The sequence below is a fragment of the Megalobrama amblycephala genome, linkage group LG6 (assembly GCF_018812025.1).
Source record: "Megalobrama amblycephala isolate DHTTF-2021 linkage group LG6, ASM1881202v1, whole genome shotgun sequence".
NCBI classification, from domain to species: Eukaryota; Metazoa; Chordata; class Actinopteri; order Cypriniformes; family Xenocyprididae; genus Megalobrama; species Megalobrama amblycephala.
In genome coordinates this window covers 23,243,190-23,531,547 of record NC_063049.1, presented here as the reverse complement: position 1 = coordinate 23,531,547, position 288,358 = coordinate 23,243,190, and the positions used below count along the sequence as shown (strand labels likewise).

Genomic DNA, 288,358 nt, shown 5'->3' with positions numbered 1-288,358 from the left:
GTTTTTCAACTGTAATTAATTGGGCGAAAAAAGTACTAGCCATTCCTGGTGAGGAACAAAATTAATCATAATCCTGAAGACAGAATCTATTTGAATCCACCAGGAGTAGTATTACCATGAAAATGAAAACTGCACAAAAGCAGCGAACTATAACTCCCATAAAGCATTGCAAATGGCATAATCAAACAATCCGAAACCATTTACCTTTTTTATATGTATTTGAAGATTATGAAATAATGCTTTTTTATATTTAAAATCTATGGTCAGTGTTGTGGAAAGTTTTAAAAGTAATGCATTACAATATTGTGTTACTTCCTAAAAAAGTAACTAATTGTGTTAGTTACTTTTATGATAAGTAATTACTTTTGCATTACTTTTTCTCACTTGAGCTGGAATTGGTTGTTTGTTTTTTAACAAAAAACAAAACAAAAAAAACAACAACATATTTTTGGCAAATGGCAAATGTTGCACACCCATGCAAATTCACACCTGTACAGTGGAGGGCGCAGCTCAAACAAACCTTTCAGGTGTGCTGCCATTCTGGATTGCAGAAGAATAGGATGCTGGAGAAGAAAGTTCAACACTCTTTAATGATAAAAACAAACAAAAAAAAAAGAAACACAAATGTGATGTTTATTCCTTTATCAATGGAAAGACATAAGTAAAGTGAGATTAAATACATAAAGTATATTTGTGTTATATAACATATTTAATTATTGCAGGTATGCATAATATTCCGAGTTCTATTTCACTGTTTTTATTCATTATGAGGGATACTGAATCTGTTTTGTACAAGTGAGATGAGTAAATGCATGTTCACATTTAGTCTAGAACTACAGTAAACATTATGTTTACACAGCGCACACAACACCTCTGCACTTACTCCCGATTCTCTCAACATAGGGACAGGAAAGGTGTCAGTCAATAAATGGGAGAACAAAGTAACTTGCATTACTTATTTGAAAAAGTAACTCAGATGTGTTGTTGTAAATTTAAAAGTAATGTGTTACTAGTTACTTAAAAAAAGTAATCTGATTAAGTAACTTGCATTACTTGTAATGCATTACCCCCATGCACAAATTTATTCAAAAGCAATGCGTTACTTTACTAGTGACTTGAAAAAAGTAATCTGGTTATGTAACTTGCATTACTTCCACAAGTTTGTTTACATCATTCAGAATGTTCACTGCTGCATAATCATGTACAGGATCATACAAAGTATTTAAAAAAATTCTTTTAAAAAGAAGTTCTTAGAAATACCATCTATTCATGTTGGTTTCATTTATATTTGAAAGCTTTCTGCATTTTTAGATTTTCAAAAAAAAAAAAAAGAATTCTGTATGATTTATAAGCTGCTTTCTTCATATGGACCAAAAGATGTTCCCACAAGGACAAGGATTTTGGATATTGCCATCTTCTGATAACAGATTACTCTAATTCTCTATTCTTCAGATTACTGTAACTAAATTATAATGTTGACATGCATTTTCTGTAAAGCAGCTTTGAAACTATTTGTATTTTGAAAAGTGCTATACAAGTAAATTTGAATTGAATTGAATTTGTGGGGACATTTTGTCCCCATAAGTATACTTGAACCACACACACAAAAGAAACATTCAGTGAATTTTCTTTGAGTTACTCAATTTGACCTTAACCAAAGTGCCTTGTCATAAAAAGCTCAAAATCTTTCTTTCTTTCTTTGTTTCTTTGTTTGTTTGTTTCTTTCTGCAAGAATGTAAAACAATAATGTTAAACTACTGCTTGCCTTTTACATCTAATATTTTTTTCTTATTTGAAGCCCCTCAAACATATAAAAATGTAATATTGTTTTTATTAGTAGTAATTATTACATAATTATTTAATGCTTTATAATAGATATGGACAAAGAAATGAATGTCACGTCATTGACCCAAGGGAAAGCAGCAAGGTTTTATGCAGAAGACTGTCCTCCACACTCACCCTGTCTTAGAATGACCTCCAGCCTTGACAACTCTGTCACAGTTTACTGCTGATGAGCTCAGGGGAGGCTGGATCAGGAGGAAGCCGGGATCAGTCCCTTCTGCCTCAGGCTTCACACATCTTATTACACTAGAGTTTAGCTAGGGTTTGTCTATGGATCAACTTGAGCACTATCTGTTACCCAGCTCCATGCATTTTCTCTTGAGATTTACTCTACCAGCTGTCAAGAGCTGACAGCATACTGACAACATGCATACCACAGAGCACAGTGCTGCGCCTAATTATAATACTAGAACACACTCTTGTTTGGCTTTTAGTAGCTGGTGCTTCATTTTCATTTTAAATTTGACAGACCAAAATAAAGGCAGTGTGTCCACCAAAATGTTTTTCTTAAGGCATGCATATTTTTTTAAAAATAGTTTTCGGAGAGCGCCACATGATTAAAAACGGCAGCAGCGTGATGATGTACTAAGCGTCTATTGCGTGCTTGGGGTTTTTTCCTGGTCGCTGAGATTTGAAAAATGATGGGTAAACTGCAGCACTCATCACTGTCACTTTTTACCAATCCATCCAATCACAGGAGAGGAGGGGCAGGACAAATACTATACCGGCCAACCGTCACATCCTCCTGCTTGTACAATGACAACAGATGACAAGAACAAGCACAACATCGACTGCACGCTAAAGCGCTCTCAAGTGCCAGCAGAAGAAGAGTGCCATTTTCAGCTGGCTAAAAACACTTTGTTGGACACACAACCTATAAATCATTCTTTTGATCTGCATAATTCATGGATAATTAAAATTCCAAACTTCAAACTTCAGTTTTTAATGCAATAGTTCAAAGAAGAATGCAAATTCTGCTATTTACTCACCCTCATGTTGTTCCAAACCAAATGATTTTTAAAATTATATTAAATTAAACTGACACACTGGTCAATGAAGCTTTCATGTTAATTTGTGAACTGGATCAATTGATTCATTGAAATTATCCAAATCAAATAAATGATTCATTCACTAATCTAAAATGGATGACTTAATATTTATTAATACTTTATATTAATATAGCACTCAAGTTGCATGGAACAATTTTATGATTCTTTTAATGAATCCTATTTTTTATTTTCTATTTTGTGGGTCAGTTGGTGGCAGTGATATAGTGCAATGTGTCCCGCATTAAAGGGTTAGTTCACCCAAAAATGAAAATTCTGTCATTTATTACTTACCCTCATGCCGTTCCACACCCATAAAAATGAAAATTTTGTCATTTATTACTTACCCTCATGCCGTTCCACACCCGTAAGAACTTCGTTAATCTTCATTTATGATTCATTTATGCTCCGAATCTTCCTGATGTCATTGCTCCCTATGCAGGCCTCACGGAGCCATCGGATTTCAACTAAAATATCTTAATTTGTGTTCCGAAGATGAACAAAGGTCTCACGGGTGTGGAACGGCATGAGGGTAAGTAATAAATGACAGAATTTTCATATGCTCCGAATCTTCCTGAAGCAGTGTTTTGAAATCGGCCATCACTAAATAAGTCGTTTTTTTGTTTTTTATTTTTTGGCACACCAAAAATATTCTCGTCGCTTTATAATATTAATATTGAACCACTGTACTCACATGAACCGACTTAAATATTTTTTAGTACCTTTATGGATCTTGAGAGAGGAAATGTCATTGCTCCCTATGCAGGCCTCACGGAGCCATCGGATTTTAACTAAAATATCTTAATTTGTGTTCCGAAGATGAACGAAGGTCTCACGGGTGTGGAACGGCATGAGGGTGAGTAATAAATGACAGAATTTTCATTTTTGGGTGAACTAACCCTTTAAGTTTATAGCACAGAACATTGTGAATAAGGCAAAATTAGCAAAATTGTCAATGGAAAATAGGCATTTGTGCTGAAAATGACACTGCACTTTATTTTACAGTACGTGTACTTACGTGCACTTAGATTGTAGTTAGATTATTATAGATCATATAGATTATTTGTATTAACCTAAGAAATTAGAGGGTAATATAAGGTAACTTGGGTTAAGATAAGGTTTAGTGTAGGTTCAGTTATTACCTAGTTGTTAACCCAGTTATTAATACTATACATAGTATGTACATGCAGAACAGGATTGTAAAATAAAGTGCTACCCATAACTCAAATTACAGCGCTATCGCAATACATTTAGCACCTGGCTATGTTGCAGGTTTTTGAGCTGAAACTAGTGAATTCACCATTCAATGCTGTTTCAAATTAATTTAGATATAAATTCCATAGTGCGTTTAGTTACTTGTTTTGCCTTGTTTACAGCTGTATACAAAAGAATAACCATTCCAACCTTTTAAAGCTTGCCCTGAAACATACAGTACCAAATAAACAATAAACATAGTTGAATCAGCCTGCCTGGACTAATGCATGAGTGCACTGCTACCAATAAAGATATTATGACTTTCTACTGGCAGCTTATGCTTTCCCTTTACAATTTCAAATGTGCACTTTACCCAAGTGTTGTCATGGTGACTTGTTACATTTTGGTGTCGGTTTTACTGTATCAATTTGCAAAGTGGATTTGCTTTCTGCTTTCTCTGCATGTCACCAACACAACCAAACTCTTCCAGGCCTCAGCAACAACTACAGTTTTTGAGAGCCAAAGTAGACATTCTTTGTGGGCAGCCAATGAAAATCTTAGGCTAGCGTGATGTAAATTTGTTACAAACCTAGGTTCGAGCAGGATACAGGCAGTTCAGAATTGGTTCTTTCTTTTGGGAAAAATTAACTCCATTTATTTTGCACTATTATTTTTGAAACTTTGCAGAACTTTTACATTCACGAACAATTATATTACACACTACATTAAAGGTAATGTCGGAAAAAGCATAATAGGGGCAATTAACTTATGAAGTAACATATATTTGTGTCTTTTTTCTGTGTCTTAAAGATATACATTTTTCTGTGGAGAAGATTGCGCCTTGAGGGTCATGCAATTGGTAGAGTTAATAATAATAAGTTATTGAGTATACCTTTAATTTTGACCTGGTTTTCAATAATTTATGAGGATGGATATGATCAATCAAGTCATAATGGACATGATCAATAATCATACTTGACATCTTCTCCCTTCCTATCCTATCTCTTTTTCTCTTCCTCACTTGTATGCCTGTAATTGAGTAATTAATAGAGCTGTAGAGGGGTACTTGTGGGAGATATTACCACACATAATATATTAGCAAAGCGGAAACTGGACTCCATATTTTATTTCTTTTATTATGGGGTTTCTTAATGTAGCAGAGAATCTCTTATTTCACCCCCTTTATTCAGTGGAAAACATTGTAGTATTCTACACACTGTAATCTCCTAAACAGGAAGCAGCATACAATTATTAAATTAGTTTTTAGAAAAGAACTTAAACATTGTACTTTGTACTTAGCCTTAGATTAAAAAAAAAAAAAAAAAAGATTAGATTTTTATCAGGACATTCGATAAACGGTCAACAGAGGGGTCACCTACACACACAAATGAGGGTTAGAATAACATTTCTATTGCAGATCTTGCATTGTATTCAAAGTCAAAATAAAATGTATTGATGTGCCAGGATTGTGATACCACAGCTGAATCATACCAGTTCTGTTCAATCTTACCTTGCACCTGCTCATGAATAAAATAAAAATAAGTAAGAAAAATAAGATTTTTTTTTTTTTTTTAACCAGAACATTTTCACCTGGTCAAAACATCTGGTCCATATCATTACCAGTTCTTAAAGAGAGATTAGGTAACATGAGTACTTGAGTAATTACTTCACTCTAAAAAATGCTGGGTTAAAAACAACCCAAGTTGGGTTGAAAATGGGCAAACCCAGCAATTGGGTTGTTTTAACCCAGCGGTAGGGTTAAATGTTTGCCCAACCTGCTGGGTAGTTTTATTTAACTCAACTATTGTTTAAAAATTACTGTATTGCTTAATTAAAATGAACCCAAAGTATGTTGGAAATGAACATTTATTAATGTTCAATGAATAATTATTAAACAATAAACATGTATTAAATTGCTTATTAATAAATTTATATTAATAAACTATTAAACTATTAAATTTATATTAATAAAATATTAAAGCTTATTAATAAACATTCACCTTTTGTCTATTATTGTTGCCTCTAATAGCATCTGGTTTTTAATTTCCCAACTATTTTGGGTTCATTTTAAGCTAGCCATATAGCAATTTTTAAACAATAGTTGGTTTAAATAAAACTACCCAGCAGGTTGGGCAAACATTTAACCCAACCGCTGGGTTAAAACAACCCAATCGCTGGGTTTGTCCATTTTCAACCCAACTTGGGTTGTTTTTAACCCAGCATTTTTTAAGAGTGTAGTTAATCTTGTTTCCATAGTTAATAGGACTAGTAACTAATAGTAGTAGCTGATGTTAATGTAGTACTACCAAAGTCCCTTTAAGTCATTTCACTCGGCAGCCATCTTTGAAACGCCTCTTGGGCATGCAAGTGCAGCTCCTATCTCTTTGAATGGGGAAACATCAAATTCTTCAAAGCTGCTTGCCAAGCTTTTGATTAAATTTCATATTTGAAATCACCAAGGAAATCTGACAAACAACTGTCTCATAAATTGTGTTTTTAAATGCACGAAAAAACTGTATTTTTCAGGCTGGATCAAGCTAATGCGCATGCGCAGTCCTAAGTGCGTGTCTCAATAGAAAGTGCATGCCTTGTTGTTTCTATAGGAACCGGAGCTTCTAACGACCGCTGCAGTGATGCAATGACATTACCAATCGGCGATTAGCTCTTATTTAGAAAGCGTGACTTATTCCCATTCAAAATATTATGAGTGACGTGTCTTGTGTTATTCAATAGTCTTTGGTACTACTCATCATTACTTCCTGCATAGTTACCTATTAATGATGAACCATTATTCTAAAGTGTTATCAGTTTACCTAGGGAGGGTAGATACATTCACATATACAGCACGTACAGTTCTTACTTGTAACACTGATGAGAAAAAGGTTTGTATTAACATACAAACCCTTCTGATGGTGGACACTTTCTGATGATTTGGCATTAGTGCTTTTGGTTACATCTTATTTGGTAACACTTTATTTTACAGTGTCATTATGTTACATGCAGTTAGTATATAATAACTATAAATTATGCATAATTACATGCAACTAATCATAAACCGAACCAAACCCTAAACCTAACCCTATAGTAAGTACATGTAGTTACTTAAAAGTGCCCTAGAATTAAATATTGAATTTATATTGGCATAGTTGAATAACAAGAGTTCAGTACATGGAAAAGACATACACTGAGTTTCAAACTCCATTGTTTCCTCCTTCTTATATAAATCTCATTTGTTTAAAAGACCTCCGGAGAACAGGCGAATCTCAACATAACACCGACTGTTACGTAACAGTCGGGGTGTACGCCCCCAATATTTGCATATGCCAGCCCATGATCAAGCCATTAGACAAGGGCAGGATGTCTGGATCTGTGCACAGCAGAATCATCAGACTAGGTAAGCAAGAACAATAGTGAAAAATGGCAGATGGAGCAATAATAACTGACATGATCCATGATATCATGGTATTTTTAGTGATATTTGTAAATTGTCTTTCTAAATGTTTCGTTAGCATGTTGCTAATGTACTGTTAAAGTCGGCATGAAATCAAAATGAACAATTCTTATTTTTTTATGGAATATTGTAATATTTATTATCAATAATGTATCCGTGAACTTCATTATTTTTTAAAAATTCATGTGCCCATATAATCTTTAATCAAAATCATTAATCTCCCATCCCCCTTCAAAACGACTCATCGTCTCTTCCTGTCACATGCTATGGCGCAAGGGTGGAGCTATCTGGAATTGCAGTGACGTATGGGGTAAATGCTGTGCTTCACTTTATAGAGATTAATGCATTAAACACTACTGATGCCAGTCATTGGGGTGTACAGTAAACATGGAAAGGAACCTGCGACACGCTCAGTCAGTCAGGCTGTGTGTCCACTGGAGCAGAGCAAGTAACCAGAGCATTTTTAGATTAATTCTTATGGAAGTTGAGCGTCACTTAACTTACGCGCGGCTCAACTTCCATAGGAATGATCCGAAAACAACGGACACACACCATCAGTCAGTCAGTCTCTCTGGCTGTTTAGCGCCGTTAACCGTCCTCGTCATCCTCAATAAAGCTCTTACAGTAACGTGAGTGCTCGGAGTTTTCATATCTGCCTCCATTTCGTTAGCAACGGCCAACTTCCAATCAATTTCCGAAGGACGAAATCAAGTCCCGCCCTCTCATTTCAGATGCCGTTTCACTTGGATAGACGTCACAGTACAGAAGAAAAGACAATCGCAACTTCCGTTTCATGCCGACTTTAAATGTGGTTAAAGTTACCATCGTTTATTACTGTCTTCACGGAGACAAGAGAGGCGCCGCTATTTTCATTTTTAAACACTTGTAGTCTGTATAATGCATAAACACAACTTCATTCTTTATAAATCTCTCCAACAGTGTGTAATGTTAGCTTTAGCCACGCAGCATAGCCTCAAACTCATTCAGAATCAAATGTAATACATCCAAATAAATACTATACTCACATGATCCGATGTATGCATGCAGCATGCATGACGAACATCTTGTAAAGATCCATTTTGAGGGTTATATTAGCTGTGTAAACTGTGTTTATGCTGTTCAAGGCAAGCGCGAGCTCCGGGGGAGGGAGAGCACGAGAATTAAAGGGGCCACAACCTATATATCGGTGCATAGTTAATGATGCCCCAAAATAGGCAGTTAAAAAAATGAATTAAAAAAAAAACTATGGGGTATTTTGAGCTGAAACTTCACAGACACATTCAGGGGACACCTTAGACTTATATTACATCAGGGCACCTTTATTACTTAGTACTTAAATGTATAATTATAGTGTAACAAAGACACCTTAAAACAAAGTGTTACCCTTTATTTTTAGTGTCCATGTTACAGTGTAATTATATATTTAAGTACTGAGTAATAAGAATTAACTACATGTACTTACTATAGGGTTAGGGTTAAGATTAGGGTGTGGTTTAGGGTTAGTTTCATGTAATTATGCACAATTTATTGCTATGGTAACTACATGTAATGTGTAACAAGGACACTAAAATAAAGTGTTACCATGCTTTTAAAAAAAAAAAAAAAAAATATATATATATATATATATATATATATATATATATATATATATATATATATAATGCCAAATGACTCCATTTATACAATATTATTAATGTGAATATTATATATGAATATTATTTTAAACAGCTTAAGATCACCATTACACTATGAAAAAGAGACATTAAATACAGAAACTAAATTTGTTCCATGCACTTTTGTCCTAGTTTTTACTCATTCATTTCATTTAGTTCAAACAATTGTTTTTGTATATCTTGCAAACCTTCCCTTGGCAACAAGCTAAGATCCCTCTGTGTGAGATTTGAGTAAACTGTTTTATCCGGGAAATGTTTATGGTGCCTGACAATGTTATTTGAAAGGTCTGGCATGTCAGGATGTGAAGCTATAGTGCGTCAGAATGTTGCCTCCATCAAGCTGACTTCTTTCTCTCCCTTAAGTAATGCTACACAATTCAGGCATATGGTGCCAATTAAAATCCACTTCACACTATGTTTAATATAGAAAGGCTTTTAGACAGCCATGGGCAGCCCTCAAGAAAGAAAACCGCTCTTTCTCTTTCACATCATGAGGAGTTGTGAGTAGTAATTTGTTCTTTAGAATATCAAGTATTTGTAAAAGTAAGGCTGGAAGTAGCTTGGCCATTAACATATTTGTAATAGCCTCAAATGAAAAACACATTTGCAGCTTAAATGACAAGACACAATGCTAAAATGGAAAACACATGTACATATTTTTAGCTCTGATAATTTTAAGATCAATAATTTTAACATTGCTGTCGATTTAAAATTTAAGCTCTAAAATAAAACCAATAAAATACATATATAGCCTACATATAAATAAAGATTTATTTAAATTATATATATATATATATATATATATATATATATATATGAGGGTGAGTAAATTATGACAGAAATTTCATGGGTTTGGGTGAACTATCCATTAAAGGTGCCCTAGATTATGTTTTTAAAAGATGTAATATAAGTCTAAGGTGTCCCCTGAATGTGTCTGTGAAGTTTCAGCTCAAAATACCCCATAGATTTTTTTCTATTAATTTTTTTAACTGCCTATTTTGGGGCATCATTATAAACGCACCGATTTTATGCTGCGGCCCCTTTAAATCCCGTGCTCTCCGCCCACAGAGCTCGCGCTTGCCTTGAACAGCATAAACACAGTTTACACAGCTAATGTAACCCTCAAAATGGATCTTTACAAAGTGTTCGTCATGCATGCGGCATGCATGCGTCGGATTATGTGAGTATTGTATACTGTTATATTGTTTACATTGATTCTGAATGAGTTTGAGGCTATGCTCCGTGGCTAACGGGTAATGCTACCCTGTTGGAGAGATTTATAAAGAATGAAGTTGTGTTTATGCATTATACAAACTGCAAGTGTTTAAAAATGAAAATAGCGACGGCTCTCTTGTCTCCGTGAATACAGTAATAACCGATGGTAACTTTAACCACATTCAACAGTACATTAGCAACATGCTAACGAAACATTTAGAAAGACAGTTTACAAATATCACTAAAAATATCATGTTATCATGGATCATGTCAGTTATTATTGCTCCATCTGGCATTTTTCGCTATTGTTCTTGCTTGCTTACCTAGTCTGATGATTTGGTTGTGCACATCCAGACGTTAATACTGGCTGCCCTTGTCTAAAGCCTTTTATAATGTTGGAAACATGGGCTGGCATATGCAAATATTGGGGGCGTTCCCCCCCGACTGTTACGTAACAGTCGGTGTTATGTTGAGATTCGCCTGTTCTTCGGAGGTCTTTTAAACAAATGAGATTTATATAAGAAGGAGGAAACAATAGAGTTTGAGACTCACTGTATGTCATTTCCATGTACTGAACTCTTGTTATTCAACTATGCCAAGATAAATTCAATTTTTCATTCGAGGGCACCTTTAAGTCTATTTATTTCAAACTTTCCATATTTCTTGTTTCAGAAAAAGACATTTTATAAGACAACACTGGGAAAAAATGTTGTATGCACATTTTAAGATATTGAATACAAAACACTGGATGGAAACACCAATATGCATACGATGGAAACATATTCACCGAATAAAGGTGCGTTCACGCAATGTTGTAATTACCGTAAAGATTCTGAACTGTAAAAAGTCTTCATGTGCTTGTAGAACTTGTAATTACAACATGTAAACAAATGTAATTTTCTGAGAAACTTGTACCACAACTTGTACCACGTGGCCGCTGTACCACCTGACCACTGAGGATTTAAGGTGTGTTCGAAATCTCTTAATGCGCAACAAAAACTTTGCCTCAACAGAGGACGTGATTGGATAACTTGACTAACCAGCAGACCAATTTCATTGCGTAGCATCTAAAAATTTAGTTTGATCATTCTGAAATGCCTGAGCCAATGTCTGCCACCAGAATGATTTGGTTTAATTCCCTCCCAAAAGCGTCTCACATGATTTCATTCCAAAACAACAGGATAAAATGACAGAGTTTATTGCGATTCATCTGCACGTTCTGAGACATAAGTCATTTATGATGGAGGAAAAGAGAGCCACAGTTTATTCCCCTATTCCAGCAACTTCCATTTTTATTACATATATTTTGCACCAATTTCCCAGGAAGTGACGATTTTGTTCTCTTGAACACACGGGATTAAAAAAACAAACAAAACGCTGCTTTATTTGATAATATTTTATACGAAATTCCAATTTTGCGCATAAGTTAAATTCGAAACTTTGGATGGAAACATAGCTACAGAAATTGCTAGTAAATTTTACCAATAATTACAAAGAAAGTAGAAGTTATAACAATGAATTAAACATGAAATTTGATGTATAAGGTGTAAAAAACGATTTTCTTGTAAAACAAATTTGGTTTATTTACAATTTCGAAAAAGAATTGTTTACAGTGAGGGTGGTTCTGTTTGTGTCACGGCTGGCTGCTATAGTATAACGAGCTCATGATGAGGGAGAATTCAGGACAAAGGAACTGAACCAAACAGGGAGTATAAATACACAGGAACTAATGAGTTAATTAATTAGACAACAGGTGAACGGAATACATCAATCAAAGAACAAAGTGACTCACACTGGGAAACTGGGTCAACTTAAATGACAACTGAACATAACCCTGACACTTTGTAGTATAAATATACATTATCATGTACCACTACTATTTTTTTTTTCTTTTTTTTTTTCGTATACTTGTATTTGGAAAGGCAGTATGTCATGGAAGTATTTACAGACCTGGATCAGTTAGACTTTATTAAAATCTGTCAAATGGAAGAGCAGGTCAGAAATCAGTCACCACCTTGGCTCCCCATCCTCACACATCCTGTACCTCCCCGCAGCTGTAGGCTCACTTCTGAGGGGCTTCATTCTTATTACCGCACTGCGTTCCTCTACTAGTGAGGAGAGGTCTGGACATTAAAGTGTGATTTATTCCACTAATATCCTCAGGTCAGTGGGAACTACAGCAAGGTCAGCATAACAGTAATGCCTGCTGGGTCTTTTCTGAAACTCTGATTCTTAGAAAAGCTTGCGAAACTACAAACACACATAAAAACTATTTTTTCCCCTTTAAAGTTAGTTGTTCAACAGCTGTGTAAGTTTTGTAATGGTGTTTCATCATTTAATTTTAAAGTATGTGAGAAAAGGCCATGTTGGATGGTTTCTAAACATGCTGTTGGTAATGAAAAAGGGAGCACTATATACAGTCACTTTGAAATTCATTCATTCATTCATTTGACAAAAATGATTGACTACATTATCCCACTTAATATAAAATATGAAAATATTGATTTACGTTGATTAAAAAAATGCCTATAATTTACTAAGCAAAAAACATATATCACTATAACATACAAAACAATCAGCTTAGCAACAAGACAAACACTGCAAAAATATTACAGTAATATTAATACTGAAGACTTCAGAGATCATTTTCCCCTCAGTCAATAATTGAGATGGCAAGATGGCACCAGTTGTGTTTGTATGAAATGAGAGAACTAGTCCAGATACAGGAGATATGTAGCATGTTTCCTTGTAGCGGTCAAATATACAGTTAAACAGTCATTATACAAAAAAAAATATTTGACCATTATATGTTATGACTGACCAATCAATCATGTTTGTTCCAGTCAGCCATGTAATAATGCAGTGTAAAAAAAAATATTTTCATGATTTGTTATCAGAACATTTTTTCTTTTGTCAAATCAACTTAGATATTTAATGTGGTTCAGATAACATAATATTTGGAGTTTCTGTTCATTAAACAAATTGCCTTCATTGTATTAACTCAATTTTTTTCATTTCCATGAACTCAAAATTTTAAGGCAACTAAGGTAACTTACTTTTTTAAGTTAAACCAACAATTCTTTTTTACAGTGTGGATGGTCAATTGTCATTCCTGTAAGCTGGCTAACCCAAGAGCATGAACTAGGATATTTATAGCATTTAAAGAAGTGTAAAGTTTTTCCTTTGCTTTTACAGATGCAGTAAACATGATTCATGCATTAAGGATCAGTGTCAACAACTACATTTTCCTCACATTTTTTCACTTAAATTGCCTGTTGATAGATGCAGTATTTTTGAAAATAAACCTAGGAACTTTTCTTCTTCATGATGATGTGCCTGAGCAGCGTTCACTTCCATAGGTCACAAACAAACACATAAGAGTCCATATTTCCATCTCAGGCAGGCCAGTCCCCCCTCTTTCACTGCCATGTGCTGGTAGGCACAGAGAGAAGTACCCAGAGACGAGATAAATCGCTACCTTTCTGCTGCTTGGCAGGGGGTCCTTGCTAAAATGCATATAATTAAGCTGGGTAGAACAAACAGCCATTATTTAGTTGTCAGAACATCATTTTGAAACTCGTGAAATGGGAGAGAGAGAGGAGGCTGAAGGAGAGAGAGCAGAAGAGATGATTAAGAGTCACTCTATCCTCTCGTCTCGATATGTAGTCCCTCAGGAGCCGACTGGAGTTTAAATCAATGCTCAGCCTTTATTCACTCACTCACTTATGTTCACACACACACACAAAAACATACAGAGGGTTTGTTGCATTCTAAGGGGTTACTCACAGAATGTATTTTTACATTCAAAAAAATTTACTGATTAAATCATCAAATTAGTTGACAAAAATAAGTTATTTTAGTTAGTGAGTACAGTGCAAAAGTAAATCAAATCTTATATATAATTTAGTCATATCAGTAAAAATAACATGTGAAAACTCTATTAATATGTGACCCTGGACAACAAAACCAGTCATGATTCGCATATATTCGCATAATTCACATATATTCGGGTATATTTGTAGCAATAGCCAACAATAGATTGTATGGGTCAAAATTAGCGATTTTTCTTTTATGCCAAAAATCGTCAGGATATTAAGTAAAGATCATGTTCAATGAAGATATTTTGTTAATTTCCTACCATAAATATAGCAAAAAAATATTTTGTAAGTGGATATGCATTGCTAAGGACTTAATTTGGACAACTTTAAAGGCGATTTTCTCAATATTTTGATTTTTTGGTACCCTCAGATTCCAGATTTTCAAATAGAGTTGTATCTCGGCCAAATATTGTCCTGTCCTAACAAACCATAAGCTTTCAGATAATGTATGAATCTCAGTTTCAAAAAATGTACCCTTATGACTGATTTTGTAATCCAGGGTCACATATAGGCTCTCTTATACTGAGCTCTGCATTGTAATAGGCATGTTTAAGATGCGTTTTAGAGCGTTGTTACTAACAGTAAGATTATTTCAGTTACGTTGGCTGTTAGCTCAAAGACCAATTCCCTACAGTGCAATTCCCCCAAAACAGTGGACATGAACAAACCAGTGAACGATAATGGTAAACCAAGCATGACAATCCTATTAGCCAGTCTTTAATTATTTATCCAGGTTTGCGCAGATTGGCTACCCTCTGGGAGAAATTAAAAAGTTAACAGGCACTTTGGAAAATGATGTTCTGATGCCTCTTTCAAGAGGCTTAGGAATAAAGGACTGTTCCATCTCGTTTCATAATTAGCCATGGCCTTGTTTCCTTTTTGGATTAGCATGGAAATTGATATACACATTGCTGTTAGAGGTGCGAAATAAAAGCAAAAATGTTGTGGTTGAAAGTGGAATCAAAAGAAACACACATGATTATTACACTGATAAAATATTTTTAAATCATAGTTGTGTGCTTTTATTGAGATGGCTGGCCTGAAAACATTCATTTTATGCACAACAGAAACCCATGATGGCTGTGGTTTGAGATTTTATGAAATCTGGGATAGTCTATGGACCTTGATCTTAATGCTACAGGCATCCACTGAAAATAAACCTAATCTTTCAGGAGGAAAGAAAACACACCATGTGGACAAAAAAGTTTCACAACAGTAATCGGCCTGCAGTGAGAGAAAACTCTTTTTAAAAATGATTTTAAAGTACCCCTATTATGCTTTTTTGGATATAACCTTTCATGCGTAATGTGTGATGTAGCTGTCTGTGAATGTGAACAATCTGCAAAGTTTTGAATCAGAAAGTGCACAATAAATGAAGTTATCGTCTCTCAAAATATAGACTCTGAACAGCCTAAATGAGTCATCAGTAATTCGAATCCCACTTCCATACGGCTTAAGTCACTGGGTAACACATTTGCCTAATGCCTGTGAAAGTAAATTTGTTTTATTTTCACTTCCGAATGATGAGGCTGCAAAGAATAAGTGGTTAAAATGTGTTTTTTCAATAATACCACAGGGGTGCAGTCCCAATATTTGTTGCATTCCCGTCATTTTACTGACGACTGCTTCGCAAATCTCGGGGAGTTCAACGTGGGATTTGCAAAACACTTGCTCTTGAAAGATGGGTCAGTAGCCAGTTTATTTGGACCAGCTTGCTCCTTGAACAACCTGTAACAATAACGCTGCTATCACATCAAACGTCCTGCTCCAGTTGAGCGACTGAGTTTCTGGTTGATCGAATACTTTAGATGTTTCATCGTCAGACTTGGTAAGGTAAAAATGTTGCCGTCTTTCTGTCCATACATTGTATACAATTTTTTGAGAATTGATATGCCTCCAAGCTGTAATTCGTATTCGATATTCACTGTACATGGTTGACCAATCACAACAGACTGGGCCATCTGACCAATCAGAGCAGAGTAGGCTCACAGAAAGGAGGCGTTTAGAGAGACTGAAGCTGCGTTCCATTCGACAGGGTCCCTACACAGTGTTCACTGCTCCCTACTCCCTGAGCACGGTATATCAGTTGAAGTGGACTTCGCTGACAATAATCTTTCATTTGGAACGCCCTGCAAACGTCATCAAAGAAAGTCAACGACAGTGTCGCAGAGATTGATAACATGAATAAATAAATAGATATTTTAATTTACTTTCGAATTTAAAACTCTTAACAGATTTGAAGCTGTAACTGTCATGCCATATGAAAATAAGTTCTCATTTGGTTAACTGTATAAATGTATTCTTAATCCATGGTCTCGTGCGCTTTCTTTTCCATGCGCAGCCGCATAGTAAACACTCCTGAGGTAACGTTAAATAAAATAAAATAAAATAAAATAAAATAAAATAAAATAAAATAAAATAAAATAAAATAAAAGATAGAGCCTTAGCTGCTTTTCAACACTTTTACTTTGTCATGCCTATTCATACAATAAAATATACAAATGTAACACTCATCACCATAACCATTCATACTTTCGTTCGTATAAAATGTATGAATACTCAAAACCAGAGAGCCGTTAAACTCTTTCAACGGCTCTGCTTCATCGTAGTTCTGAATGGTGACGTGGTGCGCAATGACAGTTGGGTAATTTTACCTCTCTACTTCCTGTGAAGTGATGTATCTATGTTCCCTTATTCCCTATGCCGTTCGCAGTGCCCTTCGAACTGAACATGTTCGCTCCCTTCAGAATGGAATCTCACTTAAGATGGCGAAATACCCTGTGAAATCCACTTCGCAGTCCACTTACGGTCGAATGGAACGCACCTTGAATCTTCGAACTGCTTTGAATGAATCGTTTAAGAATCTTTGAGAAATGAGGTGATATTAAAATGTATATTGTAGCAAATTAACTCAAAATAAATATGATAATTAATCATTACTAATTATAATTAATTAAAAATATTTGGATCAGTTAATACAATTAACTTAATGTAATAAAATTAATATTACAATCAATTAACCTGTTTGGCCAATGAACATTCAGTGTTAATTTCTTATTAGTTCTAAGAAATGTTCATTTCCAGGTTATGGGAAATAACTATCTTATGTACAGTACTACTCAGAGCATGTAGTCAGGATCTGCATGAATAGGGACTCCAGTATACGAGCATGAAACACGGACAACTTTACGTGTGACATGAACAAGACTTTATTAACTAGACTAAACTACTCTAACATTCACACACATACATGCATACAGTTTACCAAGGAAAAGAGACAACTGAAGCAGAATACAGGAATCAAGAAGTTTGAAATTCAGCAGATCAACAGCCTTGAGCAAACCATCAGTTTAGTTTTAACAGCCCCTTCTTTAAAAGGGGTAAAGATACTTAGTGTATCAAATAATGAGACTAAGTTTGATACTTGCATGTCTCGCCTATTTGAATTAAAACTGTCCTGAATTGTGGAGGCTCCCATTGAATCTTTGCTGATATTGTCGTGATAAAAGAGAACCAGTTGGATTCAGAGGATCTTTGGTGAATGGAAGGTGTAGGCCGGAGCCTGGCACAAGCTTGGGGTTCCTTAGAAGCTTCTAGCTTCTTAGCATCATCTTCACATCAGCATTTCTCAGTAAAAAGAGAAGAGAAGGAAGAGAGAGTTTGATCTTGTGATCAGTGATTTTAAAGGGTGAAGATGTCACACTCTCTTGAGGTGACTGAGCCAATAAGGAGTTTTCCCCTTGGAGGGAAACTTGTACGAGTCTTTGTTCTGTAGCAAGATATTAGCATAAGACATTGGATTGGATGTTTGAGAGAAGAACCCTCTAGATTCTTATAATACTAATGTGTCACAGAGTTAGTAACATGTAACATAAATTACCAAATAGGAAATGAAAGTTGGAGTCCGTAGATACCAAACATGCTACCCATGTGATTTTAGTTAACTATAAATTTGCAACTTTGAATCATTAATACCAAAATAGTTCAAAAGAGAGAATTAATACATAGAATAAACCCTATAAAAGGAAAATCACGAGAGGGGAAAATTGGATACACATGTGGTTATATATAGAATATATAGGATTAAGAGGGTTTATTTGTCCTTCTCAGAAAGAATGAAGTCAGAGTCATTATCTTCTCTGCACATTCCTGACACCAATAAAATAAGGAACAGGACACCTATTCTGTCTCTGTGTTGCAGTTGTGGAGGATGGAATTAACAGGACTTGTGAGGGAGAGTTTCTGGATTATTCTTTAAATATAATGAATGTGTCTTATTCATTAATAAATGAATGTGTCTTATTGGTCCAGACGCTACAATATTATAAGAAAAAAAAGTGTTTTTTGACCTTGCATGCATGTAAACCTGCTGTAGGAGAATCACAAAACAATATTAGGAACCTTAGTTCACTTTCAAATTAAAATTTCCTGATAATTTACTCACCCCCATGTCACCCAAGATGTCCATGTCCTTGTTTCTTCAGTGAAAAAGAAATGAAGGTTTTTGATGAAAACATTCCAGGATTTTTCTCCATATAGTGGACTTCAATGGCCTCCAAACGGCTGAAGGTCAAAATTACAGTTTCATTGCAACTTCAAAGAGTTCTACACGATACCAGACGAGAAATAAGGGTCTTATCTAGAGAAACCATCACTCATTTTCTAAAAAAAAAATTACATTTTATACGTTTTAATCATAAATGATCATCTTGAACTTGCTCTCTTCTTCTTCTTCTCTATTGGAATTCAGGCAGTGTAGACACTGCTAAGTGTAATACTGCCCTCCTCAGGTCAAAGTTTGAACTAATTGTTATATGCTTACACTAGCATATTGTATATGACAATTTCGTTCAAACTTTAACCTGTGATCGCGTAGAATGCTTTGAAGCTGCACTGAAACTGTAATTTTGACCCTCAACTGTTTGGGCTCCATTGAAGTCCACTAAATGGAGAAAAATCCTGGAATGTTTTCATCAAAAACCTTAATTTCTTTCCGACTGAAGAAAGAAAGACATGAACATCTTGGATGACATGGGGGTGAGTAAATTATCAGGAAATTTTAATTTGAAAGTGAACTAATCCTTTAAAAATGGGATAATAGGGGCGCTTTAAATCACACAAGTTTCTAGGCATTTATTTTTCATAGCAATAATTCAACAAAAAGAGTCAATAATGAATGTTAAAACCCTAAAAAGACAATAAATACACAAAGTCCAGACTGTACATTGAGTATGATTAATCATACCCCAATCAATAAGTCAACAGTTCTTTAATCTCCACCAATACTAATCACCTGCAATGCATCTGCTTCAATCCTCAAATAACTGTATCTTTCAAGATAAATTCAGTGTAGCCCTTAAAGCTGAGTAATCCACCACACATCCGCCTCCACAAAGCTTTCTCAAGGTGGTTTATAATACCATTTATATATAATAGCAGTCCTGTTCATCTCAATGGCAGTTGAGGACCCCTGGAAGTATCAGATTTAAAAAGAAATCAAACAAAATGGCAAAATGGCAAAAACATCTGCTATAATAACAAAATAACTTGCAATGTTACTTTAAATAAATTTTCTATATTAAAAACAGCTTTTACTATAAGTGTAATAGCTATTAACATACATACATATCCATGGGTTTCAAAGACGTCACTTCCGCTATGCCCGCCGCCATATTTGTGACCGGTCACAGCTGCGCGCTCTGTTTAAGTCTATGGTGACAGCAGCTACAACTACCAGAGGAAGGCCAACGAAACACTCTCAGAAGGTTCACAACAAATTTACAATATGTCTGGGATATGTGGTGCTCTTAGCCGTTTCAACAGTCGTCAGAACTACACATTTATTTGATCCCAAAGGAGTTAGATCGGCAGAATTATTGGCTTCATTCAGAAAGGACCATACCACTGGCAGCCAAACAGCAATGCACAAGATTAATAACTGCTGGGACTGTCATTTACATAAGATTATAATTGTATACAATATTGTATTAAAGTTGCTGTGTTTCGGCGTGTTATTACAGGATGAACAAATTCACGACAGGAGCTGCCTACGTTACTTAGTTCAAGTACACGCGTGCATGATTTTGTGCAAATATAAGTTGTAATTTTATGTCTATCTTGTATAAATATATATGAATTACCTTATATAGGATGTGTTCCTTTGAGTTAATTAACTTTGTTTACGGGTTTTTATTCTCTTCAGCTTCAGCGTGCGCAGCTCAAACAGCAATGATTAAGTCATTAAAATGTTTACAGTAGCTAATATTAAAACTTTCATATATTTTTTAAAAATGATACATTATTTTTAATAACTAGCTCTTATATTGTTCTTGTATTATATTCAGCAACACATGGTTTGATTAATAAGGATCACGAACAATAACAGATTTTTTTCTCAAATCATCTCATTTTGATAGTATTATTTGAGCTGCGCGCGCTGAATGAACATCCATAAAATGAAGCGCTTTAAGTTAATTAACTCAAAGGAACACATCCTATATAGGGTAATTCATATATATTTATACAAGATAGACATAAAATTACAACTTATATTTGCACAAAATCATGGACGCGTGTACTTGAACTAAGTAATGTAGGCAGCTCGTGTCATGAATTTGTTCATCCTGTAATAACACGCCGAAACACAGCAACTAGAATTCACAATATTTTAATACAATATTGTATACAATTATAATCTTATGTAAATGACAGTCCCAGCAGTTATTAATGTTGTGCATTGCTGTTTGGCTGCCAGTGGTGGTCCTTTCTGAATGAAGCCAATAATTCTGCCGATCTAACTCCTTTGGGATCAAATAAATGTGTAGTTCTGACGACTGTTGAAACGGCTAAGAGCACCACATATCCTAGACATATTGTAAATTTGTTGTGAACCTTCTGAGAGTGTTTCGTTGGCCTTCCTCTGGTAGTTGTAGCTGCTGTCACCATAGACTTAAACAGAGCGCGCAGCTGTGACCGGTCACAAATATGGCGGCGATAGAATACAGTGACGTCACATGAAACCCATGGATAAACAATTATTTAAAACTGTAAAAATATTTTACAGTATTACTGTTTTTACTGCATTTTTGATTAAATAAATGCAGCCTTGGTGAGCAGAAGAGACATCTTTCAAAAACATTTTGAAACGGTAGTGTGATTATACATCCACATAATCCAACATATACAACAAACAAAAGGAGCAGGAAGTTTTTTTCTCTCTTTCTCTCTTTCTTTCTCACTACAATGGATGCCCTCATTAAATAAGACTTTCTTTTATTCCAATGTTATCTCGATAGCCTCCATGGCCTTTCTGTTGAGTGCTGTGCAGCTCAAACTAGATGAGAAATACCAGTAACTCTTTGTACTGTACATTGTATATTGCACACATACAGTTCTAGTGTACACATACAGTTTGTTAGAGAAAAGACATTCTCATTCATCTCATTCATGCCATTGTGGGCCTATGATTAAGAGGTCTCTGGGAAAAAAATACATTTATGACATATTAACCAGGCAACAGTAAAAGGAATGATTTGATTTCTTGCACGGCTCTCTTATCTCGTTTATTTGCAACCAGTAAGGCAAAATGAAATACTGTTTATTCATTTTTTTATTTTTTTATTTTATTTTTAGTATTTGTAGGTGAAAATAGCAAAGATGGGCAAAAGCTATCATCTCATGCTCCCAAGCCAAATTACAGATGAGCAGCTAGTCTCTCAGGCAAAAGATATGTCATACATTTTTAATGTGCTGGGAGCCAGCTGAATGTCAGCCAGCCAATTCTAAGTTACTTCTTTGAATGTGATGGGCAGTCATGGGTTCTGTCACCACTGTTGTAAATCACAGCACAGCAAAGTTATGGAAACGTATACTGCAGCTTAACAAAATCCACCTGTAGGAGAATTCTGACCCCTCTCCTAATAAGAAGCCGGCATCAGGTGTTTGTTATTCACCACATGACTGCTTCCTCGCAAACAAGCCTTTTTCCACAGACAAGCACCTCTACGATTCAGTTTTGCCCACTTAGCAGTGTTGTCAATGAACTAACTAAAAATAGTGATGCTACTAACTTACAGGATGGGCAGTATTTATGATACATGTATTTCAAATACGTATTTCAAATACAAAATAGTAATTTGTCATTTGTATTTGATAGGGTTGATGAAAATGGCTTTGTATTTTGTATCAAAATTTTGTATGTTTTGTATTTTTAAAATACTGTAAAATACTTTGTAAGTAGTCTACATGATGACATCATAAAATTGCAGCCTCTGATTGGTGCCTACTCAGTAGTTTGCCCAGACTTGTTGAGATCAGAACAGAAAATTGATCCATGAAGAATGTGGTCAAGGTAAGAAACGTGCAAAGTGCCAGCTTTCAATAAATTTTTTTGCATAAATTGCTATATGCTTAACAGTTCATGTTAAGTTTTGGTGTTTGTTTTGGTAGCCTAGGCTAAATAGTTTACCAATTTAGATAATGTTCTGGAAAAAAATAATACCGAGCATCAGCCCCCTATATTTATGATTAACAATCAAATGATTAATTAGTTAGAAACTAGTTGCTATCAATACAGGTGCCATCAGTTGTCTTCTTATGAATGATCAATGATGATTGTCATTGAGTCAGTGTTGCTGATGCAAAGTAGGCCCCTTGTTACCAAACACCAAGTAACTAAATTAGGATACAATTATGAGTCATTCGCAAACATTAAACTGTTGGTTACTTTAAAATTAACCTTCATCTGGGAGTTCACAGGGATATGTGAATATTTGATCTGTTAAAGCACAATATGTAAATTTTCGCTTTGAACTTTTGTTATGCCGCAGTCGCCGCTTCTACTTCTTCCGGTCAAGCGTATGTGGGGTAATGCGGCGCTGTTTATCATATTAGATACATTTGAGTGTTGAAAGTTGTTATAGTGCTATACTCTGTGCGTTCGCTCAGCGGCTACTATGAGACACTTGTTGCACACTGCAGTAAGTTAGATCGATATTAGGCATGGTAAGACATGGTACTCGCGGTAAATCAAGAAAACAAGATTCAAACAAAAAGACTTAATGTGTTGATCTATTTAACGTGATGAGTTTTCTGTCAATGAATGTATCCAAACAGATTCTCACCTGTCTAATAAAACAAATAATATACTGAAGTGTCTTTGGAAATCGAGGGTAATGATGTCATTGATAGGCGACGCACAGACATGGTCTGTGTCCTGGTTAAAATTGCTTATTTCTCTGAATTTAAACATTCTTGGACACATTTGGGATAATGTTAGTACACAAGATATATACCAACAAAATATATACCATTGTTCTAGTTTTTTTTTTGGATATTTTAATCAAAAAATCCTACATACAGTGCCTTTAACTGGTTGCATATGTCAGATGTATTGCATGACTCAGGCAGAGAAAAGCTGTTGCTATCAATCATTGTTTACTTAATCAATTGAGTCAGTGTAATGGTGAAGGGATCGATCAAATAGGCCAATTGATGGAAGGTTTGCGAAGCCATTTCATGCTCCCTTGTAAAAGTATTTTTAGTATTTTTAAAATACAAATATACAGTAGTTTATTTTGATACATGGTGTGGCTGCAGTATTTTGTAGTTTATTTTGATACAAATAAAATTAAGGTGTTTGGTAGTTTTAATATAGTACTCTGATTACATTATAAAATGATGTAGTAAATTTTTAAATATACCCCCCCAAAGCAAGCTTTAGTGTAGTTATAGAAGCTACATGTAGTATGTATAGCGGAGTAGGAGTAGGTCACTAATTCCCAGTCTGCACTGTTTCTTTCACTTGTTTACTTTTTTTTTGCAACTAAGGGAGATCAATCCCAGCCTCCAGCTCTATTGTTTCTTCCATCCATTGCTCAATAGTCGTTCTTCACAGACAGAGATGACAGAAATAAGTATTATAAAAAGGCAACATAACAATGCTTTGGACCAAGCTGTTTCACACAGATATAAGCGATCCATTCTGTATGATATCTCCGGTCTCTCATTGTGTCTGGAAAACCAAATCCCACAGTGCCAAGAGCAGGAGAGATAGCGGTGAGGTGAGTTTCTAAAATAAAATGGTTGAAATCAGGTTGATCTGTCCATTAGCGGTTGAAAAGCCTTTGTGGTAATACAACAGCCAGGTCAGAGAGCAGTTAAATCATTATGATCGAAAATGGCACAGGGATTTTAACTATTGTAAAGGCTGATTCACACAGATGCAAACAAACAGCAACCTTTCAATCATTCTAAAGCTGGCTGCTGTGTTTTGAATGTTGGAACACATAACTGTCATATTTATACTTGCATATCGTTGTCACTGTTCCTCTCTACAGAAGGCAAATGAAAAGGACGGGGTTGCAACTGAAGTACTCCATCCACCGTGAGAGAAAAGGAGTTTATATAATGTATGCCAGGGCTCAACAATAAAGATGGCCTGCCGGCCCAGAGAAAGTGTGGGAGAGTTTTGGCCAGTTGACGAAAGTTTAGTGAACAATAACAAAAAAAAGTTTAGTGAACAATATCAAAAAAAAAAAAAAGAAAAAAAGTAGAAAATGTAAAAACACATTCCTGAAAAAACTTTATTTTGTGCCAGCAAAAAAGAAAAAAAAAAGAAAAAAAAAAAAAAGGTAATGTTGAGCCCTCCATGCAAATAATGAAACTGACTAAATATTAAAGACCCCCTGTGGTGAATATCAAGTTTTTAATGTTGTTCATGTGTCTATCTGGTGTTTTTAACATGCTTTAAGACAAACAATGTGCAAATTCATAAGTCAACACCATTGCTAGCTATTTTCTCTTTAAAACTGCAGTGAACCAAAGACAGTCTCAAACCTGCAGTTTAAAATCGCTGGTGTCTATGACATCACAAATTACCTTGTAACCAATCACGTCAACTTGTCATCAGGCTTTGGCATACAGTATCATTAACTGACCGCGTTGTGCAAGGGAGTCTCAAAAGAAGGTTATGCCGATATATTTTTCTGTTGATATGAAAACGCGGGTAGATTTAGCAATATGGCATATTATACATAACATTGTATGTATTACAATGATATGATGAACTATATGCCTTTCTCCACTGAGTTGTTCAAAGCATTTCTAAGGATACTAATTGTTAGAAGGCAGCTGTCCGACTTGTGAATGTGAACATGGTTTGTGTAACATTAGCAACACATTATTAGCTGTTTAATAATGTAGTCAAGCAAAAGGCTAATCGTATTAATTACCGTTATGTGTCTGACGTTGTAAAAAGCAATACCATTGTGCAGCGTTTACCTCAGTAAGTTGACCAAGTGGAACTTGTCTGAGCTCATGCGAGTGAGTTGAGGTGGGGCTAATTAACATATTCATAGATCCGTGTATATTAAATGAGGCAAGGGTGTACATTCAAGCTATTTTAAGGCATTAAGAATTTTTTTATTTAAATATGTAATTTTGGTGATCAAAGATGAGTTTTAAGGGATATTGACTACAAGGGGACTTTAAAATTCAGATGAATCGTGCCTTTTTCCCCTGCTTCAAGGCAGGCACATTGGTTTCTATGGATTTGGCAGGGATGCTTATATCTCATTGTCTTGGCAACAGTTTGTGCTGAAATCAGATTAGGTCCGGGTTTGATAGAAATCATAACAGACTGCTCAAACATTCCAAGACAAGACAAACGCCGATTGCACATGGTCATTCGATGAAAACAAACACCAACCAACGGCAACAGGGATAACGCATTGATCCAGCAAAACCCCCACAACCACTGGATATACTGTACATTTTTTATACACACTTGCACAATTTATAGCACAAGTTTTTTTATTCTTCAGTATGAAAATGTATGTACACTATCATTCAAATTTTGGGGCCGGTGTGATTTTTTAGAAAGTCTCTTATGCTAACTAAAGCTGCATTTATTTGACCAAAATATAGTAAAAACAGTAATATTGTGAAATATTATTACGATTTAAAAGAACTGTGACTTCAGCAGCTGTAAGCAAATAAAATTGCTTACAGCTGCTGATCTGGAGTCAGCTTTTCCCTTTTCACTAGTAATTAAGGTTTGAATTTGTCATGCGGAAATAATGTGGATTTTTCTAGCATTTAACACACTGGCATTGACACATTGTGCAGTAGTGCTCACGAGGGCATCTCAAGTTCAATTCTTGGCTTATTTCTTGATCCTGTTCCTCTCTCTCTTCCCATCATTTACTATCCTGAATAAGATGTGGCAGAAAGCCAAAAATAAAATTAAAATTTGGATTTTAACCTCATCCATGCGATTAATTTTAGCTTTAGTCTTGGAGGCGAGTGGCCTCTTCAGAACGGTTACAGATACACACTAGCAGGCTCACAAAAGCTCCTCTAATCCCCAACAGAAACCTAAGAAACAATGAGAGTAAAGGCAGCTTTGTTTTGAACACAATTTGTTTCCATTAATTGGCCGCTCATCTCCTGCCGCTCCCTCCCTGCAAATCCTCAATCCTTCGTCTTAATGAGTTAGACGTGTGACAGTTAGACGGGAGTGCGGTTCTGAGGCAAGGGAGTAAAAAATGTCCACAGCATTCAGAGCAGTACAATGGAAACGTGCTGTTAGTGCCATTAGCATTGTTTCAGACGCAGCAAGAGCTGCATGCTAAGAGAACGTCTCCAGTGTAGTGGCGGCCGCCGCTGAAAGGAATGATCGATCTCTTTGAGCATCCGTTGCCTACAAGCACTGAGCCCCCACAATGCATCTGGCCTGTCCATCAATAAAGTGTTCAGTGAATATATAACAGGCCTTTTGATGCTACATGGCTCAAAAATAATGAGACAATGCATGTAGAAATAGTGAATATATATATTATAGTGATCTTTTTTTTATGATACTTGATGTGAACAGACCTTTGGTCAACCCGCGTATGGGGACTGTTGGTCTGCCTTGAATCCTATCGCAACATTATGAAATTTTAAATCCTATAATGGATCCCAGGAATGATACTAAGGAGGCATTTTCTTAAGTATATTCATTAATTTAGCAAACATTTTCCCCTGCCACTACTGCAGATTTGAATACATATGATTCTGATTGTCATCATATTTCCTTTTATTAATAGTGCTTACCTGCTAGTATCTTTGTGGCTCTGCCTAAAAAGTCATATATTCCCCCCATTTAAATCACACATATTTTATGAGGCCCTTTTGGGAAGCACGATGAGACATTTGCTTTTTTTTTTCTGTCAATTTGAACACATCTCCCTGATAAGTGAAAAGTCATTAGACGGAGGTAAGATGTTGTGAAGAGCCATCATCGTGATGGTGGATTCAGAGATGAGGACATGATTGCAAGAAGTCAATGAAAAGCTGTAATTGCGAAATGCTGCAACTAATTAAAAGAAAAGGAGCGATGTTTTCCCTCTGAGCAACTTGTAGCTTGATTGCGATTGTGTAGAGTCACTGTATGGTCTAGTGTCAAGAACTGCATTTATGGAAATTTCAAAGCTGCCAGAGGGTTGTACAGAGCTCATCACATATGCCAAAAGATTTATTTTTCTTTTTATTTATTTGCTATTCGTAATGCTTTTTTTTTTCTCTTTGGTAATTTGCATTGCAAACGTTGCTTTTCTACCACTTCAAATACCTCAGAATCTACATAAACATTTTAATATCATGATGTATATGATGTATGTATTTGATAGGGACAGTGCTCATTAATCATCAGTCAGATACTGCGTAGCAACATTGCATGGATATGCAGAGGGATAATCACTGATACATGACAATAATTAAAGAGGTGTATGTATTTAATTGATATAAAGTCCCTCAAACTCCTACAATATGTATGCAGGCTTCTATGTAAACAGATGCAATGAAAGAAAAGACAAATCACAATTCAGTATGCAAATATTTTGAGGATGTCATAGCTTTTCGGTTACACAGAACCAAATCTTAAAGCCTATACATCATAATATAGATAGATAGATAGATAGATAGATAGATAGATAGATAGATAGATAGATAGATAGATAGACAGAGAGACAGACAGACAGACAGACAGATAGACAGATAGACAGACAAACAGACAGTCTGATACTTGAGGAATATCATTGCCTTGAAAGCGCTGTATTAAATGAAGCTGTGCCGAAACCATGATCGGTAATTCAGCCATTTTATGGTTCTAACATTTTACCCTGCAGAAAAGTAAATGAAATTTGACCTCAAGCCACAGTAAATCATCCTCTATCCGGAAATGGCCAAGAACCAACAGCACTTTGTTAAGCCATGACCACGTGTAGTGTTTTATTGATCTGTCTTACCACTTCCTCAATAATCCATTTGCATAAAGAGTGTTTCTGGTTGACATAAATCAGAGAGCAGTGCACAGCACGGATGAGCTCTGCTGACAAGAACACTGTTGTTCTTAGCAGAGCCAGGACATTAATGGGTATGAGTACAAATCTCATGAGATGCTGTAACTTAACTAAGCACAACTCACAAGGAGCAGCTAGCAAAGAATATTAAGTCCATTTTTTAAAAAATAATAACAACAATAAATACATCCTTATGTATTCTGATTTCTAAATGTCCAGTTTTTGAAGCATAATTTCTGTGCCACTAGTGGCACCAAATGGAATTGCAAAAATAATTAGTTTTTTAATTGCAAAAATGCAAAAAATGCAAAAAAGTTTCCAGAGCACTGTCCTTTTCACTCGTTCCTCATCTATCATTGTTCAGACAAAAAAAGTCCATTTTAAAAAAAATAATAACAACAATAAATACATCCTTATGTATTCTGATTTCTAAAGGTCCAGTTTTTGAAGCATAATTTCTGTGCCACTAGTGGCACCAAATGGAATTGCAAAAATAATTAGTTTTTTAATTGCAAAAATGCAAAAAAGTTTCCAGAGCACTGTACTTTTCACTCTGTTCCTCATCTATCATTGTTCAGACAAAAAAAAAGTAGTCCCAACTCCAAACTCTCCAGCATTACATGAGCCCAAAGCATGGCAGAAACAAAAGGTTTACCTGGAGTTCATTTCCCAAAGCGCAAGTTCCGTAGTTACCAATAGAGTTCAATGGGAGTACGACCATGGTTGACTAACGATGCTTTCGGGAAACGCACCCCTGCTAGCAACAGCCGTTATCCACTACTGGTGGGTGTCATGACCAGGGCCATATCTTACCATTTTGGAAGCCTAGGCGAGATCCCTATTGGCACTTGAAAAATAAAATTAAGTAAATTAAATTAATTAATTACCAAAGAGTTATATTTAGTTACTTGGCCTATAATTATGTAAATGGAATAAAACTTTTAATGACATTTAATGACATTCCCTAATTTTTTAAAAAGTGTGTCACTTTCAGAAAAAAATATATTACAACTGAGATTGCAATCAGTGCATTTGAATAGAAATATTTATTTTAGATTTATTTTACCGTATAAAATGGTTAGTTTCTGTCCTTGATTCTGATTGGTCAATAGCTGTGTTTTATTCATGATAAAACATGGCTATGACCACTTCACACAACGGTTCTGTGTATCACTACACAACACCCTTAGCAGCCACTCTTAGCTACGTAAACTGTTTGTTCTCAATTGGCATTGTTCATTGAAGCTTACTGTATTATGTAGAAGAGTATTGTGAGAAAGAGATCGAGTGAGCGAGTTTATTACCTACATTCAGATTTAGCAATTTCCTTCAGGTCAGTCCTATGTTCATAATAAAAAAAATCTGTTTAAATGTCCAATGTATTATCTTGTCCTTTTAACAGTAGAAGGGTTTTCCCATGACTGACAGCACTAGTCAAAGCATTTAACGGTTGCGTCTTGTTCAATGTTCACAACATTTCAGTCTTTTCAATGTAAAAGTCTTCTCTACTGACTGACACACTCATAAAGACAGTCTCTGCCGCCATCTAATGGTGTAATAATGTAACTTCTGTTGCTGTTCACGGTCTGGGACTATTTTTTTCCAGCAGAAGGAAGGCTTTTAGTGAAAGTTAAGTTCATGAAAGTTGCATTGATACATATTTTTGGCTTTAATATTTGTATTGTGTGGTAACCGATTTATAAAAGCAATAAGGTACACAATACAAGGTTCACGATACAGCACAGCCTCTTGTACCTTATTGCTTACTTTAGTTTGGCTTATATGGTTATTCATTTAAAAATTCTAATTACAATATGCATTAAATATTTGTGTTTCTAAACACACTCTTTCTGATAACATTAAAAAAAATTACACTTCACCTTCAACATCTATTACAGCTGGTGTAGTATTGCTCCCTTCATATCCTCCTGAGAAGATCCTACATTCTGCTTACAAGTTTGAAAGTCAGCTTTGGTTGGAAAACATGGACTCTGCTGTGTATTTCTTTCTCTATCTAACTTCCCGTCAAAGACAGGAAGCAAAGTGCTTACGAATTAAATTGTGAAGTTTTTCATAACTCTTTTATGATCAATACCATTCACCCCTCACACACACACACACATCTCAGAAAGTCTGGGTTTCAATAAGCCTTCCAAGTGTAGTCGGAAATATCATAATTACAAATTACGTGCACATGAATGACCAAGCTAAGTCATATTGTGGGAAAATGATTTGTTAGATAACACACATACATAAATCACTCAGGTTGCATAAATGTGATGCAGGTGCATTTCTCCATGGTAATTATAGCTTTATGATCATTCCAACATGATTTGAAAGCAGCATATGACTCCACATTGGACAGTCATACATTTGCTATGCATAGAAGGAAAGAAGTCTATTTTTATTCTTTTTTATCATCTAAAAAATGTCATGATAGAATTTTCTTTTAGGCTTTGTCCTGCTAAAACAGCCGGACAGCTGGATTTGCTGTCACTGACTGGAGTATTTCCCGTTGGATTGAGAAAAGTTGCCAGATACTTGGTTGAATTTGGGCTGCTGATTGCAGGAAGGGGAAGATTGGTATCTCACCCTTGGGTAACTAATGCTTGTGCCTGCTTGGGCAGGAGGACTATGAAGCCAGATGGGGAAATCGTGATTCACCACACTCGCTGTTTTGCCCTCTGCAGCCAGCATATAGCATCAATAATAACACCTTATTTCTGTCATGTCAAAACATGAAAGTGTGTCGAGAAGAGATTGATGACTGTCATAAATCAATGTCTGGAAATGTACGTGCCCGATTGTAGGGGGAATAAAATCTGTGCGCTAACTCATATACACATACACACACTGCACTGCCTCTTTTAGAATGACTGATGCCCTAAAGATAGATGAAATCTTTGTTGAGAATCTCTAGTCTGAAGTTCTCAGCAAACAGTTTACATTAATCAAATTCTGCTTTTCCTTGCAACTCTTAAAAGACATTTTTATACGAAAAATTTCAGACAGCCACAAGTCAGTATTTAAAGTTCCTAACCACCCTTCATACTATATCATTATTATATCATTATCTTTTTGTACTATTAATTGCCACATTTTAAAAATAAAAAAGCATACAGAAATCAGGTTACACTGTTGCGCAGTTTTTATTCACTAAAAAGAACCGTTTCATAACAGTATCGGTCCATATGCATGAGATAAGATAATACAGTATGTGAATACAGGCAGGAGGATAAAAGGTCAGAGCCCAAGAACAAAGCCCAAAGAAATGAAGGTCACCCAGATCGAAATGATGATTCTTTTCACAAGTTGACATCTGAACTCATTTAATTTGCTGAACTCAGTCAGCATCCATTCATTATCAATGCAGAATGAAGAATAGAACCCAATTCAAAAGGCACAAAAAGGAATAAAATACAAAGTTTGATGTTTTAAAAGACTTAAATGGGGGGCTCCTACAGGCAAAAATCTGTGCCTTTGGATATCAACACTGATGTGTTTACAGAATATTTTAACATTAAAAAATGGTCACATTGGCTTCAGCTCTGCTATTTTGACATTTACAGACCTTTAAAAGGGCTTTCAGAAAGTACATCAAACCCAGTGCCTTCAAATCCAAATAATGTCACTTTTCTTTTTACTCTTCTTTTGCCAAGCTGTCTTTGCTCAACAGTTTCACAACCTCTCTGCCACTCTCCCATTTTCTGCATATTTGTATGACTCTGTACATGAGACAGCCATCAATCAGGGCTGAGCTATACTCCAAAACATCAAGGATAATAAACAATTAACAGCAGCAGTCGATGACCTGTGAAAGGTTGAACACAGCAGGGTTTTAGAGGAGAACAGGAAAGGTGCTGGGCCTGCAGCACTGCCCCTGGCATGTCACTGCAATCTTTAGCACAAACTGGCCATAAACCAGACAGTCTGACCTCTATTAAAGATTGCCCTCTGCTTATATAACTCTGAGAGCTGGTGTATTGGAGAGAAAAAAAAGATTATTTTAGAGTAACACTTTTGTGGTTGAATGTGTTTTTGTCAAGTGTATAGTTTTTTTTTTTTTTTAACTGTTATCATTTAAATCCCCAACTATCAAAAACTTCTACCAAAAAATGAAACTTATCTCAATATTTACTCACTCTCATGTTGTTCCAAATCCATATTCTCTTAAAGGCATCAGGATAAATGTCAGTTGTGTTTGTTAATGACATACTGTGCTTTAAAAACAAGGAGGTCTATAATACCAATACAATTTATATGGATTAGTTTTACAAAAAAAGTGTTTTTCAAAAAAGTGTTTTGTAAAGCTGTAAAACAATTCTAAAACTGTTGTTGTTTTGGAGCTGTATCAGACAGGCTGAAATGTAACATTTCAGCAATCAAAGCAAAATTTTGATGGTTTGACACCAAATGGGAGTTGGTTCTGCAACGAAGTGTATGCCTATAAATCTTAAAATCAGTGTTTTATTGAAATTAGGTATAAAAAATTGTGGAGAGGCTAGCAATAGCAAGTTGGCTTTGAGAGTATGAGATCCCACCCTCCCTTCAGAGCGCTCAGTAGATTCTGTAAACAAAGCGCCACAAGAGACGGCATTAAATTACCTCATGTCTCAAACCACATAACATTACAGTAATAATGAATGTAAACACCTTACAGTTGTACCACCTGACTACTGCAAATTAATATCTGTGTTTATAGTGTAAATCCGAGTCTGAGGATGTAAACAGCTCATGGGTTGCCATCTCGTAATTATGGTTACGGCATGGCTTGAACGCAGCATAAGCTCGTTGTCTTGGTTCAAGAGGAACTGTGAAAAACGGCTGCTGTTTGTTTTTGTCGATCTGTGGCTGTCTGTCTACAGCTTTGCACAGGCTTATGGATATTACAGTACGTGTGATGTCCACGCGAGCAGGGTGTGCTGAGGTATATGGAAATATGGTGAACGTGATTTCACCAAGTACAACATGTTCCTGGATCAGCATCTTTGTTGATCCTGGAACAACATTCCAATCAACCAATCAGATTTGAGGGATAAGTTTACCCTTTATGTCAAGTTTAGGCTTACAACCTGGGTTAGGTGCTTCCACAACAGTGTTATTCAACTACCATTTCCCTCTGATTTTAGGAATACGTTATGGGTAGGGTTAGGTTTAGGAGTTGGGAAAAGGATAGGACTAAATTTTCAGACAGAACATGTCTTACTTGGCAAAATCACGGTGACCGATATGAATATTTAGTTTTAATATTTAGACCACTTCTATTATTGATTGCTATTAGGACGTGAAGAGAGTTTCAACCAGTAAAACAAAAAGTGTTTACAAAACAAATGGTCCCACTTTATATTAAGTGGCCTTAACTACTATGTACTTACATTTAAATTAATCATTCGATACAATGCACTTACTGTTTACATACATGTTTTTACATTGTATTTATATTTTAAAAACACCTGCATGTAATTACATCTGTAATTAATTTCTGTAATTACATTTATAATTACACTGTTGACCCATCTCTTACACCTTACCCCTACCCTTAAACCTACCCATACCACCAAAGCTTTCCCTAACCTTACCCATATCACACCTCAATAGCAGCAAAAGTGTTTTGCAATTCAATATGAACCCAATAAGTACATTGTACTTATTTTTTGATGTAAGTACATAGTAGTTAAGGTCATTTAATATAAAGTGGGACCAAACAAATTACCTACTCTACATTTAAATGTTTGATGAGTAGGCCTACTTGCTGTTTCAAACACTTTGAAATAATTAATCATTTTATGAAGCCGTTTTGATTCAAAGATTAATAAAGCTTTGTTTGTTTTTTATATAATGTTTAGAAAAACAACAAAAAAAGATCAATGTTTGAAATAGCTTGTCTGGCATGTTCACACTGCCATATGTGTAAGTACATAATTTGTCGCTGACATATTAGGCCTACCGTAAAGTCAAACCAGTTTACTTCAGTCTGTTCTTCACAAAGCTATTATATAGTCAAGTCAAGTCAAGTCACCTTTATTTATATAGTGCTTTTTACAATGCAGATTGTGTCAAAGCAGCTTTACATTGATAACTGGTATATAATTTTTGGCTGCACAGCAGCTCTTAAAGAATAAGTGTCAATGCAGATCAAAGCACTGTTGAATATCAAATGTCAAGTGTCCCCAACTAAGCAAGCCAAAGGCGACAGCGGTAAGGAACCCAAACTCCAACAGGTGAAATCAGGTGGCAAAAAACCTTGGGAGAAACCAGGCTTAGTCGGGGGGCCAGTTCTCCTCTGGCGAACAGTGCTTTGTTACGATTCAGGTTGCTATCATAAGTCCGATATGATCGCAACATTCAAAGTATTTATTCCAGTTCAATCCGGTTGAGGATCGTATTCATCACACCGGTACGGACGGTTTGTTGAAGAGCTGTACCGCTGGTTGTCGTGTCGATGAGGCCTTCACAATGGATGATCTAGCTGACTCAATCTCTGCTGATACTTCAGGGCTGCGTTGTGGTCGTGTCAAGACGCCGATCCTCTGTCTCACCTGGATACGGCCCAGATCTGGTTGACTACGGTAAACCTTGGGTTCATATAGTATGACACATTTAAAACATAACACGTAATATATAACACATTTGAACAATTTTTATGATACTTTTGTGGTCTTGTTAGGAGCTGAACAGACATGGCTGTCATATGGAAAGGGCTGCATGAAGATTCTTCAGAACTGTGTTCAATGTAAATAGAAACAACATATGGGCTTGGAATCACATGAGTATAAGTAAATGACCATAGAATTTTGTATATATTTTGGGTGAACTACTTCATAAACTTTCCACCCACTGGAGGCAGATGTCTAAATCTCAGATGAAGTTGCATGACAGTGAGTAGCAAATATGCAAATGTCCATATCCTCTAAAACCAGTTTGACCACAGATCATAACCTTGGTACTCTCTTTGAATTTCCATCAATAAGACTGACAGTATTCGTTAGAAATGCTTACAGCTACGCCGCCTACCCTCTCGCCGCATCTTCCTGTGGCTGTTTTTTTCTGTTCGCATGCATCTCTAATTGATGAGGTTTCAAGCTGATTTGCCTCCTGCTGTGGGCTTATGGGACCTCTGGCCCTTTAAACTCTCTGTGAATGTAGTGAAAAGACATTGCTGGGCAAAAATTAAGAGCATTAGCAATGGTAGAGAGGACTAGGCCATGACCCTCAACAACAGATGGACAGAGGGAGACATTTTTAGCTTCATCTGTCTATGTGAAGAAATTAGTTTGGGTCTCTGGAAGCATCTTGCTGACACCCCCAATTTAGTAAATCCTTCTTAAGTACATTAATGCCATGTATTAAAGATGGCAACATCTGGTTCTGTGTTAATTACACATCACAGGGATCAAAAGATCCTATGGCTGATGGACATGGCGGTTGAGTAGAACTGGATCACGTTATCCAGGAACATGTGGAGATACGAAGTAAAGGAGATCATTGGACGGCTGCTCATGTGCCCTATTAAAGCAAATCATCATTATGTAGGCATGAAAGAAGAACAAAACCATTTTCAGAATAAAGGGCTGCCATGCTTGTGTCTATAGCTGTGCACTGTTATCTTCAAAACAGCACATGCTGAAGGCTCAAACTTCGCTAAAAAACAAATGAAAAGAAGATTAATACAGATTCATAGACATTATTTATGAAGTAATAGCTATTGTAGATAAGAAAAAAAGTTCTCTGTGTCCAGTTTTTGCTTATGTCTAACTGTAAAGTTTCCCTCTGGTTAGACTCCTATTGTTGCAGTCTGTGGTCGTAACTACTTTTGATAAGTACTACTTCTTTTTACAATGAACACTAACCAAAGGAAGAAAATCTGTGGATATCCACTATAAGCTCATACAGTGCATAAATGGTGAAGAGGATCTGTCCTCCATGTAACCTTAAGACTCAAAGTTGTGTTGTTGGAGGGCTCATAAAATGAATCTCTGCACTAGCTCTACTAAAATAAAGGATTATTTCTAATATACAGTATCAGGGTAAGGTCACTGTTGTAGCCCATATATATATAATGCCATTCAAAAGAAATATGTGAAATATTATTACAAAAATGTTTTAAAAACAACAACAACAAAACTATGCTACTATATTTTAAAATGTAGCATTTTCAGTATCATTACTCCAGTCTTCAGAAATCATTCTAATATGCTTATTTGGTGCTCAATAAACATTTCTTATTCTTATCAATGTTGAAAACACATGTGCTGCTTAATATTTTTTATGAAATTCCAGTTTCTTTGACTAGAAAGTCATTTACTGTCACTCTACTGTCATCAGTTTAATGTATCCATGCTGAATATTCTAAATAAAAAAACTGTATACATTTAGTTTAAAAAATTAAAAATTAAATCTTACTGACTCCAAACTCTGGATACCTATAAACGTGACAAGTGCTTTTGACATCTATGCAATCTTTACAACAAAAAAGCCATTTAGCTGTGTCTGCACAATGGAGCATTCTTGCTGTGCATGTATTGAATATGACCTTAAGAGAGATAAACAGCCTGTTCTGTGGTAAGTCATAGGATTTCTGTGTTATATTATAGACAATGCTGGATTTATCTGGGATTTGAACACATGCAGGTTCATTCTGTGGCATTTCACAGTGACACAGACCCCTTGTATTTCTGTACAGACATTTTTCAGGCGATATCAGAAGCATGTGCATGTGATGCTTTGTCCCTAGGGATGAATGGTGAAATGTATGATCTCTAATTATGATCGATTTAAAAAACTTTGCCAACAAGATAGCGTACAACATCCTCCATTATAGGGTACAACAAAGTGGATCATTATAGAATTACATTTCCGTAAATACTGGAGTTTGTGCTTTGTGCAGTGTGAGGAAATACAGTCTCAGCAAATCTAACCTGTCCAGCTGTCAACACCTTCACTATTATAAATGGTTCATTGACAAAGACTTTAGATGGGCCTGAATCTAATTCAGTGGACATAAAATTGCAGCTCATTCATCCATCTTCATTTAGCCTTTGAAAGAATGTGAAATTTTGCGGAGTCTTTTTTAATCACAGTGTAAAAGGACTAAAGTTGTTTATCTACCAGCATCAAGTCTAACACACTATTTCTGTCCCCTGCTCTTTCTCTCTCTCTCTCTCTTTATATAAATGTCAGTCTGCAGCTCAACATCAAAACAAAGAGCTCTGGTTTCAAAAAAACATGAAAAAGAAACATAAAAAAAAAAAGAGTTGGACTTCACAAGGATCCAAAATCAACATTTGAGGAAATGCAATCTGTGTGGTTTGTGCTAAAATAAACATTAAAATGTGTCTAAATCTCTTTTTGAGCAGTAGAGTATAGGTGGCCAGTGTTTGAAATTTCAAGGCAGTATTATTAGGCAATACATTGCTGTAGTAACTTTTTACTTACCCAAAATGTCACATGTGGCTAATACTGACTAATTTGTTTTTCAATTAAATATAATGATTTTCAGTGTGCATTGGTTGGGATGTAGATGTGCATGACAGACATTTTTTTGCCATTTATGGCTGGCATTAGATGAGATCTAAGATGGCAGATAGGACACAGTTGTGGGGCTGATGGCCGCCTGGGGGAGGATCTGGCCATGACAAGAGCTAGTGAACCCCGAGATGTGTGTCCCAAAGTGTGGGTGGAGAAAAGGAATAAAAAAAAAAAAAAAAAAAGGTTACAATAGAAAGAAATTCCCAGATTATAAAGATAGTGCAACTGGATTAAAATTGGACTATATTCCTGGCTTCTTTAAAAAATTAAAGGGTTAGTTCACCCAAAAATGAAAATTCTGTCATTTATTACTCACCCTCATGTCGTTCAACACCCATAAGATCTTCGTTCATCTTCGGAACACAAATTAAGATATTTTTGATAAAATCCGATGGCTCAGTGAGGCCTGCATTGCCAGCAAGATCATTTCCTTTTTCAATGCCCAAAAAGCTACTAAAAACATATTTAAAACAGTTCATGTGACTACTGTGGTTCATAATATTATAAAGCGACGAGAATACTTTTTGTGTGCCAACAAAAACAACAAAATAACGACTTTATTCCACAATATCTAGTGATGGGCGATTTCAAAACACTGCTTCATGAAGCTTCGAAGCTTTACGAATCTTTTGTTTCGAATCAGTGGTTCAGAGCGCCAAAATCACATGATTTCAGTAAACAAGGCTTTGTTACGTCATAAGTGTTTCGAAATTTCAATAGTTCATGTGACTTTGGCAATTTGATAAGCGCTCCGAACCACTGATTTGAAACAAATGATTCGTTAAGCTTCAAAGCTTCATGAAGCAGTGTTTTGAAATCGCCCATCACTAAATATTGTTGAATAAAGTCACTATTTTGTTTTTTGCTGCACAAAAAGTATTCTTGTCGCTTATAATATTAAGGTTGAACTACTGTAGTAACATTAACTGTTTTAAATATGTTTTTAGAACCTTTCTGGGCATTGAAAAAGGATCCTGCTGGCAATGCAGGCCTCACTGAGCCATCGGATTTTATCAAAAATATCTTAATTTGTGTTCCGAAGATGAACGAAGGTCTTATGGGTGTGGAACGATATAAGGGAGAGTAATTAATGACAGAATTTTCATTTTTGGGTGAACTAACCCTTTAACCTTTTGCATTTCATAGGAAAGAGAATCTCTGTGGATTTGGAACACGTGAGGGTAAATGATAACATTCATTCATTCTTTTATTCAACTTAAATGGCGCAAAATGAAAACTGGAAAAATCTCTAAAATTTTGCTCAGACGCATTAACATCCTCTACAAACAATAGTATTAACTAAGGCATATGTATTAATGTGAAACAAACAACCAAACTTTGCAGGCTGGTTTATCCAAAGATGGATTTTTTACCATCTTAGGGAATGATGTTTAAATTATATCATCTGATATAATAAACTGAACTGAGGTGTGAAAGTTATTGCGCCACAGAGATGGATGGACAGATCTTTAAGAGCTTGTATTCTGGCTGCAGAAACTCCCAAGTGTTATCTGAGGAAAGACATGGTGAGTGACAAGAATGAAAAGCATTCAATAGAAAAATGTGACTGATAAAAAAAATACCTTGTGCTGCGGTGGTTTAGTTTCTGAGATTTAGAGGAAAAAGCATAATAATTAAATGCAATCTCTGCGGGAGAAAATGTCATCATAATTGGTGTGTTAGGCTGCCAACATCTTTTTATTTGCCCGTCATAGTTAATAAGGTCTAATTATATGTGGTAAAATGTAACTTTTAAATTATACTTTTAAGCCTGAAACATCATACTTCCACAGAATGAAACATATAAAATGTCAAAAGAAATTCTTAGAAGGTTTGTGTGTTCAGGCTGGTTTGTCTATTTGTGTATGGTGTGTTCATTCGGTTTGTTCGTTTATTTATGGAGGACCATATTTCTTTCAAGCATGTCTTGCAGTTATATCACCTCTGTGATGATGTTATTTGAAATATATATAGCCATGCTTTTCTCACTCGTAAAAAAAAGTATGGGTCATACTAGATTTGTCATACAATATGTCACTGATAGAAATTTCCTTTTAATGATTTTTTAAAGGATGAAATATGTAAATATGTGAACAACTGCACTAATATTATTATTAATATTTATGTTTAATATTAATATTATTATTAATATTTATGTTTTTATTCATATATTTATTTATATTTATGTAAGAAGATTCATACAGAAGAGAAGAAAACAGATAAAAAAAAAAAAAACAGAACAAGACAAACAAAAATATAAACTCTTAAAAATAAATTTTCTAAAAGGGGAGAGTTACCATAAGAGAACCATAAGTACATTATCACGTCTTGGAAAAAGATGTAGACATAATTCTGAGATAAGTGAGATTAACATGCATATTTTCTAATACTTTCATCCACAAATGATGTATTTTATGTCTCTCAAAGCATCAGCTCAATATCATTATTTCTGCCTGTTTTCTGGCCCTCCCTTACGGCCAATCACCAACTCAGTGGCTCAGTGACGGTGTCACTGATGTCGCGCCCATGTTTCTGTTCAGTTAACACATGCTAGGATCAATGGATAGACAGTGAATGAGGCTGTAAGAAGGAGCTTTCGGCTGCAGATGCTCAATGCAGGATTGCTAATGGTTTATTGATGAATGTGTCTCCTCTTCAGTCTCAGCTCTCTGGCTCTGTCTCTAAGCATATAGGCCGTTAGGACACGGGGCCGCTGACGTCTGACATGCCGGGAATGAGTTCAGCGTCTGACAGGCAATGGTGTGAAACGATGCAACATGAGCTAAGAGGGAAGCTCGCAAAACCTGGAGTAGAAACCATGATGTAGTAAGACTCAAATATCAAGAATCAGTAGGCCTATGTATTTTTGGACAGAAATACGTCATTTTGGCTTTTAATTAGGTGAAAAACAGATTGTAGGCATACCCAATGAGTTAGGGTAATTCAAACCATTTGATGAAACTGATGGTCTTAATAAAGTTTAAAAACTATGTATGATTTCTCTGAACTTATTCCATTTGAGTCCACATAATATTAAATTAAACTATAATTCCACTTAAATATTTTGTGTAGCTTTATCTTTATCCCTGCATCGGCCAATACTGAGTCAAGCACTGAATGTTAACAATGTAGGAGAATGACAGGGAAGAGGAGAATTTGTTTAAAGGTCCTCTAAGCGATGTCACTCGTTTTTAGGCCAAAACATTTTTTGTCACATACAGCAAACATCTCCTCACTATCCGCTAGCTGCCTGTCCCCTGAACACACTGTAAAAAAAAACGGTCTCTGTAGTCAACAAAAACAAACTGGTGCAGCCTGGACCACGAAACATAATAAACATGCTCCAGCCAATAACCGACAAGAATGATTTTAAATGCGCGTTCATGACTGTTTCAGGAAGCACGGAGGGGAGGGGGAGGAGGAGGAGGAGGGAGGGTCTAGCTAGCCTCTGTTTTGTTTGACAACACTTCAAACGTCAACAGGAATTTACTCCGCCCAGGATCGCATAGAGCACCTTTAATAAAGTAGTTTTTTTTTTTTTTTTTTTTTTGCGCACAAATTTTTTTTTGTCAATTCATAAAATTAAGGTTGAACTACTGTAGTCACGTTGACTATTTTAACATTGTCTATACTATTTTTCTGTACCTTGAATGATGGTAATTACATTGCTTTCTAAGGGGGATAAAAAAACTCTTGGATTTCATCAAAAATATCCTAATTTGTGTTCTGAAGATGAACGAAGGTCTTACGGGTGTGGAATGACATGATGAGCACTTAAACGGGGAGGTCTAATGCTATTTCGTGCATTCTGACTTATTTACACTGTTAAAGAGTTGCATTCTCATGCTAAATGAATTGCACTACTTCCGGTTTTGGACAGGTTTCGGAGAGTTTTTTTTAGTATGGCCTTTTATCACGTAATAAAGGGCGGAATTCCTTGCATGAGCACTTCTCCTGATAAGCGTGCACACGCACATCACCCAGAGCAAGAGAGCAAGAGCACACGCTTCGTTCTGGTTATGGAAGCCGAGAGATTTTTCAACAATGTCAACAAAGGAGTGTGTTTTTGGTTGTGAGGAAAAGATTACCTTTTTCAGCTTCCCAAAGAACCCAGCATTAAGGGAACAGTGGATTAGGTTTGTTTTTCCGGGGCAGCAACGGAGTTGTGCATGTATGTTTGGATTTGCAGATCGCGGGCACTAACTAAAGCTGCATCAAATGTCTGTGTTTTGTTGGCAATCGGCATGCAAGTGCATAAAATGTAAACAACAAAAACGTTTTTGTTCCCTTTTTATTTAGACGATCTCTACGCAAAAAGCTGTGAGCCCTCGTGACTCTTTAGCTCCGCCCACGGCAGGCACGCCTCCAGGAGCTCTGCTTTTTTCAGAAAGACTCAGTATAGCGTATCTATCTTTTATAAATATGATAAAACTAAATACTTTTTGGAGATATGAAGGATGCAATATTACTCAAAAGGTACTCAAGATTAACATGAGATTGGTAGAAACTGTGTGTGTTACCTACAATTTAATGACAGAAATGACATTTTTGGGTGAACTAACCCTTTAGGTTCCTCTTTGTTCTCTGTTCATTGGTCAGTTTGGTTAACTAAAGTTTGGTTAATTTAATCCTTGGCTTGATTCTGCATTTTGAGTTATTTTTAGTTTGTAAGTTAAGACTGTTTGAGTTTATCATCATCTTCATCGTGCCTGCTAACCAGCACCTCACCGACCTGTGACACTAACAACATGGAAAACTATAACTAACAGAAAAATGGACAATGTTTTCTAATTGTGCCTTGAATTTCAATGGTTTTAATCCTCCTAGCAGCCAATAATTTACAGCAAAGAAAAAAAACCCCTGTGGTTCTGCATTCAATATATTGCATTTGAATTGTCTTTACCTGCTGTTTGTGACCCTAGCAAAAATCACCAGTTTAGAACCGCTGTTTTAAATAATTTGTTAAAAAAATAAATTGTTGATTTATAATACGTAATGACTTTTCAACTCTCAGTTCGAACTTTCCCCTGCCTTGTCCAAAAACCGTGACAGAACATTTCTGGATTGATCTTTCAGGAAATTTGAGCTTAAATCAACATTTCTGACTTTGTTCCACCTCTAAGTTTTAGGTCATCTCTAGTCCAGCATGTATAGTAGGGAGTTTCTATGTCCTGTATCCTGTTTCATGGTAATATGCTCCAGACATAGGTAGAGAAAATGCTCTCATTCTCCCTGACTCATTAATCTCATATCTACACTGTCTGTGTGTCTCAGCGTCATGTTTAAAGCTCCTTTTATATGTGGCTTGTATGCTGAGCATTTGACTGTGACAAAGTATTCATTCCACTTATAATCATTAATGATGTTATCTGGAGAGTTACAAAGTGTTGTGTCTGTCAGGGGCAGAAGAGCTTGAAATTGAGAGGTTTTCCTCTTCATCATGAAGCTTTTAAGCATAATAAGCATAATAACTTCATTTGGAAAACAACAGTTGAATCTATTACACCCAAATATGCATTTGGCTTTGTCCATTTCCATCAGTCCTTCAGGAAATAAAAGAAGTTATTCAAAATTATGTTCATAGATAATTGGAATAGTTGTCATTTGTATGTTGTTAATCGGAAGAATTAATGTGACTTATGCATTTCAAAGATTAACCTTAGTGTGTCCCAATAGAAGCGGACCATTGCATATTGAAATAGCTGCTTAAAATTGTTCATGTTTTATAGATTCATTTTTTCCCATGTTATTTATATTCTAAATAGATTAGAAAATGCCCATGAAACAGAACAACAGCCGAACAGAGATTTGATTGAGATATTAAATGTTTAGATCCTAAAAGGAGCATGGCTATTCAGCTGACTGAACTAGCGGGATGCCAGCCTTGAGGACATTATTCACACATTATAATGGAGTCAAAGCTGAGTCTTATCAATTACTCAGCTACAAACCTTTCAGAAACTCTATGAATAAGCCTTTGCCATCAAAGTGGAAGGTGATTGTTTGCACTCAACGACTTTTCTTTTTGCTAAATTCTCTTTTCTTTCACCTTAAAGCATGCAAAATTGGAATGCAATCAGGAATTTGGCAAAAAAAAAAAAACATTAAGAAATGAAGATTATGAATATTAAGAAACAATAAGAATATACTGTAAATCTTGCATTGTCATTATAAATGAGAATTTAGTATTTACAACTTTTCCTTCTCATTTTTTAAAAATCTATTCTGCAATGTATAAGTGCATAAGTGTCCACGCATTCCATCTACTGGGACTAGACTTCTTCTAGCTGAGACAATAGGTACTTACATCTTGACAAATTTGCTAGACTCTACTAATTATAGATACGCAACAAAATCATGTGTTGAAACTGATATTTGACAGAGTTTGCCCTTAAATTCATCTAGAATTGTATATGTGCATGGCTCATTGCCACGGCTCTTCTCTTCTCTGCGTTAATGCAACAGCTTTTTTTTCCATGACAGTGCCTGCATCATCTCCTTAGATAAACAAACATCACTAAGCTGCAGGTAAACAGAACCATAGCCATGCTTTACCTAAACATACACTAAGCCTCTCCTCCAGAATCTCATCCTCTCTGCAGGGAGTATGTGTTATGTCAAGGTGAAATTGAGGTATTTTTAAAGTCGCATATATTTTTCTTGCCACCAGTTTTTTGTGCGCTTAATGCGATGAGTAAATACAAAAAAAATAAACTGAAAAAAGCAATTACAGAGCAGAGGAATGCAGTGCAGTATGTTAAAATGGCGGTCTGTGAAGTTTTGGGTTTTAGCTACTTAAGTGATTCCAGTATGTTCTGACTCATGCAAAGTTATGCACACACCTGTCAACAGAGACCAAAAAAAGGGACCCCCCCTCCCCCCCAAAACACCAAGTGGAACTTAAAGGAACAAGTTTATGTGTGTAGCTTGATGTAATGGAAAAGGAGGTCTTTGGAGGGTTTTACGTTTCTTGACTGGAATTAGATAAACAAGCCAAAGAGCCTGGGAAATGGTTCAGTGACCATAACTCTCTGAAAAAAAGTTGTATAGTTAGATGCCGAAGGCTATATAGTATAAGATATTAGGGACTTCAAAGGATTAGTTCACTTTCAAATAAAAATTTGGAAGCCCAAGCTTTGCTCACCCTTCAAACCATCAGGTGTATATGACTTTATTCTTTCTGATGAACATAATCTGAGAAATATCCGAGCTTTATAATGGCAGTGAACGGGACCAATAAGTATGAGCTGAAGAAAAAGTTTCCCTCCACATCCATCCATCATAAACATACTTCACACGGCTCCGGAGGGTTAATAAAGGCCTTCTGAAGTGAAGTGATGTGTTAGTGTAAAAAAATATCCATATTTAAACAAGTTATGAAGTAAAATATCTAGCTTCCGCCAGACCGCCTTCCGTATTCAACGTATGAAGAAAGTGTAAAACTCTAGCAGTTCACAAAGCTTACTCTACTTCCTACTTCTTCCCTAATCAACTTAAGGAAAAAGTGTAACTGACGCGACACCAGTTGACACTTTCTTCTTAACTTGAATTAACTTGAATAGCCTTGAACTAAAATGCCACATAACCATAAAACATAACATTTACTTATCTAATCTGTCTCGTATTATCGACTACAGCAAATCGGCTACTCTCCAGTAGACTACTAGACGGTTACAGTAGTAAGCCAAGAAGTAGCAGTTAAATTCGCGCAACAGAACGCCAGAACGCCGTTGCCATTGAATCAGCAGCTGTTGCTTAAAGGCCGGAACACACCAAGCTGACGCCGATGCCGACGAACTAGTGGTGTCGAAACCAACACCAAACCAATGCTAGACAGCCGACGGGCAAGTAGCACGTCCGTTCTGCGCCTGTGTGAGATGAAATGCCTTTCCGAACCAGCAGGTGGCAGTAGCTGAACTAGTGGCTCCGACGCCGATTCAACATTTCGAATCGGCTGAAAAAAAGCTGATGAGGACCAACTTTAGCCGACGGTGCAGAACACACTGAAGGCAGGAACACACCAAGCCGACGGTCGGCCGTTGGGCAGTTTTTCTTTGACAGACGCTGCCGACATGAGCCAACCCCACAGTCTGCTTTCGTCGCCACTAGCCTTGAGACAAAAACTACTGGACGGCCGACCGTCGGCTTGGTGTGTTCCTGCCTTTAAGTCCTAAAACACGATGTAATGCACTGAACTTGAACTTTCATTAGTGTTAACTTTATTTTCCATGATACACAACATTGGACTAAAAATGCAAAATGATTTGAGAATGTCTTAAAAGAACATCTTGAGCTTCATTCGAAGCAAAAAACAAACAAACAAACAAAAAAATCTGACTTTTTGTCCAGAGGAGTTTACATGATCAGTGTTTTGATATGGGAATCTAAAATATTTGTTTTCATCATCACTTTTCTTTAGGCTATTGTACATTTTCAAAATCATAAATCCGATAAATTTCTGGTTGAAATGGGAAAACATCTCAGATTTTTAATGTGGTTTTAGACTTAAGGGCTCCACTGTTTACGTGAGGCTTCTGAATAATCAATACTATGACTGAACTGATGATGGGCATTGGTTTCTACCTGCCGCGATGCACTGCTGCTGGTAGGTTGGGCTGGTTCGGCGCATTTGAAAAAGTACTGCATTGAGGCAGCTGCTTACAGCTCCTCAACAGATCCCTTCTGTGGCAGACAGTGAGCGAGTGAGTAGTGAGCGAGCTCGTGCGCGCCAGCGACTGACACGCGCGGAGAGGGAGAACCAGCGTCCAGCGTCCGTTCAACTCACTTCGAGCACTGGCCGCTGTCCATCAGGACCTGCTGAAAATGATTCGGACCGTCCTCTGTTTCCTCGGATTGCTCGTCGGTGGCAGCCAAGGTATGGACGCATGATTGTGAGCATGAAAATGAGAAGTGTTAGAAAATAGACTTGGTCTCTTCGCTGAAGGGGTCTATCTGAATGAGGGGGACGTACGAGGAGTGGGGCGGATTTGTTGTGTGCTGCTTTGCAGTTTGGGCACGTCCCTTTGGAGAAAACATTTCTTTTGATAGATTAAGCTTACCTTTTATTAACAGTGCAAAGCCTCTCTTTGTTTGCACTTGTTATCATAGATTCATGTGGGGCTTATGAATTCTTGCAGACGGTTCTCGAGGTGGTCTGGAGGAGATCTGGCGGTTGCTAGATTTAGATGGGCAATTGATTGCATTTGATCGTAATCTCAGACAAAAAGTAACTTTTTATAATTACGCATGACACGCTTTGTATGCTTCTTTTACGTAGAAAAAAAACTGTATATGTACTTTCATTTTTTGTTTTATTTAATTAAATATTAATGATTCATTAAAAAAAAAAAAAAAAAACGATTCATTTAGTGCACGTTGAGCAGAGTTATTTTCCTGAGGTAACCGGAATAACGCATTTACATTTATGGGTTGAGGCGCTTTGTGCAAGTGTTAACAACAAACACACGTCATTGGATGTATGTAGTTCACAGCTCCAGTGACTCGAGCGCGTCTTTGAACTTGACCATCAGCTGCCAAAGTCTTGTGAAGTGTGGATGTATTTTAGATGCTGGTACTTCTCACGCGACGGCAGGTGGGGGTAGAGCGCTACATATTAACCCATTTAGAAAAGCGCGACCACCATCATCAAACACCGTCGATGTGTGCCAGAACAAAAATGGCATGTATCTACTCTAGTGGGAAATCGTTGAATGGAAGACCTTTCCTCGGATTTGAATGACGGTTAGTCTTTATCCAACTTCAGAGAACCTCCTTTTGTTTACAATGTGCAGATTTACACAGCAAAGCTGACATGCTAGTCAACAGATAAACAATGAAACTACTGTACATTCCAGGTTGCCTCAACAAAATGACATTTTATATATACATTTTCATTGGGAACATGATATAAGCCGCTAATGTTTTCACAGTAAGAACTTTAGACAAATGACAGAAAGGTTCCTAAAGCATCTTGCATTGTTTGGAGGAGAGCCCATATTTATTTAGTATGACTGTGGTTTGATTGATTGATTGATTTTAGTATTAATTTGGGGACTATTTTTGGCGAGCAGGTGTTGAAATGCAGATCCAACCATTTGCGGCCTTCAAGTGGAGTTCGAACACAAACTCGGAATCTAGACAATACCGAAGTAGTCGAGTTGTGATTTGGAAGGCGTGTCAATCTGAAACATGGTGTCAAACAAGTCTGATGTGAATGAAGATCTAAAAAAGTTATTTCATTTTCATGCTTTGATATTAAGGCACCAAGTAGAAAGGATCTTGTGGACAACAAAATACAAAGTTAATCACTCGCATTTAAAATAAATTTGTTATATAGGCTACCATGCACACATAAGTCATTGAAATGAAAACCATACATAAACGTTTAATATAAAATAGAATAAAAATGATTCAGAAAACTGAATTCTGTGACATGTAATAGCCTACTTCTCAGATGAAATTGAGGAAGGCAGCATCTGTGCTAAATGTGGTGTTTCTTTAACAAATCTTTACATTTGAATGAATTTTTGAACTAAAATAATGTTGACTCTATCTTGTTTTTCATTTAGTCCCAATTGAAGCATCTGACTGCTTACATACCTTTAAAAAAATTGTGTATAGAACAAGCAAAAAGCATTTGAATGAGCATGCCATTGTTGAAACGAACATCTCGTTTGTTGCTGAATTTGAAACCGCATACTACTCCTATATTAATTATATATTTCTATGGCAGGAAAGGAATACTAAGAGTATTATGCTGTGCGGTTCTGAACTCAGCAACTGTTATTAAACAAATTGAATGAATGAATCATTTCATTTGAATATTTGCTGACAGACTCAAGGAGGCATGTCCTTCCTTCGGTTTTTAATGTGATGAAGAACTAAGAATGTTGTAAAAATGACTTATGACAATACATAAATGAAACTCTAGACTATTTTGTTGTCTTTTTTCTGTAGATTGATACATGACTTGTTTCACTCTTGAACAACTTAGAGTTTTTAATAAACAGTTGATTGAAAGCAGCGATTTAATCACTCGAAGTTGCAGATTCACACACTGTACTGTGGTTGGTAGTCTTTCCTACTTTACTTTGCTGTGGTATCTAACTCTGTTCGGGGCTGGATCACTAGTGGGCTCCCACTGGTAGTCTGTTGCTGCTCGTTTTCGTAAATTGACTCGTGCCACTCGTGTATCTCTCTTTGAAAATGAATAACCTTTGGTTACTATCCCTGCAAATTGCTGTCAATGTGAACAGCCCTTGACTGATTCAATGACTCATTCAATGACTCATTCATGACGCAAAAAGACACTTAAATTGTCTCCACCGTTCTGCAGAAAGGGCCAATGAAATACTTTTTGGGGGAACTAGGCTAATTCAAAAAATTCAATTCAAAGACATTAATTAGAATCCCCACTGCTAGATTTAAAGTAATGAACATTTTTTTGCCCCGAGCAAGGTTGTGTCGGATATATTTATACTTTATTTATTAAGAATTTTATTAAAAATCTGTACGCTAGCTGCTTTTAATATGAGCCTAGTACTTCACAAGCATTCACACATTATGATGTCACTCTTCTAGAATAACCACATCCCACTTTGTTAATTAGCCCTTCTCTTGTTGTCTCAGAAAGTGTTTTTGTGACTGACAGTTGCAGTGAACCTTGGCTTGTTCATCAGCTTATCATCATTGAAATCCCTTGATAATATAGGCTTGTTAGAGTGAGCGTGTGATGTCAGTTCAACTGTAATTTAGCTTGATGTTCTCTCATGAATTTCATCACTGCGCAACACCTGCCGCTTGGATGGTGCACCTCCAGGGCTGCCCAGGTGAAAAAAAAAAAAGTACACTTCCATAATGTACATAATGCTCTATTTTCGTGCACTAATTTTGTACTTAATATACTAAAAATTCTTCTTTAGAAGCGTCTCAAAATAACACAGTTGAGCACACTTAAATGTTCTTAAGATTACTAAAGAAGAATTTTTATTACCTGGGTGTTGCTAAAATCCTCAGGGCCTGGGATTTTTTTATTTTTTTTTAAATGGATGGCCCTCCACTTCTGGAAGTCTTAAAAAGGCAGTTTTTTTTACTTGCTTTTTTGTTTGCAGGATTGTTGGATTGTCTTCAGAGGGAGAGCAATTTGCTGTGCTGATATCCATTAGTACTTTAGCTCTCTCAGGTCTTTGATATTGCAGGTTGGCTCATACTGCAGTGTGTGTGTGCGTGTCTAGCTTCATTGAAGCTCCCGGTGATAAATTGTGTGCCGTGCTGGTCTCGGTGGACAAAGTCTTTCGAGGTGTTAAGTGCTATAATGAAGGGATTCCTCCAAATCTCCCAATGAATGCTAACAGTGGAGCATTAATAGATTTATGCCCTGGAATTGTGTGCCGTCTGGGTGTGTGAATGTTTAGTGGTTTGATTAGAACGCCATAACATTCTCTCTGAGGGCATTTCTGTAGGATGTGGTTGTAAATTAGTGAAATGAAAGTGTGTGTGTGTGGGTTAGGATTTGCGAGTACATTTGGGCCCCACAATGTAGGCAGGAATAGTAAAACCTGAAATCATCATGGCCTCCATGAGGAAAACAGTCTAATACTGTATTACTGTCTAATACTGAAAGGATTCTGAAAGGTGTAAAGTTAGGGGATAGAAAATAAGATTTTCTAATTTGTACCAAAAATCTTTGGTACGCGTCTTTCGGTTCGGTACACAGAGTTGTAGCCCATTAAGCACTTTTAACCACCCTTAACCACCAATAATCGCAAAAACTCGGTGTTTTGTTACTTTCGATAAGAAACAACGTCTCATCCCTCAAATTCTGTCCATTTTATCACGGAATTCAAACAATAAATGCCGTTTTGTAGCTCTTTGATGTGGCGTGACAGATTGCTGTATAGGTGCCTCAGTTCAAACGGCAACGGGGAGCGTGAGTGAATGCGATCATCTCTTCCTCTTTAATACTAGTTACAGAATAACATTTAAATGAACATCTGCAGGTATGTTGAAAGATAGACGTCATTAAAATAGCTTGTAAACAATATGTCACGTAGCATTTACCTCAGAAATGCCATTCAGTGTCCACAACTTGTTAGTTCGCTTGAGAAGTGAACTCTTTCGCTACATGTATGCACGATATTAGCCTATTAGGGCTGCACGATATATCGCATGAGATTGTCACGCGCATTCGTCAGTAAAGCCGGTTCCCTGATTACCGCTAAATCGCCATCACCTGCTTTCAAATGGAGCGCCATTTAATAGACAGAACCGTAGATCACTGAAGAGCCACGCAATATCGCGTTCATATCGCAGATGAATTGCCTTCGATAATGAACGCGATATTGCGTAGCTTGTCAGTGATCTACGGCTCTGTCTATTAAATGGCGCTCCATTTGAAAGCAGGTGATGGCGGTAATCAGGGAACCGGCTTTACTGACGAAATGCGCGTGACAACCTCATGCGATATATCGTGCAGCCCTACTATATATTCATTATATTTTACTTAACCTGTCTTGATTATTTAATGTATATGTTTAACGCATGCTTAAATCTATCATAAAAACAAGTTATGATGGCCACTGTGTAAATTAATATATTTTAACATAAAATTGGAGTAGAAACAGTTTGAGAAGTTAATGCAAAAACTGCCTTATATGCAATTTACATATTTGCATAAAATTGATTATATTATATCTAAAAATAAATAGCAAATAATTGAATAGTTTGGGCTCTGTTGTTAATTATAACCTTTAATATTATAGTAATGTGCAAGAAAGTGCTCCCTGTAGTTTACAGCATTAGCAGAGAAAGATTTTTTATCCTTAAGAAAATTTTAATTATGATTGAATTTACTTATAGACAGAGACACCATTTACTCAGTAAACCACTGTTTAATTAAAAAGAAAAAAAAAAGCAATTTTATGTTTAGTTTTCTTCCTCCTGCTGTACCAAATTTGTACCGAACCATGACTTCAATACCGAGGTACGTAGCGAACCATCATTTTTGTGTACCATCACCCCCCCTGCAGATTTTAGCTCCAACCAGCTCCAACACAATTGCCTAGAAGTTTCTAGTGATTAGTGGGTTTTAGGTGTGTTTAATAAGTGACAGTAAAGATTCAAATAAATGCTGTTCTTTTGAAGTGAAGAGCACAACTGCTTTCAAAATCGATACAGTAACAAGATATGTTTCTGGAGCACCAAATCAGCACGTTAAAACGATTTCTGAAGGATCATTTCATACTTAAGACTGGAGTAATGGAAACTGAAAATTTAGCTTTAGCATCACAGGAATTAAATACCTTTTAAAATATATTGAAATAAATTTTACAATATTAGTGTTTTTGCTGTATTTTTGATAAAAAATGCATCCTTTGTGAGCATGAGAGAGATTAAATATTTATTAAAAATCTTTCTAACCTCAAACTTTTGAACGGTAGTAGTGTACATTTTCATGTATAAAAGATGTGTATAATTTCTAATGTATAAAGTCAAGACCTATTCATACTTACTGTCTTTTTTAAAACAATGGAAATCATAAATTAAATTAGTATTAAGTGCATATTTTTACTACTTACTACGTAAAAATAATGTTAGATTAATAAACTTTTGCTAACTCCAAGGTATACTTTTGTTTTTGTCAGTTTTTGCATTCTCTTGGAATCGAACCCATGACCTTGGCATTGTTAACAGCTCAATAAAAAGCAAAGCAGTTTTACAGTTCAACCTTAACTTTAACCTCTGCTTTGAAAACCTACCTACTCTTTTTATTTATTTACAATTATAGTTATCTAGTTAGAATACAGTATAATGTTAGTGCATCTGATGAACTGATAGGAGAGTCATTTAACACATCTTGATATTTGAACACTGTCAATAACAGAATGACTGTTGGGAATTCTTAAGATATGCCTGTTGTTAATTCCAATTATATGAATCCTCTTCTCCCATTCTCTCTCAAAGACAATTACAAGGATCTCTGGTTTCATATATCACCAGCTCTGGGCGAACTTGTACAATTCCAGTGTTACTCTCAGCCCTCCTGTGGCTCAGGGGATGAGATATCAAAAATGCTGCCATTTCTCTTTACATTTTTCCAGCCATGTTTTCTGTGATTTTTACACTACATAACAGAGCTTGGAGCATGCTATAAAAAGGCTAAAACACTAAGCTGTTCTTATGAGAAAACGCTGGAGTGTGACTTCTCTTGGTGCAGAAATTGATCGTATTATGCGATTAATTGAGTGAATATAGTGCCACACAAGCTCGTATGGAAATGGAATTGCCCCCCGCGGGAGTTCTATATGAAAATCAATTTAAAAAGTATTAAGAGTCAGCATGCTGCTCCATAGAATAGAGTGCAATTTTACTGTTAGCGAAATGATGTTCATTTTAATGGGTGTTCTCTCTCGATTGTTCTAGATAGCCAACAGTGTTCCATCCTATTAAAACCTGCCGTTCTTTCATCTTGTGCAACTTTCAAGCATACTTCTGATAGTTTAAACATACAGCATGGTTGAATCTTTTGCTCAACCATGGTACTGTATGTCAGTTCATTTTTGCATGTACAAGACTGTAATATAGTCTCTGAAAGATATTGATCTGGTAGGCCAGTGATTGTTTGAATGATCTAGCAAGGACTTTATGGTCTTGTGGTTAAATAGTCCACTATTTTGCTTTGCTCAGTGGTTTCTACAACTGTACCATTGAGTGAGTCTGAATCTGAGACCACCAATGCATTTAAGAAATGGCTTGTTCTCAGACTGGGACATTTTTGAGATAATTGGTTCTAGTGGTCAGATACGAGAGGAACGAGACTCTGGAGAGCAGTCCAACGTTTTTTCCCAGGGGCACAGCGCTGGCAGCAAACATCCTCTTCACGAGTGTACACCACATTTAGATTAGATGACAGTGATGAATTGAGACCATAAAAAGTTAGAGAATAAAAAAATGAGCTAGGCCGTGCAAGGCTTTAAGGCTCATATATCCATATCCTTAACCACTACGAGAGTGTTACACTATATGAGAGTTATACCAATTCAAACAACAGGCAGTCTGCATCAAACATTTAGAGGGATTATGACTGAGGGATTAAAGACAAGTGAGAGAAGAAAATATTTGTTTTGAAATGTGGCTTTGACATCATCTGTCTTCAATGCTCTTTAGAGTTGAAAGGGAATGAAATGGAAATGGAATTACATGGAAATAAACCCTGTCTATTTTTTAAATGTATCTCAATGATCTTATTGTGAACAATCTTAGAGTTTTTTTTAACTCATAACCTTTAACCAATTTCATAACTCGATCATCCGCTTAAACTCTCCCCCGTACAATCGAGTCCCATTCAGAATTTCCTCCATCCACTCAACAAACAACAATGGATAAAGCTGTGTCCTATTTCTTTCCTTTTCAATAATCTGACAAAACAGAAGAAAAGATCCGTCACTATTTCTGTTGCATTGTGACTTTAAGACAACAAATATTAATTGCTAATTTTTCTTAGGAGATAACAGGTAACATTGGGGTACAAATGGTTTTATGGTTTTAAAGTTTAACAAGTTTTATGTTTTTTGTGATGAATGAAAGTCAAAAATTGATTATGCAAATAGATAGACATTAAAATACATTTGAGGAGTTGAGATATTCTGAGGTGTGACATGTGAAATGCTATTCTAATTTCTTTTAATGCTAATTCAAAGCTTTTATGAGTTCATGTATTTTAAGAGACTACATGGAACATTTTGTACTTTTTAAAAATTCATTTCTCACACCGCAGGACCATTTAAAATTAACCGGTGAAGGCAAAAGATGTTGGAACTAGTGAAAAACTCCAAAGAAATGGTGAGTCAGTGTGCTTTATTCTTCTGTAGCCTTTTGTGCAGACATTTAAACATATTTTTAAAAATATGTTTTAAACAAACGTGGCCTCCAACCACGTGTCTGCTTTGAACCTGTAGTGTTACGATTCATTTTCTGTAATAAAATGGCATTGTGGTAAGTGTATTCAGCAATCAGCTCGCATTATCCCCCTGAAACGCAAAAGCGCTGCTTAACCTTTTTAAGAGGTGCCAGTCTATCTCCAGGAACAGTGAGTGAATGATAGAGGGAGAAAGACCAGCAGAACCGAATGAAAAGAATGTGTGAGTTATGAAAATATGTCTCCTGAAATGTTGTACAGTGAGCTTCAGATAGCTTGGGACACTGTTCTGGGCTGCTATGGCTTATGCCTCCAAACAATGGCGATAATGAGGACCGTTGGGAGGATTTTTAACCGCTCCCATATCAACCCGAAAAATGACCATTACTGCTAAACCTAATATTGCCGGGGTTTCTGCAAATGATGCATATGTATTGTTGGAGAAGCTTGACTCAGACTCAGTCACACTCTATAGGATACTTCATATACAATTATATTCTTTCCCAAGTCATTGTGATATGGAATATGTTTAGCTTTAAATAGAGATATGCAAAGGACATTATCAAGGCTATTTTATCCCTATGCGCTCTCAAACTCTCTATGTAATTATAACCGGAGTCAGGTCTGTGTGCGCATTTAGTGATAATGCAGTTTGACATTGGAAAGTGACCTCTAAACATATTTGCGTGGCCCCGAATTTATAAACTGCTGCAGTGACATGCGAGATGAACATCGATAGCTGCTTTTAAGGAGTAAATATGATATGTATTTCCAGAGAGAAGTAAATGAATGATTAAAGCTCTGTTTGGCCCTGCTGCCACAGTACAACCGAAGAACATTTCATCACTGTGATGAAAGCTTTCATGGCCAGCCACTGTCTTGCAGTGCCGCACACAGAGGATCATTATTTAAAGCACAGATAAGTCATATCATGTGACAGTTGTTGCTTTAATGATTAATGTACCTACGGATCGGTGTGTTTGTGGGAATAGGGCTGCTTTTCGTAATGTTGGATGTGTTTCTGAATGCGTTACGGAGAGCTTGACAATGTTTATCTGATTGGTGCTTTTTTTCTTTCTTTTTTGGCAGTAGCTTTGATTCTCACTTTCTTCTCAGTGGTGTACTACGGTGCTACTTTAACAGCTTTTTGTAATCGTTTTCACACTATTTATTTATTTATTTATTTATTTTAAATGTGATGTGCGTAAATGGTAGATTTGTGATATGGATTCATCATATTGATATAAATATTTGCCTACAGTGTCTTTTTTCAAGATGCACATGGTTCGTAGGTTCGTTAGGCAGTAAGCATGGTGTCATTTGCTATGGTACATTTTGTTCCCATCACTTTATAGGTGCCAAGACAGAGAAATCATTGATTTTGATAGTGTCAAGTCAAATTTATTTGTGTATTGCTTTGGATGCTTTGCTTTTCTCAATACACATCATTTCAAAGCAGCTTTACAGAAAGTCATACTATTATGTCTAGTGTTAGTGCTGGGCGAAGTGGCTATTTAAAATGGTATATATAATCGTGATGGTGTAAATGATCCTCCAGGTTTAGATCTAGCTATATTGTATTTATTATTTTGTGTAGCAGATATAAGCGCCGCAGGTACATGCCCGAATGTTTGAATGTAATGAAGATAAATAATATTAATTGGTTTTGTTCTAAGATAGAGTAAGTAGTTCTCAAAAGGTATTATTATAAAACTGGTTGTCTTTAATCAGCAGTCATTTTGTGTGTGTGTTTAAAAAGTGGCATTGTCCATGCTGCAATTTTAGGTTTGCTGTAGGGTTGGTTATTGTACTTATTGAAATTTCCTGATTGGCTTTGATTCACAAGATCTTGATTCGATTCTGATTTGATTTATTTCAGTTTTATATTTCTATTTTTCTTACATGGCAGTTTTTCAAAGCTATTTAAAATGATAACTCTGTTTAAAGAGTCATTTGTTATGAGAAGGCTAGTCTGGTCATGCTTTATGTATTTAATTCACAAAAAAGAACTGCTTATAAGAATCATTTGTTCATGATTGGGGCTACACTGATCATGTTGTTTGTTGTTATGTGTTGTTTGGATTTTAGGAATCGCTATCCTGATCGTTCTAATGGCGATTAGTTGAACAATAGATCATTTTTACCCAGACAAGTTGTGGCCACAACCAATTGTATAAAGATAACTTATAGGGCTGGGCGATATATTGCATGCGACAAGCTACGCAATATCGCGTTCATTATCGAAGGCGATTCATCTGCGATAATGAACACGATATCGCGTAGCTTGTCAGTGATCTACGGCTCTGTCTATTAAATGCCGCTCCGTTTGAAAGCAGGTGATGACGATTTCGCGGTAATCAGGGAACCGGCTTTACTGACGAAATGCGCGTGACAATCGCATGCGATATATCGCCCAGCCCTAAACTTATTTTTATATAGAAAAATTAGCTATGCTATTGAATTATAATTTTTATGATTTGGTACATTTTTTTTTTAATTACTTGTTAACTTTCCAGTTTTAGCAGTTTTGCCATGTTTATTGTTAAAAAATGTTAGAAGATTTGAGCAAATGCAAAACTGATCTGTCTGATATTTTAATGACAAGTCAGTGAGATACATCTTATAGGATGCGACACCCTTGGTTTTAAATTAACAAGTGTGGAGGGCCTTTATGTTTGTCCAGTGTGTGTGTCCATATGAACTGAAAGTTTGGCACCAGGGAAATTATCCTCATTAACAATGGATCTGGACAAACCTGATTCATTACACAGGCTGTGTAAAGAGTAAGAGGTATCTGATGGCAGTTTTTTTCCCCCCTGTCCGTTCCCTCTCGCTTTTCCCTTCTCTTTATCTCCTCGAGTGCAAATGCCTCAACTGAATCAATGCTGGTAGATCCCTCTTTAATTAAATCTACAAAGTGGGCAACAAGATGATATTTGCTTTCTATAATGTAGCAGTATCTCAAAGACCCAGCCCTACACAACTGTGTGGCTGTGACAGACGCCATACTGGGTGGAAAACTAGTGTTGTTTTCACATTGCCAAGTCTGATGGCTCAATTCAAAGTCAGCTGCAGTAAGTGATTTATGGCTTGGTTTTAATCAGCCTGCTGAAAATGCAATTAGAAAGGGTTTCCCACCGTGTGCAAATGAGCCGTCCCAAAGCCACTCGGGGACGCACACTGTTAATTAGCCGGGTAGGGCACCTGTTAGTGGTCTGTGCTGGCCAGCGCAGAGAAAAAGGGAAGGGTCACATGGCCACAGGGAATGAGGGAAGTGGTTACCCAAGTGTGAGAGAGTGTGGCAAGGGTAAGGAATGTGTTAGTGAACTTGGCTAGACCAAAGTGGAGCAGGAAGACGACAGCTCTAGAATGAAGTGGTCGATGTGGAGAGAAAGGCCACCGCCACTGGTAGGATCGTTGCTTGAGATATCAGTGCTGGAAGATGTGCTATGGCAGAAATAAATTGGAGCACTCGTGATCTTTAAGAGCAGGAGGGTGCTTGTTAGTGAGCCCCAGGAGGCTTTGCTGTTAAAACGGATCAAAACAGCACAGAAAGGGGGGAGCGGTGATATGGCGAGATTAGCAGGTGTCAAATGTGCGAGAGAAAGTCTGGTGGAAATTGGAAGGTTGCCGATGGTAAGGTGAATAAGGGTTAGGAGTAGGAAGTGTGAATGAGATGGGCATGGTGTAGGAATATGCCGTGAAATGTGTGATGCACCGATACCATTTTTTCAGAACCGATCCAATTTGAATAAGTGAATAAGTATAGCACTAAATCTGGTAAAATGTTCCACATTGCTCATTGTATTGTAAAATACATTAATGAAACACATGTAAATATATTTATATACTATAAAATGAAAAGACATTTATTTTAAATTATAGCACAGCTTTTTAATGAGGCAGCAACATATGATAGATATGACCGAACAAGAAAGGCTATTAATAATCTTTCAATGCGCAAAAATAATTTAATATGAAAGGCTCCAATACAGAACGTCACAAAGCGCTATGCGCATCCCGTGCGCAGAATAAATGCTCCCAAAGCAACATGGAGTCACAGCGTGCAGCGCTTCGCATTGAAAAGTTCAAAGCACAAAGGGAAGAGATATTGATGCGTGGTGTATTATATCTATGCAACAGTTTATTGAGCCTTTTCTTTTAACATTTTTAAATATAAGTTACTATACGCGTGAAGAACAATTCATAATGCTTTGCCTTTGTCTGTACTCCAGTGTTGTGATCTAGGAAATAACATGATTTAGAAACAGTAATAAACTCCAGCAATATAAAGTCCTTTTATGCAAAAACCTTAGACCTTATACTTATACAGATCAAGTATAATAATAGAAACATTGAATCGTCTTGGAGAGAGTTTCGTGTTGACTGTCGTAACCAAACACAACAAGCAGTTTGTTGTGCCGAATTTCGACACCCTCGGCACAATTAAATATCCAATTTCGTATAAATATCCAATATTTATTGATAAAAAATGACACTTGATATGGTACCATTATATTGTGCTTCCCTAATATTATGGAGACCCAACATAATACCTGTACCAGAACCATCCTGAAATCAAACATTGCAACTTATTATTATTATTATTAATTATTTATTAAGCCAATAATTTAGAATTCAAAACATATTGTTGTTGCCACAAAACCATGGCATGTTGACATCTGGTTAATTTGGCTAGCTTCAACCTGAAGTGGCAGATGAAAATACCATAGGGTTTGGCTACATGGTAACGACAATCGATAATTATCTCTTTTTGATAATGTCGATAAGCATATTTATTTTGCTATCTATACAACCATATTTGTATACGTGCAACCACATTATTTTTTCCCTCCTGCCCTCGCCCCTAACAGAACCAATCAAAGTTGTGTGTGTGGCTTTCTTTGCGGATCATGTGTTAAACTCAGCATATACTATATCCCTTTGTTCTTCTTCATTTTACTTCAAATAAATTAAAGAGAGGAGAATGCTGAGCTCTGTGGTTGCCTTGTGGGTTCATGCATATCTTTGTTTGTAAACTCTGTCTATTGAGACAGTCAATTACCAGTTTATATAACGGAGCACACTGACAATTTCATTTAAACAATCATTCCGTCATGATGAAAATAGAAAGAGAGAAACAGAAATACCAGAGCAAGTCACAGGTGGCGATGCTCGACAGACTGATGCAAGAAAAAGCTGTTAGACCAGTACTCATTTTGTTTTGTGTTGCAGGACCCGACTCAGAGATGAACGCTAGTTTGCGACTTTATGAATCTCTGCTAATAGTTAAAGTGGGTCTGATATTAAATATTCAGGAGGTACTAATGGGAGTGCACTAATGAGCTGACTTCCCACTGAAGTCACAATTTGGAATAATTGTGATCTAGATAGATGTTTGAAATGCCACCTATAGAAATCTGTATTTAGTTTATACATTTAATCATTTTAATTATCTTTTGCAGTCCAGGGTGGAAAAAATCCCAGAATGGGCAACCTATGTTGATTGATTTTTTTTTTTTTTTTAAATCGCAATTTAGTTGATTCATTTAGTATTTAATAGATGGATAGATCCATCCGTCTGTCCGTCTGTCTGTTTGTCAACCTACCTACCTACGTAAATACCGACTAGGGCTGGGCGATAATGAACGTGATATCGCGTAGATTGTCAGTAAACTACGGCTCTGTCTATTAAATGCCGCTCCATTTGAAAGCAGGTGATGGCGATTTAGCGGTAATCAGGGAACCGGCTTTACTGACGAAATGCGCGTGAAAATCGCATGCGATATATCGCCCAGCCCTAATACCGACCTATCTATGAATGAAGTACCTATGTATCTCCACAAATCTATGCATACACTTGAAAATCGTAACCAAATGTAACATCTAAGCTAACTGGTTCCATTCAAGTTAAAAATATTTAAAATGGCTGAATCAACCTAAATACCTAGATTTCTACTAACAAGCTTATTTATCAGGTAGAAATAGCTCTTTAAAGTAATAATTGCAGATTGCAGTTCAACATCAAGACTGATAAGAGCTATAGGCTTGCGCATCATTGTAATCAAATCGAGCAGGGAGCCTGAAGACGTGAGCGTATTTTCACTCAATATGTCCAGAGCTCGCATTAGACTTGGGGCATATTGCAGAAGCTCATCTTGCTGACACTGACACAACACCACCACACAGCCTCTGGGTTTCACCAGACTGAGCAACCGAATGCCATCAAATCCACATCTGCTCGGTCGCACTTTCTGAGCCTGCTCCCATATGCTATTCCTTTGTGAGTGTGTGTTTGCGTACGTTTGTGTGTTTCTTTACTGCACAACGGAGATGAATCTCCCCTGCTGTTGGAATAGCTGATGGATTTTTTCTTGCCTTCCCCTTGCTTGCTTGTTTTCAGAGGTGCAGTCTCTCCACTCCTGAAACAGATGAGCGAGTAGTTTCTTACAGTAGTGTGAGGGAAGCTTTAGGGCTAGCTTAGCTGTAGTTATTTCTTATCAGAAGTGTGTACCTGATTCATGCTTTTGTTTTGGAAACAATGCTCAACACGCCATTGAATCTCGAGTACCACTCCTGCTAATTTATTTCTCTGTGCATTCTTCATGGTTTTCTCAATTGTATTAAACGTGATGAGACTGTAATGACATCACTTCTCGCAGTCATTAGAATCCGACTGTGTGGAGTTGAATTTGAGCATGGATTTGTGTGTGGGTTTGCGCTTGTCAGGTTATGCCTGTATAGCATATATAATTTTCACGAGTTCACACTAACAAATAATCAGATAGAGTAATATTATGCGTGTTTGCGGTGCTGTCCGAGGAGAGGGCTCCGAGCTCTGTATTTAGCCCGAACACAGAGAACTCCACCCATACAACCATTTCATTTGTGATTAAAATATCTTAAAATGTAATAAATGTATATATTTTTTATTCTGGCATGATTTTATAACATCATATATCAACATAGTGCAAAATGGTATTAAAATTATTTGTAGAAGTTGTTGCTTTGTTTTGAGAAAGAATGTCTGGAAAAATGAATTTCATTAATGTCATTCGGGACCATTTTGGATCAAGTCATGTGGTCAATGTCATGTGACAGGATGTGATTTCATTTAGACACCTGCATAGAACCTCATGGTCGAGAAACAAAGTAACTAACTCTCTCTTAACTTTTTGAAAAATTCATGTTTTCACTTGCTCATATGCATGTCCCGAAACATCTGGCCATAATCAGGCTATAAAACAAGGAAACTGTTGTAATATTTTAAAAACTTGCACTAAAATATAAAATATTTGATTGTCCTTTTGTTAGCTAGCTAGCTGTTAGCATTGTTTGAAAATATTGTCATTCGGTATAACCAAAAGTGTCATTTTGTAAAACCTAAATTTTGGTTAAACCAAATGACTTTTTTGGTGACAAATTTTGTCCATCTTGTAAAAAATGACAAAAGCAGTGTTAATTGATTATAAAAAACACATAATCTTGTTAACACTGAATAAAACTTAATTAATTAGATCATTTGAACGTGTTCCTCCCGAACTTTGTTAATAAAACATCATTTAATTTACTAATAAGATTTCATTTCTTATTTAAGGAGTTTAAGGAGTAAAGTTATTTTGTCATTTTCTCACCCTCATACCATTCTATATACAACAGTAATATTGTGAAATAATATTACAATTTAAAATAACTGTTTTCTGTTTTTTTTTTTTTTTATATATTTTAAAATGTAATTTATTCTTTTATGATTGCCAAGCTGAGTTTTCAGCAGCCATTACTCCAGTCTTTAGTATCACATGATCTTTCAGAAATCATTCTAACATGCTGATTTTATGCTCTTTTCTTGTAATCAATGTTGAAAACGTTTATGCTGCTTAATAGTTTTGTGGAAACTTTGAAAATGGAACAATGAAAAATAATGAAAGCATTTGAATGGTAGTGTATGTTTAATCAGAGACAAAGTGAATGGAAAAGAACAGTTTCCCCTTTTGTCTTTTTTTTTTTTCACCGGAAATTATGGGGAGAAGAGGGAAGTTACGCATTGCTTGCATGTCATCCCTTAAAGGTGATAGAGAGGATTTTATCGTCAACTGAGAATCCAAAGACTGTTAGTGAGTTTTTGAAATGAGCGCAATCAGCGCATGCGTAAGAACAACCCCCCTCCAAAGGAACGCCTCCCAAAACTCGTGCACGAGTATTTGAACACGAGTGTTTATCACCGGCATTCGCTGTGTCGTGTTTTTTGGATTCATTATGTCGGACTCACCGCAGGTAACTCATAATCTGCAGTTGTTACTCCTGACAAAAACATTGCATGCAGCGCCTGTGGAGTGTGGAAAGTTACTGGAGCGCGCAGCCACGCATGTCTCTCACAAGGAACGTCACGGCAGTGATTGACAAGCCAGAGGGCCAATCGTTTACGCGATCATTGGCTGATGTTTTTAAGGCCCTACCTCGTGCACAGATGATGTATATCAATATTATTCCTTTCAGTGCACCTAATAAATAGTCTTTTATCAGTTAGTAAAGACAGTTTCAAGTAATATTGCAAAAATGTATAAAACAAAAACTCCTCTTTAGCACCTTTAATGGTACGTTTTTTATTTATTTTGGAAGCGTAGTCGAGGCAGTATTCTTCTACTCAGTGATGGTTTATATGAAAGTGTTTGGGAAGTGAAAGCTGTTTTCCAGTCCCCATTAGTAAACACTGCTCTCTCTCCCTATGATCCACTTTGCCTCTGATTAAAGCATTCACTCAAAATCTCAGGGCTCTGGCCTCCAACTGAGATTTCTGTTCATTAATTAAAGCCTTAATGTAATTAATTACCACCCAAATGAGAATTCAGAGCTTGTTTGTTAAAACCAAAATGCGGAAAGATTTCTGGTTGTTTAAAAGCGCTTCAGTTGGAAGCCAATGAAGAGGCTGTTTAAAACCCAGTTTTCTTTTGAGTAGACACAACAAAACGGCATTCCCTGATGCTTGGTCCGATTGGAATATTCTTGAATAGTATAATATTATGTAACTCTTGCTTTTTATTTCTTGACAAGCTGTGAATTATCCATTTTATTTTTTGTCATACTGTTATATTGTAGAATATTGTCAGTGCCATGGGTTCGGACATCTCAGGCTGTTTTTTTGTTAAATATAAGTTTGTTAATGTTTTGGATTAGACAGAAATGTGTGTGAGAGGAGGGGCTGGTGAGGATTCTTTCATTATTGCCAGCATGGAAACAAATGTGATGCTGCTGTGATTTCATCAGATTACTTTTCATTTGGTCTCTGTGATAGTGTCACCGGCTGCCATCGCTGCTCTATTGGGTCGTTATTCGGCACTGCTCGTGCAAATAGGTTTGTGCTGCTGTTGAGTGTGAAACAGCAAAGACAGGTGGGATTGCATCAGCAAATCAGAGATGTTCATGCCAGTCAATAAACATCTCGCTGACATAGGTGCAAATCCATATTTATTCTAGGGCTGGGCGATAAATCGATTTTATCGATTAACTCGAATTTGACGTTAAGGGCGATTTGTTTTTAATGAAAATCGGTTTTCTCTTTAACTTCCACCACCGGCTCTCCCCTTAGGCTTCCGTAGTTCAGAGTGGGCTCGCCCTCCCCCCGCTTACCTTACAGTCAGCCGCACACAGACAACATAGCAGGTAACAGCGCAGAGCTCCTTCCAAAGAAAGGCACCGTTTCATCCGTTGTTTGGAATGGACTATATGCACGGAGCGTTCTTTAGAACTTCCGCATTAATATAAGCCAGCTCGAAAACTTCCGGTGAGATGTCATTTGCTGGTGTGTTGAGCATCAGTAGTGTAATACTTAGTTTATAATCAGATTATAGTCACTTAAATAGGCATAGCATCAATTTAGTTATTCAAACATAACACGCATACAAAATAAATAAATAAGGACGTACCTCAGTGTTCCTCCTCGGCTAAATTCAATTCGACCATCAGTTTTCACACTTTTATGTGAAAAAAAAAGCTTCAAAAATTAAATATTTATTGTACACTTTAGTTAGATTCATTTAATAAAATGTGTGTTTTTATAAGAGTGCTGAAATCATTGATCTTGCGCTGCATTGACTGACAGCTGCTGTGATTACAAGGTAAAAGTGCGGTATCACTTCCTGTTTAATTAATTCACCATAAAAGTTATTGTTTTTCTTAAGTTTTGTAAGTATTTCATACTTCACATTGACAAAATATATTTGTAAACCTAGTTACTTTATAATGTTTAACATTTAGTCAAAAACAAAGTGAAAAACGATTAGAGGAAATGGCTCACAAATGCGCAAATACATGCTACTTTGCCGCCACCTGCTGGTTAAAGTGGTAATATTGTCTTTTTTATTTTTAAATAAGTGTTTTCTATCAAATGATGAATTTACTATATTTTTAAACGATCGGTTTTACAATGGGGACAATCTCAGAAGGATGAACAAGTAATGTTTGTGGTCATCATAAACTGCATAAGCGAAAATCTGAACAAAATAAAGAGTACATTTGTTTTGAGCAATTTCTTTGTCGGTTGTTGTTTGTTTTTAAATAGAAAAAAAAAAAATCGATTAAAATCGAAAATCGGGTTTGGTGTGAAAAAATCGGAGATTTTTTTTTTAAGTCATATCGCCCAGCCCTAATTTATTCCTCATTTCATTTAGTTCCAGTCTGGTGATAGATATACAATATAAATATTAGGTCACCCAAATGCTAGTGTATTCCTAAAAGTTGACAAAAATCATTTTTATTAAATTAATACTCAATTAAATTGACAGTGAATCAAACTGGTTGGTTCTTTTTAGTAAATCAAACACATAAAGCTTAAGATGCGATCACATTTATCATTAGCGAATTGTCTTGGGCGAAATCCAGTAATTGCAATAGGAATCAACACGATTGTGAATTCCAAAAGTTTTCCCCACACATATTTCGCAACAGGGTTAAGGTGGTCACACAGACTTGACCAACAGAAAGCTGCTTGGTTTGAAAGTAATTTCTGCGTGAACTGTGGTTCAAACATTGCTACACTACTGACACTAGACAATGGACCTTTTTTGCCTGCGAATTTTGACCGAAATTTTGCTGTGACCGCACTTTTACAATTGACTTTGAAAATTAAATCAGTGTAGTTACTGACTTCACTGTTCATATTACAACATGAAGTTAAAGATATGCATATTGTCTGTAATATTTTAGAAATAATAATGAATTAAATATATTACCAGATTTTTTTGTATATAGTATTGTTTAATATACAGTATATTTATATTTTTGGTAACAATTAAATAGACTTTTGAAACTTCACTGAACATTTTCTGACTTTTTGTGATATCATAGCTCCGTTTTCTGCTCAATTTGTTCTACTGTGCCAGAGCCCTTTATCTCTTTGTACTTTATGAATGTCTCTTGGGTCTATTTCCTCCTCACTGGTAATTATTTTCTAATCTAGGCTATATATATATATATATATATATATATATATATATATATATATATATATATATGCTTCATACTTTGATGACATAATCAATCCATGCATCAAAGGCGAACAACATAAGACTCTCTTTAAGATGTGCAGATCAGAGACAGTCTGAATGTTCACCAGAGGCGATAACAGCATGTGGTAAACATGGCCTGTGAGCTCCTGATCACTTGATCAGATTAATCTACTGTGGAAGGGCCGGTGAAAACATGGATTTGTTATGACTGATACTTCACCTGCCTGTTGACATATTAAGCTCAGTATTTATTTGTTTATTTATTGATGTGTTTATCATCCTGTGGTTTTTAAGGTTAAGGTTGTGCAATCTCTGGAAGTAGGTTAAATGTGGGTGGCTTCCTGTCAATCACAAGCACATGTTTGTGTGAGTCACAGAGGTATTTTTATTTCACGCATAATGTGAGGTCGAACAAAAAGATGGTAAATTGAGATTGTTGACGGCTGGACTGCTTGACGGTTTTCTCAAGTTAACCCTCTTGGGGGTTAGGAGGTAAAGACACAATAAAAGCAGTTCCCTAAAAGTCCATTAATCCATTAATTTATGTTCATTGAAATAAAAGCTTGAAAGCATCTTTCAATATAAATCTATTAGTTATATTCTTGATAAACTTTAAATGAATGTCAATTAGAAACAAAGCATGTCAGAAAGAAACTACAAAAGCAGTCCCTAAAAGTCCATTAATCCATTACTTTATACTTTCATGTTCATTGAAATAAGCATCTTGCAATCTAAATCTATTCGTTACATTCTTGATAAACTTTAAATCAATAGTTGAATGAAAATTAGGTTAATATTAGGTTATTATTTACTCTCCCTAATGTTGTTTCAAACCTGAAAGTAAATAGGTTGTGATGAACAAACCCAAGTTAAAGTTGTTTTCACTTATAATGAGTTCACTTGAATATCCAAGTAATTCGATCTGCAATAGTTATTCAAAACAAATGAGAATAATACTTGAATTTTGCTAAATTTTGCTTTGCTGGCCATAAAAAAATGGTAATAAAAATTAACTAGGGATGCACCGATACCATTTTTTTAAGGACAGAGTACGAGTACCGATATTTTTTTTCTGGTACTCGCCGATACCAATACTGATGCCTATAATTAATTTATTTTTTTAGAATGTGGCAGTTTTCTAAGCACAACACAGTGAGATTAATGAATGTAGTGCAGCTTCTTTATTATTACTCCAATGAAAAATGTAATAATTTTTATGTGCTTGTCACAAACTTAAAGCACAAATTTCACAGTGTCCAATAACCTATAAACCTATATATATATAGCAATATTGAAAAATGCTTATTCTAAATTTTAACAACATGATGTCATTGTCATCCAACCTGACTTGTTGCATCTAAATGCACATTTGAATGCATGTATGTGAACAGCAGAAGGCAAGATTTTCAGTGAATAATGCATGCATATTGACATTCAGTTCTGAATTCCAGAAGAAAGCAGGAAGCCATGCACATGCCATGTTTCTCTCATTATTTACACAGTTTCAGATGTGAGAAAAGAATATTATATTATAAATACTGTATTTCAGCAAAAAACAACTCCACTCATACTTGTTCTGGTGAATCCAGGTGTAAACAGCCTCGTCTCGGGTGAGTTTCGCATCTGTAATGTATTGGATTAACTGGCTGGTCTTCAGAATGACCATGGGATACCGAGATAAGAGCCTGTCGGCTGGCGGGAGGACATGATTGCACTCCGGTAGCTGATATAAAAGGGTCATTAGGCATTCTTCCGATTTGTAATGAATTATACACACTGCGCCCAACCAGGCTTTAGCTCCCAGGTGTGTGTATTAATGCTAAAGTCCTACAAATGAGAGCACATTTTCAAACACCGCTATTTTCCAAGTGCTCATTGTCATGTTCTCGCTGTAGGGGGGCTTCTCAAGCTTTCGCTGCAGGGGACATGGCTATAAATGAGGTTCTCCGTCTATCCGGTTTGTGTGCGCAATCTTGTCTTTTTCCGCTAGTTGAATTTCTCTGTTAAAGTTCACTATACACAGGGGGTCATTATTACAAACAGATTTTGATACAGTACATTCATATTTTTTGCCTGCTGCTTGTACACAGAAAATTTCTCTCACAACTTTTCTTTCTCTGTCTGTTTTTCTCTCTGTCATGAATACTGGCACTCAACCGCATTCAGATGAATATCATTCTAAATATTGCCCTCTCGCCTAGCAATGCCGATTATATACTTCATTCATACTTGTTAAATGATTTTTAGCGGTTGTGAGTTTTCAGTAGGGTGGGATCATTTTGATCAAAGGTGGGGCTGGATGTGTGAGGGTTGTGAGAAGTGATAATTTGCTGAGAAATTGAGTGGGAGGGTAAAAGAAAACTCCATGAGATTTTTTTCATAACTTTTAGGCATCTTTTTTATTGAAACTGTCATCTTTAAAAAGAGATTTAACAGAGATTTCTGACACTATATTCTCTAAATAAGACTAGTGTGCCAAGTTGCTTGGCAACTGCAAACAGTCAGTTAGATTAATGAACTGTTGGGATAATGGACTATATTGCTTTTGGAAGAATTGTGTTTCTCAATTATTATTTATGCACACTTAATTATTTATTGAACCCTTTTGTCTTTTTACCGTACTGCTGCTGCTGCAATTTTATAAAATCAAATGAGAGGCCATGCATTACAGTTTACAGATTTGCATCATACTACTTTAATAACAAGTTCCATCTCATCTATATATTGCATGGTATATTCATTGGTACCATACTGGTTATTGGTGTTAGTGAGGCCCAGTGAATGCCCCAGTATTGTGATGGGGACACTATACTGTAACAAGCACCGTCCTATGGATGAGACATTAAACCGAGGTCCTGACTCTCTGTGGTCATTAAAAATCCCATTTCACTTCTTGTAAAGAGTAGGTGTGTAACCCCGGTTGGCCAAATGTGGTCCTGGCCAAATTCCCTCAATTGGCCCTTACCGGTCGTGGCCTTCTAATAATCCCCATCCACTGAATTGGCTCTATCACTCTCTCTCCTCTCCACCTACAGCTGGCATGTGGTGAGCGCGCTGGTGCTGTTGTACTGTGGCTGTCATTGCATCATACAAGTGGATGCTGGTTGAGGAGAGACCCCCTGATGCAGAGTCCTGCACGGGTCCATTTTTGGAGACCCGCTCCCGCCCGTACCCGCAAAGTTCAGCACCAGATCCGACCCGTCACCCGTGATAATATCAAAATTAAATCCGCACCCGCCCAGACCCGTTAATATTTGGCCCGTTACCCGACCCGTGCCCGCGATAAATCACACATGCTAAAATCATTCCAATTAAAGTGCTTTATTTTGTTCTTAACTTTTAAAAAAATTCTTAAAATTCTTTAAAGTTAATTTCGTTTTGTGTTAATTGTATGTTAATTTTAATCAATATTTCATCAACCAATTGCTTGTTGTATTTAATAAATAAGTAAATATAGCAGACAATAGATGATCACGACACGGAGGCACCGGGGAGAACTGGAGCTCGTATCATAAATGAACTAAAACTCAGCGTATAAGGTAACTTAGCCTACTTGCCTCACAGACCTGAGGAAAATATCTATATTGGAATGTCTACTTTTAAACAGAGCAATTCAAAACGAAAGAAAACAGACTGCTCTCTGCTTATGTAATCCGAATGAAATGTGCATTTCTCTCAGGTGCGTTCACTACTGCGAAGATCGCGAGTCAGCATCGTCAACTTCATCTTTGCAGCCACTGGCACAGAAAACACTTGTTTAATAATAAACAATTAACATGTCTCCTTGCTATATTTTACATAATCATAATCATTGGGCTACTTTTTTGCCGGTTCTTTGTGACAGCTTTTAGGTGCTTTATTGGCAGCGCAACCCTTACATGTTAGCCTACATGAACTCATCACGACCGCATCAGCACAGAAAACATGGAGATGCAACGCTTGCTCCAACTAGGCCATAGACATCTGTGCAACTAGGCTACGAGAAGCATCAATAAAAGTCGCACTGTCACAGTGGTGGTGACGTGATGGGTCAAATGTCATATCGTTGTTGCATATAATGGTAATTTAGACATACAAATATTGCGCATATTTTTCATCCGCGCTACTACCCGCCCGCAAGGAGTTAATTATCCGCCCGCATCCCCGCCCGTGAATTTTAGGCATGTCACAATCCACCCGTTTTATCCACTTTTATGCGGGTATCCGCGGGTAATCCCTGATGTGATTGTAAAGCACTTTGGGTGTACTGTATTAAGAAAGCGCTATATAAATGCCTCATTCATTCATATTCTTCAACATATCTTCTTTTGTGTTCAGCAGAAGAAAGAAATTCATTCAGATTTGGAACAATGTGGGGGTTACTAAATGATGACAGAATTTTAATTTTTGGGTGAACTATCCCTTTAAGAATCTTTGTGACTATGGAGATATAAGGAGCAGTGAATAGAAAGGTGAATATAAATATGAACTTCTAAGACTGACACTAAGCTGAGCATGGTGAATCAGAGTGCCCTTTAGCAATGAGTTTTTATGAGTTTGTTGGCCCAGATGACAGTAAGGCTTTGTGACAGTTTGGTCCTTGACTGTTTGTGATATTTTGAGATCTCTTTAAGGAAACACAATAGAGGTTTGCACCTACAGTAGATCTTTGTTTCGCTCCATAAAAGTCCAGTGTAAAAGCTTTTCTTGTGGGACATCAAAGGCAGAAAAGTAGTGTGTGATTGATGTGGCTGATGAGTGTGAAATTGTTCTGTTCTGTTAACACTCATGATCAGCACACATGTCAGTGCGATTCCGTCAACATGCTATCTCACCATGTTACCATGACAATCTGATCAAATGATTCAATCAGCTCCCTCAGGCTCACTCTATTAGACTAAGACAAATCTGTGGGTCACAGATGATTCCAAAGGTAACGGAGAACATACTTATGGAAAGTTATAATGCAGTGTCAGAAACCTTTCATATTCTACATCTGCACCAGCCAAAAATAGAAGTTCTTCGTTTAGTAGAACTCATTCATTAATGCAGCACAGTTATGTAACTAATATAAAAATATTTTTTAACCTTTTTGCTGTGCAAATGCATCCTAAATAATCGCATCAGTTGAATCCAAAGCTTGTCAGATACCTAGTACATCATAGAATTATTCATCTCCCAGTGCGACCAAAGGCAAATGTTTTGGCTAGGTACTGCAAAGGTTTTGTGAGCAAACGCAAAGTTTCTCGGGGGAACACAAATTTGTGAGAGAACGCAAAAGCATTTTCCTCACATCTCATATTTTTCTGTCACCATGTCCCTTTAGGGGCTCTGTAATTTTAATATATTTTGAAATGTAATTTGTTCCTGTGATGGCAAAGCTGAATTTATCAACAGTCATTACTCCAGTGTCTTCAGTGTCATACGATCCTTCAGAAATCATTCTAATTTGCTGATTTGGTGCTCAAGAAATACAGCGCTCAGCATAAATGAGTACACCCCCTTTGAAAAGTAAAATTTTTAAAGGGATAGTTCCTTTAAAACTCAAGCTCCTCTTCTCTTATATCGAAATCCTCCGACATTTCTCTTTAAAATTTCTCGTTTTAGACGTCTAATTTGTGACCAGTGTTTTGTTTTGCTCTCTCCTCTTTGCCTCCACGTTCGTCATTGCGTCATTGCGTTCGGGTCATAGGTTGCTCTTTCGCCCAAATTGACGTGCGCAATATGTGTACGGTCATCTGCCAGAAGCTTGTATATTTAAATTTATAAAGTTTTATTTATGGATATTTTTCTTACAAAACCACATCCCTTTGCTTCAGAAGGCCTTTATTTACTCCCTGGAGCCGTATGGATTACTTATTTTTTATGGATGGATGCATGTTTTCTGTCTTTGGAATGTGGGTTACCATTCACAACCATTATAAACCTTGGAAGACTAAGGATATTTTTAAATATATCTCGGATTGTGTTCATCTGAAAGAAGATTGTCATATAAACCTAGGATGGCTTGAGGGTGAGTAAATCATGGGATAATTATCATTTTTGGGTGAACTATCCCTTTAACAATATCTCAATGAAAACAAAACAATTTCCAATATGTTGACAAGACTAAGTTTTTATATAACATCTGTTTAACTTATAACATGAAAGTAAGGTTAATAATATAACTTAGAGAACAAAATGTCTGGTTTTACTCAAATTAGGGTGATGCAAAAATGAGTACACCCCACTGAAAGTCTCTGGAGAAAAGCTAAATTTTAGACAGGTGAGTCTAATTATTCATTACACAGGTGTCCAGCAGACAGTTGACTATAAAAGGGTGTGTTCATGCTGTCAGCAATGGCACCAGATGGAAGAGAAATGTCACAAGAAAATAATTTATTTACACCAGAAAGGTGAAGGCAACAAGAAGATCAGCAAAGCTTTACTTATCAGTCAGAATACTGTAGCAAAAAGTGGTACTAAAATTAAAAAAAGAAGTTAACACCTTGACATGAGCGTCTTCTGATGAGAAGAGTTGAAGAAAATTGACATGCAAGTTCACTGCAGTTATCTAAAGAAGTAGAAAGCTAAATTGGGGTGACTATTTCTCGTGACACAATACAGCATACACTGCAGAGGAATGGCATGCCTGGGTGCCGTCCACGAAAGAAGCCTCTCCTAAAGCCCAAGCACAAAAAAGCCCGCCTAGAGTTTGCCAGGGCCCATGCTGACAAAGATGAAGATTACTGGGACATTATACTCTGGAGTAATGAGACCAAGATAAATGTTTTTGGAACTGATGGCTTCAAAAATGTATGGTGTCTCAAAGGTGAGGAATACAAAGAAAAATGCATGGTGCCTACAGTGAAACATGGTGGTGCTGCTGGTGTCGGGGAGCTGCATTTCATTGATGGCATCATGAATTCACAGATGTACTGCTCTATACTGAAAGAGAAGATGCTACCATCATTTCGTGCCCTTGGTCGTCGTGCACTTTTCCAACATGACAATGATCCTAAACGCACATCTAAGGCCACTGTTGGATTTCTGAAGAAGAGCAGGGTGAAAGTGATTCAGTGGCTCCTGATCTGAACCCAATCATGGGGAAGAGAACCTATGGGGAAGAGACATCACTCTCCATCCAGCATCCAGTCTATAAAAGAGGTCATTCTTTACGCTGAGCACTGTATTTATTATCAATGTTGAAAACAGTCAAGCTGCTTAATATTTTTGTGGAAACCTTGATACATTTATTTCAGGATTCTATGATAAATAGAAAGTTCAAAAGAACAGCATTTATTTTAAATATATATATTTTTGTGAATAATCAATCCATTCAATTATGATCAATTTAAGTACCAGTATTACCGGTACCAGAAGGGTGGAGCTACACTCACTGCAGAACGTTGATTGGTTGACAGAGAATCGTCACTTGCGTGTGCTACAAGGGGAATGACAACACAATACCGTTGCAACACAATGTGTTTTTTGTTTTTTTTTTCAGCTGTTTTTCCTTGCAGCCTGCGGTCTTTGCTCAAACAAAGCTGCTGTATGTCCTCCATCGTTGTTTACTATCACTTTCTTCTTCACACAAGAATGACGTCGATCGCTACTTGTGGAAACGCAAGCCGGATCAGGGTTTACTGTACCGAATCGTACCGGACTGTACTGAACTGAACCGTACCGCTCGGTGGAAACGAGCCATTAGTTGCACGTAAATGGCCACTGAGCTTTAACCACTTCACCACAGAACCCCTGATGGACATCTCTTCACTAGGGAAACAAACCGCCGTCCTCTGCATGACAAGCCGAGATACTTTCATCGATCATTGCTGTGATTTATGAATACTTGTACTAGCACGGATGTAATAATGCAACCATTCCACCGTTTTAGCAAAGGTTGCAGTGTTCTGTAACATAACATAGCCAAAGCAACTTAGCCATGACTAATGTTTACTTTGTAATTTGCCAGTAATTAATTTATCAGTTGAGTTAATGATTTCATAAATTGTAATTTTAAGTACTCACTCACTCAAATACACTTACATACATTTACTGACTGGTTCTGCTTGCACAGATGTTTTCCCTGTGTTCACCTCATCCGCTCTCTCACCCTCCATATGTCCATAACCTGCGCTCATAAACCCATGCCCTCATTTGCACTGCTCAGACAGGTGCTGTCCGTAATGTTGCCTAATTAGACAGGGAACAAGACAGAGGGATGAAGAAAGGAAAACACAGCGGCTGGAGGCTTCCCTCTCGCCTGGTTTACTCATTTCAGAGAGCTACTTAGTGTGAGGAAAAGGTACATGAACAAACAGGATTAATAATGTAGGGTAGCATGGATTCTTTCCCTCTGTCTGTCTGCCACAGCAGGCCTGCTAACACCCTTTACAAATCTTATTTAGAGGGCAGTACTGGAGGAGAGAGAGAGGCGAGGACCACTTCTTCGGTGCAAGTAAGAGCAGGTGTGACGCAAGGTGAGCTGGCAGCTAAAACCATTACAGAAAAGTGGAGAAAATGATATGCGGAATGTCGTTTAATACTTCACCCTGAAATTTGCATTTTGTTATCATTTACTCTCCCTCATGTCACTCAAGTGCTGTATTATTTTCTTTCTGTAGTGAAAGGATCTCTTAGGCATTTCAAGGAAAATGGATGGTGATTTATACCACTAAGCTCCAAAAAAAAAAAAAAAAAAGCGCCGTAGAAGTAGTTTACATTTAATTAAACCTAGTTTTTTTCAAGCTTGTTGTATTGGTCACATACAAGAATCGAGGCTGTCATGCACTTATTTTTTTTTTTTATATTGTATTTATTTTTATTTTTGTGTAAGATATAGTGATACTCTTTTGTTCATCCCAAAAATATTAGAGTTTTCAACATTAACAATAATATGAAATTTTGTTGAGCAGCAAATCAGTATATTAGAATGATTTCTGAAGAATCATGTGACAATGAAGACTGGAGTAATGAAGCTGAAAATTCAGCTTTGCCATTACAATAATAAATTACATTTTAAAATATATTAAAATAGAAAACAGATTTTTTTTTAGTTATAAATATAATATAATAAAATTAAAGCCATTTAACATGAATTTGAAAACTATCATAACTTTAAACAGGTCTAAACAAGTCAAAACATGATTTCCGGTAGCCATTATAATAGTATTATAGACAGGGGTGCACATTAGAGGTACGCAGGTACGCATGCGCGGTAAAAATAAACTATGCGTAGCAGAAAACATGGAGGGAAGCGCTTTTGAGTACCGGTTCACAGGGATACGTTTACTTACTGGAGTAGGATTTTTCTCCATCTCTGGTAAGATAGCAATCATGATAATATGTGTGTTCTTTAATTATTAGGTGTGCAACGGATCGCAGTTAATCCGTGATCCATACGGATAAGGTCCAACGGTTCGGCACGCATGTGATTCGCGGATTAACTGCTATATTTAACCATCATAGAGTGAAAGTTTGTAATTTGGACGTGTTTTGTCTCGCCAATTAACACATTCAAACGACTTTAAAAGCGGAAGAAGAGGCGAAAATCGGGACTCGCGAACTGTAATCTGTGCGCACAGCCCCCGAAACGCGCGCATGATGAGAGTCAGACAGCGCTCGAACACCGAATTAATTCCGCTTTCGCGTTTACTTGCGCTTGAAAGGAAACATACACACAAAATTATGTCAAAATAACTGTCTCGGCAAGTATTCTCTCGGTTATGTCATAAGTGAAGTGTTGAGAAAGAAACCGGATGTGTGTCAGTTATTCGGTCCGTGCTTTCCTTCTTAAAGTGACAGCAGCCTTTGCTGTCATTAATGTTAGTAAAAAAAAAAAAAATCATTATCATCATCTACCATGTTCGAGAGAAAAGAAGATAGTGAGGAGAGCAGTCAGGAGGAAAGTGATTAGGACAGCTTTTAGGATGTGTCGTGTAAAGTGTGAGTACCAAGCAACATCTCCAGGTACTCCCTTGAGAACCAGACCAAAAAAGTTATGTGCACCCCTGATTATAGAGTATGGGAATGATGGGCAAATTATTCGAAAAATACTTCAATGTGACAAAATATTTTTCCTTCTGCTCATTTTAAAATGCATGTTTAATAGTTCTCATGGCTTCTCAGATTGTTAAATGGCTGTGATTTCACATGCTATTGTTAGAGATCACAAAAACATTCAGTTTAATAAAAGTATTAGTGATGCTATTGATTTTGGCAGTATTATCATTTATGGTACTCTGTATAGGATTTTAAAAGAAAATAATCTGAAACATCCGTATTAAAACATGACATGAGTCTGGAGAGATTCACTGTGCAGAGATTAGGCCAGATATTCTTGCTGCTGAACACAAATTCATTGTTTTGAGAATTGTTTATTTATATGAAGAGTTTGAGATCTTTCAAAAAACAATGGATCTTCCCAGCACAATATATGTATAGTATTGGGTTTGTGATTGCCATTGGAGGTCAAGGCCTCCAAAGCATCTCCAATACAGCCGTTCTCATTAGGACAGAGGGATGCAGCGGTCTGTTTAATTACTGGGCTCAGTGATTCTTAGAACCAGCCTGTGCCTGTTAATTTAAAGCCCTGCTCCTCCAAACCACACTGCACCCGGCAAAAGATGAGTTTTACTGCCATCGGAGAATTATAAAGTGCAATAAATGCCATCCAGCACTACGATTCGTATTTTAAACCCAACAGACCCATCTACTTCTTTTTCATCTCTAAGGCAGCATGCAGTAAAACCATAATGCTTCTTTGACTCAGTTAATAGGAGCCAAGTTCCTATTTCACTGTGGAGGAATTAAATGCCGCTCTGTTTTCTGGGACTGGTGGAAATGAAGGATGAAAGGCTATGATCATACCTCCCGGCATGAAAGAATGTTTCTGTGAATGTTGTCAGGAAGCATATGCTTGGATGTCACTCCAGAGGAAGGTATAGCCTGAATTGCTAATGTTGCACTTAGCAGGCATTAAAGTGAAGTGCACTATACAAAAATGTCATTGCTTATCCTGCATTAACCGATAATTTGTCCTTTACCAACACTGCTTTTAAGGAAGGCTGTGTATAGCCAAGATCAGCTGAATAAATTAAAGATGTCTTCACATCATGAAAATGTATATTCTCCTTAATATTTAAAAAAAAGAAAAAAAAGAATTGTATGTACTATGTTACGTCCAGAGACGAAGTCTTTATTGATTTATATTTTCTTTAATGTGTGTTGTGTTTTTTGTCTTTGTTTCTTTCCTTGTTTTTTCTTGGCTCCTCCTACTCACTCTGCTTGGCAGGTAGCTGATTGCTCCCAGCTGTACCTGCTTACCAAATAAGAGTGAGCCAGCATAAAAGCAAAGCTCCAGCTACCAGACTTGGAGAAAACGTTCCCCCAAGAGCTTTCTCCAGAGCGTTGTCTTTGTCCTGCCTAGCTTGTTGCTGCAGTTACAGTTGGTGGGTGTTGTGCTGCTTAGTATTCTACTTTGGTATTGTAGTGTTTTTTCTTTTCTGTTCATAGTGATATCCTCCAACACTTACTTTTGCCATTTGTGTTAAAGTTTCACCTTTATCTGTTTGTTCATCTTTCTTGGTTGCTACTACTAACATCCTGCTTAGCAGCTACTTTAATATTTGCCTATTTGTGTTTTGCTTATTTGTTTTATTTGGAAGCTGTAGGGAGGTGGGCGCCATTAGAGGTTTAAACTACTAGAGTTAGAGGTTTAAACTACTCCAGTTAGGTTGTATTGTTTATTATTTTGGCCTTGTTCTCTCCTGAAGCTATTGCTTCCTTTTTTCTTTTCTTTGTATTTTATTACAATACCTTTTTGTATTTGTTCCATGAGCTCTGAAATAAAAAATAAAAAATAAAATAAAATAAAAATAAAAATAGAATAGAATAGAATAGAATAGAATAGAATAGAATAGAATAGAATAGAATAGAATAGAATATATACCCCTAGACTTATGTGGGACATAACAACTATAAAAACAAAGGATCCAAAAAGGGTGTTTCAATGTCATAGATGAACCACTTTTTGGTTCCTCATAGAACCTTTCAATGAAAAGTTCTTAAAGGAACCATTTTTTTTTTTTTTCTTGCGATGACAATTTTAATCTAAAGAAACTTTTTCCACTATAAAGAACCTTTTGTACAGTCAAAAGGTTCAATGGGTGTTACTTCATGGAACCATCGATGGATGTCAGTGTATCCCAATATTGTTTACATTTGATTGTGGCAATGGCTAATTTTGGGATAATGGACAGTCATTCATCTCTTTTGATTATTTTCTCTTTTTTAAGCAGTTTTGATCTCTAATAATTGTGGTAACATATCTACCATGGCATACATAACCATAGTTTGTATAGAATGGATGGATTTTATTTGTCAGTTTTTTTGTTTGTTTTGTTTTTGTTTTGTTTTTTTGAGATCAAGTCCCTGTTCTTTTCAGTGTGACCTTCACAGTTTGTGCAGCATATTTCAGTGTGGATTGTTTTGTAAACCTGCTTCAGTGAAATGCAGGCTTTGCAGAAAGGATGTTATAGAAGAATGGGGCAGTGCTGACTGTATTGAAGCTGACAGCAATCTTATAACCCACAAATAATTACTGTTACTCATTTCATGTACAAAGAGGCTGAAAAGCCCATTTAATTCTAAGGGTTAGGCAGATTTTGGTGGGGGGAAAAAACTTAGCTAACATTATCAGGGAAAAAATAAAATGATTAAAAAACATTCATGATAAGTTTACGATATGACCCTTTTAAATAACAAGCAAACTAGTGAATAAAGAAATTCACATTTTGTTGGGGTTGTGAGATTTTCATTAGAGAGATGAGCAGCAGATTAGTTGGACTTCATTTAGCACTAATGAGAATCCTGACCTCGCTTACAGAGCCAGATGTGAGCACTTGTGTGTTGTTTCATTCGTGATGAGTATTGGAAACGCAATTCTTATAACCTTCAGTTCGATGAAGTCCTGGATGAAGAGTTAATTGTTTCCTGGCCTTTACCTGTTTATCTGGTTAGAGTGAGATTGCACACTGTTATAAAACTATGGATGTGGGAAATTAAGTGCTTAACACACAAAAAAGCCTCTCTAAACAGATGAGTAATCAAAACACTTTAATGAACGGAAACAAACATGGCAGGGATGATTGAATATTGTTTGTGTGTTTTAACACGGTATAATTCACATATAATTCAAAATGGAGTGCAGTTTTGTGACGTATCTAACACAATTAGAGTCTTTCCATTCGGTGTCCGATCACAAGTGGCCGGGGGAAGACGCATTAGAAATGCTTATTACTACCAGGTGTAAACAGCAACGCGTCTCGGCTCAGCACTTGCATTCCGATCTCCTGAGATGGATCTTAATAGCTGTACAGAGGGCCAGTGATGTTTATTGTCTGGGTCAGTTCATCATGTGGTGCTGGGAGTCTGATGAGACGATCTCAAGAGCAGCCTGTGGTTAACCAGTGGCTGTGTGTGGTTCAGCATGCTTTGTCTTATAGTCATTGTCATCAGCATTGAATTTCTCTAGGGTCTTGCCTTTGTAGAACATTGTCTGATTACAAAGTGTCATTGGAGCCAGATGCTCAGCTTTATATTGGGATTTTTTTTTTTTTTTCTGAATTCAAAAAAAAGGAGGGGAGGGGGGGGGTAACCATATTGTCTATGTTTATGTGTTTTTACAATAATTGTTTAAAATTACAAGTGTTTGTTAGTTCAGGGATAAAATACTCAGTATTCTAAAACAAGGATGTGTTGAGTTGAATCAAATGATGTCCATTCATTGTTTTCCATTTTCTGCTCATCGCTGTCTCGTTGCTTACCTCAGTTTAGCCTGTGTTTAGTTTACCAAACTTTGCACTATTACTGGAGCTACTGGAGTTTGGGGCTGATGAGATTTTTTTTTTTTTTTCTCATACTGTATACTCACCAAGGCTGCATGGTCACACTTAAGATAATTCTCACTATTAACTAACTATTAACTATGACTTTTGCCTCAATAAACTCATTATTACTGCTTATTAATAGTTAGTAAGGTAGTGATTAAGTTTAGGTATTGGGTAGGATTAAGGGATGCAGAATATGGTAATGCAAAATATTGTCCTAACTTTTGAACAGTATAGTTTATATATAATCACCATATGTTCTATGCTCTGTTTTTCTTGACATGTCTTTATAAAAATCACAATGAATCTTTGTTCAGTCCCCAAACTCCATTTTGCTTTCGATTGCTGTCTTTCCAATAACATTTCACAAATTAATAATTTCTTTCTTTCTGTCTGCAAAAAAAAAAAAAGCCTATTTTCTCTGAATTTAACACATGGTAAATTCCCACTGAATTCTGGGCTGTTAACGTGTCATGCTCGTGACAGAGTGATGATATAAAGATATCGAGAGATCTTAAAGTGAGAATAAACAACAATCTGACTTCCACAAAACTGTCCCTCGCTCCAGGCCAAATCACACAACTCCCCATTCCGTTTCGCACCGCTTGCGTACTCTGAGGAATTATGATGGCCAAAGATGCAAAGGGATCTATCTGTATTCAGCTCACTCCTTCAAAGTGTTCAGACAAAATCAGACAATCCCAGAATATTTTACTCCTTGCCCACAGATCTCAATACTCATTAAAATACAACAGCAAAGTCTTTATTGTAAGGCTGCAAATGAATATATTTCTCACTCAAATTGCCTTATTTTTCCTGCACTGACTGATGTGTTTTCGACTGAAGTCCAGTGCTGAGCAGTACACGGGGCCATTGAGGAGCCATCTCTCGGCTGGTAATGGCCGTGAATGGCTTTCATTGTTTTTTAAACTTCTGCCATCATTTGTCTGGCGGTTGACAGCCTTTGCAGTGGAAGCTCAGTCTGCCAGCCATAATTATGCCCAATCACTGGTAGAGTGATGAGCGATGTCAAACGCCACTTTTTTCTCTCTGTCTGCTTTGTCCCGATAACTTCCTCCTTGGCATTTGAAGTGCCTCCTCCCTTTTGTTCTGTGCCTCTGCCTCTATATTCATCTGTCTTTGCCATTTTTTTCCACCCTTTTTCTCTTTATGTTCCTTTTGTGTTGCAGCAAAGGGATTACGACCCTGTCTTGATCGCTTGTAACCTGACATAAAGGAAATATTGTAACATATGTCCACAGGGCTCGAAAGATACTTCTAAGTTTAACCGATGACGTGGGCCAGGGGGCCATTGACTCGCACAGCTTTGAGGCCGGCACACTTTAATAATGGCTTTGCCCTTGAGGTTTTACTCGTATACTGATGGAGGCTTCCTAAACGAACCTCATGGCTGACTTGCCCCTGTTCAAAAAGAGCTGTGTGACATTGACATCGACACAGAAATTGATGGCATTGATTTATGATGTACATGAAGGACAAAAAAACAGTTCCAACATTTTCTATAGCAGAGATCTTTTTAAAGGGGCCCGGTGTGATGTAATAGGGATGCAGGCAAAAGTTCAGGTATAGGATAAAAAAAGATTGTGGTTTTAACTGTAAAAGACTGTAAAAATGCTACAGTAATAATCTTTTAATTGGTTAACAGTAAGTTTCCTTACTATATATGGTGAATAACTGTAATAGATCTAACTTACATTTAAAATACTGTTAGATTTACAGTTTTTGGAAGTATAATTTACAGTGAAAAAACATGAATTGACATTCCCATAATTCCCTGCATGACACATTACATTTGATGTGTTTTTGTTGAAATAACTGATTCTTCTTAGTTTTTATTTATAAGTTATGTACAGTAAGCTTTCACGTTACATCTAATGTTGTTAAATTAATGTTTATTGCACTTGGTTTCACATGTGTTACCATGATGGTGTTTAGTATTTTTGTGAATGACAAATTAGACCTTCTATACACTGCATTTACCTTCTCAGCTTGTTGAAAAGCTGCTTGTGATGAGCTTTGATTCATCATGTGACTTTCTCATCACCACCTGTTTTTGGTGGTTGTCATTACAAAGGTACATTATATCTGTTAATGAAATGCATTGCATCTAAGGCTGCATTTATTTAATCAAAAATACAGTACAAACAGTAATATTGTGAAACATTATTATAATTTAAAATACGTTTTAATACGTGATTTATTCTTTTGATCGAAAAGCTGAATTTTCAGCAGCCATTACGCCAGTCTTGAGTGTCGCTTTAATATGCTGATTTGATAATATTCTGATTTGATAATATCCTGATTTGGTGCTTAATTTTTGTGGAAACTGTGATACATAGATGCTGTTTTTTTAAAAAACAGCATTTATTTAAAATGGATTTTTTTTTTAACATTATAAATGTCTTTACTGTCCATTTTGATCAATTGAATGCATCCTTGCTGACTTAAAAAAAAAAAAAAAAAAAAAAGACCAAAACCTTGCGTTCAAACCATAGACTGTAAAAAAATATGGACGTAGCATCCGTGACGTCACCCATAGAGTTCTGAACAGCAGTTTTGAAGTGAAAATGAGGCCGCGGCCATCTTAGCTGCGCGTCACCGCACGTCACTCCCGGATAACTGAAAATGGGCAAAGAGGCGGGGAGGTGGTTTGAGCTGATATGACTGGTTGCTGAAACCACGCCCGCCTAGCTCGACGTGACCATGTTAGCAAGCAAAGGAGCTATCTATCTATCTTAGATACGATCTAAAATATTAATGAAGATAAGTTTTATCATCAGAACGTTCTAAAGGTTTACTGTCAATCTACGGTGTTTTTTAAGATATAGATCCTCCAACACCAGTAGTGTTGGTTGTGCAAATAACAACATGGAAAATCAAATGGGACTTCATACCTTTATAATGAAATAGAGATCGCGAGATGAATCCAATCTGTGGCACTTGGGTAAAATATGAGTGTCCATTGCAAAACAAAAAAACGTCACATTTCTTTTGAATGATCTGCTCTCTGTCATCGTTCTTCAAGAAAGGATGCAATCTGAGCAGCCTTTATGTTGTAAAACTGTATACGATCGTATCTAACAAACAAATGAGCCTGTGTCCAAAGTATATTTTTTTTTTTCAAAATAGTGCAGCAATTTTAGTTATAATATCCAAGCAGTGCTGTCGGATTTTGATATCCTCCTGGTATTGTCATTGTAGTAAATCTCACAACCAAAACTTTCAGCCAATGCCACGATCCAACAACGTGTGTTCTGTGTCTCTTCCCCATGCATGCACATCTACACAGACACACATCAGTCTCGAATATTATGCAGCAAGCCATATTTTATAATTGTATAAAATAATCGAGCACAAATACGGCTGAGATGCCAAATTCAGCGGCAGCTGAGATAACATGACTGCTCACAGACAGCAGCGCAATCTACCTGTCACTCAAGTGACCACTCCCTTAATTATGCAGAACTTTAAGGCTTAATATAATTTAAACGGATAAGTTATAAAAAAATTCACCCCCCTCAGAGTTGTCATGAAGGGAAAAAATAGCAGTATAGACCAAAACCACAATTTGAACCAACTTGTAAACATGTTTTTTTTCTGCTATAAACTTGGCCAATTTAACATGGGACTCTATGAGATTCTGCTCTCTTTTGGAGCCTGTCCCTAGCGGCCAGTCGATGAATCGCAGTTTAAGTTACTTCCGTATTGGCTTCACGAGAGAAAGGGGGAGGTTGCCGCTTGGTTCAAACAGTATCATTCACAAAAAAGAAAAAAAAAAGATATACATACATTTCAATCATGACAACTCTCGGAGTGAATAGATTCAACCAGCATTTTATTAGCATGGAGCATGGAATGTACATAGGCTTGATTTTGGTGGACGAGATCTGCTTACGCTGCTGCTGCTGCTGCTGAGCAAATACATAATTATTCAGCTTAGTCAAATATAACAAGAAAGGAAAGGCTGCTGCAGAATGATAGAACCCCCCGTAGCAGATCTCTACAGGTGGCGCTGGGGAGGAGGTGGGATTATAGGAGTTCTCATATTGTGCGGCGTGCTGATCGCAGCTAGGATACGGTATAAATAAAGCCACGTAAATGAGAAGTACCTCCGATTGGTTGGTGTCGCAGTACTAAAAGAACCAATCAGCGATAGATAGAGTTTCATGACTGAACTTTGTATATATATATATATATATATATATATATATATATATATATATATATATATATACAATTGAACGCTGTTCTTTTTATTCTATTCCTGAAATCTTCTGACACAAACAAAAGTTTACCAACACAATAATACTGTGCTTTCTTTTATTATTGTTTTTTTTTTTTTTTTTCTAAATATCTTCTACTATCTTATACATGTTAATTTAATAGCACTTTTCACCTGTCTGAAGTCTGTCTTCCATTTCTTAGATTTGTATCAGTGTAAGGCAAATATATTGATTTGTTTGATTTCACTGGGTTGTATGTATCTGGGCAAGCAGAAGAGTGAAGCCAGGCTGAAAGAAATAATAATAAAAAATAAAAAAAAACACGTGCCCTGTGGGAATATAGGTGCGTTACACTTGAGAAATGTGAAAGCTAACATAGTAACTGCGTGTTGTTGTTTTTTTTCTCCTTTGCTCTCTATTACATGGTGTCGGGAAATGGGGAAAAAAATGCCCCAGGAGGGTTGCAGACACATCTGTGTGTGCTATATGTTGGCCTCTGAAATGATGTGCTTTTACTGCAGGCTTTGTGTTCGACTTCTCTGTAAGAACTAGGTCCTGACATTTGCTTTGCTGAACTTCCTATGAATAGTAATATTCACTATATTAAGTATGATGATTATGCTTCTAAATGTGCAGTTCTTAACCATATGACATTTCTAAAGGGAAAATATTTGTGTCAATCACTTCTTATATGAGGATAATATTATTATCATCACTGAACTGAGATGCATTATTTAATTTTATTTTTGGCTCTTTAATTGAAAGCGACAATGGACAGGAGATGATGTAAATGTGAGGGAGCTTTTGAAGTTGTAGTGTTGCTGTATAAGCATGAATGCATTACAGATAAAATAGTGATAAACAATTTAGGAGGAATACGGATGTGAATTACAGAAAATACCTGTGATTATCATAGGCTGCCATTACCTCTCACATACCTATGTCTGCAAAATATCTCGCATTACACAATTCTTTGTGATGCATGTTTTAATGCCATTAAAGACATTCAACTCAATCATCAGATCAATTCTGCATCTGTATCCAGAGAACTTATCGTCTTGTAAAATGCAGCCAACTCTGTGAGATGGCTCCTCACTCTGTCCCTTTATTTACAACACTGCTCTCTTGTCCACATCGTAAGAGAGGCTGGAATTTACTGCAGGAAACAGAGCAGGTATCATGTCCTGCGCAGGGCGAGCCTGAAACCCACAGATCTTTCCTCTGATGGATTAACTGAGGAGGAGTGAGTGCGAAGCAGTGTTGTGGAAGACTTTGCCAGGCTACTCTTAATTTGATCACTCTTAATTCAATTTTTAAAAGGAGTTAGCTATGCTCCAAGCTGCTAACAAAAAGCTTCTAATTGACATTATTTAGGCGCTTAAGCGTATAATTATCTGATCATACTGTTCCGTTCTACAGTTAGATTATTTGTCTGGCACAAAAACACCTAAATTAGAGTAACAGCATTAAATTGAACTTAGTTTTATAATAAATAAAACACTCATTTATATGATTGAGTTGAAAACATAGTGATGAACAGCTCAGTTTAACTAAATATTCCACTTCAGAAAAGAAACACTTGGTTAAAATGAAACGGTGAATTATTTATGCAGTCATTGAATCATTTATTTAAATGACCATGTGAATGAACTGATTCACAAAAATGAATCGGAGCATGTTTTACTATTGCCTCAGCTTGCGCTACTTTACTTTAAATCTGTGAGCGCAATATCCATTCAAAAGTTTGGGGTCTTTGTAACCATGTAAAAGTCTTTACTATCACTTTTGATCAATTTAATATTTTGAAGAAATTCTGAAAAAGAGTATATTGGTTCCACAAAAATATTAAGCAGCTGTTTTCAACATTGATAACTAATGTATCTTGAGCACCAAATCAGCATATGATGATTTCTGAAGGAACACTGAAGATTAATGGCCACTGAAAAAATAAATTACATTTTAAAATATTTTAAAATAGAAAACGTTATTTTTCCAAAAGTTATTTGGAATGGCTGTGTGAGTGTGCATATATATATTAAAAAATATATTTTTTTCAAAAAAGTAGACTCTTACACTAGTAAAGAATTAACTTAACTTTATAGTGAGATTACTTTACTTTTAGTCAGTTATTCCCTAGCACAAGTGTGACGCTATAGAGTTGAAGAGGTATTGTCGCTCATAGAATTGTCCATGCTCCCATGAGCCCTCAGGAGCATTATGGGCATATGAACTCTGCTCAAGCCCCCCCATTCCCATCTGCAACAGATTTACAGCACTCTAGCCATTCTGCACTAAACTCGACTGCTGCCAGACCCTCTATGTGCGGAGAATGGAGGGTGTGACGGATGGTCAGGCTGACCCTGATGAAAGACCAAATCGACAATTCCCTCTGAAGCCCTTCATCATAATCGCCAGAAGAAGAGGATAAGAGGCCAGGACGAGTTATAGTAAAAAAGACAAGGCTGTGAATCATCAGTGCTTGTGCCGTTGAGAAGGTGTCAGTGAACCTGACAGGCATGTGAAATGGCACTTCCATGACCAGGCGCAATTGTTCAAGGGCTTTTGTGGAACTGTGGCTGGAACATAAATTGCAAACTTGTATCTTAGGGAAATTTAGCTTATCAAAGTGCACAAGTATGAACTGTTTCAGATTTGCGGTTAAACTGGAGCTTGTACATAGGCCTGTCTCAATAATCAATATATCGACTTATCGCGCAATATATGTACATGACCTCAATCATTTTTGGTGACGCAATATATCGCCCATTATGTTTACATGATAATGAATGTCACCAACATTTTGCCAATCATGCTGTCATCTGCAGTTCCTACACAGAGCAGTCATCGACAGGTGAAAAAAAGGCGTTATTTGAGGCATTATAGTGTTTTCCTGACAACTACAGACAGTTTGGAAGAACAAATGCTCTGCATTTCAAAGACGCAATCCACTGTTCTGGTGCAAACATAAATGTCTTTGTTCATACGGACGTCTGACTGCTAAGTAGGGTTTGAGTTTTCAGCAATAGTTCACCCTTTGTTTACTGAGAAAAGAAGGTCAGGGAAATGGAAAATCTCCATAGTGCCCTTTGTACATTTGCAGGGTTTTTTTTGTTTTGTTTTTTACTTGTTACTTTGCACTTTTTTTAAGAAAATATTTACCATTTTATTCAAGTTTTTTTTTTTTTTTTTGATCCTTCATTTCCATGATCTAAAGAATTAAATGGTTGTTGCATTTGAAAGTGTGTAGGCCTATACCTGCATTATTATGCTGTTATATTATGATTATATATTCAATGGCATAAAATGGTCTTAAAATGACAATAATAATGCAATTATTTCTTGAACAATATATTGCACAACAAAAAGTAGCTATCATGACAGGACTACTTGTACACCAAATCTCTAGTGGTGTGCTTAAGTACATTTTTCAAGGATCCGTACTTTCACTACAATCCAAAGTGTAACATATATGACTTTTTACTCCACTCTGATCAGTGCTTTTACTTTTGAAAGTTGAAAGGGATAGTTCACCCAAAAAAAATTCTGTTATCATTTACTAACTCTTAATTCAATCCAAACCAGTATGATTTTTTTTGTGAAACTCAAAAGAAGATATTTTGAATAATGTTTTAACTGTTTTTGCTCACATGATGAAAGTCAGGTTTGGAACGACATGAGGGTGAGAAAATGATGACAGAGTTTTAAAAGTAAGTACTTTTACTCAAGTAACATTTAAATCGAGTGTGTATAATTGTACTGCAGTAATATTGTATAAGAGTATCTGTACTTAACTCAAATAAATGATTTGTTTATGCCACCACTGCAAATCCTAAAGTTTACCACTCGGTTCCTGCCAATCCGTTTCACAACATCTTTCAGTCTGGAGGTTTTCAAGATTTGTGAAGTCTCAACGTTGACTGTTTGCCCTTTCTGTGACAGTTTCCTCCTGCAGTTCCGCATTCTGCTGTGCTGATGCTACATGACAGGTGTGAGGGCTTTAAGGATGCTGTTGCTGAATGAGATCCGCTGTATGGGATCCTCTTTTCCCGTCCATGTTATTTGGAGACGCGAGGTTCGACAGGTCATGTGCAGTGTGAAGTTTGGTTGCTTCACCGATGGAGATGAACTTCCTCTGAACCTCACCGGCAGATTGTGAAGTAAGCAAACAAAAACTGAATGCTGACAGGGACTCATATTTGATCACAAAGCCCCGGATATAGAATCCAATCTGGCTGGAACTTATCTGAGCTCGTAAGGATGCCATTGAGCATCTAGCTGAGCTTAGTGGGACACTTATCCTCGCTTTAATCCTGGCTCAAGAGACTGGATCAGAGGAGCATGAGCAGTAATAAAGATTAATCATCCAATAGAGTAAATCAATAATGCGGTCCAGGTACAAAGCAGGGACAGAGTTAGAGATGCACACATTTGAAGAAGTGTTTCTTTCACCGCTCACCCAATGAGAAGTGAACACATTTGAGTGGTGAAAGCACCCATCAGGATTGACAATGCTCAAACGAATATTTAAATTAACGTGCTTTATTTAAAATGCTAATGAGAGCGTTATCCATATTCAGCGGGTAGAGCTTGTTCAAGGTCATTGGAGAGCACAGGGAATCTGCATTACAGCTATGTAATTAGAGATGCGTCAGAGTTTAAATTGTTGCTCTTTCTGTGGCGTTCAGGAGGAAAAGAGCTCATTACTGTAATTAGCTGTTTTACCGGCACGGTTCTGCTTTCTGCCATGTGACCATACGTTTGTAGCTGAAAGCATCAATGTGTTGCTTCACATACTGCAGCTGTTTACAGCATGTTTGTTTGAGCCTTAAGGAGTATAAATCTTGCATATCCCAAGTGTTTAAGTTTAAAAATATATTGTTAATGAATCACTTTGAGAATTTAGTTAAGGAACTAAGGATTCTTCTCTGATATCATGCTCTTTCAGTGTTCAATTTTATTATATTAATGTATACTGGGTGTTGTTTATTGCTATTTATTTATTTATTACCTAGATCTGGCATGAAACTCTGATGATGCAGGCTGATGGGTCTTTAACTTAAAAGCGATAATAAATATATGTTTTCCACAAAAATATTAAGCAGCACTACTGTTTCCAACATTGATAATAATAAGAAATGTTTCATGAGCACCAAATCAGAATAATAGAATAGAATAGACTGGAATGGCTCCTGAAAAGCTTTAAATTACATTTTATATATATATATATATATATATATATATATATATATATATATATATATATATATATATATATATATATATATATATATATATATATATATATATATATATATATATATATATATATATATATATATATATATATATATATATATATATACAGGTATTTCAAATTGTAATGATATTTTACAATATTACTGTTGTACTATATTTTTGCGCAAACAAAATGCAGCCTTGGTGAACACCAAGAGAATTTAATTCAAAAGAAATGGAGAATTTATTCAAAAACATTAAAAAAAATGTACTGACCCCAAACTTTTGAACAGAATATAATTTGGCTACAGTCAATCAGATTGAATACTTTAGGTTTAGGGTCCTAAAATTGCAGACTGGAGTGATACTGAAAGCTGTTCTTTTAAGTATCAGACAAAAACGTGACGAACAATGAAAAGTGAGACTTTTGAAAACACTTAAGAGCCATGAGATGAGTATAACAGCTAGCTGTTAGCACTGCAGATGTTGCACCTTTATAATATTTGTGGAATGGTAGTGTTGATGCCTAAAGAGTGTGAATATGGTTGTTAAAAATGTACCTTCAAAGGTCTGTTGACATTTGTTTTTGTTTTTTTTTAGGTTAATTGAACTTTCATCATTATAGTCCCCTTTGTCTCACTTCATCTTTCCTACAGTGAAGCATATTCGATAAAAGTTTTTGGTCCCCTCTGTTAGTTCGGTTAGTTCCTGGCTTGCCTATTCTTCTTTAGTGTTCAGGCATTTGTGGACTAAAGGTGTACAGAGCGCCCTCCGGCTGCAAGTATGAATGAAAACACAGTATCCAGCACTCATAGTAATGACAATAAATCCTGAATAAATATTACTCTTCTGTATAGAAAATTGACAAACATATGAGAATCCATCAATATTTCTCCAAATGTGCATGCTTTTAAGCTAAAAGCCTATATGAAATGCCATAGAGGTAACATAATTGTTCAGACACTTTGCATCACAGAAATACATTATATTTTAAAGAATATAATAGAATACCATTATTTTAAATTGTAATAATATTTCACAGTATTGCTGTTTTTTCTGTATGTTTGATTTATACCATGATGAGATTTGAATCATGATTACAGAGGGTTTTTTCACAGCCTACCTGACTGAAAGGCCTCATTAATATGCAAGTCATTTCAGGTCATTATTATGTGATTCTTTTGTCTTCTCAGGTGAGAATCACCCATTATACATGAGGATTCACGCCTCCATGCATACTGTGTTTCTTGACCAAAGATGTTTTAGAAAATTTAAATCTCTCTATTGTTTTATATGAACAAGCAGGCAGCATAATTTTTACCTCATTTTGAAGCAAAAACTCTAGTCTACAACCTCAAATACCCAGAAGTCTTGTGAACAAAGATTATATATATTTTTTTTGGCTTTATTTCAGTGACTCAAGTTTTTTGTTTTTTCAATAACCACGCATAAACGTTATTCCTTCAAAAACACAAACATGTACATACATGTTCCTTACATGTTATTGTAGCCTAGTTTGTGCTGAATACAGTGTAATGACACTTTTTCCATTAATATGTTTATGAACAACTGAAAAAAGCACAAATGTCAGGGCATGTCAAAACTTCTCCAGGGTCCCAAAAATCCTCAGACCCCTGAGGGTTAATCGACTAAGAGAGTTTGTACAAAGTGTGTATGCTCACCTCTTCATGTGTGACTTCCAAAGCATAGAAATCCTGTGCATGTATCATAATTTTAAAAACACAAACTCACCATTGATCACAGAGGAAATGGTCGTATGCAGCTGTTTTATGGCCCCTTTAATTCAGTAATTGAAAGATGGTTTCAGCTGAATAAGTGCCACTCAGAAAGGCTCCCACTCAGGTGAAACACTGATAATGGCCCCTAACTGCTTCTTGGACTCTGGCCCAAGTGGGCAAAGAAAACTCCATTTTCATTTTTCCATTTTTATTTTAGGACTTATATATTATCGGAGTGGTTCTCTCTCGATTAGCTCAGAACTAATCAAGTGTGTAACCGCATGCTGCTAATTTATGAGCTAACTCACAATGCCAGACTAAAGAGCCTGGCAGGAGTGCTTAACCAGGAAACTTAAAGAGAAAATGTTATCAAACTCGCATTAGCAAGTGGAGCAGAAAATGTTGGGGGAGCTAATAGCCTTTTGTTTTAAAGCATATTCTGTGCAGCTGTAAATGTGCCTAAATGTGTCTTTATTAAAATATAGAGTGAAATAGCATTATATGAAGCCATTATGAATTAAGGTATATGATGATAATATAGTGGGATAAAAATATATTTGAGGAAGGATTCTTCAGCACTCCAGGAGTCTCTCAGAGTTTCTTTCTACACATAGATATTGAAATGTCATTTGGAAAATGTTATTGTCAGTGTTTTAACTGACTAGGTGTCAGGCAAGTGTACTGTTTGCAGTAACCTTTAAAGACTACATGACGCATCAAAGTCTTAAAGGGATTGTTCACTCAAATCTGAAAATTCTGTCATCATTTACTCAAACTCATGCAGTTCCCAACCTGTATGATTTCCTTTATTCTAAAGCAGATATTTTAAATAACTGTTTTTGTCCTATATATTAAAAGTCAATGGGGTCCAAAACAACATTAGACTCCATTGACTTTCACTGTATAGACCAACAACACTGAGACATTCTTCAAAATATCTTTTTTTTATCTTCTTTACAGGTTTGGAACATCTTATGAGTTAGTAAATATTTTTATTTTTTGGGTAAGCTATCCCTTTAACACCTTTTCCTAAAGAAAAAGGCAATTTAATACACACACATTTTTTTTTTAAATGGGATCACACGAAACAAGTTTTGAGTTACTAAGATATCATAGTTGCCCGCAGTAAACATTTTCACGAGAACTCACTTGTGTTATGGATGTGGTTGATTATACTAGTCCAGGGTGATAAACTGTTCTAATTTTGCACAATCTGAGATAAAAGTCTCCCTTCGGTGCTTCCTTAATTATTCCTATCAGTTTTTTTTTTTTTTTTTTTTTTCTGGTGTATGTTTATTCTTATTCATTGAGATAAGCTTGAATGGACTGCAAGCTGTTACCAACCCCTCGAGCCACTGGTGGTGTTCAGTGATTATCAATTGCAGTTTTTCTCCAGACCTCCTGGGGGAGTTTTGACATCTAATTAGCAGTAACAATAAAAGTAGAAGATATTAATCAAGAAGGTCTGAAATACCTGGAGAAAGCTATCTGTTCACATTCCCATTCATCTCAACTGCAGTTTTTGGCTAGCCCAGGACCTGGTAGTATGTGACCTTGCTTGTAAGTATGTAAATATAAATATATATTATTTATATTTATATTAATAATGAGACATTTTAACTGTTATATGGACCTGTCATCAGAATCTACAGAAAATCAGCTAGAATGTACATTGTAGTTTTCTTTTTAGCAACCAGCTTTTCACAGAGTGATTTATTTGATTGATATCATTCTGGCCGCAATTTGTCAGTTGCATAATATTTAATGGGTCATGAAAACCCATATTTTAACACCAGTTCTCAAGGCAGTTTTGAAAAAAGGCTGCATACATGGACAACACAACAATGTCTTCTGATTCAATCAGTTTTATTTCACTCTCATTGGAAAGCATCAAAGGTTCACACAAATGCATGGTGCAATTCACCATTGCATGCATCAAAATGAACAAATATATTATACTTGGATTTGCAAGCTCATTGTACATTACACAAATGCATATATATATATATATATATATATATATATATATATATATATATATATATATATATATATATATATATATATATATATATATATATATATATATATATATATACACACATTGCCGTTCAAAAGTTTGGGATTAGTATGATTTCTAAAGGATCATGTGACACTGAAGACTGTTGTAATGATGCTGAAAATTCAGCTATGCCAACACAGGAATAAATTACATTTTAAAATATATTCACACAGAAAACAGTTATTTTAAATTGTAATAATATTTCACAATATTACTGGGGTTTTTTTGTTGTATTTTTAATGAAATAAATGCAGCTGTGTGAGCATAAGAGAATTATTTTAAAAACAACAAAAATCTTACTGATCCCAAACTTTTGAACTGCAGGACATCACATCCAAGCCAAAACCAAGATATATATGGCTTGGTTTTGGCTTGGATGTGATGTTCCGAATAACCAACACATGCAACAAATTTCCATTTGAAGGCCAATAGTCCTGAGAACCCTGAGATGTAAAACCCAGTGCGATGACCTTATGGTGGGATTGTAGACACCTAACTCAGCCAACATAGATTAGCGGAAAACAGGGACAGCCTCAGACATAAAGGACAACGACTAATCACCCTATAAAACAAAACATCCTCATTCAACTCGACACTTTAATACTTTATTTGAACGGCTGGCTCCCATAATTGAATTGGCCGTGGTGTGTTGGTGGGGCAGAATTTACTGGCTCTGAGCAGTAGTCTGCATGATGGGAGTCAGAAAGGTTACCTTTTATCCCCAAAGATTGCCCATTACAGGGGCTAAGTGGCTTTTTTATGGCCTCCTCTTCACTATTGCCCAGGTCTATACTGGATGGAGGACTTAGAGGACTTCTTATGGTCTGGGGGGGTGTTGTTTAAAGAGGATCAGGGGAATGATGGCTCTCTTGCTGCACTCCCTCAACCGTATCAGCCCCCCATATCTGATGAGTCGCTCACCTTTTAGCGTCTCTTTATCCCGGCTTTGTGCAGAGATAAAACACCGGTGCTACCGTAAGAGGAGGCTCGATTGGATCTATGATGTCCACATTAGGGGGTGAAAGAAGACATTAAAGTCTTCCTGGCAAGCTTGCACTCTTTGTCTGAGTGGAGATTGGATGGATTCAATTTTTTTACGTTTTTATCCTCAGGTTGTTTGGATGATATGGAGTCAGCTCTAACCCTTATTAAGGACTTCACTGAATAAAGCAAGTCCATATGAGTTAAAGTGCTCTTATTATGTTATTTTAAAGGCTCCTGATTTTGATTTGAAATCACCTACAATAAGTTTGCATCCCATCCAAGGTAAATATATATATATATATATATATATATATATATATATATATATATATATATATATATATATATATATATATATATATATATATATATATATATATATATATATATATATATATATATATATATATATATATATATATATATGCATTGCACATCACCATATTTTTTCAAAGAGTCTGAAAACGGTCTAGGCTTCAGCTGCAGTGTTTGAGGGTGGGTCAAAGTAGATGTTATTCGTGGGAAGCCCTTGAGGACCATAGGCTGGCATTATGCAAATTTGTTACAGTGTTATATGTATGTAACAGGAAGTGAGCCTGGAATTGCTAATGCCTTGTTTCTGCAGTTAAGAATCGATTCTTTCTTTTAGGAGACTTTATTTGTTGTGCACTTTGATCTTTAAAACTTTGCAGAACTTTTACATTCACAAACAGCTAGATAACACAGCATGAAAGGTAATATTCGAAAAAGCATAATAGAGGCACTTTAATGCTGAAACTTTTGACTACCGAACTGTCCACAAAAACATATTAAGTTAATAATAGTGAGAGAACAGATAATGTGATGGTTTTGTCCCTAATGGCCTAGATGTTTGGTCAACAAAATGGTATTTGCAGTGCAACTGTGCACAAGTGGTTGTAAGCCGCATACTAACAGAATGGCAATGCTTTGGATTTTTACCTTTGGAGATTACCTGCTGTATTGATGTATATATATTTATTTATTTTTATTTTTTTCTTTTGTTCAGCACCACAAAAACAGGACCACAAGAAGCACCGGTCTTTTAAAAAATATAGGAGAAAAATTTATTCTCACAAATTAGCTGACACTAATTCAGCACATTCTTAGGCCCCGCTTACACTAGTGCGTTTTCGTTTTAAAGGTGCCCAAGAATGCTTTTTCACAAGATGTAATGTAAGTCTAAGGTGTCCCCTGAATGTGTCTGTGAAGTTTCAGCTCAAAATACCCCATAGATTTTTTTAAATTAATTTTTTTAACTGCCTATTTTGGGGCATCATTAACTATGCACTGATTTTTTTCAGCACGCCGCCCCTTTAATTCGCGTGCTCCCTGCCACACAAGCTCTCGATTATATTACAGCACATTTACAAAGTTCACACAGCTAATATAACCCTCAAATGGATCTTTACAAGATGTTCGTCATGCATGCTGTATGCATGCTTTGAATTATGTGAGTAAAGTATTTATTTGGATGTTTATATTTTATTCTCTATGAGTTTGAGGCTGTGCTCCGTGGCTAACGGCTAATGTTACACTGTTGGAGAGATTTATAAAGAATGAAGTTGTGTTTATGAATTATACAGACTGCAAGTGTTTAAAAATGAAAATAGCGACGACTCTCTTGTCTCCATGAATTCAGTAAGAAACGATGGTAACTTTAACCACATTTAACAGTACATTAGCAGCATGCTAACGAAACATTTAGATAGACAATTTACAAATATCACTAAAAATATCATGCGATCATGGATCATGTCAGTTATTATTGCTCCATCTGCCATTTTCGCTGTTGTTCTTGCTTGCTTACCTAGTTTGTTGATTCACCTGTGCAGATCCAGATGTTACTGGCTGCCCTTGTCTAATGCCTTTCATAATGTTGGGAACATGGGCTGGCATATGCAAATATTGGGGCGTACACCCCGACTGTTACGTAACAGTCAGTGTTATGTTGAGATCCGCGTGTTTTCCGGAAGTCTTTTAAACAAATGAGATTTACATAAGAAAGAGAAAGCAATGGAGTTTGAAACTCAATGTATGTCTTTTCCATGTACTGAACTCTTGTTTTTCAACTATGCCAAGGTAAATTCAAATTTTGAATCTAGGGCACCTTTAAAACGCATACGTTTTGCTACGGTTACGCCTGTTGTTTACACTACCCTGGCATTTTCGTCCCTCGAAAGTGGAGACTTTTGAAAATGATGGCGTGGCTGCCCACGTTCGCTCTGCGTATCCTTGACAACTGTGTAACACTAACATGGAGACTGAACTGCAATCTTTGCTGGCTTTGTTGTAATTTTTAGCAGCCATTGTGCAGTTAAACTAAGCATTTTATTAATACTGCAGCTACCTATATGCGCAAGAGGCAACTGTTTACGCTTGTACGCGCATGCCCAGTGTGCATGAACAGTCATGTGACATGCATTTTCGGCCATGTAGTGTAGACGGTGTGGAAACACCAGTGTAGACGAGGATCGTTTTCATTTTAAAACGCCGTTTTAAAACAAAAACACACTAGTGTAAATGGGGCCTTAGTCAAGCACATATATTTCAATTTTAGTTTCTTGTGAGGTGAATCAATTGCACTCCTTTTTATTGGGATATTTATTTATTTTTTTTTAGGTAAAATGTTTGTTTTTTCCTGTCATTTTCTACTGCTGTCTATTAAGTTATGATACCTTTTGAATTTCAACATGTCTTAATCTCTTGGTTGAATGGCAACTTGAATGGCGGGCTCTAATATGGTCACAGCTAGCTACTATACAAGATTTTATCTTTGCTGTAAAGGTGGATGGCATTTGTGATAATTGTTAAATAAGTATTGTTAAACTGTATTGAAATATTGAAACTTTTTCACTTAAAGTTTTGATTCATTAGCTGATTAAAATATCTTAAGGATTAATCTAATTTCTCATAATTCATTGTGCTCACTTTGACACTTTCTTTTAACACATTCTCGACAGATAAAGAATGTATAATATAAAGGTGAAGGCTATTCAAATTTATTAACACATTTATTAAAGCAATGATAGTATTACTTTAAAGTTTGCTCTTATCTGAGATACAGCAATATAATTTACGTTTTACAATCGCCCCCAGCCTCCCACATGGTCTCTAAAACTTTGTCTTAAATTCTTATTAGGATCTAATCTTTCTCATTAAAAATCTATTAATGATACAGTTAAATTTGGTGCATATATTTTTTTCTTACAGAGATTGCAGGTAGTAATGTGTGATTAATTAAGGAAAATTTAAGAAATGTTAAAATTGCCCCTGGTCTCCCTTACCTCATTCCCCCAAAAAACTACATATTTTGAGAAACCCAAAGTTTAGAAGGTAAAGCACAAATGCAGTGAGACTTGCTTGGTTTTTCTCAGCTACTCTTGACTGCCAGCAATATTTTCATACCAGTCCTCTCTTGCTGCCAGTAAGAGCTTTCTTATGCTTCTCATGGTGGAGCATTATGCCACTGCCAGCCACTGCAGCAGCCAGACAAACAGACAAGTTACTGTAAAAATGTCTCTGTTGGCAGACGTTTCAGCCAGGCACTTGACTGAATTTCACAGAGAACCTCTGCCAGTCGGATTCTTACATTGGCAAGACTAATTGCTACTTCCTCTAGCCTCTGCTAAATTAGCCTCTGCAGGATGATCTCCTCATAAACATGTGCCTTCTATACTGGAAGACTACACACACACACACACACACACACACACACACACACACACACACACACACACACACACACACACACACACACACACACACACACACACACACACACACACACACACACACACACACACACACACACACACACACACACACACACACACACACACACACAAAATGCATGGTCATGTCTGATATTAGCTAGAGAGAAAATAACTTTTGACCTGGTGTCATAATGTATAAAAATTGTAAAATAATTGCAGTTAGACAGTCATTTTTAGAAAATAAAGGCCTTCAGTATGAACCCTCTGCTTTGTTTTTGCTCACTGTACAATAATTTGTACTATAGTAAATCAAGCTGTTTTTTCAAAAGTTTTTTTTAAAAAATAAATTACTCCATTGTTGTTTTTGTCCTTAATAGTTCATCAGCAACATCAAATGTTGTTGTAGTTGTTTGTCAGTTGTTGATGAACATGTGATATGTAAATTAAAGATTAAACTGTATAATTTAACATTTTATGAGCTGTGACTTTTTCAAAAGAGCCATGTGTTTTTCAGTGTGTTTTAGTTAAGCTGGTCTCACTGATTCTACAGCAATACAGAGCACCTCTCTGACTTCTAAAACCAGCTACAGTCTGGTTGTGAATTAACAGACGATGTGTAAACGCCTGCTGCCGGTATGTTAATGCTGCAGAGGTATGCACAGTCACAAACCATCTTTTCCTCTGTGTGTGTGCATAATCTTTCTGTTCCATCTGTTTTACCTTAACACCAACTTAACGTCTTGGTGTGTGCATGTACAGTGTGTTTGTGTGTGCCGTACTCAAGTGTGCGTCCATCTACATGAGTTTGTTGTGATTGGATTACAGCCTAGATATTAATTAATCTCAACCAAGTGCATTAGGGAGAAATTTTTGGCACGTTCCCTGTTATTTCAAAACATGCGTAAACATGTTTGCGTGTGTGTATTTTATGCTTGTGAGAGTATAGGTAATAATTAAAGCAGGGCACGAGTGGTGCTCAATATGGATTTGGCCGGTTTATTTACCTCAAAACATATTTTACATATGTTTGAAAGGTTTAATCTTTACAGTACTAGTCTTCTGGCTCATGTTGGTAATTTAGAAATAAGGAATTTAGATATTTATGTCTAAATACATTCAAATATTTGGGGATAAGATTAAAAAATATGATTTTTTAAAAATGTTTTTGAAAGAAGTCTCTTATACTCAACAAGGCTGAATTTATTTGATCAAAAATACACTAAAACATTAACATTATATCAAATATTGTATATAAAGCAGCCATTACTCCAGTAATACAGTATATACAGTAAAAAATGCTGTACTTTGATGCTCTCCACAGAATTTGAACATTTTGCATAAAAATATGAGCCAAATTGTGCCCAGCTCATAAAGGCATAGCCTAAATACTCACTGCTGTAATTAATGCCAAAAAAAAAAAGTCTTACAAACTATTTATGTAGGAAAGATTGCACCCTTTTTCTCATTGACCGTTTTGGTGATGCATTTCCACCAGCTACTTTGCTGCCATTCATACCTCCATGAATCTTCTTAGTCTGGTCTAACTGCACACTGCAAACAGGAAACAATACAGGCAATCTCTCTCACCGGTTGAGAACAAAGTTTGTGTCTCTACTCTTTGCTGGGTGGTAATCATATCACCGTGTGGGTAATTGCTATTTCCAGTTAGCTCAAGGGCAGAAAGACAAGCTTGTCATTTCCTTCTCTTTGTTGGCTGTCTGTCACAAGTTTAGAAGTTGATCACCTCCTCCAGATTTCCTATCTGGTATTGCTATAGTCTCATATGAGCTCGCTGTCTTCTGCCTGTCTGCTAATGGCCTTCTTTGGTCTCCTAGGGGAGCGCTTAACTCTCTGTTGCCAGCCACACACACACACTTGTGTGAGTAGGGTCACTATTAATAAAAAGATGTGCTGGGGGAGCAGAAAAGATTTTGTGGTGATAGTCACTGTTGAAGCCAACTGAGCAGATGGTTTTAAATGTGCTTGGCCACCTCGCTAACCCCAACCTTTTTGACAAGGAAACGTATCCTCACAGGCTAATCTCACCGAATAAGGCCCTCAATGGCAGCATAGGGCTATATAGCATCTGTCACGGCAGAAGATTCCAGCATTATCAGTCATGCTACACACCAGTGTTGTGCACCATTCAGAATTTAATTGAGAATGACTTTTAAATTCAGGAATCGTATTTGGTAATTACTTTACAACAAGTTTTCATTTGTTTACATTGGTTAACTACATTAGTTAACATATAAAATAAAAATAAAAAAAATGTTTTTAAAATGATTAATCTTAGTTGATGTTAATTTCAACATTTACTAATACATTATTAGAATCAAAAGATGTATTATTTTATAGATCGAGCTAACTTGAACTAACAATACATTTTACAATAATGTACCATTTGTTAAAGGGTTAGTTCACCAAAAAATGAAAATTCTGTCATTAATTACATTAATAACCCACTTTTAATGTGTTGTGACAGATTGCCTCAGTTAAAGCAGCATGTGAACCGATCATCTTTTTCTACTACCTATAGCATAAAATAAACATGAATGAACATCAGAAGGTATGTTGTTTCAACCGCGGAAAGATGTCTATGCACACCATTTTTCTAGTTCAAGTCCACCTACGTTAATCTACTATTTCTCTGGTTTGTTTGTCGGACAAAATGCAGAATTCGGCATTTTAATTTGGTCAGATCGCCTGTCAATCAAACTCACGGCAAAGGGTGAATTTTTATTTGAATTTGAATATAAGAAAGTACAATTAAAATTAATTGAAATTCAAAGAAATGCATTTAACTAGAAAAGCAATATTTGTCAAGACAAACTTTTAACTTTGTTTGAAAGTTTTGAAAAAAAAAAAAAAAAAAAATGTATAAACTATAGACATTTATCTTTACTTCCTTTCCAGAATGCATTACCCTTGTTGAATTTCTTTGAGTTGCAATTGAGTAAATTCTTCTTCCTGTCATTCCAATTCAGATTCCAATACACCTGCCTGTAGGTGTGGACATTTCCATTCAAATTCACACTCCTGAATTGGCAAGAATCCAATTCTTCAATTTTGAATTTTGCACAACCCTGCCATACACCATCTGTTCCTCACTACGTCATGAAAATGGATCTTGAACTAGGCCAAGTCCATCCTTAGAGACGAGGTACAAGAGTGTGTGTGCGGGGAGATGCTCTTCGACGTACTGCGTGTCGACATCCATCCTCTTCTGGGTCGCCCTCCTACCTGCCTTACTCTGCGCACCAGGGCCTTGTTGACATTTTCATCTGTGTCGCCTGCAATTTATGTACGGTTAGTCTTGTGCCTGAGCACACTCCAGAACCGTGTAAATGCAAGCAGGGAGAAAAAGAACAAATTGCTTTTTTAAATTGCCCGGACAAGTATCCCGCTCTTAGCCAATAAAGACAAAGTACATAGCTCATCCTGAGGTGTGTTGCAGCGGGAGTCTGTGTTTTCCCAGTCACGTAGCGTACGTGAGGTAACAAATTATTTTCCGACAATAGACTGATATGATAATGACATGAGAGGCTTTAACTGCCTCTCATATTTCTTCATAAGGAAACTAGGGCGGCCGCATAAATCAAGATCTGTTGTTATGAGGAACTGAGGCAGGCAACAGTGTGACTTCATTTACAATAAGCTGTGTGTTGATGGGCGGATGATGTGGGGAATAAACTTGTGGACCCAGACGGAGCTCTGACTCTCTGTGGGTGGTAGCAGTGTCTCGGTCTGTCTAGTGTGGTTGGTCACCGCTGTCTCGTTCATACTGTTAACAAAGCACAATGTCCTATGGTATCAGTCTGCCTCGGACACTGATTTCTTGTGTTACTAATCCAATGGAAGCCTGTTTCCACCTCAGAACAAAAAAGTAAATGCATAATTCCAACTTTATCTCACAGTTGAGAGTTTATTTCTTGTGATTGCAACTTTATATCTTGCTATTTGACTTTGTATTTCACAGTTGCCACTTTATTTCTCTTGATTAGGACTTTTTTTGCAACTTTATATCTCACAATGTGACTTTAGACAGGAAGGGGCTGTCTGAGTGACACGTAAAATGACCAGTCACAGTTTGCGAGATGTTTAGAGACAGGTTAATCAGAAATTGGATATGAATTCAGTGCAAAGCTCAGTATAGAGAGTATACTTTGTTTTATTCACTCTAAAAAATGCTGGGTTAAAAACAACTAGGTTGGGTTGAAAATGGGCAAACCCAGCGATTGGGTTGTTTTAACCCAGTGGTTGGGTTAATTATTTGCCCAACAGGCTGGGCAGTTTTATTTAACCCAACTATTGTTTAAAAATGACTATATGGCTGCCTTAAAAATAACCCAAAATCAGACACATAATTACTAGAGGCAACAATTAATCAAAAGGTGAACATTTATTAATAAGCAATTTAATAAATGTTTATTTTTTAATTATTATTTATTAAACTTATTGATAAACGTCAATGTATTAAACATATTAAACATTAATTTCCAACTTACTTTGGGTTCATTTTAGTTGAACGATATAGTCATTTTTAAACAATAGTTGAGTTTTAAAATAAAGCAGGTTGGGCAAACATTTAACCCAACCACTGGGTTAAAACAACGCAATTGCTGGGTTTGTCCATTTTTTTTTTTAACCTAGCATTTTTAGCTACTAAGGTTTACTAAAGGTTTATGCATATAAAAATTGTGTGAATAGTATCAAAGACTATAGAATAACACAAGACGCGTCACTCATATTGTTTTGAATGGGAGAAAGTGCAACGCGCAATAATGGTGGAATAAGTCTCACCAACTAAATAAGAGCCACTCGGCGATTGGTAAAGTCTTTGCGTCACTGCAGCAGCTGTTAGAAGCTCCGGTTCCTATAGAAACAGTCAAGCGTGCGCTTAGCACTGCACATGCACACTAGCTTGATCCAGTCTGAAAAATACAGTTTTTTGTCATGATTCAAGCGTTTAGAAACAAAATTTATGAGACAGTTGTTGTCAGATTTCATTTGTGATTTCAAATAGGAAATTTAATCGAAAGCTTGGCAAACAGCTTTGGAGAATTTGATGTTTCCCCATTCAAAGAGATAGGAGCTGCACTTGCATGCCCAAGAGGCGTTTCAAAGATGGCAGCCGAGAGAAATGACTTGTCTTAAAGGGACTTTGATAGTATGCATAACAAATGCTTTAGCTGGCTTAGGATCCTAGTCTAGGATTAGAATCCTGTCTTTCTGATCCACAAAATAGTTTATCTTGTTAGTTTCTGCATGTTTTCTTTATTGAATATTTAATTTGAGACTTCCCTCTGTAAACAAATAAATAAAACACATCAATGCAAATAAAAAAAATGCCAATACAAATAGAATTAAAAAATAAAAATAAAACATCTGCAAAATGAAAATCATTTTGGAAATGGGAACTGTATGTGCGAAATTATGCAGAATGATACACATTCATATATCAAATTCACAACCTTTACAACCAAGTTTTATGTACATCAAGCATCATCAGTTGGTTCACCTCAATCCGTGGATGTTCCAGCTAACAATTCTTTTGTTTGGTTAGTTCTCTTTACTGACTTCTCATTGTGTACTTGGGTAAGTGTGTCTTGCTCAGAAAGGGTTAGAATTGTGAAAGGGGTGCAGAAATTTGCTATTGTGCATAATGATAATATGCATTATGCAAGTGCAATTATGTAAGTGACAAATCAGAACCTTCTTTTATAATTCCAAAGTACAGTCTCTTTTGTTATAATTGTGGACTTGACCTTGGTGAAACCAGGCATTTAAGTTTGTAAACCAACTGAGAGCCTATTTCTTATCCACAGCGAGGAACCTTCATTAAACTTTCCTTAAAATGTCAGGTTTGGAAATTGAAATTGTTTTACATTTTTTTTTATATGCTTAGCAATGACAGCTAAGAAAAAAGGCATAATTTACCCTGTTATCCTTTTTTTTAATATACAGTATATACAATTACAAAATTATATTCATTAGCCTGCCTGTAAGTCCTTCTCACGTGTTAACAAAGATCATAAATTAATGGCCTCTGTGTTTTGCTCTCCAGTTCTGTCTGATTATAGTGAGGCAAACACAAGATAATCCTTATATCAATTAATCAATCAGAAATCCCCTGCACGGTAATAGAATTCACTTCCATATATGCGTTTGTTGTGTCTTGGTGTTTTGCATGTGTTGTAGCAGGCGGTGAGCTGTAATTATGTCTTGTGTTAGACTGCTGTCAATCCATATTCGGCAGAGAAACAGGCCGCTTTTCAAGTGTGTGCTGATGAATTCTAACATCTATTTGTTTCCTGTGTTGTGAGGCCTCCCCAGAGCCGCTGTTACACACCTGGCTTAAACATCACACGATTTTTGATAAACGTACTTCGCCCCTAGATGAGAAAGCGAGCGTCTGTCAAGACATCAGAAATGCTAAATGAACGTGACACATGCAGTTTGCTTTTGATATCCCTGATGAAATTGCTAGGATATTTTGACAGATTTATGCTTCAAACAAACTCCCACCTTCCCTAATTGAGGACTTAATCTCTATTGTATTGGTGCTTGAATTCCAGCCTCCTTTACAACCGCACAAAGAGAATAGGCCTATATTACAAACATTGTTAATGTACATTAGGGCTGCACGATTTATCGCGATTAAACTGTACGCGATTTGGCAAAGGTTGCAATTATTTTATGCGCAGCTTGTCAGAGCTGTATGGCTCTGATTCATAGTAAATGCTTCTACATCTGAAAGCCAGAGGGCACTCTTGCAGAGAAACTCTAATATGCCCTGCTGCTGAAGAAGATAACACACTTCATATTGCTGTAGCTGAATAAACAGAAGATTGAAATGCTTTGATTGTTCAAACATGACTAATAAACACACGACTGCCTTATTCTGTGTAAGAAGCCACATCATCTCACAGAAGGATGCTCAGCTGTCGTTATGAAGTGAGTTTGGAGTAAAAACATGTTGTCTTTTGTTGGACAAGATGTTAATAAATGCTTCTCATGTTTAGAAAGATGTTTGACGTGTTGCTTTTTCAATGTACATTATAAGCAACTCAAACCTGCAGTGCTTTCAGATGGATTAGAATTTGGAGCTACACTTTATTGACTAAGCTGCGCATAAAAAAATAATCGCAGCCTTTGCGATTTCATAATCACACTAAGAATCACGTTTAAGCGATAATCGCTTTTAAGTTTTATTTTTCGTATCGTGCGATAAATCGTGCAGCCCTACAGTAACATTTTCAGTATGTAGGCCATATTTTTAGATGCAAATTTAAAATAGGGTGTGTCTCAATCAGCTCCCGAGCTCGTGAATCAGTATATCGTGTACATGAATTCGGGCACTGGTAAGGACAGTAAGCGAACGGTTTAGTGCCCTGGGAGGATTCTGCGATTGAGACAGCCCTTAAAATGGCAGAGTCTCTGATCAGTACCCTGACTACTGAACTAGGGAGCTGATTGAGTCACACCCAGCATTGCATTGTGCTTTAACCCTTCTCTGTCTGATCCACATTCAAGTGCCAAATTATTATATTTATATCTCTAGAGTATGTATATATTTGTAGTATGCATGTACCTCAGAGCATAAGTAATTGTGACTTTATTTCTCAAATTGCAACTTCATATCCACTATTGTAACTTTATAGCTCACAATTGCAATTTAATATCTTATATTTGTGACTTTATATCTCACTATTGCTACTTTATTTGACTTAATGGCAATTTTATACATCACAATTGTTACTTTGTCTTGGACATTTACATTTATTCATTTTACAGATGCTTTTATCCAAAGCGTCTTACAAATGAGGAATACAGCAAGCGATTCATTGTGAAAATAGACACAAGAATACAAATATAGCTGCAAGCAGCAATTACGGGGCCAAGCACAAAAACGGCACAAGAAGCCAGCCAACATGGCTGGGAGCATCAGACCAACAGCAGCAGTGAGCAATTAAAGACCTATTAAGATCATTTTAGGCAAAAGAGCTGAAAAATGATCAAAAATGAGGATTTACTGATTAATGTGGTATGGTCAAAGTGAGGTGACTGACCGAAACTGGTCCGAAACTACTCAGGCTCCTTCAGGGCATTGTGCTGATGACCCATACCCAGTTTCGTAAAGATACGCTAATGCGTTTGTAAAATACAACATTTTAGCACAAAATTAAAAATGGCCGACGGCCAAAATGTCCAATATGGGAAAATTGGTTATCATTCGACTCGACATGATGCCCCAAATCCAACAAGATCAAATTTATGATTTTTGGACAAACCCATCAGAAGTTATAAGGAAAAATATAAATTTTTCATATTTCCGCACCAGTCGGGGCGCTGCGCCGAAACACTGCATGATGCCTCGGGTCATGCTTGTGATGACATGTACGAAGTTTGGTCTGAATACGATGAACCGTTGCGGAGATACAGCCTTATGTCTATTTTTGCAAGCACTACGTACAATTCGTTCGCATGTTTTACGAAAACGGTTTGAGGAATCGACTTGAATTCCATAACTTTTTGTCAGCATGGTCTGAAGATGATCTGGTTCAATTTTCATGAAAATCAGAGTAACGGCCTAGGAGGAGTTCGAAAAAATACGTTTTTCAGAAAATTCTAAATGGTGGAAAAATTTTCGTGACGGAAAATGACGTCATAGTCGACTCGAATCGGCTTGACCCAAGGAATCAGAGGAAAATAATTTTTTTTCTAGCCCTTACGGTTCACAAGTTATTAGCATAAACATAAGTGCAACTTTGGACAGTTGGTGGCGCTAGAGGGATTAAGTTAGAGACTCCAAATTTGCTATGGACAAAGGTCAGACTGTCTTCTAACTGTGTGCCAAATTTCACAACTTTTTACCATACGGTTCTATGGGCTGCCATAGACTTCCAGAGCGGAAGAAGCAGAATAATAAGAACGCCAACGGATACAATAGGTGCCTACGCACCTTCGGTGCTTGGCCCCTAAAAATTCAAAGTTTCAGTATTGCATTTGCAGCTTTATTTCTCACAATTGCAACTTCATATCCCACAAGTGCAAATTTATAGCTCACAATTGCAATTTCATTTCTTATAATTGGGGCTTTATATCTCACAATTGTTACTTTGACTTAACTGCAAATTCTATATTAAATTCTCTACTTTAATTATCAAAATTGCGACTTTATATCTTACAGTTGTTACTTTATCTCATGTAATTGTAATTTGTTGGTCACAATCTCACAACTGTAAATTTTTATCACCACAATTGGTACTTAATTTCCTATTTTAAACTTTTTTATATAGTTTTTTTAATAGGAGGGTGGGGGAGTGGTGAAACAGGCTTACATAGAGGCCCATGTCAATGGCAAACCATCACTGCTAAGCCTCGTCATTTTTCTACATCCAGTTCAGAACAGCACAATGTCCTTCATATTTCTAGAAGATTCCTTGAATAGTCAGAAACTCTCGACTGTGGTGGCAGGTGTTGTCCGTGCGCTTGTCATTACGGCACATTATCTTCCATCAGCCGCACACATCAGTCTTTTTTATTGTTCAGCCATGCCTGGCATTGAGATGAAAGCCACGAAAAACACGCTCTGTCATCTGCTCTAACTGGCTTATACAAAGTGACTGTTATGTGTGTGCGGTTCAGCGGTGGGTCGGTATGCAGTGCCTGCTGTTGTCGGAGGTGAACGGTAGGTCGTTGTCTGGATGCTTGTGGTCCACTGCTTAAGGGACCTGTCAAGTCTGTTCAGTGTCAAATAGCTCTTTCACTCAGGTTGTCTGTTTGTCGGACTTAAAGGTGAAGTGTGTAATTTTTGCCCCTCTAGTAATGAAATTGCAAAATTAATGGTTGTTTTCTAACAAGTTTTCCAGACACTCCCCCTATCTGCCAGTGATGGGATGAACAGGTAATCCTGCTAAGTACCCACTGGTTGAGCTAATGTCGCAATGTTTTCCAAGTGCCACAGTATTCACATTTTTTGGGGCCATTTTTTTTTATAATTACAATGTTTAGAAGTGTCATTTAGGATGAAAAGATCAGTTCAATCAAAATGTTATTATAACTTCACTGCATATATTGTGAGAATATTATGCTGCATTTGTAGTTTTTTTGAAAAAAAAAAAAGGTATCTGTTACATTATATAATTGACTATTAGTAATATGTCATATTATGATATTAATTACTATTATAATTTAAGATTATGCTGGTAGTGATGGGGTATAAATGGGGGAAAATGTTAATATTTTAACACTGAAAGAATTACTCACTTGACCTTTAACTATTATGTTTTTCTGTTTATTCTTTTTTGTATAACAGTAACACTGTACTACTGTGATGTCAAGATAGACAATCTATCCCCTTTTCAGTGCTGTGTGTGCATCTCTCTGTGTGTGTGCGCATGTCCTTCACCAGTCAGGCAGAAATATGACAGCCACAACCGGGCTGATAGTTCTTCCAAATCATGCCGTTCGACCCTGACAGCTCCAATCTCCTCTCACTTTCCCTCGTTCTCGCCTTGCCCACAGAACAAGAGAGAATGATCTGGCTGCTCTGTTTCTTATTTAAATGAAAATATTATTACATTATGCCATGTTTCGTTTATCTGGAGATGGAGCCTCATGGAATCCTATCTCCACCATTGTGTGCTCTCTTTCTCTCTCTGCAGCCATAAATGTATTACATTTTAGTTGGTTCACTTACAATAGAAGAATGAGGCCTCTTTAATCCACTTGTTTTTGTTTTTCATCCATTAATCTATTTATGGGTGTTTTTTTCAACAGCAGGCACTTTCATGTCCCAGGGATTGATTTTTACTAACAGAACAGATTTGTATTATTTATGCAACATTTACAAATATATATATATATATATATATATATATATATATATATATATATATATATATATATATATATATATATATATATATATATATATATATATATATATATATATATATATATATATATATATATGAAAGTGAGTCTGGGACAATTTTATATATATATATATATATATATATATATATATATATATATATATATATATATATATATATATATATATATATATATATATATATATATATATATATTGTCCCAGACTCACTTTCAATCTTAAAATAAAAAAAATATATTTTTTTTTATTTTATTTTTGCCTATAATAATCCAGAAAAATAAACACAAACAATTTTGATTGTATTGTTCTATTTTTTTTTTTACTCTTTTAGAATATAAACATAATATATATATATATATATATATATATATATATATATATATATATATATATATATATATATATATATATATATATATATATATATATATATATATATATATATATATATATATATATATATATATATATATATATTTAAAATGTCATTTTCATTGCAAAATGCTGTTAAACTCTACAAAATTTAAAACATGGTGAAAAATTGACATTTGTTCAATGTAATATGATTAGGTAAATACTTAGTAGTTGGTAGGTAAAGTGCCTGTAGTTGAAGAGATGCCCTTGTATTATTTAAAAATAAAATTGTTTTATAACCTGTCTTTACACATGCAGGATCGGGCTTGCCGCATGAAACACGAATACTCATTGTCTCCTATGATATATCTATAGTAGAATGATAATTAGTTTTCATATCAAGCGATATGATTGTGATAAAGATGAGGATGAATTCTCGACCTTGTAGTTTTAACTACTTCTGTCTAATGACAGAGAGAGAGAAAGAGAGGTGTGGGGTCTGAGTGGTATAAAATGAGCAAGAGTGAGAAAGAGAGATTCTTCCATAATTACAAAAACACTCATTAGAGTTTTTAATTAGCTTTCTGATTTAAACTCAGGAATAATTTCTATTTTATGCTCTCTTCAATCACACGCTCTTAAACTAATGAGCTCTTCCTTGCTTTATTTCATTCCATTTAATGCCTTTGTAATTGTGCACATTTAATAAGGATTCAGAGCAAAGCATTAAATGTGTGCATTACAGAACGTGATCACAGGAACGCGCGCACACACACACACAGTTAATCGTTAATCAGTTCTCTGTGTTTAAAAAGCTCTGTACAAATGATGACCGCTGCTCTGTTAGCATGCCAATGAACATTGCAGCACGTTAATACTAACTGTATGTTTACTAACATAAAGCTGTGGGGTAAAAAAGTCTGAGACCACTTGTGAAAATGTCCACCTTAATGTCCCAATAAGATGGCGTCCATTTATAATAAATATAATATTTTACACTGAATATGTTGTTATTAAATACTATTTTATAATGTACTAAAATACTCAGAGTTGTGCTATATACTAGGTGAACTATAAATAGCATCTAAACTATTTACACTTAGTACAAAGAAAATACTGCTATTTTCATTTAGTGTAAATAGCATCTATCTCTATTTGCACATACAGTAGTGGAAAAACACCTATCGCTATTTTCACTTAGTGTAAATAGCTTCTATCACTATTTGCCTCTACCTGTTTAGTTATTGCTTTAATAACAGCAGCGTTCATGCTGCATGAACTCCACAAGTCTGTAAATATGGTCAGATGCTCTTGCTTTCATTGAACACAAAATCATCAGGTTTTACACAAAAAAAGTCATATGATCAGTGCCATAAATTTTCACATTCGAGTGGGTCAATGACATGACAGTGACTTTTTTTGTTTTATTTATTCGCTTTTTAAAAAAATACATTATTGAACATGTTTTTAATTTATGAATTAAATACATTTGGATGTGTTTTGGGTTAGTTTTGGTTGTAAAATGTCATTTGGCACAACTCCTCTAAAACAATTATATTCCCATGTTTAAATGAAAAAAATAAACCTTCTGTTTGATCTCATATTTTTTGACCCCACTGTATGTGAATGTTGATCCCACTTTATATTAGGTGTCTTTAACTACTATGTAACATTTAAATTAATCTAACAATTAATTAAACCTAACCATACCACTAAACCTGTCACTATCCTTACCTTTTTTCCCACCTTAATAGCAACAAAGGTGTTTTTCAATATAACATGATGCAAGTAGTTAAAGAAACCTAATATAAAGTGCAACCTGAATGCTTGTTTGTTTGTTTGTCTTTCTGTGTGAGTGCATGCATGTGTAAGTGAAAGCTATAATAGCGAAATAGTAGTGGCTATAGCACATCTTCACACATGTTTGCTGTTATTGGTGTGGCGTGACAGCGTGGTGGATGTGAGATGTAATGCAGAGTGCAGGCTCAGGTCACAGGGGGTGGTCAGGTCCCGCAGAGCACGTGTCACTGGGGCTCTGTTTGCTGCAGCGACTCTAGCAGAACAGGCTGTTAGCTTTGCCCTTCGCCATCTCTGAGAAACATGCTCACAATATCTGTACCCACAACACAGGCAGGGAAGTGTGCGGCATTCAAAACAAGCTCCGTCTCTGATCGGAAGGGAATGAATATCACAGCACGGCACCTGTGCGAGGCTGTTTACTGTAACAGGATGTGATGTCGAAGTCACTCTGAAAGTTGAAGCAGTGTTAGAGCCAGACTAGTTCTTATTTTCTTGCACTTCTAGGTTCTGCAACACAGATCATAAGGAGACAAGGAGCTTTGGTAGATTCGGGTTTTATGCAGATGAATATGACTGTGTGCTGAAGGGCACTTCCTGTAGCTTGTCTGGTCTTGCTTGTTGTACATAATACCACATATCCAGTATAACAGCACGAATGCAGCACTACTTTTGTAGAACAGTTCTAGAAAAATAAGGTCAATATCAAGTAGCAAATTTACAATTCTTGGTCCCAGTATGCCAATATGCTTTGCACTGGACTAATCAGCATTTGTGGGATAATATTAATTACCACAAACTTATTCTTTTTCTTTATAAAAAAGAAAAAAAAAAACATTTTAAAAAGCAAAAATGGTTTTATTTATTTTTTACAATGGAAGTGAATCCAGCCAATCCATGAACTTTGAAATACTCACTGTTAAAGGTGCAATAAGCGTTTCAGAGAAACACTGTTGAAAATTTAAACACTTTAACAAACAATTCTGTGAATATTTGCTAGATGTTTGTTCTGTTTGTGTGCTGAAAAATAAAATATTGTGTTTGTATCACAGCTGATTCATCCATACTTACAACAGCTGTTAGTGGTTGCCTGTGCTGTATAGCTTGTTTGTTATTTGGGGGGTGGAGCAATGAGGGAGGGGTGTGTTTGTTTAGGTGTCGATTTCGAATATAAACATTGTCTCAGAAATCACTTACTGCACCATTAACATATTTTTTAGTGAAAAAAAACTGCTTGGTAATCTTTTCTGTGTAAATTTATATCCTATTTTACAATTTGTTGCCATGACAATGCAGCTAATACCTTGAAAATTGACTGCACATATTATTTATACAGATTTACTGCTCAAAGTTTTAACAGAAAAATTAATGTACATGCTTTGATAAAATTATAAATTTTACATTTCTACTTTTAAATCCTTCAGAGGGCAAGGATTTAAATGTATAAATGTAAAGTTTATAATGGGTACTACCATTGTAAGTGCTTCACCATAGTAAGTCAAATGAAATTGAATTATGAATCCAGATGAAAATCACTCAGTAGAATTTGCCCAGTATCATAAATTTAAATTAGACCAATGATATATACTGTATATATATTTATATATATTTATTTATTATTATTTTTTTTGAGTGCACTTATGATGTCTTAAAAATATGTTGCTAGCTGTCTGTCTTTATCATTAACTGTTGATGTACTACTTATGATAAACATATGATAAAAAATTGCTTGAATCACTCTTAAGTCTCTTGATTTCAGTTTTCAACTTTAGTGTGCTTTATTGTCATGAGCCTTTTTTTTTTTTACAAATAATTTGCAAATGGACTTCAAGTTAAAATGGACTGTGCTGGATGATTTGTATGTTTGATTCACTAAAAAGTTTTGGCTTATTAGTCATTTGTTGTGAAAGTACTTCACTCCATTTTTTCCACTTCCCACTCAATACTTTCTCCAGGTTCACTGGTGAGAGAAACCCAGCTTCAAGTAATTCCATAGTGATGAAAGGAAAATAAAAAAACTCAAACTTAAACTTTCTTTGAATCTTCTTTGAATGACACAGAAAGTCGAAAAATGTCATTACTGTCCCATTGCCTTGTTCCTCACTGAGGCACAAAGCTGTGTGATTTTCTCAGGTGGAGGGTTTTAGTAAACAAACACACAAACAGGGGGACAGTGTGGTCTGGGGGAGCAGCAGATAATTAGCACTTCCATTCCCAGTTGGCTTTTCTTTAATAAAGTTTCACCCCATGTCAGAAAATAATTGGCTCACTCACTGTTATGCTGTTTACTTTTCCTCTGCCTCCATTGTGGCGTTAATCTCCTTCGCATAAACAGGTCTGCATTGATGTGTTGCAGGGAAGAGGGGTTAGAGTTGTCCCCGGACAGACTGACAGACAGACAGATAGACAGACAGGAAGAAAGGAGACATGCAGGCTGGATGCACTCATACCTGCCATGCTCCCTTCAAGCGGTTCTCTAATGGGAATACACTGAGACAGGCAAGACAGGAGGGCACAGATAAGTTTGGCTGGATGACAGCCATGCCGACAGAAAGACAGCTCTGGAGCTGTAATGAAAGAGAGAGGGAGAATCGAACAGAAAGGAATGAAGGGAAGGAGAGGAGGAAGTACATAAAGGGATGTTTCAGGACCTTAGCTGTCTTGCAGAATTTACCTTTTAAGCTTCAGCTTTAGGATCACATTTTTGTTTAAAACACTGGTATCTTTAGAATGAAAATGAACCTGTGATAGATGGAAGTACGGTCAGTTCGACGTACCTTGGTGGTGATTGCGAAAAGGATAGTTCACCCAAAAATGAACATTTACTTTCAAAAATGTATTTCCAAACCTGTATGGCTGGCTTTCTTCTACGGAAGACAAAAGAAGATACTTTGAAAAATGTTTAAATGTTATTTTGAACCCCACTGACAAAAAGAGCTGAAATTTCATTTATTACAGTTAGTGAATCATTGAAAAATTATCAGTGGCACTATTCAGACAAGATGATTAGTCTGTGATTTCATGTACTAATTTGAATGGGACTAGGTTATCAGTAGTTTTCACTTAGTAGCATTTGTTGTCTGGATGAGGCCATTTATGTAGGAGTATGTGCTCTGGATGTGTGTGTCTCGATATTAATCAAAATAATCAGGATTTATGTAATATTTAATGGAGGAATTAATGAAGATCATTCTTAAATCTGCTAACAAAGTAGTGCCAGCTGTTATTTTACCCAGAAAGTTAAAGCAAAAAGGTTTAAATCCATAATGAAGGTGCACCCAGCAAATTTAGCTTTAGTTTTGGTATTTAAAAAAGGTCAAAATCAATGAGAGGTGTCTTGAATATTAAATACCATAATTACACATATTCCTATCTGGAAGGGATTAGATTTCTCAAAGGATACCTGAGGTGGGCAAAAAACTATAAGTAATTTGCTTACTAAATTTTACTTATAAATGTTGTGTGGGAGAAACACACAGACATGTTTGTCAGTTAACATCTCAAATGATAAAAACTGTTCAAAAGTTGAATCTGAATCTGAATTGTCAAGTGGTTCCACACAACTATATTGAATAATTTGTACAAATAACAATTTAGTTGTATGAACAAAAGAAATTCAAGTAAAGCTGACAATGTCTGAGTAAATACAAATCATTTGAATTTGTCACTGATACATAATATTTATATGTGCAGTTTACTTAATAATGTTTATTACATGAGGTGAACACATTTATTGACTTTATTTACCTTAGTAAATTAACTATTTGCTCTACAAAATGCACTCAAAAAATAACTCATTGAACAAACTCGATTTAATTGAGAGCAGGAATTCCATCCTAAACATGCGTATATGAGGCTCACAGACTAAACACAGACGCTACTCTTCTGCATAATGGTATCCACAAAAATAAAAAACATTACAGAAACTCCTCTAAATATCCGACATAACTGAACATTAAACACTAACATAAACTAACAACATCTTTCCCTTTACTAAAAAAAAAAAAAAAAACATAAAATAACACTTTAATCCCTAAATTTACTCTCCTAATGCAGTCATTTGCAAAGCATGCTGGGAACTACGGAGTTATTTATGTCAACATTAATTTGTGCTATTCACTTATTTTTCACTTAAGTAAAGCTGACAATACTCATTTTTAGTAGAAACAACTCAGTTAAATTAAGTTCATGTAGTTACATGAGTTTAAGTAATGTGAACAAGGATGGTTTAAGTGAACAGTGAAAGTTGTTCTTTTTTTTCTAAGATTTTTTTTTTTTATGTTTTTGAAATAAGTCTCTATGCTAGAGCCATTACTCCAGTCTTCAGTGTCACATGATCCTTCAGAAATCATTCTAATACACTAATTTAATGCACAAGAAACATTTCTTACTTTGAAAACAGTTGTGCTGCTTAATGTTTTTGTGGAAACATGATACATTTTTTCTTCCAGGATTCTTTGAGAAATAGAAAGTTATAAATAAAAATATTTGATAACATTATTAATGCCTTTTCTGATACTTTTGATCAATTTAGTGCATCCTCGCTGAGTAAAAGTTAAAAAAAAAAAAAAAAAAAAAAATGTATTCACCTTATTGTTCTTATTGAAAACAAAACTTTTGAACAGTAGAGTGTCATTAAACTTACCTGGTTCAGTGGATAAAAAATATGTTAAGAAAATGTGTTAAGAAAATTACTATGACCAAGGATATTTAGACAGTCCAACTCAATGAATGGACTGTATTTCTATGCCTCACAGCCTCCATTTTTTTTTTTTTTTTTTTTTTTTTCATTTGCACCACAATAAATATGGCATCTAGCCATCCAATTTGACTCAAAAACAGTAGGCCTAAATAAAAACCCCATACAATCAAAAATGTAAGTGTTTTGTGTGAATGGAGCGTTGTTAAAATATAAAGCCGCCCTGATAAAAAGAGCACTCAAGGCCTATATAGAAGACAGTTCTTTCAACATCACTGTTGAACAATCATTTCCCACTTATAGTGTAACGCAATGAGAAATTGCTTCTATAAATGGATCCCTGCTGCTTTTTCGTCTCATTTTAACTATATCCTGATGTGTAGAAGCTGAACGAATGACAAAAGCCCATGGAGTAATTGTATTTGATGGGCATGGTAGACGCTGCTTAAAAGACCTGAAAATAACTGCCATTTACGGAAACCTGCATCATCTCGATTTTTTAAAAAACACATTTTGCCAAGTGTTTTAAAGGAGGAAAAATAGCGCTGCATTGTGGGTTTTCTTTACGTCTCTTTACTAATTCAACATGCATTTAAAAGAACAGATGGTAGTCTGATTGTGTCATCAGCATATTTCACGATGACATTTAATGCAATTTCATAGCTTTATGTATTTACATTGATGCCTGTCATGCATTCCAGGCTGTTAATCCCATATGCAGTGTAGTGTGTATGTGTGCTTTGCAGAGTTGTGTGACTTGATATTTCTCAGTTAATGTTGTCTCAGAAGTACTCACAGGTGTTTTGAAAATGATAAAAACAGTTCATCGTCTCGTCTCGGTGTGTGGTGCACCCATACTGAATCCGTTTTTCCTCTAAAAAAAATGTTCAAAGAATGCTTTTAAGAATATATTGTACTGAGGCGAGAGAGGACTTTTCCTATATTTTTTTTTTTTTTTTTTTTTTTTTTTTTTTTTTTTATCATCAGCTACATTTTCACAATCCAGAGAGAATTTGCAGTGCCGTTATCTGCGTGACTCTCGGCCAGGTTTATGAGGAAGCTTTGCTGGGTTTGATAAGGGTCCTCAGGCCGTTTTCCCTGGTGTGAGTTTGTTCATCTAACTCTGTAGAGAAGTCAGGCATCATCACCACCTGCTATGGCTGGTAAACCAAGGAAACAGAAAAACATCTAACTCATTATCTTTTTTTACTGCGAGGACTTCAGAACCATTATACCTTCTAATCAAGCCGTTTCGGCTAATCCACGTAATCAAGTTTGATAAATGTCCCCATAGGAAAATGACAAATGAGATTTCTTTAATATCTCAGGTGATTCTCATAGGCAGCAATTAGTTTAATGTTTGCTTAAAGTATTAGTTCACTTCTGAATTAAAATTTCCTGATAATTTGCTCACTCTCATGTTATCCAATATGTCCATGTCTTTCTTTCTTCAGTCAAAAAGAAATTAAGGTTTTTGAGGAAGACATTCCAGGATTATTCTCCATATAGCAGATTTCAGTGGGGTTCACTGGGTGGAAGGTCTAAATTGCAGTTTCATTGCAGCTTCAAAGCGCTCTACGCAATCCCAGACTAGAAATAAGGGTCTTATCTAGTAAAACGATCGGTCATTTAAAAAAAAAAATAATTAAAATGTGTATATAAGCACTAGCTCTGTGATCCGCAGGCATGATGTAATCACATTACAAAGGTCATGCAGAAATTCTGATCCAGTGTGTGCAAAGCAAACATGCAAAGATTAAGCCAAACGCCCTTTACAAAAAAAAAAAATTAGATGAAGTTTTTCACCCTACCGCAGAACTTCCACTTACGTAGAGCAGTGCAAGACAAGCATTTGTGGTTTAAAAAGAATATACTTTTTTTTTTTTTTTTTTTTTAGAAAATGATCAATCGTTTTGCTATAAGACCCTCATTCCTTGTCTGGGATCGCGTAGAGCCCTTTGAAGCTGCCCTGAAACTGCAAGTTGGACCTTCAACCCACTGAACCCTATTGAAGTCCACTATATGGAGAAGAATCCTGGAAAACCTTAATTTCTTTTCGACTGAAGAAAGAAAGACATGAACATCTTGGATGACATGGGAGTGAGTAAATTATCGGGAAATTTTAATTCAGAAGTGAACTAATCCTTTAATGTCTCCATTTCTGTCAAATAATCTTTCTCCTCAGATTCTTTCAGAACAGATTTTTGTCCTATCCAGTTAATGGTCAGAACTGTATACTCTTTCTTTGTCTTTCTTTGTATCTTTTTTTTTTTTTTTTTTAAGAAATTATAGGGCACACATCAAACATAACTACTGTGAACTCCATTAAAACCCAGTGAAGTCACTTAATTAGTGCAGTTTTCTTTCCTGTGCTGATGTGGAAAGTGGAAATTAGTGGACATATCAAAGCTCGACTTTCAGAAAAGTCCACTTGAAAGGCACAAATTTCGAACACATGGACGATAGATCAAAGTTATGTTCACGAGTGGGAAACTTGGAATTCTAGATGATACACGAGTTTCAGAGTTTTGATACTGGAAGGGGTGTGGCTGATTTTTAATATAGACAATAATATTTATATCTGTATATTTAGAGATCAAGAAAGTATTGCAGGTTATTTTAGTTTATGCTGAATTTCAATTATTTTAGGTCTGATGTACAGAACAACTGATAGACAACAAGTGTAAAGTTAATCTCTTAACTTACATTTTGATTTATGTAACAAACATTTCGTTTTGATACATAATATAAGTGATAGAAATGAATAATTGTCATCATTTTCAGTTCAGGTTTAGTTTAGATTTATTGTTCACAACATAACTTTTGTTTTGTTTAGGCTACTTTCGTGTTATATATCCAACTTGAATGCGTGACATAATAACAAATGCCGGGGGTACGAGTTTACCAGGTGCGCTGGAAGACAGCATCTCTCTCTCTTTTTATGAACCATGATTTGCTATTATCTAGTTGGTGGCAGGTGGTATTACGGGGAGAGAGAATCTAATTTTAAAGCGCATTTGATTGGACAAGAATCTGCATAGTGCTGAATGAGTGGTCAGTATTTTTTGTTTTGATTTCCCTGAGAACATCTTAAATGAGTTTATCACTGGAAGTGAACTTTTGTAAACTTTCAGAAGTTCACAAGCACAGAGTTGACCTCAGAGCTATCAGACATGGACTACACATAAATGCACATTTTGATTTGCTTTTCAGTCTCCTGATCTATGAAAGCACAACTTCTGAGCAATAACATTTTCCTCGGGGATACTATTTGGATTCTATTATTGTGTTAGAAATATAGCCTAAGATATTTTAGATAAGTCAAGATTCAAAACTTCAAAAGAACCCAATGCTTCACACTTAGGTCTAATCATTACAGGCAACAGCTACAGCATGTTATATGTGTGAAAGCATTGTAATAGTGTGATGTTACCCTTGAGTGTGCTCTCTTCCAGGTGTAATCTAATGGTCAGGCTGGCACTGATGTGTCGTTTACTGGGCTCGGTTCGCTTTAATGAAACATGAGAGAGACTGCACTGCTCTGGCTCAGGCGGCTAATTAAACCAGGCTTTTATTTTAGCCCGTCATTTGATCTGATCCAATTAAACCTGTGCTCAGTGTAGCCAACATCAGCAGCACCTGGTCACACTCACTCTCCTCTTCATTAAAAAACGCCACTCTGGTTAAAACGGGTCTAATATATCCAGTAAACTAAACTGTGTTTGAAGAAGGAAATGCCAATCTGTGAATTTAACAACATCCCTGATCTCTTGGAATAAAATAAAACAAAATATAAAATTAAATGAAATAATATTAAATAAAATAATATGTAGTCACTTGTAATGATGATGATGTGCTTGATGCTGGTCTTTGATGCTCTTGGGTTTTGGTTTCTTGCAGGTCATTGAATTTTGAGAAAGAGTCAATATCGTGGAGGTTGAGTTTTCCCTCTCGGCTACACAATCTATTTCTGCATGGATTTCCTGGAATATAATCAGAGTTTGATCATCTCCCTAGGACCAAAGTTGAATCTCAATAAAACAAGTCTGTTTTTGGAATTATTTAGTTCTGTTGTGGGCCCAGCTGTGCTGGCACTATTGATACAAGCAATCACTTCTGTGCCTATAAGCAGTCCTAATCAAATATTGCAAGAGCATATGACTATTAATCAGGTTAAGATCTCCATTCTGGAGCGTTGATAATCAATATATTGTTGTGGATTTGAGTACTTTTGTTTTTCTCAAATCTTTTTTTTTTTTTTACTTTTATTGATAAACATCCTCTATCGTACAAAGAAATCACTCAGTTAAAAGTAATAAAAATGTATCTTTCCCCATGCCGCCCGACTGAAATTGAACTGTGGAGTGAGAGTGATGTGTACCCTCTTTCCCCACTAGGCAAACTCATTTGGAAATTTCTATTTCACTGACAGCACAGCTTCCTGACATTTTCTCTTCTCTAAACAAATCAATGTTGACATTTTCCACACGCCCCCTGACCGTTAGCCTTAAGACTGGGATGCCTTTGAGTGAAGGAAGATATTTGTATTTCCGTACTTCACTCCCACTTTCTTAATCCATATTTTCAAATTCTCTCTTGACTTGTGATGGCTGCTTTTCGCAAAGCTGGCGAAGGAAACCCCCTGCTGCGCTGGTTTGAATCTGTTGCTTTTTAAACTTTACGTATCGAAAGTCTAACGCATGTCTATGCAGCTGATAAAAATGAAATCAAATTAGAAAAGATTAATAACAAGGAGAGAAAAAGCAGGTGTGAGGAATACAGTTACTGGTAGAAATCAAAGATTTTTGTGTAGCAGCAGGAAGAAATGAGAGTTCAAGGGAGGATAGCTGATTGCTAACTCAAATGTTTCTGGCTGTGAGAATGTTGGGTGATGCAACTTGTGTTCTTTTCAGTCGGATACTATATATAGTACCATCAAGGACATTTTCATTAAATACTTCTATTAATAGTCCAGTGCTGTACTTGTATATTCATTTTTATGCTTGCATACTTAAACGTTTGGCTTTCTATGGTATATTCAGTGTTTTTTTCTTGTAAATTCTGCTGATTTGTCAAGATAACGCTGTATCTAACAGAGATAAGGTTGTGTCAAATTAGAAAAAAAATCTTTTGAGAGAAATATTTACTGTTGAAATTATTACTTTTTATACATCAAAGAATCCCACCACAACTGTTTTCAACATTTTATAAGACAAATCTGAAGACTGAAGTAATGGCTGCTAAACATTCAGCTTTGCCATCACAGGAATAAATGAGATTTTAATCAAACAAATGCAAATTGTTTGATTTTTAATCAAACAAATGCAGCCATGGTGAGTATAACAGACTTCTTTCAAAAACATCTTCTAAAAAATCTTAAGGACCTGTGTACTGTAGTATATCCCTACAACAGTTACAGAAGAAGAAGGAGAACATATGAAGGAAGAGGTCATACAACAACAGAAAGCAAATTTGAAAGTAATTCAAATGAAGCTCATATAGGTAGGATTCTCATCTCTATGCATGTTCTACGTCGAGACCTGACTAAGGATGTACAATTATGCCAGGGACACAATTGAGATTTGCCTTAATCTGACAGACCATTTATCTTAAATTGTGTCTCAGCATGATAGCAATCTTGCACCATTGTTCATCCTCTGCTCTACCTGACTGAACGTTGAACTTTTGCCAGATGTATGAATGCGACGGGTGACTAGCATCCCCCGCCTCTTGGTGCATTTGATCTGGTCCTTTTCTTCTTTTTGTTTGTCTTATTTCTCTCTCTCTCTCTCTCCGCTCTCCCTCCATCAGTAGTTGATGATCAGGCACAGAGCAGATGCTCCCTGCCCAAGTGGCCATCTCCTATGACTACCCATCAGGCTGCTGAAATGGGAAACGCAGTCTCCATGTGTGAAGAGCTCTGAGAATAATGCAGTCATTACCATTCCTGCCTGACCCGCCACAGACACACACCCTTATGTGCTTGCGTATCAGGCAGAAAGATCACCGACCGCACTAGACGCCGCACGTCCAAGGACCTTTGCCGCCAATGAACAGTTTCAGAGTGCAGCCTGTAAATTCACTGAAGAGAGAAGGCAGAAAATAGAGATGCGGTGAAACGAGTACATGGAGCTTTTGTAGCGGGTGAAGCGTTCTTTGCGTTTGATTAGAGAGGGAGGAGGAGGAGACTGAAAAAAATGGACGATTTATGAGCAGATTTTAGAGCTCATTCGGCAGTTGTTTTGTGGAAATTTGGTCTATTTTGTTGGAAAGTCTTTTCCGTGGAAGTTGTGGAGGCCCTTGGTTGAGCATTGACATGTTTTGGCTGTCTGGCATTTTAGAGCTGCTCTAACAGAGATGGAAATATCCCCCTGCTTTCTGTTTTTGTGAATGAATTCTCCTGAATCAGCATGCTCTGATTAACACTAGGTAGGGATATCAAAAGTGTTGGTACTTTGGCACCAGGCTGAAATAAAATGAAATAAAATGCTGATTCAAGTTGACTCACATTAACACAGATGCTCTTAAAGGAATAGTTAACCCAAAAATGAAAATCGTGTTATCATTTAGTCACCTTCTTGTAATTCCAAACCTGACTTTCTTTCTTCTGTAGAACACAGATAGAGATATTTAGCACTGTTTTGCCTCACAAGATGAAAGTTAGAAAAGTTTGACAAGGTTATATACATTGCCAAAAGTTTTGGGATGCCTGCCTTTACGTGCACATGAACTTTAATGACATCCAATTCTTAATCCGTAGGGTTTAATATGGAGTTGGCCCACCCTTTGCAACTATAACAGCTTCATCTCTTCTGGGAAGGCTTTCCACAAGGTTTAGGAGTGTGTTTATGTGAATTTTTGACCATTCTTCTAGAAGCACATTTGTAAGGTCAGGCAGTGATGTTGGCGAGAAGGCCTGGATTCTCTGCTCTAATTCATCCCAAAGGTGTTCTATCGGGTTGAGGTCAGGACTCTGTGCAGGCCAGTCAAGTTCCTCCACACCAAACTCACTCATCCATGTCTTTATGGACCTTGCTTTGTGCACTGGTGCACAGTCATGTTTGAACAGGAAGGGGCCATCCCCATACTGTCCTCACAAAGTTGGGAGCATGAAATTTTCCAAAATGTCTTGGTATGCTGAAGCATTAAGAGTTCCTTTCACTGGAACTAAGCGGTCAAGCCCAAAAAACAACCCCACACCATAATCCCCCCTCCACCAAATTTTACCCTTGGCACAGTACAGTCAGGCAAGTACCATTCTCTTGTCAACCGCCAAACCCAGACTCATCCATCGGATTGCCAGACAGAGAAGCGTGATTCATCACTCCAGAGAACACATCTCCAATGCTCTAGAGTCCAGTGGCGGCGTGCTTTACCCCACTGCATCCGACGCTCTGCATTGCACTTGGTGATGTAAGGCTTGGATGCAGCAGCTCAGCCATGGAAACCCATTCCATGAAGCTCTCTATGCACTGTTCTTGAGCTAATCTGAAGGCCACATGAAGTTTGGAGGTCTGTAGCTATTGACTCTGCAGAAAGTTGGTGACTTCTGCGCACTGTTTGCCTCAGCATGCGCTGACCCCACTCTGTGATTTTACGTGGCCTACCACTTCGTGGCTGAGTTGCTGTTGTTCCCAATTGATATGATATGTTATGATACCACTAACAGTTGACCATGGAATATTTAGTAGTGAGGAAATTTCATGAATGGACTTATTGCACAGGTGGCAACCTATCACAGTACCATGCTTGAATTCACTGAGCTCCTGAGAGCGACCCATTCTTTCACAAATGTTTGTAGAAGCAGTCTGCATTCTGAAGCAGGTGCTTGATTTTATACACTTGTGGCAATGGAAGTGATTAGAACACCTGAATTCAGTGATTTTGAGTGGTGTCCCAATACTTTTGGCAATATAGTGTATGTGTGTGTGTGTGTGTATATATGTATATATAAAAAACTTCATAATAACTATGATAATAACTATCAAACTTTTGTCATTTTTTTTTTTTTAACTGAATTAGTTCATTTTAATATTACAGCATTTTATTTGTGTATTTCTATTAAAGTTTTTAAATAAAAGAGAGTGCACATTAGCATAATATTTAAAAAAAAATTGGTATTAAAAATCAAACCATACTACTAGCCGTATGTGCATTATGTTTCCAGGCTCATGAATATAGCTTCCTTTCCAGTCATTTCACAGTTTATGGTCAAATCAAACATGTCACCTGCCTGGCAACAGAGAGGCAGACTCAGTCAGATGGAAAATCAGAGGACTGCATTCCAATGATAGGCATTATATGGTGATTCTTTTCACTTTTTAAACATGTTGATGGATGTCTTGTCAATACAGCATAAGCACACTCGCTTTCAGGATGAAAAATGTGTTGAAAATCCATGAAAAATGTGAGCCCTCTGCTTTCATTACAGTACTTTCCATTCTATTAAAAAGAACAGAACATCTTATCTTCCCTTAAAATCATCTCGTATCTAACCTAAAAGGCTGTTCTCAGCCCAGTGGGAAACTTTATTGCTCAGAACGTACTCTTTCATAACTCAGGAAAATTAATGAATGAATCATTTGTTCTTTGTAGCAGTTGATGAAAAGTGTTTTGGTTATTTTTAATATTTATATTGAAATATCTGAATTTTAGGCGGATCTATTGACAGAAATGCAATATAATATACATAACTATGTTTTCAGTGGTGTATAAAGACATAATGAACCATTATGTTTTCATTACCTTAGAATGAGTCATTTCTATCTACATACACCGTGAGTCCCCTTACATGTTAAGTTGTCATTTTGCTTTGGCATGTTTCTACAGTAGCCCTAAATGGACAAACTGCTTTACAGAGCATGTTTCGTCACTATGTTGTTGTAATTCTTCTTTGTTGGTGTTTTTATAAGCAGCTTACATCATCACTATGTTGAATACACACGGAGAAGTAGTAGTCGTCTGGTTTATTAGAAGCAGAGACCATTCTTTGTTAGAAGTAAGAAGAAACCTCATTGCTTGACTGGCTACTCTCTTCTGTCTAAGACAACGACATCTTTGTCTTGTGTCAGGCACCGTAGCTTCTCTATGTGCTTCATAAGTAAGGGTTGAGTGCCACTGGTTGCAATTCGCAACCTCACCGCAACCTCAATGGAGGATTCAGCATTCTGATTGGTTAGATCGCTTGTCAATCAAACTCCCGGAGAAGGGTCAATTCTGGTTTAATCTTGTTTAATCGTGCAGCCCTAGATTAACCACACACACAAACAAGCACACAACAAACGCTCAATTGTCACTTAACACAAACAAGCGGCTCTGTCTCACACACATATGGAAACCTGTATCGCATGCATGCTACTGAGGTAAATTTATTTATTTATTTATTTATTTTTTGTAGCTCGTGCGACAAAGTATATGTACTGCCCTGTACTGGTATTTTTCCTAGGAGAAACATCTAAGAAGCAGTAGACTTAAAGGGTTAGTTCACCCTCATGTCATTCCACAGCTGTAAGATCTTTGTTAATCTTCAGAACGCTAATTAAGATATTTTTGTTGAAATCAGTTCATGTGAGTACAGTGGTTCAATATTAATATTATGAAGTGACAAGAATATTTTTGGTGCGCCAAAAAAATAAAATAACGACTTATATAATGATGGCCGATTTCAAAACACTGCTTCATGAAGCTTCGGAGCCTTATGAATCAGCGTGTCGAATCAACGATTCGGATTTCAACAAAAATATCTTAATTTGTGTTCCAAAGATAAACGCAGGTCTTACGGGAGTTTAATGGCATGAGGGTGAGTAATAAATGACAGAATTTTTTGGTGAACTAACCCTTTAAAGACCCCCTGTGGTGAACAGTGTTGGGAGTAATGCATTACAAATTATTTTTTGCTGTAATGCAGTAATATAACACATTACTAATAAAATTCGGGTAATATTATACTCGTTACAATCTTAATAACGCACGTTACAACGCATTTTAACCCGAAATTAAGTAGGGTTAGTTTTGTTTTTTTACCAACACCACAAGACATTCCAGCACCAGAGAAAAAAATCTGTGGGTAAAATAGTATGTCTATTTCCTGTTGCTGGAATTCAATGGTTGAGATGACTGCAGAGACAGATTCTACATTTGTGAGATGGACACAGCTACTCCCATTATTTTCAGAGAAAAGGACAAGAATGTAAAAGTCAGGTGTAATATTGCAACCTATGTGCGGCACTGAGGGAACTTTCTAGAAATACAACTTGAAAAAACACTATGATGATCAAAGCATTTCTAAGAATGCAGATTTTTAGGCAATGCAAGTTTATTTATATAGCACAATGGTAATTCAAAGTGCTTTACATAAAAAAAAAAAAAAGAATCATAAAATAATACTCAATTCCTAACTGCCTGATCACTAAGTTTCGGGGTACCCCTATCTGGAATGGAAAAAAATCAGGTACGTGATTTTACATTACTGTTACTTCCCGGCTTGTGAACGGGAACATGGTTTGTTTTAACATTACCAACACATTATTATGTGTTTGATAACATAGTCAAGCCAAATGCTAATCATATAAATTACCGTTATGTGTTCAACGTTGCAGAGCGATACGAAAAAAATGCATTACCATTCTGATACATCGACTTGTAGAGGACCCTGTATAATTCACTCTGCCTCATCTTCTGAATCAGTTTCTAGTTCAAACATATATGGCTTAATTATATCGATATTTCCAATTGCCATAGTGTAGCATTTGCTACAATGGGCTGAGTGGATCAGGAATTCTGAGCTTGTGTGATTGAGTGTAGGTGGGGACCAATTTGCATATTCATGGATCCGCATATACTAAATGAAGCAAGGATGTAGAGTTACATTCAAGCTATTTCAGGGCATGAAGAATTTTTCACTGAAACAAAACCTAAATATGCCGTTTTGATTATCAAATTAGTTAAATTGTTAAACTTGTTGTCTTCAGGGGGACTTTAAATGAAAGTCTTCATTTGCTCTCCATTCTGATCTCATTGCTGTCTACAAACAAGTGAGATATTGAAGAGATCACATTTGTAGTTTCTCTTGTAGTATTATAATAATCCTTTTTGTCCTTTTGATGAAGGACTTCAGTTTGTTTGGTGTAAAAGCAGTTTTCTGAAGTGGTATTGAACAAGATTTTACGATATTAAAGCTGGTAGAGTAGGTATGAAAGCAATTTTTCCTAGCTTGTGGAAGTAAATCGCTACTGATGACATAATTTGCTTTCTAGTATAATGCTTTTCTCAAAGCTGCTTGACTCTGAATAAATTGCCTTCAGAGAGCATCTCCAGGTATCTGTGGCAGATAGAGGGTTATAAATACTTCCGTAACATAGTGAAAACTGGCATCTTCTCCTCCTGAGTCGTTACCTAGCTACAGTGGCAAGCAGCTGGTGCCAGTATGGTACTCACTTTGATGATGCAAATCACTGTGGTTTAGACCAAGAATCAAATTGAGATTCAGACTAAGCATTCTAATTAAATGTGAAAACAGCCTAAGATTATGCATAAGACATTGCACATTGAATGTATGCATTACAGAGGCTTTGAAAGAAAGATGTTTCACTATTTGATACATATCGCTCTGTCTCTCATTATGTCCTCGTTTCAATCCCCACTTCACTGAAGTCTTTCCCCAGTTTGTCTTCATTGTCTTTTGGAAGTGAGTGAGCCATTCATGGTAAATTAATGAAGACATTTGAGGAGGAGGAAAAAGGCTTACTTGAGTATTCATTTGAGCTTGATTTGATTGTTCCCTAATTTCACAGAGACAGAGGAGGGATTCTTCTACAACCCGAGCGAATTTGATTTCCTACGATAAAATGGCAGTTAAAGTGATTAAAGTCGTATTACAGACTCCGGAGGGAAAAACCAGAGTGTTGGATGAATTACTTGGGCGACTTGAGCAAAGCTCTGACTACATTAGAAATTCATTTGCATATTTTGGTATAAAACTCTCGATGTGGGTCTGTGTAGAGGCAGACTAAAACACTGGTGAACGGTGGTTATTATTGAGTTGGTGAAACACTATGAAAGATGTTACACTATAAATTCATTGAATTATATTACAGACTGAATGTACAGAATGGATGCTGTTTAAATTGAGAATGCATAAAGAAACGCTGCACGTTACCATGTTCAGTACAAGATTATTTAGCATGGTTAGCATGGTCCAGTTCACCCCTGGTAGATGATGTAACTTCACCATCTGGCTTCAAAAAAAAAAAAAAAAAAATTAAATGACGGCTATTCAAAAGTAATCGCATATGCTTATATATTATATTATATATATATATATATTATATTATATTATATTATATTATATTATATTATATTATATTATATTATATTATATTATATTATATATATATATATATATATTATATTATATTATATTATATATATATTATATTATATTATATTATATTATATTATATTATATTATTCTTTTTTGTGCCATTAGCTTAATATAATATTTCTGGTACTGCTCTTCTATTACCAGGTTGAAGATCTTTGTGCAGTTCATTGGATTTGGCTGATACTCGGCTGGCAGGTGTGAATGCGGCTGATAAGGATGGGTCATGGTGGCTCATTTTACTCAGATTACATTTTCATCAGTACCTTTCTCACTTTTAGATCACACTCTCAGATGTGAATGCATTAGATCAAGTCGTAAGAGCAATTCTAACCAGCCAAACATTAAATTCTGAATGTGGTAAGATGTAAAACTCAATTTATCCAGAAACAAGATATAGGTTTAAGTAGTGATTCTCTGGTCATTTCTAGTATCTAGGTCTTTTATATTGCAGTGCAAGGTCACAGTTTGCCACATTAATGTAGTATAAAACTGATGTTTTAAGATTTTTAAGATAAGTCATGTGTGCTTAAAATGACTTTAAATGTGCTCGATTCAGTTGGATTTATAATTTTGGGGCTTTTGGTTTGTAAAAACATAGACCCCTAAATCTAACCCTAACCATAACCTATCACTAAAATAAAATAATAGGTGAATAACACTGATGTAGAAGCACCTGGTTGTAAGACTGAAGCTATAAAAAGACAGGAACCAATATATTGTCCCTCAAATCTGATTGAAATTAACATGGTTTTTACAGTTACAGGAATATAAAATTACTCGTTTATATAAGATTTTTGTCATACCCTATACAACAAAGTTTTAAAGGATAGTTCACTCCAAGATGAACATTCTGTCATCATTTACACACCATCTTGTCCTTCCAAACCTGTATGCAACTGATGTTCTTCATGCAGAACACAAAAGAAGATATTTTGAAGGTTTTTGTCCGTACATTGAAAGTTATCGGGGTCCAAAACAACATTGAACCCCACTGATTTTCATTGTATAGAATAATAATAATAAAAAAAAAATCTTCTTTTCTGTTCCACAGATGAAAGAAACCCATACAATGATGACATTTTGTATTTTTACAAAAACTTTATTTAATATGAAAGAATTACTGTATAAATTGGCAGTGCAGCCCTTGAGGCTAAAGTGGTCCTCCTTTGTGGCTCCAGAGCTTTCAGAAGTTGAGTCGCCTTGCTCTTTGCTATCCATTGGTCTGCTTCATCTCAATTTCTTTTCCGCTAAGGACTTTCACGCCAGATCGGTTCAACTTTAGCATAATTGCCCTGAGGGAGAACTTGATCCTTTTGGGGAGGCCAAGTAGAATGGGAGACCTCACACGAAGATTGGAAACGATTAAGTGCGCGTCTGGCTGTGAGGAACGACCCCTATGAGAGGTTACTGTGTAGGTGAGTGATGGGGGCAGGCCTGTTCCGCTCCAACTCTGCCAGTTTCTGAATGCCTGCGTGAGGGCTGGTAACAGGGTCAGCATGTTGGTGTGAAGTGGGCCGACTGCTTTTGGATCTTGTTCAAGTTTGTAGTGCCTGCTTAGGAGAGGCAGGCCTTCAGCCAATGTTTCGAGGACATATCGGCAGAGCAGAGGTTTTTTTTTTTTTTTTAAATCAAAATCAGCGGTTTTTGTATTGTAAAGTGCTGCCTTTGGAGTGCCGCTCTAAGGGGAGCAAAAATGCTTAGCTATAACCTTGCTTTTACCATCCTGCCTGTGCAGGTGTTTAGTCTATAGCTTAGTGTGGGTGGTTAAGTTGTTATGAAAGGCCAAAGTCATCCAAAAATCGTTCAGTCAACCCGCTGCCCTCAAAGTGGGTGGTTGAGCCAATGCAAAGAGACAGGCTTATTTCGGAAAACAGACAATATATTTGCAGCTCTGAACTGTTTATAGCCGAGCGCCGTGTTGGTGCAGCTGGTGTCGAGAGTGGTCCGGAGAGCATCTAACTGTGTTAGAGAGCAGATGATGATTTTTAAGTGCATCTGTGGCACTGCTGACCTGGAGGAGAGAGGTTGAGAGAGATGAGCGCTGGCTTTTGACACTCTCAGGTGGGGGTGAGCTTGGTGTGGGCAGCGGTGATGTGGGGTCCATGTGTGGGTGAGTGAAGGGCTGCCAAGCCCCAGCTGCTAAGTGTGCCCTCGAGGGTTAGAGGGAGGCATGAGGAAATTAGAAACAAAGTGTGATAGTGAAATATATTTAGCATATTGAACATTTAGAAGTCTTAAAGGTCCCGTTCTTCGTGATCCCATGTTTCAAACTTTAGTTAGTGTGTAATGTTGTTGTTAGTTAAATGTATAATTCAGATTTTGATCTCCATATCCATTTACATATATTATATATATCTTCCAAGGGGTTTTTTCCCTCCTAGGACTTTTTTCCCACGCTGGGTTTTCTCCTAGGGGGTTTTTTCCACCCCTGGGAGTCAGCCGACATTGGCTTAATGTAGCACCATCTTGTATATGTTACATATTACCACGCTTGTTTGTACAGCTTATTTTTAACCACTTCCCTTTTTTCTGTGCTTCTAATATGTAAAGCTGCTTTGAAACAATTACCAATTGTAAAAGCGCTATATAAATAAATTTGACTTGACTTTTGACTTAGAGTATAAATAAAATCTGTAAAATTTTAAAGCTCAAAGTTCAATGCCAAGCGAGATATTTTATTTAACAGAAGTCGCCTACATCGAATGACTAGTTTGGACTACATCCCTCTACTTCCTTCTTTAATGACGTCACTAAAACAGTTTTTTGACTAACCTCCGCCCACAGGAATACACAAAAAAGGGGGTGTGGTCTTGTTGCGCTCCCACGGAGAAGAGCAAGAGTTGCGTTTGTAGAGTGTGTTTGTCGCCAGGTCGTCGAAACGCTGTTATTTTCATCCCGCAGTCCAATCACCTTTGTTTGGCCTTCCCAGGGACACTGTACTTAGAGCTCAATGGTTACAATTTATGTTTAACTCGGTTCCTGAAAATTATAATTGTGGTATCCTTACTGCAATAGTTAATGTTGGACTGCAGTGCACATAATGGCCACAAGAGGGGACTATGTTTATGTATATGGCTGTTTTCCGTATGAGGTACTCTTCTGAGTGAGTGCTAACCAGTGCCCAAGGAAGTCGACCGGAAGTTGAAGTCGGCCGCGTGCCGCCATCTTGTAGCAGAACTTCACTTGCGTTAGCATCCCATTGACTCCCATTCATTTTGGCGTCACTTTGACAGCGAATAACTTTACATCTGAGGCGTTTAAAGACTCCCATTTGTCCATTATTTATTTCTAAAGATACACGACAATGTATAAAGGGCTCCATTACCTTCTATGTTACATTATGGCCCCGTAGAAACAGTTTTTGTAAAAATAGGCTAACGATTGCGTCATAACCACTCGACTCTGTCGCACAGTACAGAAATTACCGTACAGACAGGAGGAGAAGCTCGCAGGCAATAGTATGCATTAACTTAATATGGCGTACTGGCGTTACATTTTAAAATACTATACAAAATAATTAATCAGAATACTTACTCCTGCTCACTCACGCCAAAGAACTCCCCGCTCAAGCTCGCCGTCTCTGCAAGATTAACGATGGCAGTTTTCACGCACAGCTACTAGAAGATTTACATCTGTCAGACAGGTTGCTGACGTCATCAAGCTTAGTTTGAGTCTGCGCGTCAGAAACGGAAGTGCTAAAAATCACTAAAAATGGGCTTCACTTGTCTCAATTGAGTTCCAATGGGGTCGCTGTGTCCATTTCTTTTACTGTCTATGGTGCTAACGTTGTACATTTTCTCTCGCTGCTTGTGGAGATTAAAGAGTTCAGTCTCTCGGGAATTATTGTCTTTTGTGTTCATTCGGCACGACACCACAATAATCCACATGTAAAACTATGTGCAGCACACGTTATGGTAAGAGGCGTGACCTTTCCGGGCAAGGTGCGCTCTCTCTATGGATCTGGGTACGCTAAGCTGCTGTCGAATCACAACACAGGAACCGCTGGCACAATCAGAACTCGTTACGTATTTCTGAAGGAGGGACTTCATAGAACAAGGAAGTCATCAGCCCGTTTTTATGACAGTGGAAACAGCGGTATACAGATAAGTAAATTATGTGAAAAATACTGTGTTTTTTTACACGCGAAACATGAACACTAGTTATATTGCACACTATAAACACAATCAAAGCTTCAAAAAACCACGAAAAACGGGACCTTTAAAGCAAATTATAGCACATTTCCACAAATCCAAAAAGCACAAATTTTTACAGTAATTTTGAGGGTTTTTATTTATTTACTTTTTATTTTTTTGGTGCTTACAAGGAAGAAGTAGATAGATATTATTCAAACTTTCTGGTTAGGGCTTAACCTTTTGGAATTAATTCATGCCGAACCACTTAACCGACTGCACAGACATTCAAATATTGTTTGTAGATCGTTTTAGTCTATTTTTGATTGTTGTAAACTTTTTTTTTTTTTTTGTAAACATTTACAGGGATGGTCCACCCAGAAATGAAAATTCTGTCATCATTTACTCACCCTAAAGTTATTCCAAACCTGTATGAATATCTTTCTTCTGCTGAACACAGAAGAAGATATTTTAAGGGGAGACACTACAGGCAAAAATAAAAAAAATTTCTGGCTGTTTATAGTATTTTCTGATTTATGAAGTGATAAAAAAGAGATATGCAAAATTCCCTCTGTAAAAACCTTTTAATTTAATATGTCCAAAAAAATTAAACAATAATTTTTAACCTGACTTCATCAAATATTCAGATTTTTGTTCTAGAAATGTATGCAAATTAGCGCATATTTAATTAGATAACGTCTCATTTGCATATTTAAACATAAGATTTTAGAAAACTTGTAATACAAAAAATTATTGCAATTTTTAATGTAATCAACCAGCTGGGGAAGTATTGTGATATCTATTAGTTTTTTTTTTTTTTACCCTATTCACCTGGGGTGTCTCGCCTTGTGGGTAACCAAACAGTTGACAGTAGCCATTGATTTCCATAGTTTTTTTTTTTTTTTTTTTTCAAACTACTTTGTTTGACACCGATGATGACATAAGGACTGGACAAAATGACCTAAAATCAAAATCTTGATTGATTGAACATTTACTATTTATTTATTTGCCCTCTTAGTTCACTGACAAGGTTTGTACTGTAAATATGCCTATTAAGAGTGCTCTGACATAACGGCTCACTTTCAGCAGTTATTTTATCTGTGGTTCATAATATTTCTTACAGAATGCTTGTTGTAAATCAGATACAGATAAATTAGCACAGTACATTTACTTGAATGCATTAATGAGAGAGCGATTGTGTGTGTGAATTAATCATACCGTCTCTCTATTAATTGTGAAGCTGTGGGTTGTAAGTAGTTACTTCAAAAGTAGAAAAATATCTGTTATAACTTTTGAGTTTCTAAGCTACTTTAGTGATAAATCACAGGACAGCATTGACAACGAGTTTCTGCGCTCCTCTCTGTGCGTGCGGTACTCACATGATGTGCAGCTACTGTCTGTATGAGTGTTTGTGTGCCACAATGCATCAGCGCAGTAGCTCAGTATAATGATGCACATCCAATAGTCTAAAATCACTTGAATGTCCAAACCGGCAAGCCTTAAAACACATACAACTGACAAACTTTTGTGAGGACGCAAGTAAATGTGATCTCACTTCGAGGCTCATGTGCTGTCTGTATGTGTTGACTCGGCATTTGAGTTCGCCTCCGTGTTGCTTCCATGCCGCCGACTGGATGGGGCAGAGTCATGTGACTACACACACGGTTGTATGTTTTTAAGGGGAAAGTATCAACAAGATTTAAAAAAATCAAAATAAAAGACATGGGAAAATGACGTCGGTTAGAGGTTCTACGTCGTAGAGGTTTACGTCGTCCAGCCCTATGATGATAGAATTTTTATTATTGAGTGAATTATCCCTTTAAAAGGATTAGCCCACTCAAAAGTGAAACTTCTGTCATTATTTATTTACTCACTTTCATGTCATTACACATTAGTTCTGGGTATTGACATAATTTTCACGATTCGATTCAATCTATTCACATGCTTGCGATTCCATACCGATTTAGATTTGATTCAGTATTGATTATTTTGGATGTTGTATATCAGATTACAGTACATGGCAAATTTTCTAAAGGAAAAAAATCTCTCAACTAATGCTGTAAACTTGTCAGTTGATACTACTATATATCGAAGGTTAAAATTAAGTTATTTATATATAAACACTTAAATTACACTCAATGATGTTTTTATAATAAATAATGTTAAGAATTACATAATCATATTTCTACTCCAATTCGTTTTTTGAAATAGGCCTATAAACATTTAAATTGTGGCTGTCATAACATGATTTATTTAAACATGCATTAAATATTGAAGAACATTAAAAATTATAATGAATATGTAACAGTGCATATATTTATCAGAATGCTGCTCTGTAGAGTTCATTTTTCTAGCTGATTAACAAGTTTATGGTCACTGAATATGGTTTTACTGAGGTAAATGTGACGTTACTTGACATTGTTTACAAGTTGTTTAATTAACGTCTTTCCGCGGTTGAAACACTGATAGAGCGATTACACGAGACATGATAAGGATTTCGGTAAGTTGTACTGTATCTTTTAACATACCTTCAGATGTTTAGTCGTGTTTATTTCGCTCTGTAACTGGTATTAAAGCAGAGGAGAGGATGTTCACATGTGCCCCTTCGCTTTAACAGAGGCGCTACAGCGATCTGTCACGCCACATTAAACCGCACCAAAACGGTATTTATTTTTTGAATCTCATAATAAGATGGACGTCATTTGAAATCTGAGACTTTGCTTCATATCAAAAGTAACAAAGCACAAAGATTATTGTGATTTATTGGATGGGAGGCGCGCTACGTATTCTGTTTATTCATCAACTGAAAACAGACTAGACTAATCAATTCTTGGGATTTAAGAATCGATATCGGTTTGTAAAAATGAGAATCGATTAAAATCGAGAAATCTATATTTTTTTTACCCAGCCCCATTACACGTCTGTCATGTTAAATTTAGTTCTGAAAGTAATGAAAATTACCACCACAGATTATTTATTCTATTTAATAGCATTTTGTGATGGGAATGACAGTGTGAAAATAATTTTTTTTTTTTTTTTTTTTTTGCATAATTTGACAAAATCTTGATTGGAAAATATGTACAATAAATATATTCAGTGATTTTGTTTATATATATATATATTATTTATATATTTAATTATATACATTTTCACACATTTTGCAGATTGAAATGGTTTATGTTTATTTTTAGATTACAATGTTTTAGTAATTCATATTTTCATTAATTTTTGTAGTTAAAGATTAGAAGTCTGGGTCTAGGGCCAGTTTTAAAGGTGCCATCGAACGTTTTTTTACAAGATGTAATATAAGTCTAAGCAGTCCCCTGAATGTGTCTGTGTTTCAGCTCAAAATACCCCATAGATTTTTTTTAATTCATTTTTTTAACTGCCTATTTTGGGGCATAATTAGAAATGCGCTGATTCATGCTGCGGCCCCTTTAAATGCTCACGCTCCCCGCCCATGGAGCTCGTGCTTGCCTTAAACAGTGCATAAACAAAGTTCACACAGCTAATGTAACCCTCAAATGGATCTTTACAAGATGTTCGTCATGCATACTGCATGCATGCGTTGGATTATGTGAGTATTGTATTTATTTGGATGTTTACATTTGATTCTAAATGAATTTGAGGCTGTGATCCGTGGCTAACGGCTAATGCTACACTGTTGGAGAGATTTATAAAGAATGAAGTTGTGTTTATGAATTATACAGACTGCAAGTGTTTGATAATGAAAATAACGACGGCTCTTGTCTCCGTGAATACAGTAATAAACAATGTTAACTTTAACCACATTTAACAGTAGCAACATGCTAACGAAACATTTAGAAAGACAGTTTACAAATATCACTAAAAATATCATGTAATCATGGATCATGTCAGTTATTATTGCTCCATCTGCCATTTTTCGCTATTGTTCTTGCTTGCTTACCTAGTCTGATGATTCAGCTGTGCACACACAGACGTACTGCCCTTGTCTAATGCTTTGAACATGGGCTGGCATATGCAAATATTGGGGGCGTACACCCCGACTGTTACGTAACAGTCGGTGTTATGTTGAGATTCGCCTGTTTTTCGGAGGTCTTTTAAACAAATGAGATTTATATAAGGAGGAGGAAACAATGGAGTTTGAGACTCACTGTATGTAATTTCCATGTACTGAACACTTGTTATTCAACTATGCCAATATAAATTCATTTTTTAATTCTAGGGCACCTTTAATGTTTTTCTCCATATCACAAACAAGTTGAAATCTGTTACTTTTAATTAAAAAAAAAAAAAAGAAAAAAGTTTGGGACATAAAAGGGCCTAGAGTTGAAGAAACACTCACAAATTAGAGAAGCAATGTCTAATTTGTAACCAAATCATTCTTTTGAGTAACATTTTTCTCTGGCATCTTTTAGTTATGAACCGCATCCCAACCTGTTTGAACTGGAATTGTCACTGACTTTCTGCAGCTTTTTATCCCTGAATCTCTGACCTCTGTTCTTATTCCTCTTGGCTACCTGCTCTTTTTCACAACCCATTGAACTGTTTCACTCTGTTAACTCCATCATTCATACATTTTACAGCGAGCTCATTGTATCTCCCCACCACCCTTTTCTCATTTATCACTAGCCGTCTACCTCTCCTCTTTTTTACACATGGCCTCAATGCACTCCCTCATTTGTATTTGAGACCTGATCTCTTTGATTTATGACTTTATGCATTCAGTTTTCCAGTATGCTCTTCTTTTTCCCCCGCAAGGCTGCATTACTGCAGATTAGAAAATAGAAGAACGCACATCACTTTCCTCTACTCTAATGTATCAATTCCCTGAAGCCATTACGTCAAGGTCATGTTTGCCGCTACACCACCACCACCGATGATAACTCCCTAGGACTCTGCAGAGTACTTGACAGGTGTGCATGTTGGTGTGTGTATTTCTGTCCTCTCCGAGCAGATGGACCACCGTGGGCCACAGCCCGTCGCACACAGCCGCGTGCAAAGCCGTTCATCCATCAGGCTCTGTACATCTAATCCTCTCCGCTCTTGTGCTGTTAAGATGCTTTAAGCTGGAGGAAGGCATGAGCTCTGTGTGTGAGTCTCTCAATCCACAGATATTCCGGAGGGGAGGAACTGCTGGCGCGGCATGCTGCTCGTGAAGGGGAATGCATCATTGACTTCATCTCTATCTGCACCTTTTGAAGGCCAGTGTTTCCTGTCAATCCAGGAGCTAATTTGTGACTGTCTTTGGAATAGCAGAATAAACAAGCATGTGGGGTAGAGAAGGGGATGAGAGCGAGATTAAATAAAAAAGGTGTCTGGCTTAGGGGAATGGAGGTGGGCCAAGAAGCGGCTGGAAGATTGACAGTGGGGGAGTGACTCGAAGCGTTAAGAAACAGAGCATGAACAGTAATTGTACAGTAAATCAACAGCTGGAATTATATTGAGGCGCTTGGTGTTAAGTATACGAAGCTGTTGGAAGTAGAGTTACTGCAGCGAAATTTAATTTAGAATAATGCATAAGGTGTATGGGGGTATAGTGGAGCACAGCTGCAAATCGCAACAAATATATTTACAGGGTTTTTCCTGGGTCAGAAATGGTCTTCGAAATCGCTGCCATTATAAATCACTGAAGCTGTCAGTTACAACGTGATGTACACAAAGCTGCACGTTTGCGAAAACTCCCATTATAATTAATGAAGCTGTCTTCACTGTGCAATGAATCTTTTATTGACATCGTGTTTATACTTTGTTGGTTATAATGAAAGGATTTGCCAGTGTTCAGAATTCGCTCTGAACAAAAACTTAGCCGTTTTGAGTGATGTTGAGCAGATTCTGACTAGGCTAGTTCACCCAAAATATGAAAATTCTGTCATTAATTACTCTCCCTCATGTCTTTCCACACCCATAAGACGTTTGTTCATCTTCGGAACACAAATTAAGATATTTTTGATAAAATCCGAGCAAGATAATTAACACTTTCAGATGCTCAGAAAGCTACTAAAGTCATATTTAAAACAGTTCATGTGACTACAGTGGTTCAACCTTAATGTTATGAAGCGACAAGAATACTTTTTGTGTGCCAAAAAAACTAAACAACAACTTTATTCAACAATATCTAGTGATGGGCGATGTCAAAACACTGCTTCATGAAGCTTCGAAGCTTTACGAATCTTTTGTTTTGAATCAGTGATTCGGAGCACGTATCAAAACTGCCAAAGTCACGTGATTACAGTAAACAAGGCTTTGTTACTTCATAATGCCAAGTTTACACTACAGGACTTTAAACGTTGGCAGATCGCTGTGCTGTTCAGACTACATAACTTGCTGTGGAGACTTTAAGTCTTTGTGGTGTTCACACAACGTGACACTACGTAAATGATTTGCAACAGGAGGTTACACACTACATGAGCTGACAACAACTGTCACCCAACGACTTTATTTGAAAATGGATGTTGGGAGGAAATAGACCCTTTTCACATTTCCAGTTTTCTCAGAAGCGGAAGTTGTCATAGTTGGGTTAAATTCTATGAATGAATGGCGATGTGTCAGCGAGCCTCTTTGATGCGTAGTTGAGTAGTTCATACATAAAGATTGGCGAGCGCCGATCACTTGCTGATTTTTTCCCCCCAATCTCGTTATCTTGCAAATCGGGCTTAAATTGGGCTTAGTGTAAACTTGGCTTAAGTGTTTCGAAATTTCAAAATAAGCCTGAACATGTTGTTCACCACTGGGGGCCGTGACTTTGGCAGTTGATACACGCTCCAAACCATTGATTCGAAACAAGATTCATATAGCTTTAAAGCTTCATGAAGCAATGTTTTAAAATAGGCCATCACTAGATATTGTTGAATAAAGTTGTTTTTTTGACGCACAAAAAGTATTCTTGTCACTTCATAACATTAAGGTTGAACCACTGTACTCACAGGAACTGTTTTAAATATGCCTTTAGTAGCTTTCTGGGCATCTGAAAGTGTTAATTGTCTTGCTGGCAATGGAGGCCTCACTGAGCCATCGGATTTTATCAAAAATATCTTAATTTGTGTTCCGAAGATGAACGAAGGCCTTACGGTTGTGGAACGACATAAAGGGTGAATAATTAATGACAGAATTTTAAACACATCTGATTGGCCATTGCGTTCACGCACTCAACCGATATGTCTGTGATTGGCTACAAAGCTCAAAGCTGCTAAAACATGTTGTAAATCTTCACAGAGCACTTACATAAATACTCACAGAAGCAGCTATCAGAGATACTGCAGAACAGCAAGTATTTTATATTTCATATTTTTCTAACACTTTTCTAACTCTGTACTGTACAAGTTCAAACAATTTTCTTACTTTCCAAAGTAGGCTAACTTTTTTAAGGCAGATTTTAACAGCTGATGGCACTACATAAACATGTATTGTAACTTTTTTTTCCAAGCAACAATTTACAGCAAGATAATTGTATTACAGAAGTGTCAATTTAGTAAGAACACAGCATCCAGGTCCCTCCAGGGCTGCAGTGAGATTAATGGAAATGCTAATGGACAGATTTCTTCAGCTATATTAGAACATAGTTATGTACTTTATCTTAGACTAGTTCTGTATTGCATAGAAACAGTCTCAACATTTAGTTTTGAGGTTTGCCAGTGTGAATGAATGTACAGTACCTGCTTGTGGCTCTCTGCATTCCCAGCCTGCCTCTGAACCTGTCAAAAATATTACTTGTGTTATTTATTCTCTTCTCTGAGAATGTATTCTCAGCCAAGCACTGCCTGACTGAGTTGTACCCTTTATCTAAATGACCCTTTAAACACTCCATGAAGCAATTCAAGCTTTTCATGAGAAACAGATTAAAACTCACTCATGCCCTAAATCAATTTATCAGCAATCGGCTGAGACGGCTAATTAACCCCCACTGTTTCTACCGAGAACCTCTTCATTTGTTAACAAGTGCATACACCCACCCATCCAGCATTGACGCACCTCTGCATCTTGTTTTATTCTGCCTGTTGCTCGCTCCACCTCGCCAGAAGGCCCCACGGCGCGCCTGCTGTGCTGTACGTGTATGTGTGTTGTTCGGAGCTCTGCGCTGGTGTCTCTGCCTGTAATCTCAGCGGGTTTTTTATGGCTCACTGGGTGATAAATAGAAGTGGTAAATGGATATACTTTTTTGTCCTTGTCACCAGATCCATCTCTGGATCTGTTATCCTCCCTACCCTCAACTCAGCAGGCACGTACACTTCAAATGTCATGTGCAGGGCGCGCGTGTGTGTGACGGTTGTCTTGTTCGGTCTGACACTTCGATGCACACTTGCTGGTCGACTCGGCTCTCGAAAGCCATTGTTGTGCGCACAGTTTAATCCTAAAGAGCAAAGGAAGCAGATATACTTATATAAATCAATAGATCCTCAAGGTTGTGTGCAACTGAAATGCCAACACTGTGTTGTTAGGAGTGTGTGTGTGTGTGTGTGTGTGTGTGTGTGTGTGTGTGAGTATGTGGGTGTGTTCATATATCCGTCCACTTCATCATTTGCCAATCTACCACACAGAATGCATTCTGGACACGTAAGCACTAGGACAAGGCAACAGTCATTGAATTTCCTCACCGTTCAAGGCTGCAAATCACTTATGGGTATATGAGAACCAGCAAATGTCAAATAAAGCACAACATTGTAGCATTCAAAAGTCTTTAACGCACAAGATGTGTATCAAGCAATCAATGCGCAATCCAAATATATATTTTCAACCTATTTTGTATTTGGTATTTCTTTTCGAGTGTCGTCTTTGCCTGCTTTGAGCTGTGATCTTGATGTGTCGTATTGATGTGCAATTCTCCAGACAACTTTTATTGACATGCTGCAACAATTTGACACAATGATCTGTTAAACTATACCTTGTTGACAGCTATAATATCAGCATTTCTGTCCGCTGACGTGTCTCTCTGCTGGGCGGTTGTGATATCTCTGTAATAACATGCTTTTGACTTGTGACGCTTAATTCAATTGGCTCTCTGTCTTTGGATGATCAAAAATATGCTGTTGTTGTTGGATATTGATTTATGAAATCTAAATTTGATCTAGTTTGGCATTGCATTATTTATTCATCATACTGTAGTTATTCAGTGGCGTTCTGTTTGGTTTGTGTACCGAGAGAGTGTTTGGATCCCTCTTAAAGCCAGAGTGAGAATTGTGATGCCTGAATTCAAATATTGATCCTAACCTAAATTTGTTTTTGTTGTTTTCTCTCAGAAATGAGAGGAGTACAGGCAGGGTGCAAAATTGGCAATTTACAATGGGGCTTTATTTAACCAGTTTAATATTTGTTTTTTTTCAATGACCTGCGCTGTTTGACACAAATATGCAACATGGAGAAAATATATATATATATATATATATATATATATATATATATATATATATATATATATATATATATATATATATATATATATACTACCATTCAGTAGTTTTAGGAGTAAATTGTATATTCAAGATGTTTACTTCTGTCACAATCTGTCACAATACATGATGAACAAGAATGAACAAGAGTGACAACTTCATCCTATAATCAAAGTGAGAAGAATTTTGGTAATAGAATTTTTTTTTCTATTGTCTATACAGTGAAAGTCATTGTGGTTCAGTGTTGTTTTGATCCCCAATGCCTTTTATTGTATTGGACAAAAACAGTTCTTCAAAATATTTTCTTTTGTGTTCCATAGAGGGGAAATAAATTATACAAAAATCATTTGGGGCGAGATAATAATGACAGACTTGAACGATCTCTTTACATTTAAAATGTGCTGTAGTTAAATTGAATCATATGATTCCTTTCACCAAAATAACTCATTCACCAAATCATATGGTGACATCTTCGATGAATCATTCATGTCACTTACATTCTTACAATTCGATATGAATGTACACTACCATTCAAAAGTTTGGGGTCTGATTTTTTTTTTTTTTAAATACATTTTATTTTCACCAATATTCATTTGATCAAAAATACAGTAAAAAGGTAATATGATGCCATTTTAAATTGTAATAATATTTAAAAATTACATTTATTTCTTTGGCAAAGCTGAATTTTCAGCAGCCATTCCTCCAGTCTTCAGTGTCACATAATCCTTCAGAAATCATTTGAATATGTCTATTTTGGTGCTTGAGAATTTGTGCTGCTGCTTATTTTGTGGAAGCCATGATACATGTATTAGGATTCTCTGACGAAAAAAAAGTTCAAAAGAACAATATTTATTTAAATAGATTGCTTTTCGAATCCAGTTTTAACTCTCATTTGGTGCTTGGCAGGTGTTCGTTTTTGACCCTGAATAGAACAGAGAAAAAAGAGGATAGCAAGACAAACCCTTCATACAGCATAGATCCCTTTATTGATTAGTTGTCATAGTCCAGTGTCCAGAGGTCCGAACTTCAAACAGCTCTTTGTTGAAGCAGATGATAACCCAGCAATGTACACCACAAAGGACAATTGAAAGCATATTTTTAAACATCCCCAAATGCATCGTTGGCCTGAACACTTTAAATAGACCTTGGATATTTGCTGGGAACACACTAAAAATGCTATCGGTTATGCCTGCTTCACGCTTCTCACTGGATTTTCTGCAATGCTCTTTAAACATTAATAGCGCCAAATGTCAGGCCTCCCACCCTTCCATCTTCCTGTGTGTTTGGATTCTCCGCAGTCCCTAATCCTGTTACTGGATTACAAGTTTTATTCCTCTCCATTTCTTCTGTTCCATTTCCCATGAACCCAAACACTGCAGTGCTTTAGGAGGCCAGTTTGAGGATTAGCATAGCATTACTGAGGTGTGAAACCACATAGCTATGGTACCACTGGGTGAAGAAACCACAGAGGATCCTTAGAGCAGCAGTAATGTATATTCAAGTCCATGTGTTATCCATGTGTTATCTAAAAGTGGATATTGTTCTTAAAGGCTTATTGCGGCTGAGCTATCCTTTTAAACATCCACAGATCCGACCAAATTGCACAAAAGGTTCCTTATAGTATAAAAGGTTCTTCATATTATTAAAAAGTGCTTCACACTAAGAAAAGAATTGTTCTTTTAAGAACTGTTCCATGAAAGGTTCTATTGGTAGCCAAAAATGGTTCATTAATGGCATCACTGTGAAAATTCCCTTTTGGAACATTTATTTTTAAATGCTTTTTTACAAGATGTAATATAAGTCTAAGGTGTCCCCTGAATGTGTCTGTGAAGTTTCAGCTTAAAATACCCCATAGATTTTTTTTCTATTATTCAGTTTTTAACTGCCTATTTTGGGGCATCATTATAAATGCGCCGATTCAGCGCGTGGCCCCTTTAAATGCTCGCGCTCCCCGCCCCCAAGCTCGCAACTCTATAATACATTGCATAAACAAAGTTCACACAGCTAATATAACCCTCAAAATGGATCTTTACAAAGTGTTCATCATGCAGCATGTCTAATCATGTAAGTATGGTATTTATTTGGATGTTTACATTTGATTCTGAATGAGTTTGAGGCTATGCTCTGTGGCTAAAGCTAACATTACACACTGTTGGAGAGATTTATAAAGAATGAAGTTGTGTTTATGAATTATACAGACTGCAAGTGTTTAAAAATGAAAATAACAACATGGCTCTGTAAATACAGTAAGAAACAATGGTAACTTTAACCACATTGAACAGTACATTAACAATATGCTAACGAAACATTTAGAAAGACAGTTTACAAATATCACTAAAAATATCATGATATCATGGATCATGTCAGTTATTATTGCTCCATCTGCCATTTTTCACTATTGTCCTTGTTTGCTTACCTGCATAACGTCTGATGACTCAGCTGTGCACAGCTCCAGATGTTAATACTGGCTTGTATAATGCCTTGAACATGGGCTGGCATATGCAAAATTTGGGGGCGTAAATATTAATGATCCCGACTGTTACGTCACAGTCGGTGTTATGTTGAGATTCGCCTGTTCTTCAGGAGGTCTTTTGCACAAATGAAATTTACATAAGAAGGAGGAAACAGTGGTGTTTGAGACTCACTGTATGTCATTTCCATGCAGTGGCGCCTGCAGCCGTATGGCTGTACGCACTGTGCGTACCTTGAGAGGGTGCTAATTAATGCCGTTTTTATTTTTTATATAATTTTTACATTGATTATTAAAATCTATACACTCATGACATATTAGGAGAGCAAGAGAGAATGAAAATAAATAAAGGTGTTTGTGTGTTGTAAAAATGTGTTTATGTGCGTGCATGGGTGGGCGTGGGGATATGGGTGAAAAGAAATCTGATAAAGAAATCTGGCTAGTTTAGTTTCGTAGTTTTTTCCACACATGAAAAAATATGTTACAGATAGTTAATGTTTAAAAACAGGCTCAAAACAAGTAAACGCTCTCTAAAGCAGCTAAATTCAACTGAAACATTTGAAACGTTTATTTCAATAATATAATTCACATATTAAAGTTTGGCAATAGATAAAATGGATCAACAAAAACAATAATTAGGCCTGTAATAATAATAATACTAATGCATACTGAGTTGTTTGAGGCAAGTAAATTGTGCTGTTATTTTATTGTAAATACTGTTTTTATGACAGAACATATGATGATGTAGTATAGGCTATGGGCTTATATATATTCAAAATGTTTAGTAAATAGACTTGAACTTCCATATGGGGGGTATTATTTCTCAAGAGTATTATTCATCACATAAAGAGGCTGATATTGAAGAATGTTGCTGCATTATCTGAATCAAGAGCAGAGTTTTTGGCTTTCGAATGACCCTGAACTGAGACAAAGAGATTTAATTGCTTTAAGTACAAACCCATACACACCCACACACACTCAGACAGCATCTTGTTCCTACACATCTTTCTTAAAAGACTGTCCAAGGGCTTTATTCATCCTAATGAATACACCATAGAGCTTTAACATTGCGTAGGTCATCATATTTATTCGGAACATTAGACGGATGTGACTCTCAAATTGACTTGCAGACAAGTGTGAATTGAATATCGTCTGTATGGTAACTGCAGTCAATGCTAGGGGCGTAGCAAGCATTATAACACTTTAAAAAAATCTCTAAGTGCACTTAATTTTTAAGCAGGCTGCACTAGGGTGGTCTTCCATAAAGCCATCAGCTTGCCTTTACCACTACATTTTCATGCCTGGTAATTTAGTGTCACTATTAAATCGATTTAGAGCTACAATTATGTTCTATAATTAAAACAGGCCAGACTTTTGACTATCGGCATAAATTACAATATCATTATTACAGTATTGGCATATTGCAGCTTATTCTGCAACAAAGTGAAGGTTCGTATAAATTATAATGCAGTGTTCTGTTCTGCGGACATTTTCAAAGACATGACACCTGTTTGTTGACCTCCCGGTCAAAATTTTGTAAAAAGCACAAAATATTTCAAATGGGCAAATGTCACATCACTTTAATCATATTTACAAGCAAAGCTGAAAAGCATTGCATTGTGTATATTTATGCTTAGTGAATTCTATATATGATGTACATCTGTTGCAAACTTTGTGTATTCAATTAATGTATGTAGTGTATTTGATTTCATTCTTTAAAAGTATATTAAAATACTGTACAAGGCAGGCTGATAGGTAATCTGCAAGCAATCACATCATCAACGCATGGCACAAGCTGATTGGCCTCTGCTGATCCTGCAGCCAATGAGATTGCTTGCTCAACATTTAAATACTCTGATTCAGTGTTTGTTGTAAGGTAGTCCTGCAGTGCGATATCAGAGTTCCTCTGAAAACCTCCACCTCCCCCAGCTCCACCTGCCTAGATCTGCTACAGGATTTATTTATGTCTATTTATGCAGCAGCAGCAGCAGCAGCAGCATATCTTACATTCTCACAGCAGTGTGTCTATATATATATATATATATATATATATATATATATATATATATATATTAGTATCCAGCATATTTGTATATCGTTAGCCTCATAGCATAATTGTCCAGATCATATTTCAAAGGCAGATATCACAATTTGGCCAAAAAATGACTTAGGCAATTATGCTATGAGGCTAACGATATACAGTATATAAAATCAGTTTTCATTTTAATTGTATTTTAGAACAATCTTAACAGCTATAAATAAGAATTTTACTGCTACATTATCAAGATAATATTTTGATTCAAAATGTGTCGGTGTCATCTGTCTTCATAAAGGGTGCAAAAAATGTGCATGTATGAGACTTTAAGTAGCATCCTTCAAGTTCTCTTGACGACGGCCAATTTTGAATGGAACTTGCTCTATAACAGGTGGGTGGTCTTGAAAAATAAGAGGGTTTTCTTGATGTCATCTGTAAAGAAAAGTCATTTCAGAGGTAAAGAAATTTATTATATTTTGATAAACGATTACAAAAACCAACATTTTGACAGGAGTTTTGTTTCGCTTTCTCTGGTTGCACAATACTCCTGTTTTCATTTTTCGTAGCCTGAGAGAGACTGACAGCCCTAACATTAGCGATTGAATGCAGAAAAACCAGTGATGTGCATACTTGTGCCATACGAATGTCAGTGACGTGACAGTTCTTGACATGCTAGTTGTCCATTGCAGTTTTTGAACATACAACACCCAGTCTGCTCTTAAAATTTAATTTGTGAGTAATCAATAGAAGGTTTGTCAGGCTCTTTCATAACCGAGTATAAACTTGACCATAATTAGCACTGAAAACAGGATGCACAATATTTTTTTAGCTTTATTGTTAGCTTACAGAGAAAGAAAATCCTGCTTATGTGTCCTACTTTTTAATTTCTCCCACTTTTTTAGTCTTGCCCATCTCTCTGTAGTCACTCTTGTTGGTTGGTCTCATTTTTAGTGCATTTCTCTTTTCTTCTTTTCTCCTTTAATATGTTTGGTGCAGTGTTGCATTCTATTCTCTGAAGTCTGACAGAGAGAGACTGATGTTCAGTTGCGGATGACGATGTTCACTCGTTCTGGCTCAATGAAGGGAACTGATCTGAGCACAAGCTGAAAGCAACAATATTGATCTATTTGGCTTGTGGGTTTGTAAAGTATTTGGAGCCATCTAAAGATACAAAACACCCACACTATTACTACTAGGATGTGTATATATAAAATTTTAATACTCAAGTACTTTTTTAGATATGTATGGCCTAATAAAAAAAATCATAGAATTATTTTTTTCTGCAACAGGATTTATGACTAAGTATTTAACATCACATAATGTACATGTATAAAACACACTGTAATTTGCCTCTGTTCTTATTTGTGGAGATTTTAAATTGTGAATTCACCAATGAATAGATTTCGTCTTGAAGTAAATAACTAAAATTCTACTGTAGAACAACCTTCAACTAGTGGCTGATGTAGGAGAGCCAGTCGATATCTCAGCACAACATTGTTTTCATATTGATTCTACTGCTCTGACAGTAGTGAGAGAGGAAAGTTCTCTAGATGCAGAACAAGTAAACTTTCAAATGGACTTTGAATCTAAGTTATTAAAAAAGACCTTAATTTCAGTGATTGTGAGGTTATTTGCATCTGTTTTCTTTTGATATAAAAGAACATGTTGAGTAAGAGGCGTACATGTGTTTGAACCGAGGGGAATATTCTGTCTCTAGTGGGCTTGCTGAGCTAAAATATATAAGAAAAAGCTTTTATCTTCCATTAGCCACAAACGGTGAATTCATACTTGTGGAGTATGGGGTTCTGCTTTAATGAATTGCGTGAATTGTTTGTTGTTCGGTATGTTTTAGCTGTACTGTTGTTTCATGCCCTTTGATGACCTTTAATCACATAGGACATTATTTAAGAAATGTCATATTTCCAATGAAAAATGGCTCATGAATGTCGTTTCATGATTTCCGTTCAAAGGATAACATTTCTTAGCAAAGCAATGTGCAAGAAATTCTCCAGTGCTCTTTCTATTTCTCAAACACTCTTCATCTCTTGCATGAATCTGTCTTTCATTTTTTTTTCTTTTTTTTTTCCATATCCATTTATTCCTTTCTCTGTGCAGTTGCTGAGCTGGCAAATCTCTCTCAGCTTGTTACTGACTATATGCAGAATTCCCACTATTCTCTCTGTTGTGTTTTCAAGCTGACTGATTATAGCAGGTGGGCCAGTGCCTTTGCCATCTAGATGTTTAGATGAATGCACATTATAGAGATGTATCTGCATATTATAGAGATGTATCTTTGTACCACATAGCCAATCTCATTTAGTTTTGTGTATCATTAGTCAATGTGATGCAGATTAAAATCCTGCTACTGTGCAAATGAATGATTAAACACTCCGAGCTGTTCGAGTTCCATTTAAAGGACAACAGGGTCTTTTCGTTCAAGCTCATTAGTTACGTTACAGGATGCAAGCGGGATTTACAGCTTTCTTTGGCTCCTGTGGAAGAGAAAGTAAATAATGGATCAGGTGATGGTGGTCAGGTGGGTTGGGGGTACAAGTCAGTGGGTGTGTGAGCCTGGAGATTGGTTTTGCAGACAGGTGACCTTCCCACATGAAAGTGTCTAATAGCTGACTTACCTCCTGTATTATTTACCGCTAAATGGCTGTGCCGCCAAACCAGCTCAGAAGGCAATTAAACCTTCACATAGGCATGTATTCCCTCTCTCTCTGACCCAATCGCTTAATTGGGGGTCCATAATCACGCTCATTTCCTGTTCTCAGAAATACAATTACACCTGTGGCTCTGCCCTTTTAAACCAGGCCTGATCTCCACACACATCACACCAACTCAGTTCATCTAATTTATCAACCACGCAAGACAATAGGATTACGCCCTGCTGAACAGACCCACGGCCCATTAATGATTCTCATGAAAATCATTTGCAACTGAGATGAAGCTGTAAAAATGATTAAGGATTCTGCAAAATGTGAATTTTTGTAGAATTCAGATTTTTTAATTTGCCTACAGCTGTGGTTCACAAAGTGAGGGGTAGAGGTATTAAAAGAGGGCCAACTGAGGCAAGCCTAGCTCAGGGTGAATTTACATTTCTTGCCGACTCATGCTGTTTATTCTGTAAACAATTCATACAGGCATGTTTATTTATTCATTTTTTATTTTTGAGCTCATAAATGAAATGAAAAAGTCATAACTCGATTTTCCGGTGAAACAAATTTCTCTGTGGTGACGCTTGCCGGACTTCTTCAAACATTTAATCTGCATAAATCCCGCCTCTTTCTTACAATCAACTGTAAACTCTCAGATATGCCTCCATCCAATCAACAACTCCATCCAAGTACCAACTAGTAAATTGAACCAAGTCCCTGTCCTACATTTTTTTTCTTTTTTGATCATCTGTTTCACTTAGTTGTACTATGGAAGAAAAGATCTGTCACTACTTGCGTTGCATCCCAATCCTTGTAATCGTTGTTCTGTGAAAAGACTCATTTGACATTTAGGGTGCGTTTACACGACAACGATGTATTAAAAACAGAAAAGTTTTTCCTTTCGTTTTTTTCTCAGAACGTTGTCAAAATGATCCCTGTTCATTTGGATCTGCGAAAACTACTAAAAACGCTGCATTATGCTGTCAGGCCAGTAGTTGGCGATGTCAATTTGTACAGAAACACTACGCGCCTATAGACTGAATACATAATACGCATGCACATGATGTCGCCGTTTTCGCAAATTTTTGTTTTTGTAGTTTACACAGAGACGATAAAGGTATCGTTTTCGAAAACTTGCACTTTGACACCAGTTTTCAAAAGTTTGCATTTTCAGGCCCCAAAACACTATTGTCATGTAAATGAATGGCTAAACTGCATAAAAAGTTTTCCGTTTTTAGTTGAAAATGGTGTTGTGTAAATGGCCCCTTAAAAACTTTGTTTATGAGGGTTTATTTGGAGTGATGACATAATTTGGGGGAGAACTATAAATTCAGTATTGCTTGAACAAAGCAGTACCAGGGTTTATTTTATGTATTTATTTTTAGATTTTTGAAAGCCATTTATGCCGTTTATGTATTTATGCAACACTAGTGACAGTCCCATTTAGTTTTTTGGGGGTTTTTTTTCACTAAAGAATCTCAATTGTCTTTATTTATAAGTGAAAATTCACTGTAAAACATTAAAATGCTGTTAATATTTTAGAAATAATGTAATGTCATTCACCAAACATTCGCCAAAGCTGCCTTTCAGCTACTAAAAACTTTATTTAAAATGGTGACAATCTGCTATAAAATTTTGTCATTCTAGAAATATTCAATGAAGGAGTGAAGAATTTTTCAGGTGAACTGTATTATCATCAAGTATGCACCTGGCTCTGGTTCTCATTGGTGGAGAAGGTCCAAGGTTGCAGGACCAGGTGGCCTGAACGAGTAACACAGTAATGGATTCATGGCAACGGTGGCACAGTAAGCACCAGGTGCAGCTCATCACCAGTAGCACCAGTGTTATTGCATTTCCGCTTCCATCCTCTCAGGCATACATTGCTGTTGTGAAGCTGAACGTGGGCCAGTGGTAGAAGGACCGTGGTGGCTGAATCCAAATTTGCATATAATCCTCCCTATATAGGAAATGAGAGTCAGATTAGTACATCCCCAACTTAAAAGCGTCTATATGTAACTGGAATTGTGACGTAATACTGGTGATATTTCATTTGTATAAACATACTAACATTTATAGATGTTTCACCAGTTCCCATTTCTTTTTGGAGGGCTCTTAAAAGCATTAAAATTAGCTCAAAACATGCATGGTTGCTATTTAACAAGATGCTAGCAATTACACATGCAGATTGTATTTGATTAAAGGAATCTGTGGTAGATGCAGGAATATATTTTTAGATTACTACACACTAAAAAGTACATACTTTCCCCTTGCTAGCAAAGTACTTACTTTTAGTACACAGCAAAAGTATGCAAAATTGGATTCATATGATGACTGGAGGGTGTGAAGTTCCTCCGTCACACCGGCCATGTGTGAAATGGCTTTCTTCAGAATTGGGCTCCTGGACATTAGAAGATCTAGTGCCCGGAGTCTGACGGGCCAGAAGGAGAGAAGAAATAGGAAGATTAGAAGACAGAATGACAGAGAGAAACATCTGTGGTGAGGGAGAATGACTGGAGGAAGAATGTCGGAGGACAGGTTGGGCATAACTCTGCATGTGGTGAGGGATATAAACTGTCCTGCAGGCAGGTTTCTGTGGGTCTGAGGGATGAGAGGAGAGCTTGTGTTCTGATAGGATGTGAAAACTACCGTATATCAACCACTACTGGATCAATACTACAGCACTGCTGCACATACAAACACCCGGCACGGCCACATACACACCATAAAACACTGAACAGCACCAATGCTAGCGAGTGATCAGTCTCATAGGTCTATTCATGACGTGAGGGATCAATATCATCCAATACCTTAAAACAATCTACACTACAGTTTGAATTGAAATAGCCATTTTTTAAGCCCATAATCCAATATCTTGGTTTCTCAAGCATACAGTACATAATGTTTTTTAATGAAGGCTATTGTAAACATTATATTTATTTCACTTTTATTTAAAGAAGAAAATCAGGACTTTATATAAAGTCAGGCCTAAACCACTGCAGTGAACAAGCATAAGACGGCAATGGCATGAGAAAACACTGTTAAGGGCAAAGAAAAAAACATTTGAAGAATGAAGTCTCTGGGGCAAACCCTTCCTCAATTGGTCTAGAACAAGTTATATTGTTGGTTAAGGACTATATAGTGTTGCACAGGCAAACTTTAGACTATTGGCATGTGTTTGGTTCAAACTTAGCTTATCATTAGCCTCATAGCATAATTGCCCAAAATAATTTGGCCAAAAAATGACTTTTTTGCTAATTATGCTATGAGGCTAACGTTATGAATGCCCACTTAGACAATATAGTACCTTATTTTTTATTTTCCTGATGCAATTAAAGTTACACTATTACTGTCCACAAAAAGTAGATGGTAAACAGATGTTTATTTAAAAGCAATGTTTGAGAACATTTTATAGTAATCATGGCTGCAGTAACTCATGAGAAAATCATTATAAATGGGCACATTGGCTGTGCAGTTAATTGTATTTTTTAATATTTTAAAAAGTCGATTGAGGTGCCTAGATCTCAGTGGTAAAGTGATGATGTATAAATTGTTAATCTACTGAATCTTCTATATAGAACAGCTTAAATAGCTTGCAAGATGGAGAATTGCACCATGTAAGTTTGCATTCAGCATTTTTCTATATATTTCTGACATTACATGATTTTCTTAATCATTAGCAAATTCGGGAGGTAAGACAAGCATTTGTTAGTGAAAGATGTACCTAGATCACAGTATAGTGAAGCGTTGATGTCTAAATTGTGTTCATCTGCTGGTTTTTCGCAGCAATGCCATAGATAGAAGAACCACTTTGGGAACCACAAAGAAACTTTGAGTGAACAAGTCTTAAAAAGAACCATTTTTTATTAGTGCAAAGAACGCAAAGAAAGAATTATTTTCTGTTTTTAGTACATGGTTGTCTTGTAATCGCACCCTTAAAGGTGCTAAAGAGGATATTTTCGTCAACTGAGAAACCAAAGACTGTTAGTGAGTTTTTGAAATGAGTGCATGCGTAAGAACAACTCCCCTCCTTCACAGCTCATTTTGAGGGAAGTATTCTCATTCACGAGTATTGGAAAACAAACACCTTTATGCGATGATCGCGTAAACGATTGGCTGATGTTTTTAAGGCCCTACCTCGTGTACAGATGATGTATATTAATATTATTCCTTTCAGTGCACCTAATAAATAGTCTTTTATCAGTTAGTAAAGACAGTTTCAAGTAATATTGCAAAAATGCATAAAACAAAACATCCTCTTTAGCACCTTTAACTACGCAAAAACGACAAAACCAGCTCTTTTGTTAATAATCTAAAGAACCTTTTTTCCACTAAAATGTACCTTTTTGATGGAAAGGTTTCATGAAAATATGCTGTGAATTTTTGCGACGAAAGGTTCTTCATGGGATCATAGATGCCGATTTTGAATTTTATAAGTGTTTTACAATGCCTGAATATTTGCAGTTATGTTACAAATTAGCTCGATAACTTTGTGTAATGTCAGTGATGCCATCTTTATTGGACTTTTAGATTGGAGCTTAGTGCAAGCTTCTTCTTTTTTTGTTATGTAAAATGGTAATAGAGTTATTTGTAATAGTAATAAAATTCTTAAAATAAATGCTCTTGCTGTTTATTGTGGCAAATAAAGAACTGAAAGATTTAGACGTGTGCCACCATGGTGGGTATATCTTTTTATAATACGATTCTAGAATGGCATTATTCAAATAGCTTTCGTCTCAAAGTGGCGGTAAACAAATAGGAGTTTACCCCTACAGGTAAATTTTTCATTTGCTATGCTAATGCAAAGTCATCAAAACAAACTGGTCTGAATGGAAATGGTGTGGATGCAAGCACAGAGAGCAAGAAATGGGAAATCCAGCTTAAATGGGAAGCCCTCTGTGCTTAATTGCCTGGAGGAAAAGGGAAAGCAGAGGGAAATTACAGTGTTCCGTTATTGCAGCCCATACGGACAGACGTGTAGCTGTCAGGAACCAGTGAGGTGTGTGTGACGCTACACTGACGGACTGCCTCTCTGACAGCCTAATCTCCATCAACCTGTCTGTCTGCTGTCGCACCTCCACTGGAGCTCTCTCTTTTCTTTTTCTGTCACATTCTTCTTTCCCACCTTTCTTACTGCCGCTCTACCTTTTACCCACAATTCCCACTGCGTCACGCTTTTCGTTTTCTTGCTTGTGGCCTTTTTTTGTGTACTTCTTTAGTGCCTACCTAATAATAAGTTTGAGTTTTAGAAAAACTGCTGATGTACACTTTCTTTCACTCTCTAGCGTCGAGCCCAAATAAACAACTATCATTTGGGATACGATGGGTCCCGATTCCCCTATCAAGACGAAGCGTTCAGTCTACCTCTGAACTTCACTGAAATTAAATATTGATTTGCATGGTACAAACAGTTTTGTTTTTGTTTACCCACTGTACTGTGCCTTACTGACAGATATACATGCATTGTGTTGAATATGAATTAGTCAAGAGGAAAGATCTAGAACTTGATCAACGATTCTCATTGTGATGATAAAGACCTCTGTTTATGCAAAATACATTTGCACACTGTATGATGGGATACTTTTATGTCATTTAGGATAAGTTAAAATTTATCGCTTTTTCAATTTATTTTCTCCATTAAGGCAGTGGCTTCAACGAGGGGGAAATGAAACGCTTTAATTCATATCTAGGGGCTCTAATTTGTCTAAGTACATAAAATCTTAGGAAAAGCTTGCCAAAGAAGGTCCACCGTTTAATGAGAAAATTGTTGTTTTGCATTTCGGTCCACGCTGTTAGAGACGTGATAACTCTGAGTATTAATATTTTTTTTAGAAAGCACATTAAACCTTTTTATTCCCTGTCTTTTTCTCAAGCTTCTAGTGGATGTGTGAAAAGCGCTGACGTTTCCAAAACATTTCATTTGTCCCCTGGCGACAAAGAGGTAGTTCAAAATTGCTGATGTTTTTTTACGGTTCAAATTATGACTTTCAATTTGGACAAAGAGTTTTAATCGACATAACCACCTGTAAAATTACAGACAAACTCTCCTTTTACAGTCACATCTAGCCATCCATTAGTGAACGTGAATATGCATGCTGCATGCATGTGCCATTATCACTCTTTTCCACAGTGATAAATAGACTGCATTCTGGAACAATAAATAACCACCCTGGAGGGCAAGAATAGCAAGCCAACATGACAATCATACCATAATTCTGTGTCCTGCAGTACATGTTAACATATTTTTTAATTAAGCATATACTAAACTCTCATCATCTTGCAATTCTGAAGAGATTCATTCAAAATGCAGGGTTTATAAAAAAAATATATATATATATTTTTTTAAGTTATAGATTGTAATGTTCCAGCTATGGTGGACTGTGTAGAGATTACATCAAGTACATTGCTACAGTGTAGTTTTTTTTTTATTATTATTTGTGACTAAATTGGCTAACTAAAAAAGCTAATTGAATTCACCCTCTCTCTGTTTCCTTTCTTATTTCAAAGGTGCTAAGATTTATCTTGCCTATTGCTTCACTGATTCCAGCCTGATATTTAAATTAATCTCACTAAAGCCAGCAAATTAAATAAACTTCAGCTAACCAATCATGTGTTTAATGACCCGTCGCAGACTTAGCCGAACACTATACTGCATAGTAAGACATTCATTGGTTAATATTCATTGTATTGCCAGGCGGCTACACTTCACTTGCCAGAGAGTTAAGCTGCAGTCACAAAATTACTTCAGACCCAGCTACGAATATGTGCTACAGGATATGATGTCAGAGTCTAGTGCATATAATTCATCTACTCCACATTCACGGAGCACTACAAGCCGTACAGGTTGTTTGTATGCAGCAAGATTGTTGTAGTTGTTCTTGTTATTGCATTGTCTTGATGACTTTTCACCAAACTTGAACTTTGGTTCAAAAAGATTGAGTTCTCGCTCTCTGATGTTCATGTGCATATGAATTTTGAATCGTTTTCAGTGTGGGCAAATTACTCGTCACTGTGCGCCATTCAACATTGAGAATGTGGTTTAAAGGTCCCGTTCTTCGTGATCCCATGTTTCAAACTTTAGTTAGTGTGTAATGTTGTTGTTAGAGTATAAATAAAATCTGTAAAATTTTAAAGCTCAAAGTTCAATGCCAAGCGAGATATTTTATTTAACAGAAGTCGCCTACATCGAACGGCCAGTTTAGACTACATCCCTCTACTTCCTTCTTTAATGACGTCACTAAAACAGTTTTTTGACTAACCTCCGCCCACAGGAATACACAAGAGTTGCGTTGGTAGAGTGTGTTTGTCGCCATGTCGTCGAAACGCTGTTATTTTCATCCCGCAGTCCAATCACCGGGTCTGATTCCGGCTCAAATTGATAGGGTAAGATTAAAGACATGTTTACAATAACACTGAGCGCGTACATCTCCACGTTATGGTAAGAGGCGTGACCTTTCCGGGCAAGGAGCGCTAAGCTGCTGTCGAATCACAACACAGGAACCGCTGGCACAATCAGAGCTCGTTACGTATTTCTGAAGGAGGGACTTCATAGAACAAGGAAGTCATCAGCCCGTTTTTATGACAGTGGAAACAGCGGTATACAGATAAGTAAATTATGTGAAAAATACTGTGTTTTTTTACACACGAAACATGAACACATGTTATATTGCACACTATAAACACAATCAAAGCTTCAAAAAACCACGAAAAAAAACGGGACCTTTAAGTTCCAATGTTATTCCTGAATTTGAATTGAGGTACAGTATAGTAGACAGGAGGCAGAATTGCAATTTCAGTGTAGGAAAGTATACTAAATAATAAAGTATATTAAAAATTATTTTTGAAAGCGAAGTTTGTGAAGAAAAACGTGGAATTTTTGCTTGACAAAACCATTAAACCAGTTGAATGAATCAAAATGCATTTAAAAGATTGTTCAAATATATATATATATATATATATATATATTTCAAATAAATGCTGTTTTTTTAGACTTTCTATTTATCAAAGAATCTTATAAATTTATCAAAAAATATCCTGGTTTCCACAAAATATTCCACAACTTTTTTTAAACTCTGATAATAAGAAATGTCTCTTGAGCACCAAATCAGCATATTATAATCATGTGACACTGAAGACTAGAGCAATGGCTGCTAAAAATCATTATTGCCATAACAGTAATAAAATTAAGTAAAATATATTAACTTAAACCATATAGTTTAAACTCTAATCATACTTCACAATATTACTGTTTTAATGTATTTTCAATAAAATAAATGTAGCCTTGGTGAGCATAAGAGACTTCTTTCAAAACATTCAAGCCCGCACTTTTGAACAGTAAAGGATGTATAATTTCTTTGAATTAGTAAATTCCTTTTCCTCATTTCAATTCAAATTCCAGTTAAGCTTCCCGTGTGGTTCTAGTTCTTCAATTCTAAATTTGCACAACCCTGGTTAGTGTTATTCTGACAGACAACAAAAAAGTTAGCTTATTTCAAAAAATGTTTGGAGTTTAAGCTTTTAAAATGCAAATCAGTTTTTAAACTCACTTCATATGAATACAACAATTCCTTTTCTAAAAGTAACTGCCTTGTCCCACTTACCATTTGAACAGTTCTATCTAAATGCCAGCATGAGTACCATTTCCCCGAGCACTGAGAGGGACTGGAACCATTTTAACACTTCATGAACAATGGGAGCTCTCAACATACACATGTTGAGTCGATTCAACCAGACTGCTGCATCACATAGGTCATGTTTCCCATCAGGGTGGTCCCTGTGCTCAGTGTCTCCGTGACCTCAGGATTGAAAGGGATTGTGGAGAGGTCATGAAGCAAGAGCAGTGTGCGCTTATAATCATATTTCTGAGATGAGCTGCAGGGTCACTGATCTGCTGTCTAATCAGGGAGATTTTTGGAGTGGATTCTGTGGTTAAAACTCCCGGTGACCTCCTACTTTCTCGAAATCCTTTGAGTGTTGAACCCTTAACCCTATTCAGAATGAGCCAGAGTGCTGTGCAGGTGATATGGAACCTCGGTGGAAGAGCCAAAGTGTGTGAATGTGCTGTGGGATCTTCAGAAAATGTGAAATCTCTTTGGTGTTTTCGCTCATGGCTCGATTGCTTGGTTGAAAGCTGAGTTTGGTGCCAACTCTTCCTCTGCCCCCGCAGATCTCATTTCACTTTATTACTTGGCGTAGTATGTTTGAATCATCAACACTATACTAGCTGCAGATTTTTACAACTGTATCTTGGTAACAAAGAGAAAAAAACACAGCTGAAAATAGAAAACGTTACTTTATTCAGATTCTTCAGGTGTTTTTGTCCCTTTGGTTTTATTAGCAAAAGTTAACACCATGACATTTACGTCACTAATGCACAAAGAATGCGAGCTGTGCTGCCTGCGGAAAGTAATTTCAGCAGAGACATGCAACAATGAGAAATGCAATATTCTACAGGCCAATTAAAGGCCTGCATCAACAAGATAGTTCACTTTCAAAAATTACGGCAAATTGCTTTCATACAAATTGCAAAGCATACTAGATTCCACATAAACAGTACCTCAGATACCTGGACTTCTGTGAGGTTTCTTGGTGTACAGCCAGGCAGTTTCATTTTGGTATCAGGGATTTCATTTTTATTCATTGATAATTTATTAGATATACAGTTGTAGTTGTGTATGCTCATTTCAGCTTTTCTACATTCATATTATCTTTGCCATCATCTAACCCTCACTTAAAGTTAATCTTTAATAAAAAAAATAATAATAAAAAACCACTAATTTAATTACACGGTTAAATGTAATACTTACTGTATAGCAAATCTCAAACTGTACTTTTTCAAACTGTACATTGTCATGTTGAGATGCCTAAATTCACTTGTTTCATTTAAAATAACTGATTTCATTAATAAATATTTATTGTTTAGTTTTTAATACTCGTTCAGTGCCGATTTAGTTGGTGAGCCAGCATAGCCACCTTCAAAATTTGAATGGTGAGGCTGGTCTACCAAAAAAAGTATTGCATGTTAAGCTATTTAAGACCCACACCATCACCCCATACTGGGGAACTGCATTCAAAGCACATCATACACTTCACAGCTTTTAATGAAAACATATAGTGATTGGTTTGACTGATATATAATGTATAAGTGTGACAACCATCATTTATTATTTGTGAACCTGACATGTTCTTGTTAAGCACTGTATCAATAGCAGAGCAGAACATTGATAAAGCTGAGGAGAGAGTTTGCTGTGACCCTGCATCCTATCTGCTCCCTGCTGTAGAGATGAGGGTTAACAGGGTGGCTAATAACCACACATATATATCTTCTTGTTTAAGTTACATCCTGGAGGAAGGGTTACCGCTTTCTCTTGAGAGGCCATAATAGCAGGGTGTATGAAAGGATCTATCTATCTATCTATCTATCTATCTATCTATCTATCTGTCTATCTGTCTATCTGTCTATCTGTCTATCTGTCTGTCTGTCTGTCTGTCTGTCTGTCTGTCTGTCTGTCTGTCTGTCTGTCTGTCATTCTATCTATCTATCTATCTATCTATCTATCTATCTATCTATCTATCTATCTATCTATCTATCTATCTATCTGTCTGTCTGTCTGTCTGTCTGTCTGTCTATCTGTCTATCTGTCTGTCTGTCTGTCTGTCTGTCTGTCTGTCTGTCTGTCTGTCTGTCTGTCTGTCATTCTATCTATCTATCTATCTATCTATCTATCTATCTATCTATCTATCTATCTATCTATCTATCTATCTATCTATCTATCTATCTATCTGTCTGTCTGTCTGTCTGTCTGTCTGTCTGTCTGTCTGTCTGTCTGTCTGTCTGTCTGTCTGTCTGTCTGTCTGTCTGTCTGTCTGTCTGTCTGTCATGTCTATCTATCTGTCTGTCTGTCTGTCTGTCTGTCTATCTATCTATCTATCTATCTATCTATCTATCTATCTATCTATCTATCTATCTATCTGTCTGTCTGTCTGTCTGTCTGTCTGTCTGTCTGTCTGTCTGTCTGTCTGTCTGTCTGTCTGTCTGTCTGTCTGTCTATCTATCTATCTATCTATCTATCTATCTATCTATCTATCTATCTATCTATCTATCTATCTATCTATCTATCTATCTATCTATCTATCTATCTATCTGTCTGTCTGTCTGTCTGTCTGTCTGTCTGTCTGTCTGTCTGTCTGTCTGTCTGTCTGTCTGTCTGTCTGTCTGTCTGTCTGTCTGTCTGTCTGTCTGTCTGTCTGTCTGTCTGTCTGTCTGTCTGTCTGTCTCTCTATCTATCTATCTATCTATCTATCTATCTATCTATCTGTCTATCTATCTATCTATCTATCTATCTATCTATCTATCTATCTATCTATCTATCTATCTATCTATCTATCTATCTATCTATCTATCTATCTATCTATCTATCTATCTATCTATCTATCTATCTATCTATCTATCTATCTATCTGTCTGTCTGTCTGTCTGTCTGTCTGTCTGTCTGTCTGTCTGTCTGTCTGTCTGTCTGTCTGTCTGTCTGTCTGTCTGTCTGTCTGTCTGTCTGGTATGGTAATGTTAAATCTATGTACTTAATAAAAACATTTAAACACAAGCAGAGATTTAATTAAAAGAAAATTAAACTCATTTCTAAGACCCCCAACTGTACGGCAATGAGGAAAAAATAATGATGTATTGTTTTAATTGTAAAGTATATGTATCTGTATATCTTTAACTGAGAGCAGCTGAGGCACATAGTATAAAAATAAAGGCTTCCCCTAGGACAGTAAACACTGCTAACAAAACAATAGTGTCATTATGGAGACAAACGTAGCGCTGAAGAATGCTGACACGCCTCTCTTGCTGATAGATTACCTGAAATTGTATTCAATATATCTAGTGGATTTACAACAGGAACAGACAATGATTTCCTAAAGAATGGAACAAACTTTATTAAGCCGTTTCCTCAGGATAGAGGTTTTGTTCAGGGATTTAAGCAATAATTGTTGTTTAGAGAGATAACGAAACAGCTGTAACGGCACATCTCTGTACATTTACAGTGATTTATCTGACGAATAGGCTTACAGAAGTGCTCCAGAGAGAGAAATGCAATGAGGCCACTGCCAGAAGGACAAATGAGAGCTTTCCTTCAATGTGATTAATCTGCATGCACACTCAACAAATCTCCATCAGCTGAGAAATAGGGCAGTTATAAAAAGTATAAACTAGCCACACATGACAAAATATGGAAACATTGATCTCATTTTTGTCACTTTGAGGTAAGTCTGTTTATCATAGTGTTTATTTCAAACACTTTGTCATGCAGCATAAGGCCATATTTATGGTGTACTTGGCCCTGCCAACACAAAGCTAACTCTGTAACCTTTAAAATGGAAATATGCTTATGTTGTAATGTAAATATTTCAGTAAAGAGGTTTAGCAGACTTTCAAAAATATACTACCATCAGTTGCACTTTGTTACTTGATTATTTACACAATGGGAAAAAAAAAAAAAATCCTTTATGGGATTGAAATAAATGGCTGAAGATTTGAGACTTAGCTAAATTATTAAGTTATAGTCAACAAAATTACATTTTAAATTAAATTTGATGTTTATTTTAATCATCATTTGAAATTGTAATACTGTATAACCAACTTTTTTCAAGCAGGGTGGGACAAGATTTAGACTGAGGCAAACCAACTGATACTACAAAACATGACACAATGTATTAAATCCACTGTTGAAGCTTATTTTAAGACTAGAAATGATGTCACTTCCTGGTAGATGAAGGACCTGGATTTTTTTAAGAAACAAGGAAGAATGTTGTATTGATGACAAAAAATCCCAATAAAATATTTAGTTTGAAACATAAGAATTGTTTCAAATTGCAAGTTTTCATTTTAGACTTTTAGTGACAAAAATGTCATCCATTGTTCCCTTATTTGTGATTTTGTGCTAAAAATGTATAAATGTATATATTTTTCTTTTTGAATATTAAATTGTGAATGTAATATTTCATCCAATATATTATGACATATGAATATGATGATTTTAGATGTGCCATTGAACCCTGAATATCAGACATGAAACTAAAGAAATGGGTGATAGCAATCAACTTCTATCATTATTGGACCCTTGTGCAAGGCGCTTTACTTTAGAAGGATCCAATAAGTGTACAGTAAGTAGCTACTAGCAAATAACACTAGTGACAATCACTAGGTTGTTTGACTCTTTGTAACTGTTGTCTTCAGCTACAGGTCACACAAGTATCAGAAATGGCTGATATCCATTTGGTGTAATGACAGATTTACACATAATCAGTGTAGTTGTGTTATGAAGCAGAGAATGAGAGCAAGATAGAAGGATAGAGATAGACATGGTGAGAAAGACAGCAAGAGACCAAGAGACACGCTTGCATGGAGTGGAATATCAAATGGGGTGAAGAGAATGATTGCGTATTCTTCACGGGCTCTTGCTTAGTGAGACTGGCAGCAGAGATTTCTGATTGGTGATCAGAGATATGCCAAGAAGTCCATGATCGAAGCATCCAAACCTGACACAGAGGAATTTGAGAGTCATAGATTGCACACAAAGACACTTACAGAGGAATAGTTCACTCAGAAATGAGAATTCTGTCATTATTTACTTTTAATATTTTGTTCCAGTTCCATATGCTGTTGTTTTTCTGTAGAACACAAAAGGAGAATTTTGAAGAATCTTCACATAGATCTTTGTCATACAATGACAGTGACCATGGACCGGTGACCAATTTGAGAGTTGTCAGTTACAACAGAGTTTCGCCTTGTTCCTCCACAAACTTTTATGACTTCAGTCAACTTAATATAGTTTGCAATCTATATAGTGAATTATTTTAGTGGCTTTATTGTTTTTTTTTTTTGTTGTTGTTGTTTTTTTATCACAACCATCTAATGTTGTACTGTATGGAAAAGAACTATCTGAAAATTCAAGAAAAAAATTTAAAAAAATTTGTTTTCCATGGATAAAAAACATCATCATACAGGTTTGGAACAAGATGAGGATGAGTAATATATTTGTTGGTGAGGATTTTCTTTTTTTCTTTTTTTTTTTTTTTTTTCTTTTTTTGGAGTAAACTACTGCTTTAAGGGTGAATCGTGTCATTTATTTTTGTTATAATGCCCCTATTATGCTATTTTATACATTCCTAATCTCCTACAATAGGTTTATAAGCATTCAAGATAAAAAAAAATATATTTTAATTTTTAATTTCTTAAAATTGTATTTTATTTATTTTTTTCAGTGTTTGAGGGTGGGTCAAAGTACTAGGTAAATGTTTTTCACGGGGTGCCAAAGAAGACCATAAGTTGGCATTATGTGAATTTATTCCAAATCTATATATATAAATATACACTCTATTGGCAAAAGTATTGGGACACCACTCGAAATCATTGAATTCAGGTTCATGTTCTAATCACTTCCATGGCCACAGGTGTATAAAATCAAGCACCTGCTTCAGAATGCAGACTGCTTCTACAAACATTTGTGAAAGAATGGGTCGCTCTCAGTAAATTCAAGCGTGGTACCGTGATAGGTTGCCACCTGTGCAAAAAGTCCATTCGTGAAATTTCCTCACTACTAAATATTCCACGGCCAACTGTTAGTGGTATCATAACAAGATGGAAGCAATTGGGAACAACAGCAACTCAGCCACGAAGTGGTAGGCCACATAAAATCACAGAGCGGGGTCAGCGCATGCTGCGGCAAACAGTGCGCAGAAGTCGTCAATAGCTACAGACCTCCAAACTTTGTGCAGCCTTCAGATTAGCTCAAGAACAGTGCATAGAGAGCTTCATGGAATGGGTTTCCATGGCTGAGCTGCTGCATCCAAGCCTTACATCACCAAGTGCAATGCAAAGCGTCGGATGCAGTGGTGTAAAGCACGCCGCCACTGGACTCTAGAGCATAGGGGACATGTTCTCTGGAGTGCCAAATCATGCTTCTCTGTCTGGAAATCTGAAGTCTGGGTTTGGCAGTTGCCAGGAGAATGGTACTTGCCTGACTGCACTGTGCCAAGGGTAAAATTTGGTGGAGGGGGGATTATGGTGTGGGGTTGTTTTTCAGGGGTTGGGCTTGGTCCCTTAGTTCCAGTGAAAGGAACTCTTAATGCTTCAGCATACCAAGACATTTTGGACAATTTCATGCTCCCATTCCTGTTCCAACATGACTGTGCACCAGCGCACAAAGCAAGGTCCATAAAGACATGGATTAGTGAGTTTGGTGTGGAGGAACTTGACTGTCCTGCACCTCAACCCGATAGAATACCTTTGGGATGAATTAAAGCAGAGACTGCAAGCCAGGCCTTCTCGTCCAACATCACTGCCTGACCTTACAAATGTGCTTCTAGAAGAATGCTCAAAAATTCCCATAAACACTAAACATTGTGGAAAGCCTTCCAAGAAGAGTTGAGGCTTTTATAGCTGCAAAGGGTGGGCCAACTCCATATTAAACCCTACAGATTAAGAATGGGATGTCATTAAAGTTCATGTGTATGTAAAGGCAGGTGTCCCAAAACTTTTGGCAAAATAGTGTATGATACGGAAGTGAGATTGGAATTGCCAACGACTCGTTTTGACAGTTCAGCAGAATCGATTCTTTCTTTTAGGACACAATAACTTTTTTGTTGTGCACTTTGATCTGTAAAACTTTGCACCGTTTACATTCACAAACAGGTATATAACACATTGCATGAAAAGTAATATTCTGAAAAAAAATATATAATAGGGACACTTTAAAATACTTTCTTCTATATCATGTCAAATTCTGCAACCTGCTCGTACATACCCAATTCACTGCAGTCTCCAGCTGAAATGAACACTAGTGGCAGTAAAGCACCAACAATTTATATTCCTGTTGACACAAATTATTATTACAGGAGCAGATTATTTATTAATTTTTTTGTTTTGTTTTTTTGTTTTTTTTCACACAGTTCCTTGCACAAGTCAAGTAATGATAAAAGAGCTCAAAGGCTTGTAGAAGAAAAATGGCAGATTGGAAGTGGGGCAGAAGACGCAGAATGTTCATAAAACACAAACAGAATTAATGTTTGTGTAAATTGTTTGTAAATATTGTTTTATTCCATGTGGTGTTGCTAGTGGTGCAGAATTTTTTTTTTAATGTATGCTTTTGGCAGATGCTTTTATGAAACGTGACTTAAAGGACTTAATGTTCACTTTCAAATAAAAATTACCCCAAGCTTTACTCACCCTCAAGCCATCCTAGGTGTATATGACTTCCGCCAGACCGCCTTCCGTATTCAACTTATGCAGAAAGTATAACGCCTCTCGCAGTTCAAAACGCTTATGCTATAGGTTCTACACCTTCCCTATTCAACTTACGGAAAAAGCTTAACTGACACGACGGCAGTTTTGTTTTTTCGTAAGTTCAATACGGAAGGCACAAACACATCGCTTCGCTTCAGAAGGTCTTTATTATCCCCCGGAGCCATGTGGAATACTTTATGATGGATGGATGTGGATGGAAGCACTTTCTTCAGCTCATACTCGTTGGTATCATTCACTTCCATTATAAAGCTTGGATGCATCAGGATATTTATTAATATATCTCCGATTGTGTTCATCAGAAAGTCATATACACCTAGGATGGCTTGAGGGTGAGTAAAGCTTGGGGTAATTTTTTATTTGAAAGTGAACTAATCTTATAAATGGCCTTCAATATATGTTTTATCACTTCATCCATTCCATGGAAATCAAACTCATGATCTTGGCATTGTTTGCACCGTGCTATACTGTTTAAATTACAGTCTTGTCTCACATACTTTATTCTAAGTTGCATGCAACACATTTTTCCCTGAGAGTATTGTTTGTGTTTACAGAACAGGCTGGTGTGGTAGAGGTGTGAAATGAGTGGAAAAGACAAGCTGGTTCCATTCTCTCCTTTCCCCTCCCTCATTTCACGTCCTTCCGACGGGCTGTGATATCGCAATCGCAGCAGTGAATGGATTTGGCACGTTTAGGCCGCATCAGAAAAAAAATGGGATTTTATGCAAATGCATCTTGACATGGGGGCGGGAGAGCACTAACGGCATGTAAACTTGGCAAAGGCACAACCAGGCTTATTTCACGCTGGGAGACTCAGATTAGCTGTATATTAATAATCCCTCTTTTTGGACAGAAATGAATGTGAAGAGAGATAATGGAGGAGAGGCGGAGGTAGAATATCCCATATTGATATTTGCGTCTGAATCTGTTCTTGACATTGAATAGCCTGCATGTTAAAAGGAAGCCCATAATAGCCCAATCTCAGTGTGAGGAAAACAATTGAACAAGCTAATGAAATGATAGCTTTCCCGCCTTTTCTGTGAGACCTAGCGTTAGCCCGTTAGCTAGCTTGTTTATGTCACTGGGGTGGCTTGTGACTGAATGAATGTTTCATGACATGGAGGACTGGCTTGATAAAACTGTTAAAAATGAGCCTGGGGATAATATGTAAAGGATAAAAGACAGTTAGCCAGTCATAATTGGAAAAAAATATCTTTTAAGTTATCTTTCATCCAGCTCTTTGTGTCTCTTACAATTTTGTACTACTGGGTGTTTTCTTTTTTCTTGCTGTAACTGAAGACTCGTCGCCTCTAGCTATCTTTCAAAAGATGATCTTCTATGCAAAAGTAATACTGAAGTCTCCCAAGACTGTTTTTAGTGACTCTGATCATTTTTAGATGCAAAATGGTGCCAATTAGCTATTTCAACTTGCATTTGTAAGGCAAAACCGAGAAACATGAAAGGAGATATGTTTCCTGGTCAGTACAGAATTACCTGGATGAGTGCTCATCATTCAGAAATATTTATTGAATGCTTTTACTCACTAAGAGCTTTGTAAAAAAATGACTAAATTGACTGTTTTTTCTAGACACAGACTATTGATTGATTGATTTTTATTGTAGTTCATTTAACACAAAAAAAGTGCCATGGTAAATTTATTTTTATGCTTTTTGGACATGGTACCAATAATATTGCAGCATTTTGAGCTTCCTGTCCCCACTGTAATATTTCCATTTTTCCAGATTTCTGTCACTTCGAAAGTGTAAATTGGGTGAGCTACAGGAAATCTGTGGGATAGCACTGGATTTGATTTCTCTAGCATGGAGTTCTGTTCAAATTTCTTTTCTTTGCATCATAGCAAGGCAATTGATGTGGCCAAGGTGGCTCCTACACTTTACACTGCTCAGCTGGTGTAAAGCCTTTTATTTTTTGCCTTTTATTGATGGACACAGTAGAAAGATGTCAATACATGATAAGGGAAAAAATGGAGTACAGAGATCAGGGCATGGCACAGGATTTTTTCAAACCCACATTGAACGTATGGCCTGTTCACATCTAATCTTCTGTTCATTATGGGCATCAGATAAGGCTGTATATAGGACTTAAGGCCCTGACAGCGAAGTTTTCATTCTTTGCTTTGGGGAAAAAAGAAGTTCAAAATATGTCACCAGCGGTATACTGTTAGCGAACGTCCCAACACTGCTGAGAGCAGCGTTTATATAAATATGTAAATGTATGATGCATGCTTTCCATTCAATAACAAAATAAACACACAACAAATATGACAGCAGTGAGAAAACAGTTTGCACAAGCTGTGCAATTTGATCCACTAAAGCCATGTCATGTTTATTTATATCACACTTTACACAATAGATTTTTTTAAAAGCAAGCAGCTTTACAGTATTAAACAAAAATAATTTCAGTGTTTTTTCAATTAGAATTCCAACTTCATTTTCTACTATAAAGCGGCTCTCTAGTGTGTTCATGTTTTTTACTTGCAGATGTCTGACCTCAATAAACTGAACAGAGGAAATGAACTGGAAGATTTCCACATCAAAGGAGGCGGAGCCTCAGAGCACACCTACCTATTACGTAATCACCGTGGACCAATGGTAGTTGGAAGGGGTTTACCAGCCAGAGCGAACTTTTACGTAAAGTTCACTTTGGCAAGCTATTTCAAACTCCCTGAAACTAACACAAAACAACTTTATTTTGGCCTGATTTTGTTTTTAAATGATGTCACACCATTCATTCTTCGATTTCGATTGAAATATATTGCCGCCTTTAACCAGATGCTTCTCTTTCCTTATAAACTCAAGGTCTTTCCTTTTACTTCAGTGTAAGTGTGTGTGTGTGTGTGTGTGTGTGTGTGTGTGTGTGTGTGTGTGTGTGTGTGTGTGTGTGTGTGTGTGTGTGTGTGTGTGTGTGTGTTAAGCCCTTGAGCGCAGTGTGTTCGCATTGAAATTACCTTTAATAGAATGAGAAAGTAACGCATGCCTCTGTTTATCCAGCTTATTGTTCTATAACTACAGTAGCTGTCTGAATAACAAATGCAAGCAGTTGAGCGCAATACAACTGCACATTCATTACAGTGACGCATACCACACACAAGTGCCAACATATATAGATCCGTGTCAGGGGTTTTTAGCCTCTGTTTTGAGCAGATATACTCAGCCTTATCTCAATGTATATCTCTTTAATAGGTCTTTCATGTCTTCCCATTTCTCACACTCATCGACAAACTCAAAAAACACACACTTATTAACCTGTCTATTAGGAAAGGGATCAGTTTCTTTAGCTCTGGCTGCCGTGATGATGAGTATGCAGATTACCCATCTGCTACTAGGCCTCGCTCTCCAGTCTCTCTCTGCCTCACTTTCTCTCAACCTCTGATTAGTAAAGCTCATTGGAAGTCCATCTGTCCTCCACAGCCACATCTATCAGAAGTTGAATGGATTGCTACACAGTTCATGAAGCATGTGCCCAAGCTGAATTGATATAAACTGTGGAAAGCTTTTTGTTTGTGACATGAAGGAAGAAGGAATTGGCTTTGCTTCCTGACTTCCTTGGCTTCTGTCTTACAGTCATAAGCCCTATTCGGACTTTCGGGATTAGTTTTACATGGGGAGGTGGGGGTAACGTAATTATTACCAGAGCTTCTCAGTGATTTTAGTCCCGTGCGAATGTGCCATCTCGGTAATCATTACGGACAATGTCAGTAAAGATTACGGCGACTTTTACCTTCTGTAAAAAGGTCCGGAAAAATTACCTCAGGTAATACTAATCCAGTTCGAATAGACCCGCTGTAAATATGTACGGTAAAATTCCGTCATTTCCTGTTTAAAAGTAGTTTTCTGCACATTTTTCAAGCATGGAAGCACTTGAAGAAACATTCATTTGTGTTGTAGGTGGTGGGACAAGTCTGTTGCAAACCTCAAGTATTTTCTACATACCATTCAGAGCAAAAAGAAGATCGAAGCAATTGTCAGAGGCACAAAACTAATTTTATCTTTACACTGTAAAAAAAAATCCCAATAAAATTTACGGTAAAAAAACGGCAGCTGTGGTTGCCAGAACTTTACCGTAAAAAATACGGTAGCAACGTAAAAAAAAAAAAAATCTGTTAAATTTACGGTAAAATAACATATTTCATTAACTGATATTAATGTTAATTTACCAACCTAATGAAGTACTAATATCTGTTTTGCACCTTTATAATACACTGACAATCACCAAACACAGTGGTGATGAGTCACATGATGAATCAAAGTTCATCACAAGCAGCTTTTCCACAAGCTGAGAAGGACAGCACTAACATATAGAAGGTGCACACAGTGTCATTCACACACACACTAAACACCATCATGGTAACACACATGACATTTTAAAAATGCAATAAACATTAATTTAACAACATTAGGTGTAACATAACTGATTAGAAAAAAATGAGAAAAACTAAGAAGAAAAGAGTTATTCCAATGAAAATATATCAAATGTGAAGTGTCACGCAGGGAATTGTGGGAATGTCAATTTACGGTTTTTTCACTGTAAATTTTACAATGAATTGTTATTTTCACTTCCAAAAACTGTGAATTTAACGGTATTTTACCGTAAAATTACATTAAATGTACCTTTAGATCTATTACAGTTATTCACCGCATATAGTACGGGAACTTTCTGTAAACCAATTAACAGTTTTTCACCGCAGCATTTTTACAGTTTTTACTGTTAAAATCACGGCCATTTTTTACAGTGTAGCTAAGTGCCTATTACCATCATAATCCAATCAGAATTTAATTAATAAATCGGACCTAACTGTTATTTATAGTTTATATATTTAGATTATATGTTTTTTCGCACATTGTATCAGGAAGCAACATATACCCACATGACGACAGGGAGGTGACGGTGGTGCGTAAATCAAGTTACCCCTCCCACTTCTGCTAGTTTTACTGAGATGTCTTGTCCTGTGCAAATTGGCCAATTAATATTACAGACATCCTGAGGTGAAATTACTTTACTCCACCTCCCTACGTAAAACTAATCCCGTCCGAATAGGGCTTTAGTCTACATCAGATAACATTTGCATTGATTTTAGTGACATTTTCTGCAGAATAAAGTAGTTGTATTGCTTGTGTAACTCAGGAAACAACTTAAGGACTTCTTGATTATGTTTCAATGAAGAATTAATTTTGTCTTTCTTGTTTCTTATAAGAAATAGAAACAAATGAAATGGTTGTTGACAGTCAATATGAATATATAGCTATTAAGTCACTGAGGATAGCCCAAACAAAATAATTTGTACATTTTTACTTTATTTGACAGACTGAAGTACAAACACACATTTATTTTAGTCAACCTCAGATATGTTACAGTTGGTTGCAGGAAGTAACACAGATGAGGAGAATATATCCAAAAACTAGTTTAATACAATAATCCACAGGAGAAGATAGGTGCAATACAACATATTCGAATGGTGAACGGACAAAGACTGAGTGAACAGGAAGAACTAAATAGCAAGCATAACAGTGTTAATTAATGGGACACAGGTGATGCAAATGAACTAATGATGGTGAGAAACAGAACATGTTATCAATGAAAACAAAATGAAAGTCCATATAAACTGAAACTGAAACTGAAACTAGACAGACTGTAACATTACGCCCCCCTCCAAAAAGGCGTGGCCTCACGCCGTGGAAGGAGAATGGAGACGGCTTGGGAGGAGGACGAGGATGTGGCCAGGGGCAGGAACCAGAGGTAGGCAGATGGATGGAGGACGACGACCAGGGCGGGATTGAAGGAGGTAGGAGTGCCAGGTGGATGTGACCCAGAGCTCAGCCAAGGCGATGATCCAAGGTGGAGTCGACGGTGGTAGGAGCCATGATGGTGATGGAATTGGGGAGATGACCGACGGTGACGGAGCCTTGGAAGGTGGAGTCCACCGCGCAGATGGAAGTCCGAGGCGGTGATGGAATGCCAATGACCTAGGCGGCCGCGACAAAGCCGCAGCGACGGCTCTTCGAGGCGGAGGTGGAGATCCGGAGAGCAGAGGACAAGCTAGTGCAACCGAGGGCGGAGGTGGAGCCTGAGGGAGGGCGGAGCTTGCCGAAGCCGAAGGGGTGGAGGGCCAGAGAGCAGCGTACGGCCCGCAAGTCTGCAGCGGAGGCTTGGCGACGTCCGACCCAGGGGGAGCCGACGTTCCGAGGGAGCCCGGTGAGTCTGAATGCTCGATGGTCAATGCCGGAGTCAAGGGGAGAAGGAGTGAGGCGCAGGGGCCAGGCCGACGGGTCAAGGTAGGACAGAGCACGACATGGCAGGAGGCGGAGCCACGAACTCATGATGCCCAGGAAGAGTAGGCTCCCAGCAGGACCGCAATGAAGCCTCGCCACTGAGAGGAGGATGAGGAGACTCGACGGGGCAACGATGGCTGGGTGACAGGCTTGGCAATGATCTGGACGTGAAGAGTGGCACAGGAAACCAAAGATAAAGTGTCCTTAATAGCAGTTGTTTGAGGTGGTGGGAGAGGGAGGTTGGATGGGGATGACAGAACTGTCGAAGACTCAGATTCATAAGAATTGCAGGGACACAAGGTATTTATCTCACCACACTCAATAAATTGTTCAATAAGGGTTTGGGCGGGGCTCACATCCATCCTCTCGAACTCCACGAGGACTCCCACGGCGATGGACGATGACGTCAGCTCACACCCCTGTTCAGACTCATGCAGTGCTCTGGCTCCGGGGGGGTTGAGTTCCACCCCTTCGTCCTCGGGTGTAGGCTCTAGCGTCGCGGCAGGCGGAAGCTTCCAGTCTGCGGGAGGCTCAGGCGTCGTCGATCGCGGTGGTGACGAGCTGGGCTCTGGGTCTGGCCGGATTCTGGATCGGGACCGCACATATTCCAGACACCTAAATACGGCTTCCCTCCAACTAATTCCGGTGGTGTCTGGAAGGTGGGTGGCATGGTAGAAGTTGGCCCCGATCCAGAACAGGTTGTTGAGGGTTTCATCCTCCAATAAGCTCTGTCTGGCCAAAAAACAAAAGTTTGTTGCAAACGAAAAAAAATCGTGGCTTTCCCGGGCCACAATGATGAACTTAGCCCATTCATCAAAGTAGGGTGGTCCGTTCATCTGTTACAGTTGGTTGCAGGAAGATAACACAGACGAGGAGAATATATCCAAAAACTAGTTTAATACAATAATCCACAGGAGAACAGGCAGATAGGTGCAACACAACATAGTCGAATGGTGAACGGACAAAGACCTAGTGAACATGAGGAACTAACATAACAGGGTTAATTAATGGGACACAGGTGATGCAAATTAACTACTGATGATGGTGGGAAACAGAACATGTGATCAATGAAAACAAACTGAAAGTCCATATAAACTGAAACTAGACAGACTGTAACAAGATAAGTCATCTCACAAATGAGTGCTCTTTAATGTCTTGGCAGTTTAGAAGAAACAACTTATACATTAAAGAGCACTCATTTGTGAGATTGTTCTTTTTTTATGGAAGAGAATTAGGATTTTGGAAACACATTTTTTTATGGCAACCTCAGATGACTTACAGAAAAAGGTCAGAAGCTTAGTCATTTTGTGTCTTGACTTGATCATGTGTAAAGAAGTTAGCATCCAACAGGATAAGCCAGGCTTTACGTTTAAAAAAAAAATCAAGACATTTCACACACCAAGTCTGCCATCACTGTTTTGAAATTCTCTTCGAAAATTTCTTGGATGTGCTGCCATAACCAGTCATATATTTTTCTGAGACTCAGCCTTGTATGCCCCCTCTGTGCACTGCCACACTGCTGGACAGATAACAAGTTTATCCTTCTTTATAGTCAAACTTCACAGAGGGCCCAGTCAAGCACACAGACAACTAAACCTCTTAGTGTCCTCTCAACCATCCGAGCCTGACACTGGCACTGCTGATGCAGTCAAGCATGTGGCCATACAGCCAATAACTGGCACAGAACTTTTAGATAGATAGGCACATGTTATAACACATACTGCCCATGGCTGCTATCAGGGAGGCCTCATAAAAATCTCTGACATTATGAGACTCAGTTTGAGCAGAACCAGTGAAGAGAGTTAGAATGTAATTAGTGCAGGAACGTGTTCCATTACTGTCATTTTATTTGATCTAGGATAATTGATAAGGCATTTTAGAATTGCTGGCTTTGGATGAAAAAAATGTGGAGGAAAAGAAGTAATAAATTATTATTACTCTACAGCAGCAGATCTTATTTTATTTATATTATATTATTTATATTTTATTACTATTTGTCAGTAGTAGAGGTTAACAGTAGGGCTTGGTAAAAAAAAAAAAATAATAATAAAAAAAAAACATTGATTTCTTTATTTTAATCGGTTCTTATTTTTACAAACCGATATGGATTCTTAAATGCCAAGAATCGATTAGTCTGTCCTGTTTTCAGTTGATGAACGAACTGAACTTTGTAGCGTGCCTCTCATCCAATAAATCACAATAATCTTTGTGCTTTGTTACTTTTGATATGAACCAAAGTCTCAGATTTTAAATGACGTCCATTTTATTATGAAATTCAAAAAATAAACAGTTTTGGCACTGTTTAATGTGGCGTGACAGATCGCTGTAGCGCCTCAGTTCAAGAGAAGTGGCAACAAGACACACATGTGAACCGATCATCTCCTCATCTTTAATACCACTTACAGCGTGAAATAAACATAAATGAACATCTGAAGGTATGTTAAAAGATACAGTACAACTTACCGAAATCCATATCATGTCTCATGTAATAGCTCTATCAGTGTTTCAACTGCGGAAAGACGTCAGTAAAACAGCTTGTAAACAATGTAATGCAACGTCACATTTACCTCAGTAAAACCATATTCAGTGACCAAAAACTCGTTAGTCAACTAGAAAGATAAACTCTAGAAAGGAGCATTTAGCTAAATATATGCACCATATTACATATTAATTATAATTTTTAATGTTCTTCAATATTTAATGCATGTTTGAATAAATCAGTTATTAAATAAAAAAAAAACAAATTGGAGTACAAATATGATTATACATTTCTTAAGTTAGTATTATAACTTTATTTATTATAAAAACATGATTCATGAGTGTAATTTAAGAGTTTGTATATAAATAAGTAAATTTTTACCTTCAATATTAGTAATGTTGTACCAACTGACTCCCATTTATAGTTTACAACATTAGCTTAGAGATTTTTTTTTCCTCAAGAAAATTTGCCATGTGTATCTGATATACAGTATATCCAAAATAATCGATATCGAATTGAAGCGAAATCGGAATTGAATCAAATTGAAAGCTTGTGAATAGAAATCAAATCAAATTGTGAAAATTGTGTCAATACCCAGCCTTCATTAATAGAATGTTCCGACTCTGCTGACAGCATTTCTAGCATAATGTGTATTACCACAGAAAATAATTTTGACTTGTCTTGTTGCAGAGGGTTTAAGAGTATAAAATGTGAATCAGTTATTTTTTTAAAACACTTACGTGAGTTATTTAATAAAAAAAAAAGATGAATAAATAAATAAAAAATAAATAGTTTAGATATTTTAAGTGGTCTGAGTCAAGTGGGGCTACCTTTCTAGGTAAATTAACTAATGGTTATCTGTTTCCAATGTAATTACCACACAGTCCCAATCTGTCCTATGTAAGTGGTTTTCTGTGGTTATCGACATTGTGCCACAAATGTTGTCGATAGAGCTTTACTTACAGTATTGGACCCGGTACATTCCATTAAGTAAACGCACCCTACAACTGATACAGTATTTTTATTAATGCCGTAAATGTTAATTTCTTAGCCATTCAGAGTTCAGTGCCTGGAAACTCCTGTTTGAATGGAGCCATAATAAACGAGTGCCCAGAAACTGTCACTGCAAAGTTACACAGTCTCCTTCACCACAGGGTCAAACCCTTCAATTACTGCTCGATAACGGTGCAAGTAAACCTGCAATTCTGTGAGTGTGGGAAGGCTGAGCGCTGGGATGAGGTTACAAGAGTGCAACTAGCCAGATTAAGATGTGGTTGGGTCAGTGCAAGGGTTGCATTCACCCTTTTACTTTCCTTAACTATGCAGTGAGATCTATTATTCAGCCAATAATCCAAGCCCTAATGGAAATAGAGGGTGAGAGAAGGCAAGAAGCTAGAATATTATCAAAATAAGGATTCAAAGGCATGTTAGAACAGCAGAGGAATTACGGCAGTGGATCTGACACTGTTGCCTTCAAAAGCACTTGATATTTTCATTTGAAGTGATCTCTGTGGCAAGAATTTCCATAGAGGGCTCAAAGAAATTATTATTTTTTTCTCCTGAAATTTCACATTCCTTTGGTGAAATTATTCCTTTAATCCATAGAAAGCGCAGGAGGTTAATTTGCAATGCTTTTGTGTATTGTAATCAACACCATTCGTTTGCATAAACCCCAGCGGGGTGTAAAGATCTCCAAGAGATTGTGAGGCAATGCTTAGACAGACAGTGCTTTGTAGATAAAAGAAACATCATTCCAGTCAGTAATGTGAGCAGTTGTAAATTAAACACATTTTAATGTTATATTTAGAGGGACAGGGACAACTGTCAGTGTTTCTTGATAATGACTTCCTAGCCTCTGAATCACCATTGCCTGTTCTTCAGTCTTAATTTGTTAACCTGACCACTAAGCCAACCAAATTTCTGGAAGAGTGAGGCTATTGGAACTTATGCGTCATACACCCAGCTACCTGGGTGTATGTATGAATAAATGATTGAGGTGGTTTTAGTGCTGACCAAGGCTTATTTGGTGCCCTAGGTGAGATAACACATGACCAATAGAACAAACAAACATTTAGTCACTAGTAGTTATTTATGCAAGTGTTAAAGAGCCATTTACACCAAGGATGATAACTATAGCTATAAAGTTTTAATAATTGTTCCAATTCTATGAGAATAGTGAAGTCTACACCACAGCTACAGTATAACAGTAATAACACAGAGGAGCGGTATCACTGGAATCACTTTCATAATGTTTTTTGTTGTTGTTGTTGTTGTTGTCGAGAAAAACATTGACAGCCAATCAGAATAAGCATTTAAAGTGACAGATGGCATAACTGCATTTTCGGTGTGAACCGACCTTTTAACCTACTCGAATCCTGATTAAGCAGGAGAGTTCTTATTGTAGGTGATGGCTAGGAAGAATATTTACTTATATTTATTGCGGTTCATACACTGCCTGGCCAAAAAAAAAGTCCCTGTTTGGATTTAAATATAGGCAAATTGTTAAGAGTCTATGACTGAATCATTATTGCAGTGATTATTATGTTTCTAACATGTTATATGTTTGGCAACAGTTCTTCTAACCATAATTGGAGTGTGTAGCTTTTAATCTCTGAAGCAACCATGTAGGAAGACGCATCATGCCCATATTCCAGAATGACAACGCCATGATTCATCAGGCTCAAATTGATGCACTTCTTGATGAAAATAAATGTTGTCATGTTATTTCCATCAAGAGGTGCATCAATTTTTGGTCAAGATCTTGTATTGACACTCTGTAAAGTCTACTCCAGCACATCCCAAAGACTCTCAATAAATGTAAGGTCTGGAATCAGAGGTGCCAATTCATGTGTGAAAATGGTTCTTCATGCTCCTTCCCAACCATTCTTTCGCAATTTGAGCCTGATGAATCATGGCGTTGTCGTCCTGGAATATGGGCATGATGCGTCTACCTACATAGTTGCTTCAGAAATGAAAAGCTACACACTCTATCAATTAGGGTTAGAAGAACTGTTGCCAAATATAAAATTAACATGTTAGAAACATAATAATCACTACAGTAATAATTCAGTCATAGACTCTTAAGCATTTGCCTATTTAAATCCAAACGGTGACTTTTTTTTTTTTTTTTTTTTGGCTGGGCAGTGTATATTTCTCATTTTCTTGTAAAGATTTTAACTCAGTAGAATTGCATTTAGCTGCCACTTGCACAAAGGAGTAAAACTACAACACTGCAAACTCAGTCCTCACTGTTTTTAAAACTGACAGCCCGTTTGACAAGTGTCTTTGGAGAAGTTTTACACTTCCGTTCATTTCTCCCACAGTTTATTCTCACTCTCGTTTTGTACCCTGTAGCAGCAGCTGTTCAACCGCAGTGCATTTCAGAGGCAGTGTGACTTCTGTGCCTCACGGCATCTACTGTGACTCATACCAAAACTATCACTGTTTGTTGCTTAGCTCAAAACCCATAAATCACGTCCTCACAGCTCACATACAAAATCAGTACAGTCACACTTTATCATCTAACTTTTGTTGATTATGCATTTCTGCAGTCTTCGTAAGTGACCCAATAGTACCAGTGGTTTTGTTTTTATACTGACACCGGTTGGCCTGGATGTATGATGTTGTTTACTATTTCCTGGTGCTTCACACCGAAGCTGCTTGTTTGTCTTTTGTTTTGTTAATTTTTCCCCCATAGTACACACATTCATACAATGGACATTCAGCCCTAAAAAAATATTTGTGTTGTTGATGCTAGCATGACTACTGCATCCTGCAAGTATTTTGCAGTGTTTTAGCTGTGACTGTGTTTTTACTTTATTACCCTAGTGAAAAATAAATATACTAAAATATATTTGAAATACATTTGTTTCATGTATACTACATATACATTTACACAGGGATGGGCAGTATACATGTATTTCAATTACGTATTTCAAATACAAAATAGTATTTTGTAATTTGTATTTGATAGGGTTGATGAAAATGGCTTTGTATTTTGTATCAAAATACTTAAGTGTTTTGTATTTTTGTATTTTTAAAATACTGTAAAATACTTTGTAAGAAGTCTATATGATGACATCATAAAATTGCAGCCTCTGATTGGTGCCAACTCAGTAGTTTGCCCACACTGGTGTTTGCCCAAAATTGATCCATATGGAAGAAGGTGGTCAAGGTAAGAAACGTGCAAAGTGCCAGCTTTCCATCATTTTTTTGCATAAATTGCTATAATTTTTAACAGTTCATGTTAAGTTTTGGTAGCCTAGGCTAAATAGTTTACCAATTTACATAATGTTCTTGAAAACAATTATACCCAGAAGCATCCCCCTGTATTTATGATTAACAATCAAATGATTAATTAGTTAGAAACTAGTTGCTATCAATACAGGTGCCATCAGTTGTCTTCTTATGAATGATCAATGATGATTGTCATTGAGTCAGTGTTGCTGATGCAAAGTAGGCCCTTTGTTACCAAACACCAAGTAACTAAATTAGGATACAATTATGAGTCATTCGCAAACATTAAACTGTTGGTTACTTTAAAATTAACCTTCATCTGCGAGCTCACAGGGATATGTGAATATTTGATCTGTTAAAGCCACAATATGTAAATTTTTGCCGCTAAAGGTCGCTTATTCAAAACAAAAGCGTAGCTTGATGACGCCTTGATTTCTCAGAATCATGGGAGGTGTTGTCTTCACGTCTACAGCCGGTGGAAAAGAATCGGGATGAGACTCAGGCAGAAATCATGTTCATGGATGAGATTATTAATGTTACTGTAGTATGAAACAGCGTGTGGCTGAAAACCGTTGGAGTGGAACGAGGCCGCTGGAGCAATTGCTAATAAGAGACACACGACACACATCTCGACAGCAGCTTTGAAGTTTTGTTATGCCGCAGTCGCCGCTTCCACTTCTTCCGGTCAAGCGTATGTGGGGTAATGCGGCGCTGTTTATCATATTAGATACATTTGAGTGTTGAAAGTTGTTATAGTGCTATACTCTGTGCGTTCGCTCAGCGGCTACTATGAGACACTTGTTGCACACTGCAGTAAGTTAGATCGATATTAGGCATGGTAAAACATGGTACTCACGGTAAATCAAGAAAACAAGATTCAAACAAAAAGACTTAATGTGTTGATCTATTTAACATGATGAGTTTTCTGTCGATGAATGTATCCAAACAGTTGCTCACCTGTCTAATAAAACAAATAATATACTGAAGCGTTTTTGATGTTTCCATGGTTTCGCCAAAATCGGAAATCAAGGGTAATGATGTCATTGATAGGCGACACATGAACACAGCCCGAATCCTTGTTAAAATTGCTTATTTCTCTGGATTTAAACATTCTTGGACACATTTGGGATAATGTAAGTACACAAGTCAACAAAATATATAACATTGTTCTAGTTTTATTGTTCTAGTGATATTTTAATCCAAAAATCCTACATATTGTGCCTTTAACTGGTTGCATATGTCAGACTTATTGCATGACTCGGGCAGAGAAAAGCTGTTGCTATCAAACATTGTTTACTTAATCAATTGAGTCAGTGTAATGGTGAAGGGATCGATCAAATAGGCCAATTGATGGAAGGTTTGCGAAGCCATTTTATGCTCCCTTGTAAAAGTATTTTTTAGTATTTTTAAAATACAAATATACAGTAGTTTATTTTGATACATGGTGTGGCTGCAGTATTTTGTAGTTTATTTTGATACACTTAAAATGAAGGTATTTGGTATTTTATTTTAAAATACATTTTGATGTATTTTTGCCCAACCCTGCATTTACATATCTATGTAAAAATACCCTGCAACTGTACTTTTGGTATACTAGATTGGTATATTTAAAGTCTGCTAAATTGGAAGAACTAATTTTGTACTTAATGCACTTTAATTTTTTGAAACTAGAGCTGAGGTCCAACTAAAGATATTCTTAAGTATATTTGATTGTACTAAAGTGGAACTATTGCAAATATACTTTAGGTACACTTTAAATATAATGTATTTAAAGACTAATATTATTCAAAGTCCATACAATCCTTACCAATATAGACACTAAAACACATGTTAGGCTTATATTAAGAAATGTGCATTGTGCACAAGTAGTACAGGTAGTCCAAATAAAGTTCAATTATGATTTTATATCAGTCTCAAGTGATACATCAGTAAATGTTAATATATTTGAACTATACTTAGTATGAAATAAATGTATTTTAAATATATTACTTTTTACTGGGGTATTGATGAAGTTATTTATTTAAAAAATAAATGAATTATAAAATTAATTAATTGATCAAATAAATACAACATTAATATATTTATTCAATTAATTAATCATTCCCATGACTTGTTCATACATCAGCATGTTTTTCTAATTCGTTCCCTTGTCTTAAGTATTTTAGGCGTACAATATAATAATTTGCTCTCTTGTTTTACTAAATCGTGGCCATGTTGTAGTTTTTAGTCCAATGTGGCCAATTACAGTTTTTTACAGACGCTAGGACACATTTCTCAATACTTAGGTCACTTTTGCAAAACTCTTCACACAGTGAGCACAACAGAAGTCTATGTGGGCTAAACTGAGGATCAATTATCATTGCTTTGGCACAAAATGCATTCAATGACTACACCTCTCAAATTTCATGAATTCTTTTCTCACTCAGACACAACAACTGCCAAAACTCTTTGTACGTACAGGCCAATTTGCACATGCTTACATACTGTTTTCAAAACTGTTAAACTTATGTTCAAAACAATAACATAATACAAAACTGAATAAGACAGCAATTTGCTACATTCCTACAGTAATATTTTAATAAAATATATTTTAAATCTTAAAATTAAATACTATAAAAACAATTGAATTGTATCTCTATCAGTGGATGGTGTGTATACAATTTTTTGTATTTTGGAATTATAAAAAATTATAAAAATATATAAACGACATAAAATATTGACAAATTCTGCATCATGTCTGATTCATTCCAGTAACATATATTGCAGTGAATTATAAACAGAGATGTGTCCTTGTTTTACATAAGAAAACATTGTATAATGCTACATGTTTTTAGTGTTTTTCCGGTCATTGTTTTGTGGGTGAGAAAGTGTGTTTGTCGGCTGTCAACCTTTGCTAGTGTTCTGAAAGAATAAGTTGATTTGAGACCTGAATACAGTGTTTTGGTAGTTGTAGTGCATTTTGAATGTGAAATGAACTGCTTTGCCAAGATGAAAGTTGGTTAGGAGAACTGTGTGAAGAGTTTTGCAAAAGTGACCTAAGTATTGAGAAATGTGTCCTAGCATCTGTAAAAAACTGTAATAAGTCGTGGCCACAGTTCTTAATTTGTGGCCATGATACAGTATATTTTTGTCTGCATGTCATGTGCGGGGCTCCATAATTAATAAATCATTCAGTAATAAATAATAAAATTAAATTAATTTTTTTTTTTTCAATTGCTAACATACTTTTGTCCATTCTGTAGTCCCATTTTCAAAACTCTAAACACATTTAGCAGAACATTTGTCTGTTGTGGCCATACCATTAAAACAATTCGTGTCGTTTTCACACAAAATGCAGTCAATTAACACATTTCTAAAATGCTTACATTTTCTTTTCATATAAGCTTACCCCATACCAAAATTATGGATCTTTCTCATCTTATTTGCAAATGCTTAAACACAGCAAGTCAGAAATGAAGACCCAATGTTCCAATCATTAAATATAGTATAAAACCAATACTTTTGCAACAACAGCAGCTCAAAAGTATTGAAAAAATATATAAAACAAATACTGAAACAATTGATAAGCATTAGCAGATCACTGAAATATTTAGAAATAGTAGATTCCAATCTCAGTTGGAGGCATAGTCAGGTGTTCAATTTCTTTCCATTACATGATCACACAGTAAAATAGGACTCTTTGAATCGGATTTGTTCAGCGTGGATGAAGAACAACACAGAGGAGCAGAGATAAAATAATGTCTGGGTAAGGGAGAGGAATAGATGAAGGAGGAGAGGAGAAGTTGGATCAGGACAAGGAAAAAGAAGAGGTATTGGGAGAGTAGGAAGAATGTGTGCTGGATTGTGCATCTCTATGATTTTCCCCCCTTACACATGTAGAACGTATGAAAGCTTATTTCTGCCATAAATAGAAAATAAAAAAGTAATTGTGACTTTTTATCTCACAATTCTGAGGGGAAAAAAATTAAAAAGAATTGTGAGATGTAAACTCAAAATTGCAAAATAAAAAATATTTTTCATAAAATGTCACAATTACCTTTTATGCTTTTTTATTCTGTGGTGGAAAAAAAGTTTCCATAATAATCAAAGACCGTGTATGTTGGATTTGTTGTTGATCAATGGGAGCAATTTCATGTTTTCATTTCAGTAAAAGCTTCATACTACAACGATTCCACTAAAACTGTTCCATATTTACAAAATATGTGGTCTACATAGGGCACTAGCTACCAAGGGGACACCATCCCACCCTCTATGGGAGCACTATCAACACCACACACCCAACCCCAGAAAGAGATTTCAACCAAGGGGGACACTGAAGTTCTGCATAGGGGACACATCTGACCAGTAGCTGCCCTGAGCAATTCTGTTACTTTCTTCTTCTTCTCTTTTTCTACTGCACATTCTATAAAATAATGACTCACTTCTGTTGCCAAGAATGCACACATTCAACACTCAACCAAACATATAGAATTGCTTACATGCATTACTCTATTACTGCAGTAAAAGGAAACTGAATTATAAAAACGATGGATTTCATATTTTCTCCAGTTAGAACCGAAACATGACAAGTAATGCAGTTTTCATAATGCCATCAAATGTTAGTATTTTGACAGTCATTGCACTTTGATTGATTATATGTTCATGTTGGATAGAAAACTAGTGCTAGTGTTTTGACAGAACGACTCGATTTTGAATCAGGTTTGCTGTGTTTTGATAGAGTTAGTATATGTTGAAAAAGGTTTTTAGCATTTTTGAAATGTAGAGTTTGTGTTTATTTAACAAAATATGGTTTTGAGCAGAAAATTAACTATTTGGCTAATTGTGTGATGTAGGTGTGTTGCTGTGTTAAGAGTTTAGAAAAAGTGCTTTAAGTATTGCTAAACGCTTGTTAGCAATTGAAAAAAACTCTAATAACTACAATAATAATTTGTTTGTTTTTCATTCATTTAGTGCAGTAAGAACAAGTAGTTGTATTACAGTTTTTTACAATCGTTAGGACACATTTCTCAATACTTAGGTCACTTTTTCAAAACTCTTCACACAGTTCTCCTAACCAACTTTCATCTTGGCACAGCAGTTAATTTCACATTCAAAATGCACTAAATCTACCAAAACACTTCAATCATGTCTCAAATCAACTCATTCTTCCAGAACACTAGCAAAGGTTTTCACCCAGCAAACACACTTTGTCAGTCATAAAACACTGACCTAAAAAGACTGACATTAGGTATCATTATACGATGTTTTCTTTTTTTAAATTTCTTTACAAAACAAGAATGACACTCTCTATTGTTTATAATTCACTGCAGTTTATATTACATGGTCCATGTTTACATTACAGAACAAAATTATTCCTAAGTTTCCCCTTTTGAATTGATGGTTATGAAATTGAAACACTAATGCTTGTGTAGGTGTTCAGTTTCATCTAATTGCTTTGATAGTATTTGATTTTTTAGATTCAGCATATATTTCATTACAATATTACTGTAGAAATGCAGCATATTCCTGTCTTATTCAGTTTTGTATTATGTTATTGTTTTGAACATAAGTTTAACAGTTTTGAAAACAGTATGTAAGCATGTGCAAATTGGCCTGTACGTACAAAGAGTTTTGGCAGTTGTTGTGTCTGAGTGAGAAAAGAATTCATGAAATTATGAGAGATGTGGTCATTGAATGCATTTTGTGCCAAAGCAATGATAATTGATCCTCAGTTTAGCCCACATAGACTTCTGTTGTGCTCACAGTGTGAAGAGTTTTGCAAAAGTGACCTAAGTATTGAGAAATGTGTCCTATAGCGTCTGTAAAAAACTGTAATACATTCATTTTGCCAGACAATCTTTTCAATAAATCAGTTCTTTTATATCTTTACGTAATTTGTATTTTGTTGTTTTCAAGAGGTTGGACATACGATCAAGGCCGTCCTTAGGGTAGTGCAACCGGTGCCCCACGCTTGAGGGGGCTCCATGGCAAACGGACCGAGGGGGAGCGCCACTCCCACCCCTGGAGCGAGATCGTGAATCTACTGAGGGGGACCCCCCATTCCGTTAACTCTTTGCTTGGGACGGCCCTGCATACAATTATAAATTGTAAGGTATTTCGGTTTGCAAAAAGCTCATTTGTTGTTATTAGTTGTTGTAGTAATAGCATTAACTCTGTCAATTGCGTGATTTGGCTGGGAGTGTGATGACAACACGGGAGCACCCATGAGAATAAAACAGCTTTTTCTAGAAGACTGATGCAACTTGAGTCTTCATCTCATGTGATTTTCATTTTAATCATATTTCTGACTGCTATTCAGCATCTGAGTAGTTCTATTAATTTCTTTAAGTATAAAACTTTTTTAATTAGCAAAAAAAATGACCGAGTGCACCTTTAAGATGACCAGCTATTCGTTAACATGCTGTACATTACAGCCACAGGGAACCCTGGGCTTATTGTAGCAGCCCAGACTTAGCACGGCACTGCTGATAAGGCACATTTTCATTAAATTCAGAATCGATTCAGTTATTATTAAACCCCTTTTCATTTATTCTATCTCATTTCTCAATACTGGCAGTGCACATCCCATCCCAGCAGAGATCAATGCTTTTTGGGTAGAGTGTATAGTCTTGGAAGGCCAGCACAGGTTAACAGTTAAAATTATAGCAAGTAAATGCTGGCATTTAAAGTACTTTGAGTTGCCAATTGCCTATTTGTTTTAAGTGTATGGATCGCAATAAGGTGATGTTTCTGTTCGGAAGTATGAATGTCACTGATTCAGAGATGCTCAGAAGTGCATATGGAGATCTCGAAGTAGCATGAATAATTGACGTCTCTGCTGTTAAATGCCTTGGGAAGTGCCGTATATTAAACATGATGTGTTGTGGGCTATCACAAGAGGCTTGTGTTTGAGTTGTATTAAAAATACATGCATTTGTGCAAAGTGGGTACAGTCTTTAGTAAGGTGAACATCTGACACTTTATCTATTATTGAGCACATGCTTAGCATTTTTTGAGATCTTCTGTAGAAGCCATTGCATGCCTGTCAAAGAGAAGGCTTGCTTTCCATCACTGGGATTTCTGGACTTTTTAAAAACAGTACCTCTTTCTTTCAGTCTCCCTTGCTGTTCGTTCACAGTTTGCTTATTTTCCCTCGCTGTCCCTCCTGTTTGATTCATGTATGTTTTAAATTTTTGCTTTCCATAAACAATCTCCCACAGGCCGAGACACATAATTCAGAGTGATGAAGAGGGACATGGGTTGCCACAGGGAATGAGTCTGTTGTCATTATTAATTACACATTGGTGAGAATAGTTGGTTTTGCAGCTCATAATTATTAACCAGGGACACTATGGGGTGTAATTATGCCATAAACATGAGGTCTTATCAACATTACTCTCTCATGGTGCTTTATATTCCCCTGCCAGGCATTGTATTAATGTTCTGTCACAGCTGGCTTATTTGTGTAGCTTACCTACGTTTGTGCAACGCTTGGAGAATGTTGTGGCAGAACCACAGAAGGTGCATGTGTGTGTGTTTGCATTAGTGTGACTGTGTCTGAGTATGTGTCATATTTGCAGGAGACAAACATCATTGCAGAAAATGCAATGCCATACTCTGACCGTACGTGGTTTCAATTCGTTCATTAGCACCGGGCTTGCGTGGAATTGTGGGATTGACTGAGGAGTAAAGTAAGCAATGAGAGAATTGGTTTAACTTTTTGAAGGAAAGCTTTTGAATAGTGCTAAACTTTATTACATTATTAACAATCATGGCTTTAACCATGAAAATATTTAAATTTGTTTAACTGGTTGTTACAAAGATTTCTATTTCAAAAACATCCTGTTCTTTTGATCTGTCTATTCATCAAAGAATACTGAAAAATGTATCACAGCTTTGCCATCACAGGAATTACATTTGAAAATATTTAAATAGAAAACAATTATTTTAAATGTAATAATATTTCACAATATTACTGTTTTAACAAATAAAATAAATCAAATAAATGCTGCCCTGGTGAGCATTAGTGGCTGAAAAAAAATACTGACCCTAAACAACATTTTACAATTTTTATTTATTTTAACATTTAAACTGATCCAAAATGTGGATGAAACAGGTAAAACTTTAGCAGTCCTATAAAAAACTGTGGCATAAAGCAATTTATTTATTGTACCATGACTCTATGTAATGATAACGTACTGTATTCACACCTTGGCTTTTCTCTTTCCTTGGGTATTGGCGGCAATTAATATGTACAACCGACACATTGGTCGATCTCCATCAAGCTTGCATTTTTGCCATTTTGAACAGGTTTGTTTTTTTTTTGCACTCCACACTTTCGCTGACACATGGCTTGTTGGCACTGCATTACACTAGTCTTTCATGTATCTGGAATACTGGATCCATTTGAACCATGACTTCCAACTTCTCCTGCACCCGCCCCTTTATTAAACCACCACACCTGTTCCGGAGAGGTTCGGAGTGCAGTTTGATTTCTCATGGGCTGTTTTATAAATAGCTTTTCTTTCAGATAGCTGCACCTGATGGTCTGAGGAGGTAAAGAAGCTCTCAGCGACTCACTCCTGCTTTGTTTCAGGAGCTTCTGGGCTGACTGAAGGGTTGATACAGGTGTCAGAACTGAGATCTGCCTGTCTGCCTCATGATTCAGTGCAGACTGGGCCCTCCGCTCAGCCTTGTCCCTTGAGACACTGCGGGCTGAGAGATGGTAAATAAAAGAGGAGGTGTCGTACTGGAGATAACGTAGGTTTTACTGCTAATATCCGTCTCAGGGAGGGTGGCTGGAATGGTTAATAAAACAGAGAAATGAAACTGTCACGGTATCTCAGTGCGGTTGGTAGGTCTGATGCTGTCTCTCTTCCAGTTTTGATACTCATTTGTTATTCGTGATCTGCAGAGCAGCCAAAGGACATTTTCTTCTGTGTGCCGTAAAGTCTATATGAACAATTCATACAGGATGTGGGAGGATACCCATCACATATGTGGTGCACATATATATTCACATATATCTCCAATATGGTGTAATCTTTGATCTTGTAAAGCCTGTTGAACCATTAGAAACACACACAGACATGCGTTTTATGAGGACATAAAATATAAATGTTTGTCTGTAGGCATAAGAATTTTATATACTGAAACAATTGTATATTCTCTTCATAAAAACTTTATTTATTATGATTTATAAGATGTTTTTCTCATGGGGACCAAAAAATTTCCATGTTTTACTATCCTTGTGGGGACATTTTATCCCCACAATGTAAGGACAATAATAATAAAGTATTATATAATAAATTCTCATGACAAGAAGAAGAAGAACAACAATATTATTATTATTATTATTATTATTATTATTAATTAGTATTACTATATAATGTTTATAATAATATAATAATGATAACAATAACATTAATAATCGTAATCATTATTACTGTTATCAGAAGTTATATAATAAATACTATTTTATGTTATGATAGTTATAATTAATAGTTATAATAGTTGTTTTTGTATGTGACATCAGGCTGTTTATAACAACTAATTATAATTTCTCACTCTAATTAAATCTTATTTAGAAAATAATAAAATCTTTTAAATTAAACCTTTAAATTAGTATTTCAGTGAAGTTATATTTCAGTTTTTAATTCATTTAATTTATGCATCATAAAATAAATTAGTCATTACTAAAATAAATAATAGAATATGAATATTGATACTCAGATTATCAACACTACTTATAAATAATGTATGAAATATAATTAGTAAGCTGAAGTTACCTGATTCCACTAAGTATTAATTTTGTAATATCAGTAGCAAATTAAATTTGTGTTTGTCATTGCTTTATCATAATTGGCAAAGATTTCCAAGCAAAAAGACATGGACACGGTGGCGGATGGGGCATGGATAATCCACCAGGGGGCAGAAGACACGTAATAGGTGTTTCAGAAAAATTGATTGGTTAATGTTTAGAGGTCTTAGAAAGCTGTCCTACAGCTTTAATAAGACAAAATAACTTTAAATCAAACTATAATGCAATCAGATTATGTGACGTGGGTTACAGTGCTTGTAATGTGTTACCCTCTACACTGTTAAGTTTTTACTGTATACAGTTCATCACTTTAATTTAGTGCCTGCATTCTGGTACTCTGAATCCTCATGACAGAAAATTATGTAGAAAGCTCCTTTTTTTCCTCACCCTATATGTAGGGAAGATGGATGAATGTGGCCTTTCGCGTCACACACTGCTGTGCATCAGCGTTCCGGATTGCCGTCAGAGACCCGCAACCCGCCTCTCCTTCACTCTCCTCTCTCTCTATTAGCCTGATGGATTGACCATTTGTCCTGAACGCTGGCCCAAAACCGTACACGCAACTTGCAAGCCAAGCATCCATTTACAGCTTCAAAGTCTATTTAAGGTGCAGAGTCTCTTCAGTTATTCAGCACCACACTGGGTTACATATGGGGTTAAATAGACAATCTGTTACACTGATGGCTTAACGTCACGAGTCCCACGTCGAGGAGAGGAACAGTATGGTGTATTACTTTGTCAAGTAGTTCTTTAACACGATAAGTGACACTTACGCAGGTGTGACAATAATAGCACCTAGCTAGTCTTCAAAAAGTGTCATTTGAGAGACCATTTTATTGCCATGGAGGTGACGGGTGTACTGATGCAATAACATGAGGACGTTTGTCTTCCCCATTTCTCCATTATTGTACTTTTGACCTCTTAGTGTGTTTTTCTAGCCAGTTTAACCATGGCAAACTGATTTTAGGCCTCTTACCTATTTTCCAACAGTATATAAAGCAGATTTACAGTATAACCTGATGTACAGTAGTCTGATCAATTGACTCTTAAACCATGTGGAGATGACCCTAGTTTAAATCTTGTTAGAGGCATTTTCTGATCCCTATATATATATATATATAACATTACTTAATTGTGTCTTGTATTAAGAATGATATAACTGAATATTCATATGCTTCTCAGATTTGTTGGATCATAACAAAAGCGGCAGCTGTTGTCTGTTGTCTCTTGACAACCTCAGCACTTCATTACGATTTTATATATATATATCCTCTGGTCTTATTTCATTTACCGCTATGAGTTTTTGGCCTTTATTTCTGCTCTTCACTGTTACTATCCTTATATTGTTTGCTCCTGTTCTCTTATATTTGATCTCTTTTCTTATGACGCATAGCTTCTCTTTCAACTTTGTTCTAGATGAATATTTAATGTAGTATAGTAAAAAAAAAAAAATGATGTAAATGAAGTGTAAGCTTCATTGATGTTTTGTTCATTCTTTGTGTAAAAATATTTTAAAATATAACTTTTTTGCTGCATTTCATGTCACAATTCATTCAGTCCGCAAAATTAGTAACACTTGGTCATAAACTAAACCTAAATGTACCTCTGTTACTAATATACATCTATTATACAGTACATCTATCACAGATCATATACACAGCACATCACTTAAACTTTGGCTTGCCATGTGATTCACTGAAACTGTGCCATATTTGGTGAGGTTTGATCATTATATACTGTAGTAATGTTGTACTTGAAATACCTGTACAGCATGTGCTTTAATTTGGTTTCTCTACTTGATTTTATACTTATAGCTGTTTGTTTTCACAGGCATTTCAGCACATCATGCAAATTTAACATTACTTAATTGTGTCTTGTATTAAGAATGATATAACTGAATATTCATATGCTTCTCAGATTTGTTGGATCATAACAAAAGCGGCAGCTGTTGTCTGTTGTCTCTTGACAACCTCAGCACTTCATTACGATTTTCTGGGACACCAAATCCCTGCATTTCTTGCAAAGATGCAGCCTTACACAGATCCTGTTTGATCATGCGGTTTGATTGGCGGCATACCACGCTTTGTTTGTTTGGTCTTTCCTATTTTCTGCCTAGTTAACTCAAAGCTCGAAAAACAGCACCGTAAAGATTTTGATGGAACCAGTAAAAGCAGAATCAGGGCAGAGTCAGAGACAGTATTTTATGAACACAGCCACTCAGCTGTCGGCAGTGATGAGTTGAGGATTATAATAAATCCGCAAGATTATGAGAAAAGAGTGAGCAACATCTACTTCAACAGTCTCACTGGTTGGTCCCGTTAAAAAAGAGAAAGATCTAAGGAAGATGCTCCATCAACTATAAATACCACAATATCTCACTGCTCTATAATAAGCTGAGGACACATTCCAGACTGCCGAGTGTTTCCATGGTCTCTGCTGCTGTTGCTGGGCAGGTGTTTTCAGCTGGAGATATTGCGCTCAAGCAAACACCTTCCTTTATGGAAAGGGATGCAGTCCCCGCAGCACAGAGTCAATAAAGTGTCGAAGATGAGTTTGTGTTTTCCATATGGCCGGGGTCACTCCTATTGCGAGCTGCTCAAAGAGGGTAATTATGCCTCTAACTCTAAGATAACAGTGTAGCCTATATTATATTTCATATCACGCTCACATGTTGATACAGCTCTCCTGAGACGGGGTCTGGGATGTCCTCTAAAAATCATAAGGAGGTCCCATCACCAGATCTGTCTGTCTTCTGTCTATCTGTGTCTGCCGTCCATCCATCCATCCATCAGTAAATTAGATGAGTAAATTCTGTTAGTAGGACTAATTTTGTCACATTTACTGACAATCACACATTATCCTACTGGGAAAATATTAATAACCCATGACATTTTTCTTTCAAAATATGTTTTGTGCCAGTGTTGTTGCATCCAAATTATTTGGGGGTTAAAGATCAAGTCACAATATCTAATAAAGGCCTTAGCAAGCAAACATAATTGCACTAGACCACATTACTCAGAGTTTGGTTGTGCTTTGGGTTAAGGGTAATATTTAGGGTATTTTTTTATTCTAGATAGCTCATTGAAATGTAATGGTGATTAATGGGAACATGCAATTTGAATGATATTTCTATGAAAAATGAACATTTAAAAATACAGTTAATATATCATTTTAAAATGATTTTCCTTTTCGCACTAATAGCTTAGTGATCCATATGTGTTTGGTCTTTTTGTCTGCGTGGATAGTTGTACAGAGTCATGTATTCTCCAAATGATCATCTGTTTTGAGACTAGTCATATTATGCTGCAAATAGCAGAAGAGCAAACACAAATTCCTTCTCTCACCATTTGACCTCTTTTTCAGTAAGGGAGCCCTTCATGTGAATGCTGTAATCAGCTCTTAACACCCTCCTGCTGCTTCAGACTAGTAATACAAGGGTTTCTTCTGATATATGCTGTGTCTAAATAGGCCTGAGAAGTGCTGTGTGCTGAGCAGTGGAACGGCTGATGTTCAGTAGTAATGGTTAAATCAAATATAACCTTTTTAAGGTCACACTAACTGTATCGGGGGGTGGATCACTATCTCCACTCCCGTTGACAGTCGCTGCATAGTTTTGCTTCATTTTTGCATAAAGCTCTGCTCAACTTTCTCTGTTAATTTCAGAGGAAATTTGTTGTGGATAGCTTTCTTTCTGATTGCCCCTTTTAAAGTGAAGTATGTAATTTCTACACCATCAAATGTAGAATATATTGTCATTACAAATCAGCATCACTGAAATATTTCCATTTTTTTGTTTATTTAAAGGTGTTATAGGTGATTCTCTACGGAAATTTTTTTTTGTTATACGGGTTAAAAGTCTTATATCCTTATAGCAATCTCTATGTTAAATGGTCTAAATGTATCGTCTGTGAAAGGCATAGGACCATGAAATGTTCATCCAGTCATTATATTCAGACTGAATTAAATAATGCAATGTCCTACCTGTCTGTCAACGTATGTTGTTACATACCCTCGCGCACCCCGTTTGTGCAGACATTATACGTCATCAGCGCGTTTCATGCTATGCAGAGTTTATGTAGACAGACGTCAGTCGTAGAGCACTGCAAACAAACAGCAGCCACTTTTTACAGTTCCTGCCAAATTAAAATAATGAGCTTATGCTGCATTCACGCCATAACTACTATAATTAAGAGATGGCAGCCTGTGACGTTCTAACCAGAGATGTTCACGTCCTCAGACTCGGAATTATGCTTTTCCATGTCAACAGTATCAACGCTGAAATTAATCTGCAGCAGTCAGATACAAGCTCTCTAAGTTGTTTACATTCATTATTGATGTGCTTTGAGACATGAGGTAGTTTAATGCCGTCTCTTGTGATGCTTTGCCGAGAGCAGCTGTGTGTGTGTGTGTGTGTCTTCATATGTTTTGGAGGAGGCGTGGCTTTGGAAACGCTCTGAAGGGAGGGTGGAATGTTATGATTTTAAAAGCTAGCTCGCTATTCTTTCCTGCGTTTTTTCTGTTTAAAGAAATTTTTATTTCTCTAATTTTTTAGATTTTTTAAAGGTTTAAAGGGGGTTTGAGAACCACTTAATACATCCTTGCTGAATAAAAGTATTAATTTCTTTTGAAATTCTTAAAAAAAAAAAATTACTGACCCTAAACTTTTGAATGTTAAGTGTATTATTTATAATTTGTTACAAGCCAAAGCCTTTAGAGATTGACATCATATCCTGTTGGCCATATATGTAGTGTCTGAAATGATTTTGCATGCTTGAAGTCTAGTGTGACCACACCGCTATGCATTTGGTAAGTGGAAAAATCAGCTGTTGAACTTTCAAATTTCATTAAAGTCTTAATTGATACAGGAATAACACACTAATCATGTTTTCCATACCTAATCTATGTCATTCCTCTCCATGATGATGATCTCATTTCTGTTGATGACCCTTCCTTAGCCTTTCCCAGGGTTCTAAGGTGTACAACTCTCTGATTGGCTGACCACTTGTACTGAAATCAAACCGGCAATCAGTGTAGACAAAAACAAACATTTCACGTAACCTGAGCCTGTGCCACAGGGCCAGTCTGTGTTCCATCCAATCAGTGTCCAAGGTGATTGGCATAGCACTCAATCCCAGAGAGGCCTCCTTCATCCACCTCGAGTCCCTGCTCCACAAATCACACAGTGACGGCACAGGATCCAGTGACTTTGCCATATATCACACCCCATGCGAGGGCGCGCTCAATCAGCGTCATTATCCTCCTCCTGCTCGGAGGGCGGCAGCCATTTTAACTGCTCTGATTATGCTAATCTGGTGACAGGGGACCACCCTCGGTTGATGTAGTGGCTTATTAATATTTACTGACAGCGTCCCAGCACGGGGGAGTGTGTGACATAGCACTGGATCTGTTGGGAGTGCTGACACACTGCCGCACTGTGTTTACATCCCTTCCTTTCTGATGTTCTACAAACTGTTCAATTAACGCTACAAAGACGAAAGCATTCACGTTTGTATATTTATCATTTAGCCACTAGCAGATCGCAGTGGTAGGACATTGCTGTACGGACATGGAAGAGAGTTGAAGGGGATAAAGGAATGGATGTGTCGGTGTGACAGGTTTCATTTTTGAGGAGAGCTAAAGCGATAGACCGCCAGTGGGGTGTGAGAAAGAAGATTGAAGAGTGAAGAGAGAAATGTATTTATTTGTGTCAGTGCTACACAAGCGTGGTGAGCATTCCTCACTGTTTGTTTGGGGTTGACAAATAGCACAGTCCTCCTGGCACAGACTGATTGACAGTATTGAAGACTGTGTGAGACATCAACAGTGTGTCTACAGACGAGACAGCTTAAGCCAATCTGTCTTCAACTCTAGAATAAGGAAACGGGGAGCAGAATTATGTTGTGTGTGTATATATTAAAGGGACAATATGCCCAACAATGACAAAATTCTGCCATCATTTAGGCAGTCATGGCCAAAATTAGAGAGTCAGACTGGTAACCCGAAGATTGCGGATTTGATTCTCAATCAATGACCCAGACTTCCATTGACTGAGGTGCCCTTGAGCAAGGCACCTAACCCCCAGTCGCTCCCCAGGCGCCACAGCAAAAATGGCTGCCCATGGTCCAGGTGTGTGTGTCCACGGTTTGCAGTGTGTGTGTTCACTACTCACTACTCCTAATGTGTGTGCACTAACTAGATGTGTTAAACGCAGAGGACAAATTCCGAGTATGGGTTACCATATTGGCCTTTACATGTCACTTTCAGTTTCATTTACTTACCTTTATTGTCTTTACAAAGCCATGCAGTGTCATTTTAGTTTTATTTATATACTAGTATACTATAGTATTTACTAATATCTTGGTAACACATTAAAATAAGGTCCCATTAGTTAACGTTAGTTAATGCATGGATCAGGAAGCGGGCCTGGCCCTGGGTAAATTTTGAGGTCTGGTACAAATACGATATATAAAAATACATAGGCTATAGGTCCATATCTATGCACAATTAATCATTAAAGGTGCCCTAGAACCAGTTTTTACAAGATGTAATATAAGTCTAAGGTGTCCCCTGAATGTGTATGTGAAGTTTCAGCTCAAAATACCCCATAGATTTTTTTTAATTAATTTTTTTAACTGCCTGTTTTGGGGCATCATTAACTATGCACGATTCAGGCTGCGGCCCCTTTAAATCGCGTGCTCCCTGCCCCCCGAGCTCTCGACTATAATACAGTGCATTTACAAAGTTCACACAGCTAATATAACCCTCAAATGGATCTTTACAAGATGTTCGTCATGCATACTGCATGCATGCGTCGGATCATGTGAGTATAGTATTTATTTGGATGTTTACATTTGATTCTGAATGAGCTTGAGGTTGTGCTTCGTGGCTAAAGCTAACATTACACACTGTTGGAGAGATTTATAAAGAATGAAGTTGTGTTTATGAATTATACAGACTGCAAGTGTTTAATAATGAAAATAGCGACGGCTCTCTTGTCTCTGTGAATACAGTAAGAAACGATGGTAACTTTAACCACATTTAACAGTATATTAGCAACATGCTAACGAAACATTTATAAAGACAATTTACAAATATTACTAAAAATATCATGTAATCATGGATCGTGTCAGTTATTATCGCTCCATCTGCCATTTTTCGCTATTGTTCTTGCATGCTTACCTAGTCTTTTGATTCAGCTGTGCACAGCTCCACTGGCTGCCCTTGTGTAATGCCTTGAACATGAGCTGGCATATGCAAATATTGGGGGCGTACACCCCGACTGTTACGTAACAGTCGGTGTTATGTTGAGATTCGCCTGTTCTTCGGAGGTCTTTTAAACAAATGAGATTTACACAAGAAGGAGGAAACAATGGTGTTTGAGACTCACTGTATGTCATTTCTATGTACTGAACTCTTGTTATTTAACTATGCCAAGATAAATTCAATTTTTGATTCTAGGGCAAATATTGCAATCTCGAGTCTTTATTCATTTATTAAGTCTTTATTCAATATTTTTTTACATAATGAATTCATTTAAGTTAAAATGTTTTTATAACATTTAGACATCTATAAATTGTCTCATTTATAACATTTAATAGAACATTTTGTTAGAACCTCAAGTAAATTAGGCTACATATTATTGTTTGGTTGTCTAATGTTTTGTTTTCGCAATCTCTATTTCTATCTTTAAAAAAATACAGATTATCCAGAGTCATAAATTAAGCTTAAAAGAAAATATATCTGGCATCTAACTTATAGGCTACTATAAGCACTATTAAAATGTACAGTCTTACAGACTAGGATGTAAAATGTAGCTACAATCTTACAGACTAATAATAATAATAATAATAATAACTTTATTTTTATGTAGCGCCTTTAAAGTAGCTTCTCAAGGTGCTTTACATAAAACAAGCAAATGAGAATACAACACACACAAAGTAAAACATGTTATGCATACACATATGAAAGATAAAAAACAAGGCAATCAAGAAAAAGCTACCCTAAAAAAAAGAGTTTTTAAATATGATTTAAAAATACTTAAATTCTGTGCATCTCTAATGTGAGGAGGGAGTGCATTCCAAAGCCTAGGAGCATAGGATGAGAAGGCTCTATCCCAGGGGTCTCAAACTCACGGCCCGCGGGCCTCATTTTGTGGCCCCCTACCTGACATCAAAGTTTAGTGTTAGTGCGGCCCGCGAGTTATTCTGAAACGTTTGTTTTATTTTGTTATCACTTATGGCAGTGATCTCAAACTGCCGGCCCGCCCTCCCCCTCTACCCGGCCCGCAACTGATCTAAAAAATAAAACATAATCCGGCCCGCTAAATTATTACTATTCCCTAGTTGCTACCTGACTGATATGCAAAGAAAAAGTCGCCGTTCTATGGGGGCATTCACATATCGCGTCACATAAGCGGCGCCGCGCCGCATTCTCCTTTCCAATGCGCTTTTGCTCCAGTGGTGTCTGTCGTTGCTATGCAACCATGAACCGCGCTCTCAACCGCGTCGCTACTATTATGAGCGCGCTTGTCTAAATCACAGTAAAAGCACTCGACTTTAAGTCACGAGCGTCGATTTAAAACCACCGAAACGCGTCCGATGCAACTATTAAACGTTACCGATGCTCAAACGGCATCTTGGACAAATGCGCTGCCAGGTGTCTCAAGAAACAGAAAAGTGTACAAATGTATTCAGGGATTGTATTTGTTCAGTACAGTGTTGGTCAGTGCAAAATTTTAATGTTATTTAAGCTAACATAAAGTAAGGGAAAATAGGCTACTTCCACTAAATGTTAAAAACTAATATGTAACAATGAGAGCTTTTTTTTTTTTTTTTGGCAAAATAAAGTTGATATATATAGCTCCAGTTTTTTGTTTATTTCTGACCCCTCCATGCCACAAGTTTTGCTGGTTTTGTTCCAAAATTACAATTTTTTTTATTCCATGCACCTTGTTGGATGTGAGAAGTTGCACCAGACTATTGCAATTAATAGTATTATATTAGTAGGCTATATTAGTAGTATTATATTAGTAATAGTATTATATAATTATATTACACTCTTTAACAATGAGAGAGACACTGCTGTTTACATTTAGTATGGTAAATAAAATATTTATAGTATAGGTATAAAAACATTTTAGTAGGCCTAATGAAAGTAAATGAGAAATAATGCAAAGGAAAGTAAATTTTCTGAAATGTTGCGCTTTCTTGCGCTTGAATGTTAATATGGCCCTCCTATGAGGTGTCAATCACAGAAATGGCCCCCCGCCAATTTGAGTTTGAGACCCCTGCTCTATCCCCTACAGAACGCAGCCGTGTCTGTGGGACTGCCAAAAGACCAGCTTGTGAGGAGCATAAGTGACGCTTGGGTGTGTATAAGGTTAAAAGTGCAGACAGATACTGGGGGGCCAGACCATGCAGTGCCTTATATGTAAGCATGAGGACTTTAAAATCAACTCGGAACCTGACCGGAAGCCAGTGCAAGGACTTGAGAATTGGTGTAATATGCTCATTTCTCCTGACTCCGGTCAGGATCCTAGCAGCTGAATTTTGCACACATTGTAGTTTGTTAAGTGTGCATTTAGGAACTCCAGCCAGCAGTGCATTGCAATAGTCAATGTGGGAAAACACAAAATTATTAATAAGCCTTTCAGTCACCGAGAGCGATAACATTGAGCGGAGCCTAGCAATATTTCTGAGATGAAAAAATGAGTTCTTTACAGTGTACTGAACATGAGAGTCAAAAGACAAACTTTACTCCTAGATGAAGTCTAAGATGAATTCTTTATGTAGCCTACATTAACAATGATTCGGGGCAGTTATAATGCATTATAATGCTTTTTTCAGTTGACAAAAACTTTTTAATTAGTTTTGTTAACAATAAGGAAATATTTATGGAAGCCCGTTTCCACTACTAAATAAAAAAAAACGAATTGCGACTTTTTATCTTAATCACAATTGCGTGATATAAAGTCAGAATTGTGACTTTTTTCTCGCAATTCTGACTTTTTTTTCTCACAATTGCGAGTTATAAAGTCAGAATTCTGATATATAAACTCGCAATTGCGTGATATAGTCACAATTCTGACTTTTTTTCTTGCAATTCTGACTTTTTCTCACAATTGTGAGTTTATATCTCAGAATTGTGACTTTATAATTCGCAATTGTGAGGAAAAAAAAGTCAGAATTGTGAGAAAAAAGTCCAAATTGTGAGATAAAAAGTTGCAATTACTGTTTTTATTTTTTTTATTATTATTATTTAGTGGCGGAAACAGGCTTCCATAAATATTTGACCCATGCATCTTTCTTTTTTGCTTCTTTTTTGATTTCTTGTTGGAAAATAGCAGCTCGGACTTTGTTGATAAATATTTCCTTTTTGTGTTAAAAAGAAGAAAGTCATATGAGTTTGAAATTACATGAAGGTGAGTAAATTACTTTTTTTTTTCTTTTTTTTTTTTACTTTTGGGTATTAAGGTGAGGGTTTCAACCCTTAATATATGGACATAAACAGCACAACATTTGTAGCACTTATTTGTATTCACTTTTTTGAGGTTGAAGTCTTAAATGATCTTTTTCCACTCTCTCTTTGATTTTTCTATTTTAAGAATCCTCTGTGTAAATCAAAGTGAAACAAAATTACCTTTTACAATTGACTAACCTCTTTGCAGAAGAAATGACTAACAATTCTTACTTAAGCGATGCAATATAGTTCTCTTCCCCATTTTGCCTTTTTGCAAAGCCAGCATTACATTGTGACAAGTTCACACTGATATGTGCCACACAAACTGTAAGGTCAGGCTCTAGTTAACAGGAGCCTTGGTAAAAGACTTCATTCCAGTCAGAAGGGATCCTTTGGGAAGGTTATGAATGCCCTCTTTAAATTGTGAATTTTTTTTCTTCTCCATTTTCTCTGCTCATGTTTGCCCTTCTGTCAGATTAATATCAAACAGGGAAGAAAAGCAGCTCTCATCACACATAAAAAAGTGATGTCTTTGCATTTAATTAGCACAGCAGGCACCAGACAGCAGGGAGAAAGAAAACAATTAACATTTCCAACATGTCCCTCTCTGTATTGCACATATAATCTCATTTAAATCTGAATTCAATCTAGAAGGAAAGTAAACATGTCAGATGTCAGACATCTCTCTGGAATTGTTTATATCGTAAACGCATTAAATGCAGAACATTTGTAAAATTACACCTTGCGAAACTGTCAATACGTGCGATAAATGAAAATAATAATGAACTCAAAGTTAATGGTAGGTCATCTGGTCTGAATAAGCACATTTGGTAACAGCTTATCTGCATTGTGGATGGTTAGCATCGTCTTTGTGTATTCAGGTCATTCCTCATAAGAGAAGGGTTTTACATGTATTCAGAACTTGATTGGCTTCGGTATGAGCGTCTGTCTTGCATTCAGTCATATAGCCACTGAGTTAAAGCAGATAAGACTTATCCCCGTTCGTACGGCAATCGCGCTGGCTGCATTGTCAGCCTGAAGAGTTGAATTCAACTCATTCACATCTCCCTTATTTAAGCAGGTCAGTCGGTGTCAAGTCAATTCCGCCACGATAATAAATTCTCACGGACTAGACGGAGAGTCTGATTCAATTTCTGTACAATGAAATCTTAACCTACAAACCCCAGCAGGTTTCTCGAAAAGAAGAAGTTCGTGCTCAATTCTCCTTTGGCTCTGTTTATGAGAGTTTCACAAGAGCTTGACCCTTTCCTTTGCCGCCCGAATCTATTTTGGCGACTTACAGAGCTGGTTTGAAACATAATTAGATAGCACTTTTGGGAAAACGCTCATCCCCAGACAATTTTTGGGGTTTGGTTTGCTCTGAAGGATTTGATTTGTACAGATCCCAAAGGTTCTAACTACATCTAGTCTCTGTTAAACCACTAACTTTGGTCGGGTCCATCTGTGGCACATAGTGTCTCGGTTATCAGTATCTTACACCTTGAAGTATATACACCCTACACATTTCTATTTCCTCTGAGAGAGATGTAAGCAGGCAGAGAGAGGGACAGAGAGAGATCTCTCAGTAGTCATTTACTCTGACATTTCAGGTGCAAGGGAATGCACAGAAAGAGACAGGGGGGAGAGAGGAAGCAATGTAGCCATCCTCTCTCTAGCACTTAAATTACCTCTGTGGTAGAATCCAGTCTTATCTCAGGAGAGAGAGAGAGCTGTGCAAATGCCCAATACCATCCAGTAGTTCCTTCAGACAAGGTGGACAGGTCCAGACTGTGGAGGGAGAGGTTAAAGAGGAGCCACTTTAATAGGAAAGCCTGCAATAAGGAAAGGCAACTTTTCAAACCCATATAATTCTTTTGACGCTACAGTATGTGAAAATAAGTGAGTGAATGTTGCTGTCAGTTTACAAGTAAATGTATGATTTTTCAATGTAGGAGTCCATTTGGTGAGAGTTCACTTGGAAAGTCTTTCGTCCAACAACTTTTAGCAATTTGGATCTTTTGAACTTGTTTTAAATGAATCAGGTTAAAAAATGTATTCAGTGATTTGCTAAAAGGGACTTTCACTGAAAATGTAGTATTATTTAGTGCATTATTGTTTGTGTTTTTTGTCTTTATTTGGGTGCTTCTCATGTTTTCTCCTTCTTGTAGTTGTTCTAAAGTAGCTGTGTTTTGCCAGTTTACTTTCGGTTTATTATTTTTACTTTATCTATCTATCTATCTATCTGTCTGTCCGTCCGTCCGTCCGTCCGTCCGTCCGTCCGTCCGTCCTTTTTATCTATACTTTTTAACAGTTGTTCTCCATTCATCCATCCATCCATCCACCTATCCATCCAATCTATTCTTTCTATCAATGGTTCACTCCATCCATCCATCCATCCTGGTCTCTGCAACCTTTGACATCACCGCTCATGATAGCCACTAAGATGGGTTTGGACCTGTCCTGTGATATACATTAGCCAATCAGCATCAGGTTCAGACAGTCTTATTTGTGATTCAGTTTGACCGATTGATTAAGAGGAACTCATTCTAAAGATCAGAATTATCCCAGTAAGAATGAGAAAGCCTAGTGCTTATAGCTGCATGATTAATGTTAAAAAGATCGCAATCTCAATTCAAGCACCCACGCGATCTTATTTTATTAATGACAACGGTTCGCCCATGTCTATTAAACCTTTGACAAAATCCTACCGGAACATTCAAATCTGTGTTTGTGCTGCTGCGCTGAGCCAGAGAAAGCAGTTTTGAACCACACAGCAGTTATTTCTGTGTTACAAATATTCAAATATCACAGAAGTACTGAGATAAACGTTTAAAGTGTAAAGGATATAGGCTAAACACTGATGTCTACGATAGTGATCAAAATGGAGCAAACTTTTTAAACTAACTCGACACTTCAAATTAGAGGTCTACAAAGAACACCCGAGGACCCGGGACCCGTACGGGTTCGGGACTATATTTTAAATGGTCAGCCGGGTCCGGGTCGGGTCCTAATCTATTACTTCGGTTCCCGGGTCTGATGAACATTGTGTCTATACCCGAGCCGATCTGATTCGGAGATCACCCGGCCGTGTTGGGAGTCAGTCAGCACTGTGCGTGTTTTGTGTTTTGTTCGTGAAGAAAAACACGAGTGACCCCAGCCATCAGAAGCAGAGCAGGCGGAGTTAATGCAAGCAAACGGTGATCATCAAGTTTTACTATTCCTATCGTGTGCAACAGTAATGCAAACAAACTTCAAATCTCAAGAACTGCTTGTAGCCTTGCACATTCGCATTTAAATAACAGCCTATTTCAAATCATTAACAAAATATGAACTATCACACGAATGTTTTCTGTGACGCTTAAAGCTTATGTTTCAGGTTGCTCCAGCTAACGCGCATGTCTCATGCGAGCACACTTTCTTTCTCCTGTTTTTATAATAACATTATGCCGTCTTGTTATATCTAAAGTTTTGGTCAGACTCGGCTCAGAAATCACAGAAATGGCTGCAAATAAGTAATGCTAACGTCAGCGGTCATGTCACTGAACAAGCAATCGTTATTATTCAAAAGGGCAAACAGTCAAAGTTATTTTATTATGTGAGTCGAGTCTCGAGATACAACGAAATAATGCAAAACTGCAAAGTCGCATTTGTCATCGTGACAGCAAGTGAACTTTTAAAGCTGGAATAATGAGTGGATTAAGCATTTCAATCGGCAAGAGTAATAAAGAGGAATAACGGATGAACTTTCTTGGCAAGTGCATCACAGTCAGGTACAAGGGAGAAAGCTATAGCCTACTAATATTAGGTAAGATAACACGTTTTATTTTCGCAACTTGTTTATTGACTTATTAATAGCAATTTGCTGTGGAATAGACCTATGTGTCGATCGGGTCCAGACGGGTCGGGTTCGGGTCCAGCTTAGACGGGTCCGGGTAGTACATTTATTGCATTTCTCGGTTCTGCACGGGTTCGGGTCCAACTTTCAAAATAATAGTCGGGCCGGGTCGGTTCCGTGTAGCACATTTACGGGTCTCTTCGGGTTCGGGTATGAATTTTTGGACCCGTGAAGACCTCTACTTCAAATAACTGTTGTATCAATTAAATCTTACACCACTAGGTTGCAACAAGTGACTGTTTAAAAGTATTTGTCATCGAATCATTCTTTCAAAAGATTTGTTCAAAAACACTGATTCCAGTAATGAAACAAGTATTTATTAATGAGTCATTGAATTCATTCAAAACCATTTTTTAAATAATCCATTCAAATTAATTTAACTTTTTATCAGCAATTAGAGTAAATTACTCTAGTAAATTACACGTTATTTTGTTTAGTTGTATATTCAGAATCGTGATCTCTATTTGAATCCAAAAAATCGTGAATCTCATTTTATCCAGAATCGTGCAGCTCTACTAGTGCTCCATAGTGGACTGTTAAATGACTGGTATGTAGCCCTTCAGCCTGGGGGCTTTGCACTGCTGCCTGCTTAATTACCGCTAACTCACGTCTTCCACACAGGCTTTCTGTTCAGAATGGCAAACACACCACAGAATTACAGTAAAGCAGAGAGTTATGTCTGCACCTCAGGCCCCTATTGATTTCAGACTGTTTTTATTGGTCTGGGGTCCCACATGAGCAAATATTATGAGGTGGACCCATGCACTTTGTTTTACAGCTTTTAGTTATCATTACAGAAGTTTCTTGCTGCTATGTCTCAGTAATTTTTTATTTTTGTTTTTTGGCATGTATTGATATTTTGGTGCATTACTTATTTATTCTGGCACAGCCCGCGCATTTGTGGCTGGCTCTCTCCATTTGCACATCTAATTGCTTTGGCACCTCATCTCTTCAACTCCCGCACTCTCCCGTGCTCTTCCATTTTCTGTTTCGGCGATACGCACTACCATCGAAACACACTTGTTGTGTGCCACTGCTTGAAATAGACATGTTTAGTGCCAAATATTTGGATTTTCCTTATTGGTGGTCTGATATGTTAATAGTGCCTTTTTTGTTTTTCTTTTCATTATCTCAGCTCGTAAATCGGTGAAAAAAATGGTGTTTTCTATATTTTGCTTCAGTGACTGCTGATTCATATCAGTTTAATTAGATTATTTGGCTGACAGACAGTTAGGTTTAATCAGAGAACCAACTCTTGTGTGAGTGTGAAGTAATTAATTGCGTTAATTACATTTAGTTCCAGTCCTGGCTCTGAGGGAAGTTGTCAAAGATAACCCACATGCTATCAGAGCTCACAACTAGGAGATAAAACAGGCAGGTGAGAATGACCAGACAAAGAATGATACTGGATGGATGGATGGATGGATGGATGGATGGATGGATGGATGTCATGCAATAGTTTTGGTCAATAAGATTTTTAAAATGTTTTTGAAAGAAGTCTCTTATTCTTACCAAGGCTGCATTTATTTGATTACAAATACAGTAAAAACTGTATTAAAGTGGAATATTATTACGAATTACGATAAAATGTAATTTATTCCTGTGATGGCAAAGGTGAATTTTTAGAAGCCATTATTACAGTTTTCAATGACACATGATCCTTCATAAATCATTCTAATATTCTGACATATCTTATGTTTTCTTTAAAGATTTCTTATGTTAACGTTAAAAACAGTTGTGCTGCTTAATATTTTTGTAGAAAATGTGACCTTTTATCAGGATACTTTGATTAATAGAAAGTTCAAAAGAACAGCATTTATTTGAAATATATTTTTTGTAACAAAGTCTTTACTCACTGTCACATTCGATCAATTTAATGCATCCTTACTGAATAAAACTTTTAATTAAAAAAAAGTAAATAAATAAAATATTACTGACCCCAAACTTTTATTTTGGGTCAGTCAAAATGTTATTGAGTCCACTTGGCACCAGCAAATAAATCTTTACTTAATCAAAAGAACAGTATATGGTTGTAGATTGCATCGCTGCTACATCTGCCATTTCTTGCTGTTTGTCATATTAGGGGCTCATTATCTTGTCTATCTATGTTGCGTGTGTGCCAAATTTTGATCAAGATCAATGTTTATATCCATGAATTATGCATTTTCTTTGACACATTGGAATTTCTTGAGGTGAATTTTGCTTTAGGAGAAATCAAAGACATGGAAATATGTTCCAGGAGTGTGAGTCTGCTTAAGTATAGCACAGACAGTTTGTCTAACATCCTCTCTCATCAAACACTCTGATTACAGGTGTTAATGTGCTCAACTCAAAGTGTACAATGTAATAATATTTTCAAATCATTTTTACAGTATATTAAGTGTCATTTTGTTCATTAACTCCTGACACCAAATATGTAATATTGTTTGAACAGTACAATAAGTGAAAAAAAAGAAACATAATAGGAAGGCTTGTTGTTGTTTTTTTCAAAGTAGTCTTGGGGAGTAATTATATTCTGGTTGCTACGGGCAGCAGCTCACATACCCTCAGACTTGTCTCCATCCAGATGACTAGCTCCAGCCCCACTGTGCTGTAATTAATCATTACGCCAGATGCCAGTGCTTCCCCCGTGAGCTCAGTCAGTGTGTGTTTCTTTGTGTGTTCGCAAGTGTGTACGTGTGTCCAGTTTGCTCTTGACTCTTGCATGCCGATGTGCGAAAATCATAAAAAGAACTCGAGTTGGTCATTCTCGGATGAACAGAGAGACCTCCAGCTCAAGGAGTTTGTCCACTTTCTCGCACATTCATGCTCCAGCATGCATTCGTATTCTCATTCATATGCGGTCCGCTGCCCTTACCTCTACCTGAGCCACAAATTCACGGACCACTTTTAACGAGGAACCCCGGACCTCCCACTGTCATCTCCGTATGATTGGCTCTGTGGGTAGAAGAACATGGTGATTTCATCTGGTACTGAACAGTTCTCAAGAAAAAAAATATCACTTGAAATCTCACTAACCCTCATGTCACCCTTAATTCAAGTGACCAAATTTCTTTATTGCATGTAACACAAAAGGAGTTATTTAGCATGCTCAAGCTGCTTACAATACGCTCGCGCACACACACACACAGACAGAGAGAGCCGAGCAGATGCACGTGAACACCGAATGCCGTTCTCTTCCGTGACTGTTTGTGCCTAAACGGACACATACATTCAAAAGATTATCAAAATGCATGTAAAACATCAAGTATCATCATAAACGCAGTTGCTTATGGTTTAGGTTAACTAAACAATTGAGAAAGAAAACCGGATGTGTAACAGTATTTTGGATCCGCTCGTTCGGCCTTACAGTGACAGCAGCCTAATATTCCTGCTGCTTTCTGTGTCATGAATATTAAAGAAAAGACAAAGAGAAAAAATCACTTTTGTAGTTTTAACACATTAATTATATTTATTTTATACAGTGAAGACTCTGCAGTGTTATTTTACATTTGATTTTTCAATTTCTGTACCTGGATACTGTTAGACTTACCTGAAAAATATAAAGCACTTTTTATTTCATTTGTATCTTTGTTCTATTATATTTATTTATACTTGTAATTTGTGATATGTAATTATTTTATATGCATATTTACTCACCTAGAAAATCACCCAATCATCCTAGAATGATTAATTCTTTACAAATAGAGTTATTCAATTCACCATTTTTTTCATATCACAGTATATATCGCAGAAAAACAAAATATGAACAATTTGTTTATATGTATAGTCAAACCAAAAATTATTCAGACATTTTTGATATATTTTAACTAGTGGGTGCAGAACACTAGTTTATTTATGAAAGTGAGGACAGCAAAATAAAGTAAACTGTGACATATTATAAATATGTCTAAAATTCTTCATACAGTGGACTGCCAGTAAAATTGATACATTTGGAACCAAAAATTATTCAGACACTTTGACATGACCATGTTTTGCTTAAGTGTTATCTGACATAATTAAGATTAATATTTTCTGACACAGTTTAACCCTGAGATCTTGTCATATTTTATTACCATTTTTTTAAACTATAGTGAATAAACTGTATTAATGAATGAAATGTTCAAGGTATCTGAATAAATTTTGGTTTGACTGTATATGGCACCCCTAGTTGTCACCATTCACCTTTATTGTGTGGAAAAGAGCGGCTTGGAAATTCTGCTAGAGTTCATGTTAAATTCTATAAATTTGTGAATCGCACAGAAAAAGCATACAAATAAATAACTCTACAAGCGGGTGCAGTTCATTCTTAGTGGATTCCTTCCTAAAAGTGAAATGCAATGCAAGAACAGACCACATATATATATATATATATATATATATATATATATATATATATATATATATATATATATATATATATATATATATATATATATATATATAAAAAAGAAAAAAGGCAGATCAAAGCTTTGTCTGTCTTGTGTCCTTTTCTTTTCCTCACTTTTTTTGTACCAGGTGCTAGATGTTCCAGGCTGGCTAGCCTGATTGAAGTGATTGGGAGGGGGCTTATAGAAGTCTCGCTGTACCCTCTCATCTCTCCCGCTTGCAAAGACAGTTTTTTTGTGCCGCCTGTGGTTTGGTGTGATTTCTGTGGCAGGAACATGTGAAGCACTCTTGTTGTACCTGCAGTTCGTGCGCTGAATTTTTGATTGCTACCTCTCTCTCATCTCTCTCTGTCTCATTGTCTTTGTTTTCCAGGTGTCCTCCAGGTGTCAATCTCGCTAAAAAAGGTGGAGCTGAGTGTTGGAGAGTCCAAGTTCTTCACATGCACAGGTCAGATCTCTCGCAGCACCACCTGATCATGTGTCTGACGCTGATGTGTATGAGACAGATGCATGAATGCACACAATTTACGTAGTGCTGACTCGAGTAGTCGTTTATTTAGGTTGAAAGGCTTAAATAACATCTCCTGTCTAAGCAGTATTGAATACTAAGACTAAGGCTTTCTTCATGACCAAGGCAAAGTGTGTGATTGTGTGTGTATTTTTTAAATATTTTTTTCTTGGACTGACAGCTGTTTTTATATTGATTGTTTTATAGAGGTGGATCGGGGGGTGGTAATAGGTTGCTTTGAGGGAATTTTACCAAATACTGTTTTTAAGGGCTGTCAACATTACCATGCTAACCTAAAATATGATATGATAAATTGTTTATTTTGTTATGTTTATCACAGTTATTGAATTTGATATTAATGTAGTCAAAATCAGAAAAAAAAAAAAAAATCATTATATTGACAGACATAGTTTGTAATAGTAAAAATTAAATAAAGAAAAACATTTTTTACACACACACACACACACCAATGTTTAAAACTTCATGGTCGGTAAGTTTTTTTTTTTTTAAATTAATACTTGTATTACAGTATTTCACAATTGCTAAAACGCATTTCTTGAAACCATCACTCATTTTCTCAAAACATTAAACACAAATCCAATCTTCAAACTAATTTCACAAAACCTCTGACTCTTATGGCAAAATCAAACAAAGCTTTCAGATCATACACACATTAAACAATATATAAACACTACAGATCATTCATTAGACACTACATTAAAAAATGGAAAACACAACATCCAGAACATGAGGTTACAGGAAAAAAAAGTATATTGTAACACAGTAAACACATTTTGCCATTACATAAAATGTATAGAAATCACAAGTAATGTGAATTTAAAGTATACTGTATGTACTGCAAGTACAGTATTATATTCAATATTATATAGTATTGAATGTCTGTATATACAGTACTTACATACTGAAAACAAACAGCAGTCTAAATGCAAATGACTAAAAGGTCAAAGAAAACTCTAAATAAAAAGCATGATACAGTACACACAAAAAAAAAAAAAAAAAAAAAAACAAAGTTCAGAGTCAGTGAGAGATTCATTCTGCTTCAGCATCACGTCTTCATGTTGGGTCCGGCCTAAATCAAGTCAAGTCACCTTTATTTCAATTGCAATTTATACTACACAGATACTAGCCTAGTCTAGCCTAGTCTAGTCTAGTCTAGTCTAGTTTAGTCTAGTATAGTCTAGTATAGTATAGTATAGTATAGTATAGTATAGTATAGTATAGTATAGTATAGTCAAAGCAGCTTTACAGTGATAACAGGTACATGATGATCAGTAATGCAAAGAGGGTTCATTTTGGCTGTACAGCTCTAAAAGAAAATAGTGTCATTGTTCAGCTTAAGTCAGTTCAGTGTTGATTCACTTACATTGTAAAGACCATCAATTATTATGTAAATTACTGTAATTATTTTCCTCTATAAAGCAGTTCTGCAGAAAACAGTGATGTCATCATCTAGGCTAGCTTAGTTCAGTTCTCATCCTATAATGTCAGTACTGTCAGATCAGTAATATTGTTGAATATTATTGAATATTGTCGAGGACATTTTCCACATCACAGGCAACGTCGTCTCTTGCCAGGCAAAGGGAAAAACCTGTGCCAGATCCAGCCTTGACAGCCTTGTCTCCACACCCCTTGCTCTTTCTCCTCATCATCCTCTTACACATACTCTTCCTCCACTACTTTTCAGATTGTTTCCATCTATTGTTGGTATCATCATTCAGCACCTGTGTCACCTGTGCACTCTGAACTGACCTATATTTTATACAGTTGATTTGATCACATCATTAGAAATAAGTGTGAATAATTTTGAATCATTGTGCTTAAAGGATGACAACTGTGTTGTAGTTGTGTTTAACTTTTGCCACATGTATTCATTTTGCAACACAGTGCAAAATGTGTTTTAGTGAGTAAGAATGTGTTGTTGCAAAAAGAGTGGATGAGATTTGCAAACAGTGTCTTAACTACATGAACTTCTTTAAGGTTTTGCCTACAAAGTACATTGGGTTCAGAGAATGGGGTTTAGTGTTTTAACAATTGTGAAATACTGTAAGCAAGGACATATTAAATAAATTTTAAAAGGATTTATATTTTTACAAAATATTTCTATTTCAAATCAATTAAATGTTCTTTTGAACTTTCTAAACATCAAAATCTATTTCCATTCCTAAAATAAAAATTAAGCAGCACAACATAATAATAAGATTTTTTTTCATGCTCACCAAAATCAGTATATTAGAATGGATCATGTGATACTGAAGATGGAGTAATGGCTGCTGAAAATTCAGCTTTGCCATCACAGAAATAAATTACATTTTAAAATCTGTTAGAATAGAATACAATTATATTAAACTGTAAAAATATTTCACAATATTACTGTTTTTACTGTATTTTTAATCGAATAAACACAGCTTTGGTGCATTCAAAGTCTTTTGAAAGACTTATTTTAAAAACATTTAAAAAAAAAATGAATGGTAGTGTAAACACACACACACACACACTTAATATTTTTCTCACAGAGTATAAACACACCTTAATACATGATAATATATAGATGGTAATGTCATATTTGGGAGTCCTTGCCGTTAAAAAATCTGTAGTCTAGACACTACAAATCAACACAATTCCCTTGCTCAAAGTTACTTATCATTCAAGACCAGTCAAGTGTTTTCTGTAAACTGCAGCTCCTAAGCCTGTTTCTTCTTGCACACTCCAGGCAAGGTTGTGCTTGGACAGTGTACTGGAGGAAATGAGTATGGATATCCATGTGCACAGGGGTAGATTATGTTGGGCAGGTTTTGTGATGAAGCTGGGTGTTGTTTTTCTTTTCCACATGGCTGAGCTGCTGTAGTCAGGTTGCAGAGCTTTGGTGCGTAAGCTCCAGGCACTACCTGACAGCATGCTTTAAACAGGGTGATGCATGCTGACCCCTGCTGGACGCCGGCCAGATTGCGGGTGGTTAGCACACCTGGTATGTGTCTGGAGATATGAAGGGTGCACACATGCCCTGCAGACCTTCAGGTCAACTAGCTGAGGCAAACCAGTATGCTTGCCTTTAAAATAGCTTTGGGATATGCAGGGGTATGTGAGTGAAACTATATTGCTTTGATGTATTTAGAAAGTTCTATTTTTGGCTACAGTAAGACAGATAAACTCTTTAATTTGGGTGCTGCATATTTTGGAAATGATTTGCTCCTGGAAAGTAAATGTTGCACATAATGGTGGATAAGTGTAGAAAAATTATTAAAAGACTTATAATTTTTTCAGTGCAAGCTTATTTTGAGCAAAGAGCTAGACATGTTCAGTAAATACTGAAATTGAAAACATAAACAGGTCACAGTGACAGTATACAGTGTCTTTGATGTCTAAAACTGATCATAGGCTCAGTCTAGTCACATCCTTGCTAGTAAGTGGTCATTTAGTAGAGCCCCACAACATAATGAAATAAAACTGATATTGTCAAATGGATTAATGCAATAATCATATCACAAAGGTTTTAACAAAATATATGCTGTACCATTTAAGAGCGAAGCACAGCACAGTGTTCGCACAGTTCGTGATAGTACAGAAGCATCTTGCAATTCTGACTTTTTGTTTTTAAATTGCGTGATATAAACTCACAATTGTGTGTAATAAAGTCAGAATTGTGAGATATAAACTAACAATTCTGAGAAATAAAGTCAGAATTGCAAGAAAGTGTCAGACGTGAGCTAACTTTTTTCCCCTCAGAATTGGGCTTGATGACTCGCAATTCATTTTTATATCTTGCAATTCTGAGATAAAAAGTTGCAATTGCCTTTTAAATTTGTTTATTCTGTGGCAGAAACAAGCTTCCATATATTTTATATATATTATATGTATTTTACAGTACAATATTACAATAGTTTATTGTAATATATTCCTTAATTTGTTTAAAATTTTAGTATTTTGTTGATTTTTTGTTTGTTTGTTTTTAGTTGTTTAAATAACAACTAACAATCATATTATTTTATAAACATTAAATTTGTCAAACATTGGCAATGTGACCTATATGAACACTCACATTTTTCTTTTTTTTTCTTTTTTTTCCCAAATCGCTCTCTAAAAAAGTCAACAAAAAAGTCATTTTTTTATCTTTGTAAAAATAGTTTTATGTTTTATGCAATATCATGCAGTCTTAACAGTGACTGACAGTACTCTTTTTACTGGGACAAGTGGGTTAAGTGTCTTACTCAAGGGCACAGTGTTGATAGCTCATTGATCCCCCTTGCAAAGCTTGAACCTACAATCTTTTGGCTGCCAGCCTAGATCTTTAACCACTATGCCATACCATAATTATTTCACTTCCCAAAATAAACTAAGCTTTATTCACAAACGAAGACAATAGAACGTGACCAGCAAAGTGAGCTAAGCTCTGTCCCTGAGCCCTTCAACCTCTAACATCTCATCCCAACCCCTTCGGCGACTCCTCTGTGGTCCAGCGTCTGCCGGTCGCTGCCATGTCCTCTCCTTGAACCCCACACATCCCACAGATCAGCCTCTGCTCCTTCGCTGATAACCCCCTGCCTGCTGTCAGCGTCTCTCCCCTGGCAGAGCTACATCACAGGGCCGGTTGCATCCTCGGCCTGCCCGTCTGCCTGGAGCCGCAGTCTCGCGCTCCCCCGTAGTGCAGCCGAAGGCCCCCGTTGTGCAGCTGATTGATCCTTTGAGTGGAGAAGTGCTGCACCATGCTGATGCTTTTTATGACCTTCCAGCAAAGCAGGATTTACAGCACCAAGCACCTTGGTACCAAATGTGGGTTTGGCCAGCCGGACTCTGCAGGGTAAAGCACGTTATTGCAGTGTGTGTGTTTGAGAGACAAAGAGAGAGTGTATGCCATTACCTGAGGCTTAAGACCATACAGTTCCATTTCATTCTGAAACCGGCAGCACATATTTTTATTTGCTGGCAACTCGTCAGAATGAAAACTTGATGGTTTACCACTTGAAAATGAGATGAAAATATTAGTATTGTAATTTTACAGTAAAAAAACATATTTTTTACAGTACATTAAAAGTACATTATTATTATACATTAGTACATTATTACAGTATTATTAAATATTTCATATTTTTCATTTTTTATTTAATAATAAAAATAATTAATTACAATTATTATTAATATTATTTTAGTCATATTGAATTGGTCAAAAACAGTTTGAATGTGGCCTATGACAACTTAAGTGGAAAGAGATTTTTGTTTTTAAACTCTGCTCATGAGGGAGGAAAGAGCCATGGTGTAGACTTGGCAGGCCCCACCCTGGGGACGGCCGATGGAGACATTGCCACTGGAGATGGAAACCCAGGTGGAGCAGACGAACCGAAGAGCCCACGCGACATTGCTGGAACTGGAGACCGAGGTGAAGCCACAGTGATGAGTGTCCGAGGTGGACTCAGGGAACCAGAGGACTGAGGCGGAGCCGGTGGGACCAAGGATGGTGGTGGAGCTGGGGGGATGGAGCCGAAGCTGTAGGCAGGACGATGTCTGACCAAGGTGGAGCCAGTGGGACAAGGGAGCCAGTTGGAGCCGTCAGGACGATGGTTTCTGGTGGAGCCGAGGGAGGGAGGATCCAAGGTGGAACTAACTGTCAGGTTGACAGGCCGCGGTGGGTCGATGGGTACTGAGGCTGAAGGTAGACCCAGGAGATCCTCCTTACTGGGAGGAGCTGGTGACTTGAGGCTCTGAGGCATATCCGCAACTGATGGTGTAGGAGATCCAGAGAGGCTGAATGTCAAGTCAAGTCAAGTCAAGTCAAGTCTTTATTTATATAGCGCTTTTTACAATGCAGATTGTGTCAGAGCAGCTTTGCATTGATAACTGGTACATAAATTTTGGCTGCACAGCAGCTCTTAAAGAATAGTGTCAATGCAGGCAGATCAGAAGCACTGTTGAATAAATGTCAAGAATACTGTTGAATATCAAATGTCAAGTCAAATGTCAAGTGTCCCCAACTAAGCAAGCCAAAGGCGACAGCGGCAAGGAACCCAAACTCCATCAAGTGACATCAGGTGGCAAACAAGTGGCAAATAGGTGTTAAAATGGAGAAAAAAACCTTGGGAGAAACCAGGCTTAGTCGGGGGGCCAGTTCTCCTCTGGCACACAGTGCTTTGTTACGATTCAGGTTGCTATCATAAGTCTGATAGGATCGCAACAATCAATGTATTGATTTCAGTTCCATCCAGTTGAGGATCGTATTCATCACGCCGGTATGGACGGTTTGTTGAGGAACTGTGCTACTGGCTGTCATGTCGATGAGGCCTTCACAATGGATGATCTAGTTGACTCGATCTCTGCTGATACTTCAGGGCTGCGTGGAACCTGTGGAGGCAGGGCTGAGGAACTGGCTGTCAGAGGAGGCGGGAAAGGGAGCCTGGGAGGGATCACAGGTGACCAGGGACTGAGCGGAACCTGCAGAGAGACAGGAAGTTCAGAGCTGGGCAGGAGAAACAGGGAATTTACCCCTCAAACAGCTCCATAAATTCCTCTATATAGTTTCCAGAGGCCATGTCCATCACATCCACAGTGGTGGGGTTGTGGGCAGGGCTTTACTCCTAGCTCTCGTACTCCATTAAAGGGTTAGTTCACCCAGAAATGAAATTTCTGTCATTAATTACTCACCCTCATGTCGTTCCACACCGTAAGACCTTCGTTTATCTTAGGAACACAAATTAAGATATTTTGATGAAATCCGAGAGTTTTTTTTTCTTAATTCTCCATTGAAAGCAACAAAATTACCATTCAATGTCCAGAAAAGTAGTAAAAACATTGTTAAAACAGTCAACGTGACTACAGAGGCTCAACCTTAATGTTATGAAGTGATGAGAAATCTTTTTTTGCGCAAAAAAACCAAACAAAGATAATGACTTTATTCAACAATTTTTCCTCTTCCCTGTCAGTCTTTTACGCAGTTGGTGCAGTGCTGTATTTACGTGTTTACGAACCCTGGCTCATTATTGGCTGGCTCCTGCATCACACACATTCCTCATGCTGCTCACATGAACAGGCGTTGGCCAATATGGAGATTCCGTTCAGATGTAGAACCTGGAAGCACTACAAGGAAAATAGCGCAGCAGAATGACAGGGGAGAGACGAATTTGTTGAATAAAGTCATTATTTTTGTTTTGTTTTTGCACACAAAAAGTATTCTCATCACTTCATAACATTAAGGTTGAACCACTGTAGTCTCATTGACTATTTTAATTATGTTTTTACTACTTTTCTGGACATTGAATGTGGTAATTTCGTTGCTTTCAATGGAGGATAAAAGAACTCTCAGATTTCATCAAAATATTTTAATTTGTGTTCCAAAGATGAACGAAGGTCTTACAGGTGTGGAATGACATAAGAGTGAGTAATTAATGACAGAAAGTTCATTTTGGGGTGAACTAGCCCTTTAACACTCCCTCGGTGACGCACGGTGTTGCGGGCTCACACCCCTGGTCAGACTCTCATCTGTTGATCTGGCTCCTGGGACGATGTTACTCTCCATCCTCATAGCGGGCTAGGGCTCGTTCATTGCAGCAGGCCAATCTCGTTTATCTGTGGTGGGCTCTCGCATCTCCACAATGCTGGTTGTCGGTGGCGCATGGCTGGTCTCTGCATGTGGAGTGGGGCTGGTGTGGTCCTCTGCCAGGCCGATGGTAAACGGGGAGTTGGTATTTACCAGCACCCACTCCACAAATGCGGCAGAGTTATCCCTGGGACCATCCGCTGGAATTCTTGCCTTAGACCGTGGTAAAAGACACAGAGAGAGCGTTAGGCATGCTAGATGTAAAAAGTCCCTTGTGTGGTCTTCGAGCGGATGGTCACCCTGCTCCAGGCAGAGTATCTGAACTGCAGGGAAGTCCATGGATGAAAAACAAAAGGGAACAAAAAAGGCAAAAAACATTGCAAAAAAAAAAAAAAATCACTGTTTAGTCCATTCTTCTGTTACCAGTAGCTGTGGTGAATGAGTCACACGACTCACAGGAATAGTCCAAGAAAAGAAAATTTTAATAAACAATCCAACACAGGAGAACACAAACACGTATATCATAGATGAGAACGAACAAAGGAACAGACTGAAACTCAGGATATAACTAGACAGGAACTAATGAGGTAATTAACGAGACACCAGGCGATCGGGATAACTAATCAGACACAACAGGAAACTGGGGCAAAAGACAGGCACCGAACTAAAACATAATGAAACATATCATAATTCTGACAATAAATATCATTATTATTATTATTATCATTATTATTATTATGCAGATGCACTCCCAAAATCACCCCACCCCACATATCGCAGAAAGAAAATTAAATATTGCAATGTCCATTTTTTCCAATATCGTGCATCCCTATACTTTATCAAATGCTGCGCAATATTGTCAAGTTGTCCTCTACACTATATTCTGTACCGCACTATGACCATAACTATGTGTGTGTTTGTAGTGATTGGGGAGCCTGTGAATCTGGACTGGTATAACCCGCAGGGGGAGCGGATGGTCCCGTCTCAGCGAGTGGGCCTGCACAATGAAGGTATCCGTTCCAGACTCACCCTCTACAATGCCAAAATAGAAGATGCTGGCATCTACCGGTGCCAGGCCAGCGACGCACAGGGACATACAGAGGAGGCCACTGTGGTGCTAGAGATCTACCGTGAGTATCAAACACACAAATAAATCTGCTCATACACACTTTTTATTTTCATCTTGGTTTTTAGAACTTTACATATGTAGATGTGTTTGAAATAGGATCAGAAATGAATGTGGATTTGGGGTAAAATACAAAAAATGTTCCATAATGTAGAAGCACAAAATACCCTTTAACGAATTTCTCTGTTTTAAAGTATTTTGAATGTATATTAAAAAGATTACGCAATAACATTAAGACTTTTCAACAGAATTTTTTCTTGTAAAGAAATGTTTAAAAAAGAAAACTAGAATGTAACTGTATTATCTAAGTATTATCTTAATTAACTATGCTGAACAAGCAGCAGAAATCAATTTTAGTCTAGATGTATACATCTGAACTCTCTATTCATCAAAGAATCACAAATATATCACCGTTTCCAAAAAAAAAAAAAAAAAAAAAATTAGCAGCATGACTGTTTTCAACATTGATAAGAAGAAATGCAGCCTTGTTGTGAATTAGAGCATTAAAAAAAAAATCATACTCACCCCAAACTTTTGAACTATATTTTTGGTACTGTACAGCAAAGTGAGGATCAGGAAATGACATGAGCTAAACATGAACATTGTATGAGCACGGAAGCTCAGTTAGCCATAGAACAACAAATCTTTTAACTTTAAACTTAGTGTTTACTGTATAATGCTTGTGTTCAGAGAAAGAACCAGTTAAAGAGTTTTGAGAATTTAGATTCTAAATCACCTGTGATTCAACACTGTGGGGCTTTTCAGCATGAAAAGTAAGCAGCTTTTTCTCCCACCTGCTCATGGCACTCCGCACACAAAATCCACCCAGGGGATACGAGGCTTCCTGGCACGCCTGTGGTCTCTGAGCAGCGGGGGTGCTGTCCCTTTCAACATCCTATCACTGTCAGAGTCCATAGACTCACATCTGTGCTGAGAGACCAGTCAGAGATGCCTAGATCTTTTTTTTTTTGGCTCTATTTTATTAGGGCCCAAGCGAAAATTCGCGCAGGGCCCTCTTGTTCTTCTAAGGATTATTATTATTTTTTTTTTTTTTTTTTTTTTTTATTTTTTTTCCGTCTTCCGGGGCTTTTTGGGGGCCTTAACATGCTCAAAAACTCTTGAAAATTGGCACACACATTGGAATCCGCGGCCATTAGGACGCCGGAGAGGCTGGTACCCGGGCGTGGCAGGGGGGCTCGACAGCGCCCCCTTGAAAAAAGTCTGAAAATTTGGTCCATATATTAAACACGCTTGCACGTATTAGTATGAAACTCAGTACACATATAGACCTCATCGGGCCGAACAACTTTCGTGCTCTAAGTTAAACACCACGCCAACAGGAAGTCAGCTATTAAGGGTTGTTTGAAAAACGCATGCTCTGGAATTTGATATACTCCTCCTAGACGATTAATCCGATCGCCACCAAACTCGGTCAGCATGAAGTCAAGACACTGATGATTAAAAATTGCCAGGGATTTTTGATATCTCGAACGGTTTGGCCGTGGCGAGGCAACGAATTTATGGCGAGAAAAAGGAAACAGGAAATGTGTTATAACGTCTGCATACATATATTGATCTTTATGAAACTTCACGAGTGTGTTCGTTATAGGAGTCTGATCACATGGATGTGACTATTGTGAGTCAAAGTTATAGCGCCACCAACTGGCAGCAGGAAGTGTATCACTTTTTGAAATGTTTTGAGATCACCCTCTTATTTTTACCTGATTTGCTTCAAACTTCATCAGTGTAATGTCAATACACAGCAGATGTAGACCTATGACAGGATTTTTGATATTTGAAATATTGTTGCCATGGCAACAGGTCAAACTGTAATAATATTCTTGAGTGTTTTTGAGGCTCTTAACATGCTTCAAATTGCATGAAACTCGACACACACATCAATATTGTCAACCAGTAGACATGGACAAAGCCATAGAAATGGGCGTGGTGGAGGGGCTCAGTAGCGCCACCTTTTGACAAAAGTGGGGGGTTAGTTTTTCCTACAATCACCAAACTCGGTACACATATTGTTCTCATCAAGCCGGACAATTTTCTAATTTACATTCATTAGCTCCGACCAACAGGAAGTCAGCTATTTTGGTTTGAATGTTAATTTTTTGAAAAAACAGGCTATGAATTTTATACTACTGCTCCTACAGGGTTTATCCAATTTACACCAAACTTTTTTTAACTTGTTGCTAACACATTGAAGTTGTTTAATTGCAAACGGATTTTGGATATCTCAAACGGTTTGGCCGTGGCGAGGCAACGAATTTATGGCAAGAAAAGGGAAACAAAGTGTTATAACTTCTGCATACATTAATTGATTTTGATGAAACTTCGGCTTAGTCTTCGTTGTACAAGGCTGATCACATGGATGTGACTATTGTGATTCAAAGTAATAGCGCCACCAACTGGAAGCAGAAAATGTGTCACTTTCAGCATACATTGAGATCACCCTCTTATTTTTACCTGATTTGCTTCAAAATTCATCAGAATAATGTTAAAACTTGGCACATGTAATCCTTTGAAAATGGGCAGGGAGGAGGGGCTCTATAGTGGCACCTTGTAGTGCAGTAAATGTGGAGTGAATTTGACATAGTCCTTTGATGTTTAACCGTTTTAAGTGCCTATTGCCCGCTGTGCACAGTTGCCCTGAAGCCACCGGGGTGGCGGTGCCACCGGGCTTGGGCCCGCCATCGCTGCTCGCAGCTATATTTTATTTATTTTTTTTTCAGAGTTTTCACGTGGTCAAGTAAAGTTATGGAAGTGAGATCGATACAAAGATTTCAGAAAAAAAAAAATGCATCTCAAGAAAAAGAAAAAAAGATTCAGTTACCCTCCATCTGTAGTCATTTGTTCTCTTTGGAGATTAGTTTTGATGCAAACTTTTACCTCGAATTATCATACATTTACATTGAGATTTATTCAGCTTATTAAAAGGAAGCATGCTGTCACATGTCTTGGCTATAAAAGCAATTCAAGAGTACTGTATATTGATGCAAATTACAATGGAGCAACATCTTGGCACAACTATTTAGGAATCCATTACATAGAAAAGGACATTATGTGTGTTAGTGCAAAAAACCTTCCGCCATTGGAAATGCTGCCATTGAAATAGCTGTTTTGATTTCCCTGTGAATAGAGGACATCCAAAAGCCTCACAATGCAGGGAAAATGGACGTGTTCCATCCGAAGATGTTTGACAAATCTGTTGATGTAAAGCTAAATGTAATTCCCTCAACAACGAGACAGCTGCCGCCACACAACAGGGAGAGAACCAGCATCAATGAGAGGTAAAAAAAAAAAATGACAGGGATAGGACAGGACTTTACTACAAGAAAGAGAGAATAGTTGTGTTGTGGTCACAACCAAATTGAAAGTGTCTACAGTGGTGCATTTAAAGCAGTAGTGGACAACTTACTTTCTACTGTGGAACAAAAAGGGGAAATTTTTTAGAATGTCCTGGTTGCTGTTTTTTTATTCAATTATAATAAATGAGGAATAGCTTTATAATAAAAAAAGATGCCAAAGAAAGTAGCATAACTTAGTATGAATGGTAACACTTTAGTATAGGGAACACAAATAAACTATTAACTACAACTTTTCCCTCAATAAACTCCTAATTTACTGCTTATTAATAGTTATTAAAGGGATAGTTCACCCAAAAATGATAATTTGGTGTTTATCTGCTTACCCCCAGCGCATTCAAGATGTAGGTGACTTTGTTTCTTCAGTAGAACACAAATGATGATTTTTAACTCCAACCATTGCCGTCTGTCAGTCTTATAATGTGGGTCAATGGGAACTTATTTTATAAGAGTAAATAAAACTTGCATAGACAAGTCCAAATTAAACCCTGCGACTCGTGACGACACATTGATGTCCTAAGACACGAAACGATTGGTTTGTGCGAGAAACTGAACAGTATTTATATCATTTTTACCTCTAAAACACCACTATGTCCATCTGCGTTCAGCACTCGTTTAGTGAGGTCTGATCGCACTCTGACAACAGCAGTGATGTTTCGCGCTTATACTTCAATGAGTGCTAGACATGTTTTAGAGGTGTTTTAGAGGTAAAAATGATATAAATACTGTTTGGTTTCTCGCACAAACCGATCGTTTCGTGTCTTAGGACATCAATGTGTCGTCACGAGCCGCAGGGTTTAATTTGGATTTGTCTAAGCAAGTTTTATTTACTCTTATAAAAGAAGTTCCCATTGACCCACATTATACGACTGACAGACGGCAACGGTTGCAGTTAAAAATCATCATTTGTGTTCTACTGAAGAAACAAAGTCACCTACATCTTGGATGTGCTGGGGGTAAGCAGATAAACATCAAATTTTCATTTTTGGGTGAACTATCCCATTAAGTTTAGGTATTGGGTAGGATTAAGAATGTAGAATAAGGTCGTGCAGAATAAGGGATTAATTATGCTTAATAAGTACTAATAAATAGCCAATATTCTAGTAATAACTAGTTAAAATACCCTAAAATAAAGTGTTACCGATTTCCTAGTATTTCTTGTTTTCCAGAATATCGGTAACACTTTATAATAAGGTTTCATTAGTTAACTACTTTAGCCAGAGACACTTCCGGGCTCGAATTGGCCTTACTTTTTGTTTAAACCATTTTTTTATTATTGTTTAATTAGCTCATAAAAATAGTTAGATAATGTTTTTTCGTTCATATGCTTTGTTAACAACTTATTAACCACATAAGTGATATACAGTATTTAAACCAGTGGTAGCGGAGTAGTTAATTGTTATTAGGAGTAAATACTGTAGTTGTCACTTTAGATTAGGTCAGTATGTCCTGTTTTTATTATGCTTTTTCATACTTTTAAAAGCTTTAAGGCTTTAATTTCCCATTCATTGTAATTGGATGGAAAAGAGCAACATGCTCATAGTCCAAAAATTATTTTATATGTTTACAACAACATGAGGGTGAGAAAATAATGACAGAATTTTTATTTTTGAGTGAACTCTCCTTTCGGAAACACATTGTAATTCCTTTGTTAAACTCTTGAAATGAATGGGGACAAAGTAATAAAGAACGAGTTTGAAAATGAGAGATCCTAAGCACAGACAAAGTGAGAAAAAAAAAGAAAAAGGTGCAAGGGTGAGGAAATCTCTCTCTTTAAAGGGACCGACTTCAAAGGCTTAAAGCACAGGGGTAAAACAAGTCTACATGAAATGTTCACCAGATGCTCTTTTTTTTTTAATGTATAGGAATGATATTTTAATCCTCAGTGTGTATAATTAGTGGATCTTGCAAAACTTTCTGGAGATATTTCACAAGCTTGCTTCTCTGGCTGACTTTGTACCAGGCTTGGCATTTGCCTATGTTTCATTAGAAGTTGAATTTAGAGCAGTGGGAGCCGTGTGTAAACAGACATGACTCACAGATCAATACGCAGAGCTGCTACGCTGATGAGGGTGTGCAGCATCTCTCAGTCCTCTGAAGACACATTTTCTTATACTGCGGTGAAGCAGCTGTTTACAACAGCTTCCCACACAAACAGAATGTGTGTTTGGTGTGTCAGAATGTGGCTGTGAATTGTGAATAATCAGAGACTATGTAGAAGCACACCTGATTTATGAGGATGTTGACATGTCCCTTGTTTTTCGTTGAATTTTCTTTGGTTTTCTCACTGGGGGTCTGAACTAGGATTCCAAAGCCCTCATGTTGTTTTTTTCATCTACATACAGCTAAGATTTTAAATCTGTACAACTTTCACCTAACACACAAACCCATCCTGAATGATTAGCAGTATCCAGCTTAATTAGGCTGGTTTGTTTGTGTTTTGTATTTCACTGAAGAGAGAAGAAGAGGAAATGTCAGAAGGTAGAATCAAAGTTGCATCTTCTACATAAGCACCATGATGCCATATCAGAGCATGTGCACTAACCACTTAGCCATGGCTCAGACAGATACAAGTGTTCTAAACCTGAAAATGCTGTTTTATCAAATGATCAAAGTCAACTTTATTGTCATTTTTTAGCACATCACATGGATAATCACAGTGGATAAAAACCAAATACAGTTCCTTCAGGAAACAACAGGGACATATAGACAATCAGGATGACTAATAGACAACAATAAATATAGACAAAAAATACAGACAATACCACAAGTAAAAGCAGAATCGACAGGTAAATAAGTAGGTAATATATACATTAGGATATTATCTCTATTACAGTAGGTATGATAGTTCCGTTGGGGGTATCCAACAGTATTATGCAGTATCCTGAGGAAGTATGGTTTAATTCCAATGTTTCTATAACATCTTGTCTACTGTGATTCCTCAATCTGACCAAGATATTTATTTTGATGTCTATGATATCCCACAATGCCGTTTGGCAGTTGGTTGGTTTGTTTGTTTGTTATGATACTGTTTCTACCAAGGATTTCTTTTAAGCTCTCTCAGATGTGTTCTTGATCAGTAGATGTGACATTATGGTGCTTTGGAAGCCGTTCAGAATCCAGTGTCTTAAGGAGGGACCTTGATATAAAATATTGCATTTTTTTTTTACTGCTTTTGAAAGAAGTTTCACAATGGCTGCATTTATTTGATCAAAATACAGTAAAAACATTAATATTGTGATATATTATTACAATTTAAAATGTTTTATTTTTTTCTATTTTAATATATTTTAAAATGCAATTTATTTCTGTGATGGCAAAGCTGAATTTTCAGCAGCCATTACTCCAGTCTTCGGTGTCACATGATTCCACAGAATTATGCGGTTACGCTTTTATGATCAAATATGCTTTTATCATAATATTAGGTGCCCATTAACATTTCTACATATTGGTACTCTTGAAAACAGTGCTGTGTAATATTATTTGTGGAAACAGTGATATAAATTATTTTTAAGCATTCTTTGATGAAAGAACAGCATTTATTTGAAATATAAATCTTTTGTAACATTATAAATGTCTTACTTACTGACACTTTTGATCTATTTTATGCGTCCAGGCTGAATAGAAGAATTAATTTCTTTCAAATAAAGAAATCTTAATGAAGTTTTGAATGCTAGTATATGTACAAGTATCATTTTACATAATTTTTCTCCTCCCTGATTCACAGAGAAACTGACATTCAGAGACGTGAGGTCTCCTCAGGAGTTTCGACAGGGCGATGTGGCTGAAGTGGTCTGTGATGTCACCAGCTCCCCCGTGCCTGTGGTCTCCTGGTTTTACAACAATGTGGAGATCATTGAAGATACTGAGAGTAAGTAATCCGCCATGAAAAATAAAAAATAAGATCATTGCTAGAATATAGATATAATTGTCAGTGAACCTTTGAATTGTTGAAAGTTAATGTAGAGTTCATGCTGCTCTGGATATAATTTGAGAAAGAGAGAAGGAATAAATTAACGCCTAAAGTATTGTCATTGATTTAAGGCCTTATTTCACTGTAAGACTTTTAAAATATTATTCCCTTTCATGACTCAGTGTTGACAAGTGTTGATAAGTGTTAACAAGCGAGTTGGTAAAAAAAAAAAAAAAACAGTTTTATGTAAATGTGATTTCAGCAAGCAATAAATATAGCTCCTTTGAAGGCAAAATTAGCCTGTCATTAACACCATCAAATATTTTGTCCTCCAGAGTTTCAGCTCTTACAAAACAACAATCTGCAAGTCCAGAGAGTAACTAAAGCAGATGAAGGAGTGTATCGCTGTGAGGCCAGAGTCGAGGCCAGGGGAGAGATCGACTTCCGGGACATCATCCTGGTAATTAACGGTGAGTTTGGGAAGCTGTGAGGAGTGGTAGAATCCAGTAGTCTTTCTTGAGATCTGTTAGTTTAATTAATAAATTACTGTATTTTCATCGTTTTTGGGTGAACTATTCATTTAAACATGAAGTCATTCCAGCCCTATCTTTCAGACGATAGGTGTGTGTATCCTGTTATCGCAATGACATTAGCCCTGTTTGCTCTGATGGGAAAGAAACGGCACAGTGACATCGCCCCGTCTGCGTGTCCTTGTCTAATGTAATGATAGCGAACATGAACGGGTGTCTGTTTAGTTTACTTCTGATATTTTCCTTGCTGATCCAATCATGGTGCTCAATGAGGCATGACCGATAATCCTGCCGACATGACAACACATATCAGAGGCAGACATAAAATAAATGCCACTCTGCGGGGCTGTTCAGAAGCCCCCGGTCAGATAAGTGTTAGATAGGGAATACAAAATTAATATGTCTTTGTCCTCTAGGAGACGTTTTGATCTTTTCAAAGTTAGATGCATTTGCTGGACACGTGTTGTTGGACACTTTGAGATGACTTTGAAATGCCCAGGCCATACATATTAAACAGCGTCTCTGTAATATCTGTAATGTTGTGGCTTTAATGCGTGAGTAAAGCTGCAGAGAGCTTAGCTTTCCTTTGGCCCCTGCGTGATGTATGTATATTAATATAGTTATGAATAGAAATGAAATGAAAATGACTGTTCAAGAAGTGGAGATGGTTTCTTAAGAAGGAGTTTTCATTTAATTAGTTTGCATAAATGAATGACTTGAATTTTTGATTTTTAATATTGTGTTTGCGGTTGACATTTTTTATTTCAAGTTGTCACATTTTCATTTTCACATGTTGAGAAATGTGAACTTCTCTATAATTTTGTGTACTTAGATATATCAGGGACATTCAAAGGTTGCTCTTTCATGGCTCTTCAAAACTCAGAAGAGTTGTTTTTTCTTATTTCCAATGGTGTACTGCTTAATATTTTGTGGAAACTGTGATGCGTGTTTTTTTTTCAGGATTTTTCTTTATTTAAAGGTGGCCTAGAACTTATTTTTAAAAGATGTAATATAAGTCTAAATGAGCTGATTCAGGGTGTGTGGCCCTTTAAATCTCGTGCTCCACGCCCACAGAGCTCGCATTTGCCTTACACAACATAAAAAAAAGTTCACACAGCTAATATAACCCTCAAAATGGATCTTTACAAAGTGTTTGTCATGCAGCATGTCTAATCGCGTAAGTACAGTGTTTATTTTGATGTTTACATTGATTCTGAATGAGTTTGAGGCTATGTTCCGTGGCTAACGGCTAATGCTACACTGTTGGAGAGATTTATAAAGAATGAAGTTGTGTTTATGAATTATACAGACTGCAAGTGTTTAAGAATGAAAATAGCGACGGCTCTTGTCTCCATGAGTACAGTAAGAAACGATGGTAACTTTAACCACATTTAACAGTACATTAGCAACATGCTAACGAAACATTTAGAAAGACAATTCACAAATATCACTAAAAATATCATGATATAATGGATCATGTCAGTTATTATTGCTCCATCTGCCATTTTTCGCTATTGTCCTTGCTTGCTTACCTATTCTGACGATTCAGCTGTGCAGATCCAGACGTATAATCCCTTTCATAATGTTGGGAACATGGGCTGGCATATGGAAATATTGGGGGCGTGCATATTAATGATCCTGACTGTTACGTAACAGTCGGTGTTATGTTGAGATTCGCCTGTTCTTCTGAGGTCTTTTAAACAAATGAGATTTATATAAGAAGGAGGAAACAATGGAGTTTGAAACTCAGTGTATGTCATTTCCATGTACTGAACTTTTGTTATTTAACTATGCCAAGGTAAATTCAATTTTTGAATCTAGGGCACCTTTAAAATAAAGCATTAATAATGTTACAACAAAATCCTGTCACTTACGATCAATTTAATGTGTCCTTACTGAATAAAAGTATTGATTTCCATTAAAAAATCTTACTGATCCTAAACCCTTGAACTATAATGTAGCTCAAATAATTTGATAATTATCAGAGAGCTTTAATGAGATGTTTCATATTAATATTACTGATTTCGAATTGCCTTTCTCGGTCAATCTATGCACAATTTGAAATATTGTTGAGATCTCATCTGAAAATCTAAATGAGCCACCGGTGAGATTATTGTTTTTTATTCCCATGAGAAAAAAATATAAGAAGCAGAAAACCTTTTTTTGCTTTCTATTGTCTCAGAGGAACAATTAAGATATCAACGAGAGCTCAGTGTTTTTCTTTCCTACAGTTTTTTGTTGTTGTTGTTGTTGTTGTTGTTAATATTTGTAGTCATTTACTCCAGTTTCTGACTCATAGGTTTTCTTACTGTCCTTCAAAAGAACTGCTTTATAGTCATTTTTATTTATAACTGAATTATTAGCCTTTGAAAGCATGTAGCTGTTGATACTAAAGGTCAATTCACTCTGTGTTAGATGGTTTGCTGGCCTGCTGGCCTGATTTCATGTCTTAATGCCCAATTGTGTCTCACATTAGCAGAGCTGTGTCAGTTGGGCATGTGTATCTGGGAATAGGTTAAATTAGATTACTGCCTTTGGAAAATAGGCATCGATTGGCAAGAAAGTCAATGATAATCTTGTTGGAACCATTTCGGTGCATGACAGCCCAGTGCTGTGCAGTGTGTGTGTGTGTGTGTGTGTGTGTGTGTGTGTGTGTGTGTGTGTGTGTGTGTGTGTGTGTGTTTCCTCTATGACTCTTACCACAGGTCCACAGTGTGTTTATGCCAATGTATAGGGATAGTTCACTGAGAAATTGAAATCCTTTAATGATTTACTCACCTTCACGTCATTCCAAACCCATGACCGACTTTCTTTTATATAACACACACAAAAAATATATATATTCTGAAGGCTGTGCTTGTCGCTTTTTTCATACAGTTACAAGAAATGGGGACTGAATATTTTAAGCTTACAAAAGGCAAGAAAAAAATAGCAAAAAACAAAAGAAAAAATAGTCTATACAACTTGTGTCCTTTATTCCAACTCTTCTGAAGCCATACTTTGTGTGAGATACCGAACTAATTCAAGATGCAGTAAGCGATTTCTGAGAAACACTATTGATATTTGAAATCAACTCAAACAAGCATGGGGTCCCTTCATTACTCCGCCCCCAAAATGCACAAACATGCAATGCAAGAGTGGATGTCTACTGCTGAAGCGAAGCAAAATAACGCTTCGCGGAAAAAGAGAGGATGACGAATGAACAACAAAATATGAACATACTGTACACAAGAGTATATACAATACAAGCAAGAGTTCATTGTTATTCACCAACAGCACACCAGCTCCAGACAAACAATGACACTCAAAACTGTCCTGTTTCTATAACTAACATTACATCAACAGCTTATCTTGGTTCTATGAAGCATAGCAAAACCAATGTTACTCACATATGGAGCAGAAACAACACAACCTCAGCATCCGTTTTCAGGTGCCGGAAAGTTTTTCTAATACTAATGCGGGTCCTAAAGTTCTTAGCTGATCATAACCCCTCTTTTTTCCAGTGATATTCCTCTGACCTCTTTTGTAATACAGTGTACAGTCTTTCTTCAAATCTCCCTCTTACTCACTCTTTCTCTTCCCCCACCATGAGTGTATATGCCCCCTACTGCTTACAAGTGTGTTGTGGTGCTCGGCCCGATCCATTTTCAACAGCGTTTCTCATAAATCACTTATTGAACCTTTAAGGGTTGTTGATGACAAGCTTTATCTCCATTGGGCTGTCTGCTGTGTCAATGAGTTGAACTTCAGAACCGGATTTTTGTGCAATCATTGAAAAGATTTGATTCAAAAGAATAATTCATCCACAATTCATTTATGATTCATGAATGAATCAATCTCGACTTTGGTTCTCTTTGGCACATTTATAAATTAATGAGAGGAAATAGCAATGTTCAATTTTGTTTCTTTCTCAAATGTTCGACTTCAGAAGACTTGTAATATAGTGCACAAGTCATATGGGTCAATTTTATTCTGGTTCTAGTGTTTTACAAAAGACAGAAAGTCAAGTGTGGAACAGTATGATAAGTTAACTATTGCTGTAACTATGGAGGGAAAAAAGGCACATTTGTATGATCAAATTCAGAGAAAAGATAAAAACCGACAAGTCTGCAGTGCCCCGTGTGTGATCTTTGAGCTGCCCACTCAAACAGACACCCTCATTACCACCAGCTCAATTGTAGGACTGCCTCCAAGGTTCGAACTATTTAACCCTGGAGAGTGGTCAAAGCTTGCTGAGCTGCTCTGGTTTGAATAGAGGTTTGAGATTGAACCCCAGCCGTAATGATGATGATCCCCATCAGGACCTCCACGGCTGTCATCTCATCAACAAAAACACACTTATTTCTTCTTCAAAGTGCCCTTGCGGGAGTAATGTGTGCCATCGATGCACTGAAGACAAATGGCAAATGGCAAAACAATCGTGGCATTAATTTGAACTTGGCTGTCAGCTGTTTGGGTTTACCTAATGAATGACCCATAATGTGCAAGGGGAAAAGCAAATAGTGTGTGCGTTTATGATTTCTAATAGAGGATGAGAGCGATGTGTTAATATACTGCCAAGTCAGGCTGAAAGTGACCATGAATAAAACATCCATTTAATCTAATCTTTTTACCCTGGCGCACACTCCATTAAATTGTGTTATGTCTTTAAACCAGTCACAACTCAAAATGATGCCTTTTTCCAGACAGGATGACTCCATCCATTCCCTAAACCAGAAAATTGGAAAAGAGAACAAAAATGCCGTATTTAAAAATCGGTGTAGGAAGTTTGCCGAAGAACATTGCTGCCTATTATTGAAACTATTTGAATGCTGTTCCCTCTCAGGTGAATTACCTCATTCTGAAGGGCAAGGCAGAGTAATTTCTGAATGAGCCGAAATTGGGTTAGGTTCAGTCTGAAATTACTTTATCACCTTCCAGTTCTCTGCAGAGATGGAAATATAAAAATTCTCACTCAAATCATTGCACATACCTATAATAGCCTGTGCCAATGAAAATCGCTATCTGCCTGACCTTGGAGCGCACATATAGAGATTTAATAGACACACACACATATACTTTCAGCTGTAAACAGTCACTTTACGAAGATAAGTCGATTTTTCTCATGAATATAAAGTCTGAAAAACCAAATTCTTTTGTGAGATTGTTAGTGGAAGTTTGTTTGAGGTCATCCAGGTTGACCTCTTGTTTGACCCAAGGTTTTTCTCTGTTGACCTTACACTATATAATTAAGTGGACTGCTCTGGACATATTGATTCAGACAGAGAGGGTGGCTGATGTATTTATTCATTCTGGTTCTGGCTTGTGAGGTGGCATTTTGAGTGTGATCACGTTGTTGGTGATCTGTATGCGCTGGAGATGAAGGTGAGTGAATAAGGAGTTAGTTATATCAACTGCTGTGCCTGTGTGTGTTGGAATATAAATGAAAACTCACTGCGTTACTGGATAATACAGTATTGTGCTGTCATACACACTAAAACAGCTGTTTTCGGCATGACCGTGCTTTGTAATGGAGGAATTTAGATCTTGGGTCTCAAGAAAAAAGCATTTCGGCATTAATTTAGCACAATGGGTGCCACATGCTGTCAACCACCATTTCCTAGGAATTGAACATGAGAACATGTTGATGGCTTGTGAATGAATATGTCATTTGAATAAGTATTTGTTGAGACTTCAACATTTGAGAAATTACATAAAATCCGCCAAGAGATTTCACACTGCAAAATTAGAAATGACAAGTTAAGTTTGTGTATTTGCATAATTTATAAGTGAAACACCGTACAATATTTTTCTCTGTCAAACAGTTCCGCCAGTCATCTCTGTGCCGCAGCAGTCCTTCAACGCCACTGCCGACTATGGAGAATCTGTGACCTTCACCTGCCGGGCCTACGGCTCACCTGAACCCGATGTTACGTGGCACAGGTATGACTTATCACCATCGCCGCAAACTCAGAACATATGGATGGTTTATGTTAAACAGATAATATATAGACATCTAAAGACACTTTTGCTTTTGTTTGCTACAATATACTTTTTGCAGTTAAATGTGATTGAAAATATAATTATTTGAATATTATTCAGTTATTATTTACATTATTATTTAATGTATTGTAAATGTATTTTATTTTTAAATAATATTCAGTTAAAAAAATTATTTATTGACAGACCTAAAACATTTTGATAATGTTATGTAATTGTTTAAAGGGTTAGTTTTCTGCCCTCAGCGGAGGAGCCTCCTGCGGATTATAGTTGCACAGGATTGTGGGAGAGTGGAGGTGACAAGGCTGTTCATCCAAAACTCAAAATTCAGTCATCATTTATTCGCCCTCATGTCGTTCCATACCCTTAAGACTTTCGTTCATCTTCAAAACATAAATCAAGATATTTTACTAATGAAATCTGATATATTTCTGTCCCTCCACTGACAGTCTATGCAACTACCTCTTTGACGCTTCAAAAAATTCATAAAGAGATCTTGAAACTAATCCATATGACTTGAGCAGTTTAATCCAAATGTACTGAAATGAGACAATCGCTTTATAAGTTAAACAGATTTAATTTAAGCTTTTATTCACATTTAAACATTCATCAACACATACATCAGTTGTGGTAAACGGAAGCTCGAGCATACTTGCTTGACTTGCAAGAACCAATGAGGTTCATTCTTGTGTTACACATCACATTTGAGGTTCCCCAAGAACCAGTGACGTACGGAAGTACGGTTGAGCTTCTGTTTGTGTTCATTGATCAGTGTTTAAATGTGAATAAAATCCTAAATTAAATCTTTTCATCACATATAGCAAAAAAAGTCTCTTCAGAAAATTTGGACTAAACCACTCAATTCATATGGACTAGTTTTACGATCTCTTTATGAACATTTTGAAGCAACAAAGTGGTAGTTGCGTAAACTGTCAATGGAGGGACAGAAATCTCTCAGATTTATTTAATCATCATTTGTGTTTCGAAGATGAATGAAAGTCTTGCAGGTTTGGAATGACCTGACGGTGAGTATTTGATGACGATTGTTTTTTTTTCCCCTCAGAAAACAAAAGTTTTGACAAGTTAAGGTGTCACACAAAAACTGAGGAAGCAGAAATTGGGGGAACAGGAACGAGGGTTGCGCAGCCAAGAAAGAGCTGTGATAACAGAGAACGGACACATTTATTCCATCCTTAATGTGCGGGCTTTGAATGACAGCAGCACAATGCGTTGATTACAGGCTCTCAATCACTGTAATTACCTCCGGCTCGGATGAGAATGAATGTGATGAAAGCGATCCCTGCCGAGCATTCTCACACGTTGACCTTTAATGAATGAGCCTAACCAAACCACTCACTGATACATTGGGACAAAACAAAACCACCACCAATTACATTACGCTTGCTAAAACCTGATAGTTTCATTTAATTTTGTGTGTGCATGTGTGATGGTGCCAAAAAAAGGATTATGGGGGTAGTACAGTGTATTCTGGGAAAATGCTATAAATTAATGTATACCAGTTAAAGTAAAGTAATTTAAGATATGTTTTGTGTAAATTAAAATATGATACTTAAAGGGTTAGTTCACCCAAAAATGAAAATTCTGTCATTTATTACTCACCCTCATGCCGTTCCACACCCGTAAAACCTTCGTTCATCTTCGGAACACAAATTAAGATATTTTAGTTGAAATCCGATGGCTCCGTGAGGCCTCCATAGGGAGCAATGACACTTCCTCTTTCAAGATCTATAAAGGTACTAAAAACATATTTAAATCAGTTCATGTGAGTACAGTGGTTCAATATTAATATTATAAAGCGACGAGAATATTTTTGGAGCGCCAAAAAAACAAAATAACAACTTATTTAGTGATGGCTGATTTCAAAACACTGCTTCATGAAGCATCGGAGCACAAATGAATCAGTGTGTCGAATCATGATTTAGATCACGTGTCAAACTGCCAACGGCTGAAATCACGTGACTTTGGCGCTCCGAACAGCTGATTCGATACACTGATTCATTTATGATCCGATGCTTCCTGAAGCAGTGTTTTTAAATCGGCCATCACTATATAAGTCAGGGGTCTCAAACTCAAATTGTCGGGGGGCTGTTTCTGTGATTGACACCTCATAGGAGGGCCATATTATCCTTCAAGCGCAAGAAAGCGCAACATTTCAGAAAATTTACTTTCCTTTGCATTATTTCTCATTTACTTCAAATTTCATTAGGCCTACTAAAATATTTTTATACCTATACTATAAATATTTTATTTACCATACTAAATGTAAACAGCAGTGTCTCTCTCATTGTTACAGAGTGTAATAATTATATAATACTATTACTAATATAATACTATTAATTGAAATAGTCTGGTGCGACTTCTCACATGCAACAAGATATATGGAATAAAAAATCAGTAATTTGGGAACAAAACCAGCAACACTTGTGGCGTGGAGGGGTCAGAAATAAACAAAAAAACTGGAGCTATATATATCAACTTTATTTTGCCAAAAAAATAAAAAATCTCTCATTGTTACATACATTATTAGTTTTTAACATCTAGTGGAAGTATTTTCCCTTACTTTATGTTAGCTTAAATAACATTAAAATCTTGCACTGAACAACACTGTACTGAACAAATACAATCTCTGAATACATTTGTACACTCCTCTGTTTCTTGACAGACACCTGCAGCGCTTGTGCTCACACAGCTGAGACACATTTGTCCAAGATGCCGTTTGAGCATCGGTAACGTTTAATGGGTGCATCGGACGCGTTTCGGTGGTTTAAATCGGCGCTCGTGACTTAAAGTCGAGTGCTTTTACTGTAATTTAGGCAAGCGCGCTCATAATAGAAGCGATTGAGAGCGCGGCTCATGGTTGCATAGCAACGACAGACGCCACTGGAGCGAAAGCGCATTGGAAAGAGGAGAATGCGGCGCGGCTGCTTATGTGACGCGATATGTGAATGCCCCTTAGAACGGCGACTTTTTCTTTGCATATCAGACAGGTAGCAACTAGAGAATAATAATAATAATAATTTAGCGGGCCGGATTATGTTTTATTTTTGAGATCATTTGTGGGCCGGGTAGAGGGGGTGGGCGGGCCGTAAATGGCCCGCGGGCCGGCAGTTTGAGACCACTGATATAAGTCGTTATTTTGTTTTTTTGGTGCACCAAAAATATTCTCATCGCTTTATAATATTAATATTGAACCACTGTACTCACATGAACCAATTTAAATATGTTTTTTAAGTACATTAATGGATCTTGAGAGAGGAAATGTCATTGCTCCCTATGGAGGCCTCACAGAGCCATCAGATTTCAACTAAAATATCTTAAATTTGTGTTCCGAAGATGAATGAAGGTTTTACGGGTGTGGAACGGCATGAGGGTAAGTAATAAATGACAGAATTTTCATTTTTGGGTGAACTAACCCTTTAAAGGGTAATCATTTACTTCCCCTCAAGTAGTTCCAAACCTGTATGAATTTCTTTGTTCTGCTGAACACAAAGGAAGATATGGGGAATTTTGCAGGTGTTCACTTCTCAAAAAATGTTTTTGGCCTGTTAACATGAAAGTTTTTACTCTAAATGATAGATAGATAGATAGATAGATAGATAGATAGATAGATAGATAGATAGATAGATAGATAGATAGATAGATAGATAGATAGATAGATAGATAGATAGATAGATAGATAGATAGATAGATAGATAGATAGATAGATGTAGAAACAAATAAACAAACAAACAGACAATGCAGTTAATTCCAAGAGATTGAGATCACATACCTGCTCTATTACCATTGCGCCCTTGAGCACTGCACTTGGTTGCACCAGTGAGACTTGTGTACAATTAGTGTCATGAAAATTAGTGCGTTGTAATGTCCTCTGGCTGAAAAAAACATCTGCTCAGTTTTTCAGCAGTTTTGTTGTTTGAGCATCCGGAATTTGAGCATCTGTCTGTTTGTGTCTCTATTGACTCGTTGTGTATAGCCAGAGAGAGTGTGATTTGATTCCCTTCTCTCCATTTCCTGTAGCCACACAGGTCTCTCTGCTTTAAATAGATTTCATTTCCATTCATTCCTCTCCTAACATTATGACAGTCTGAAGCCGTGCTGTAATCTTCTCCAAAAAATATTTCATTACCCTGTCTCCACCTCGACGATATACCTATACGGCATGTATATTGAATGCAACAGAATATTCTGAAATGTTGCTTCTCCGTCTATGATGAATAACCCATCACCTGGCATTTCTTTGCTTCCTACATCTGCATTATGCATAATATTTTTGATTGGCTGGTCGGAGAGATTTTCATCTTGCAATATGAATAATACCACAGTGTTGAGAATTTAGGCTTTGTTCAACTGACATGTGTTGTGTATGTGTGGTTTGTCAGGAAGGGAGTGCAGCTCCAGGAATCGGAGCGGTATGTAATGAGAGCTCGAGGTACAACGCTCACAGTTCGAAACATTCAGCAGGACGACGGGGGCTCCTACACCTGCAAGGCCTCTAACAAGGCGGGAGAAGTTGAGCATGAACTGTTTCTCAAGGTTTTTGGTGAGAACTCCTTTTTATTGGGTTACATAACTCTTCATCCGTTAAATAGGATGTTACCTGTCAGACTGTAAGTGCTTGCTGTTCTGTCAAATTAATGTTAACATTTTGAAATGAGAGGGGAAGGTTGTTGATACCTAAACATCTTTATATAAATAATTTGAAAATGAAGCCACAGACTAGTGTATAATGAGAGGAAAAAGCCAGGCTTTGTCAGGATGATTACTGTGCAAGTGTTGATTTTAAGTCAAGGCCAGGCAACATTTTTCACATGAGGTGATTTTTTCCCATCACTATGCCTCATCACCCAGAAGTTGTTGTGATGTCACGTGTGACCAGCATGCACAACAGTATGAATAGATCATACTAATTAGAGCCTTGTTGTTTTCTGTTTTACTGCATATTTTGCAGTAGTGTTGTTGTGTTTGTTGTTCCTTGAGTATTGTGTCATGTAGTGATAATTGAAGTTGTGGGTCATTGAGTGTTTGCATGTGCAACAAAACACTTAGTATGAAAAATCTGCTCATTATTAAAAACAGCTTATTATAAAAAACTGTGTTTACATTTTAAAATAGTTTTTTCCAGGTTTTTCTACAGTTTTGATGTTAAAATGCATGCATATCAAGAGCTGTGAAATGACACATTTACATGCAGAGCGAATGTTGGGTTACTGACACATTTCTAAAATAAAAGAAAAATATCTAAATAAGAAACAAAATGAAAGTGTACACTACCATTCGGAAGTTTGGGGTTTGTAAGATTTTTTTTTAAATAAGTCTTTTATGCTTACCAAGGTTGCATTTATTTGATCAAAATATTGTACAAACAGTAATATTGTTAAATATTACAATTAAAAATAGCTACTTTTTATTTTAATATATTTTCATACGTAATTTATTCCTGTGATGGCAAAGCTGAATTTTCAGTCTTCAGTGCCACATGATCTTTCAGAAATCATTCTAATATGATGATTTAGATGCTCCTATTTTTTTACTGTTACAGTATCAATGTTAAAAATTGTTGTGCTGTTTTTTGTGGAAACCATGATATATTATTTTTCAGTATTCTTTGATGAATGATAGAAAGTTCAAAAGAGCATTTTATAAATAAATGTACATATTTTTTAACATTATAAATGCATTTACAGTCACTTTTTATCAGTGTAATGCATCCTTGCTTAACAGTAATATTTTTGTTCAAAAAAATCTTGCTGACCGCTGCACTTTTAAATGGTAATATACATTTTAAATAATTTACATTTTTATTATTAACAGAGTTTACATTTAATAAATAAATGTATATTTAGATACATTTTATATTAATATGTCTTGCTCTTATCGCCAGCATGCCAGTAATTACCCATTGAACTTACTGAAAACTTGTTTAGGCTATAGTTAAATCGAGTGAACTGTACAACTGTCAGCATCTGTGACTCCTGCGTGCAAAATTAAGACTATTATTAAACTAAATAAACCCTGATATTTTAAGAACAAGGTGATTGACAGGTACATCCCTGCACTTCACTCTTTCCAGTCCAGCCGTACAACATGCTTTTCTTCCATAAACAGACCGCCTTAATTACATATGAATGGGTGACACATCCTTTATGGCAAGGAATTTCGATTTCGATTTTTATGAAGCTGCCAACATTTTCAATGATTATTCAGATAGCACCTTGTCTGCTCATGTAAATGTATGGAGATTTATTCTGTAGTCATCAGAATCCTTTCCATGTGCAAGCAAAGGGTATTCTTCAAAGCAACTCATTTAAATGAGCCCCCAATATTGGATGGGAGTTTTGTTTTGCAAAGCGTGGTGGGATCCTGAGTTGTAACTTTCCTTTATGACCCCTGACAGCTAACAGAGACGGGGCTGCTAGGGTTTCCATTCAGCTAGGCAGTAGGCGCGTATCTTTCGCGTTTTCTGCATGCTCACAAAACTTGTTTTGTCTTTAATGAATGGCATCCCAAGGTTTAAGAGCTGGATTATCTCGTCACGCCTTATCTCAGCTCTGTTTTGCCATTTGCTGATATGTTTGTGGGGGGGGGGGGTTTCCCAGCAGTATTTTAGTAATCCTTCTTAAATAATGATTATTGTTCAAAATGTGTAATGAAACTCTCACATTGTGAACAAATCATGGGCTGCATTTGCTATCTATTGACAAAGAAAAAAAAAAAAAAGTGTGTTTTAGGCATCTGTTCTAAAGGCAGCTTTAGAACATCTAAATGCAAACCAGTCGGTGTCATTAGGATTATCCTCATTTCTTAGCTTGCACTGTGCACCACAAGATACTTAATCTCTTGAAGGATGCATGAGAAAGATTTGTTTCACCCAGTACTATTATTGTTATCATAGCTGAGTCTGTTTTGAGGATGTGGTTTTGTCAGTCTGACCTAAAACCAAAACATGGTGCTGGACGTTCTGACTTGTGGAAAGTAAATATAGATTAATATTACTTTTCTTCATTTAAAAAAGCAATATAACTGCTAATATTAATTGTGAACATTGTATTAAGATGCTGAAAAAGAAAAGTTATGTGCTGTTTGAAGATCAAGACATTTCAGCAGTGTAAAAATACAAGAAATTGCTCAATTTTAGGACACTTAGACATGTCGTACCTGCAGCATATTTGACATATTCAGAGGTGTCAAGTAACGAAGTACAAATACTTTGTTACCTTACTTAAGTAGAAATTTTGGGTATCTATACTTTAGTGGAGTAATTATTTTTCAGACGACTTTTTACTTCTACTCCTTACATTTTCACGCAATTATCTGTACTTTCTACTCCTTACATTTTAAAAATAGCCTTGTTACTCCTATTTCATTTCGGCTTGTTTTCCGTAACTTGAATAGGGAAGGCGTAGAACATTCAGCGTAAGCTTTTTGAAGAATGCGGAAGCGGAAAGTACGTTCAAGGCGATATTTTGTTTATAAAGCATAAACGGTTGTATTTTTTTCGAAAATGACCGATCGATTCGCTAGATAAGACCCTTATTACTCATCTGGTATCGTTTAAAGCCCTTGAAGCTGCACTGAAACTGTAATTTTGACCTTCAACCTGTTGGTAGCCATTGAAATCCACTGTAAGGAGAATAATCCTGGAATGTTTTCCTCAAAAACCTTCATTTCTTTTCGACTAACGAAAGAAAGACATGAACATCTTGGATGACATGGGGGTGAGTAAATTTATCAGGAAAAGTGTATTTAAAAGGACTAATCCTTTAATGGCATTTTTTTCCTTACATTATACTTTTACTTTTATACTTTAAGTAATTTTGAAACCAGTACTTTTACACTTTTACTTGAGTAAAAAGCTTGAGTTGATACTTCAACTTCTACAGAAGTATTTTTAAACCCTAGTATCTATACTTCTACTTGAGTACTGAATGTGAATACTTTTGACACCAGTGGACATATTACATATTTTTTCATTCATTCACTTTATTTATAAAGCACTTTACAACTGCACCTGCAGACCAAAGTGCTGTACAATCAAGAAACACTTCATTAAAATAACACACAACTTAAAACAACACATATTACTAAAACAACAAAGACTAGCCCACCCTCTCAAAGGCTAAAGACAAGAAGTACTGTAGCTTTTGATTTCAACTTTAAAAGCATTTAAAGATGAGACCTCTCAAAGTTTCTGAGGAAGACTATTCCAGAGCCTCGGACCCACAACAGCAAAGGCCTGATCCCCTTTTAACTTTAAATGAGTATGAGGGACAGTAAGCAATAAATTATTATTGAATCTTAGATAGGTGCTTGATGAAAAGCAATGAGCTCAGACACGTAAGGGGCCATCCCATGCACTGCTTTAAAAACATACAACAGAATTTTATATTTTATCCTGTAGTTCACTGGTAGCCACTTGAGAGAAGCCAAAATAGGAGAGATATGATGACTTTTCTTAGCACCCAGTAGCAGCCTAGCTGCTGCATTCTGAACCAATTGCAAACGTGAAATAGTGGTCTGGCAGGACTCCACATACAACACATTGCAATAGTCCAGACAAGACAAAACAAGAGATAATTCTTCAGTTCTAGAGGGTCTAAATTAGGCTTTTTAAGAAGTGGCTGAATAACCGCCTACTTAAGGCCTGTTGGAACAACTCCATTATGAAGACTACTATTAATAATAGAAATAATACTCGGCCCAACAACATCAACCATCTCCTTAAGAAAACATAAAGGAACCACATTGCAACCACCAGATGTAGGCTTCAAACGCATAATGATGTCCATAGTTTGCACCAGTGACAGCTGCTCGAAGAGCTCAAAACTCCTTACACAAGCCGATGACATCACAGACTCAACTGCAGATGTAGGCAGACTAGTTCTAATCTTCTCTAGTTTTTCCACAAAAAAGTCTGAAACATTTCACATGCCTCCAATGAGGGGGTCAGGGTAGAACATCCAGTCGGATTGAGAAGTCTATTAATTGTTGAAAAAAAGGCTGCAGGGGCATTATATTTCTGTGTAATGACACTTGAGAAATAATTGAGAATTTTGCCTTGCAGTTCTCACAGCTGCCTGGTAGTCTGAAACTGAAGTGAAACCTGTAGCTTATCCTTTCTCCATTTCTGTTCAGCCTTCCTGCATTCCTGCCTCAGAGAACGAGTATAGTTGTTAAGCCATGGAGTTAGATTAAGTTTAGGTTTCCTAACTTTTTTTGCATCAAATAAATTACAGAAATATTGATGACTTTGGATTTTTTTATACCTTAATAGGCCAACGTATCCTGGGAGATACAACTCATAAAATTCATATATCAAATACATCAAAATTTCCTATGGATATGTTTTACTAAAGTCCAGATGATATAAAAAGTAAGATGAAATGATTTTTTGCTGATCATTTTCCACTTTTGCATGTTTAAGGGTCAATTGTTTGTTGAATCAATCTCTAATGTCAATATAACAAGAGAAAGCGATTAAGCTGACAAGATGTTTTCGATATCACTTTACAGTAAGGTTTCTTTTGTTATCATTAGTTAACTACATTAGTTAAGTTGGACTAACAATAAAAAAATACTTCTAAAGCATTTATTAAAGCTGCAGTCCGTAACTTTTTATGGTTAAAAATGATCCAAAATCAGTTTTTGAGCAAGTACATAACCAGCCAGTGTTCAAAACTATCTCCTTACCTTAGCCTGATTCACAAAGGGAAGCTTGTAATAATCCGGATGGTACTAGTAAGTTTCCGCAGGAAATTCGAGCATGCAGACGTTCGTCACTGTCACGTCTGTTTACATAAAGAACAAGTCCCAGCTAGTAGGCTATTTCATGTGAGGATGCTGCAACTTATAATTTTGATGGCGGATTGTATGGTATGACAATTGAACTTTAGAGATTAGACTGTACAGAAATTGAAATCTACAGGTAATGCTAATACACACTAAATACACATAGTCACGCAATGCTGATGTTGTTAACATTAATAATTTGAGAACAAAGTATAACAGTAATAATAATTTGCCCGGTTTGATGTGATATGAGCTAAGCGATCGTTAGATTTAATCACCATTGGTAGTGCAATTTATTGTCATGCTTTTTTTCTTAGTTGGTCACAACAAAAGTGGCAGACATGTTACTTACTTGTTCAGATGACATTTTCCGGTGAAAAGTCTTATTTTGGTCATACTTCCAAGATTACAATCTGTGATTCCGAAGTACAGTATCCACACCGATGTGGTGACTGACAACAAACATTAGATTCATCCGCACTGAGGAGCTGTGCCGATACACAACCACGTAAAGATAATATTTCCTCATATAACTGCAATTGCAGCTTTCAAACAGAGATGGCGACAAAGAGGCAAAACTTACGCACTGCAGCTTTAATCTTAGTACATGTTAATTTACTACTGCATTACTAAAATCAAAACTAACATTAACAAAGATTAATCAATACTGTAACAAATATACTGCTCATTGTTAGTTCATGTCAGATAATACATTAACGGTTAGTAATGGGACCTTATTGTTAAACATTGCCATTTTTTCTTACTGTTCTACTGTTCTCTTTTATTTATCCGCTATTGTTGTGCACCCTGCGGGAAAGCATTTTCTGATGTATATTTATCAGGTTAAATGCTGCGATGGTGTCACCTCTTTGCTTGAAGGCTGCCGCTGTTGTACATCAGTTACCCTACTAATGAGCATTGCTACACAAGACAAGCCTTATCTTAGATTTATGATGAGAATCTTAAGTATTCTTATGCCACACATCCCCTGCAGTTTACTAATGTTTATTTACCAGTGGGAGCCTGTTAGATTCAGATAGCAACAGATGTGTTGTGCTTGTCAATGCACTGTTTCTTTTTCTGAACTCCAGACAGACAGTAAAATGCTGACCTTTCTGTTGTTTTCTCTTCCATCTGGGTGACCATGAAGGATTTTTGATTGTAAGACCAGAATGATGTTGTTGATGCAAAGTTCAGTCTGATATTTACTGAATCGTTACCCAAGAGCAATATGTGCTCTGAACAAGAAATCTTTGTTGAGCAGTAGATTATATTTTTATATTGAGTGTCAAGAGAAAAGAAATATACATTTCTAATAGGTGATGTCTTTATGAGCTTTGGTGAGAAGCTCACAGAGGCAGTCTTTATTCTTAAAGGTCCCATTCTTCGTGATCCCATGTTTCAAACTTTAGTTAGTGTGTAATGTTGTTGTTAGAGTATAAATAAAATCTGTAAAATTTTAAAGCTCAAAGTTCAATGCCAAGCGAGATATTTTATTTAACAGAAGTCGCCTACATCGAACGGCCAGTTTGGACTACATCCCTCTACTTCCTTCTTTAATGACGTCACTAAAACAGTTTTTTGACTAACCTCTGCCCACAGGAATACACAAGAGTTGCGTTTGTAGAGTGTGTTTGTCGCCATGTCGTCGAAACGCTGTTATTTTCATCCCGCAGTCCAATCACCGGTCTGATTCCAGCTCAAATTGATAGGGTAAAATTAAAGACATGTTTACAATAACACTGAGCGCATGCATCTCCACGTTATGGTAAGAGGCGTGACTTTTCCGGGCACGGTGCGCTCAGAGCTGTCGAATCACAACACAGGAACCGCTGGCACAATCAGAACTCGTTACGTATTTCTGAAGGAGGGACTTCATAGAACAAGGAAGTCATCAGCCCATTTTTATGACAGTGGAAACAGCGGTATACAGATAAGTAAATTATATGAAAAATACTGTGTTTTTTTACATGCGAAACATGAACACATGTTATATTGCACACTATAAACACAATCAAAGCTTCAAAAAACCACGAAAAACGGGACCTTTAAAACGAAAAGATGTTTACATGCTCCACAGCTATTGGAATGGTATACATATAATATTTTTGTTCATGTAAAGGCAGTCAGTTATGGATCTTATATGACTATTATAAGTTAAGTTTTATTACTCACCCTTATGTCGTTCCACAACCGCAAGACCTTCGTTCATCTTCGGAACACAAATTAAGATATTTTTGATAAAATCCGATGGCTCAGTGAGGCCTGCATTGCCAGCAAGATAACTAACACTTTTAGATGCCCAGAACGGTACTAAAAACATATTTAAAACAGTTCATGTGAGTACAGTGGTTCAAACTTAATGTTATAAAGCGACGAGAATACTTTTTGTGCACCACTTTGGCAGTTTGATACGCGATCCAAACCACTGATTCGAAACAAAAAATTTGTAAAGATTCGAAGCTTCATGAAGCAGTGTTTTGAAATCGGCCATCACTAGATATTGTTGAAAAGTCTTTATTTTGTCATTTTGCCGCACAAAAAGTATTCTCGTCACTTTATAATGTTAAGGTTGAACCACTGTACTCACATGAACTGTTTTAAATATGTTTTTAGTAGCTTTCTGGGCATTGAAAAAGGAAATGATCTTGCTGGCGATGCAGGCCTCACTGAGCCATCGGATTTTATCAAAACTTAATTTGTGTTCTGAAGATGAACGAAGGTCTTACGGGTGTGGAACGACATGAGGGTGAGTAATTAATGACAGAATGTTCATTTTTGGGTAAACTAACCCTTTAAGCCTGAGTGTGTTTGTTCCTTGTTTCTCTAAATATCTCCATTCTTTAGTTCTGTATGTTTCTCTTTTGTCCCTCTCTTGCAGTCCAGCCTCATATTACTAAGCTAAGGAACGTGACGGCTGTTGAAGGCAGTGCTGCTATGATCTCCTGCAAGGCTGAGGGTGAACCTTTGCCTGAAATCTCCTGGAGGAGAGCAAGTGATGGGCACAGCTTTTCAGATGGCGATAAGGTACAATTTGATTCTTAGAGATAGTAAATGATGTAAAAAATCTGTTAAAAAATTTGGGGTTGAAAAGATGCTTTAATGTTTTTTAAAGAAGTCTTTTATGCTCACTAAGGCTGCATTTATTTGATAATGTTGTGATATATTATTACAATTTAATTTAATAACTGTTTTCTATTTTAATATATTTTAAAATGTAATTTATTCCTGTGATGGAAAAGCTGAATTTCCAGCATCATTACTCAAGACTTTAGTGTCACATGATCCTTCAGAAATCATTCTAATATGCTAATTTAGAGCTCAAGAAACTTTTTTTTTTTTTTATGTACATTTTAAGCAGTTGTACTGCTTATTTGTTTTGGGGGAAATCATGATACATTTCTGTCAGGATTCTTTGATGAATAAAAAGTTTGAACATTTATTTGAAATAGAAATTTTTTGTAACTGTTAATGTCGTTTGTCACTTTTGATCAGTTTAATGCATCTTTGTAAAACTTAATTTCTTTAAAAAAATCTTACTGACAAACTTTTGAATGGTAGCTAGTATATTGTTTTCATGTGGCGAGTGTACATGTGATGTTGTCATTAGTTTGGGACAAAAAGAATTTTGTTCTCATCATGTACTTCTTATAGAAAACACATAATAATGAATCACTTAAAAGTATAGAATTTTAAAGTTTGTATGGAATTCATACTTAAAAATCTTGTTGATCTAAATGATTAATTGTTGCACGTCCACTGTCCAGTTGGCAGTACTGCAGTAAAATCTATGTGACAGAAATAATGAGACGGTCAAAGTTGTGTTGCTGTTCAAAGTTGAGCCGCTCTAGTAATGACAGTCTCTTCCCCGCGGCTCACGTTACCATAGCAACCCTGGATCACGCACCGTCCCCCCATACTTTCTACTCAGGATATTTCATGTCGTAAGTCCAGCATTGTTGTAACAATTATAAAGAAAATAATCAACAAAGAGAAGCAGATATTACCTGCATAAAGACCTATATGATCAATTGTGAGGAAATGGTACATATACATATAGTCACATGTGACCAAACATTCAGGGTGTCACACAATAATGGCAGATGTTAAGTCATAGCAACTTGGTATTTTTAGTTTTGTGAATATATTGCAATACATGCAAACTGTTGACATTTTTTTGAGTGCTGTGAACATCTACTGTAAGTTTTCATTGCGTACCATAATCAAACTATTTCCAAGAACACATGTATGTGTATTTGCAGGTTTTCAACCACCATTTCCTCTGAGTCACTAAACAGTATAGCGTTTTGCCAGCACATTAACTGCCAGATATGTGAGACGTTCAGTCTTTGCTCACGCCCACTGTAATAGTCACGGACATTAGAGGATATAATAGACTAGCACACAGAGACACAGCCCTGAGGCACGCTTAGTCTGTGTACTGGTTGAAGGCTGAAGAAGGTTTTCTGTGCTCCAATAATGCTCTGCATTTCCTACCGGCATGCTCGGTGTCTGCGTTGAATACGAATGCGGCCTGCAGAATGGCAAATGCGATTGCATTGGCCAGCCGGGAAAGATGATGGGAACAGAAACTGTCAAAGATCATTAGAATTCCGTGAAAGGTGGGTTGTTGGCGTCAACAATAGAGGCAAACGGAGCCTGACTCCAGGGAGGAACTGTGAAAAGACTCCCCATCACAGTTAATCTAGCGAGAGCTGCTCGGGTAGCGATTAGAATAGCCTGCGTGGCTGGGAAATGAAAGAGGATTCATACAAAGAGGTGTAGGAGAGCAGCGACGCTTGCCGCCACTCAATATGAACAAAATGAGTTTGATTTAAGCTGCTCTTTCAGAGGTGTGGGGATGTGGAGGTAAGGTAGGGGAGTTAGTCTGGTACAATTACATAGGGGCCGGGACAGAACCTGTGCTCTGAATTCAGAAGTTGCAAACAATTGATCGGGGAGCCTCTTCCCTCCCCTACATTTTACTCTCAATACTTAAAGTAAGAGTTCAGAATGGACACCAATTCACTGTTTGGAAGGCATTGAATGGTGGAACTATGCGGTGAGAGATTTGACATTTGGTGCTTAGCACAGCCCATGGGGGCCAATTAACAGCTTAGAATGATTTGTCTCACTCTAGAGGTGTCTACATGTGGAAAAACCAAATGAAACACTGTGAACATTTAAAAGAATACAGCTACATCCAGTTTTGCATGGTTATTATATGGATTCTTGCTGGTCGAAGGTAATTTATGGTCTGGTCCAAGATTATCTGAGCTGGTTTCCATTAGTTAGCTGCAGGGATGAACTATAACTGCAGTAATATATAGCTATGATTATAGCATAAGTATAGAATGGGATGCTGCTTGGAAATCACATACACAAATAATCTGGGTGGGTACGTTTTTTATAATGTTTTTCAGAGACATCTCTTATGCTCACCAAGGCTGTATTTATTTGATCAAAAATACAGTAAAAATTTATATTGTGAAATATTATCACATTTTAAAATCTGTTCTTTAAATAAATCATTCTTTAAAAAAAGTTTAAAAGAACAAAATGTATTTAAAATATATATTTTTTCTAACAATTTAAAAGTCTTTACTGTCACATTCAATCAATTTATTGCATTTTTGGTGAATTATATAAATCAAATTTCTTAAAAAAAAAAAAAAAAAAAAAAAAATACCAGCAGCACCAAACTTTTTGAATGGTAGTATATGTTGTATATAAATTACAGTGCCCTCCACTAATATTGGCACCCTTGGTAAATATGAACAAAGGCGGCTGTGAAAATAAATCTGCATTGTTTATCCTTTTGATCTTTCATTCAAAAAATTCAAACTTCTAACCTTTCATTGAAGTAAAGCAATTGAAAATGGGGGGAAAGCTCTTTTCTCCAATTATTGCAACATCCTTTTCCCAAGATAACAGCTCTGAGTCTTCTTCTATAATGCCTGATGAGTTTGGAGAACACCTGACAAGAGATCAGAGACCATTCCTTCATGCAGAATCTCTAGATCCAACCACGGCCCATTATAAGATTTCGGTAACACTTATAGGGAACACATATAAACTATTAACTACAATTTTCCCTTAAAGGGGACCTGCTATGCCCTCATTTACAAGATGTAAAATAACTCTCTGATGTCCCCAGAGTGTGTATGTGAAGTTTTAGCTCAAAATACCCCACAGATAATTTTTATTACATGTTAAAATTGCCACTTTTTGGGGTTGAGCAAAAACACGCCATTTCAGTGTGTGCCCTTTAAATGCAAATGAGCTGCTGCGCTCGGCCTAAGAGGGCAAAGCTTCAAAAGCTCGTTCTCCCCTGTCAGGATTCAGTCAGGACGCACTATAATGTCAGAAACCGCGAATATATCGTCGCTGCCCGATGAAACTCACGTATGTCCAAAACAGTTACTTTTCAGGAAGTGAAAAAAACACCGTATTTCAAAAGCAGTTGAATGTAGCGTTGTCATACTTGGTACGGCATCTTTACATGTAACCATATTCTTGTCAGTGTAATGATATAATCCACATTTGACCAAAATTGAGTTTAAATGGACATACGTGCATATTTTACAGTAACGGTGGTCGATACGCGTTCTTCCGATCATTAATTAGAATGGCCAAGTCGCGTTTCATATTGACAGATGAATACGCTCAGTTTATTAAATAGCCTACGTCTTAGTTTATTAAATACGCTTAGTTTATTTAATATTAATTATAAATTTATTAAATGTCTCTTGCAAACTATGAAGGGACAATGAATCAATACACATGGTAATGCTAGACAGATACTTTGTTTGCACAGTCCTACCGTAATTTTGTCACTCCTAGACGTACGTCTGGCGTCAGGGGGGAACCGTTTACTTGAGAACAGTTGTCAAAAACAAACGTTTGCTGATACTTTACCTCACAGTGTTATTCGGCTATCCAGTGCTGAGCTTCGATGAAACTTCACGAGACCGGCGAGATGCTTCCACAGGGCGGGAGATACGCGGCGTGATTGACAGCTTTGATACCAAATGGATATACGTGAAAATCAGATGACATGATTTCACAACTTTTCATTGGCCATTTAGATATGTGAAGCATACTGTATACGGAAATTAACCTGGACATTCAATCCGTCGAAAAATCTCAAAATCGGCAAAATGGACATACGTGGTTTTCATCGGACAGCGACGATATGCTGCATGGAGATAGAACAGGTATAGTTTAGTTCAATTACGGTTATAACTTATATTGTCTTCTTGTTTTTATCCACTATATTAGTACAAGTCCGTTTACCAATGAGATATATAACGTTTATTGTACTTCACACAAAATATGAAGCATCTGTCTTCACTCTAGAAAATCACTGTAAGAGCTTAATAAAACACATTGCAAGTGTGCATTAATAAATTCCTAATTAACTGCTTATTAATAGTTATTAAGTTAGTTATTAAGTTTAGGTATTGGGTAGGATTAAGAATGTAGAATAAGGTCATGCAGAATAAGGCATTAATATGTGCTTAGTAAGTAATAATAATAAATAGGCAATATTATAATTGTAATGGATGGGAATAGGACAACGGACTTGGAGATCCACATGCAGGCTTTATTCATAAGAAGAGCGTAGTCAAACAGGCAGTAGGTCGATCACCTGTGTCAAAAACACAGGCAGTGGTCAAGACAGGCAGCAAACGATCAAAAAGGAAACAGTCCAGGGTCAAAAACACAGGCATGGCTAGGCAGGACAAGGAACTGATGGAATGCAAACAAAGGGCTAAACAATACACAGCAATGTGTTTGAGTGCAGCTTATAAAGTGTCACTGATGGAAAACAGGTATGAGTGTGTGATTGGTTCCTAGATGGGGAATTGTAGTCCATATGATGTAGTCCGATGAAGTCCATTTGATGACAATAGAACAGAACACGGACCCAGGGCACATATAATAGAGCCCTGGCTTCCAGACACTCCTAAACAGTCCAGGAGGGAGGTGGAGCGGAGTTGGAACAGGGGGCAGGATGGAGGGCCACGTCCGTGGAGAGGAAGGCAGCCTGGAGACTGAGGCAGGGCAGACGGCCAGGGCGAAGAAGGCTGGACAGGTAGACAGGCTTGAAGCCCCCAAGGCGGAGCAGACGACCGCCAAAGCAGTTCAGACAGGCTTGAAGACCCCCACGGCGGAGCAGACGACCACCACTGCAGGTCAGATGGGCTTGAAGACCCCCACAGCGGAGCAGACGACCACCACTGCAGGTCAGATGGGCTTGAAGACCCCCACGGCATAGCAGACGATCGCCAAAGCAGTTCAGATGGGCTTGAAGACCCCCACGGCGGAGCAGATGACCACCACAGCCATGCAGATGGTCTTGTAGATCCCCGCGGTGGCGCAGACAACCACCACAGCAGTGCAGATGGGCTTGAAGAACCCTACGGTGGCGCAGATGACCACCACAGCCATGCAGATGGTCTTGTAGAAATCCCCACGGTGGCGCAGACAACCATCACAGCAGTGCAGATGGGCTTGAAGAACCCCACGGCAGCACAGACGACCACCTCTACAGCTTAGGCGGACATGAAGACTCCCACGGTGGAGCAGGCAATTCAGAAACAACCTCTGCGGTTGCATCGAGACAAACAGGAAACTCAGGGATGACCTCCGTGGTCGTGTCAAGGCAGACAGGAAACCCATAGGCCACAAGGCTGGCTTCTCTGACTGAGGCAAACTCTGGAGTGGACTCATGGGCTGAAGTGGGTTCAGGGACTGGAGCTGATGTGTGCGCAGCCCACACACACCAAATGGCTGTGGCCATGATGGCCAACTCTACAATCTCTGAAGGGTCAGGCGTGGCAGCCATCTTGGCTGAGGGCTCAGGCATGGCAGCCATCTCGGCTTAGGGCTCTGGAAGATCTACTGAGATGTGACGAGGCTCTGGAAGAACTGCTGAAATGTGACAAGGCTCTGGAAGATCTGTTGAGACGTGACGAGGCTCAGAAATGGCTGCAAATACAGGAACGGACTCCGATGCAGACATCATGTGAACAGGCTCTGGTGAGGGAATTACTGGGTTTGGAAGTGCAGAGAGTATTGGGGTCGCAGTAATCAGGGTGGAAGGCAAATAACCTTGTACCGTACAAGCTCTGCTGCCACCAGAGCTTGTTGAAGTTGGCCCCCCCAAAATAATTCTTTGGGTTCTTAAAGTTCTCTGTCTCAAAATTAGGGCATAGTCCATAAAGTCTCTTAAACTACAATTAAACTTCCCTTCAGGAAACCAGGATCTTATGGGCTCATTTAGACCAAAACGGAAAATGTCCTTTAAAGCCACATCATCAAATGGAACTTGATAGGATAACTCACAAAACTGGTGAACAACGGACAACGGAGTTGGAGATCCACGTGCAGGCTTTATTCATAAGAAGAGCGTAGCCGTAGTCAAACAGGCAGTAGGTCGATCACCAGCAAATGGTAACAGGAAGACAAGGCTAAAGAGTAAACCAAAAACACAGGCAATGGTCAAGGCAGGCAGCAAACAATCAAAAACAAGGAAACAGTCCAGGGTCAAAAACACAGGCAAGGCTAGGCAGGACAAGGAACAGACGGAATGCAAACAAAGGGCTAAAAAATACTCAGCAATGTGTGTGTGTTTGAGTGCAGCTTATAAAGTGTCACTGATGGGAAACAGGTGTGATTGTGTGATTGGATCCTAGATGGGGAATTGTGAGAAATGTCACTGTCTTAATGAGTGAGTGAGTCAACGATTTGTTCAAATGACTGATTCATTCAGGAACGAAGCAAGTGACCATCTTAATTTTAACCATTAAACTGATTTGTTCTAAACGCGGATTCAGTCAGTATAACAAAAACATTTCTGTTGCACGGGGGCTCTGTTCTGCTGTTCATAATTTTGAAATTTTCGTTGGTGAAATAAAGAAAAAAAAAACAATATTAACAATACTGTGTCTAAAATGTAACTCACATTGTTCATTTAACAATAAGTTAAGCCGAAAAACTCCCATTTTATCGAGTTTACGTTTTTATATATATATATAGCCATTTTCTATTTTGTTAAGCTCAACAATCTTTTGCTACACCTCAGAACTATATTCTTTGTTTTTTTCTCATTGTGATGAATGATTAACCCTCTGCCCCTTTTCATTTAGGAGTCACACTTGCCTTGTTTACGGTCAAAAGTGACCGAAGCTTTGATATGTAACTTTTTTTTTTTTTTTTTTTGGAAAACCAATGCAATATATTTTTGTTCAATAATAGTTTTTGATTATTGTATAAAATTTTGAGTGTATTTTATGCTACTGTGCAATATGTATGCAATTTTTATTAGCTATTTTTCCTCATTGAAAATAATACACAATTTTTTTCTAAAATATTTTTTAATTATTTTTCAATTAAAGCAGTATTCTATGTTAAAATAGAGACAATGCATTTAAAATACATTTTTTGAAGGTAGATTAGTGCCATCTGGTGGAAGTAAAAAAATAAAACTTTTGTAATGCCATGTTGTAACCACTAGATTCCTATATAGTTCTATATATAATTTCTCTAGTGGTTTTTAGACACAAATGCTTATTTTTATTAAGTTTTGGATTTGGATTTATACTTAGACATTCTCAAAGACTACTTTTTGACAAGTTTTAGTTTTTTTTTTTTTTTTTTTTTTTTTTTTTTTTTTTAAATGTTGATTTGAAGTGTCGTTTTTTGCATTAATTTTACTACAGTCTGTTTTGCCCTCTTGGCATTTAGGAGTGTCACCCCTTCATTGCTGTCCAGTGGCTGATTTGTTATTGTTTATTAAGAGTTAGTAGTTGTTAAGTTTAGGTATTGGGTAGGATTAAGAATGTAGAATCATTAATATATGCTTCATAAGTGCAAATAAACAGCCAATAATCTAGTAATATGTAAGCTAATAAGCAACTGAGACCCTAAAAAAAAAGAAAGCGTTACCAAATTAATTATTTTTCTGACTGGGCCACCCAAAAACGTCTTGGTGCTTAAGTCAAGTCCATCTTTAATCAGCTGGTGGGCCTTGTTTTGTTTTTCCTTGTGGACCACTTTGGACCATGTTCCAAAAACCAGCTTTCTTGTCTTAAAGAAATAGTCAACTTAAAAATTGCTTTCTTTCTTATGCAGAGCACATAAGGTAATTTTCTTAAGAACACTCTGGTCTACTCTTTTCATATAATAAAAGTGAATGCAGAGAGGTTGTCAAATGACAAAAAACAAACCATAAAAGTATCACAAAAGTAGTCCAAATGACTGGTACACCATGCTTAAAGTCTTCTGAAACCATTTGATAGATTAGTGTGACGAACAGGCTTAGTTTTAATTTGTTTACTGAAATTCTTAACATCCAGCCTATTTTTCCATTGTGTGTTCATGATGAAATAGTGATTTTATGAGAAAAGTAGTGTTCAGTTCAAGAATGAATAAATCTTTTGAATCAGATCCTTTCAATGTATTGGTTGTTCACAAAAAATGGTCTGAATGATTTGTTCACAGATCGAACTGATCCAGTCCTTGAGTTCAACCCATTGACTCATTGATCTGGTATCAGTGAATACTGACATAAAACTATTGTATAGCTTCAAAAGACTTGAAATACAGCGCACAAATCATATGGGCCGCTTTTATGATACTTTTATGATGCTTTTATGATGCTTTTCAATCTTTTTTTTTTTTTTTTGATGCTTGAATGCCTTTCATTGTAATTGCATAGAAAGTCAGTCTTCAGAATTTCTTTTGTATTCCAAAGAAGAAAGAAAGTCAGATGGGTTTGGAACGACATGAGGGCTAGTAAATGATGACAGAATTTTCAGTTTTGGGTGAATTATTCCTTTAAGCTGGTGTGACCTGTTTCTTTCAGCAGAGAGCGTCTGGAAAATGGGTCTGGCTGCTATGATGCATGTGTCAGCATGAGTACGGAGATTAGTGACTGACTGAGGGCAATTTTGGTCAGCTCAGATGATGAGCAGGGTGTTGAGACAGGAAGACAGGCCTCAAAACTGTCATCATGCACTGCCTCTCGTTAACCACACTACTGCTCACTCTCACTAATCAAAACTGACACCGCCACACATCCCTCTACTGCTTATTATGCACTGAACGCTTCAGAGGGCAGTGGGAAAAACTGAAGAGTTGATTTACATCAGAGCGGTGTTGTGGTCTGCGAAACTGGGGTCTGTGTGATGTCTGCTCAACTTCTTTGCTTTTAAAATTAAGGTTAGGCAGTCTGAGATCTATGTTTGTAAGGGTGTCTGACTGTTTTGCATCCTTTAGAGACAGACAGTGCACTGAGTGTTAAAAAATCTATTGTGGGACCATGCCGTCCTATGGCCTTCATACACTTTCACGGATTTCTTTTCCCAGTGGTTCAAAAAAGCCTTGAGGATGAGTTGTATTTGAAGCTGTAGAAAATAGAAGTTCAGTATATTCTAAAAGTATTCAGTTTTTCAAAAGTGAAATGTAACATGATTACATGTAAGCATTTTGGAAAGTTTTACATAGGCAGCAACATGCATCAACATCAGGGCTTGACATTAACACCCGCCAACCCGCCAAATGCGGGTAGATTTCAGCTGTGGCGGGTAAGACAGCCACTCCCACTAGCCACTTTGGCGGGTTGAATATAATTTCAGCCTACAGCCAAATGAAAAGTAGCCAAGCTCGTCGTATAACAAAATTACAATTCAGTCACAATTCTTTATCGATTAACTTGCGGTTAGTGAAGGTGGGATAGGCGGAATCGCGCTGAATGACACAACAGAAGCGCTCGCGTGCGCGCTCTCTCTGTCGCGCTCGATTCAGTTCTCCTTGCGCCTGAATACACGCACACACAGATGTCAAAATGCATTGTGTGGAGCATCTCGCGTGAATACAGTCGGCTATGGCTTACGGCTAAGTGGACGTAAACAGGTGGGTAAAAACTGGATATGTGTCAGTATATGACGTCCATGCATTCAGCAGCCCCCAAATAAATACCTGTCTGTCATTAATGTTAATCAAACATCAAAAAATGTTAAATACATGTATACATGTATGCTAAATAAACATATGTATCTGAAAAAAATATATATTTTTTAAATTACTATTTGTAATTTGCTTCTTTATTCTTTTTATATAGCCTAACAAAAATAACTGTACCTGATATATACAATGTACAGTCTTGATTTGGGTGGTCAATCTGCATTTGTAAGTTTGAAAGGGTTTTAAATCTTGTAAATCAAGTAAAATGACTCAAAATCAAGTAATTTAAGCATGCCAGAGTCAACTTTAATCATATAAAATGTAATTTCCCAACAGCAAAATTGTGGCCAGTGAAAATGCTGAGTGGCTAGTAACTTTGGAAAACCACTAGCCACATTGGCTGGTGAGCAAAAAAGTTAATGTCAAGCCCTGATCAACATGCATCAAAAACATAAAAATGGTCATTTTATGAAATACGATTCGGTGCTATTTGGTGCTCAAGAAACATTTCTTATTATTATTACCAATGTTGAAAAAAGTTACTTAATTTTGTGAAAACCACAATACATTTATTTCAGGATTCTTTGATGAATGGAAAGTTTAAAAGAACAGAGTTTATTTTATAAATGTCTCCAATGTCACTTTTGGACAAATTAATGCATCCTTGCCGAATAAAAGTATTAATTTCTTTTAAAGAAAATCTTACTGACCCCAAACTTTTAAACAGTAACCATCTTGGATTGGTTTTCTTCACACTTACTGTAGCTTGGGGTGGCATTTTCTGCTAATTTCATGCTGCTTTAGAAATTTTCTACAAGAAGGTGTCTTTGAAGGCGGCATAATTACGCTTCCTGAAACAGCCTTTATGTTGGTAGCATGCTTATCATGCCTTAAAAGCCTGCCTACATTGGCAGCTTGCTTTGGCACAGAGCCTTTATGCATAATATCACCTACACTTATGCTAATGAACTATATTACAACTTCTATTTGTTGAACATTGGTGCCTTTTATCAAAACACTGTTGTCAATATTTTATAAAAGCACTCTTATATGACATAGTTTTTCTTATAACTGTGTTTTATAGCTTTATGTTCTTTATTTAGAGGGAGTAGTACATGACACACTTACCGTGAGAAATTTTTATCTGATCGTGTATGGGAAAAGCAGGTTAAACACTTGAAGTATGTTAAAAGCTACACCCTTCCCTCCCATAAATCCCTTATAAACTCCCTGGTTTGGATCTGTCCTTGTGAGTGAGTCATGTCTTAATTGCAAAATCCCCACTTCTTGCTATTACACGATTTTATATTTAATCCTACAACCTTGACTCTCAGGTTTGATTATCAGGTTTATCTGCTTTTCAAATAACTGAAGCATGTGATGTTTTTTCAGAGTCCAGACGGCCGTGTGGAAGTGCGAGGCCGTTATGGTGAATCCATGCTGACTATTGTTGGAGTCAGGCTATCTGACTGGGGACGTTTTGACTGTGAGGCTCTCAGCAGAATCGGTGGACATCAGAAAAGCATGTTCCTGGATATTGAGTGTGAGTGGTCTAAATGTTCTATCCAGGGTGGAGAAAAAATCTGAATTAAAGAATTTATGAGCTGGAATTTGAATTGAATTGGTCACAGCTGGCAGTAAACTGAATTGGTATTTGAATTGGAGTGACAGGAAGAGGAATTTAAAGAATGACATTTCATAAATAATTACATGATTAAAACTATTTATGCCTATTCATCACTTTTAATTTAATAATAACAATAATAATAATAATAATTTTTATTTATTCATTCATTCTGTAAATATCCATTAATCACCCATTTACTAGGTGTGTAACGATACCCTCATGTCATGATTCAATACATTTCACAATACTGAACTCACGATACAATATTATTGCGATACTCCAAGACATATGGTAAAAGGATAACAAAAAATGTACTGTTGATTAAAATGCTAAATTTGGTATTACATTGGGGGTGGAAATGAATAGGCTTGGACTTGGTGCTGATAACTCAATGCACAGGACAATGGTGACACCAGAATAAAAATATTATAATATAAAATATATATATATATATATATATATATATATATATATATATGTATAGGGCCCCAAATCAGCCTCAGACTCCAGAGGGTTAATTGTAGTACTGACACTAAAATTCTGTAAACTTGGATTTTTTCCTCACACAGCAGCAGTAATTTTCATTTTGGGTGAACTATGCACAACACATATTGTAAGTATCTATGATACAATATTGTTGCATTTTTGTATTGTAATATATTTTGACATGATATATTGGGTAACACTTTACTTGAAGGGGTGTGCATAAGACTGACATGACACCTTCATAATCATGACATGACACGTGTCATGAATATGAAGGAGGTTTTATGAATGTTTATGACAACTGTCATTAAGTGTCATTCGCTCAGTTATGTCATTTTTAATGCAAAGATGACATTGTTTGAGATGTCCGAGTTATGACAACTTGACATAAACCAATACATCATAACCTGTCAGTGTCTTTGTCATGACAACTTGACATCATTTAGCTTTATGGGTTAACATTGCATTAAACTGTCATGTGGTTGGTTTTGACATTGGCTGTCATGAGGCCATTATAATAGTGTCATGAATATGTATCTTGAGCTCAAGTACAGTGGTACATTGTCATTAAAATGTCATTAAGTGACAATACTCTGACAAATAATTTTATAACAGCGTCATGACTATTTTTCATTTCATGTTTTTTTTTTTTGTTTTTTTTTTTTAAGTTTCCACCAACAGAAGGTCAGATAATAGACAATTTCAAATTTCTTAAAAAAGATGACACTGTTATAAAATAATGGTAACACTTTATTTTAGGGTCTTTTAACTAGTTGCTTATTACTATTAGCATTCATATGGCTAAAATATTGGCTATTTATTAGTACTTATTAGTACTTATGCCTTATTCTGCATGACCTTATTCTACATTCTTAATCCTACCCAATACCTAAACCTAACAATTAACTATAATAAGCAGTAAATTAAGAGTTTATTGAGGGAAAAGTCATGGTTAATCGTTTATATATGTGTTCCCTATACTGAAGTGTTACCAAAATAATGTAATGTAATGTTAACCCATAAAGCTAAGTAGTTTTTTAAGTTTGATAATTAAACTGCTATGTCATGTTTATGACAGATTATGATGTTTTGCTAATGTCAAGTTGTCATGACAAAGACACTGACAGGTTATGATGTATTGGTTTATGTCAAGTTATCGTAACAAAGACATCTCAAACAATGTCATCTTTGCATTAAAAATGACATAATTGAGCGAATGACACTTAATGACAGTTGTCATAAACATGCATAAAACCTCCTTCATATTCATGACACGTGTCATGTCAAGATTATGAAGGTGTCATGTCAGTCTTAAGCACACCCCTTCAAGTAAAGTGTTACCATATATGGTTACACCCCTACCATTTACATTAACATTTCATTTCATTTTAATTCTACTTCCTTAAATTCAAATTCAAATTACAATTCTGTATCATGTATCCTTCTGTATCCTTAGAACCAGTGACAGCAGCAGGGTAGATACTGTATATATCTCATAATGGGGTGCACTGGAATGGACCGTCTAGCAGGGTTGCTAATATACCCCTTCATTGAGTCTCAATCCGTCACCGATGTGACACTGTGGGCTGCATCAATCTCTTTAATGGAAAAAATGGGTGTGATTGTGTGTGTGCTTTTCCTCTATGTCTGTGTATGTGTGTGTCTGCCGGTGTATGTGGGTGTAAGACTGAGAAATCGTAGATAATGCAGCATTTCCCAATATCACGATGTCTCACACCCTCAATGCCTCATTGGGTCTCTCTTTCATACTGCCAAATGAAATCTTCCACCACCCACTGTATTGTGGGGAAAGAGGGAGATTGAGGTTATGTGGGCTGTTTTGAAAAATTAAAGGAAACCTGCAAAAAGTGGCCATGCTTCAGATTGAGTTTGATTAGGAGCCCATTTTACCCAAGTGAAAGTGAACTCCATGATAAAGTGTTCGGTTAACTCGTACGTGGAAGCTCTTACCTGCTTGGTACATGCTCGAATTTAATTTAGACTTAGGGCAGCTAATCTTGAATGAGTTTTTGATGGATGACTGTTAGAAGAGCTGGGTGTGCCATTGCTGAGTACTCTTTTACCGTTCTTTCACAGATGCACCAAAGTTCCAGGCCAACCACACAATATATTTCTCGTGGGAAGGGAACCCGGTCAACATTAGCTGTGATGTTATGTCTAACCCTCTGGCCACAATGCTGTGGAGACGGGAAAAGTTGACCATCCCCAGTGAGGGTGCTGGAAACATGCGAGTGCACAGTGCCCCCGGCAAGTCGCTCCTAGAGGTAACCAACCCACTGCTGTCAATTGTTTTCACTCCTATTGGATCTTTGTGTTTGCTCAACTAATCTCCTCACGAGTTCTGATGAAGATAGGAAGACCAAGGGAGTTAGACACTAATAGCATATGGGCTTTAGCCCTTTGCTGGCATGTCATAATGCAAACAAGTAGTTAGTAAATTTAAATTTACATTTATTACATTTTAATTCCTAAAATTTTAAATTAAAATGTTAGTAATTGTTTTGTTTTTTTAAAAAACAAAAGTGTTTATTACTTTTATTTATTACTTTTTTTTTTTAAAATTTGGCTATTAATGCTGCCATCAGGTTTGTTAAAAAAGCTAAATTAATAACAGGAAAAATTAAGAAAAGATACAATTAAATAATATAAAATTTCATTAAAATATAAATAAATTAAAAAAAATTGTGCTACAAAAAACAATTTTATACAGTGTATTATTGGCTACTGATTGTGCAGTTTATGTAAATATTAATACATTTAATGTACATTTTTTGCATGATAAACAATTTTGGTGCTGTGTTGGATCACCTCTAGATTATAATGTAAAATCTGAAAAAATCTTTTGCTGAAAAATTCAAGGCTACAGGTGTAGCAAGCTAGAAAAGTATTGTCTACAGTGAATATTATTTGCAGTGATACAAGCAGATTTGTCTTTCTTTTGTGACCTCATCTGACGTAGACAGCTCATCTGAATTCTGACAAGACTCAACAACACTTCACTTCTCTGGAAACAGATGTGTCAGCACAGGGTTCACACGCGTCCTGGAAAATACCTAGAAAATGAGAGAAAATGTCAAATGTCCTGGGAAAAAAAATCAGTTTGTCCTGGAATTTTTTTTTTTTTTTTTTTAATAATCTTGTTCATTGAAAATTAAACAACTTACAGTTGGTCTGAATCAATTAACGTTAGTAGCAGAAATCACATATTCAGCGATTCATTGCACACTCTTAGTGCAGAACGGTTTGAAATGAGGGGTGTGCTATACTGTATGTGTCGTCTACAGTAATATAATAGTACTTATATAAAATTAATAAAAGCATGATTGCAAATGTGATACTGACTTTCTGAAACACTTCACTAAACAAGAAGTTAATATACAGTAAGTGGCTTACATTTTAGACAAAATATTGTCTATTTCACCAACACAAAGGATGGAGGAGCGAGGAAACGAGGAAGCATCAGTCTGAGTATTGAGAAGCACCCCAATTCATACAGACCGTCATTTGCTTTGTTCGTAAATTAATAAGAGTTTTGAACGAATCGTTTGAAAGAATTACTCCAATGACTCAGTCATTAAGTCCATTATTTGCTTGCAGTGTTAGTTCAATTTTAAAAGTATCTTTCTTTTTTTTACTATTTAAAATTTAGTATGCATTTTAAAACATTGAAATAGCATTATTAGCAGAGCATTATTTATGAAATTGTGATATCTTGTTTTGATATTATATTAATACATTAGATTACTAATGATTGTAATGTTTGTATCATTTTATTATATAGTTTGTTAATAAAATATGAATATACTATCACATAATTTAAGATCAATATAGAAAGTGTGCTTTCCAACAAAGAAAAAATGACAATGAAGTACAATGACTGAATACTGTCAAGAATAAAGTAAATTAAAACAAACTATACAGTTTTTAAGACTTCTGGAAAGAGGAGTATATTGCTTTAGGTTGTGAATCTGGGATACTTGTCTTTTATTCCCATTCTACAACCGCATAGCAACCACCCAGAACACCTTAGCAACCACCTAGCAACACCTTAGCAACCACCCCAAGTACCTTAGCAGCTGCCTAGCAACACCCTAGCAACCACCCAGGTTACCATAGCAACCGCCTAGTAAACACCTAGCAACCGCCTAACAACACCTTAGCAACCACCCCAAGTACCTTAGCAACCCCCTAGCAACCGAGTGGCGAGTTTTGCCACTGCAAGCACCATTCACATTTTCTTCAGGAAATGTACATTCTAGTCTTTTATTCCCATTCTAATGAAATTTAAAGTGTCCTGGAAAATGATCTTTGAAAAGGAGTGGGAACCCTGCAGCAGTTATGTTTACTGAGCAATGTTTCTGTCAAATGAACACAAGAACAACAAAGCAACAATATCTCATGTCATTAGACGTATAAAATGACAAGCATGTGAAACAAGAAAAATGTACAGTGTGATCACGTTGTATGTGTATGTATGTATGTAATGCATGTATGATCACGCTAACGCATTTTCCTCAGGTTACCCCGATGTCAGACAGAGATTTTGGCCGCTACAACTGCACAGCCAGAAACAACATTGGGATGCGCTTCCAGGAGTTCATCCTAGCTCAAGCAGGTGAGTGTTTAGAACAAATTCAAATAGTCCATGTGATTACTGTGTATTAGCTGCATGACAATAGTAATAAAGATTGTTCTTTTCAATGTTGAAATACTTTCTTTTAATCCCAGTTTAATATGTACAGGCAACAACATATAGGTCACTCCGATTCAATTCCAGACACTTCACCTTTAAGGCTTGAATGGATTTTAGGCACATTAGAAGTCCCAACCAGTCTTGCTCTTGTCAAAGCCTGTCCACGTACATGTAATCTCCTCACAGAGCTCCTCAGCATATAATAATGACTTTTGTATCAGGCTGAACGGCGTGGCAGCGTTAGAAGTAAACATGATTTGGCTTTCAAACAGCCAACAAAAACACGATTCAAGTTACTCAAGCTTTGAATAGCTTATGTCAGCAGCCTTTTCAAATATAAGGCAGATCACTCTGACGGATTGTTGTCCACTGTTGTTGTATTGTTTGTGTCTTAAAGTGTTTAGCATAATGAAAACACATGTATGTGTGTGTCTGTGCTTGTTTTTGTTGTAACCTCTTTCATACCTCGTACTAGCAGACAGGCAAAGGTGGAAGTGGATTCTGTGGCACGACTTCCCTTTTCTGTCTGTCTTAGCATCTCCTCCCATGTGTCTCACTCTGTCCCACTGTCTCTCTCACTGGCACTTCCTCTCCATGATCCTCTAAAACACACACCTAATTTGTTTCTCTCTGTCTTCCTACTGCCTCTCCCTGTTTCATTTACTATTTCTCTCTCCATCAGCAGTCTGGCTCTCCCATTCCCGGATGCTTGTTATTCAGAACAGTTTGTGTTTTCTGGCTTGGCAGGGCAAAAAAAACCTCAAAACCAAAGCATGAATGATTGCAAAGATGGTCCGAAACTATGCCATACCGCCTACAGTTCATGCGTGAGAGGTTTAGGCAGGGTATAACATGTTTTTGTATCAGATTGGCAACATCATGGTTTGTGTTACCTGAGGACAATGAACTAACATTGGTGTCTCTGTTATGAAAAAGCCTGCATGAAATCATTCATAAAATCTGATGTATCCCACACAGCTAGCGCTTTTGTTTATCAGTTATTTTGGCTATAGTTTTCAGCTATCAATAAGAGTGTATTACTTTGCATTTTACACATTTTATATTTAAACCCGTTGTGTGGCTGGATTTAAGCTTGTCCCCCACAATCAGCTGAAAATATTTTTTTTTAAGATAACTTTAACTTTTGTGGTATTTAAAGCTGTTTTCAAGCCTTTAGAGGGAGACCAATTAAAGGATTATTTCACCCAAAAATGAAAATTATGTCATTTATTACTCACACTCATGTTGTTCCACACCCGTAAGACCTTCGTTCATCTTAGGAACACAAATTAAGATATTTTTGATGAAATCCGATGGCTCAGTGAGGCCTCTATAAACAGCAATGAACTTCTCAAGATCCAGAAAGGTACTCAAAACATATTTAAAACAGTTCACGTGAGTTCAGTTAATATTATAAAGCGACGAGAGAACTTTTTGTGCACCAAAAAAACGAAATAACGACGATATCTAGTAATGGCCGAATTCAAAACACTGTTTAGAATCTTTTTTTTTCAAATCAATGATTCGGAGCACCAAAGTCACATGATTTCAGCAGTTTGGCATTTTGACACACGATCCGAATCACTGTTACAAAGCAGTGTTTTGAAATCGACCATCACTAGATATAATTGAAAAGTTGTTATTTTGTTTTTTTGGCACACAGAAAGTTTTCTCATCACTTTATAATATTAATATTGAACCACTGAACTCACATGAGCTGTTTTATATGTTTTGAGTACCTTTATGGATCTTGAGAAGTTCAATGGCATGCATTGCTGTCTATGCAGGCCTCACTGCGCCATCGGATTTCATCAAAAATATCTTAATTTGTGTTCCGAAGATGAACAAAGGTCTTATGGGTGTAGAACGACATGAGGGTGAGTAATAAATGACTTTTTTTTTTTTTTTCATTTTTGGGTGAACTAACCCTATAAACTCAAGTCAAAATACTGCTGTATCGACAGTTCTAATACAGCCTGATATATTTATTTATTTATCACTTTTTATTATTATTATTGTATTTAATCTCACATTAAACACTTTTAACAGTAACATTTCACATTAAGGTTTAATTTGTAACATGAGCTAACAGTGAATAATACACAGCATCTTAGTTCATTTTAATTTCTACATTTACTAATACATTTTTAAAATTTAAAGTTGTGTCTGTTAATATCTGTTAATGCACTGTGAACATGAACATAAACATTTTTATTAACTAACATTAACCTAGATTAATAAATGCTGTAAAAATATATTGCTTATAGTTAATGTTAACTAATGCATTAATGAGACTTTACTGTAGTTTTACCCTTTTAACATATTGCTTTACAAAATCATATTGTTTTATATAAGCAATAAATAAGCAGTAAGAGGCAGTGTGTTACCATGATTTTACCATGGATTTTAGGTAGTAAGAATACCTTTTGATTATAGCTAAATCACTCTGTTCTGGCTTACGATTTCCTTTGCATTTTTATTCTGTTTGCTTATGTTTCAACCTTCATTGGAATCATGTATTTTTCATAAGATGGCAGTACAGTGCCTTTTCTTGCTGAGTGTTTTTGTTGCCTTAAAAGTCTTTCGCTGAGGGAGTTTGGGTTGTAAGACACTGAAAGCAGCTTTATAACTGTGTTTTCTAGCCCACAGAAAGACACACAACCAGTTCCTTTGATACGCTCAGAAACGGTGGCCTCGGCACATAAATGGAGCCGTTTGTTAGTCTCTCTTCCCCTGACCCATAATTTCTCTGTCACAGATGTTCCCTCAAACCCTTACTCTGTTCGGCTGAGCTCTGTGGCACAGCGCGTGGCCACAGTTACCTTCACAAAGCCAGACTCCCATGGCGGTGTACCCATCAGTTACTACCTGGTCAAATACAAAGACATCAGCTCACAGGACTGGAAGGATGTGAAATCACAGGGGACGCAGAGTAAGTGCAATGCTTCTCCACTGCTGTGTTTTATCAATGCTGATGTTAAACCACCAAATTATACTGTCACTGAAACAATTAAAAATATCTTACAAACCCTAAGCTTTTGAAAGGTACTGTAGTTCCATAGTACACAATGATAAAAAAAAAAAAAAAAAAAAAAAACCTTAAGGGCTCGTTCACACAGAATGTGTCTTTGCATCTGAAAAAACACGGTGCTCAGGAATGGCTTTTAAAAAAGCACAGCACAGACCCTCAAGACACGCTTTTCAGACATGATGCAAAAACGGCAATAATGAACAAATAAAACAGTTGCCACGCCAACTTGCTACTCTAAACAAAGTGCGCAATGCTTGCCCCGCCTCTGAGTACTTCTGATTGGTCCACTGGTGCTGCAAGACGTGAGCATAACGGTCATGCATGTCCGTCTAGCGCGTGTTTACATAGAAAAACAATAGGAAAGTAGCGCATTGGAATAGAAAAACGCATTCTGTGTGAACGGCCCCTAAAGGTGTCAAAAAAGTCCATAAACCTGTGTGCTGCATTCCAAGTGTTCTTAATTCTTATAGATAGCTATATGTGACAGACTGAAATTTAAGCAGTTATTCACTGAAAACTTTCTCCTCCACTGTAGCTCTCAAATTAAATATGGTGCTATTGACAGCAGTGACATATTCTGCCTAAATTTGTAGTCCATTTCAGCTTCAGCAGCTCACAAATTGGCTTTTATTATAGTTTCATGTTGAATTTTATCATCAGACTTTAGCTTGACCCTTCAGCCTTCATTTTCACTACATTCAAATGCACAGAATTGCCCAAAATTTCAGTCCATACTGGCTTCAAGGGCCAAAAGAGAAGAGTGAGCAGAGCTGTGGGAGATACAACTCCAGTCCAACCTGAACTTACAGTGCTTCAATCGATTTTCTCTACCTACATCACCCAAATGGCTTCTGCAGGAACTTTAAGAACACTTTACACAGTCAGATAACCCAGTTACTTCATGGCTACTTCATGGACTCTAAACTAATATACATAATCCTGAAAAGGCTAGTTTGCCAAGTGCATGACTAGAGAAAGCAATCATTTGTAACCATGTACATTATTTAGGAGACCAGTTGGGTATGTTCATTGAATAATTTCTCTCCTACAGCAATCGTGTTGCTCACTAACCTTGAGCCCAACACGACCTATGAGGTGAGAGTAGCGGCGGTGAACGGAAAAGGCCAAGGAGAGTTCAGCCGCACAGAGAGCTTTCAAACTCTACCCATACGTGAGTGCCCTCTGCTTTGACCCTTAAACAGTGTATGTTTGGAAAAACAACCTTCAGCCATTACGCTATTGCAGTAGTATGTTGCTGCCAGCCATCGAGTTAATTAATAACAAGTTATGAATATGAATGTGGACCATTCATACATTGTTGTCTTTTTTCGTCATTTAGGAGAGCCGAGTCCCCCTTCGGTTCAGGGTCAACGAGGGGTGGGGAAGGCGTACCGACTGGGTCTGGTCAAGCAGGACGATGGAGGAATGCCCATCTTGGAATACATTGTCAAATACAAAACAGTAAGTGAGCTGCTCTTAAAGCCGCAATTAACTGTTTCAGTGTTTATTCAGTTTATGAAACTTCGCTCTGGTGGTTATTTTACCTTAATTCAGAGGATTCATCAAGGCTGTTAACATTCATGCTTGAATGATGCAGAGTACAGAGGTACAACCACTTAATATGGAGATTTTTTTTTTAGTTACAGCACAAAATATATTACATACATTGTTTTTTGTTTTGTTTTTTATTAATTTAATACATATGTACGGATGGATGGATGGATGGATGGATGGATGGATGGATGGATGGATGGATGGATCAATAAACTGCTAAATACTGCTGGTACGTTGACGTGATTGATAAAGGTAATTTGTGATGAAAGAAACACCAGTGATTTCAAATTGAGTTTTTGAAACTGTCTTTAGATCATTGCAGTTTTAAAAAGAAAATACTCAGAAATTATGTTGACTTATGAATTTGCACATGGTTTGTCTAAAAGCATATTAAAAACACCACATACTGTAGACATATGGACAACATTAAAAAAATATATGTATTTTCACCACAGGAGGGCTTTGACATGTGCTTTATAAGTACTAATAAGCAGCCAGTATCCTAGTAATATGCATGCTAATAAGCAACTAGTTAATAGTGAGAATGGGCCCTAAACTAAAGTGTTACCATACTTTTTTTATCATGACTTAATTGGGGGATTTTTAGTTTGTGTCCAGCAGAACAGCATTTTACAAATAGCAATGCACTTCATCGTTAACTAGCTGTAGAAAAGCAGCACTAAATGGAATCCTGTGGTTTTGTTGTTTGTAAGTGTAGCGTGTGAGATTGAGCTGGAATACAGAGGGTGTTATTCCTGTAAACACATGGAGATGAGTGGGCGATAGTTTTGGTAATGAGCATGAAAATACATTTCTTTGTTTGAGCCCATGTCCCTTGTTTATGCACCAGCACGAACTGTAGCATGCATAAAAACATGCTTAACTTATTCTGCACAAGATATTTTGCTGTTTTTAGGTGACAACTTTTGTGTGTCAGGTGTGACTGCATTGATGTTTTCTGTGGAACTGGTGTGCGTGCGACAGAGGAGTTTGGGGGGGGATCAGGTTTTGCATACATTGTTGATATAGAATGAATTGAAATCACATACACTGTAGGGAAAAGCCAACATTTTCCATGAGAAAAAACAGACTATGAATATAAAAACAGTAAGTCAAAGGAAAGTCTCCACCATGATAAAAAAGCAATGTGCGGGGAAATAAAGCCAACAGTGTATATTTTATTCCATAAATATAAAACGTTTTCTTTTTGGGTTACATTTATGATTTGGGTTGAAAATAGTCTATAGTAATTATTGTTAGCTTAATGTGAAAACAATAGAAGTCTAATGTATATTCTCATTTAAAAAAAATGCAAGCTAAAAAGCTAAAAAAATAAATAAATAAATAAATAAATAAGCAATCTGTTCCCTTTGACTTAAAGAGAAAAATATCCTCTTTTTAATAGATTTATTTGGTTACACTTTTTTTGATATTCCACTTTAGACATCTATAAGAAACTTTGCAACTACATGTCAACTAACTCTCATTAGAGTATAGGCTTTATGCTGAAAGTCACATGAAGGTTTCATTGCATCCGCTTGTCAGAGAAAGTGTTAATGGCAGTACAAACTGATGGTCAGTATCCAAATCAGCTAACCTTGCTAGTTCTTTTTATTGTTGCCTTTTTTTTATTTAAATAACTAAATATTAGGGAGAAGAAGAAAAATAAAAAACTTAGATCAATCAATCTACATTGGTTATGCTCATCTTTGCTCTTTCCATTCAAGGTATTGTGTGTATCGTGTGTTTATATTTAATAAAGCACATAAAAAAAGACCTGAACCGGTAGCGATGCAACCTGTTTTACAGAATATGTTTGTTTGTTGTGCATAACCCCCAATTAGTAGACTATTAGGTTAGGTTTAGGGTTAGGATTAGTAAAATTACTTGGCGTTAGTATAATGTCTAAAGTGGAGTATTGAAGTAAAGTGTTACCATTTATTTTATTTTAAATTGAGTAATAAAGTGTGACCCTACAATTACTCTTACTTAATTTAGAACAACAAAAATGTCCATTGATGTGTATTATAGCTTGATCTGGGTTAAATTCTATAAGTTATGTTAAATATGATTGTTTTTTTTGTTTTGTTTTTTAAAGTATAAAAACTAAGAACACTTTTATTATTCTTGTTTTGCTCAATTATTGGCGAATGCAGCCCATTGTTTTAGCATTTAACATTTTGGCACTCCTTTAAGCCTCCTTTTTTTCCCTATGACATTCACAACGATTTCTGCATTTTGCCCCCTAGTGGCAGTCCCGTGGAACTTTCAATTTGGTCGTGAAGCAGCTTTTAACCTCCACTTATTCAACAGAGTAAAATATTATTATAATAATTATTTTGGACATAATTATCTGTAACCACTAATTTTTTAGAAATAGTGTTCTCATCTCACACTAATTGTTTTGATTAGAATACATCATTTCCAGTCAGGCGGTCACATATAGAGTCTAGCCACAAAAGTTTAAATATTTCAATGCACCTGAAGCTCAAATCGGAACGCATAAGTTCCACATACACATATTGTTGGAACGCCACACAGTTCCCCTACTACTCACCATTGGAAATGTATGACTTCCGGTCTGTCGTTTAGAATCAGCATGGTATAAAGTGGCGAAGCGATGATGTATTTTTGTAGGCCAAAACCCAGAAACTTCTTAGCCTTTTAGCACTTCCGGTTCCATTGTCCTGAAGTCAAAGGATTTTTTTGAATGGGTTTTTGGTTAAATGCTTGAAATGAGGTCTGTGGTGAACACAAACTCAAGATATTTTCATGTTTTATTATACGATATAAAATACATCAGTATTACCCTCTTATGATTTTTTAAAAAAGCTTTTACTTGTCTTGTAAAAGGTGGTTGCTAACAAGTGGCTAAATGGGACTACAGAGGTTGACGGGGACATTAAAAGTCATCACGCCGAACAGGTAAACTCATCTACTCACTAGGCCACTTTTACAGCCTCGTTGTGTTTAATAATTGCACTCTTGCGAACTATTAATACTCGAACTTTCAGAGAAAATGTTTTTGAACAAAGACTGATAGAGTTGTCAGAAGCTTAGTGATGGTGATGTTGAAGTCATGCGACTGCCGCATTTTGCCGATTGTATTTACGTTTAAAAATTCATAAATTGTTAATTTGTGAAGATTTTCACGATGAACAAAAAGTGTAAGAATCATACGTTATTGTTAGTCACAGACCTTATTTTCTGCAATAATCCAAAAGCTTGTTGGTTTTTGTCGAGGGAACCGGGGTGATGCTAAATTCCGGGTTGGCGTACAAAACTACATAGTTACTTACTAACAGCAAAATAGCCCAATAAAGACAACTATGCCATTTGCCCAAGTCTTAAATATTGCAGTCACATGGCTATTTGCAGTCAATATTTGTTAGTAGCATAAAATTATACACTTCAACAACAAGCAGATCTCACTTTGCGCAAGAGCTGTGCCCTTGAGCGTATCTGCATTCTAAAAGGCCTTGAGTAACTTTAAGTTTCGCTTACGTCATGGAGTTATATTGTCACCACTGTCTCACAATTCATACAGTTTGTCTACAGGTTGTGAGACGTTATTGAGTGCTGCCACACTAACATGTACACACATTCACCACAGCTCGCTTGCTCTCTCTCCCACAATCCCTCTGTTTGTTTTTCCCCTCATGAGCCTCAACATTTCCTCATTTGCTTCATCTCTGTCTGTCTCAGTATGTTTGGTGATGCCTCGCTTCCTCCTCGACCTTAATAGGGTCCGCTGGAATCTTTTCCTTCTCTTTTATTTGTACTCTTGCCCTTTTTTATTATTTTTTTTTATTTCTCTCGCTCTCCCTCTCTCTCATTTGCTCGGTCTCTGATCGCCTGTGCATGTGGAGGTGAGAACAGGGGAAATGGAGATGTCACAGTACGCCTAAGGACTGTCAGCATGTGAAAGGCACATTCAACCATTTAGCCTTTAAAGAGCTGAGCCGTTTTGAAAATGTCAAAATATAAAAGCAGTGAGTTTTTGAAAGCAGTATGTGTGGGCTTAGTTTCAAAATTTTAGCCGGTGAAACAGCCGGCACACACATACACACACGCTTATTATATTATGCACACACTTGTGCTCAGATGCTCTGCAGGCAGGGACACAAAGAGAATAATGGATGCGCTGGAGTGTTTCTGCTGTAAGTGTGTGGAAAAGTTTGAGGATTAGAGAAAAGCATCTCTTTCTTGTGTGATGCTCTGAGGATGAATGATCAGATGGCCTCTTAATATATAGCCTTATGTTTTGATTTCCATCCATCAGGGAAAAAAAAGATTGATATAAAGTGCCATTTATAAAATAAAAAAATTCATAACCAAATTGTGCAAACAAATTGCCAGATATGCCTAAATATAACAAATGTGACCAATTAACTACTTAATAGATCATTAAAATATGTTGTTCAAGCTATTTGAATATATGAATATATGTTTTTCTCCAATGAATTTTGGCCACAATTATTGGTACCCCTAGAAATTCTAAAATATCTCTGAAGTATATTCCCATCCATATTTGCATCTTTTTAGCACACTAGAGTGACTAGGAGCATGAAATTGTCCAGCCATGACTTCCTGTTCCACAGGAGGAGTAAACATATGAGGAAACAGGGTCCCACTTTATATTAGGTGGCCTTAACTACTACGTACTTACATCCAAAAATAAGTACAATGTACTTATTGTGTTCATATTGTATTGCAAAACACTTTTGCTGCTATTTAAGTTTAAGGGTGGGTTATGGTGTAAGAGATGAGTCAACAGTGTAATTATAAAAGTAGTTACTGAAATTAGTTACTGATGTAATTACATGCAGGTATTTTTTAAAATATAAGTACAATAAGTGAATTGTATCAAATGATTCATTTAAATGTAAGTACATAGTAGTTAAGGCCACCTAATATAAAGTGGGGCTGTAAACACAAAGGGCAAATTCCCTTAATCATCTCTATCTTGTCTTAATGCATGGTGAGGAGGAGAGTTTGAGTGGCCAAAGACTCTCCAAGGATCACAGCTGGAGAATTGCAGAGATTAGTTGAGTCTTGGAGTCAGAAAGCCTAAAAAAACATCTCAAACAGCACCTGCATCACCACAAGTTTGTTTGGGAGGGTTTCAAGAAAAAATCCTCTGCTCTCATCCAAAAACAAACTCCAGCATATTCAGTTGTCAGACAAGAATGGAACTTCAAAAGGGACCTGGTCAGATGAAACTTTTAAAACTTTTGGGCAGCAAACCCACCAGATGGTCTTGGTGCAAACAAGGGAAAAGTACCCCATCTCTATGGTTAAATATACTGCTGAATCTTTAATGTTGTGGACATTTTTTGCTGGAGGTCATTGTTCAGATACATGGTATCATGGATTCTAGCAAATACCAACAGATAAAAAATCAAAACCTGACCGCTTCTGCTAGAAATCTTATAATGGGCCATGGTTGGATCTTCCATCAGGACAATGATCCAAAAAAAAACATCAAAATCAAAACAAAAAATGTGTCACTGAGCACAAAATGAAGCTTCTGCTATGGCCGTCTCCCAGTTTCCTGACCTGAACTTTATCAAAAATTAGTGGAGTGAACTGAAGAGAAGCAGCACCAACATGGAGCTGGGAATCTGAAGAGATTCTGCATGAAGGAATGATCTCTGATCTCCTGTCAGGTGTTCTCCAAACTCATCAGGCATTATAGGTGAAGACTCAGAGCTGTTATCATGAAAGAGATGTTGCAATTATGGCTAATAATTGTGGCTAACATGAAATAGAAAAAAAAACATTTATTTCATAATGAGATTTTCCCCCCACTTTCTATTGCTTTACTTCAATGATAGGTTACAATGTTGTGAATTTTTTGAATAAAAAAGATCAAAAGGATAAACAATGTAGATTCATTTTCAAAGCCCCCTTTAAACATATTTAACAAGGGTTCCAATAATTCTGGAGTTGACTTTATATAAGTGAATTTACATAGCTAAACAAATGTGATCTGTTTCATTTCACCCCTTGAGGAGAACAATATCCTTTTGCCATTGTTGTAAATAAAACAACAGGTCTTATTCACTAATTGTGCATTCACACATATGTTTGCAAAGTTTTTTTACGCAGATGTTCAAAGCCAGATGTTGTGTAAAAAACCTGTGAGCGCTCACATGCAAAAACGAGATGTTTTTATGCCAACAAGTTGTCGTGTGTATGAAAATATTGTGAGAGCTAATTGTTCAAACAAGTTTTGTCCCCTAAAGCCAAATGTATAGTCATATGCTTATACTGTATGCTTGTGCATGTTTTATGAAACACTTGTGGTTTTGTGTAGGACAAGGAAGAGCAGTGGATGACAAAACTGGTTCCAGGTGTGAATGATTTTGTGCTGCTGCAACCGCTCCAGTGGAACACGCAGTACGAGGTGGAAATCACCGCCCGCAACGTCAAAGGCCTGTCTGAACCCACCTTTGTGAAGTTCTCCATGCCTCAGAAACCTGATATCACAGGTACACGTACTTCCACAACACATGGAAAGTATTACTCATTTTCATATGACAAATTGAGTCCGATTACCTACTGAAGTACTTCATCACCCACTCACAACATCTATAGCTGAAATTATATGTCTCCTATTATAATTATATGCTCTGCTACACTTGCCAGTCGCCCACGCTTGATGGAGCTCATGTATCTCAGAATCAGAATCAAACGTGCTGTAACCAATTCTGTGTCCTAATCAGGAGCAAATTGTCCCTTTCCCTTTGGAAAAAGAGATGAGAAAGATATTATCGCTACAAAAAAAGGCACATTCACACCAAGAACGATCAATACAAAGACAACTATAGCAATAACTATATTAGCATCCACATCAACACATGTTATTGTTCTGTTTATTATGAGTGCTCACTGCAGTTATGTCATCTGCTACTTTAAATACTCAAGCGCTTTTAAAGCAGAATAGAATCTGATTGGCTATCAATGTTTTTATCGTTCGTCAGATGGAAAAAAATTGTTGTGAAAGATATTCTTCTTCTGTGCCATTATCGTTATATAGTTGTGGTGTGTACTCTATTCTTTTACATTTAGAATGATTTTTACAACTATATTTTTATTATTATTGTTAATAGTTATCATCCTTGGTGTGAACGGGCCCTACAGTAACTGTCCGTCTGTTAGTGCCTCCATATCACTGTGATTAGCTGACTGACCACATCCTATAGTTTGCAGTGATCTATTTTAAAGTCATGCTTTTATAAGAAGTCTTTTGGACTGGGACTGGGTCCCAACAGATCTCTGGTTAAATGAAATCAGAAGCATTCAAGGATCAGTCTAAAGCTCCATGGTAGCCGATGGGTGTCTCTGAATGGTGTAAGCATGAATGGTAATTTGCTGGGTGCAAATAGTAAAATTGATAGCTAAATCGATAGAAGTAGTTTGCTTTCTCCATCAGTAATACAATAATACTTTTATAATGCTTTTTAAATGGAAAACAATGTCTGTTGATTGCTTGTCTATTCTTAATACCGCTGTGTTTATGTGGGCGGAATCTCAGGAAGGAGATCTTTTTTCGAAAAACATGCTAAAACTTTCCTCTGGTTTAAAATAACACTCAAATTATAGACACTTAATCTACTGCAAACAGAAAAGCATGTGTTTTTAACACGTGATAGGAGAATTGGTTGGTAAATACATAGAAAACACCATTTTGATAGTGCTTTCTCTCTGGCCAAGGATTCATTTTAATGGTAACGGTGGTATGTTGGAAAAACTGTGTTGTCATACCATCGGCATATCCCATATGATATAAACATGGCTTTCAAGAAATACATATTAATATCCACATAACAAAGGCACATACACATTCTGTGCTGATACGCTTTAACTGTGTGATGCAGAAGTATTGATTTTTTGATTTTTTTAGAAGAGCATTTGCAAATTTCCAAGTTAAATCTAGAATATCTATTTATCTATTTATTTTTAAAACCTATTTATGAATCACAATAGGATCATGAAATTAACTGCAAAACATCATTTAAAGGGGTCATGAACTGAGAAATCAGCTTTTCCTTGAGCTTTTGATATATACGAGGTCATTACACTGTAAGAATATCCTGTAAGTTTCAGAATTGAAAACTTCCTTGTTAGTCAAATAAAAGCTTTTATTGACACCAGACCCATTGAACGACTGATCCTGGAATGTGTGAAACCCCGCCGCTGCAGAAGAAATCAACGCCTTCTTCATCATTGCAGCTTTAGCCCCGCCCACCGGCGTGTTAGTGAGAGGAGGAGAGAAGAGCAAAACAACAGGACAAAAATTACATTACCTTTCTAAGGATTCTTATGCTAGGAATATGCTATTAGGTACATTTCCTGTGGATTCTTTGGTAAATCAGTCGCATTTCATAACCTTGAGAGCTGTATTTAGTAAAAACGCACTAAAAGAGAGAGTAATACTTGGCTGTTTCAAATGGAAAAATGTTAGCCAATCACAGCAGTGGGCGTTTACACTGAAGTCTCACAGCAGACACGCCCCTTAAAACAGAGCTTTCAAATAAGAGGGCTAAAATCAGGGTAGGTTCATGATTTAGGTTCATCATTTAAATGATTTAATTTCAAGTTCTCTTTATACAGTAAGTTGTGGACTTGTTTTATTTTTAACTTTCTGGTACTGTCGATCCAGGGAATTTGTAATTTAGTTTGATAGATGTTTGGAATAGAGAATACATAATGATGTCAATGTAATTGTTTTGCTTTGTATGTGAGTACGGTATGTGAGGTCTCAGGCTCATACCTGCTCTAATAACAATGTTTGTTTTAATGAACCAAGCAAAATTACAGTTGTACGTGAGTGAATTTATATTAGGGGATGCAACTGACGAACACAAAAGAGTAGCTGCAAGCTATTTCATAAAGATGTGGGGACATTGCCACCATAGCATGATTGATAGACAGATAGATGTGTCTCACAGTCAGCTGATAGGACAAAAGGACCGTCCCATAAAATGCCATGATATTGACAGATGATATTTAAATTGCGTCTGGACTTGTCCAATTATATGTGAAATATTCTGAGATGCAGTGTCAGTGCATGCATAGGTGTACATCTGAATGTGTGTGTGTGTGTGTGTGTTGACAGTACTGCTCCTCAGCAGCTTGGATTTACCTTGGTAATTTGATGTCATTTGTATATTCTCTCCCAACTCCTCCTCATCCTTTCCTTTTTCTCTCCCTCTCCACCTGCCCCCCTTCATTCCCACTGGCCCATGCTCTTATTTATAATTCTATTGTGCTTCGTCTCACTGTTTCACTCTAAACAATCCTGTTCTCCAATTCCCACCTAATGAATTATGCAACGCATTCTGGGCCACATCGCAAATCGCTGGGCTTTTTGTTTTGCAATGAACTGCCACTAAACTTCCTTTTCTGTGTGCATATAAACACCCCACGATCCTTTCAATCAAACAAACCTTTACAACGGACACTGGTTTGGACTGCTCACTCGCTCCTCGCTCATATGTCAACATTTTTGTCACATTCATCCCTATTTATTTCCTTGACCTGCGCCAAAATAATCTCATTTCCACTCCTGTAATCATCCTTTCTTTTAACCCACTGCTCTGGTGTGGTGAATAAACTGCTTTTCATTCTCTTGCGTGTGTAACCATCCTGCATCCTTTGCTGGCTCCACACACCTACCGTATGTCTTTCCCTCTTCCTTCCCGCTCCCTCTCCCCTCCATCTCATTGCAGATCAGTGTTGCGAGCCCCCTCCAACCGGACGTGGACGTCCACATGTGCAGCCCATCCATACGGTGACCGTCTTCGGAGCTTCTCTGTCACTGTTGCTGTGCTTGTGTCTGTGTTGACATTACTCCATCTTCACCTTACCTGGAATGAGCCCAAGACTGAGCCAGGGACTTTTTTTTTACCCCTCACCAATGGCTTGCTAGTCATTGCTCTTTATCAGACTCTGGTGGCATTCTTGTTATTGTCCGAGCCCATGCTTGTGAGCTGATCTCTCCTGTTTCACTATCCACTATCCTTGTATATGTAAGACTAAGGTCTTACATATTATTGGCAAGAAAGGAAAAACTAAGTGGCTAATTTCCTCTCTACCTGTAACTGTAGCGATCAGACCTTTAGTTTTATGTTTAATTAGCTCCTTTTTTGCTGGTGTTTACTAGAGACACAGTATAAGCCACCAGCATGAGGGCTTTTCCATCTTCTGTGCATCCACAGGCTCTTTTGTTTTTGGTTTATTATGACTATGGGAAATGTCAGCAGTTGCATCGCTTGAGAGAATGCATTTAATGATGTTGCTGATACACGCACACAAAGATATAGAACGCAGCACTCATTAAATGGAGTCAAGTAGGATTTCAAATTGATATGACTTTTAAACACTGGTATCATAAATCAAACAGGCCGACTTTCTGTTGCCCGTAATGTGAGAAACAAAAACAAGGTTTCTCCCTCGCAGTGAGTCAAAATATAATGCACATTAATTTCATTCTCTGGGTACACCAGACATTGTCGTGACACTTTATTGTATATTCTCAGTATCGATGAGAAAGAACATCAGTAACTGGAATCGTGCGCAGTCTGTAAATATGAATATTTGTGTAGAATGTTGCTGCCATGAAGGAGTTATGCATATGAATACAGTGAATTAAGCTAACAGTCATTGTTCCTTGTCATTGTACAGGACTAATCAGCTTGAGGTCTACACTAATGTTCAAGAGTTTAGGTCGGCAGGATTTTTCAAATGTTTTTGAAAGTCACTTATGCTCACCAAGGCATATATATGATAAAAATGCTGTAAAATATTATTACAATATATAAAAATATATTTAGGGCCCGAGCACAGATGGTGTGAGGACCCTATTGTAATTTAAATTTATTTCTGTGATGGCAGAACTCCAGTCTTCGGTGTCACAGGATCCTTCAGAAATCATTCTAATATGCTGATTTGCTGCTAGAGCATAATTTCTTATTATTATCAATATAGGAAACAGTTGTGCTGCTTAAAGGTGCTAAAGAGGATGTTTTGTTTTATACATTTTTGCAATATTACTTGAAACTGTCTTTACTAACTGATAAAAGACTATTTATTAGGTGCACTGAAAGTAATAATATTAATATACATCATCTGTGCACGAGGTAGGGCCTTAAAAACATCAGCCAATCGTTTACGCGATCATCGCGTAAACGATTGGCCCTCTGGCTTGTCAATCACTGCCATGACGTTCCTTGTGAGAGATGAGCGTGGCTGCGCTCTCCAGTAACTTTCCACACTCCACAGGCGCCGCATGCAATGTTTTTGTCAGGAGACAGGAGTAACAACTGCAGATTATGAGTTACATGCGGTGAGTCCGACATAATGAATCCACTAACACGACACAGCGAATGCCGGTGGTAAACACTCATGTTCCAATACTCGTGCACGAGTTTTGGGAGGCGTTCCCTCGAAATTCTTGTGCATGCGTTCATTTCAAAAACTCAGTAACAGTCTTTGGTTTCTCAGTCGACAAAAAGATCCTCTTTAGCACCTTTAATAATTTTGTAGAAACCATGATACTTTTTTAGTTCAAAAGAACAGCATTCATTTGAAATCATTTTTTTGTAACAATGTAAAAGTCTTTACTGTCACTTTAGATCAATTTATTGCATCCTTGCTGAATATAAGTATTTTAATTTCATAAAAAAAAAAAAAAATCTGACCTCAAACTTTTGAACGGTAGTGTATGTTATCAAATAGTAAGAATGAACTTTCTTGACTGTGTATGCAGTATTGCAATCTTGATTTGATGAAGTGGCGTGCTGTAGTCAGAAGCTTATTTATTTTCTGTTATCTGAAGAGTGCATTTTGAGATCCATGAAATGTGAAGTCCATAACTATAGATATTCTGTGCTATTCTGATGCAACATGTTTGAAGAATCGATTTGAATTAATGTCAAAAGCAGTATAGAAGTCTTCGTCGGAATGTCTCAAATAAACTTAGTTTACTCTGATGCAATAACTACAGCCTCTGAGCTCAGATTCCTAACACTAATCATGACTTATCCTTGTACCAGTGAACCAGTTAATGTCGAACACTAACATATAAAACATTTTGTGTGCATAATTTGGTTTATCAGTAAATGTCTCAAATTTAATATTGGCCAGTAAAACAATCAAGGAAAGAAAAACATATTGAAAAGCCTTTGTCAATACTGAAGGGCTATTTAGCAGTAATGACAAAGTTCCTTACTTTTCTCTGAAGCAATGAAAACAGATATCATAAGTGATCTTGAGTTTATAGAAGGTAATATGTCTGTCTCTGATCCTCTCTTGTCCACAAAGCATCATCCCAGTTAACTGTTTTTTATTGTTTGGTTTTTATTTCTTTTGGAAAAAATGTAAAAACATGCCTTGCTGTTATGTGTTCACTGCACAGAATCATAACTAGGATCTCAAAATGCTTTGCAGATGAAATTTTTTTTCTCATTGTAAATTGTAAAAAAGTTGAGAGGTTTTAATACCCTCACGGCATACCTGACCTAATTAAGACGATCTTAAATCAATGGAAGTCAGGTCAATGGAGGCCATTAATCTTGATCATCTCTATGTGCTGCCCTCCCCATTCTCTCATTACACGGCAATAGAACATTGCATTTCATTTATGGGTATGTCAAAAACCTCAATATTGTTCTCGTTAAAAGAAAGGGTCTGAAACTCAGTCCATTAAGGCCTTTATTTCCTAATGTGGCTTGACATCTTATAAGATTAGAATGGCTCTTTGTTGACTGTTCCAGCTGGAAAAGATTCTGGCAAATGAAAATGGACCTGTTGTTTTACTGCTGTCCATTACAGCTGATCACACCACCCATAAATAAGCTTTTTTTTTCTTCTTTGTTTCTGGAAGAGAAATAAGCGAAGTCCATCCAGCTTGCCAGAGTATAATTATTTATTCTAAAGCCAGGTATATGAAGTCATAAATCAGAAGGTATCAGACATTTCCTTAAACAACACAAGCAACAATGTGTCTCTTGTACAGGGAAAGAAAATACATTGCACAGATGGGGGCCTATAACCTCAAAAATGAAAAGATTTTTTAAAAAAATGTCTCCTCCTTTGGATATAGCAAAAATAAATGGGATTTAATGTTATTTAGACCCTTGACTTGCATTGTTTGGACAAAAACATTTGAAATGTTCATCAAAATATCTTATTTTGTGTTCCACAGAAGAAAGAAATTCACTGGGTTGAAACTACATGAGGGTGGATAAATAATGACAGAATTTTCATTTTTGGGTGAACTTTGTGGGTGAAAATGGCAGCTATTTATGATAAATCCATGACGTAAATGTGATTGTGCTCTCTGAGAACTGAGTCTATTGTAATATGTACTTTCAAGATTGTTGTGTTAAAAAGAAAAGAAATTTTATTAATCAAATAGAACAACTATAAGCAGCAAAATTATTTCAGATCCTCCATTTGTATGTCAAATGAATAATTACATTCATTTGGAATTATGTTGCATTCGTACATGACCAACCACTGAAATGGTTACGATAATGTTAATTTTCCTATATACACTACAAATGTCAGAGAATTCTATTAAAAGTATGGAAAAGTGACGTCTAATTGGTGCCACTTGACACCCATTTCATTCGTTCTGACCCATCAGTCCAACCTCATGCTGCGCAAAGACATCTTTGCCACTGATAATGGCTATCCTGACGGCAGTCGGTCTATTAATCGTTTAACGGCTAGAGGGTCCCTTCTGCTCGTCAAGCATAGCGTCTTAATGAGCGTCAGAGTCTTTAAACCATCATTATGGAGTCATGCTTGGCTTGTGTCCTCTGTGTAGGTAGTGCAGAGGTTGCTGGGCCAGCATAGGGTGAGGGGAGGAGGAAGAGTCTTAAAACTAGAGACCTTTTCCATAATGGCCAAAGCTTTAAATTACCTCAGGACTCCAGAAAGAAGCCATTCAGCCTGGAGATAAGAAAACTGTCTCATTTTATGGTGTGCTCTTTGGGTTTTATGGGTTGATTAGTAAAAAGGACCAAACTGTCACTGGTCAGCTCAATGTATCCACTTAATACAACCCGGAAAGCTATAAAAGTGGCATTTCATGTGTGCTAGGAGAAGTATTTGGGCCATTTAACAGCTTGGTAACAAAAAAAGATGTTCTTTCATGGCACATCAAATGCATTTGGCAAATGTTTGCTTAGCTATTCATGAGTTTAGCAAAACATTTGCTTGGCTATTCATGATTCAAGTGCATAATCTCACTGAATTATAATATTAGGAGCAGTTTTCTCTGATTTGACAGAATTTCATAATTTAGACTTCTTCCTGACTCCATGTGACATTTAATATGAAATGCATTCACAACCCTATTTACTTTTGTAAATCATTGCATTGAGTCAAACGAAATATTCATTAAAAAACAGGACAGGGCTTTATTTTATCCATCAGGAACTGATTAGATTATGAAAAAAAAAAAAAATTCTACCAGAAGAGTTGGAAAAGTTGGGATTGACAGCCAAGAAGGAACATGAAGTTATTACAGTAGTTTAGAATTAAAGATTATTATTTTTTTTGTTTTTTTTTTCTTCATTGGAATAAAACACACTGATGAATAATGAAAAGTTTTAATTTCATGTTAACTTAAAGGGAAATGAATCCCTGAAACACTTTATATATATATATATTTATACTTATATTTAACAGATATTGTATGCATGTGTTATAGCAATTATATCATGCAATATTTTGATCATTAAGGGGATTGTAGTTATTTTTATTATATTGGCTCAATGCTACTGTTCAAAAAGACTTTTTTTTTTTTTTAAGAAATTCTTTCCATAAAAATGTTAATATAATAAGAAATGTTTATTGGGCAGCAAATTGGCTTATTAAAATGATTTCTGAGCGATCATGACACTGAAGACTGGGGTAAGGGCAGCTGGCATGGCAAAAAAAAAAAAAAAAAAAAAATTTGGCCCAAAGTATTCATACTATTAGGATAATGACTGTCATAGCACATCAAATGTATTTGGCAAACATTTACTGAACTATGCATGATGTAAGGGCTGTCATTTCCATGGTATTTTACTATAATCTGAAGCCCCTCATAACAGATTTACTTTGGTTTGAGTGAAGTCTATTTTTAGACGCTTTCCTGTCTCCAGCTTTCAGCATTTATGGGTGTCGTAAGTGCAGAGGTAAGTGTTTGAATGATTAAGCGGTGTAGCTCAAAGGCTGAGGGATATACAGTACTACAACCTTGAAGAGAGTGCATTAACCGGGTCTCGATTGCACCTATTGCCTGTACTTCACACTGGGAGTTTTTCCATGTAAAATGTTCCCAAACTAGAAAACCGTGGATCTGTTTAAGCCCTACTTAGTCAAGTATCCGCGTGACATAGCCATTAAGCCCCACACATGATTACAAGCTTCATTACCCTGTCAATCATCTGCTGGGAGCCCACCCACAGACCTCCCTTCAGAGTGAGGGTGCCGTCCAGACACAATCAATCGAGCTTGAGTTATTGCTTCTCATTGCGGAGTCTCAATCACCGTTCATACTTAATTAATTGAGTGCGTTGAACTCAGATGCGGATGGATCACGCCCATTTGTGGAACTTCAGGATAAGTGATATTAACGAGATGCTAAATTGAGCTTCTAATGATGTCATAAATCAACAACAAATCAGCTATAGGAGCTGGGACACATTTCTCAGGAAGAGCAAGGCACAAGATGGTGAAAAACAGATGTGTTGGCCGATAAGCACAGTGGAGTTGGTCATGTGCTCCTTGCATCAGAAGTAAAACTGTACCAGGGTCTTTGAGCGTAACTCATCCATGGAGAAAGTGATATGCAGTTGCATGGTGACATTTGAACAATGGTCAATAGATCATGATGGTCAAATGATTTCCTAACCTGAAGTTTTGAGGTCATGATCATAGATTTATTTAAGTATGGACGATTATAAACATTAACGGATCTTCCTAATGTTTTTGTTTTTTGGTAACACTTTACAGTAAGGTCTCATTTGCTAACATTAGTTAATGCTTTAGCTAACATAAACAATGAGCAATATCTTTTTTTAATAATAAATATTTGTTAATGTTAGTAAAAATAAAATTAATTTTTTGTTCATGTTAGTTCACAGTGCATCAACAAATACATCTCTTTCTAATATTAGTAAATATTGAAATTACCATTGACTAAGATCAATAAATGCTGTAAAAGTATTGCTCATTGTAAGTTGATGTTAACTTATGTTAACAGATGAAAACTTGGAAAGTGTTACCATTGTTTTTTATGTTAAATTTAAATGTATCCCCAAATGGTAGAACCAAACCTACACTCTTGGTTGAGGTAGATGTGAATTAAAAAAAGTAAAAAAACTAACGAACGAACAGCTACTGAATTGTTCAATGGTCTTTTCTGTTTAGTATGCCTTTCCTTCTCTCATCTATCACGTGTTGCTTTTCTCACTCTGATGCCTTGTCACTGTGTCCAGATCAAACCACAGACTTCTGGGATGCTTTTGCTAATGGCAATGCTACTTTCAACAGCGTGTGTGATTGATGTGTTTAGGGCAACAACATTGCCCACAATGGTCCTTCAAAATGGATGTTTCCCTCCAAATAGCTTCTCAGACAACCTCATTTCCTCATGCAAAGTCTTGACCATTTGAGTTTAGAAAATGTCATGAAATTGCATCAGCTTGAAGTTCTTAAAGCAAACTTAAACTACACGAGATAGCTATATTTATTGTGTTGTTGATAGAAGATTGCTGTTTTATTATATTATGTTTAATGAATGCTTTAATTGACTTTTCTTTAAATTGCTTACCTGGTTCTAATCATTTTAAATTTTAACAATCATATGGTTTCAGCAATGACAATTTATTTTATTATTTTATTTGTACATTATTTATCTCTGAACCTGTCTGTTATATATTTTCTGGACTCCCTGTTGTTTGGTCAAAAATAACCATAGAATAATTTTGACATGATCCTTTTATGAATTCTAAATGCAGCATATACCTTATATATTTACTTGTCATGAATATATGAAGAATTTGGTTCCAAAACGCAATAAACGCCATTTTCAAAAAAAATTGAGTTTCCGCCAAAATCAGTATTGTTAGCTATCTGGTCGGTATTGAAAAGTAATTTATTAATTTTGCGCAAAATGCGATATCCGTCGTGTTATTCTGTAACGTTTTCTCCCTTTCTTTCCAAAACACGACAAACGCCAGTCTCCTTTTTCTGCAGAACGCACTGTAAACATAAAAACTGCTTTTTAAAAAGCCGTTTTTAATACCAGTGTACTCGGCAAATGTGTTTATTTAACTGTGTGGTGGCACCAGATACTCTTTAATCGGTAATGACAAATAATTTATAACATTAACAAGATGACCCGTTGAATTCATTTTGGGAGTGACAGCTGAATGTATTTTTAGTAAAATGTCTGTATATAAGATAAATATTGGCAAAGTTTAGACTCTGTCATATATGTAAATCAACTTACTTTGTTGTGTATTTTCAATTTGAAAAATAACTTTTATATTGATGGAATAATTGCATTTTGAAAAAAAAGTGTCATGGATTTATTGCATTTTGGAAAAAAATAATACGTTTTTATAATAAACTTTTTAAAATCAAAATTGTAGATTTGAATTTTTAATGTTTTTATAACCAAAAGATGCTACTGTATGTGAAAGTCTGAAACAGAAAATAGTGGTTTTCATCTTGCCACTTTCTTGGTAAAGAAAATGCCTTTTTACTCAAAATAATCAAAATGGAGTTATTGCATTTTGGAACCAAACTCTTCAAATGGTCTCATAAAGGAGCGTATGTGTTGTCGAGGCCCATCATTGATGGTTATGTTTGCATCCTGTCTCAGCAGATTCGCTGTTCAGCGGCCTAGGCCTGGGAGCAGTGGTTGGGCTGGGGCTAGCTGGCCTGCTGCTGCTGCTCGTGCTAGTGGACGTCAGCTGCTTCTTCCTGCGCCAGTGCGGCCTGCTCATGTGTATCACCCGCAAGCTCTGCAGCAAAAAGACAGCCACAAGCGGCAAGAGCAAAGAGCTAGAGGAGGGCAAAGCTGCCTACCTGTGAGTATCCCTTTTGCATCAGTTATTTGCATTTGTATTCACATTTATTAGTTAACAACAGGGATGGGTTGGAATGAAAACAGAAAACGGAATTGAATTAAATTTTAACAGGAACATAAACAAAAATGAGTTTAATCGTTCTGAACCGAAACGCTTATATGGTTAAATTACCATTAACCGGTTAAAAATGTTATTTTATCATTCTGTTTAATGTTTTAATTTGGCAGTCAACTAATCATGAAATCAAAAAGTACGGCCTATGCAAATGTGACATTGACGCATCCATCGTGAGTGATAGTCAAGTCGTAGGTAAGTTGCAATAGCAATGCGCTGGCATTAGCTTTTGGAGTTTTTCTGAAGATATGTCACCAACCAGTAAAGCATTACATTTAAGTGAAAATGAATGACAGGTAATATCCAGCATGGTGTGTTTTGAAACCAAACTAGCGAAAATAGCAGGTTAGTGTTGAACCGCTAATTTTTAGGAAATGGGGAAAAAAAAAACTGTATTTTTTAAATAAATAAACACCATGTTGTCAAAGTTTTTTTTTTGGCTTTGGTTACACTTTATTTCGATAGTCCACTTCAGACACTCTTAAAGTCTATAAGTAACTTTGCAACTACATGTCAACTAACTCTAATAACTAGATTATCACTGTAGTAGAATGTTAGGTGTTATGGTTCAGTTAGTAGAATAAGTTGACATGTAATTGTAATGTTTCTTATAAGTTTGTTGGGGGAGCATCAAAATAACCAAAATCAAGTCACAGGTTACCAAGTTAATTATAGCTGTGTGGGCGATCAATTTTTCCTGTTGTTTAATACATTAGGCCAAAATCTTGTGTTATAAAAGATGAAGTTCTATGCATAGGCTGTATTGGCTATGAATACCAGACTAAAACACTCTTCTCTGCTCCTCAAATACACAAAACATTAACTTTGCAAACATTGTGTTTTTTGAGTAAAGAAAATGTAGTACTTATTTAAAGAACCAGTTCTTCACTTACCCTTGCACTGCAAACAAGCAAAGACGGTCTCCAAAATGTGAGGCGGGTGGAGCTACTGTATGAGTTTTTGCCGACAATTTGAAGCAAAAGTTATGCCAGTTATGACAACACTTTAGTTTTGGGAACAATTCTACCTATTAACTATAGTTGCTTATTAGCATGCATATTACTAGGATATTGGCTGTTTATTAGTAAATATAAAGCACATATTAATGCCTTATTCTGCATAACCATATTCTGCATCCCTTAATCCTACACAATACCTAAACTTAACAACTAACTTACTAACTATTAATAAGCAGTAGACCACACAAGCAGAACCACAGTGTTTATTGAGGCAGAGTTTATTAAGGCAAAAGTCCTAGTTAATAGTTAGTTAATAGTGAGAATTGGACCCTAAAGTGTTGCCAAAGTTATATAGTTATATAAATAATGTTATTAACCAGTATTTTTTTCTAATCAAACATGTTACAGAAGGAATGCATGACCAGAAACATTAAAATACTGATTCTGCTCAGAACGAACCAAATTATTATTTTTTTAAAGGTCTGGGTACATGATGCATTGCTTCCTGTAACTTTAATTCCCATGTAAATATAAATGTTCTATAAGTATGAAAATGTCATATGCCATTGCATATTATATAAATATAAAGTTCAAAAAGGCAGCAAGCAAAGTCTATCACTTCCACTCAACAGAGAGTTTCAGTCAGATATCAGTTAGAAAAAATAACTTGATGAGTTACTTTGCATAAAATGTTGTGATGTAACATTATCAGTTAGTTTTTATAACTTCAATTCAGTTCAATTCACATTTTCACATAATGAGTAATACTACATTGTAATGTGTTACTTTAAAAAATAATGTTAACTTAACCACAATTAATAGTAAAACATGCTGCAGTACAAAGTCTTCAAGTTAGCCTGTGACAGAACAACAGTAATACAGTAGCAGTAAACCAGTCTTTATTTATTGAGCATGTACGTCAAAGGAGTATTTAGTGTACAGGCTTATCGGCTTGTTTACTGTGAATCACAATCATTTGACTTACGCAATCTGTGGTTTATTGTTTGTGAATTGTATGTTTATCCTCTTTTTATTATTGCTTTTACAGTTCTTGACATCCTGTGTAGACTTTATCCTTTGGTTTGCAGGGTGACTGATCTGTAGTTATGCACTGCTTTAGCAGTTGGAAAAACTCAAGTCCTGCCAGGTTTACTTGGCTAAAAGTTCAAAGAGATTAAGGGCAATGATTGTATTTAGCTTCGATAACAAGCAGCAAGGCTTGTAAGATCCTTTTCATGTTCTAGCACATGAACTATGGCATTCATCTGATATGCTCCCCATACCACCCCAAAGGCCCCGGATTAGACTTAAGTAATATTATTAGAGTAATGATGATCCCAGTGAAACATCCTTTCTAATGTCATCCCATGTGATGAAGAGCCACACAAGGGCTTAGAAATAATGCACAGATGCAACCGAGCCGCCACAGGGCCTAATGTTCACTTTGTGGCCCAAGAGGGTTACACAAATAACCCCCAGAAAACATACATTTATAAACCTATAGGGTGATATTAAAGTCAACATAAAATGTACTTTTTACTTCCATAATGTGATGTAAAGTATTCTCGAGTGAAACAAGATAACTTATCATTGATAAGTAGGTGTTGAAAAAGTTGGTGAGGTGAGCCAAACAGAAAGGCAGAAAAGTTGATACTTTTAATTAAAGATTGCAAAGACAGACTTTATTTTTCTTTGAAAAATATGTCATGCACTGATAACTTGTTCCTAGTTAAAGGTTTAGTTCTAAAATGAAAATTATTTCAACATTTACTAACCTTCATTTCGTTCCAAACCTGTATGACTTTAGTTTTTTTTTTTTTTACTTCCGTGGATCACAAATGAAGATATGTTAAAGGGATAGTTCACCCAAACATGAAAATTTGATGTTTATCTGCTTACCCCCAGGGCATCCAAGATGTAGGTGACTTTGTTTCTTCAGTAGAACAGAAATGATGATTTTTAACTCCAACCGTTGCCGTCTGTCAGTCTTATAATGCAAGTGAATGGTAACACAAAGTCAATAAACACGGACAGACAAATCCAAATTAAACCCTGCGGCTCGTGACGACACATTGATGTCCTAAGACACGAAACGATCGGTTTGTGTGAGAAAACGAACAGTATTTATATCATTTTTTACCTCTAATACACCACTATGTCCAAATGCGTTCAGCACTCGCTTAGTGATGTCTCGCGTATATACTTCAATGAGTGCTAGACATCACTTCTGCTGTCAGAGCGCGATCAGACCTCACTAAGTGAATGCTGAACCCAGTTGGACATAGTGGTGTATTAGAGGTAAAAAATTATATAAATACTTTGCCATCAAAAGACTAAATAAAATGTTTAAATATGATATATTAAAATAGAAATTAAATTATATGTAATATATTTTACAATATTGCAGTATATTTTATCAAAGAAATGCAGCCTTTTTAAAAGCATTTTAAAAATCCTACCGACCTCAAACCTTTGAACAGTAGTTGTAGTTTGGGTGCATGGCTCAAACCTGAACCGAAGCCACCTTTTCAAGCATCTCATTGGTACATAAAGTTCATAAAACCAACCAACCAAACAAATCAAACTGTGGTGCCAAATAGACTCTGGTCTGCAAAAAGCACCCCAAGTCTCAATTTCAGACTCGGGGGAACCACAATGTCCAATTGTTAATTGAAAATGTGTTTCTGACCACTCTGTCAAACTGACCACTGTGCACCTGTGTACCTTTCTTCTCTCCTGACAGGAAATTGCCACTGAAAGAGGAAAACGGCAAGGAGACTCTGAAACCCGACACAATCGAGATCAAAGTTCATGGTGACAACAGCCTACACATGACACAGGAGGACAGTAAAGCATAATGGAGGCCCTGCTATCCTCTAAAAAAAAAAAACATGCAAAGTGAGCCACCCAGAGACCAATAGCAAGCAAACTAATGAGAATACAAGCAAGAACACGCCAACCAATTGTAAGATCGTTTGTTAGAGACTCCTCGCCGGGGTATCAGAAGAGGCCACGCGATAACTGCTTTGTGAAACATTTTTTGGAGGTTGCCGCTCAACAGACAGGCTCCTGTTTATTTGTGCTTGTTCTCGCTTGTTTTGGGTTTTGTTTTTCAAGGCTTTGCTGTTGCTTTGAGTCTGATTCTTTGTTACTTGAAGAGGTTGAGTCTACACCGTAAACTTCACATTTTCTCTTGCTCTCTCATTCCCTCTTTCTTTGGAATCCGGCTGTTGCACTTTTCCAGTGTGGTTACGCAAAAACATTGCTTCTTAATGCGTCACTCGAAATTAAGCGCGTGGAAAATCCCCACCTATTTTTGCGGTCCGTGTTGTAGTTTTGGGTAACTGTTTGGGTAATGTATTTACTTTCTAGCCTTTTTGCTACTATATGTCTCACCCAAATGCAAAGAAATTACTGAATGCTCAGTAGCGAAGTGAGGATCAACCACACTTGACCCCAAACTGAGAACATGGTACATGGGTGGTCCTGGTATTGAGCTCTGACACAGGCCCAACTCAGCCTGAACAATGAATTTCTCATAGATTACAAGTGTTTTTGTGGATGAAAATATGTCCTTGTTTTCATCACTTTTGTTTCATCAGAATCAGAGGAGCATCGTATGTGTCATACTTTCTTGTCGAGAAAAAAAAAGAAAGTGCATTTCCTTTAGAAGCGTGTGCAAGTTTGTGTGTGTGTGTGTGTGTGTCTGAGCATGGACGTGTTTTTGTGAGGGTGTGTGATAGCGAGCACGGAGTGTAAAAAGATAAAGAGTGGCATAAAGAAAGTAGAGGTTGCCAAATCGTAAATGAAAATAAGGATTAGGAAAGTATGAAAAATATATATTCAAGTGTGCTGATGTAAATACTTGTTATTTCTTTGGAACATTTCACAACAGAAAAAAATATGGTTCATTCCAGGTTCTGTCTTAGCATCACACATAACTGATGACAAATTATGTTCATCAAAATTGGCAATCAATGTAAAGATTCTCTGTGTAACTGATGAAGTTATCTAGAGCTGAAGAAAGGCTGGTGGCCAAGAAGGTCAGTTCAGATGCATCACAGAGGTTTTAGCTATACGATTAGCTGTTTTGGTAATCAAATCCATGCCATTTTGGGACAATTTGAGGAAGGAAGCTTTGGTTGTATGAGAGAGGGGTCTGCAGGCGATCAGGATCTTAGTGTTGCAATAATAAGGATGGAAATGGCATACTGCATAGACGCAAGCTCATTTTAGTTTCAGAAAGAAGTCTTGATGTCCATCTTCATGTTCAGCATATTGACTTTGGTTTGAGCCAGCAAATTACCCCAAACAACTGAAATAATGCAAAAAAAAAAAAATTTTTTTTTTGCATTATTTCAGCATTGCATTTCATATACACCAGGCTCTCCACACTCAGCGCGATAAAACATTGTGGAATGTTGCCCATTTCTTTTCAGCAATCTAAAGGGAGCACTCCATACGCCCAACTGTACTTGTGGAATTCTTGTAATCCAGTGTAATTTTTCTTCTGTAAATAAAAGTGTCCCAATAGAAAAGTTTAAGCCATTTGGACTCTGCTTTTTTAAAACATATAGCACACATTTGTGTTAAAGAACACTTTTCATAGTCTATGATAGTTACACAAGACAAGGCTGTGTTCCAAAACCTAGTGAGCTGCCTACATAGGCAGTATTTTAAGGGGCCGTTCACATATCGCATCTAAAAACACGTGGAAAGTGCGGCCGCACCACATCTGTCATTGCTATGCAACCATAAACTGCGCTCTCCACGAGGAGTAGGAAGTTTCGGCAAAGGATAAATTGATTTCTAGCCCTTGCAGATATATTTATGGAGATGAAGCTATGATCAGCTGTTCGGCTGAGCTTTCGATGTTTTGATAAGGAAAGGCCGAAGCTGATCAGTTGGTTCTTGTCACATGACCTGCGGTGCGCTTGCGGCATTCTGAAATTTTTTTTTA

At 36.7% G+C, this 288,358-nt stretch overlaps 1 protein-coding gene and 1 long non-coding RNA gene across 7 annotated transcripts; both read left to right on the top strand.

The window, feature by feature from the left end:
- The first annotated feature begins 46,782 nt into the window (after positions 1 to 46,782).
- On the top strand, positions 46,783 to 287,942 carry ncam2 (neural cell adhesion molecule 2). Of its 6 annotated transcripts, none has more exons than XM_048193489.1 (18): positions 46,793 to 47,044; positions 207,434 to 207,508; positions 216,035 to 216,241; positions 223,336 to 223,479; positions 223,857 to 223,991; positions 229,856 to 229,973; positions 234,431 to 234,591; positions 242,719 to 242,864; positions 254,202 to 254,352; positions 257,020 to 257,207; positions 259,462 to 259,558; positions 262,395 to 262,568; positions 263,719 to 263,838; positions 264,007 to 264,128; positions 267,075 to 267,146; positions 270,541 to 270,715; positions 282,121 to 282,325; positions 286,142 to 287,942. In XM_048193489.1, the coding sequence occupies exons 1-18, from the start codon at positions 46,993 to 46,995 to the stop codon at positions 286,254 to 286,256; spliced, it is 2,457 nt and encodes an 818-aa protein (XP_048049446.1). In that variant the 5' UTR covers positions 46,793 to 46,992; the 3' UTR covers positions 286,257 to 287,942. The 6 variants fall into 6 exon arrangements, with proteins under 6 accessions (XP_048049450.1, XP_048049446.1, XP_048049445.1 ...); XM_048193488.1 differs by having other exon boundaries at positions 46,794 to 47,044; positions 282,118 to 282,325; XM_048193490.1 differs by lacking the exon at positions 46,793 to 47,044 and adding an exon at positions 47,780 to 47,910 and having other exon boundaries at positions 282,118 to 282,325.
- Positions 77,387 to 89,809, top strand: LOC125270178. The gene is made up of 3 exons (XR_007185287.1): positions 77,387 to 77,489; positions 77,843 to 77,999; positions 88,622 to 89,809. It is a non-coding gene; the product is annotated as an uncharacterized LOC125270178 (long non-coding RNA).
- Positions 287,943 to 288,358: the final 416 nt, after the last annotated feature.

Coding starts and splice junctions, on each gene's coding strand:
- ncam2 (XM_048193488.1), top strand. CDS start 46,993: ATGATTCGGACCGTCCTCTGTTTCCTCGGATTGCTCGTCGGTGGCAGC. Junction 223,480..223,856: donor GATCATTGAAGATACTGAGA/GTAAGTAATCCG, acceptor TTTGTCCTCCAG/AGTTTCAGCTCTTACAAAAC. Junction 223,992..229,855: donor CATCATCCTGGTAATTAACG/GTGAGTTTGGGA, acceptor TCTGTCAAACAG/TTCCGCCAGTCATCTCTGTG.